The sequence below is a fragment of the Phycodurus eques genome, chromosome 3, assembly GCF_024500275.1.
Source record: "Phycodurus eques isolate BA_2022a chromosome 3, UOR_Pequ_1.1, whole genome shotgun sequence".
NCBI lineage: Eukaryota > Metazoa > Chordata > Actinopteri > Syngnathiformes > Syngnathidae > Phycodurus > Phycodurus eques.
The window spans coordinates 17,494,462-17,782,819 of record NC_084527.1 but is presented as its reverse complement, the minus strand read 5'-3'; the positions used below and the strand labels follow the sequence as shown (position 1 = coordinate 17,782,819).

The following is a 288,358-nucleotide window of genomic DNA, read 5'->3' as shown; positions in this document are numbered from 1 at the left end:
ACCTTCGGGAATGGAGGGGGGGAAATAGAAAATCCTATCTCAAGGGCACCACTGAAGTTTAAAAACAGAATCAAGAAGTGGCTCATTTTGGGTTAAAGTACACCTTGCAGGTGATAAAATTATAGGGGGCCAAAAGTAATCATTAATTACTGATCACAAACGTTCCTTTGCAGACAGACAAAAGTCACAGGGCAAGAGCACTTGCCAATCATTATGGCCGCCTGCACTCTACAAAAGTATCGCAACAGTGAGGTAGTTTAAGTTTTTGCTGTAAACTGGAAACATTTGGCTGTAACGTTGTAAAATGAACACATCGGAGATGTGCAGCTCTCCGGTTTTCATGTTGGTTACACCTCTAACGAATAGAAAAAGGCCCATCTTCTAAATTGGGTAAACATGTAAACATTTGGGGAAAAAAACAAGTTGTTGATCTTGATGTCAAACCCGAATGTTTTCAGTCTGCAGCCAAAATAAATTGGCCTGACTATTCCAATATTTTTGGAGGTGAGCAGATACTGTATTTATGAATACAAACGCAGAAGATTCACTTCAAAGGGCAACAAAGTCCACCAGAAGTGACTTGTTGGAGGCCCAAAGTGAACAAACTCCTTCTGCATTATTAATGCCGGATGATAGGAAGGTTCAAACATATCCTGTCAGTATGGATAGATCTCACAGACAAAGCCACGGCTGCACAAATACATACATATGCCTTAAGAGTTCAAATTCTGATAGCTCCTCTCTTCAAAGAAATCAAAAAATAATCTTCCACGCACCGCTTTGCTTGTGAAATCACAAAATCCACTTGCCCTTCACCGTGTTGCCTTGAAGGCGTTTCAGCGCGCCTCTCCATCAATCTCACGCAGGGGAGAGACAGAGAAATGGATTAAGTTCACATTTCTTTTTCCAGCACGTCGCTTTGTGCTTCCGGGGGCGCGTAATTACCAACCAATCGGTAGGGAAATGTGGCACCAAAGTGACTTGCGGACGCAGAGAATTCGTAAACCGGACGACGAGTAATTACACTGTATATTTCTATTCGCAATGTAAAACCTGTAAAGAACAAACTTACCCACCGGTTGAGTCTCATGTTTACCGAGGCCAGAAGGGCACTGTTTTTCTTCCATCTCTCATTTGTTATTTTTGCCGTCTGGCCCTCGCCAGCCTACTTGCCCTCGCTGCATCACTCCCACTCACTTTCTATTTCATTCCGCTCAACTCGCTCATCGAGTGGTCTTAAAATCAGATGCTTAACCTTTGGTTCGTAACTTCATTACTCCACTTAAGTAATTTCTTTTCAGGTATCTGTACTTTACATGTGTATTACATTTTCTGATGATTTATTGATTTTACTCCCTACATTTGAAAACATTTTATTTATTTTTTTTTTTTTTACTTCCCCAGATGACGACACCACGTAAAAAAGACAAATGAAAACTGGCGGTGACCTGATTTACAAATGCCACCAACTTGTGATGTTATGAGCAGTTACTTTAAGATAATTTAGATCATTTTTTGCTTTTTGTTGCAAGCCAAAATTGGTCATTTTCTAAAACGTCACCACACAAGTAAATACGTCATACATATTTTAAGATAATTGCTGCAAACGTGCAAAGACTCCCAGTCAGTATATTTACTGCATACCTCCACAATTCAGTACTCTGCTATACTGAACTGTACTGTTTTTAACACATTCCGCAAACATGCCCAGAACATTGATTTTTCACTATTTTGAAGCTTCATTTTATATTGTTCATCTTTGTTTATTTTTTTAACCATTCAAATTTGGCATGCTTGTGAACAACACTCTTCTATGTGTTACGCCAAATTTAGAAGCCAAATATTTATTTTCGCTTTACAGGAACATGTGGGCAAGGAGAGTCCCAGTCGCCAAAGCACTTTCAGCCAAACACACACATGCAGATGGTCACACGCAGACTAACCGGCCAACCTGACGCTTCCTCCTGACATCAGTCACTAGGCAACGCCCCTTTAAGGCACACATCCAACACGCGAACACTAGCGTATGTACAGTAATTACACTTTATAACACTAGTTTATTTCTTAACATTTCACTTTAATTATGTTCATATACAATACAATGCTATTTTGTTTTTAAATTCTGGGGGGGAAGGCTGGAACAGATTAATGGTATTTTAATTCATTTTAATGAAAAGAAAATAGTTGGTACATAAGTCAAATGAGCTGTAAGCTTGGTCACGGAACAAATAAAACTTGTAAGTCAAGTTCCCACTGGATATATTTTTTGTTTTGTTGGGTGCTGTGAGCTATTTCTAAAGTAAAATATGGGCCTTGTCTCAAAAAGGTTTGGAAAACACTGGGTAAGACATTCCAATTTAAGTCAAATTAGGGTTACATCACTGCCGCAGGAATGGAACCTCCCTGTTAATAGACAAATATGCATGAAAGAAAGCATTTTTGATACTGAATTTCAAATGACCCATTTTGTGTTTTCACTTTTCTAATCCTGGGCAGAAGAATGCCAGAGAAGCAAGGTCGTAATCAAGTCATAAGCTTCTCCAATACACCAAGGTGTCCTGACTCGCAGCAGAGTTTCAACATCAATCATCGCTGGATTTGTTTGTGTGGCTCCTTTTAAATCACAACATATCCCCCAAACAGCACCACTGATGATTCACTACTTTGCATGATTTGCCCCGATACAAGGACGCCGGCGTGTTTTCAACAATGAGCCTCGGTAATGACGTCGAGGAAAAACATGGAAATGAAATCAGAAGTCTATTCTTCAGCTACGACACCCCGGTGGGGGCACTGGGAAAAGACGGTAGAAAGGGGAGACGGGAGGAGGAGCGCGTACAGGTAAATCCGATTGAATACGAAACAGAGGAGCCGGCAGCGTTGTATGAGTGGAAAAGAAATAAATCACAAGAGTGAAAAAGAAATGATATACTGTGGAGAGGGGTGGAAAATAGATGGAGAGGGAAGGAGGGTGGTGGGGGTAAAGACAGTGGGAACTCCAAGGAGGAAATCACTTGCTTTTTAATGGATGCTGATTACATCTCCTCCTAAATGTCAAGTATATTTCCATTTAAAGTGGCTCGCCACGGTTAAAACTCCACAGAAAGAGGCGCACACACAGACCACATCCACAGACATTCCGCCTGGGGATGGCCATAAAAACTAAATAAGAATAATTCCTCAACAAAATCTATTAACCAAATATTAATGACCAAGTTGAATGTTTGAATGCTTTTTGTTTTTAATCACAGTGCACAAGCAGCAACTCTTGTTCTTCAATGCAGCTCAAATGTAGGCAAATATTAGGTAGTGGATTGAGTTAAAATCTACACGGAATATGTTGGAATTTAATTTTTCAACATGACAAGATTCATTTTGTTTAGACGTAGTTACTCAGATATTTAAAACTATGACTTGTTTGTTTTTAGAACACCCTGTATTTTTTTCATAAAAAAAATAAAATAAAATAATTTTTCAATTGTTCTAAAATCTTGCCAATTTTGTAGAATTTCTTTCAATGGCAATATCGGTAAGACATTTTTAACTTACCGTCACAAATTAAACAAGAAATATCAACGTGCTTGCTAAAAATTGGGTTTTTCTTTCTCGAGGTCTGTGTAGATCGCCAGTCATCCAGGTCATGGTGAGCCACAAAGGTTGAATCGAGACAACTGGACTTTTATTGTTTGTTGAATGTGGTGTGTTTTCCTTGTTTTCTGAAAATGTTCAAAAATGACTTAGTCAATTACGGTATGAGACTAACGATATTCTTCACACGTCTACTCTGTCAACAAATACAGTGCAAGTCAGCTTCTGGCTACACGCATTTCCTGTGACCATCGGGATGAAAGCCAAAGTGTCACAGTCGCACAGTGCAACTGAACGCCATCAATAAAACATGCACGCACATTTCCTTCTTCATTCTCCTCCTCCATCATCTGAACCCGCCCGCAAATTGGCTCTGAACCAATGAGGCGTGCGCTCCCACCGGGGGGGTTGGTGGGGGGGCTCCGTGTAATGACTGCCAATCACGATCAACGCAGTAGTCATGCCCCAAAGCAAAGCGCGACAAGATGGATGAGTGGCCCTGGGGCCCGAGCGGCAACTGGCGCAAACGCAGCTTTGGGTGGATCCAATATGTCACAATATAAGATACAGGTGGAGAAGCGCTGGTGTGTGTACGCGTGCGTGAGAAAGAGAAAGTGACAAATTTATAGTCTTCCGGTGAAAATACAACTGACAGATTGAAGGGTACATATACTGCAGGTATTCAAATATATTCCACGTTAATATTTGAGAAAAAAAGTCAAACATTTAAAAGACAATGTAATTGTACAAGTGCTGTACATTTGTTAGAAAAATCATATGTGAGATAAGCCAAATATCTTTGAGAAAAAAAGTTTTTAGAAAGTTTTTTTTAAGAGAAAAACAAGTCATTTTCTGGAAAAATTATATTCGGAGGGGAAAAAGCCATCTATTTCCTGAAAAAGAGTTGTATATAATTGTAGAAACCTGTCCTAATCTTACAAGAAAAAGGTCAAACACTTTAAAGTTATGTCTATTTTGATTGCTAAAACAGCTGTAAGGCGCACATTTGTCAAATTGTCCGGGAAGCAAGGGGGAGGGTTTCTGTAGTGGGGTCATGTTCAGAACCTCTCAAATGCATACATATTTACCAGAATGAAATGATGAACTGATTTTTTTTTTTTTTTTTTTAACAAGGCAAAAAAACCTTCTCAATTTAGCATCACCCATCTGTCTTGGACTTGCTTCCAAATGGGGCTCAGCTAACCAAATTCCCTCGTGAGAGGTTGTGCCCAGGTATTCTCCTAAAATGGCTGCTAGACACATCCACCCAATTTTCTGTCGATCGGTGAAACTGGTGTCGGGGGAATATTTTTCTCTTTCTTTCTTTATTTTAACTGTCCAGGCGCGTGACTAAGTGAGTATATGTAGGAGAGGTGTCAGTTCAGAACCGCTAAAATACCTGCTCATAAAGTACATTTTCACCAGGATGTAAGGTAATAGAGTGTCACGATTTAGCATCACTCATCTGTCTTGGATAGTTCCTTCCGATTGGGGTTCATCTGGACAAATTCCCTACTTAAGAGTTCGATCAAAGGAATTCTCCTAAAAATGGCTGCTTCCAACCAAAATGGACGACTTCCTGTTCAATTTCACGGCCTTGACTGGGAGACTTTGCGTGCCCTGGTATGAAAAGCATGGTTACCCAATATGTAATATGGCCAATTGTAAATGTCCAGGGGCACTACTGAAAAAAAAGGGTTGCAATTTAGTATTAGCCATTTCTCTTGGATACTTGCTTTCCATTGGGGCTCATCTAAACAAATTCCCTAGTAGGAGTTCCAGCCCAGGAATTCTTCTAACGTGGCCGCTTCAAACCAAGATGGCTGACTTCCTGTGGAATTTCAGGGACTTTTCTTTGTACGTCCTGTTATAATAGACATGTCCACCCAGTTTTGGTGTGTCTCTGGGTCGCTACTGAGTGAGTTTGGATATGTATTTACATCAGCATCCGTTGGGTAAAAAATGTATTTGACATCCGGCTCGCTGTTGTGTTCTCATCTGGTCCGCCCTTGTCAGCACTCGTTAACCTCCGCATGGACTCTTTCCCCCGCTATACTGTACTGCATTCTCTCCTTTAATTAAAGATGCCAGCTAATCTCGCTTCCCACCGCAGCATTGCCGAGTGCCTGTCACCTCCAGATGATGGGCGGCTAAGTATAGAGCTTTTCATTTGCATGTATCGACGTCGCGTGTTATAAGGTCAGCAGGGGGATTGATTTAAAAGCACTTTGAGCTCTGATGACTTTCACTTTTTGACAGAGAAATTCTCATGTGGGGGAGGACCAAGCGCCAGGCATCTACTCTTAGAAAATCATCAGTGGGCCTTCACTCCTCAGGTAAGAAACAATATTTGTGAGGAATTGTTCCCAGCAAATCAGTGGGGGGCGACTTCAGCTAAAGAAACATTTTAAGTTAAAAAATGAAAAAAAAAAACATTTTAATGTAAAAAACAATTTTTTAAAAAAAAAAGTAACGATGCTTAAGATTTTAAAAATGAATTCCAATTTTAAAAAACGTTACAGTAAATAAAATTACATAAACTACAAAATACAATTTCAATTCAAAAGTAATGATAATAAAAATGTAAAAATACATTTCAAAAGTAATAAAAAGCCATGGAAAACTATATTAAAATAAAAATACATTTAAAACATAAAAATAAAACATGTTAAAAAATGTAATAAATACAAATCCAATATAAAGCACTACAAAGGTCGAGAAATTCCGATTAGATATAGTCGGGCTCGCCTCAACACAACTTAAAGTTGAGTTGCCCATGGTGAGAGGCACCGAGCAGATGTGGGCATACTTATTGCATACTTATTCAGCATTGTGTCTCTGCTCTTTGCAGACTATGCAAAGCTGTGATCATTAACGCTCACTGGAGCAGTTTGCAACCGAGTGTGAAGCGGTTGGGTTGAGAATCGGCACCTAAAAAATCTGAGGCTATAGCTCTTAGTCGGAAAGGGTGGAGTGCCCTCTCCAGGTCGAGTAGGAGATCCAGCCCCAGTTGGAGTAGTTCAAGTATCTTGGCGTCTTGTTCACAAGTGAGTGAAGGGCGGAGCAGCAGATCGACAGGCGGATCGCTGCAGCGTCTGCAGTGATGCAGACTCTGTATCGGTCTGTCGGGGTTAAGGAGCCGAGCCAAAACGCAAAACTCCCTTTTTACTGGTCAATCTACATTCCCACACTCTCCTATGGTCAGAGGCTGTGGGTTGTGAGCGAAAGAACAAGATTGCACAAGCAGCTGAAATGAGAGTCCTCTGCAGGTTGTCCAGGCGCTCCTTTTGAGATAGGGTGAGAAGCTCGGTCACCCGGGAGGGGCTCAATCGCACCGCTTTTCCTCCCCATCGAGCGGAACCAGATGAGGTGGCTCGGGCATCTGGTTAGGATACCCCCTGGACGCCTCCTTGGTGAGGTTTTCTGGATATGTCCCACTGGGAGAAGGCCCCAGGGACGGCCAAGGACACGCTGGAGTGACTGTCTCCCAGCTGGCCTTGGGATACCCTCCGGAAGAGCTGGACAAAGTGGCTGCAGAGAGGGACGCCTGGGTTTTTCCCTGCTTAAGCTACTGCCCCCACGACCCGTTTCATTTTAAAACTATTTTTGGCACGAGAGGAAAAAAAGTGTATTCATTACACTTAAAAGGAAAGGGAAAAAAATAATAATAAAATAAAAATCATACACAAAATAAAACACAAACGTGCTATGATAGTAACAGATTTGAAGGACTACAATTTAACTGTTAAAACGTATTGCTTTGGTGTGTTAAAGTACTAATATACACATACAATATACATAACTAACACACATACGCACAAAAAATAATTCTTCCATAGTTGAGATGTTCTGGATTTATATATTAGAATGCATGTGAACTAAACTTCAAATAATTTATTGAAAACAAAAATAAAAGCAAATAAAATTGCTGCACTGAATAAAATATACTTCACATACAATACACTTTTTATCTTAAATTATCCTCTGCCATAGTTATGATCTTAGAGATTTTTTATTTAAACTCTATTCCTGTTTTAAGTGTAACAATTTTCTTGCTGTCAAAGGAAAATCATGCATTTCCATTTTGTGTATGTATCATATTTAATATTTCTGTTTTCAGGATTTTTGTAGATCTTGTTTTGGGATGAAAAGGGAAAAAAAAATAATTATTTGTATTTTTTATTGGACAGTGACATCAAAACTATTGTATTGTATTGTATTGCTTTGTCCCCTAGTAAAGTCAACCACATTTGCATCCAGAATCATCCTCCCTAAGTGGCTACTCCAGCAGCTGTCTGCCATTTGTTAACCAATAAAAAAAATACTGATTAACCTCCATTTTACAGTTATCAAGAGATCTATTGAGGGGAGGGCGTCGAGCTAATTAGATTAAATAATGCCCCTGCCTCAGAGACAGAGCCCTTTAGCAAATGAGGCCATAAAAAGATGCCTTTTGGATGCCCGACTACAATGGAAAGCGGACGTCAGGACGACGCACCGTACGTCTTTGAGCCCTCACGAGACATCGCTTAGTGGCCCGCCGACACGGAGAAGCGCCCATTTGAGCATCCATCACTTTTTACGGGCCCCGCTCTGTTTGCATATTTTCCCCAGCAATAAACAACATGAGTGATGTGCCGCGTAATGTGCCGTAATGGAGATTTATACAATCGGTTGGGGGTGCGGGAAGCAGTCCGGGAATCAGGTGGGGCTGCATCCTTGTGATTGATTTCATTTAATTAGATCGCTGATGTAAAACAGCTCGCAGGGATTGAAAAAAAAGAAAGGTAAAAACGAGCGTCAAGGGAGGCGTAAATACTAGCTGACTTTTCTAATCTTCCCTCTGCTCGTACACAAGCTCTCATTTATTTTCATGTGAAACCACCAATGTCCAACGCCTCTATAGGAGTAATTCTCAAAGTGTGGTACGAGTAGCAGTAGTGGTACCTTGGCTTCCTCAAGTGTTACATGAAAGAATCACTGCACATGTACAGTCCATTACATTTGCAATCTTGAAAAAAACTCACTTGTCGTCATATTTGTTAAAATCGTCAGTATTACATGAGTAAAATGATCTGTGAAAAATTCAGCCCTCTCTGGCCCCATGTTGTGCCTCTAATTCTATTAGCAAGAAAACCACTGCACCCAAGGAAAAACAACCAATTAATAACAGAAGGACGGACCCAAAAAGTGTCAATCCTCTCTGGCACACATAAAAGGCATGCCTCTGCGGCCTTACGCTGAACTGTTACCTTGAGCTTTGGGAGCATTGCTGAAACTATGGCGGGAAATGCACCTCCGGGGGTTGGGGGTGGGGGGGGGGGGACGATGCCTGCCAACAACTCGGCATAAGACTAGCAAGTAATTGATGGTATAAAGCGTAAACTCCCTCTAAGTTCATCCCTAAGGGTTGTAGTGCATTTGAAGTTCATCCTGAAATTTCACCCGAAAGCCTAATATCTGTAACTTTTTGTGAGTAGTGTATTTTTACCCTAGTATGACAGTTAAGAATGTTAAAAAAACAAGTGAATGTTCAACTTCAGCATGCAATTACAGTAAAAGCTGTGTCTTAGCTCATCCATGCTTTTATCTCAAGTAGACTTGACTATTGTAATGGTCTTCTGACTGGACTCCCCAAAAAGAGCATTAAACAGCTGCAGCTCATTCAGAATGCTGCAGCTCGGGTTCGGACCACAACAAAGAGGTCAGAACATATTACTCCAATTCTAAAGTCTTTACACTGGCTTCCAGTCAGCTTTAGAATAGATTTTAAAGTTCCGCTACTGGTCTATAAATCACTAAATGGTTTAGGTCCTGAATACATGAAATAAATGCTAATGGTATATGAACCCAGTAGGGCTTTGAGATCGACAGATTCAGGTCAAACAGTGGACCACAGACTCCAAAGCAAACATGGTGAAGCACCATTTAGCTATTATGCTACACACAAATGCAATAAGTTGCCAACAGAAGTGGCGTCAGCCCCAAGTGTTAATGTTTTTAAGTCCACGCTAAAATCTCTTCTTTTTTCTCATGCTTTTTAGAGCATTTCTACTTTTAAATGATATTTCTTATACTGTACGCTGTTTTCATTGTATTTTTAGTTTTCTCTTTGTTTTAAATGTTTAATACTTTGAATTACCTTGTGTATGAAATGCGCTATATAAATACATTTGCTTTGTCATACGTCAAAGAATGAGTCGAGTTAACGGATTTGAGTTTTGGTTCATCCTGAAAATTCACCCAAAAGCCTAATATCTGTAAGTTTTCCTGAGTAGTGTATTTTTACATTTGTATGACAATTTGACTTAAAACTGACTTTTTTTTAAATTTCCATTATTTCCTATGAGAAGATATGAATTGTTGTTGTTTTTTTTTATTCTTGAAGTATCAATAATAAAAGGTTAATTTCATCAGCGAGCGTAGACCCCAGTGGTGAACCTTCTGAATTATGAGTTGTCTATGCACCTTTGGTCAGCACTAATCTACATAATGAACGATTCTGTGATTTATGCCTAGTCTGCAAATATGGCTTTGGACCGACGGGTGTTCTAATAGCTTTTTTTTCCCCCACCCTCGAATTGTCTCCTGAGCTGCTTGTCATTAAATAAAACATGATCCCTCAGGAGCTGCTACAAGCCTATAAAAGCAATACCTTGCAGGTTGAGATTAGATTAGATGTTTTGTCACTTTAGGATTTTAGTTAAATCAAACAATTTTCCTAAAGATAAACTCCGTAAACTGACATTCAGAGTTAATGAAGAAACTGCACCAAACTGCTTCCTGCATTCATTAAGAAAAAGAGCTCATTTGTTTAAAATTACAAAAAAGTAAAATCGTTACAAATCTGCACATGAATTGATGGTACATTCAAATGAATATCTCCAGAATAGGAATCCAGTGTGATGGCTTTAATCCGAACCTACCTCCCAATTTCGATCTTGGCCAAACCAGGTGATGGGGAGTTCTCAGTTTACAACAGTACCAACATTTTGAGGTTACGAACGGCCAGAATGAACGAGTTCGCCCTACTTCCAGTCTGCAAGCCAACCAAAGAATTAAAGGTATGGAATTGTTCTTTTTTTCCCCCGTTTTGCATTTTGTTACTGTAATTACGACTTGACTCCTGTGTTAGCATAGGTTGCTGATAGACTGCGACGATTTCTGACCTGTGTCCCAGTTGGATTACATCGCCCCCGTAAGAACCGAACTCTGTTGTAAACCGAGGATAGCCTGTACACTCATAACAATATTCAGTGCGAATTTAAGCACAATTCCTCCCTTCCGATCGAAGCCGGCAATGTCCTAATTGTCTATAAAACAGTAATCCTGTTGCTTATATGTTGCTCATACTTTAGGACAGTTTTATTTTCCTACATGTAAACTCAATGTTAACTGTCACTCTGTGCATGTCACTGTGTCTTACAATAGTAAATACACTTCTGAGGAATTAAACCTGTCTTGTTTTTGATGAAAACATAGGCCTACTATGCTAATTAATTGTAACGTTGGTCATGATGGTGGTACTTTGTTGAGCTAAGTAATTTTTTATGGTAATGCATGGTGTAAAAAGTTTGAGAACCACTGCTCTAAAAGACTATCCTGAGTGATTATTCTGAACATACTCGTCGACTAATCGATGAGTCAACTTTGCTACTCTTTACCGAAGCATAGAGCTTGAAGTCATTAAATCGCTAATCACGTGTTTTTGGCGTCAACTCTCCCAATGGGCTAATTTTGTCACTGGCAAAAGATAATCCGTTGGACTATAACGCTGTGTAGAGCATCGAAACGTCCAGCCAATAAGACGACACAGTTTTCATAAATTTGTATGTGTCTGAGAGTACAAAAAATAAGATTGTTAAGATTGCAAGCTGCAGCTAGTCTGATCGCTGCTAGTGTTAAAAGATTCATACAAGCGGGACCACAGGACTGGTTGCGAGGAACCAGGGCATCGGCTCTAAATGATGCTCCATCTCTGTAGCCAAATTGTTATGTCAAATAATGTGCGGACAAACACTATGTGCTCATAAAAACTTTATTCATCATAGAAGAATAAAGCAACACACGCCAACATCACAACGCTTGTGTCACTTGAAGCGTAAAACCTATGGAAATATTTTACCAAAAATGAGACTGGTGGCAGTCACTGGCGAAATATGCAATTAATACAATTAAAACCCAAACTGAAACAGAGAGCAGCTTCATTTTCTTTTACCCTAGCGACAATGTCGCGTCTTACATCACACTTAGCTATGGAACACAAGACGAGACCAGCTTGTTGAAGAGAAACATGTAGAGCTCCCATTACTTACAACAACTACATTCAGCGCAATTGTGAGATTTAGTTTTATCATTTGATTTTGTTTGTTTCCGTGCCATTCCATCAAAATGTAAAATCAGTCTGTTGCGCGAGGAATGTTTTGGACCACTGCACAGTACTGAAAAAAGTACGCCTCCCCGGTGAGGTGTTCCGGGCACGTCCCACCGGGAGGAGACCCCGGGGACGACCCAGGACACGCTGGAGAGACTACGTCCTTCGGCTGGCCTGGGAACGCCTCGGGATCCCTCCGGAAGAGCTGGATGAAGTGGCTGGGGAGAGGGAAGTCTGGGCGTCCCTGCTAAAGCTACTGCCCCCGCGACCCGACCCTGATAAGCGGTAGAAAATGGATGGATGGATGGACATCAACATGAATGAGGATGGACATCAATTGACTTTGACTCAACTTTCATCAAATGAGCATCAACCCTTAGTGTGGAGTGTTGTTAAGAGATTTTTTTTCCTCCACAATCTGCTCGAAAAAGGGTTAGGGCAGATAATGGTAAATGTTAAACCTCTTCAATGTTGGCACTGTGATTGTCCCAAGGAACGTAGCGATAGCTATTGACGAAGCTGACCTAAACCAACATTTGATGCCTACTGACCAGCAACAGCACTAAACTCAAAGGCAGATGAACATAAAGAATGGAGGATGTGTTTTTTTAGTTTATACAAGTGTTTGTATGTGTGTCATCCAAGTCCAAGGACAGGAGTTGGCAGGCAATTTCCAGGTAAAGCCAACAGCTTGCCTGTCTCATACATTGTAATGGCACGGTAAAAGACAAAGGAAGCTGATGTGACAGCGCTCATAATTGCACTGGAGGAGCCACAAAACTCAGGATGCAGTACACTACTCAGAAATGCTGAAGGCCAAACACAGTGGGAGTGGGTTTTCAGAAGCAAGCAAAGCTGGATGCCAAGGTCGCCTGGGTTCCTAGAGTAATATGCACTGGCTACAGACAAACTCCACTCGTGAGTCAGAAAAAGATGGGATCATCAACTCCACACAACGATCATACTCCCGGACAATCCCAGTCTGCTGACCGTACAATTGGAGATGAGAATCCTGCAGCCGATTTGTACTACAGTGAAGCCACGAGGGATTGATTTTAGATACACCCACAATAAGTGAAAATCTGTAATATAGACACACTATATAGAAAACTTTTAGTATATAATTTTACCCCTTCCACATGCTTGTAACACATTTAAACTTCTGAAAAACACTTTAAATTATACTGAGGTGGATTTTTTTCGTCTGTGGTTCTGGGTCGGTGGTCACCCGGGAGAACACCGGCTTCTGTTGGGCAGGAATGAATGAAGACTCTGAGACACTTGGCGTTTGGGCTAATTCGATTTAATTAACAAGCCTTAGTGTCATAGCAGCTGCGTACAAAGCCAGGACAACAAAAAAGCCCCCGAAAACCCTTGGATCTCCGTTTAATTCTCTGGGCGTGGAATTAGCCCCGCCCTGGGTGCACCTGGAAGGCGGTCGCTCCTCATGACCATATTTGGAGTGTTAAGACGGCCACAAGGTGGCACTCTGTGTCCGTGAAATAACCACACCTGCCTGCTGGCGCCTCCCAGACTAGCTAAACTCACACCCGGTACCCTTATTTTATAAGATGCAAAACAGTCCTCCTTGCCGACCGGGACGCCTGTTGTAAACCCAAGACAGGTTACTGTCTGGGAGGAGAAGGAAAACCCTAATAAATGTACAAATGGTTGGAGGAATTCCTTTAATGTAGAACTACAAAGAAAAGATGGTTGGCTTGAATACAGATCTCCAAACGTTTGGCCCTCTCAAAGGAACTCTGACTTTGGTACTATTAAAATCTACAACAATACCTTGGTACCTGTTCTCACTGTAGCTCGCACATTTCTCCAAATAAATGCCAAGCGTGCTTGCTTCAAGCTGGTTAATTGTCACTCTCAGTGAAAGTTTACTGTAAAACTGACAAATAAAACAAAAGACAAATTTAACAACATATTTTTAAACAGTAAAATATTTCACCATGTCATTTCATCCAATCAGAGCCATCTAGCTTATTGCAAACATATAAAGTGAAAAGCCATAGATGAGCTAACGTGAATTAGCATACAGTAGATGTTGCGGTAATTATAAAGAAAGAAACAGATACTGAGCAGCAGCAAATAAAATAATGATATATATTCTCTCTACCGTGTGGGAACCGATTTTTATGGTTGGTGACGAGATTTAGATAGTAGTATTAATATCGAGTAGTATTAATTGGGGCCCTTCTCTGCCTTTTCTTCTTGCTGTTAATCAGGCTGCATCTCTTCTAGCAGCCCTCGGTGCTGCCTTGAATGTTGCGGTACAATGTGGTACTACGCGCTGAAGGTGCACGATTCTAAATTCGGGCTTGCCTGGATACTGTAAAACCCCATAAAAGATGGCTTAAAAGTCTGCGATACAGTGAGGGTGCGAACGATGAACCGCAACATAGCAGGGGGGGGGGAATTCCAGGCAAAGAGAAGAAGTTAAGTGGAGGACAGCGCCAACACCTTGAGGGGTGTTGGTAGCTTGCCTCAGAAAAAAAAATGTGAAGGGGGAGATAACTGCTTCGTTTGAGGCACAAGAACTTGACCATTTTGATGTACTGCCACCCATGACATCCATCCACCACAGTACACAAGCCCCCCACTCAAACATCCTCCCTAAACACACAACACTTACTGTTGATCCACAGTCTCCATCCTATACACTAACAGTACTGCCCTCCCATTACCATCCTCCTGTCAGTAATAATAGCTTCAGGAGAATGCTAGAAGACGACAACATCAAAACGTAGATTTGTTGTTCTTTTCCTGCTTGTGTAGTATACAGTAAAGCAGCATCTGCGTTTCATAATTAAAGTCTGTGGCCATTGTACAGGTATGCTATGTTTGTACTAATTTGTTCTTGTTCTATTTTTGTATTCCTAAGCGAGTGTTTGCAATTTTTGAAAAAGGCTTTTTTTTCATATTTGTTAAAACTGCTGCTATGACTTGACAGTAGTCCATGATAAACAAATAAATCTGTGGGAAAAAATCTAAAATCAGCTGTCTCTGGCTCTAATTTGATATACAAGAAACCACCGCACATGACGAAAAACAACCAAGCAGAGAGCGAAAGCGTGACTTCTGAGGTGTCAATCATTTGTCGCACACTTAATCATAATGGGGGGTAACTGTAACACAATGTTACTGGTTTGAAGTTTTATTTTTTGTAAGGCTACGGGGATGTGCCCACAATGAGTGTGCCTGCGAATGTGCAACTAATGATTGACACCTCAGAAGTCATTTCTTCTGTCTATATAGAAATCACTCTAGTATGCCATGAGTCCAAATAAATCAAGTACGGGGAACTTGGTTTACAACAGTCTCGGCATGTGACATTTGGGACTAACATACAGAGTGGAAAGAAGTAGCGTAACGATTCGTCATCACTTGACAAGAACGCACACTGAGGTACCTTCAAATGTACTGTTTTTCATTGGATTGTTTCAGATTTATGGCCTAGATGTGTTATTCATACAAATACAGTATTTACTGGAATTATGAATTTAGTACTGCGTTAGCTTAGGTTAGTGACACATGGCCATTTTTTTTCCTCATTATGTGGGGGCGTGTCTCTCAGATGTTATGAATGTTGTCTGTACCCTGCTTAAGATATACTGGTGGCGACCATGGTATGGTGTGAAACAGCGTCAATTGCCTTGTGTTCCGGTAGAATACGAGCAGCCATGCGGGCCCGATGCATCAGAGGATTGTTGAGCGTTGCATTGAAGGTTCCTTTCAGCACCGTGTTCATGAGGCTTGGGCTCAACTGTACAAAAACAAGCAGAGAGGATGCCAGTGGTTAACTTCCTTTTTACACTTACAGTATATGCCAAAATCTGTAACACGACTGACTTTCACATCACGGCTTAAAAGAGCTTTTGTTTTACCGTGGTTCATGATTAAGAATGTAAAAAAACTAAAATATGCGTCAACTCATTTCATACGTTTTACCCATTTTACATTTTAATATTAGCAGTGCCTCACTTATTGCATGACCGAAATGTTTGTCAAAAAATTGCCTGTCGCCTTAGAAAAGGTTTCATGATCACTGGGATTGGAATGTTTATAATTCGGTTCAAATTTTGACTCACAGTGGCTGCGAAATGGAAAATTTTCTTTTTTTTTAGCTAATAAATAAGTAACTGTAAAAGCTTCCTCTGCAAAAGCCATAGTAGCAGAAAACATAATTATATTGAGTAAAGAGCATTACGCCTGTGATATATATATATATATATATATATATATATATATATATATATATATACACATATATATATATATATATATATATATATATATATATATACATATATATATATATATATATACATATATATATATATATATATATATATATACATATATATATATATATATATACATATATATATATATATATATATATATATATATATATACATATATATATATATATATATACATATATATATATATATATATATATATATATATATATATATATATATATATATATATATATATACATATATATATATATATATATATATATATATATATATATATATATACATATACACACAAGATTTGTCTTTCTACAGAGATGTAGACATTTGAGTGTTTTCCAGACCAAAATTCTTCGAGGAGCATGACAAAGTTTCATCACAATAAAATAAAATGTAAAAAATGGGATGTGGAAAAGTTTGGGCACCTTTTTATTCACATTCATTTCAAGACCTATTAGGGATTTATAGCTGACAGGCTGCTGCACAAAATTACTTTAATTAGGTCGTCAGACCGTCAGTTACGAAGAAAGGTGGAACCAATCATGAAAAAGTCTACTTAACACAGGTAGTTGCTGGATGTGCTTGTCCTAGGTTCTTTCTGAGTGAGTGGCATCATGGGGGCCTCTAAACAACTCTCCACTAGACTACACCGATCTGATAGGTTTGATCGGCCGATAATTAGCATTTTATGCTGATCGGCTGTTCGGCTTTAATGTCATAATTCGTCAAAAGACATTTACTCTGCGTCGCCATTGTGTACAGGATATTTGAATCCAAAAGCTAGTTTATTTTTAGCCTTGTCGCATGTCTTTTGACGTACGACTGTAAATATCTGACTGCCAATAAAGTTATTCAAAAAAAGAAAAACGTCGGCGGTATGGGACAGACAACACGTCTGAGACAGCCACAACGTAATCCCTGGATCACACTACAAGACAAACTTGGTCTTTCACATTGCACTATGTCCGATTACTGCAATAAAATCTTATATTCCGATACCATCGCATATTTTACAATCTTTTACGATCACTGGAAGATCTTGTCAACTCAAAACGCGACCGGATACATTTGTTACCATGGCGATGACAACCACAATGGATCACGTCGTGTGTATTATAAGAACAAAATGGGGGGAAACGTGTGCTGGTGGTCAACGGTGCTCGGGAGAGGACTTTAATTCAAGAATTGCTTATATTTACGTACTTTTAATACGATACCGCTCGCAAGCAGGCAACAAAACGTTCTGTAGCCTAGCAAGCTAGTGCTAGCACTAACGATTGTACGTAAACATGCCAGCGTTATGTCGAATCATGTTCTAAAGTTTCTGTGTGTGTGAAGTAAATTCATTACAATAAAGTAAATTAATTACAGTAAGTTAGCACCCATTATTTCTGTCATGTTGTAATGTTGGTTTGACCTGACTAATTAGAATACATGACCTGAAAAGAGAATACTTTTGAAGATACTCAGTATACCGTACACAAGTACATACAGTAAATGAACAAGTCATTGAAATAGACACATTGCTCCATCTTGTGATCGGCTCCAAAAATCCTGATTGTGTAAACCCTACTCTCCAATGACCTAAAAACTAAGATAGTTAATTAACATGAATTAGGAGAAGGGCACAGGACGTTATGTGGAAGGTTTGGACGCTCTGTCTCCACAGTCAGAAATGTTGTTGTGCAGAAATGGAAGGCTACAGGAAAGGAAAGATAGCCGAAAAAAATACAGGAAAGGCACAGACGAAGGATGGTTAGAATGGTCACAGACAAGCTACAGATCACCTCCAGAGAACTTCAAGAACATCTGGCTGCTGATGTTGAAGTTGTTCATCGCTCCACAGTCCAGCGTACTTTGCACCAGGAAAAGCTCATTGGAAGGTTGATGCGCGAAAAACATTTCCTGAGTGTTCGTCACAAGAAGAGTCGCATGAGATATGCAAGAGCACATCTGGACAAGCCAGAAGAATTCTGGAAAAAAATACTGTGGTCAGATGAAACTAAGATCATGTTATATGGTCAGAACAAAGAGGAGGTATGCATGGCAAAAAAAAAAAACACACAGAATTCCATGAGAAGAACCTATGCCTACTCTGAAATTTGGTGGAGGGTCCATCATGTTGTGGGGCTGCGTGGCTAGCACAAGTGCCTTGTTAAAGTGGATGGTCCCATGAATTCCTCTCAGTATCAGCAAATTCTTTAGAAGAATGTTCAAGAGTCGGTCACAAAGTTCGGATTTTTCAACAGGACAATGATCCTAAGCAGTTTTCAAAATCAACCAAGGAATTCATGCAGAGGCACAAGTACGATGTTCTTGAATGGTCATCCGAGTCCACAGACCTTAACATCATTGAAAATGTATGGACTGATTTGAAGCAGGCTGTCTATGCACGGACGCCAAGAAACCTGACTGAGCTGGAGGTGTTTTGTATGGAAGAATGGTTCAAAATACCACCGTCCAGACTTCAGGGACTTGTCTGTGGCTATAGGAGGCTGTTATTGCAGCAAAAGGAGGCTCTACTAAATATTAATGGACTTATTTCTTTAGGGTGCCCAAAATCTATGCACAGACCTATTTATGTTTCAATGCGCAGAAAAAAAAAATTCTGTTGGACCAAGGCTTAGTTAAGACAGAACTGGCCTAGTTCTGTCCGAACTCAGCTTTGCTGCAGAAACTGAGGCAACTAGCCTAGTTCTACTACTTTTCCAAGATGCGTTGTGGGATACAGTGAGGGGACTTTATCGGGGATAACTTATCGCTACGCATTCGAACAGCACTAATAAATGGCCAACTTCCTTTATGGTGGATAGGGAGTAATTTCGATAGGGAGTGATTTTAAACACAGCCACTAACTAATCCCATATCCCCCCGCCCCCCGCCACAGGAAGTGCATGGCAAACCACTTCCTGCGAGCTATCAAAGCCGTCAAATGCCTTCCCTCCCGCATGACCTCCTGGTGATCATGCACATCATCAGTATGCCCGAAACCCCGTAGCCGGGATTTCGGCACAAGAGGCCGAGGCGCTCAGATCTCTGTCTTGATCCTGATGGGAAAAGGGTTGCGGGTTCAACTCTGGGTCACCCTCGGAGGGGGTGCGCTGGAGGTGGATGGTTAAGAGCCCCTTTGGAAGTGACGACACCATCGGCATGGCAATCATGAAGAAGATTATGGGATGTTTGGCTGGGTCAGAGAAGGGAGATGGAAAAGGGGGATCTATGCAGGGAATGGTGTTAGTGGGTCGGAACACAGACGTGTACATGAGTCTTTCCCACAACACACACATACACACACACACACAAACACGCACACACGCGTGTATTATAAGACTCTTAAAACACAACACCAGCTTCGTAAAATAAATGCTATGTCTTTACACGTGCATGCATAATGGTACATTGACTGGCTATGACTACTTATACTACATATATTAACATGATATGATGATATGAATGTTTGAAATCACTAATTCCGTTTTCAGCAAGCGTGTTGGAATCTTGTGAATCAAGCCGTCTCCGGGAAGAAGAGTGGATTACGTGACACGCTCAATCTGGATCTGGCCGTTCATAATCGCGCCACGCGTGAACTTTTGTGGCTACACGGATTCACTTTCTAAACACAGGAGGGAGAGCACAGGAGTATTTCTCAGTACAGGCAACTCTTTCACCACAGTTTGTGCCATTCCATTTTTAAACCCCCGTGTCACCATTCTGTATAAATGGCACTGATACAGAATAGGGTCATCTTGTCAATTTTGTGGTTTGAAAGGTAGTATTAGAGTCGTAACAGAGGTCAGACAGTGCCTGTGTGTGGAAAGGTGGACAGGCGTGTGAAGATGCTGGGTCCTGTTTAAAAAGCAAAGACACTAATGATAGATCTACGTTTTACAAATCAATGCGTGAAAGCGACTACTTACCAAACTGAAACAATGATGTAGATAACCACAGCCCAGTACAAATGAGGGGATTTTTCTTCTTTGTGTTTAAAAGTTATAAAGAGCAAATACAAAATGAAATATGCATTCCAGGCGAGTAGTCGACTGTCTCTTTGGAATGAATCACTATCTTCACACGCACCAACTCTATTTATCTATAAGGTTTCACTGTAGTGAAACTGTAGTGCAGCACTGGCAGAGGTAAGTGCTGTTGTATTTCACAGCACATTATCCAAGATGTGCAAGATTAGCGGAGAGATGAATATCCTTTGCTTGCCTGCTTGGATATGAGCCACCATTAGGGTCGATTAGATGTACTGTCGAATGGCACATCATTAAAAGTTTAACGCGAGCAATGTAACCTCGCCTAAAGAGTCTGGCAGCGGGAAGCATTAAAAGTCTGAAAGGTCTCGTGTGGAGCCAGCACATCGGGAGATGTAAACAGAGGATGGTATGTGGATAATGAACATCACAGCCACATTTGCTGTCCTTTAATTTAGACGTTTGTACTTGACAACTGCTCCCCGGGTCACTTTATATTGAAGTATAGCGAACACACACACACACACACACACACACAGAGAGACACACACGCACAGTTGAATTAAGCTCAACCAATAAGAGCGATGTCGTATGTGTGGAAATGTAATCAAGCCTACTCTCCAGAAGTAGGCGACTCTCGTGGTGCACCGGAGCCCCAAAATGAGCTCCATCAGCAGGCTAATGCAGCTCAAGAAGGCAGCGATAGCACATTACACCCACTTTCATAGACGAGCGCACATGAGCATGCATTGATGCTAATGCCCAAATAGGTATAATTCCCCCTGCGCCGCCATCTGTTCGCCAGCAGTTTTAACCACCTCGTTCAGCTCTGCTCCTTCTTCCTCCCACATTTACACATCTCTCACGCCGCACTCGTCTTTGACACCCTCTCATCCCTGTGCCGACTGAATGGCATGTGGTGTCGAAATGTACCCGCTGTCACGAGGCTAAATACTGAAACGTGGGCTTCGGCATGCCTTCCGCACGAGGGGTAAGAAAATGCAGCTGAAGTTCACTCATACCGACAATCGGGACAAAGCTTTCCCTCATTTTTATTTTTCCCTCCCATCCAATAAAAGTCAGCAAAGGCACGACTGTCGGATAGCTCTGAAAAATGATCCCGAGCCATTATCCTGTGGCGTGCAGTGTGTTAACAGTGATTTTTTGTTTTGTTTGTTTCCTTGCCAATCTGCTTGGAAAACAATCAGAAGCAAACAATTGCAAATGATAGAGGAGCAAATGTCTGTGCTGAGTGTTTGTATAACGCAGTCGGGGGCTGTGAATTTGGTACCTGGGCCTTCATTTGGGATTTACCTAACTCAATCCACTTCATAATACAGTGTTCCCTCGTCACTTCGCGCTTCACGTTTAGCGGCTTCAGTGCTTCGCGGGTTTTTCCAAAATATTCATTAAAAAAAATAAATACAGCCATATTGGGACCCATATTGGAGACAGATGCATTGTTTCATGTTGATGCGCACGAGAGAAGGTTTCCCTTCATGGCAAACAAAGAGATGAGTTGACTCAGAGGCTTTGTACATGCCTGTACTGTACGGGCCCTCATACAAGGCGCGTGATTGGTTCCCGGCGCGACATCGACCAATGAGAGCACGAGTGGATTTATCCCGTGAGCTCATCGCAGCCTCACCCACCATCTTCCCTTATTGTGTCTCGCCAGTCTCGTCCACGCTGTTGTGTTCGCAATAACCTTTTTGTTTAAGCGATAATTTTTTGGATTAGTTAAGCAAGCCCTTACAATGTCGCCGAAGCGCTGTGTCCCTGCAAAAGCTTCCCCCGGGCGCCCAAGAGGAAGAAGAAGATGATGACCATCAGCGAAAAAGTGAAACTTTTAGATTTGATCATAGAGGGCAGAAGTTATGCATCTGTGGCACGCCATTATGGCAATGAATGAATGAATCTACAGTGCGGTACATAAAGAAAGAGGAAGCAAACATCCGCAAAACTGCTTCAATAACCTTCAATAAGGAAGCGAAACGTGTGGTAACTCCTGCGTAATAGGACAATTGTGAAAATGGAAGCTGCATTGGCATTGTGGATTGCTGATTGCAGGGAAAAGACAGTGAGTTTGCTGACAGTAGTAGTAGACAGCTGACAGTAGTTGCTGATTTGCTGACAGTGACAGCAAATCCTACTTCGCGGTTTTTCACCTTTCGCGAGGGGTTCTTGTCCTCATTAACCACGAAAAACGAGGGAACGCTGTACCATCAAAGGGCAGATCCTGGCCTTTGGGGAACTAAATTGAAATCTGATTGGTTCAAGAAACAGTCCCATTCCAGTCCCTCCATGTACTCTTCCAAAATAATAATCCAACAAATTAAAAATCATTAATTCATTCCTTTTCTGAACCGCTTGTACTCAAATCCAATTTCATTTGACGAAAACTATCAAGGGTAAGAGAGTACGCTGGCACGTTTTGACGTTTTAGCTGCCGTGTCTCCGTACAGAAAAAAAATGTCTTTTAACTTTATCGGACAGTAAGCTATTCGATAAGTGTTAAATGTTAAAATGATAAAATGATGTTAGATGTTACTTTCCTGTACAGTTATATCCATCCATTTTCTGAGCCGCTTATCCTCACAAGGGTCGCGGGAGTGCTGGAGCCTATCCCAGCTATCTTCGGGCAGGAGGCGGGTACACCCTGAACTGGTCGCCAGCCAATCGCAGGCCACATATAAACAAACAACCAGTCGCACTCACATTCACACCTAGGGGCAATTTAGATTCTTCAATTCACCAACCATGCATGTTTTTGGGAAGTGGGAGGAAACCGGAGTGCCCGGAGAAAACCCACACAGGCAGTACAGTTACATGATTTGTGATTATTTTTTATTTCTAGTTTCTATTCATTTTCCTATCATACAGTATATATACACCATACAGTGGTTCATTGGGATATGAGTTCAATTAATTCCGTGACCACACTCATAACTCAAAACACCCTGATCTCAAATCAGCTTTTCCCATTGAATTAAATGGAAATACCATTAATCCACTTCTTCAACAGGGAGTGGCATTACAATCTTGAAGCCTCTTTTTTGATATATTGTTCACTGCTTCCAAACTGCTGCTTATTGTGATGTGAATTGAGATGACTTCACAGCCACCATACAGCAAGTTTATCTTAGGTTTGTGTCCACAAGTCAAAGCAAAATATCAGCCGAAGGACGGCTCGTACCTCGAAAAACGCGGAAGTCGGGTGACTCATACGGTGTTTTAAGGCACCACTGTATTTGGAAAATTGCTTTTAAATCCAAGTCAGTAAGTAATGTTTGATTCAGCTCTTGGAAGTGCATATTCGTATGAGTTCTGGATAAAACAATTTGCACAGACACTGAACACAACACAAAGTCAAAAAAGAAGACGTCAGCGACGCTATCTGATGAAACATAAATAAAGCATAAAAAACAAAGACGTCTGTAAAAGTCCATTACGACTGCTGCTCGAGGCAAACGTCTGGCGTGGATGATAATATTTAGAGATGTTTTTATTGTTTACTTCAACTTTTTTTACATAGAGGCTCGGGGCGGGGGTGCAAAGCCATAGCTCCGCGATAATACTAGTGTATTAGCAGCATGGATGTGAACTGTTGTTTTTGTCTTTGATGTTCACAATTCAAAGTCAACGAGGACCGCAAGCAACATGCACTCTCCCAGTCACCCGCGCTGTTTGTCGCCCAAAGTTGTGACTCCCATTAAAACAACACAGAACACAAGATAAGGCTTTAATAGATTTCATTCCAATTGGATTCCCATTACCCGTAATGCACTTATTTTCCCCGTTTTAATTGAGCCGGGGGCGGGTATTCACAGCATCAATATGTAACAATTTGACCTAATAACAACAGCTTCAGAATCATCATGATATATCGGCTTATTTGGTGCCGTGGAGACCGAAGCCTGTATTGTTAGTGGACTTGTATAAACATTTGGCACATGCTAAATTGATAGCATTAGCATTTAGCGCATTTAAATTGTCCAACTTTTGTATTTAAAATAAATTATGGGGTGTATGAGTATCCTTTTGCTTGAAAATGACGAAAAAAAGTGGCAAGACTTGAAATTATACTTTCCTTTCTTTACTTACATTTTGACAGAAACTTCCATGTCTAAAGTTACTCATTTCATTTCGCCATGTATATTTTTATAACTGTACTTTTATAGTTCATTAGAATCCTCCAGATTTGTGTTGCCAGGATCTTTTAGAGTGATGCGAAGGATTGTTTTCTCACAATTGTCAGGGATACGAATCATATTTTTCATTTAAAGTCTTTTGCCACATTCTTGTATTTTCAGTATAGTCATTAAACGAATAAAAATGAGCTTTTAGTCCAAATTTGGCAAGGGTATGAATGCTTGTGGACTTAACAGTATATTGAGAAGGATGAAGGAAAATGTCTTTGGCATAACTGAAGGTTACAGCAAAAAAAAAAAAAAAAAAAAGGCTTCTGAGCTGATAAAATTAATGAAACGCATTCAAATTCAAGGGGACATACAGTATGCTCATACCGGTCTTCGCCAATGTGTGATGACACTGAACGTGCGTGTATGAAGTGAACCTGGTAAACGGCAGGTCCCGGGTTGGTATTGGCGGTCTCTTTGAAGCAGTCTTCTCTGGAGGCCATCAGAGCCATCGGAGCAGAGGATCTCACACTTGGGTTGTACTCACCTGGCCCTAGTAAACCAACAATCGCATTTTTTTTTATACCATTACACGCTTTTAGCGGTATATTCCAAGTTCTGTAATGTTACGTAAAATTGACATGGAAAGCGAAACCTTTTGACAAAACAATCTAACTTTAAAAGGTAATAACCAACAAGAAACAACATACACATACTAACCACCATGAGAATATTCCAATTATGCCAACATATGGCATCCTGCGGGGACTTTACGTCCACCATGTTTTTATAGTTAGTTTCCTTTAGAATGATGAAGAATATAATGTTCCCTGATGGTCCATACACTGCAGACCTATTCATATATGCAAATTCAGTAATGGGGAAAATGATTCTGCATGTGTGCGCGATTAAGCACATTTCAAAGTGCGTGTCTGCGTGAGTGTAGGAAACAGCACAGCAAACTGTGCAAAACTATTTATATGCAAATTGGAATTTGGTTAAACGGTTGGAGGTGCCTCATGGGTTGAGTCCCATGGAGAAACGGGCCAAGTCATAAATTATCCAACTAAGCCAGGAATCTATTCATTTTGAAACAACATTTTCTTCATTGAGACTGTAATTGAAGTCAATATTAGCTCGGAGGCCCGCTGAGATGGAGCGCTAATTGGAGGGCGAGGGGCGGTACTTCACTGCACTCCCGCTTCCACTACTACGACTGGATAGATCAGAGATTTTCCAACAGTGATCCGTGAAGGTATTGCAAGTAGTCGCCGGCCTTGTAGTTTCAACGTTTATGCATCAGTTTGTAGTGAGGAAAAGGGTAGCAACAGAAGAGGTGGGACTCCAACAAGATTCTGCTACATGCTGCTCAGACAAAGCTTTGACTTCACAGGAAACAAGAAAACTACTACATCATATGTCAGTGATGTACTACACAACCCCTTGTGAAGTTCTAGATAAGTTATCGGACCAAATTTCTCTCATACTGAAGAGTTGTAATACCAAGAGTTGCTTCTTCGTCACACTGGTGGTCCCTGAATCAAACCAAGTTGAAAGCCCTAGGATGGACGTACGCATTGATGTACAAATTAGAAATAGTGTGAAATATAGAAGGATGATGCATGAATAGATGGATTGATGAAATATGGATGGGTATATGGATGATGGATAGATGGCTTGATTGATGAATGATTGAGGACTGTATACATCATTCTGTACATGAACTGATTGATTGACGTTAGATGGATAGATTGTCGATAGATGGATATGTGGCTCAATGGTGATATGATGGTAGATACTAAATGGAAGGATGGATGGATGACTGATGGCCAAATGGATGGATTGATAACATCTATGGGTGGGTGGAAGGATGCTAGATGGCCAGATGGATGGATCAAGAAAGATGGCTACATGGATGGATAGACGGTTGAAAGAATAGCTCAATGCGTGATACAGTACATGGATCATGCATGGATGGACATGTTGATGATGAATGGTTTGAATGAGTCTTTGATTCGCATGTGGTGGATGGCTCTGTGATTATTATGTCGCTGGTTGTTGCCGGCCTGACTCTGGCATCTTCAGCTATGTGTCGAACGGCCATGTCTAATACCCGGTCCAGTGTGCATGCAGCAGTATGTCGCAGTGCCGCTGACAGGAAGCTGCTTTGTCGTCTTCTGGCGTCTTTACTCCGTGCAGCGCTGTGCCCCCCTGTGCCCTCTGATGTCCCGCTTATGTTGTACGTATTGGGTGCAGGGGAATACTGGGGAGTGCGAGAAACACCTTACTAACTCATATGAATTGTAACCAGTTCTAACCAAAACAGGAGTAACAAAGCACATAAAAGAGTCTCTTCAATGCAAACTAGAACTAACAGCTTCTTCCCTCTTGCAATCAACTTCTTAACCAGCTAACTTACAATTCCATTGCAACAAGCTGCCAATTTCTTTTGTCTGAGTTTGTTGTCACATTTCTGTGGGGCCAATTATATACTACCCGTGCACTCACTGTAGTAGTCTCGCCACGCTGCACTATTTGCATATCTGTTGTTGACCAATACTGCCCACTCATGCCAGAGTAGCATCTGCCCCATTTGCACACTGACTGAGGAGTATCTGCAACATTTGCACAATCAACATTGTTCCAGATTATCGCAATACTCGTCACTTTAAACCGCATACACTCCTTGAAGTCTCGGGGCCCTTTGCACAATGGTCATTGCACCGGACTATTGCAATATAAGTCATTCGAACTGCTGGAGGACTCTGCATCTTTTGCACAATTGTCAAAAAAACAAACAAAACAAAAAAAAGTACCGGCATTACCAGACAACTAGTAACCCTTTATTGGTCAGTGACCAACTCCCGGCGACAAATTCCTTGTGTTTTCTGGACATACTTGACAAATAAAGATGATTCTGATTCTGAAGTGAAGATAAGTCTTAGGCCATGTTGTAAACGAGTTACCCGATTTAACATTATGCGCCGACAATTGGTTTTAAAATCCAGTTTCACTTGACATGCATGGTAATATACCGTTGCATTGTATTGTATGATTCTAAAAAAAAACAATATAAACATGCAGCTGATGAAAGCACTAGCCCTGGCCACTGTTAAAATAAGAATAAGAGATAAAAAATAAAACACAGAAACATTTGAGTTTTTTTTATGGATTAAGAAAAAAAATACACAATATTTACATTGCATTTAAAATACATTTGGTTTTTCGACAGGAGGTTATCCATTTAAACCTTTGATTGACTTTTTGGGGGAATTAAAAATAATATAAACACATAAAATACAGTATATTTGAAAATTGTTTCCTGCATTTTCACCAAATTTCACCACAAACGTAGTGGAAAGCAAAAATAAATGTGGGGGTATTATTTTTGTCTCCATTTTAGTTTCAGTTTGGGGCCTCCATCAGAGGCCATCTGTTTATCAGAGCACAATGCCTATTGGACTAGTAGCCAACATATGGCAACATGCTGCTTGCTCGCACAGACAAACAAAGGCTTACATGTGAACTTGTCATCGCACTTTTTCTCCACACAGTGACGAGCAGCGCGTTTCTAAAAACAGTACTGGTGATTTTCAAACAATCGCCGTATCTTTAACTGCTGTGTTGTGTTTGAATGAGTTGAAATGGCAAAAATCAAGACGTGTGAATGGGCGTCACCTAAGAGAACCCCGCTAGCTTCGAGTGAAGAAGCATCAGTCTTGTCGTGTAAATAATTGATGGCGAGGGCTGAATATAGCCGTGCCATCCATTTAAAACTTAACATAGCAGAGTTGTCGTTTAGCTCTTCTTGCTCGCTGGTCCTCCATCTTTAATCATTTATAACCAGGGCTGTGATCCTGCTTTGCACTTATAGACATGGTGGGAGTATGAGGAGAGGAGTTCCAGAACATAACACAATGGAGTATGCACAAATAAAGCACCTTTTTTGTGTTTAAATAAGAAAACAATTTTTTGGGGGGAATCGAAGTCAAAAACATTTTAACAATAAGCCTTTATTTATTCACTCTACTTGACACTACAATAAAATACAAAAACAAACATCTATTTATAATTGAACTAATATATATTAAAAAAAAAATTCTATTAAACAAATTTAAAGTGAAACAACACAATCACTGCACACCGCACAACAAAATATAAATGAATGTATGTAAAACAAAAAAAATCGGATTGGCATGGAGAAAGCCAGTGTCTCAGCTTTGAGGAGCTGATCCAGTTTCTTCTGTCAGAAATGATTTGCTGTCTCCTGTTTTGGAGAGGGTTCTCATAGAAGGGACTGACATTGCTACAATTTGCAACAATCGTGTTAGATACACTGGAACCTTCATTAATATCAGGTTCAAATGGTTGTCTTTATTCTTTTCATTGCACAGATGGCTGCCTGTGCAGGTTGTTTGTGCAGCCAGCCTGATAAGAGATTTTTGTTCCCTCCAGACTTTACACTACCTTTGTAATCTCAATAAAGTTTAAATGTGTCCAGATTTTACTCCTTTTCCTGCTATCACTCATTTTCCTCACTATTCCTTACCAGCACATTTGTGTTTTCTCTTATGCCCCCCTTGCTCTGTTTCTCAGTGGGCTGCTGTGTGTGCTCCCGCCCCTCCCCGCGCAGTCAGACAGAGAGCGACGACGCCACACATATTGACCAATCGCGTGCGGGCTCTCATCGTTGGCTTCAAATGTCCGGATCTTAGAGCCGTTACGTTCACGACCGACACATCACTACTGGAAACTATATTGCGTCCTTCAATTTAGACTGATTTGGGAGTTTCTTTTTTTCCATCAAAAATTTTCCTCCAGTATTCGTACATCCATTCGTAATCGATGTGCCATGCCATGCGCTCGTGACTCAGTCTGCCTTTCTTCCTCATTGAGCGAGTATCCTCCCACACATCCATCGGTAGCATTTTTGCAAATTGACGAAACTGTAACTGAGCTCAAGGCATATTCCACAATGCAAGCTTTCACTCATGCAACTTTGGCGTAACACATCCTTCAAAAAAAAATAAACGGGCCAAAGAAAGTGTGGTGAAAACTGTTAGTATATTGGCATGCCTGACTTTTGACAGGATGTGTCGAGTCAATGTTGCCCCAACTTGTCCGAGTGTTGCCGAGCAGATCGAGGGACTTTTTGAATCATGGGATGTTAACAGATGCTTGAATTGTGGAATACACCTTGGCGTTTGTTGTAACACTCTTTACACAACACAACAGAAAGTTCCGAGTGCCAGCCATTTGATAAAGACAGCAAGAGACATGCTAGAATTCAAGAAAGAACTTAAAGTACCAAAGTGGCTCCTTTTCCCCCCCTCGTCATCTTCCATACGCCATCAAGAGTCATCAATAAAGTGATGCTAGATGGTCGTTTATCCACGTCATTACTCATTTATATTTATTTTACACTGTTTTCTGTATGTAAAACTAAAGTTATTCTCAATAAAGTGTATTTTTGTCAATATTTTGGGATGTCTACAATGGATTTGTTGGATTTACATTATTTCCTATGGGAAACATTGCTTTGGTTTTTCTATCATTCAATTTCAGTCAGACTTTCTGGAACAGAGTGACCAAAAATGGAGGTGCCATTGTATATAGATTTTTCACAATACATTGTCATGCGAGTGTTGATGCATACAGTATATGTAAGTTAGTGTCAAGGCCATAGTTCCATTTGCAGCTGTTCATTTGTGTTCTCGCTCCCCCAAGTAGTAAAATTTAGCATTGTGAGGGCTTCCTGTGCTGATGACGCGAACGAGGCACTTGATAATTACTTGTCAGCCATTAAAAGGACCATTTTTTCCCCTTAAAATAGCCATCTCGCCATTAATTCTACATGTCCGCGTGTTTGCATGTGTTGGCTTATGGGGGGGATTGTATGCCATTTATTTAAACCAACAGTGAATAGCTACTGGTTTTTCCCTTCTTGGAATTGCCTGGTAATGTACTGCACAAGCACAGCTGGTGTGTCATCATGAAGCTGATTAGCATCTGCTAAGTAATAGCTTTTAGTAGCTGAGGTATGGTGAGTGTCATAAGGCCTTAATGAGGTTGGAGACACGCCTTTAAATATAATATACAAGAGAAAAGACTACAGCAGATTGGCTCCATCTGCATCCTATTCACTTCATAGGTAATACTTTTGTCGTATTATTTGCAGAAATGTATCGTCTTTCGTAGTCTTTTGTATAGTGCTTTTAGTAACACCATAGATAAAGAAGTCCTGTTTATATTGCCGGAATTTTGTACATAACACTTAGAAATAAAGGAAAACGTTTGAAATGCTCTCTCAAAGCAATACAAATGGTGGAAAATTAACCTCTTTTTAATGGGATTTTTCTTAGACTAGAACTACGACAATTAGTATTTTAGAGCGAAAAAACAGGCATAGAATGATAGTCTAAGGTTATTGATATTGTGAGTAGAATTTTCTTGGGCTAGAAAGTATAGTACTATAGTTTAAAATACACTAATTGACTCATGGGCCTGTTGTTGTGAGAGGCTGTACTGTATGTACCTGTTTTCGCCTACTACTGTCTATGCTGAACCAATCAAATTACAGCCACATGTTTATGCCCCACCCATTTTCCCAGGCTGTTGCAGCTGACTATCACCTGTCAGTCACTCTTCAGCTAACTGCACTAAAATCTGTAGATAGTCAGCCGGACCAGAGTTAAGATGGACAAGAAAAAACAATGTCAAGAATAATTGGTGCTGACAAGTTCAGGGATGAAAAAAAGAAATCCCCTCACACGTAAGAAAATAACGGAGTTTCGTGTGTGGCGGTAGTCCGTTGCCACCGCTGGCCCTCAACAGCTGGATATCGACAAACACCGAAGACCTAGTGATGTAATGGCAAGTTACGTTTGAAAGTTTGTGATGCTTTAGGTGAAAATGCTTGCTAATCGCATTAGCTGCCTGGGCCTACATTTCACAGAGTCCAAGCGTAGCATCATTTAATGACCAAATGTTTCCTATAATTGTCAACCTGCTAACTGCTTACCTGCTTATTTTATTTTCTGGTTGAAACCAACCTGTTCCTGTCTTTGAGCTAACTCTGCTACTAAATGAATATGAATGAATAAATAGCTTATTAATTTGTCTCTACATGGGATCATCAGCAACCACAACAGTCAGTAATTACGCTCCAGAGTGTGTATTAGGCCTGCACAAAATGAGAAAAAAACTGCAATATTGCAATATGACTTTTGATGTATAGCAACAAGATATCATTTCTTACCACGTCTGAATTTACTCTCATTTATCTTAGTTCAGGTTGTCTGGGCGATAAGTTTAGTGTGCATGATGTCACTATCTCTTGATGATGAACATTTGATAAATTGTGCAGCTTTATTGTGTATGTGTCTGGCTTAGTCAAACCTTCTCCACAGAATGTCATGTCAGTAAAACCTCAGTAATGTGTACAGTAAATCCATATTTAGTTCAGTTAAGTGAAGTGTTTGTCAAAGTGTGGTATGGGTACCACTAGTGTCACGCCTGCTCCCTCTATTGGTATGTGACAATTGCTGAATTAAATGTTCTAAATGTAAACAATGTTACAGTAGCTTAAACCTTTTTCATCCAGTACAGTACACACTTCTTTGAGTACAGTTCAGCTGTATATAACTTTTAAGTTCAATACAATTGCATTTACGAATTTTAGAGTTCTTTGTTTCCAAATATTTATTTCGGTACAATTTTTATTTAACTTTTGTGTTCAAAATATGAATTCATAACTTATGTACATTTGATTATATTTAAGAACACTGTTAAAGTCCAAACTGTGTATAATGTTACAGTAGCTTATAATAATGTTAAATATTACATACTTTTTAAGAAAGAAACCTCTGTCTCGTTGTTGATGAACACTGACTATGACGCTACTGTATTTTAATTTTGGTCATTCTGGCATCAACCACTTCATTCCATTTAAAAGCAACATAATGGTGAGTACTTTATATACTGTAGTGTCATGCTGGTTCCATGTACCTTGCATGTCTTGTAGAATCAGTAAAAAGGGGGAAATCTCAATTGAGAGAGAGTGAGTGAATGAGTCTCGTCTCTCAGTCAGTGCAAGATAACCAGAAAACAGAGAGAAAGAGTAAAAGAAGGATCTGAGCGTGCAGATAGGTGTTTGCCAGGGCTTTCATAAATGTTTTGTTTTTATGCATCTTAAAACGTTCTGCATCGCAGTTTCGTTATGATTGAAGCTCATCGTTTTAGGTTGCATTTCAGGTGTGTACTCACACCTTAGGACTTAATTCTCCTGGGCGTGTCGATGGCAGTCCTTACTCTGTTCCTTTCGTCTTTGTATATATTTTCAGTTTTAGGTTTTTGAGGTTATTAACTACTCCATGAATTATGGTCCAAAAGAGCGTCAAATTCATTTATTTACTGATTTTTATCATCAGGTTACATGACATTTGTGTTGCCGGCTTGCTGGCTCCCCGCAGCGCGCATGAACTGGGCTGGTCTGTCCATCTCTCCCGGGCCACTTTTCTTTCCTCCCATGTTTAAGGCTATGCGTATTATTGTGGTTGTGTAGTGGTGTACAATAGCAAGGAGCATTCCTCAGTGTGATCCAGTGCAGTTGTACAGCCCCGCAAGCTCTAAGCACAGTAATACTGGCTCTCAAGATTGTGCAGTACCTAATCAAGTATCTGCATGGCTGTAAAAAGCTAATTACCTCCAAGGAATGTGTGTTTGGAAGGCGTTCAAGAGCAAGTCTACCTGTGATGAATGTGTGCTATAATGAAGTAAGCTGTCTGTAAGCATTGGCGTCCTGTACAAACAATGACAACCACACCTGGAACCCCCACCCCTCCTAGACCCGCCAAGTCTGCAGGGCCCACTTGAGAAAACGAGCAGCTCGCCTTTTTCATTTTATATCTGTATTAATCTCGGCTCTCCTGTTGACTGTCTGTGTGGCTGCTTAGCTCCCAAAATCATCAACCTTCTACCGCTCAACATCTGTCTGTATTCAAACACACAGCTGCAGCATCAAAATGTGACCACCTGTACAGACGGGTGGGTGCTGCCATGGAAACCCACTACAACTCAAACATCTGCCGGACACAGCTGGCAGACGACACCGTGCTGGACTGGACTGGACTGGACTGGACTGGACGGGACGGGAGCTTGGGGAGTGTGATGGATGGATTTATTAGGAAAAGATATTGACATGAAATGGCATATATAACAACTGAGCAAATTAATCCAATGTAAAAGAGAAAGTTCTCATGTGTGTATAATATAATAAAATAACATCCCTACAAAAAAATTTTCAGTATTAAAAAGTTAATGCAGAAAGAAAATAATTGTTTTGAGTTTTTTTGGAGGGGGGGGGGGCAGAGGGTTAAAAATAAAATACATATGGAAATGTTTTTATCCAGGTATTAAAATTAGAATAGGCCTACACAAAGAAAAAGAAAAGAGTTTTGGTGGGGATACACAAAGAGAGATGTTTTATTCATGGATTAAAAATAAAATTTGTTTTGGGAGGTATACAAAATAAAATGCACAACGAAACATTTTTTGGGATATAAAAATAAAATATGCAAAATAAGTGTTGTAGTTTGCGTGATAAAAATAAAACTGTTTCGTGATTTAAAAAATAAAATAGGTGTGTTTTCAGGGAGATTTAAAATAAAATAAATATTTTGGTCCATTAAAAAAAATGCACAAAGAAAAAATCCATCCATCAATTTTCTACCACTTATCCGGGTCGGGTCGCAGGGGCAGTAGCTTTAGCAGGGACACCCAGACTTCCCTCTCCCCAGACACTTCATCCAGCTCTTCCGGGGGGATCCCGAGGCGTTCCCAGCCAGAGCCGAAGGATGTAGTCTCTCCAGAGTGTCCTGGGTCAGTCCCCGGGGTCTCTTCCCGGTGGGACGTGCCCGGAACACCTCACCTGGGAGGCGTCAGGGAGGCATCCAAATCAGATGCCCCAGCCACCTCATCTGGCTCCTCTCGATGTGGAGGAGCAGCGACTCTACTCTGAGATCCTCCCGGATGACAGACCTTCTCACCCTATCTCTAAGGGAGAGCCCGGACACCCTGCGGAGGAAACTGTCCATAAAAGTTATGAATAGAATCGGTGACAAAGGGCAGCCTTGGCGGAGTCCAACCCTCATCGGGAACGAGTCCGACTTACTGCCGGATATGCGGACCAAACTCTGACTCCGGTCGTACAGGGACCGAACAGCCCATATATCAGGGGGTTCGGTACCCCATACTCCCGAAGCACCCCCCACAGGACTCCCCGAGGTACACGGTCGAACGCCTTCTCCAAGTCCACAAAACACATGTAGACTGGTTGGGCGAACTCCCATGCACCCTCGAGAACCCTGCCGAGGGTGTAGAGCTGGTCCACCGTTCCACGGCCAGGACGAAAACCACACTGCTCCTCCTGAATCCGAGATTCGACTTCTCGACGGACCCTCCTCTCCAGCACCCCTGAATAGACCTTACCAGGGAGGCTGAGGAGTGTGATCCCCCTGTAGTTGGAACACACCCTTCCAGGGACCACCACCCCAGTCTGGCAATCGAGAGGCACTGTCCCCGAAAGAAAAAATATTTTTAGTTATTGGTGGATTCAAAATAAAATGCACTACGATGGGATATTGGGGATTTTAAAAAAAATACCACCCCTTTTAAAATACATGTAAAAAAATAAAAATCAATAAAAGTTTTGCGATATTAGAATTTGAATACGCCAAGACAAAATATGTTTTTGGGGGTATTTCAAATAAAAGAGAAAGAAAAATTTGGTGGATTAAAAATAAAACACTCAAAAATCATGTGTTTCAGGGGGTTACATTTTTAATCTGAATGTGGTGGTCGCATATAAATTTTCTCAATCTGAATCAGAACAACTCAAACATCTGCCAGACACAGACTTCACTGGGCTGGTTGGGACTACACCAGTGGCGAGGCCAGCCTTATTTTGGGTGGGCTCAACCTCACCCAAAACTTGCCTTAGCCAACCATATGAATTCGTCCTCAAATTAATTTGGGAAAAAAAACAAAGAAACTTATTTTTGTTTGTTTTGGCATTGACAAAACAGTAAACCTCATGAAAATCGCTTGAGAAATCAGCAAGTTATGACTTAATTTCAATGTCCATGCATTGCCTTTGAAGGGAACATCGACCTTCCCAACATGACCGCCGCGTAGGCACATCAATTAAACGGGCTGCTACTGCGCGCTGGCGTCTAATTTTCATATCTATGGCCAGAACCGCTACACACATTTCCACCTGCGTTAACGGTAACGACCCGGCCATGCTTGATTTACAACCCTGAGACAATCTATGAAGTGAGTGTTGACCACACGGCGACACTTCAATGCCTCCTCATGAATTGCTCTATGTTATCCTCATGGTGCATCCTGCGTAGCTGTTAGCTTATAAGCTAATTAGGCACTTGGAGCTATCGCTAGCTAATTGAATAGCAAAGACTTTGTGCTCAGTGTATCTGATACGATATGAAATGTCTCCGTGAAGTATCTTATGCCAATATTTTCTTTCAAGTCAAAAGTAATTCAAATTAGATGTATCTCATTGTATAGTTTACATTGCAAATTAATGCGTTATAGTAACTGTGTACATACAAAACAGGATCAAATACAACATGCTCATTGCTTGAGTGAAACTGACCCAAGATATATTTAAATTTGTCATTACTGATCACTTTCATTTCCTTCTTCCAAACAGTCTTGTTTGCTTTCATCACTTTAGTAGTTCAGAACTGCATTATTTAGCTCACACTGCCATCTATTGGCTCAGACATGCAACAGCATAGTAACAAAAGGTCGCAGACTCCTGGACCGGCCAAAATAAAAATCATGGGTATATATTCCAACAGTGTTGTCTATTACTCAAATCAAAAGGTGACATTACAAACAAATTATTTCTTCTTGAATAGAGCTAGAGACTAGACAAAATGTTTTGAATATTTTATGTTTTGAATCGATTTCAGAAGGGTACTTTCCAAAATCAGGTCATGGGCTCAGCCCACCCAAAGTATTCGACCTAGACTCACCCCTGAACAACATTGGACGCAAGCTTGGGGATGACGAATGGACATATCAGGAAAAGTTATTGATTTGAACTGGGCAATAGAGCAATTGATCCAATTAATCTAATATAAAAGTGAAGAGAATGTTTTAATTTGTTTAAATGGCTGTGGTTATTGTTTGCTGACAATGCGATTAGCGGCAGACAAATGAATCTGAAAAACAGTCCACGGAGAGTTGGAGGAGCAGCTCAATACAAATTCAACGTGGATAATGTAGAGCAAATGTGATCACGTTAGAGCCTTTTTACTCCATGTGTTTTGTTTAAGTTGAGGCTGGACATACTTGGGTACCAACAACAAATGCTGTCTCTCTGACCAATTACGTCTAGAACTACCCTCGAGTCATGATTCTGCCAAGTTGTAGGGTTCAGTCCAGCGTTTTCATGCTAAAAAAAAAAACAAAAAAAAAACTAGTACATCCATCCATTTTCTGAGCCGCTTCTCCTCACTAGGGTCGCGGGCGTGCTGGAGCCTATCGCAGCTATCATCGGGCAGGAGGCGGGGTACACCCTGAACTGGTTGCCAGCCAATCGCAGAGAGAGAGGAAAAAAAAAAAAAAAAAAAAAAAACTAATAGCTAATGTGATATTATAGCAGCGCGACACAGTTTAGCCTCTTTGACACATATTGTGCTGAGCAACCATTCCCTTATCTGGGCCACCTTTTTTCCACAGAACATTTTTGATCTAACACTAAATTGAACTACCTTTGGTGCGTTTGACTTTGAAAGGTCCACTGTATTATCTAAACCGTATTATTATTTTAAATACAGCGGTGCCTTGAGATACGACTGACCCGACTTACGAGTTTCACCAGATACGAGCCGTCGTTCGGAAAATATTTAGCTTTGACCTGCGAGCAAAAATTGGAGATATGAGTGCTGTATGGTGGCAGTGAACTCAACGCAACTCACTTCACAACAAGTAGGAGTTTGGCAAATAGTGAACAACCCTTTAAAATGAGGTTTCAAGTTGTTTGTTGCTACTCTATGGGCTGAAATATGTCCCACTAGGAATTGAATTTGAATTTACGAACTGAATTTGAAAAATTGAATTTGTATTAACTGAAGTCCAATAAACTTGAAAGTGGAAGTAATAATTTTCTTATCCGGAATGAAAATTCTAATGATATATTTTCACATTCAGTTTGATCATTTCAAATTCAGTTCGACAAATTCAGTTTCAAATTAGCGGTCACAGACATGGGGGAACTGTAAGGAATAGCAATCGATCGGTGACACACAGATCTCGTCTTCGGCCAATCAGCACCTTCGTTTTTCATCACGTGACAAAAAGGATTCTCCGGGAAGTCAAATCTTCTAACCGTTGACAGTATTTTAACCTTTATAACTCCTTTCCTTAACCTTTGTGGAATGCATCATGCAGTCGGAAAGAGAGAAAAAGGTGCTTCCTTTCGAACAGAAGAAACGACATGCCACACCGACGTGACCAAGTCGTCTTTCGGGTTCTTTTCCAACATAACGTTTCCAACGGCTGCATAAGGGCTGGACTCCAATTCGTTCATGTAAACCCCTCCAGTCATTTGAAACAGCGCTGTCTGTATCGAGATGTGATGTGTGCTATTTCTACCCCTAGGCGTCAGTAAAGCCAAAGGCATGGCGTTCAAACCCTGGACGACTATCAAACTGAATGTGGAAATATATCATTTGAATTTTCATTGCAGATAAAACATTCTTACATTCACTTTCACGTTTATTGGACTTCAGTTCATACAAATTCAAATATTTGTTTTTCAAATTCAGTTCGTGAATTCCAATTCAATTCCTGGTGGCACATATTTCAGCCCATACCACTCCCCATTGTTTACCATTAAACTAAACAGACAACAAAGCGAATTACACTTTGTGTTTTTAGTACAACCTTAGGTTAGCTTTGTCTTTGGAAGGTCCATTGAGCCTAACAATCAATACAAAATGTCATAGATGGAATCACGAATCGCATCAGTGTTGTGGTGTTTAAACTTTTAAAAAAATAAATAAAATAAGCAGGCATATATTTTTTATCCTCTCAAAACGGCTATTACTGTAGCTTTATCCGTATGTCTGTATGAAACGGCTAGAAGACTGCTAAGGTGCGCACACCAGAAGGAGCAGCACAATGTGTCATATACTGCCCTGCAGTTCCATTATTGGAGCCGGGAGGGCGCTTTGCCCCCCCCCCCCCCCCACCCCTGTTTTCAGCACCTGTCTCCAATCAGCCTCATCACCACCGGTATATAAGCCTGCCTGTTCCAGGAAATCCTCGCCAAAGTATTGCAGTTACTTCCAGCGGTACCACGGCCCATTTATCTCACGTAAGTCACTCTATTCATCATTCCCTTTTTTGACTCCTGTCTCTCCTTGTTCTCATTGTTTTCCCCTGTGTTCCTGATCCACGTCATTCCTACCGCCAAGCCAGCCGCCTGTCCACGCCACCGCCTGCCAACCCACCTAGGATCACCGCCATTACCTTTCCTCAATAAACGGTTCATTATTTTACATCTGCCTCCGCCTGCTCTTGGATCCAGCTACTCCCCATACGTGACACAATGAAGTACAAACTGTATTAATCTTTACATTGTGTTTAATTATGCCATTACTGTATGTTTGTAAAAGAAAATATTACAGAATATTATTTTTCTTACTAAAAAATACATAACTTTTTTGTGGAGGGTGGAACAGATTAATGACATTTCCTTTGATTTGCGATACAAGTTTTGAGTTACGAGCGTGGTCATGGAAATGAATTATACTCGTGTCTCAAGGCACCACTGTAAAACTGTTGATTTAAATCAGAACACCTTGTCGTAATGAAAGAATCAAGGTTAAAACGTTCTCTATGGAGGCAATGAAAGTGACAGCCTTCAAGGTGAAGACGGGCACAGTAGTCACTGTAGTACATTCCAAATGGAAGATGAACAAATTTGCATTGCCATGACAACCAGGGAAATGCTGGTTGAAAAGGTGCGCAATCATTAAGACTCATCCCGCAGGCTTAATTTAGTTTAGCACATAATAGGTGTGTGACTACGGACACGTGGGCCGCCGCTGATGACGACTTTGGCCGACTGAAACTCACGCGGTGTTTAGCCAATCTCTTCTATTTTGGTGTCTCTACTCAGCTTGTTTTTATAACAGGCAGCCAGCGGGAAACTAACAATGAGCAGCACTTCTCAGTAAGAGGAGATTTTCTCACTTAATGAGTGTCCACACATCATAAAACCTCAAAGTGCACAATACACAACTTTGCCATCTGTGTACCAACAAAACTTACTTTTTTCTTGGGAAAACTACTTTCTCATGAACGTCCTTATTATTATCGCCTTTTATTTCTATGGATGCATGGTATTCATTTCATAAATATAAATATATAGTTTTATAACAACTATGTTATACAATATTTGTATATTTATTTGGGGAAAAAGTCAAAATAATATATATTTTATAAAAATCTTAAAAGCCAATATTTTCATGTATTGTAAATATTTAAGGGGAAAATATTTTAAAAATCAAATCAACCAGTTAAATATTCAAATATATTCTATAGAATATTTTTACAAAATAGATAAATGAAAAATATAATATACTAAATTCTATTTTAAAATTGAGTTATAAAACACAATTACAAATCACTTATTAATTTAAAATGTTATGTTTTTTAAAATATAATATATTATTATTATTATTCATTACTTATACAAAGTTTGTATCTAATTTGGATAAAATTTTATACCATCTTCGATGAATATGAATAAAATATTTTTCATTTTAAAAATTTAAATAAAACTTTTAGAATGTTACACAATATTTTAATATATACATTTATAACATTAAAGATTATGTATTTATATTAACTTCTTTTTTATTTATTTTCTATATGATTTTATAAACAATGTTATATATTTTAAAGAATATTGTATTTGAGTGAATATTTTATAAACTGTATATAAATAAAATAAACTAACAAATATTGCTTATTAAAAATATATACAGTAAATCAAAATCACATCATTTGTTATAAAGGTAATTTACAAAATATTTTATTCAAAAGATTACCTTCTGGATCCAGATCATTTCTGAGATAAGAATGGAGGGTATTTTCTCACAGAGTGGCCGTGTGACGCCTAACTACTCAACTGCAGATGGGAGGAGGCATCCATTAAGACAGTGATTCCCAACCATCTGTTGTGCCACTGAAAATGATCAGAGTTCACTTAACTGGTCTAAAAATTACTTAGTTTACTACAAATAATATATTTGATCGTCTATCTACTGTGTGCCAGCAACGTACAGTAACAGGCAGAACAAAAACAGTCTCTTCCTTTAGATAGCTGAAGGTACTTACTGTAATTAACCTGAGTATCTACACTGTGACATTTTTGTTTTGTGGTGTGCTGTAAGCTTATTTGTGTTATTATTTGCGTTATTACACTAACCCTAAAATATGTGCCTTGGCTCAATGAAGGTTAGAAAACACTATTAGGAGGTTAGTGTGTATTAGGGAGGAAAGAAGTCGAATATTCATCCCAATGATTACATTCAAAGTGACATCGTCAATTGTAAAAATGAAGTTAAACTGTTAATAATAACTCTTAATATTAGCAAGTTGTTTTTACACATGAAGGAACACTGTTGACTGGAACAAATCTCATAATCCCACCAACAGAACTGAATATCAGCACATTTCATCTGTCGGCTGCATGCAAATGTTACAATGCGAGCCACCAAGCAGCAATGACAATAACAGTCGTGTCTCCAGCACATTCCACTTTATCGGCACGAATATCAGTTACAATGACAACACTCTCTGCTTCCTCACTGTAACTGGCGGGATATTAAAACACAGATTTCATTATTATTATTATTGTTTTTACACACACACACACACACACACACACACACACACCATGACTCATAAAGCAACGATGGTGCGAAAGTAATAAGGAAAACGATGGTGGTGGGGGGCGGCGAAGTAACAGGACGTAAGTTGATGTAATGCAATTCGGACTTTAGTTTATGCCTTGAATTGATTACTTCTATTTTTTCCTATTGATAAATGTGTTTCAAAATCCAACCAAATTGTAGATTGGCTCCTCCTTTGAGATTCCACTGCAAATAACTGAATACCAAGTGAATAGAAGAATCCTGCAGTTGCTATCAAGCCATGTAGGCCGCATGAAGTAAGCAGGGACAGGAGGGTGGATGGGGGGGGAGTCCCCTTCATCAAGGTCACGTACATTATAAAAAGAAATTTGTCTGGTGTGACGCTCCTCACAGACACACATCAGTCACATGGGCCGACGAGGCGAGAGCATCTCATTAATGTCAGGGACGTGCCAGATAAAAAAAAGAAGGAGAGAAAAAAAAAAAACACCTAGTGCCATATTGCTCTCAGAAAAGCACATTATGGAGAGTTGACAAAAAGATGATATCATAAAAAAGGAATCAAATCAGAGCGAAAAGCAACGGTGATGACAAAGACAGAGTATATGAAATGTGGTGGAACATAAATAAAATCAAGTCCGGCAAAAAAAAAAAAAAAAAGTGACCGTGGCATGTTGACGCCATGGGGCGAGAGATGCGTTTTTGTCACTTATTGACATTCTTTTCATTGCATTTTTAAGTCACGCAGCGCTAATGCCAACTGCGGCCTCTATTTACGGCAGAGAGAGCGGACTTACAGATTCAATATGGATTTTACTGTCAGCTGTCAAAGTAATGATGATGTCGCGGGTACTGCCAAAGATTCTCTCTCTCACACACTCCAAATTTTGCCATAGATTATATTACATTAGAGATAGATCGACTGACAGACAGACAGCTATTTACAGTATTGCACCTTTCCGGACGGAGATGTCGGATGTTGTTCCTGGTATCTGCACTACTATTGTCTTCACCATCCACATTTACTCTAGTTCTTCCTTCAATCATTTTTATTTCTCCAGTATTTTGTCTTCTTTTTTTCCAGCTGTTGCAATTACTTGGGATTGCTACATCTATCATAACTACTGTCTTCTGATGTTTATCCACTACCACTATGTCAGGCTGGTTGGCCATTAACAAACTGACAAGTCTGGATCTGTAAGGCCCACATTGGGTGGTGTCTACCATCTTGTCTCTGGGACCACCAGTCCACGTTTGGTACAAATATTCCGGTACACTATTCCTGCTACCTGTTTATGCCACTCCATGTATGATTTGCCTCCCAGTATCTTACACCCTGCTGTGATGTGCTGTAATGTCTCTGTGGCGTCTTTGCCCAGCCTGCATCTATAGTCCTGCCTGATGTGGTAGACCCCGGCCTCTATTGATCTTGTGCTGCCAATGATTAGTGCCTCTGTGATGTCTTTCAGTCCAGCCTTTTCCAGCCCCTGGTATGTTTTCTCTATGTCAGCCACTTCTTCCATTTGTCACTGGTACATGCCATGCAGTGGCTTGTCTTTCCATGACAGCCCATCTGGCTCCTTCTCCTTACTGGGCTTCTGTTGCCTGAGGCATTCAGTTAGTAGGTTGCCAGTGGGGGCCCTCTTCTTGATGTATTCTTGGAGGCCTGTTGTTTCCTCCTAGATAGTGCCTGTGATGCTCGCTAGACCTCCGCCGCCCCCCTTCCGCTTTGTGTATGGGCTCAGGATGCTGGACTTGGGGTGGTACCCTCCGTGCATTTTACGGAGGGTTCTTGTCTTGTTATCAATGGCCTGCATCTCTTCCAGTAGCCAGGGTTTTATGCCAGCGGGGTATCTGATGACTGGCAAGGCATAGGTCTTAATGGCCTGCATCTTATTCTTGCCTTTCAGCTGACTATTCAGGATCTGCCTCATCCTCGTTAGGTATTTGGCTGTGGCTGCCCTTCGAGCTGCCTGCTCATGGTTGCCATTTGCCTGTGGAATTCCAAGGTATTTGTAGCTGTCCTGCACATCTGTCACGCTGCCCTCAGGTAGTTCAATCCCTTCGGTTGGGATCATCATCCCTCATCTAGAAAACATTTGTCCTTGTGAGGTGAATCAGTGAGTCAAAGTCACGCAGGGCGAAAAACAAGATATAGATGGAGTGCTATACTATGTTTTTTAGACTTGGTGCAAGTAACTACGCCTAGTCATCATGGTCGTGAAAGCTGTAAGCTGCATTGGCCCCACAGTAGAGGAGGGCAGGGTAAGCTGTGGCTCATTTGCAAATGCGTAATGTGAAGTTGGTTTGCCTCACATATTTGTTCAGAATTTTCACAGAAGGGTAAAAACAAGTTTAGCACTTTGACTTAAGTCAGTTAAGAATGTTAAATATTCATATTAAGCCATTGTCAGAAAAGTTATGCCTAAAAGTTACAGTGGTTAATTTATTTTTACACTTGTATGAAAGTCAAAAATCTTCAAATGCAAATATTGTCACTTGTCTTTTCTAGCAAGGAGACATTGATTCAACACAACTCACCATTTGAACAAAATATGTATAATTTGGGGGACTATCTGTACAAAGCCTTGCAATGCATAGCTATTAAACAACTTCTTCTGTCAGGCGTTTTCAGAGGGCAAGTAATTTACATTTAGGTTTATGGTAGAGCAGTTAACTCATTTCAACACTTCTAAGGCAGTTAATAATGGTAAACTGTGACTTCAATCATTGCCTGTATGGTTATTAGCCGTTCATAAAATATTTAGAAAATCCTATTATTTCTTATGGGAACATTTGAAATCAGACCAAAGGTGGCCCAGCGCCCCCTACTGTATTATCCAATTGAATTTCAGTCTTTGCGATCAAATTGGATGTCAACATTTTTGCTACCCGGCTATTGTCCTCGCCAGTGAGCCAGCTTCCCCCTCAGTGACAGTCCGTGCCGACCCCATTCATCTCCGCCTAAGTGGTGAGAGAATGAAATTGACAGCAATGAAGAAGAAGCAGAAAGGCAGTGACAAAAGAGCCAGTGAGAGCTTGTGTGCGCCGTCGCTCGGGGGGGACAGTGCAATGTGTCACTAATCTATAGAAGGCAGAGCCCATGCCACAGCGCCTCGGGGGAGAACATCGGTCCAAATTAAATTCTTCACTCGCTGTCTCCGAGCGCTGCCTGCGGGTGTATCCCACGACCTCGGCAGGGGAGAGGCCATTATGAGGCGGAGAGAGATAGAGGGGAGAAGGAGGAGGCAGGTAAAGAAGGGAAGGACGTTGTTCAGAGAAGAAAGCAAAAGTCAAACAAAACCTTTACTAAATGTACAGGCAATGTTAAAAGTCACATTTAAAGACCCAGTAAAGCGAATTCAGAGCTCTGTTTCTAAATACATTATACATGCTTGAAGGTTATTGGTGAAAACGTGCAAAGACTGACAACTATGTCATAGTCAACTGTGGCGATATAGCTTTAACTGTCAGCCCGCGAGCTAGCTGGTGGCTAGCGCCTTTTGCCGAGATGTGGAAAGTCCAACGACGAACCGGTGGGATACATTCAAGCCACCGGAGCCTTTAAGCGGACGTATATCCGCAGCTCAAACCTGTAGTGATGTGTAGGCATAAGAAAGATGCTGAACAAAGTAGCATCCATTTTTCAGCGGCACATTGTTTTACGCATTCAGCTGTTATGGGGATTAATTGTAAAACGTTTGGCGCTATGCAATCGCAAATGTCCCATCAGCAACCACCCACCTCCGACCCCGCCCCCCGACAAACGTTCAGCGGTCTGCGATCCCAAAGGTCTGTGAGCACCCCAGTCGACAAACGGCTGCCAGTCCGGAAAACCTACGTACTACCATGAACTGGTCCATGGCGGAAAAAAGGTTCAGGACCACGGCTTTAAGCAACAATTTTTTATGAGTTTTTACTGTAGAAATTTTAAAATGCCAAAAAGAAAATTTACGGTTGTTCACTGTATACTTGTAATGACCTCACCCCCCCATATTACTGTACAGTAAAAAAAAATTTGTTTTGTAGGTTTTTTGAGGCATAAAAAGCCTAGTACAGTACAAAGTTATTGCTTGAAAATGTTTGGAAGTTTCACTTTTTATCCAAACTTACCACGCCGGTGTGCTTGGTCATGGTGGCATTGTTGACATAGAGTACTCATCATAGGCGAGTCCCTTTCATGAGCCACGATGAATGTGTGCTTCCTAGTTCCAAATCTGTTGCCAGAGACGAACGGCTTGACAAAAAAAATAATAATAAATTTACTGTACCAAGTTCCAGACTTCAAAGACTTCATCCATCCATTTTCTGAACCGCTTGTGTTTTGTATTCCTCAGAGTTAACACTGCTGCCATGTGTGTGTGTTTCTCTCTCTCGCTCGCTCGCTCGCTCTCTCTCTCTCTCTCTCTCTCCACGTAAACTCCATGGCCCAATAGACAATAGATATAACCATCATTACATGGCCACCACGTCAATGCCCCGCATGCAACATGGCTGCCACGTAGGCACAGGTGGCACGTCTAGTCATATTGTCTGAGAATAAGTCAGTCCCATTCTCTGCATGCATTGCGCCACAGCACCAGTCAACAGCGGCCAATTCTGGAACTAACAGACTTTGTCAACGGCAGTTTAAGTGACAGATGAAAACTATTTTTGGACACATTGTTCAGTCCCGACGCTCCGTTTTTTCCGATATCCATTATATTGGGGTCCATTTTATCGAGGTTCCACTGTGTATAAATTGTGCAATCACTGCTGCTGTTAGCCATTATGCTTTTTGCTTCTGTGCTACAAATGAATCTGGCAATGGATGTGGATTAAAACATGTACTCTTTTTTTTGCAAAACATTATGCAAATTATTCAGACTGCTTAAACAAAGCAAGCAAAAGATGGAGAAGCTATCAAAGATGAAGTATTATCGCGAGTCAGATAACAGGTGTGCATGGTGTGACCGCATGCAGACATCTTGGGTCATTCAATGTGACAGAGGGCAGCTTTCATACTTGCCATTGCCATCACTTGCAACATGAAGTTTCTCACCGCACATGAAACAGACCAGAAGAGACAGGCGTGGTGGGGCCTTCATCCTTCCTTCCATCCCCTCAAGCGTCCTATTCCCATCTTCGCGGCTGCTACCGGATTATCGGTTGCTTTTTAATATCGGTCCATGCGGGGTGGCGGTGGCGTTGCTATGGAGACTGCCTCGGTTGTGGCGCGGCATGTGGCTAACGACTACACCTACCGTGTCCCCAGGCCCGTTTTTATTAAGTGCTCATTCAAGGAGGCGCTGTGTGGAGCCAAAACACGTGGCCACACAGGTAGAATGGCCCTCGCACAGACGTCTATGTAAACCAAACAATCATTTGAATAGTTTTTAAAACAATTTTTCTAACTTGTTTTTAACTTTTTTTTTGTGTGCCAGAGCAGGGCTTTAGCACATCCTCCCACTTCAACCTCGACAGTCCTCCACCCACAAACACTGCAATTTGGGCTTGCAAAACACAAACAAGCTGGAGTTGTTACCACAGCAAAAGTGACAAAAGAAAAGTATCGGGACACGTGGCTCTACAGAAACACTTTCTACAAGGTATGCCTTTATGGACCTTGATTTGCACACTGGGAACAGATGAGGACCATCCCCAAAAAGTGGTCCAAAATGTCTTGTTGGAATGGAGAAATAACACTTATAGGCAACTAAGGCGTCATATTTTACAAAACCAACTTTTTTCTTGTATTTGGGATGTAATATGTTCTCTGTGGTGCCTCAGTAAACGTGAAATATGAATTAATATCGTTCACGCATTCCTGAGTTCCAGACTTTTTCTGCTGAGAGACCTGAAATCCGGTTTTTCAAATTTCTCGAGCTTGTGCTCCCACAAGTGGGTCTTATACATGGAGGCAACTAAACAGAAGAATGGGGGTGGTCTTAGCCAAAAACGGAACCAGTGGATACAAGACTGGGTCAAATAGAAGTAGCTGTCAGAGGGACCGTTTCTGGACACTAATTTGACAAAATCAAAGTGTTTTTGAAATGAAATTGACACTTTTATACTATATACTAAGTCCAGGTTAGAGAGTCCTTCTATGGAGGTGTAAATTGCCAAAATATGGGACCTTTAAGATTTGCCTCTCTCAATTAAATGGGGTACTCTGTTTACGACGGAGTTCTGCTCTTACAGTGTAACCCCAATTTGTACTGTACGGTGAGTGAGAATGTTGGTTAGCACATGGATAAAGGTTTTTATACAGAGCCTTACAATTCAGGGGAATCACTGAAGACTGACCTGTTTGGCCCACTGCCCAAGTATGGTGACCCTAAAGAGTCAAAAAGGCTCAATATTTGCCTGCTGGATTTATTTGACGAACCCATGCTACGCTACGGAAACACGCTCACTGTTTTTTACTTTTAATCCAATATTATTAATGCTGCAGGTAATGTAGCCAGAACTGAATATGAATATTGACTGAGATTTTTCTACACTTGAGAGCTCAACATTGGCCAAAATTCTTTTTATTTTTTTTCAAAGGCAATTCACAAACTTCCCCTGTAGGTAGGGTAGTTTTCCCGGAATTTAACCTTCCCAGATGTTTTAACCCATTCACACCCTCCAAAAAAGTAAAAACAAAGTGTGTTAATAGTTAATAGAGGCATCACATTTTAATGATGCACAAATTAAACTTAACTGCACAACATCATGGCTGTCCCAATGAGCAATTTCCCAATTTTCACCTATTTTTGGTTTAAATGTGTAATTATTATACCAAACTGCCATTATAATTAACATAATCCCACGCTCCCCTGCTCTAATTGTGCTTTCATCCCCTTGTGTATTGGAATACATGAGAAAATCCTAAAGATGTGGAAAGATAGGATACATTGTCGTCGTCCACCAACTTGGCGTCTCTAGTCGATGTAAAAAGAATATGATTGATCAAAGGCAGGCTGTTCTTGGAAGGAGGCTAATAAGGGTGTAGGAAAAGTAGCAAAAGAACTAATTAAGTAAAAGTCAGGAAGCAGTCAAAGATAATAAAAGTTGTGGAAAAACAGGATCCTTGGCATCATTGTAGTAGTGGGTCAGATGCTACTGCTGCAATGTCCCACTTATTAAAGTCTAGAAATTGGCGCTTCCTTCTTTTATGGACTGTTTTGTTAAGTAGAGAGCTTTAAATCGTGAGTGACAAAACAGAGAGACTTACTTTGGCCACAATTGAGGATGCCAGGCGCTGTGCGGCTGATCTGAATGCGGCTGTGAGCTGCTTTTTGGAAGGCTCCTCTGGACGTTTTTCCACCTGACACAACATAAATAGCATTCAGTTCAGTTCGGGAGTGGGTTTTCACCAAAGGCCAAAACAAGTACAGTGGTACTTACGAGTGCCCAAAGTAACGCAAATTTTTTCGCATGACGAGCCTTCAGTTGGTCAATTTTTTTACTGTGTTGCAAGCCAAAAGTTGAGCTTCAGATACACCGCTGTTCAACTGAAGTGCGGAAAGAAAGAAAAAATAATAATTCAGCCATTTAATTAACAGTAAAAATAGTCAAACTAGGGTTGGATCACTGCAATTGAAAAAAAATACTAAATAAATAAATAAAATCGAAAACCTTTTTTCCCTTAAGCAGCTTCCGTCGTGTTGTTTCCTAAAGCAGCACCGTTATGTCAGTCATTTGGAATTGGTTCGAGTTTGCAGCGTCAAGACTCTGAGCAACAAACAGTCCACCACAAAGTGTCTTTAAATATTTAAAGCCTGCTGAAACCAAAGCGAGTAGCAGTGGTGTGCTTAAGGGGGTGGGGAGGGGGGGGGGCCATCCAAACAGATTTGGGTGGACGTAAAAAAACGCCCACCCACCTCCGTCACCGAATGTATTTCGATTCAGAACATTTTCCATCAGCATAGCCCCACTGTTGACAATTGTTTTGCAGCAAGCGGCATCACCAGCGTTGTGTGCGCCAAGCAGCAACACACCTTTGCACTGCACTAACAAGTGCCATGGAAGGGAAACAGATTCACATTGTTTATGTATGACAAGAAAGGAGCCCAGTGGTAGTCAGTCATAGATTCGATCGTGCTGAACATTGTCAAAGACAAGGTGCCCGTTTGTACTTTTCAAAAGCAGTCATTTGTCAACACACTGACCCACTTTAATGGTAGTAGCATCTGTTGTGATAAACTACATTACAATCTGTATTCTATATGTCTGGGGATAACACCCAAAAAAATAAAAAAATAAAGAAATAATGTATAATTGACATTCATTATAATTCCATCCATCCATTTTCTGAGCCGCTTCTCCTCACTAGGGTCGCGGGCGTGCTGGAGCCTATCCCAGCTATCATTGGTTGCCAGCCAATCGCAGGGCACATATAAACAAACAACCATTTGCACTCACATTCACACCTACGGGCAATTTAGAGTTGTCAATTAACCTACCATGCATGTTTTTGGGATGTGGGAGGAAACCGGAGTGCCCGGAGAAAACCCACGCAGGCACGGGGAGAACATGCAAACTCCACACAGGCGGGGCCGTGGATTGAACCCCGAACCTCAGAACTGTGAGGCAGATGCTCTAACCAGTCGCACACCATGCCGCCGGGAATTATTATTTTTTTTTTTTAGATTTTTTATTTTCAACCCAAGAAAATCTTGAATAATTGAGGATAAACCAACAATAACCATTTGAGTTGTTTCACCCCTAAAATAATGTAATTGGAAAAGAATGGAATAAAAAAAAAGGAAAACCACGGGTGCCGGACCGCGAGTATTCGGGGTCCACTGCACAGTCGTATCGCTTTTTACCTAACTACTTCTGGTGGTATGATTTCCCAATAAGAGCATTCGGATGTTCACCAAACATTACAGCAGCTCGTGTCAGAGCTAACATTACATTCAGCTTTAGCCAACAGTGTTAGTGTCTGATAAGCGGCATGCACATGTTGTGTTCGGTGATTTGTATGTTGTATGCACCACTTTCAGTGATTCACACACTAATTGACAAGTACAGTGTATCATCTTCTGCTTCCACAAGTGAAAATGCTTTTATTGTCTGTACAGGTGATCGCTTTCTTTATCCAATACTCTGCTTCCATAAGTAGAAGCTGCTCGCTCTGCTCATAATGTACTGAGCAGCAAAACATTCCTATACAGCTGTATGGTTATCATCACGCATTTCCTCTTTGTCATTATTACTGTGGTGGCATACAAAAAATGTAAAAAAAAATCCAGAGAAAGCACCTCTTTTCCTTTAAGTTTATCTTTTGAGGCTTACTTCTTCTAGAAACATTTTCACCCATCAATGGGATGACCCTAAGGGGGCCATGTGCAAGAGATGCTCTCGCAATCTTATACTTTTGGAGGACTCCTGTCAAACAGTGCAGTCCCATATGGCATGAGGATGTTTTATATTTTTGTTGCTTTCAGGCAGTCTACTATGGTGAAGTTGGCTTTTTGATAGTACTCCACCCACATTCTTCCAAATACTGTGACATTTGTGGCTTTATCAACTTCACCCGAATGTGCTTTTATTATTTATGGAAATGTGGAGGCAGGAGATAATTTAGCAATGTTAATGTTTTTGCATACAACGAGCAAACACAATATTGCAAAACAACACAAATGAGCAAATATTTGTCCAAAAAACTGCTGCTGGGATGCAGACAGACCCAACGGTGATCCTTATGTAAGAGGTACATTTGGGCTTTATGTAGGTGGTTTGTGACCGATGCCAACCATCCCTATCTGAATTTAAATGGAACATATTATGGAAATTTTACTTTTTACATTTTGTATGCAAATAGTTGGGTTACTACAGTGCCTGCCCACCCATCAAGTTGGAAATTAAACAACCGAGTAAATCTATTGTGAGCCGACCAATTCCCAAAACGTGTCGTTGAGAGAGCCCTTTTCAGTCGACGTAAAAATCACCTCCTACACAGCATTTCCCCACCCATGATTTGGCAGCTAAGTTGGGAAAAGATCTGCCATTTTAAAGCAACGTTCATAGTCCGGCCGGCAGGCTGCACTGTCTCAAGCACCATCATGTCCAAGCTAAAAGGTAAGCAGAGCTGTAATGAGTTTTGTTGGATGCATAGATTAAGTGTTAGCACATACTTGACTAACAAAATATTTACTTGGTGAAGCTGTCGACGCATTAATTGATATTGGGGGGGCATATTTTTGTTTGGCGATGTGTCCACTGCATGATTCACATACATGGATCCAAACACTCACTGACTGAATTTAATTTAGAGGCTTTGTGACAAAGTGCTGCCTCCATGAGTGAAAATAGAATCCATGCCATCTTTGTGAAGGCTCGAGTGTGCTTGGCAGTTTGCATTTACTTTTTTAAATTTGGGGCTCATAAAGTACAGCCACACCTCGTTCTGCTTCTAGTCGTCGTGCTATCAAAATCGATACTCGCCATTGGCCCCTCAAAATAGCTATAAAAATAGGTGGTGAAAAGCATGCTGGACAGTAATTGTTTATCCTTGGGGTATTTTGACAAAAGTATGTCACAGGTATTATTAAGACACCTAGGAATTGTTTTAAATTGGGAAAAATATCCAATCTGTGCATGCAATTTGCACAGATTTGGATTAAACATGCATTTCAATGCAAATTCCATTAAAACCAACAAGAGAAAGTCCAGATTTTTCTGATTAAAAAAAGAAACCTACAGAAGTGGAGATACATGCTTTACTACTCCTCTAAAATAGCATTAAACAGCTGCAGCTCATTCAAAATGCTGCAGCTCAGATTCTGACCAGAACAAAGAGGTCAGAACATATTACTCCAATTCTAAAGTATCTACACTGGTTCCCAGTCAGCTTTAGAATAGATTTTTAAGTTCTACTACTGGTCTATAAATCACTAAACGGTTTAGGTCCTGAATACATGAAAGAAATGCTCATGAAATATAAACCCAGCAGGGCTATGTGATGGACAGACTCGGGTCAAATAGTGGAGCACAGAGTCCAATGCAAACATGGTGAAGCAGCATTTAGCTGTTATGCTGCACACAAATGGAAAAAGTTGCCAACAGAAGTGACGTCAGCCCCAAGTGTGCATGTTTTGAAGTCCAGGTTAAAAACTCTTCTTTTTTCTCGTGCTTTTTAGAGCATTTCCACTTTTAAATGATCTTTTTTGCCCTGTGCGCTGTTTTAATTTTATTTTTAGTTTTCTCGTTTTAAATGTTTCTATGCTATTTTTTCCTGTTTTTAGTCATGTAAAGCTCATCGAGTTACCTTGTGTAGAAAATGCGCGATATAAATAAGTTTGCTTTGCTTTTTAGTGCCAGCTCAATATTAAGAGCCACTGTTTTGCTTAAGTTCATTACTTGACTGAAGTATCCTGACAATGAATGCACTGTTACTATGGTGACAGTAAACAAATGTATCAGTTACAAAAACACACACATACCGACCTGGTGTGGAGCCTCCAATGCAGTGAGGAGGGAAGCGCTCTGCTGTGACGTCAAACGGTCTTTTGCGCACCCGTCGCACTGTGAGCCATTCGGATGGCGCAGCGTGGGTCATCGTAGGCGCCAACAAGACACACACTCTTCCTTGGCAGCCTTGAACCTCTCTAATGGACAAGGCGGAAAGGCGTCATAGCACACAATGAGGTCCACTTCAATGCTTGTTTATCACGCTAGCGTTTCGTTTCTCCAGAAAAGCTCTTTAAAATAACTCTTTTGCTACGTGAGATGCTAATGTGTTTTATCCAGATACACATTTTGACAATAAAATACAAAACTGCACTTCTTATTACACACAACACGTGATGTCAAAAACTCCACGAGGCCCAGAAATGGGCACATTTCTGGTGCCAGAGGTTTCTTTTTTTTTTTTTTTCTTCTTCTTCTTCTTCTTCTTTAAGGCAAAAGCTATTTTAGCACCGCTCAAGTCGTGCTTGTCAGCTTGGCTCGATAGACCTTTCATCAGAGTTTCTCCGTGTCAGACGCGGCGACGCTAAGTCAGCCTCGGCAGCACTTATAGCACACAAAGTTTACAGGGTTCAGCAGAAGCACTGAAAAGCATGGGAATAATACAACTGGATTTTACATGATTCATCTTGGTGCTGCATAATCCAAAATTTTCTACCTGCCGATGGGGTATATTATGGAAAATTGACTTTTTAATGGGCGGCACGGTGGGCGACTGGTTAGAGCGTGAGCCTCACAGTTCTGAGGACCGGGGTTCAATCCCCGGCCCCGCCTGTGTGGAGTTTGCATGTTCTCCCCGTGCCTGCGTGGGTTTTCTCCGGGCACTCCGGTTTCCTCCCACATCCCAAAAACATGCATTAATTGGAGACTCTAAATTGCCCCTAGGTGTGAATGTGCGTGCAAACGGTTGTTTGTTTGTATGTGCCCTGCGATTGGCTGGCTACCAGTTCAGGGTGTACCCCGCCTCCTGCCCGATGATAGCTGGGATAGGCTCCAGCACGCCCGCGACCCTAGTGAGGAGAAGCGGCTCAGAAAATGGATGGATGGATTGACTTTTTAATGTCTTGTGTACAAACAGATTGGTCTGCCTGGCCCACCCATAAAGTGTGAAATGAAATACGCAAGTAAATCTTGTCTGCTTATTTCTGAAAATGTGTCTGTGAGCGAGCCCTACTTGACTAGTGCCACTTTATTACATAACAACCGCTCCCACATCCATAACAGATCACCAAGATCCAGAGCCACTTTCAAGCGACGGTCAGACCACACCACGCTGCCAGTGAATGATTTGAGTGTGTGGGTGAGATGCAGTTTTGTTGGAAGTATAAATTATAGTGCATTTTTTTCTTTTCAGCATTCATTCATTAAAATAGGCATAAGGAGTCTGTTGTGCAACTCCAATTGAGTAGCTCACACTTAAATCACTGAGCAAAACTGTCCCTTGACAAGCAAATACCCTGAAAGAAGTCACGTTATAGCCACACACATACTGTACTTCGTTTCGTATGAACTGGCCACAAATTCGAGGGCAGTCATAATTAATAGAAACCTTAGCACTCCGTTAGTAAATTGCATTTGCGCTCCTTGAATCAAGTACACTTCGCTTCCACCACCTTCGCTCGCGTTGACGTAACCCCATTGCGCATTCTTTCTGCTCCATTGAGCTTCACAATTTAACTGCTATTCCTGCCATTAACAGGCAGCTACTGTCCAATATTATTAAACTCGGAGGGCTGGCAGTGAATGAGTTAAATCAGCGGATCCCAGAGGCAGAAAAAAAAAATCCTTGAGCATTTTTTCTACTCGAAACATTTGAGTACTCATTGCAGCCCTAGATGTCAATACAGTAAAACGATGCTATTCGCAGTGCATAGGGACTGACCCGTGCCGTGAACTCATCTTACATTATTACCCTTACACACTGTATGCTAAACCGCTTGACATATTATAGTGTCGTCATCTCTGGACAAATTCAAACTGTTCCAAAAACACAATGTGTGTCTTTTTGAGAGCAGATGAGCCATTATCTGACATATTCCAAACACGCAAGAATGAATTTTAGGATTAATAACCATGTTGTCACATGACCTGCTGTTTGAAGGCCACCATATTCAAAAGGGTGCTGCACATGCTAAGAGGCCCATCTGTCAGGCTCACGCCACGCCTTTGCTGTTTTTCAAGTTTTCCACTCCGTAAAAAACCCCAACAACAACAAAAAGACTTCCAACTGAGATTTGTTAGCACTTCACTGAATCTCCTTTGAATTCTGTTATGTTGTCAATCTTGTTTTTATTTCAAACCACAAACACACAACTATGAGAACAATCTCGTATGTGGTTATTGTCCAAATGATATTGCGGGGAAATTGCGAAGAACCGAGTTAAGGCTACAGCTGGGCAGATGCCCACTGTTGCTGTTATCCTCTCCTCCTTCCCTCGCTGCCTCCTTATCTCATTTCCTCTCATCTCTCCACAGGAGAACATGCAGAATCACACACAGCGAGATGAACATCTAAGAAAACTGTCGCCCCAGGTTCTAACCCCCCCCACACACACACACACACACACGCACACACACACAGCATGCACCCAGAGAAATTAGGTCGGAAACACTACCTCTTCCAGACACACACGCTTGTGTTTTTGTGCCAGTGATGGCAAAGTGTTAAAAACATGATGACAACCATATAAGCATAAATGGACCTTATTATCCTTTCCCACTGCATGGTAACAATACCTACTCAGCAGTAAGATTTGACAATGTACTGTACTACAGTCATACTTCGCCATATCGCAGTCCAGTTTTGACGGTCGCACTGTATTGCCAAATTTTAAATCGTACATATCTAATTTCATATCGTTGATTTTTTTTTTTTTTTTTTTTATCATATGGCGGGATTTTGTGATGATCATTGTCACTGCAGACTCAGGTAGCAATAAGTGCGTGCCACGAAGAAAGAATACATGAAAGACAGAATGTCCAAAGTGTGGGATCATTAAACACTTTAAAAAAAAAAAAAAAAAAAAATTAAAAATTAAAAAAAGAAGATAAAGTCCAATGTGCCGACTTCAAAGCAGAACTGGCTTTCATAGCTGCATGTTTACGGTGAAGTAAACATTGTTAGTTAACCCACGGCTAGTTAGAATGAATTGTAATCCCTTCACAGGTGGTCGAGGATAGACACAACCGCAAGTGCACTTTCAATCGTATTATTGAATAAACGGTCCTAAAATAAGCAAGAAACAAGCACATTCATACACGAGCTGCAAGGTCACAACTGATGCCAAGCCACTCAACACGCAAGCTACACAGTCAGCGCTAGCCTGAGTCAACACGACCAACTCGACACTCTCATTCACCAACTTCCTTGTTATAGGCCTGTCACAATACTTTTTTAAGACGATATATTCTCCCCAAAACTATCACGATAAACGTATCATTGTTTTTTATGCCTCTGAAATCATGGAAAATAAGGCCCGCCCTCGAGCTGTAAGACTGTGGTTGGTCTGCAGAAGACAAGCCCTTCACCTGTCAATCAAATATATGACGACGTTATGCCACACACTTCCGGTTTTAAGGACTGATCCCGCCCCACCTCTTCCGGTCCATTGATCGCTATGCCAAATTACTGTATTATTTACAATTCACTCAAGGCACACCGAAAATGTTGCTGAAAAATTTGAGTCATATCATTAAAGCATACCCGCCCACGTCAATACCCGAGTTCAATACGGACCGATCTTCTAATGCATAGCTAGCATAGCTATAAATGTTAGCTCACTAGAGCCCACTCATTCTTTGGACGACACAATCATTAACATTTCACAAACATCTTTAAGCAAAGAAAACAACTCCTTTCGTGGTGATTTCAAACAGCAAGCTGTTTTTTGTTTGTTTTTTTATCTGTAAGGCCAGCCACTTGTTTTATGTTTTTATTATTTATTATTATTTTTAACCTGCCCTGTTCAGCTGCATGGCCTCGCAGAATGGTGCAGATGTATGCCTTTGTGCTGGAGCAGTTTTGCTGCGCAACAGGGGAGTTTGAAAAACTCCCTCTGCTTATTTTAAAATTCTTCTGATGTTTATTGAAAATGCAGTTGGACAGAAAAGATGTTTTAGGGGACAGACAGAGGGACAGAGTGGACAAGGGGTGAAAACCACAGTAGAAAAATAGTGAGACAGTCTAGATATTTGAACACAAGTAACTTTACAACAGTTATTTGTAGATTGGGGGGGGGTACACCCGGTGAGGACATGCAATAACTAACAAAAAACAGATAAGAGGACAGAAAAGTGCAGGATGTGGGGAAATGAGCAAGGCAGTGCTAATGTTGAGTGGTGCGGTGGGATTCTTTTTTAGTGTCTAAACACCTGTAAGAACCTGTGAGTTGATATGTTAGTATAACCTGTGTTGTTATAAGTGATTCCAGCACAGGTAATTAAAGTCTGTAGTGTTTCTATCAATCTTATTAGTGAATGAACACCATATCACATGCACGTTAGTCAACTGGTGTACGGAGTTGCTTCGCCGGCACATCGAGGAAGGGTGAAAAGTAAATACAGGCATTTCCAGGCAAGAAATTGTGTGACAGTCATTCCAATAAGCAAGTGAGTGTACGTTTCAAAACCTGCTTTTAAACGTGCTAATAAACTCGTGTTCACCTCAGAATCAAACTGACAAAAGCATCTCAGCATCTGGATCTGGGACGTGTACTGAACAGAGTTCTCCTATGAGAAGTCGCTGATTGACTACGTTTATCTCCCAGATTATATCCGGGAAATATTTTTAGCGTTGGCATTATGCAGAGTAATGTCTCTAAATGGATCCAAATGGATCCTGATTTGCTTATCTGGGCCAGCGAAATCACTAGTTTGTTCTAATCGTACGGCAACAATGAAGCAGTGTTGTGTGTCATAGTATTGGAATTGTAGCAGTTAAAAATATAGTGACTTAGTGAAATGCTCTGTGATACTTGATGGTGTGAGTGATTTGTGGGGAGCCATCACATCGGTGGGAACAGGTTCCAAAGTTAATGATAGCTTGGAATCATTAGCTAAATTTGTAGCAGATTCCCTTTTTGATTGCATTTGAATTAAAGCATCACTGTGCATTTCACACAACATATGCAACACGTCTATTTAAAGTCCCGTGGTTCTTTTTTCTCCCCCAAATGTCAAATTTGAGAATCGATAAGGAATCAAATCATTAAGCAGTACCGAAAATGGAATCAGAATTGTAAAAATCTTATCAATTCCCATCCCTATTCTAAACTTGTTGTTCCTTTCCCCAACTGGTTGTTCCTGTTACGGCCTTGCGATTTTTTTTACCGACTTTCTGTTCTTTTTTCTGACTTATTGTTCCTGGTCCTAATTTGTGGTTGTTTTCGACTTGTTCTTACTTTCCCACACTTTCTGATCTGTTCCTGTTTTTGTTTCTGACTTGCTGTTCCTGCTCAAGACTTGTTGTTCCTTTCCCCAACTGGTTGCTCCTGTTCCTGACATGCTGTTCCTGACTTGCTGTTTCTTCTGTCTTTTATTTTATTTATTTCATTTTTTTAACATTCCCTGACTTGGTTACTGTTCCTGACTTCTTGTTCCTTTCCCTGACTTTCTCATCCTGTTCCTAAATTGCTCTTCCTGTTTCTGACGTTCTTCCTTTCCGTGATTAGCTGTTACTGTTCCCAACTTGTTTGTTACTTTCCCTGACTTATTTCTGACTTGCGGTTTCTGCTTTCTGTCCGGCTGTTGCCGCCAATTCAGGGACAAATATGATTAATCCCTATGAACTCTGGCTAGCAACAAGTGGCCACACAAGAATGTGACACAACAAGAAGACAAGCAATTATGTAAATTCATCTGTTTGAAAACTTGGCGGGTGTGTGGAGTTTGCATTGTACCTCAGTCGCCGAGAGAAAGGAGGATGTGACCTGCTGCTTTTTGTCACCGGGCCTCTCAAACTGTCCTCTGATGTCATAGTGGCCAGGACCACAAACGCCCTGTACAAAGACAAGTGGAAGTAAAGCTGCAAGCAGTGATGAACAGGCCATCGCACACATTGGCAATCTTCCAAATGGTTATCCGTTAGATGGTATAGGCAAAAAAGGTTGACAATTTATGGTTGCCCATCTGGCTAGGTAGGACAGGGTTTCCCAACCTTTATTGAGCCAAGGCATATTTTATATTAGAAAAATCTCATGGCACACCACCCAACCAAAATATGACAAAAGCATATGTAGTATCCAGAAATAAGGCGACCCTAGTGAGGATAAGCGGTTCGGAAAATGAATGAATGAATGAAGGCACTTTTCATAGTAGTTTTAATCAACTATACTTTTTACTTTTGCTCAAGCACTTGCTAAGAAGAAACGATACTTTTACTCCGTTAAAATAGTCTACATGCCGCTCGCTACTTTCATTTATCAATAATTGCGTGCGCGATTTTAGACTTTCGTTTTCGACTTCCGCATCGGGCACCGTTGTTCCAATCCACCGTGATTACCACTGAGGTTTGAATTGAGTTCACCAATTACACGACAAAGTCTTCTACTGGGCTTTGCGGGCCAATCAAAGTGAGTCGTGACAGCGGCACATGACTCGTATTTACTTTACAGACTACGAAAAACAACAGCTTTAACATGCAGCGTAGTTTTGTCACTGTCCAAACCTGGATATCTCAGCCCACTTCTAACTTGAGAAAACTCCTTGCAGTAAATTACAGAGGAGTTTGCTGTTGTTTTGCTGAGCATATGACAACATTAGCACCATTTTATAGTCACGAGTAACTGTAAAACATGCATCTTGTTCCCTCTCTCACACACACACACACAGAGACACAGACAGACACTTTATTAATAAGTCTGGTCAGCAAACAGCTTCTTCATTCAGTCATTTTAGTGAATAAAGCAAATGTTTCTGTAAGGCCCTCTGCATGTGTTGTTGTTTTTTCACTTCAAAATTGAAATGGTGGCAGGTGTGTGTGGACTCCCATTGAACATGAATTTGAATGTGATCTGTAACTTCTGAACACAGCCACAGTTATAAGAGGGAGTACATCCTTGTGCAGCCAGATTTTTGGGGGGGATTTATTTTATTTGAACTTTATTTAACCAGGTAAAAGACCAGTTAAAACAGAACATCTTTTTTGCTGTGGTGACCTGGCCAAGAAAACAGTTAAACATCAAGTCCAAGTCAATCACATGCAAGTTTATTTTTGAGTTGTTTATTTTCACCTCCCCTTTTAAAACGATAGAATAAATAAATCAGTTGAGTTGTACAAATTCTAGGTCACACACAAAGTTTTAAAATGATTTATCTTGGTCAAAATTCTTTTCAAACAAAATCCTGGCATTTGAACAGGGGTGTGTAGACCTTTTATATCCACTGCAGCCTTGTTCCTGTAATCTCTGCTTGGTGAGCCTATTGTGCTGTTTAACAAGGGGAAACACAGTATTTAAAAAAAAAAAAAAAAAGTATAATTTCTTGGAGCTGAATTTGCCATAATTTGTAATTTTACAGTCACTGATGGTGTGGTGGTACACTCGCCTGACTTTTGTGCATGCAGCGTGGGTTCAGTTCCCACTCAGTGACAGTGTGAATGTGAGTGCGAATGGTTGTCCGTGTCTATATGTGCACTGCGACTGACGAGCGACCGGTTCAGGGTGAAGTCCGCCTTTCGACCGAAGTCAGCTGGGATAGGCTCCAGCGCCCCGCGACCCTAACCAGGATAAGCGGTGTTGAAAATGGATGGATGTTATTTTACAAAGATTTTATTTTATAAAATGTTATTTATGTTTTAGATTAAGTTATATTGTTCAGCAATACTTGAATTTGCACATTCATACTTTTGTTATTTATATTTTATTTGACATTCATACTCTGATTTAAAAAATAAATCAGAAGTTGCTCACTTGTTACTCAGTACTTGAGTAGTTTTTTCACTGAGTACTTTCGTACTCAAGTAATTATTTAGAGAACTACTTTTTACTTTTACTTGAGTCATATTATTCAAAATTTTTACCAGGATTCTCATGCTTGCAAGCTTTGTCAGTAAACGTGCCGGCGTTTTGTCGAATCATGCTCTGGCGGCTTCAGTAAACATTGGTTTGTGCGCGCCAATAACTTTTGACAACGGAGCCCTAGTATGTTCACAACGGCAAGCACGGGAGGCGAGGCGCCGGTCACAATACACAATCCTATTGGTCAACGTCAAGGTGCGCTGTCTGAGAGCTGCCATTTATATGTCACACTACAAGGAAGATAGCCAAAAAAAACAAAAACAAAAAAACATGCTAGACTTTTCACTTTGCCGTCAAAGGGCCAACTCGTTAGTTGTGGATTATGTCACACTACAAGAAGTTTGGTCGTTCCCAACAAAATATACCACGCCCGATCTGGGAAATCGCCCGCAATAGCTAATCGGGCCAATATCGGGGCTAAAATCCTGTAGTCTGATCTAGGCATTAGGCAGGCAATCACAGTGTATCCAATTGGACATCGTATTTTCCCATTAATTCCAATAAATCTGATCCAAGACCTATTTTGGAATGCCAACCCACATTTTGGAAACCTGGGATAAAATAGGATTAATATAAGTGAGGTTTTGCACAAAAACTTCAGCCACACCAATTTTTATTCAATACTTTACTGTGAGCATACGTGTGCATGGGTGCCTTGACCAAGCTTGTTCGGAATACAATACATCCTGTATACATGAGAAAAATCAATTTGTAGCCCGACACTCAAACAGAACAGGGGACACTTGTTTTTATAGCTTTTTGTGCAACACCTTTTGTTGCACATGCTTTTACGATTGACAAAAATCCAGTGGCTGTGCGCACACCCCGCGGTCCTCTGCAAGACGAAAACATTATTATTAAGGAAATGTGTGAAAACAACACGGCGTGGGGTAAAGTAAAATATATATATATATATATATATATATATATATATATATTTCTGCAAGAAAACACAACAACTCGGAGGCTTACTATTTTTAACAGAAGCTCTGTGTTTTAAAGTGACAATGTGAACTTGGCAAGTGATTTGAAAGACAACTGTCTGCTGACAGCTGCATGCAGTGATGCATTATGGGATGTGTGACATTTAAGCATGTCGAAGTGACGTCCATATTTGTGTAAGTACTAGACAGCCTTTTATATGTATATTTGGACATAAAAATACAGAAGTGCCTTGAATTATAAATTATTATTATTATTATTATTATTATAACTTATTCCGTGACCATGCTTGTAACTCAAAACACTTCGCAAATCATCTTTCCCCATTAAAATGAATGGAAATGCCATTAATCGGTTCCAGCCCCACGTTGTGCTCCTTTTGGTGCGCGCGCATAGGCTATCAAACTACAGAGAGACAAACACAAATAAGTGTTTCACAAGATCACTAAGCAAGCTGTAGTAATATTCGTAATTTTTTGCAGAGGATATAAATACATGCCATGTCAGAATTGTTATATTGTCGGTCTAAATGTTTTTTTTTCAACTATCGGGTGCTTAAAGGGTTATAAAACAGTACTGTTGATGCTATTCATTGGACCAGCTATGGCGTTTTGCAATGTGTGTTAGCATTTAGCAAGCAGAAATTCCCCAAAGTTATGTCTATCCATCCATCCATCCAACCTTTTCTTCCATTTATTCAGGGTCGGGTCACGGGGGCAGCAGCTTAAGCAGGGATCCCAGACGCAGAACTCCCAGGCACCCTCCAGAATCCTTTTGAGGGTGTAGAGCTGGTCCACTGTTGCACAGCCAGCACAAAAAAACGCAATGCTCTTCCTGAATCTGAGATTCGACTTCCCGACGGATTCTCCTGTCAAGCAGCCCTGAATAGACTTTACCAGGGAAGCTGAGGAGTGTCATCCCCCTATAGTTGTAACATACCCTCTGGTCCCCCTCCTTACAAAGTGGGACTCGCACCCCGGTCTGCCAATGCTGAGGCACTGTCACCTATATCTACAAGATGTTGCAGGGGCATGACAACCAGGACTGCGCCAGATCATCCATCGCATTTAGGAACTCCAGGTGAATATCATCAACCCCGTAGCCCGCCACTGAGCATCTTTTTAACAACCTCTGTGTGTCAGTGGAATTGAGGAGGTCTTTGAAATATTTTCCCTACCGACTCACAACATCCTAAGTCAAGCTCAGCAGCGCCCTAACCCCTTATACACAGTGTTGATGGTGCAATATTTCCCCCTTGTTAAATGCAAGATGGTGGACCACAATTTCCTTGAAGCCATTCGGAAATGGTTCTCCATGGCTTCACCAAACCCAGGTTTTTGCCTCAGTAACCACCAAAGCTGCATAGCACTTGGCCTACTGGTACCCATCAGCTGCCTCCGAAATCCCAAAGCCAAAAAAAGGTTCATTAGGACTCCTCCTTCAGCATCCCTCACCACTGGTGTCCACCAACAGGTTTCAGGGATTGCCCCCACAACAGGCACCGACTACCTTACGGTCACAGCTCCGGTCGGCCACTACAATAATGGCGGCATGGAAGATGGCCCACTTGGACTCCATCTCCCCCACCTCACCCTAGATGCCGTCAAAGTTCTTCCGAAGGTGAAGTTGAAGCTCTTCCTGACTGGACTCTGCCAGAGGTTCCCAGCAGACCCTGCCAGTTCAGATTGGGGTGGGGGGGGGGTCGTTCCTCCCAATCACGCCCACAACATACAGGCACTGAGCTGTGGGGCAATAAATATGCCCACACCTGCTCGGCCCCTCACATCGGGGGCAAAGTGAAAGAGAGTCCAACCCCTCTCAAGAAGACTGGTACCGGAGCCTAAGCTGTGTGTTAAGATGAGGCCGACAATGTCTTGTCGGAATTTCCCAACCTTGCACACCAGCTCAGCCTATTTCCCTCGCAGAGAGGTAAAGTTCTACGTCCTTAGAGCTAGCTTTTGTCGCCCAGGATCAGACCACCAAGGTCCCTGCCTTCAGCTTCCACCCAGCTCACACTGCACCGAACCCCCTTGGCCCCTCCTAGAGATGGTGAGCCCATCGGAAGGGAGACTTATGTCGTCTCTCCAGGCTGTGCATTCCCGGCCATGCCGCACGGTTGCAGGCCCGGGCACCAGGTGCTCACCATCAAGCCCCACCTCCAGGCCTGGCTCCACAGGGGGGCCTCGCTGACCCGCATCCAGGCGAGGGAAAACAATGTCCAAAAACGTTTCTCTTCATAGGTGCTCTTTGAGCCATGCTTGGTCTGGTCCCTCACCTACGACTTGTTAGCCATGGGTGATCCTAGCAGGGACATAAAGCCCCCAAGAACTTAGCTCTGAGGATAATTGTGACCAGCGATGCCGGTCTCCAAAAATCCCCCATTTTGAGTAACGAGCAAAGTAAGGTGTTACTTTTCCAGGGAAAGTAATTAGACTACAGTTACTTCTTCAATCCAACAATAGTTACTTCTGCATCATCAATTTATGTCTCTCACCAAAATAATTTGTAGCTGGTGATTCAAACACAGAGCAGTCCAAGTGTGCAGTAGCCTTTAACCAAGACCGCCCTTTTTTCCAACAAGTAGAAGAAAGCGATTGGGAAGTGATTGTTGATTACATAATGCAGTGACGGTGCAGTACCATAAAAGTGCAAAGAAATGCACGATTTCACTGTCGCCACACTATTTTTGTTATTTTCCCTAGTAAAAAGTATATTTGATTGTTGTTACTTTTTTATTTACACATTAAGAATACAGTTTTACTAGCGTGTTAAACGCACAATGCATCGAGGGTGAATTATTCATACCGAGTGCACGATCATCAATCGGTCATGGAGGGTTCGGACTGACTCACTGAAGGACTTGCAATACTTGGCTTAATTAATATTTACAATGAAAAGTGAGAACCCTCAACTTCGTTTGTGAGCTGGTTGAACACGTTGCACGGCTGACGTCACATAGTAAGTAAAAAGGTTCTCGCTCTTCGCATCAAAATTACTGTGGTGGGAGCAATGGTGTGTGTGTGTGTGTGTGTGTGTCTGTCATTCACTTTCACATTTACGTACACAAACGCACAAAGGCATGCACATGCGCGCACACATACACAGTTGCTTTCAAGGACCACAATCGGCAGTGTACTGAGAATGGTGTGCTTGTTTAGGTTGAGGAACTTACTGTATTGTGTTGGTATGTCTAGTTTGCACCAAGTTGCTGATTTAATGTGGCTTCAACGACACTCATATTTAAGTTATTGCTTCATGTTGATGACATGATTCTGTAACTTGTGTGGCTTACATTACCAAGTAATGGGGACAGTTAAGCCAATTATTTTTTTTGTACTGTGGATAAGTGATAGACTCTAAATTGCCCGTAGGTGTGCATGTGAGTGCGAATGGTTGTCTGTTTGTATGTGCCCTGCGATTGGCTGGCAACCAGTTCAGGGTGTACCCCGCCTCTTGCCCGATGACAGCTGGGATAGGCTCCAGAACGCCTGCGACCCTAGTGAGGATAAGCGGCTCAGAAAATGGATGGATGGATAAGTGATATTCCTGCCACTTGGCAGCTGCCGAAAGTTACTAAAATGTTTTTCTAACCAATTTACTTTTTCTAAGTTACTTTTGAAATCAAGTAATTAGCAAAGTAACCAAGTTACTTTTAAGCTCAAGTAATCAGTAAAGTAACTAAGTTACTTTTTCAAGGTAACTGTGGCAACACCGATTGTGAAACACAAGCCCTTCCACCACGGTAAGATGATGGTTCAAGGAGGAGGCAAAGTTGCGTGGTTGTTTTAAATACATGTGCAAGTCTCTTTGTTTTATGTTTAGTTTTTCAGTAACCTCAACTGTGCCAAATTGCTGCATGAGTTTAGTTTGGACTCACCATCTAGTGCTCGTATCTAAAATTTTTGCTCGCACGGCTAAGCAAATAATCGGCCGAGCGATGACTCGTATCTCAAATACCATGAATCGGTTCACTTGTAACTCAAGGCACCACTGAACATGAATCACCATCAATGAGTCTAAAATAATCAAATGTCATTGTATAGTCATGTTTATTTCTATACTGTATTATAAATGTTTTTATTATTAGTAGTAGTAGAAGTAGTCAGGAGTGTTCCCACTATATTGCTCCAATCATCACATCAATGATGGTGATGATGATGTTCACGATGAACAGATGTTTTGGGTTCTATTTAAAACAGGCATTGTACAATAGAGATGTGCACGTTTGAAAGTGTTGCATGTCCGAAAAGATGATTTAATGAGCTTCACTGGGACAGCGAAGGTAAAAAGGTGTTTTGTCCTGCATGTCCCCACTGTGACTGACCCATCTGCTTTGTGTGTGTGTACATAACATAGGTTTGAGCTGTGAGCTCCTAATGATGATGGATGGAAGCACAAGTATCACGGCGGGAGGGTCCAAATACAACATGATGGTGTACGTGTGGAGGGCAAAGTCTCAAAGTCACAGAAAACTCCACTAATATTTAAACATGCTACATTATGTTTTTATGTATTTTTTTTTAAGGAAAAGTGTAGGGAGAGAAGAAGAGGTGTTAGGTTTTTGACAGAAGGAAGATGTTTCACTTCCCTATGCACATACACGTCAAGTCAAACACCGTATCCTCTCTCTCCCCATTCTAAAGGGTGAGGGAGAAGGGGGCGCGGGGGTGGGGTGGAATCAGCACACTGTGGTGAGTTAACTCCTCCACAACATCAACAACGCGTGTGTGTGTGCGTGTGTGTGTGTGTGTGTGTGTGTGGAGAGGGGTTTTTAAAGATGGCACTCTACTGCCCCCTAAAGCTGTAAAAGAGCATCTGATGAGCCACAAAACATTTATGGAAGTGAAAAAAAGCTCAACAAAATCCACAGTGCTTAACTTTCTATTCACTTGACTGAATGCACACTTATTAGGTGAATAGGCTAATGTGGTGACCGATGAGTATTATGCAAATCCTGTAATGATAAATTGCTAAGAAACCTCACTGGTCTGCATTACTTTGTCATATTAGCCATGGTATTTTGACTTTCCATTTATTACAATGAAAAAAAATGAAAAAAATCATATTTTATGCCTCAATAAGATGCACAAATTATGAATATATAATAATGACATTTTCATTTTATTGATTACAACAATGATTAAAAAATGACAAATCCTGGAAGGCCATGGTAGATTTGTGCGAATTATTTTTGTCATGTTGGCCATTTTGTAAATTTGAGATTTTATTATTTGTCATTTTAATTACATAATTACATTACTTCCCATGGGCTCACCACCTGTGGGAGTGGTGAGCCCATGGGAAGTAATCCTGACTGTTGTTTGTGCCAATGCACCAAACAGCAGTTCAGAGTACCCACCCTTTTTGGAGTCCTTGGAGGGGGTGCTGGAGAGCGCTCCCGCTGGGGACTCCATCGTTCTTCTGGGGGACTTCAATGCTCACGTGGGCAATGACAGTGAGACCTGGAAGGGCGTGATTGGGAGGAACGGCCCCCCCAAACAGAACCCGAGCGGTGTTCTGTTATTGGACTTCTGTGCTCATCACGGATTGTCCATAACAAACACCATGTTCAAGCATAAGGATGTCCACATGTGCACTTGGCACCAGGACACCCTAGGTCGCAGTTGGATGATCAACTTTGTGGTCGTGTCATCGGACTTGCGGCCGCATGTCTTGGACACTCGGGTGAAGAGAGGGGGGGTGCTGTCAACTGATCACCACCTGGTGGTGAGTTGGCTCCGATGGTGGAGGAAGTTGCCGGCCGACATGGCAGGCCCAAACATATTGTGAGGGTCTGCTGGGAACGTCTGGCAGAATCCCCTGTCAGAAGGAGTTTCAACTCCCACCTCCGACAGAACTTTGCTCATGTTCTGGGAGAGGCGGGGGACATCGAGTCCGAGTAGGCCATGTTCTGCGCCTCCATTGCTGAGGCGGCCGACCGGAGCTGTGCCCGTAAGGTGGTCGGTGCCTGTCGTGGCGGCAATCCCCGAACCCGTTGGTGGACACCAATGGTGAGGGATGCCGTCAAGCTGCAGAAGGAGTCCTATCGGGCTTTTTTGGCCTGTGGGACTCCTGAGGCAGCTGATGGGTACTGGCTGGCCAAGTGAGATGTAGCTTTGGTGGTCGCTGAAGCAAAAACTCAAGTATGGGAGGAGTTCGGTGAGTCCATGGAAAAGACTTCCGGACATCTTCGAGGAAATTCTGGCCCACCATCCGGTGTCTCAGGAGAGGAAAGCAGTGCACCACCAACACTGTGTATAGTGGGGATGGGGCGCTGCTGACCTCGACTCGGGACGTTGTGAGTCGGTGGGGAGAATACGTCGAAGACCTCCTCAATTCCACAGACACGCCTTCCCATGAGGAAGCAGAGTCCGGGTTCTCTGAGGCGGGCTCTCCTATCTTTGGGGTTGAGGTCACTGAGGTGGTTAAAAAGCTCCTCGGTGGCAAGGCCCCGGGGGTGGATGAGTTTCGCCCGGAGTTCCTAAAGGCTCTGGATGTTGCGGGGCTGTCCTGGTTGACGCACCTCTGCAACATCGCGTGGACATCGGGGACAGTGCCTCTGGATTAGCAGACTGGGGTGGTGTTCCCCCTTTTTAAGAAGGGGGACCGGAGGGTGTGTCCCAACTACAGGGGGATCACACTCCCCAGCCTCCCTGGTAAGGTCTATACAGGGGTGCTGGAGAGGAGGGTCCGTCGGGAAGTCAAATCTCAGATTCAGGAGGAGCAGTGTGGTTTTTGTCCTGGCCGTGGAACAGTGGACCAGCTCTACACCCTCGGCAGGGTCCTCGAAGGTGCATGGGAGTTCGCCCAACCAGTCTACATGTGTTTTGTGGATTTGGAGAAGGTGTTTGACCCTGTCCCTCTGGGAGTCCTGTGGGGGGTGCTTCGGGAGTATGGGCTACCGAATCCCCTGATACGGGCTGTTCGGTCCCTGTACGACCGGAGTCAGAGTTTGGTCCGCATATCCGGCAGTAAGCCGGACTCGATCCCGGTGAGGGTTGGACTCCGCCAATGCTGCCCTTTGTCACCGATTCTGTTCATAACTTTTATGGACAGAATTTCAAGGCGCAGCCGAGGCGTAGAGGGGTTCCGGTTTGGTGGCGTCAGTATTCCATCTCTGCTTTTTGCAGATGATGTGGTTCTGTTGGCTTCATCAAGCCGTTATCTCCAACTCTCACTGGAGCAGTTCGCAGCCGAGTGTGAAGCGGCTGGGATGAGAATCAGCACCTCCAAATCTGAGACCATGTTCCTCAGTAGAAAAAGGGTGGTGTGTCCTCTCCAGGTCGGGGATGAGATCCTGCCCCAAGAGGAGGAGTCTTGGGGTCTTGTTCACGAGTGAGGTAAGAATGGAACGGGAGATCGACAGGCAGATCGGTGCAGCGTCTGCAGTGATGCGGACTTTGTATCGGTCCGTTGTGGTAAAGAAGGAGCTAAGCCGAAAGGCGAAGCTCTCAATGTTCTGGTCGATCTACGTTCCTACCCTCACCTTTGGAAGAATAAGATCCCGGATACAAGCGGCCAAAATGAGTTTCCTCCGCAGGGTGTCCAGGCTCTCCCTTAGAGATAGGGTGAGAAGCTCGGTCATCCGGGAGGATCTCAGAGTAGAGCCGCTGCTCCTCCACATCGAGATGAGCCAGATGAGGTGGCTGGGGCATCTGATTCGGATGCCTCCCGGACGTCTCCCTGGTGAGGTGTTCCGGGCACGTCCCACCGGGAGGAGACCCCGGGGACGAACCAGGACACGCTGGAGAGACTATTTCTTTCGGCTGGCCTGGGAACGCCTCGGGATCCCCCCGGAAGAGCTGGATGAAGTGGCTGGGGAGAGGGAAGTCTACAACATCTACAACAATACACTTTAAAAATAAAACATTTCGAATAACATGTTTTTTTTATTTTTTACAAATGCAATTATAAAAGCATACTTTAGCTTAAAATCAGAATCATCTTTATTTGCCAAGTATGTCCAAAAAACACACAAGGAATTTGTCTCCGATAGTTGGAGCCGCTCTAGTACGACAACAGACAGTCAATTTACAGAACACTTTGGAGACAGAAAGACATCGACAAAAAAAGAAAACAGTCACTGAGCAGTAAAGGGTTGCTAGTTATCTGGTAATGCCGGAATTCTGATGTTGCTGTGTATGTGCGTGTGTATGCACAACCAAAACTACAACAAAACATCAGCAATTTTCTGCAGGGTGTTTTCTCAAGTTATAAGTGGGCTGAAATATCCACGTTTGGGCAGAAAGTGCCAGAGGAATACTACAATACATGAACGCTGTTGTTTTCGTTAGTCTAAATGTAAACACGAGTTGTACGCCGTTGCCTTCACGGTAACGACGACCTTCCCAACATGGCCGACACATAGGCACAACGATCAGCCGGGCTGGCTTATCTAGTTGTAATACTAATACCCGGGAAGCCCAATAGAAGACGGTGTGTGAGGTCATGTGACTTTCTTGTGTTTGATTGGTGAACTAGACTTAAACGTCACTCATGCTAAAATTGGATTGGAGCAAACGGCGCCCAATGTGGAAGTCGAAGTCTCGTGCACGAAATAGTTGATAAATAAGCAATAATTGATCAAAAGAGAGAGCGATATATAGATAATTGTAACTGAGTAAACGTACCGTTACTTCTTAACAGCAGAAGCGGCGGAAGTGTTTTTTCGTCAACTCCTTGGACTTATCCAAAGCAGGTCTCGAGCGCACAGGCGAAACCTAAGGCCCATACGCTCGCATATTAGTCCGGCACGGAGTAATATTCACAATTACATGTCTGTGTGGATGTGTGGAATAGATCTAGCTGCCAGCATTCAAGCAGTACGAAACAGCCTATGACGATAGCGACAGCAACCCCTCCCCCCCCTGCAGGAAAAACTCATCGAATCTACATGATTCACGTAAATGGCCTATTTTGAGTTCAAAACGGCAAATTCCGCCGAAGCCGACTGATTTGCATGTATGATTAAATGATTATGTAAATCCTGCGACCCTAGTGAGGATAAGCGGGACGGGAAATGTATGTATATTAAGTAAATTAATCACAGAAATTACATTAAATATTAAAATAAATATTTTGGAAGTGTCATATTTGTGTTCATTTCCACTAATGCCATAGTGATTCATGTGCACCTTCATCCAAGCCAATTAATTTTGTATGTAATGCATGTGCGCTACTATCTGTAACCGCTCCCATTCCAAATGATGTCATGTAATATTCATTAAAAAATGTACTTGCCTTTTTGTGCTCCTATTGGGGCAGCAGTTGGTGATATGGAGGAATAAGAAGCTCCGCCCTGCCCCTCTGCTCTTTTCACATGTTCACATTTTCGTATTGCGTTTCCTAAAACGCTGTCTTGTATTTTTGAGAAAGGAGGATACACAAATTAAAAGCATGTAAAAAAATTTATCTAATGTAGCGTGACAGGTGGTACTCACATCTCAGGGTGGTAGTGGCCAGGCCCCGGAGTTTCCTCCTTGGTCACCTGGCCTCTCCTGGCTGTCATGTTGCCAAAGTGGACACCTTTGTACTTGTTGGTCTTCTCAGCCTGTAGACAAAAAAAAAAAAGGGGGGGGGGGGGGGGGGAAATGGTGTTACAAGACTGTGGTAAGGGAGAAAGAATGAAACGAAGAGAAAGAGATAAGATGAATGGGTGAAGGAATGGTTAAAAAAATAGAATGCACTCATTCTGTGTCTTATCCCTGTTGTCTCGTCAAGGTGAAGGTGAATGAAAAGTGAAGTTGAGCCGAATGTCAGACAGTATGTTAACATTCTTTATCTTATTTTACAGCCTTCACTCCTCTTCCCCAGCTTTACAACTATTTTTTTAACAAACCACTTTTAACTAAAACTTCACCCCAAAGAGCACAAAAATTACTGAATTGTTGAGGGTTACATTTCCTTAAATAATGGCCTTTATTGTAATTGATGCCGTGCCTTTATTCAGACGTCATCCACATAGACCAATGAATACCCCTTGTTTTCCTCCATCAAGAAGAAAATAACAGGCAGCGGTGACACAGGATAGCATTAAATCGCTCCTTTCCAAGAAACGCTTTACTTGCAATAGAAGCCCTGAGCCACGATTTGAGGAAATGGTGGCTGACTGAGCACATGCATGTAGTGTCGGCCTGTCCACTTATTAAATAGACATTTCTTCTCACATATATAGGCGCTTTTTAAAATACCCCGCCATGCCACGAGATTAGTGTTAATTACTTCCTCTCTTACAGACAGTGACAGTTTCTGATATGGGGGATATGGGCAGCAGCCCAGGGCAGCATTCTGTGGGGCTGCCCCCCCCCCCAATTGACAATCGGCCAAGTGGCGCAATTCGGTCCAGGACCGCCTCTGCATACAGACACCTAATTTCAACTGTAGATGGCTAGTACTCTGCATTTGAGTAAATAAACAGCGTACGAAACTACCTGTGATCCTATGTAAAGACTTCAGTGCTGTCATAGCACGAAATTTGCTACTAAAATAGTTAAAGGGTTTTAAGATCTATTCTCAATAGCAGCCTCCACTCTAATTGATGTCTTGTTTTAATCATGCGTTGTCCACTGATACAAATACCCCCACCCGCCCACCCAAACACACACACACACACACACACACACACACTTTGGCGTCTCATTTACCCTGTCGAGAAAAAGTACCAGGCTTTGCCACTGAGTAGCGTTAATTACCTCCACTTCAAAAAGATTCCTGGTACTTATTGCACTAGAGTAAATAAACATCTATGCATCCATCCATTTTCTTCCGCTTATCCAAGGTCAGGTTACAGGGGCAGGAGCTTTAGCAAGGAAGCCCAGACTTCCCTTTCCCCACCCACTTAATTCAGCTCTTCCAGGGGGATCCTGAGGCGTTCCCAGGCCAGCCGGGAGACATAGTCTTTCCAGCGTGTCCTGGGTCGTCCCTGGGGTCTCCTCCCGGTGGGACGTGCCAGGAACACCTCACCAGGGAGACGTCCAGGTGGCATCCTAATCAGATGTCCGAGCCACCTCATCTGGCTCCTCTCAATGTGGAAGAGCTGCGGCTCTACTCTGAGCCCCTCGCAGATGACCGAACTATCTCTAAGGGAGAGCCCGGAAACCCTGCGGAGGAAACTCATTTCGCCCGCTTGTATCCGGGATCTTGTTCTTTTTGTCATAACCCACAGCTCGTGACCATTGATGATGGTAGGAACGTAGATTGACCGGTAAATTGAGAGCTTCGCTTTTTGGCTTAGCTCCTGCTTTACCAAGGTAAATATACTTGAACTCCTCCAGGATCTCATCCCCGACCTGGAGAGGGCACTCCACCCTTTTCCGACTGAGGACCCAATTTTCATCCCTGGCGCTTCACACACTGCTGCGAACCGCTCCAGTCCCCCTCTATGCCACGCCTGCCCCTAAAAGTTATGAACAGAATTGGTGACAAAGGGCAGTCTTGGCGGAGTCCAACTCTCACCCGAAACGAGTCCGACTTACTGCCGGCAATGCGGATCAAACTCTGACACCGGTCGTACAGGGACCGAACAGCCCGTACCAGGGGGTTCGGTACGCCATACTCCCGAAGCACCCCCCCACAGGACTCCCTCGAGGACCCTGACGAGGGTGTAGAGCTGGTCCACTGTTCCACGGCCAGGACGAAAACCACACTGCTCCTCCTGAATCTGAGATTCGACTTCCCGACGGACCCTCCTCTCCAGCACCCCTGAATAGATCTTACCATAGAGGCTGAGGAGTGTGATCCCCCTGTAGTCAGAAGACACCCTCCAGTCACCCTTCTTAAAAAGGGGGACCACCACCCCAGAGGCACTGTCCCCGATGTCCACGCGATGTTGCAGAGGGGTGTCAACCAGGACAGCCCAACAACATTCAGAGCCTTTAGGAACTCCGGGCGAATCTTATCCACCCCTGGGCCCTTTCCACAGAGGAACTTTTTAACCACCTCGGTGACCTCAACCCCAGAGATAGGAGAGCCTGCCTCAGAGACCGCAGACTCTGCTTCCCCCTGGGAAGGTGTGTCAGTGGAATTGAGGAGGTCTTCGAAGTATTCTCCACACCGACTCACAACGTCCCGAGTCGAGGTCAGCAGCGAACCATCCCCACTATACACAGGACTGCTTCCCCCTTTTGAGATGCCGGATGGTGGACCAGAATTTCATTGAAGCCGTCCAGAAGTCGTTCTCCATGGCCTCATTGAACTCCTCCCACGCAGAGTTTTTGCCAAAAAAGCTTTTTGGCATTTAGCAGTTGTTTTGCTTCTATCCTCAAATAGTTGCAGCCGCAATTTTCCCATCAGAAAATATTAAAGCACTGCCACTACGTAGCTCAAATTAACTTTACCACCTCAAAAAATTACTTCATATAGATGCCTGGTACTCTGCAGTTGATTACGTTAATGACTTGAGACACTTTAAATAAATTAATAAAATAAGATTTTGCTGGCACAGAAATGTCTGTGAATGGTTGAGGGCTTTCCTCAAATAGTGGCCTCCGCTGTAATTGATGCTGTGTCAATTAATTGCAGTCGTACACTTACACATATAAACGCATCCCCTCACACTAGATCAACACCACTTTTTGAAGATATACTGTACATTTTCCTCCATAAAAAACATAACAGGTGGTGCCACTGGGTAGCTGAAATTTTCTTTATCATCTCAACATGAGGTTTGGTACTCTCAGTAATTGAGTAAACAAACACCAACAGATATTATTGGAGTAAATGGGATAAGACTGAATTCAACTTTCAATTGAACTCAAATGCTCATGGTCAATTCAACTCAAATGTGAAAGCTCCAGCAGCTTGTAGAAAGAATCTTGACATCAAGCATACAGTGAGATTGCGAGTTCAATCCCCCCGCGATCCTGTGAGGGAAACAAAAGCTGTTCAGAAAAAAGTAGTTGCACTTTAAAACAGAAAAAGCTGTTTATTTAGCATGGCATGCAGGCGGATGCGCGCCCCAATGACGTCGCACAAATTGCATTTTTATGTCTAGCAGGGCTTTTAAAAGCAAAACAACAAACAAAGATAGTGGCATTACAGACTTTTTAATACTAGAGAGAATGTCCAACATATATTATTTAAATGTTTTTTTCTCTCCCATGATGCACATGCAAAAACTGATTCCCCCACCTCCATATTTTGAGCAAAGAATTGTAGGCGAGTGGCTATAGCGATCTACACACATACAAAAATCCGGCCAAATTTGATCATTTTGCCTCCCTTGCGATCAAAGTCAGCCCAATTATCGTCTGTCTCTCAAAAGATGATCCTGAGCAATCGTCCTGTGATGTGGGGCGTTTTACGAGGGATTTTCAGCCCCAAACTGCTCAGAAAACAGTTCCCAGGTGTCTTACCATGTCCGTGACATACTTTCCTCGAAATAACCCAAGGATCAAGAACTACAGACTTGAAACCCAACCCTGGGGTCGGCCATGTCTCATGCAAACAAGCCACTGCTCATCCTGCTCCCTTTGATGTCCGTTAATTGGTAAATTAGAAGAAAATGGATGGATGGATGCATGAAACCTCTTCAATTAAAGGGTGCATATTATTTTTTTAAATACTTTTTAATGTCTTTGTCAGGTTAGAGTCATAAAAGTTCCCACCCACCCATGGTCAGGTCCAACAGTGGTAAAAGTTAAACCTGTTCCAATATTTATTATTAGAAAAATACATGACTTTGCACTTATAAAATGTAATCTATGAAATTGTAACATCATACAGTATGATCTTTTGTTTTAGTGCAAGGTTAAGCAAGCAGACTGTGGTTTTTCATTTTGTTTTTCTGTTATTGTCCTGTTTCAACAGCACCAACATTGAAGGCTCTCAGCTCAATATTTTTTTCCACCCGCTGAGGTAATAGAGCCATAACCAAGGCAGGTTGTCTATTAGAGTGAAGGCTTTTCTTTGTATAAGCGTATATTAAATGATGTCACCGATATGACTACGAAGAAGTACTAAGGCCACAATGAAAAGAAAAAAAAAAGATTAACATCATAATCATGAGTATAAAGTTGCATAATTGACAGGGGAAAGGCATATACTTTACTGTATTTTCGAGAAATAATTGTGAGCAACAGTTGAAAATTTTAAAGAAACATATATTGTACATTGTACATGTACTGTTAAAAAGTGAGGCAAGCTGTGGAATAAATACAATACAGTATATCTTGCAGTTCATGGAAACATGGATTTTTGTCAGTCTATCCATCGCTTATCCTCACGAGGGTCGCAGGCGTGCTGGCGCCTACCTCAGCTGACTCTGGGCGAAAGGTGGGGTACACCCTGAACTGGTCGCCAGCCAATCACAGAACACACATAGACAATCATTCGCAGTCATACGTGCAGACTATTTAGAGTCTTCAATTAACCTACGATGCATGTTTTTGGGATGTGGGAAGAAACCGGAGTACCTGGAGAAAACCCACACAGGCACGGGGTGAACATGCAAACTCCACACAGGCGAGGCTGGATTTGAACCCAGGTCTTCAGAACTGTGAGGCATTTGTGCTAACTAGTTGCCCACCGTGCCAACCTTTGTCAGAGTCTACTGGAACGATATTCCTCAATAAATACACAGTCCATATTGAGATCCTCTTTCATACTGCACAGGGAACTTACGACGCTACACACTGCTGTTTACGTGCTGTTGTTATGGTTAGCAACAGAGCTCAAGTCAAGTTTTTGTGAACTATACTGTTTATTAACCTGAGCTAGTTAATTACAGTTACTTCCCTGTTTTTTGTTTTTTTTTGTTTTAGTCTAGAAAAAGGGAGGCATCATCATAAAGTATATGACGCACCCGGAAAATAATTGGGGCGCGGCGTCTACTTCCCACTGTTTGAGGAAACACGAAGGTATTCTAAAGCGACGCGGAGAACGCTTCATCATTGTGAACGCCTGCGGTGGTTAGTGGCCACAACTTGGACCAAGTCTCAAGGACGCTGTGGGCTCCCACTGGTCATTAGCAGATTACTTCATTGCGCGCAGGTACGTGTGTGTGCGTGTGTGCACGTGTGCATGTCTGCGCACGTGTTGTTTCAAGTGAATATTATAATGTGGCTGCACAAATAATTATGAATGGCTCCCCTTCTTTGTTGGGTCCATGTAAAATGGATGAGCATCGGTGCACTGTGGCTTCCAAAGTGGAACTGCATTCATTAGGCATGGAAATGGGTTTGGAGATAACTCAATAGGGCGGGGAGTGGTGCATGCATTAGATGTACCTCAGGACTCGGCCACAGTAAATAGGCACAAAAAACATTCCCTTTTTTTGTACTCATTTCATTTGATAAAAAAAAATCACCACATTGCATTTTCTATAAATAATTTTCGAGTATTTTTTTGCACACCAGATACAATGTTTATTTTAAATACAGGTCGACTTATTTTCAAAAAGAATATTTCAGCTTATTTTACTTTTGGTTTATTTTCAGTGCTAAATATATATATTTAACATATTTTCATTTGTGGAGCTGCATTTATTACACTGTAAAAAAAAAACCTTGACAAAACATAAAATATCATGGTAACTTGATGCAAGAGATTTTTTAGTCTTCTCAACTTTTTCCTACTGTTGTTGACTTAACTAAGGTTTACAAGTTACGACAAGTTCTGCCAACTTGGATTTTTTTGTTGACCTAATTAGGATAATCTTGTAAGGCTAACGAAGAAATTCTGGTTCCAATGTCATGTATTTCTCCCTTCACCAAACACAGATATTCTTGTTGAATAATCATACAATTCTTACTCCAGTGAGTTAAAAATGTACCTATATGAATAAAGGAAAATGTATGTTGCTGTAATTAGATTTTAAAAATGCTCAATAAGTAGATTTTGAAAAAACAAAAACAAAGCACAACTGAATGTTATCTGAAATCTTATTTATTTTGTTTAACAGTGCCTCAAGTACATTTCAGAACGTCATGGGTAATCGGGTCAATTTCTGTAAAAAAAAGAAAATATTGACGTTTTCTTTTTCTTTTGGGTGCTTTGAGCGCCACAGCACAGATGTTAACAGTGAAGTTCAAAACCAAAAGAAAAACAAAGTATGTGGGAGGGGAGAAAATAAAAATAAAAATAAAGTGTCCAGCTACATATAGCAACTCATGCACAGACCCTGAGCCGAACTTAACCACTTGTACATAGCATAGTGCCACAAATGATTGGCTGTATACCCAGAAGTCTTACATGGGCATAACTATAATGAACTAGAGCAGTTAAAAGTTATTTGAAATTTCACCATCAATGAACAGGGAACTCACTGTTAAAACACCAGTTCTGCGCTTAATGTGAAGTGGGCAACACTTCGACAAAGCTTTTAAAATACTGCATGACAGAATCTCACCATATATTGTCAACAACATAGATTCCTCTGACTAAAAACATATCTAACAATGATTTATCCACTTAACCTTCACATTGTCCAACCAGGTCAAAATGACCCATCCTGCTTTGACTGCCCCCCCCCTTCTTTCTTTCCTGCCTTCATTCTTCCGCTACTTCCATCCCTTCCCACCCCCTCCCTCTTTTTTCTTCCTCTGTCCTTCCTTCTTTCCTCCCCTGCTTTCCTCTTCCATTCCTCCCTCCCTCCTTATCCTTCCTTCCTTGTTCCTGAACCAAAGGACAACAGGAGGGGAACATTTCATCTAATAAAAATAAAATTTTCAATCACCTACATCCCTATGCCAGTTGAAACAGGTGACATTTTTTTTTTTTTTTTTTTTTGCATAGATACATGAGTTTTTCTTGAACAACCGAGTTAAAAAAAGATGGCCTGAATTGCTTCAAAGGTATACCTCATCTGCTTTGGACAATCAATGTTGAGGGCATACAGAAGGCCAAAGATGTATGCCAAGGCCGTAGAGAGGTCTGGAATGTTATGTAGCACGATGTCCTCTTCAAACACAACTGCCTGGTCTCGCACAAATGCATCGGCATTGTCATCTTGTCGGATGGTGAGGATGGCAACAGATGCACCGTTCAGCACTGGTTCCAAAATATCAGTGTCCTGAGGAGAAATAACAGATGCATTATTGAGAGCTAAGAAAAACTAAAGTCGAAATACATTTCTAGTGATTTGAACTTAAACTTCCGTACCATGCTGGTCATTTGACTCATGGAGGTTTTAAAAAGAAAATTGATATTTTTCTTTTATTAATGACACAGTAGCTTTCACCCACCAACCTTGTGATGGGTTTTGTACAAAAGTATTTTCTCCTACTGAACACCCACCAAAAATGCCGAGCTGCTTCTCAGCAGAAAAAAAGGGAGCAAGAGTTACAGAGAATTGTAATCCTCACCATAAAATTACTCTATGTGGACAGCACTCAGGAGGCGTATATTTCAATTTTGGATGAACTCATCCTTTAAAACATCTCATGGGAATTAGTTTCACTTGCATTACTTTTTCAGTACTTACCAAGCAGTTCAGGAAAACCTTTGTTACATCTTCTCAGAGGAAAATGGGCAGGCCTCTCAGTGCTGCTGTCTTTCGGTGAGACACAATGTTGGATGTCTAAAGAGTATTCAGTGGAAAACAAGCATTTCAATTAGTATGGTAACATCGTGTACTTTATACACAATGTAAAATCAGAACTCTTTTACAGTAATGAAGATAAATCACAGGTCACATCGAGCAACATATAAAACTTAAAAAAATAAAAAAATATTTATTTATTTATTTTAAACACTGCAACGATGCTAACAATTTTACTTTGCGTTTACAAATTAAAATGATGAATAAAAGAGCATAAAGCAATGACTGCTGACATTCATTTTTACTGACACATGTCCATTAATCCGTTATTGCTGGAGCAAACATCTTTTTCTGTTTCTCTTATGAGAAAAGTATATTCATACTCCTAAAAATGTCAGGCAAAAAAGCACTTTACTCACCTGTTCATCAAGTTTATCCAGAAGGTCTTCCGTCTTCTCACCAAGAGTTCCCTTCTTAGACCTGTACAGTTTCAGCAGGCCAGGCACAAATTTGTCAAGGGATGCATTGAAAGTCCCCAGAAGGTCTTTGCTCGTGATCTGATGAAATTCTTCAGATATCTAAACAAGACAATCAAGCGAAAATTGCCATTTATTCAGTACAGAAAATTCCTGGGCACCTGTCTTGTGCAGTCTGCACCATGTTCAATGCCTGACCATGTTATGAACAGTAAAACCTACTTCAAAAACCTCTCGTGAATACGTCTTTTACACAGGAATGGAAATACCCTCAAAAACCAGTATCAATATACCAATGCATCTTATCATGTTCCAGTGTAGTGTAATTCTATAATTACAGTCAATCTAGTATAATACACCATCAATTTTCTCTACAGTTTATCCTCACTAGGGAGCGCTGGATCTTATCCCAGCTATCATCGGGCAGGAGGCGGGGTACAACCTGAACTGGTCGCCAGCCAGTCGCAGGGCACCTAAAAACAAACAACCATTCACACTCACATTCACACCTACGGGCAATATAGAGTCTTCAATCAACCTACCACGCATGTTCTTGGGATGTGGGAGGAAACTGTAGTACCCTGAGAAAACCCACACAGGCACGGGGAGAACATGCAAATTCCACACAGGCGGGGTTGGGATTTGAACCCCGGTCCTCAGAACTGTGGGGCAGGTGCGCTAACCAGTCGTCCACCGTCCCATTTAGGACAGTCTTACCTCCTCAAAAGAAAACAGCGCAGGTCACCTCTCTTGGACCTCAGATACCACAGGCTGGCACTCCACGACCTCTCGCCGCCTGAGGGGGAAATGTTAAATGTTAAACTTAACATTGGGACTGAAATCTGCTGCTGTCTGAAAGTAGCCTTATTTACATCACTGTCATATAATTTACGCACGTCTGCCATACACCGACCAATGAATGAGTCTGCATGACGGCGCCTGCCTGCACCTGAATAACTTACATGGATGGGAGTTTGTTTGTTGGTCATTGTTAACATATCTCCACACAAGGATAACACTCAACCCATTTCAAAACGGGTAATAAGATAATACGCTATACTACGGCAGACGTGCAGTAAAAAATAAAAATAGCCAGTCTGAGATACTGCCATTTAGTGATGACCTAAATATCAAACATGATTAACATTAAACCGTACCAAACATTACTTTTTTATATAAAACCTTAGCATAGAAGTAGGAGAAGGGCTGGAAATATCTTAGTTAGCTTACCTGCTAGGGCAAAATGGTTGTCCGTTCCCGCTTCTGTCCAGAAAATGTTTAAACGCTCGAATGTAACTCCAGACCAGACAAAAATCCGTAATGGTAGAAACAATTCAGTTCACATCCAATTGTCCACGTTTGGTCAAGTTTTCTTCGGGGGTTTCAGTTAAGAAGTTGTCGACGGACTATCGTCACCCGGCTCCGGTTCAGTCGGAGTTGAGTTCGCCGCTCGGTCAAGTTCAAACTGGTTCAGACGGTGTGCGCATGCGCACTTCAGTCATGATGTGGAGTTTCTCACAGGTTGCTGATTTAATTAAAAAAAATCTACTCAAAAGTCTAGAATCGTTGTTGTGCTGTTTAGAAAATATTAGTTAGGACAACAATGATAGAAATGTGTTGGGCAGACAAGTTTTTGTAGATTGTAAATCGAAACCGTGATTTCTGAGTCAGTTTACTTTGAAAACTTTATTGAGATCAACAAGTGCTCGTTATCGTTTTTACAGTGTATAGGCATGGAAATAGATTTGGAGATAACTCAATAGTGTGGGGAACGGTGCATGCATTTGAGTATTGGGACATGTTGGATTACATTGAAAGTAACACTTACATTCAAGGGGGTGTAGTAGGCTGGGCCCAGGGTGGTGTCTCTGTGCGTGGGGTCCTGCTTGCGGAGCACACCGATGGTGTCCTCCTCGTATCCACAGGCCTGACCCGGGGATGGAATAGATGGTACATCGTACTGGCTGGCAACCCGCTGCAGCACGCTTTTAGCTGGATGCGCCTGCAAAATGATATTTTGTTACATTACAGCCATATTCAAGATCAAGAGTTCAAGATAAGCCATACTTAACTGACACTGGGGACCGTTAAATAAGCAGCAAAAGGCAACGTTCCACAATTCATTAAAAATAAAAAAATTTTAGGTGTATTTGACAAACAAAAATAGCAACACAAGTGACTAATATTTTTGGATCAAACAGGGCGCGTTTAAATGCCTCATTTTACACACATACTGTATATATTTTTTAGATATTTTTTGGGGCACATTTTGTTTACAAAACTGGAATTTGACCACTACCGCATTAGTTACAGGGGTTCTCCCAACTTTTTTATTTTTTATTTTATTTTTTTAGCTGCGTCCTGTCAACACCGTTTCTAGGATGACGTGTGACGCCTGCCATGTGCAATCACAGACCGTTGCTATTGATTAAAGGTTTATGTAAAGTGCAACTCTTGTACAATCCTACCGTCTAGTGGAGGAACATTAAACGCAAACAAGTTTGTGTTTTGGACGGTGTGGTATGGGCTTATATTAAAAATCACCATTTCAACAAAAGAAGAGTTGTTCTTCCTGCGATGTCTCCTCTCCACTTAAAAATAATAATAATAATTCTGATTTGGGAGGCTGTAACAGATTAATAACATTTCCATTCATTTCAATGGGCAAAGATGATTTGAGAGACACGAGTTTTGAGTTACGAGCGCGGTCACGAAATAAATTAAACTTGTATCTCAGGGTACGACAAATCAAATCAAACTTATTTGTATGGCACATTTTATATGTAAAAATGCAACACAATGTGCTTCACAACAAATAAGATACATTACAGCAATAGAACAATGTAAAAAGACACACCCCTCCCTCCCCCACACAAAAACAAACAATACGAAAACAAAAAACAATACGAATGCATACTATGCATACAAACTAACCGTGAGTGTAACGATACAATAGTCCTCATCAGCACACGTGCGACAGAGTTGTGCAGTAAATGCAGATTATTAGTAGACTTTTGGAAGACCAGAGAGCAGGGCGTCACAACAATCTCGACGACATGAGATCGAAGCATGCATCACCACCTCTGTGTCAGCTTAAGAGAGAAACAGGCCGACTCTGGCAATGACATTGTGCGCATCCGGCAGCTGCAACTCATTCCAAGTATTGAGCAGCACGTGCTGTTCATTAACTTACCTGAATCAGGTGACAGCAGCAATTTGCTCCCGTCTCTTGTCCTCGACAATGATACAGGTACTGTCACCACGTGGACGGAGGAGAAGCACATACAACAATGCTTTTCTGCAACGGTGGCCCATTGTTCAGTATTTCTACCCAATATATTTTCAGGAACATTCTCTTTCTTGTATAATTGTATTTTCCTGCATGTGTGTCTTATTTACACTGCCATGTTTAAACACTGGAGCCATGATTTTGGGCACATATGACATACACATGGCTGTAAATTCTATTTATATACCACACCGTAAAATACTCTCAAATGACTATACTTTTAACATCCAGTAGTAATGATGTTTCTATTCAATTTGGTGGTGATGAGCCATACGAGAAAAATATCTCTTTTGGCTCCCAGAAGAAATAGACCAAAGCAAGGCAATTGCAATTGCATAAATGTTGTTGCAAGTAATATTCTGCTCGGTTTCTGCTAGCATACAGCAGAACTGACCGTGGTTACTCTATCGCACACAGCCCAGAGTCAGGGTTTCATGAAAACAAAGTGCAACATTAATGTAATGTGAGAGTTAAATAAGACACGCGTTCAACACACTACGGGTAACATAAACACACATCGTTCTTATGTTAATCATCATCATTCATGAACATGACGGATTAATGTCTTCATTACTGCAACGGTTCAATAGTTCATGGCGCAATGCATGCTGGGAACCAGGTGGCTTCACCATTCTGCTGCTTTCAAAGCATTTGACGCTTCCACGAATTTGTGTTATCACAGGAAGTCGTCTAATACAATATTTTATTGTGGAATAACACCATAAACGGATTTCACAATAAAATTCTTGATAACGTACTTTACTGAGTGTGTCCATGTTTGCATTAAGTCCTGCTTGAGTGGAGGTATGTTACAGTATTTTTGATGCACTCTGTGTGATGTCAATCAAAATCCCATGATCTCGCGGAAAATATAGTTAATTACTGTATAGCCACACTGTAGAATTTACAGAAATGTTTAAAACGTTTAATACATTGATAGATGCACTGGTAAATGTATTAAACTTGCGTCCAAGCATGGCTCTCGCTAGAGGGAAGCAGTGCCTTTTAAAAGGGCTATTTCATGGTGCGTTCAAATAAAGACAACCGTTATCGGAACTACTGAATCCATATTCAAACTTTGGAATAGGCATTGATTTATACTGCAACTTAATCGATAAACTACATCAAGGCCACCAACCGCGTGCCCAATTGACAGGACGTCGGACTCAAACGTGGTTTTCTCCCACCTTTGATGGGAACCGGGAAGAGGATGTCCGAAATCTGAGGCAACTGAACGCAACGCAGAGCCCTTTCGTCAACGTCCCGAGCTTCGACTAACACGTTAGCGCTGAAAGGCGGCGTCTTTTTTGGGGCAGCATCTTCAACACATCCCCGACATTAGAATATCCAGGCGGGCCATGAAGGCGACTACGGGTGTCTTACTTTTCCTAGTGCTGTCCGCGTCCGTGCTCTCGGTTGCCCAAGCGGCCAGAAGCCGGACCGGCAGCCAGAACAGCTTCCGACGGGCGGCCAACGGCGTCTACCAGACGCTGAGCAACGTGTTCGGGGAGGAGAACATCCGAGGCCTCTACAAGGTAAATATGCAGGATGGGCCGGGTTTCAACCATGCATTTTGTGTGTGTTAGTGCGATGCGAAAGTGGCTAATGAAGAAAGCTAACAAGGAGGAGGCTGCCATTTTGAAACACTTTAAGCCCGGGTTTCATTCCCCAAATGTATCTCGTAATGATAACATATCCACGAAAGCGTCCATTAAATGAATTACTACACTTGACAATTAATTAAATATTGCATTAAATGTAGCTGAATTGGCGGCACGTTGGACGACTCGTTACAGCGTCCGCCTCACAGCTCTGAGGACCGTGGTTCAATCCCCTGGCCCCGCCTGTGTGGAGTTTGCATGTTCTTCCCGTGCCTGCGTGGGTTTTCTCCGGGCACTCCGGTTTCCTCCCACATCCCAAAAACATGCATGGTAGGTTGATTAAAGTCTCTAAATTGCCTCTCGGTGTGAATGTGAGTGCGAATGGTTGTTTGTTTATGTGTGCCCTGCGATTGGCTGGCAACCAGTTCAGGGTGTACCCCGCCTCCTGCCCGAAGATAGCTGGGATAGGCTCCAGCACGCCCGCGACCCTTAGGAGGATAAGCATCTTGGAAAATCGATGGATGGATGTAGCTGAATTAAGTAGTGACGTCACGCACATACAATTACTTCCGGTGCATTTAGCCGCCGAAACTCCGATAATAACCGAACTTTCTAGTCCCGAAAGACTCATTTAAATGTTTTTTAAAAAATATATATATTAAAAACGGGGCGGCACGGTGGTAGACTGGTTAGAGCGTCAGCCTCACAGTTCTGAGGTCCAGGGTTCAATCCCCGGTCCCGCCTGTGTGGAGTTTGCATGTTCTACCCGTGCCTGCGTGGGTTTCCTCCGGGCACTCCGGTTTCCTCCCACATCCCAAAAACATGCATTGATTGGAGACTCTAAATTGCCCGTAGGTGTGACTGTGAGTGCGAATGGTTGTTTGTTTGTATGTGCCCTGCGATTGGCTGGCAACCAGTTCAGGGTGTACCCCGCCTCCTGCCCGATGACAGCTGGGATAGGCTCCAGCACGACCGCAACACTAGTGAGGAGAAGCAGCTCAGAAAATGGATGGATGGATGGATGGATATTTTTAAAAAGGTTTAAATGTGTTAAGAGGCGATAGTTGTCAGTAGCGTCATTTGACCTGTACTATGAGAGCATTTGAATACAATTTTCATTTTCACAGCCATTTAATTCTCAAACCATTCGCTATGTCCGGAACGTCACATGAACAAACCCAGAAAACGGGAGAGTTGATTTCCTGTTGAAGGCAAACCTTCTAAAATGTTTTATTTATGGCTGGTGTCTTAGGACATAATTTTAATGTGTATCTCATTTCTTTATACAAATATGACATGTAAATACGAACGAAACATAAACATTGAATATTGTAATCTTTGGTGGCTCTGTGGTGACTTGTATTTAAAAAAAACTACATTTTATATGTTCAAAGTCCTTTATCACGGCCCCCTTTGCTATTCACCAGGGGCCTCATGGACAAGGTCTTGCGTGGATTTCCTCCTAAAACATGGCATACGCTAAAATCCAGAGAACCTCGTACGCACAAAAATATTCAGATGTATGAAACTCTGCATACTCATGAATCCAAGCACATTTCCTTCGTACATTCTAATCAACGTGGAAATGAGCGCACATGTTGGAGTAGCCGACTCCTCCCTGTCCACACCCATATTTGAATATGCAAATCACATTTAAATCAACCCTGCACCTGAGATGCCGATCTCTACATGATCAGGGAAAAAAGGAAAATGAGCACGGTAATGAAGAAAAAAAATTTTTTTGAATGTGAAGTTGCTCAATGAAGTGGAGGCACGCAAGAAAATCCTTTTTGGCACGCTGTTCTCCGGCGTGAACAACACGCAAAAAAGGAGTGAATGGTACAGCGCGTGTGCAACGGTCAATGCTGTGGAGACAGAATAGCGCACACACGCTAAACTAAAAAATAAGTGGTGAGACATAAAATTATTTTACAGCTCAAAAACCTCGCATTTGCAAAGGGGTGTGTATACTTTTTATATCCACTGCAGCATTGTTCCTGTTTTTGTAATCTGGCTTGTGAGCCTACAGTGTTGTGCTGTTCAACAAGTGGAAACAATAAAAGAACATTTCTTGGGAGCTGAATTTGGCTTAATTTGTTATTCTACAAAGATTTTATTTAATAAAGATTTTATAGTTTTAGATTGGTATTGTTCAGCAATATCTGAATTTGCACAGCCAATGGGTGCATTTTTCTAGCCAGTAGTTTTAGTTGGGTTCTACAGGAAACTTTGCGCAAGGCAAATGGTGGGGTTTAGTTGTTTTGCGTTCATCTGCCAAGATGATTTATGACACTATTCTGTACTGGGAGAACTATTAATGAAAAAGATGGTCAAGAGCTCATTTTCTCCATTCTTTTCCAGTTCTTCTCCAAAGCAACAGAGCGCTTTGTTCATGGCGTGGACTCCTTCATTGACGCGGTCTGGAAGATCTGGGCTGATCTCCTCGATGTGATGGGCATTGACTGTAAGTCTCCCTAAATGTGCCTTCTTGTTTTATTTCCTTTGATAGTAGCTTTCACTCAAATAGACACCATGCATCAATTAATCGCCGGGTCGTTTGTCCATGTAAATAGACACCTGTTTTCCCTTGTTTGGGGGGAAAAAAAGCTCTTAGGTCTCTCTCATTCTGACGCATGTGAAATATATTTCATTATATTTTAAATCCAGAACATTGGGAGTTATTCAATATTTATTGAAATATCTTTTATTTTTTTATTAACTTTGTTGGCTTCTTTACTAAACACCTTAAAAGCCACTCTGCAGTTGAGTAAAACACGTGCACTGACTGTTTGAGGAAATATAGTATAGAACTTCAGGAATAGAAATCCAGGTGCTCATCTAAACACGTTGTCTCCCTCCCATGCACAGCGTCCAACCTGAGCCACTACTTTAGTCCGGCGACCGTGAGCGGCAACCCGGCTCGCGTCCTGCCCCTGGTGGCCGGTGTTCTGGCAGCCCTGTGGATCCTGTCAGTGTTGCTGGGTGCCGTGTTCTACGTGCTGCACGCCGTATTCGGCCGCTTCTTCTGGCTGGCCCGTGTGGTTCTCCTGGCCCTGGCATGCTTGTACGTGCTACAGAAGTTCGAGGGCGACCCCGAGCGCACTGTGCTCCTGCTGTGCGTCATCATGGTGCTGTACTTCATGACGAGCCCCGTGGGAGTGTACTGGCGACGCGGGGCCGGCTCGCTGGAGGAGAAGATCGACCACCTGGACACTCAGATCCGCTTACTCAACATCCGGCTGAGTCGGGTCATCGATGGCCTGGAGCGTGTGGAAGAATAGAAGGAGCAGCACTTCCTCGATCGGTATTTATACGTCTGAGAATTTTACCCGCTTGACATTATTTATACGTCCGAGAATTTTACCCGCTTGAATTCGTAGTCTATTGTCCTCAAGAATTTCAAGCCTTTTTTGCATGAGGCTCACTACCTTTTGAGTTGATTACAGTGGTACCTTAAAGGTCCAAACATATAGACTGTACAAGACAGGTTGAAAGTGACATTTTAACATTTAACTCTCATACATGTGTAAAAAGAAGTCTTTGTAATTGGTTCTCATATTAGCCTTGTTCGCAATTTTAATCTTAGCATTCAATCAGGAATCACAAATCTGAGGTCTCAATTAACCTGGAAGCCTCATGCTGGCTGCTGCCAAGTACACGAGGCGACTCGGTGGACTCACCAGAAAAGTTCACATATTCGCAAAGAGGGCAAACGCAAATGACTTGCTTGTATCGGTACACTGACGGAGTTGCAAACTGCAGACTCGAGTGATTCAGTTGTTTTGGTTAACTAACCCAAGACAGCAGACTAACAAAAAGACCACAAACTTAGATGATTCGCTTGTACCAATTTACTGACTTGATTTTGCAAACTCACTGCAGTTTCAGATGATTTGGCTGCATTTGTTCACTGACTGGCGTTTGAAGCAGCCAAGAACACTGACCCAAGTGACTGTATGTGACTCAGAATTACCCCAAAGTCCATAAACAGAAACAAGTTTACCACAGCAACGTAACACGGATGGACTCAAATGCTCAATACAGACTCAGCAGGTCAATGCCGACGCAGGCTAAGAGTCCGACTAAGATATAAGCAGTAACAGCGATCCCCATGACTACTGACCATCATCTCCAACCTGGACAGTGAAACACACTGGACAAAAGTACTTTATATGCTAACTTCAGATATTCTTTTCTTCTCACCTTCTTGTCTAAAAACCCACAGAAGAGACAGAAAGTTAATCCTTTGATGGTCGTCGCACATTATGACGTACAAAATGTATACAAAAGTTAAGGTACATTTTTCCCGACAACTTCCAACTTGGACGTTGAAGGTACCGCTGTATGTTATTCCACACACAAAAAAAGCTTTTGAAAATGATCAAGTGGGCGTACAACACCGGGGCCAATATGTATATTTTATTCCATGTAAAAAATGAAAACTGACCTGTTTTCTATTTTCCATCCACACTGTCAAAAAGTTGTGCTCATTCTCTCTTAAATGAGCAAATTTATTGGGACACACAGAAAGTTGTCCCAAAGAAAGATGTCTGTTGTGAATATTTTAGTCCACACAGTGTGTATGCATATTTACATGATTTGTTTCTACAGGAATGTTTCCTCATCATGGATACAGAATAATCTCAGGGACTAATTGGATAAATATTTCAAGTATGAACTTTTTTTCTGCAGTCATCAAATGATCCTGTTTATGGTTTTACTTATTTTAAATGGACTGTCACGTTTCCCCCGGCCAGTTCGGGAAATCGCTCGGACGCACAATCTGGACTCGAGATGTCATTTTGTACATAATTATAATGCCACACAAAAGCCATAGTATCAACTCATGGCAATCGGAGTGGTCTTTACAAACATTACAAATAATTCAGAACTGCATGTCGTAAATTACTTTAAATTGTCCAAATTAAAAAATGTGAATAATAAGTCATACGTACAGTATATTATACTATTACCATAATCAATGAGAAAAAGCAGTTTCTTGCACTAATTACTGCACTTCAGTCAATATTACAACCTGTTAATTTTTGCTTCTGTGATATGAAGGAAGAAATGTTTAAAAAAATATTACGTTTTATTCCAGGGTTGCGTCCAGTTTTTATAGTTCTCTGAGGGCCATGCTAAATTTATTTAGTATGAGCTACATTTTTATTATACATTTTGGGGCTTTTAAAAATATTTTTATTTGAAGAATTGCATGGCAAACCTCGTGGCCCACAGGCCATAGGTTACCCACTCGTTTTAGTTATATGTGAGTAAAGTAAATTTCGTAACAGGTGAGTTGTGGATGTTTTACGACTAACAGCATGTGTTTTGTGTGAAAATGGATTTACAAGTCAGTGTGGAGAAGGTTTTTATGACTAACGATAGATTTGAGTAGTGCTACACTGGAAAAGGGTAAAGTTTACAAAAAAGGTCTTATGCATTTGTGGGATTTTACACTTAAATTAAAATGAAACACATTTTTCAACTCAACTGAAAAATCTAATTGTAATCCTCACTGTTTTTATTTCCATATACAGCCTTTTTCTGTTATGTGCCAACTTGAATCAATGTCATTTTCAAATTTTGAGCCTGCCCCTTTTTTTTTGTTTTCATATGTATTGTAGAATAGGCCACGTGGAACTGTGATTTTGTGTGTGTGTGTGTGTGTTTAAGTTTATATGCAAACATGTCCATGGGTAGTAATTGAATAGTTTGTTGCGTGCGTGTCCAATTGCAAATGACTTCCACATTTAAATGAATTAAAAATACAAATAGAAAGGGCATCCTGTGTTCTTTTTATCAAGATGACTTGTGGTGGTTCATTGTGGTATGGCTTTAATGTCTTCTTTGAACTATACAAGTAAAACACCCTTGGTGGAAAACCTTTTTTTTGTGACTTGTCAGTGACCCGAAATCACATACAGGACTACTTTAATTGATCAGCTGGGACACATCAAAATACCATTGTACAGAGTGCACAAAGGAACATGAAGATGCTAGTTGTATTTACTGCCAATCACAGTAAGCCAGCCAGGACCTCTCAAAACATATGCTGCAGCGAGTGCATACAGGTTACACATTAAGGCCATACACACTACTGATCCACAGGTATGTTGTATATCAATCAAACAGCACGGTGGCATGTTGACAGCAACTTTATTTTGCATTTGCAATGATTTCTATGCGATTTGTTCATAGTAACATTTTTCTATAAAGCTTATTGCATAGTTCTGCGACTTCATGTTTAAAATATGGTCATCTTTAAAAATACATCAATTAAAGTATTCAAAGCAATCTATATGTAACATTCTACAAAAATATTCTATTTGGCTTCAGTGTGATGACAAGTAAAGCATAATTTTAAAAGTATTCATGTTTTTAACAACCAGACCCACCAAAATGGGTCATTGGTCCTGTACACATTGCTTGATTCAAAGTCAACGTCCCCATTCACAATCCTGTGATGGACAGTAGACTAGTCCAGGGTGTTTTCAGTCCGTTTGCTCTCAAGTAAACTGGGATAGGCTCCAATTCTTAGTGACCCTGATGGTGATAAGCGGTTTACAAAATAACTGACGATCAATGTCTTTCATGCAATCAATTTTTGCTCCATGAAATTTCCAAACATGAAAAGTCTTGGAAAAAGAGAAAGTGGAACACAATTAGCTCTTTGACACTGGTTGACTTGGAGGTTGTTCAAATTTCAAAATAAATGCTCCCATAAAATATCACTGTACAAATGATTTTATAACTGTTACACAAGGGTAAAACATAAATTAAAAACTGAAATCAAGTAAAACTATTCATTCCTTCAGAAGTCTGATACCTTCAATTTATTTTTGCATAGCTTCCAAATTTGCTGCTATTTCTTTCCCCTTCGTGTGCTTTATTATTTATTTTTTAAATCACAAAAAAACATTTTTGGTGCATTTCATTTCTAATCCAAAAGTGTTTTTTTGTTTTAATCCCACCAAAATCAATTTAGTGTATATTTTAATCCCAAAACATGTACTTGTGCATTCTATTTGCTGTATGCCAAACACTTTCTTTTTGCATTTTATTTTGAAAATTATGTTTTTCTTTAAAGGTTTTATGTTAAATGCCCCCAGAATATTAAAATCGTATTTTTAATTCCACAAAAAACAAAAACGTTTTCTATATTTTTAACCCCCCCAAAAAATATTTTTATCTTTGCGTTTAATAAAATAATTACATTTGGACATCTTTTTTTGTCGGACAGTGACAAATGCAATAATGTTACAATTTGTTCCTTGAATGAAGACTTTGTAAGACTAAGCTCTTAATATACTTGTCAAATGTTTGTTTTTCAACTTCCAATTCCTCTTCTATGGTCCTCGTCAAACCTTTCCTTTTTGTTGGTAACATCTCACTCACACACACACCTTAAATCCTCTGGACACTCACTGAGCTGAAGCCCCACAAGATTTGCTGACATGTGTGATGATGGTGTGAACTCCAAAGTTTTGTTCAACTTTGGAGGCACATTTATCCTGGTAATGGTACCTTTTAGAAGCGGGACAGCACTCTAATGTCCATGTCACTGGCTCCGCCTGAAGCGGTCCCTGATGCTTGGAGAAGCTCGACGTGATGGAGTCCGCTGTTGAAGCTGGCACACAGCACATTGGAGGCGTCGCTGGGCACCAATGACACCAGAGGACCGGCACCATCTAGTGACAATGTGGCTAAACAGACTAGAAGAGAGTGCAGGACGTGAGGGAGGCGTCAAACATACCGTGTGGGCCTAAACACTATCAAAAGCACTGACCTACATTTACAACAAATGTTTCTAGTTTTTTTTCTTTTCTAATTTTTTTAGTTTTTCCAATAGTATTTATGGTTTCTATAACTGAGACGTGATAGTGGTAGTTCTTTAGAGGTGGTGTAAGCAACTGAAGGCCCAGGTACAAAATGCACAGCCAACCACTGGTCATACTGGCGTCATACCTGCCGAGTTCTGGTCCCACACTTTGACGGAGCTGTCGTGGGAGGACGTGGCCACAAGAGCGGCGCCACTGCCCTCCAGTGGCACGGGCAGGAAGACGCAGCATGCGGTGGTCTGCAAGTGACCCCGGTACTCCACCACTTTGCAGCCCGGCTGACGCAGATCCCACAGCTGACCACACAACCCACATCATCAGGTGAGACTAATTTATTCTCAGAAAATATGGACTTTTCTTATATTTTGGCTATTTAGACCTCCATAGAGTGACTCTGTAATATGGACTATTAAATGCAATTGACACTTATACTAAAATGAAAAAAAAAAAAAAAAGAACTTGGTTTTGTCAAAAGATTGTCCAGAAAAGGCCCCTCTAACATCTACTACTTTTTGACCCAGTTTTGTATCCACTTTGTCCATATTTGGCTCAGAGCACACCCCCTTTCCTCTGATTGGTTGCCTCCATGTAGAAGACCCACTTGTGAGTGCACGTCTTAAATTGAGAGCGCTGGCTCGGGAGCCGAGAGGTAGGCGGAGCTAGGGTTAGGCATCGAGAATCGATTGGAACCGGGACTAACGTTCCGGTTCCCCCAGAAACGTTCACATTTTAAAATTTCGGTTTCCCAGTTTCTATGCCTCCAGTCCGCCCACCACGAAGAAGTGCCGAAAACCAACGAAGAAGAACGCACACGAAGACGTGCTTGTGTCCAACGGCGGCGAAAAAAAGTGTGTCTTAACTTTGTTAAAATGAATGACCAGTCGCATCAGTGCAACACTTGGAATAAGATCATATTCTGCAAAGGAGGCTTTCACAATGTGTAGCGTCTGACGCGCTCAGAGCCTCAGCCAACACCAAGCTTCAGTGAAGTCAACTCTCACTACTGGCTAAGTAAAACAATAAAATGTCGTTGGCAACATTGAAACAGCTAACAAAGTAAACGGTTGGTTGCACATTTGCACTGATGGTTTTTAGCGTGCAAAACTTAACTGCCTCACAGTTCTGAGGAGCAAGGTTCAATCCCCGGCCCCGCCTGTGTGGAGTTTGCATGTTCTCCCCGTGCCTGCATGGGTTTTCTCCGGGCACTCCGATTTCCTCCCGCATCCCAAAAACATGCATGGTAGGTTAATTGAAGACTCTAAATTGCCCGTAGGTGTGAATGTGAGTGCGAATGGTTGTTTGTTTATGTGTGCCCTGCAATTGGCTGGCCACCAGTTCAGGGTGTACACCGCCTCCTGCCCGAAGATAGCTGGGATAGGCTCCAGCACTCCCGCGACCCTAGTGAGGATAAGCGGCTCAGAAAATGGATGGATGGATGGGTTTTTAGCGTTTATTTTCGTCTTCAAACCAACATAAGTGCCGATGACAAAAAAAGCTTAACATTGGGCTAAAACTTCACCGTAGCAACTTGACATCACAAGGAAATGGGACAAAATTCACAAATGTTGTCTCACAGTATCACAAACACTAACCTTGTGCCTCATCTGTGGGTAGGTAAGCGTTTTATAGCATTTGGTTCCATCCATTAAAAAAAAATTGGTGCCGTGTGAAGTTACTTTTCTTGCCAAAATGCTGAGTTCCTGGTGCGTACCCTTTAATATAAAAGGCTACAAGCTTAAAAGAGGAAGTGAAGATACAACTTGCACATATAAACCATTTGACATGATGAAACAGTCCCAAATAACTATTTTGACAATGCTATATTTAACTTTTAGTTGAAACATTAATTAATGAATATTAAGTCAATTGGGTTAGTTCCACATACATTGCCTTTTAGTTCATAGGTTTAATATTGATACTGGTATCGGAACCGTAATTGCTCCAATTCAAACGATGCCCAACTCGAGGCGGAGAGCTTCGCTAGTAACGCAGATAAGCTTGAAAGATTCGAATGACCCGACTTCAGGCCTCTCGGCAGAGAAACGTCTTGACCCTCGGAATGTGTGGACAATTTTAATTCATATTTCACATGTTTACTGAGGCTCCATGGAACCAATATTACTGGTACATCCCAAATACTAGAAAAAGTTGGTTTGGTGAAATATGGCACCTTTAATCATAATATTACTACTTCATTTCACTAATAATACACATTTTCAAATGGGTAAAACATTTTCCTCTGAATATTATAAATTTGGTCTTGTAAGATTACGTTTGTCTTCTAAAATTACAACATAATTCTCTGAAGATTTCTCTTATCCAAATGTATTATTTTAAAATGTTTTTTCCCCTGATATTACAACTTCTCACCTGTAATATTACTTTGTTCACAATTTCATTTTAAATCAATCATTTAAAATTCAGTCTTGTAACATTTGTAGCGGACATGCGCCCCACAAACTGAGGTGACACAGTGACTCCCCACATTGATAAACACATCTTGATAACCTGCAGTCTTCCAAGCGACCCTCCTGTGAGACTGCCCCCAAGGAGACGCTTTGGACCCTAAAGTAATTAGGTTCCCTCGAAATCTTCGTTTACAGTCATCAAAGAGTCCTTTTTTCGTTTGAACTCACAACAAGCCAAGAGGGACCGATTGACGATGGGATGCCAATCCAGCAACAAACTACAGTGTTCCCTCGCCACTTTGCGCTTCACGTTTTAGCGGCTTCAGTGCTTCACTGGTTTTTCCAAAATATTAATTAAAAAAAAATTAAAAATTAAAAAAAATACAGCCATATCGGCAGCCATATTGCAAAATGACGCGGTTTCATGTTGATGCTCACGAGAGAAGGTTTCCTTGCATGCTGACCAAAGAGATGAGTTGACTCAGAGGCTTTGTACATGCCTATACTGTACGGGCACTCATACAAGGCGCGTGATTGGTTCCCGGCGCGTCATCGACCAATGAGAGCACGAGTGGATTTATCCAGTGAGCTGATTGGCTATGCATCATCGCAGCCTCACCCAGCATCTTTCCTTGTTGTGTCTCGCCTGTCTCGTCCACGCTGTTGTGTTCGCAATAACGTTTTTTGATTAGTTAAGCAAGCCCTTACAATGCTGCCGAAGCGCTGTGCCCCTGCAAAAGCTTCCTCCGGGGCGACCAAGAGGAAGAAGAAGATGATGACTATCAGCGAAAAAGTGAAACTTTTAGATTTGATCAAAGAGGGCAGAAGTTATGCATCTGTAGCACGCCATTATGGCGTGAATGAATCTACAGTGCGGTACATAAAGAAAGAGGAAGCAAACATCCGCAAAACTGCTTCAATAACCTTCAATAAGGAAGCGAAACGTGTGGTAACTCTGCGTAATAGGACAATTGTGAAAATGGAAGCTGCCTTGGCATTGTGGATTGCTGATTGCATGGAAAAGACAGTGAGTTTGGGCACTAATATTATCAGGACAAAGTTACTGTATAATAAATGTTAATTACTGTATAAGGTTGTATTATTCAAGATTTAAGTAAATACGTGTACTGTTGTAATCTTTGTCTCAAATATGTAAAGTATAAATACTGTTGACATATTTTAAACATTCTGGTACCCACATACACATACACAAAAATTCCTGTGAGGGGAGGGGGGGCAAATCCTACTTCGTGGTTTTTCACCTTTCGCGGGGGGTTCTGGTCCCCATTAACGCGAAAAACGAGGGAGCACTGTATCAAGGCGCCACCCGAAGGCATCGAGAGGAACTGCAGTTAACTGGGCGGACTCTCATTTGATGTTTAACCAAGGAAAAATGTCTGTTTTGATATTTCACAAACTCTACAAAATTATTCCAAATTTATGCCTTGATGTCTGTGTCAGTGTGTCAACTTTAAGCTTTTTCAACTTTTTCTGAGCAACCGTGAGATTTTGAGAATTGTTTGTCTTGAGTTGACTCCGAGCAACATGAAATGTGATTTGAATCATAAGCAGTTGATTTGTCAAAATTAAAGTATAAACATTATATGTGCTTGACCTGTGAGTAGATAGAGTACCAAATTGAGGTTATTTTATATTCATATAGGAGTTTAAACCCATTTGATCAAATTTGTAGACAAGATTTTGGCTGATGGGAGTGGTCTTCTTAAAGTCGCAATCCCTCTTGCCCACGCCCCGCCTCTGGGGTATTTAACGCTTTACTCATAACTTCTCCCTCTAGTCTTGTTTTTACCCCCTCTCCTCTTACCTTGCTGGCAGCTCGCCAGCTGGGCTGGCCTTGGGCCACCCCTCCCCCACTTGCCCTTTCTTTTGTTCGGGCACACGACTCGGTAACCGAACAGACACGGCTTCCCAGCCTCAATGTGTGGCACTGCTAAGCGATCAGAGCAGCTACTACGAAGGTACTAAGTACGCTCCCAACCAAGCAGGATCGCTCTGAAATTGCCAGCGAGGCACAAAGAGAGACAGGAAAAGAGACGACCAGCCATTTTTCTTCTCCCGCCTCTTTTATTTTTCTACATCTTTTTCGTCTACAACCAAATATGTCGCCTTGCTTCCTGAGCCACTTGCAGAGAGAGACTACCACCCACCAGTTTGATCCTACAATAAACACGGCAACTTTACCAGACTACAATATTAGTGCCTAATAATTTTGGGGAAATTACTAGCTTCAGACAAAATCTCAACTTTGTCCTCTCTCTCCCGTCCGCACTGGACGCAGTAAACACTCATGTTTCCAACTTTAGTCCCAACACACGATGTTCTATCCCCTTTTCGCATGCTGATTTTCCTTCTTTTTACTACTATTTTCTTTATTTAGTGAGACCCTTTTGTGTGTTTCCCTCTAGATCCCTTGTAGATGTCATTAAATATACCATAAAATTCCACTCTTGGTTGTATTTTGTGTGTGTTCTGAGTTTAAGTAAGCCTCTGTCATCTAGAACTCAAAATTTCATAAAGTGTAGCAACCTTCAGATTACGAGACTGATAAAAAGGTTTCTCGTCATTTTTCCTAAATTTTATACATAAAAAGTGACGTGGTTCCCTTTTCGAGACATATTAGTTGATTTTAACAATTTAAAATTCTGGTAAACTGGAAGTAACCCAAGCGTCACTTCCATCTTATTCCTTTCTCCTAAATTAATTATATTTTTATTTGATTAATATACGCTCCACATTACAACTTTTTTGTCGTAAAATTAAGACTATTTGAGGAATACTTAGACTTTATTCAGGTCATATTACAAATTTCTTGTAATAGTACTAATCTATTGTCACATTTCAGTTTTAATCTCACAATATCGGGACATCAATCTCATAAAATTGCTACTTTATTTGGGTAAAATCAAGACTTAAAATATTTTGATTTAAATCTTGTAATAAAATGTATTCTCACAAAATGCTTATTTTTCCTCTTGTAGTAATTTTTTCTCTGAATTTTAAACTCATTGATTTATCTCATAATACTGGGATTTTTTAAAAACTATATTCAAGGAATATTTCAACGTTAATCTCATAGCATTACAAATGTATCATTTGAAATCTATTTTTATATTAGAGTTTAGTTGAGATTAGAGTCAAAATATAAAACATTTTTATGAGAATACATTTACAGTGCAGTGATGTCTTGCGATACAGGTTTAATCTGTTACGTGACCACTTTTGTAAATCAAAACATGTACTCTCTCTGTATCTTTCCCCATTGAAATGAATTTAAATGCCAATCTATTCCAGCTCCCCCCCAAAAAAAATGTTGTAGTTGTTTGGTTCTTTTAAATCAGGAAAAAAAAAAGCACTATATAATATTTTACTTTATAAAAACAATAAAAGCAAATGTAAAGAATTAAACAGATTGTGAATTACAACCACAGTGTTTAGAACGTGTTTTAATACATTTAAATTAGACTTTACACGATCAGGATTTTTGGGGCCGATCGATCACAGACCGATCAGAGAGTAAAAAAAATGATAACCAATCACAAGATGGAGCAATGTGTCTATTTAAATGACTTTTTCCATTTTCTGTATATACTTGTGTACTGAGTATCTTCTCTAGTCCAGTGATTCCCAACCAGTGTGCTGTGGCACATTAGTCTGCCATGAGCAATCTTCAGGTGTGGGAAATTATCAAATTTTACTTAACTGCTCAAAAAAATTATTCATTTACAAGAAATGTATCTTTGTTCCTCTAGTCATGCCAGTGAGGCACAGTGACAGACAGAACAAATAAATGCTCTTCTATTAGATGGCATGACGTATATACAGTAATTACTGTGCAGCTACTTTTTGTGACATTTTTGTTTGTTGGTGTGCCGTGAGATTTTCCAATTGTAAAATATGTGCTTCGCTCCATAAAGGTTGGAAATCCCTGCTCTAGTCAGGTCATGTATGTCATCGCCATGGTAACGAGTGTGTCCAGTTGCATTTGAGTTGACAAGATAAAGCCCAGTGATCGTAAAAGACGAGTTGCTGTGGTATCAGAATACAAGATTTCATTGCAGTAGTCTGACAATTGCAATTGTGAAAGACCAAATTTGTCTTGTTGTCTGATCCACGACGTGTGTCTCAGGCGTGTTGTTTGTCCCACACGGCAACATTTTTTTTTTTTTTTTTTTTTAAGAACTATTGGTTGTCAGATATTTACAGTACTACATCAAAAGACACATGATAAGGCTAAAAATAAACCAGCTTTTGAATTCAAATATACTGTACACGATGGCAACATGGAGTAAATGTCTTTGAGGAGCCGATCAATGACGTCATTGATCGGATCGGCGAATTATGACAAAGCTGATCAGCATAAAATCCTAATTATTGGCCGATACTAATCAGGCCGATCAGATCAGTGTAAAGTCTAATTTAAATGTGTTAAACACGTATGCGGGGGGAGGGTAAAATTATCCCAGACTTTCACCTATTGTGGGAGAGTCTTAAACATAATTCGGTAAACAGGGGCTTGAGTGTATTCAGATGGACAGGCTGGACCCTTTTCACTGTACTTAATGAGAATGAATAGGAAGTTTGGGCAGCCATTTTGTAGTGTCCATTGCAAACCAAGATGGACAAGGAGGATGTGGTGCAGTCTCACCGTGGCCTCGCAGCCTTGGCCTCCGAAACCGTTGCTGCTGGACACCAGGTAATTTCCGTTGTCAGAAACGTCACAGTGGGTCTGGATGTATTGCTTCGCCGGAAACGTGTTTGTCACCTGCCATGCACGGCTGTCCCACACCCTGCATGCACACACAATAAAATCAGACAGTTTTGGCACAAGGCAAGGCAGCTTTATTTATACAGCGCATTTCATATACAAGGTAACTAAATGTGCTTTACATGATGAGTGAAAAGAATTGGCAGTGAAAATATGGTCGACTGATGAGAAAACTAGAAATGGTTTGTTAATGCAGAGCTCAGACAACATTGCTTCATACATCATAGGATAGCAGATGCAAATATGCCCCCTGGTGGGCATATTAAAATGTGATTACGTTTAGGCCTGGTACAAACAGATTTTTCCATTCTTAAGGTTTTTTTTTTTTTTTTCATCTGCAACACAACCCCCCAAATAAATAAATAACATCTGGACTTTGTGTGGAGTGCTCCGATAATACCAACACAAAACACCAGACACAAAGATTCCTTTCAAACGCCGAACTCGAAATCTCACGTGAGTTAACAAATCCGAAGAAAAGGGAAAAAAACACTTCCAGCTATGTTTCCCGAATGTTGCCGTAGCCTAATAAAATATCCTCAAAAAACCGACTTGCTTCGGAAGATACTTCTTGCCGTTTGGGGAATCCACTTATACAATAAAAACGACATCGGGTAAAGACATGCTTATTTTTATTTACAGTTGTTTCCTATTTTTGAGTCAGGGTGCTTCTTGATTGGCTATAGTCTGTTCTACGTCACGACTCACAGCGTCATGATTTGGGAGAAGTCTGATCTCCCCCCAACATACAGACTTTTCGTCGTAAATATTGAACACGTTCATTATTTAGAATTGTCGGTCCCAACCTGTTTCAGACCCCAAAATAAGGACAAATTCACTCTTAACACGTCAGACCTAAGGACATACTTATAGGATAATCTTATAAAACCAGATTGTCTGGGGTTTGACATGCTTGTCGCGAAGGGGGAAAATCAGCACAAAAACAGGCAGATTATTTTTGTGTGTACCGGGCCTTGGTAAGCACTTAAGCGCTTCCACGTTACAAATAAATACAAATTCCCTCATAATATTGTAATTTTATATCTAATATTGCATTTACAGCGGCTGAAATATTTAACACATCACAATTTTTCTCATTAAAAATATTTCTCAAGGTGCTATTGACATGAAAATTTCACAAGATGTTGGGACCAACCCAAGTAATCCATGCGTTTATAATTTAAAAAAAAATAGAACAAATAAGGTCAGAAATTAAGTTTTATGTAATAATGTGAAATGACACAGGGGAAAAAACTGAACACGGCAAGTGAAATTTATTTAATACTTTGTATAAAAAAAAAAAAAAAAAAAAAAAAGCCTTTGTTTGCAATGACAGGTTCAAGACGTCTCAGGTATGGAGAAACAAGTCTCATGCATTGCTCTGGTGTGATTTTGGCCCATTTCTCCACACAGGCAGTCTTCAAATCTTCAAGGTTCGGTAGCCTTCTTTTATGGACCTTGAGTTTCAGTTCTTTCCATTGATTTTCAATTGGATTCAAGTCAGGTGATCGGCTGGGCCATTCTAGCAGCTTTATTATTTTTTTCTTTTGAAACCGATTGAGAGTTTCCTTGGCAGTATGTTTTGGATCATTATCCTGCTGAAATGTCCACCCTCGTTTCATTTTCATCTTCATAGATTGCAGCAGATTTTTGTCAAGAATGTCTCAGTACATTTGCCCATTCATCCTTCCATCAATAATGTGAAGTTTACCAGTACCATTTGCTGAAAATCAGCCCCACACCATGTTCCTACCTCCAAACTACACTGTTGGTATGGTGTTTTTAGGGTGATGTGCAGTGCCATTTCGCCTCCAAAACGTGTGCATTTTGGCATCCAAACAGTTCAATTTTGCTCTCATCCGACCAGACTATATTCATTTAAGAGAGAGTGCTGCACATTTGCTGGTATGTGGACTATGCATGTCGAAATCAAACATCTAAAATCTACAGTGGCTGCTTTGAATAGTTGCAGTGGCTAAACCTGTCTGTACCGTATGGTTTTGTCCTCCGATGTTTGGACAATCGAGGAGCTACCTGGCACCCAGCACACGTGAGTCACCTGCGCAGTCATCAGAGGGAGGTTAAAGGTATCACATGACCTCAGTTGACTGAGCATAAAGAGTGCATTGTTCTCACCAGATTTCTTGAAATGTTGTGTCTCTGCTCACATTTTGCAGATTCGATGTCCCACAGGCACATGCAGTTGTCACGGGAGCCTGTGCAGAGTTTCCTCCCATCTGCAGCAAAACAAGAGCACCCATGTCAGTTTTGTTTAGTATGAAAACAATTGAAGAGGACACTACAAAGTGTCTGTCACATCTTAAATTAGACCGAGGTGCAGGAAATGCGATCATTCATATCTTTTAATACCCCTTTTACATCACTTAGGTATTTGATTATCCATATTTACTTGAGAAAAATGGCTGGGTAGATGTAAACATGCATGTTTCTATTTTTAATAAAGACCTTTTGACAAGTTTTTCCCAATCCTGATGTCACATGCATCGTTTACTTACAATGTAGCGGTTACGGATCTCAATGTCTGCATTGTTATACTATCACTACCGCATTGTTATTCCTTTGAATTAAAACCGTTTGAGATTTCCCTTCTTCTGTAAGACAGACAGACACGTATCTAACCATAGTTGCGTGTTTTGCAATGTATTTATTGTCAGAAAAAGGAGACTATCTTTAGTTTTTCCAATTTGACGTATTGTTTTTTGCAATTAATCGATTATCTTACAAGCCATGTATAGTGATACTACCGATATCGTGGGCAAAACATTGCATTGCATATGATATGAAGAGAAAGAATATGAAAATGCATGCGGCAGCGCGTGTGTTTGAGTTTACCGGGGCTGACAGCAAGCCCGTTGACCACTAACTGGTGCCCACAAAACTCCTGAATGGGCTCATCACCCTGGTTCAGGTCCCACATGAGGACACTCTTGTCCCTTGAGGCGCTGAAGACCCACGTGCTGCCAGGATAACACACCACCTGGATTAAAAATACAAGGTTTGTGTGTGTGTGTGTGTGTGCGATAGAAATTTAACAAAGCGTTCCGAGCCCACCCACAGCAGTATTGATGTTACCTTGGTAATTTCTCTGTTGTGACCCTGGAAGGATTGACACATGCGGCCTTGTTTCCAGTCATACACCACCACTGCCTGTAAAGCACACAAAGACATTTCACAAGCCATTTGGATGACATTCGTTTGGATTTAAACTTAATAGTCAGTCATTGACCTGGTCAGTGCCTCCAGAAACACACAGGTCTGCGCTGAGTTTGGTGACTGTGTTGACAGACCCGCGGTGGGCCGGTTCATGATGAACAACCTGACTATCGAATGCACTGTCTGCCTTTTCACCCTCTGAGGCCCTGAACATGAGAGAGGAAAAGTGTATATACCAAAGAACAGTAAATCAATGTGGAAAGCCATTTGAGCATTTATTCGATATCCATCTTAAGGTCCATTGTAATAATACGCTGAACACAATCTAAAATCCTTATCAATCTGCCTTTGTGGTTTCTTTACTCAGGTTGCAATCTTGCTACATGTTTGCATACAAATGGTCAAAATGTTCACATTGCCTCTTTCAAAAAAAGCACAACAAAAATACAAATAAATAAATGAATTTAAATCGATATCCAAGTATCTCAGTTTCTCTCCACTAAGTTTGCAGTCACTAAGTTTGCTAAATGTTAGTATAACAACTGTTCACATTTTGGCATTTGAGCTTATCTCAGTCACTATAGTACCTGACCACAGGGCACAAAGCTAAATCCTTATGGATCTGCCTAAGTGGTTTCTGTACTCAGAATGCTAACTTTCTATATGTTAGCATACGAACTGTTAGAATTTTAGCAACATCCAGCCATCCATCAATTGTCTTCCGCTTATCCGAGGTCAGGTCGCGGGGTTTATAGCACCTGTCGTTTTAAATTAGACCATTTTACGACTTACCTTTTTACTGAGGCCAAAGTTTCAAATGGTTGTACAAGGCAAGCCCATTCAAATTATCCATGGAAATTGTTCTAGATTTCAACTACTTCTTTCCACTAACTACATGACATTTCTGCACACTAAGTAGGACAAATTTGGCACTAGTGAGGCACTAGGGTCCATGTGGTAACAAGAGCATTACATGTTTTCTAATTAGGCCTGGTAGTGTTATTAGTGCAACACAGCTGCTTACCAGTTAAGGTTCAATTGCATACTAGTAGTGCCAAAAGTGGAAATAGTGGTGGAGAAAATAAAATAAAAATAAAAAAGTCAGTCATCCTACTAGTGTGTTAAATTGTCTAACTAGTAAGGACAAAGAGCTTACTAGTACTTAGACCTTAAACTGGATATCAAATATAGAATACATGCTCAAATGGCTTTCCATAGCAAACTACGTGACCAAGCTCCTAAATTAACTCGTCAATTTACATTTTCCCATTGAAATATAATTTATCAGCTCCAGCTCTTAAAAAAAATATGTTTAAACAAATGGTTTAGCAAAGTAATTCCTTCACCTACACCTACTTAAGTGTGTCTGATTTGTGCCTTTAAGGGTCGTGGCCTTGTGAGTGACATCAGGAGCTGAAGTCTTGCTGGCCGGTTAGTCTGCGTGTGATCGACAGCAGCTCCTTGTAAGTATTTTTTGTTGCAAATGCGTGCTTGACAGTTTGTCCTGTTTAATAAACAGCTGAAATTGCATCGGCAACTGTGGCTCTACTTGTCCACATGCAAGGGTATTACCTCAATTGCACCATTATCTGAAGCTCGCTCCCAAGTCAAACTTTGACTCACAACAAAGGAGGGAGGGGGGGACATCACTGTATATACAGTATGTTTGGAGAAAGTACTTACCTGTACAGCTCAGACCTCTTGCGAAACTTGCTTTGCAACTTGCCCATGTCTTCTCCGGAACCTGTGACAACATTGACAAGCATTTTCTTTGGCTTTTTGAAGGGGCTGCATGAAGATAAACATTGAACAGGAAATGGCAGTTATTGGGTCTGGTTATTACAATACAATGCAATGAACACTTACAGAGGCACTCCATTTGCTAAACAAATGTTAATGTAGGGTACACGCTTGACTGGTCGCCAGCCAATGGCAGGGCACATATAGACAAACAACCATTCACACCTCTGGACAATTTAGTCTTCAGTGAATCTGACATGCATGTTTTTGGCATGTAGGATGAACCCAGACGACCAGGAGAAAACTCATGCAAGCACAGGGAACATGAGCCTAGATCTGAACCTCAGAACTGTAAGGCAGACATCCTAACCATTAATCCACGTCCATGCTGACCACAAAATAACTTCAAGGTAACTTCTTGAACCTTTTCTTTTCAGCAGAAGTACAATAACAGTTTGTCTTTATTTTAGGAAATGAAAATACACACAAGGAGGCCACAGCAGCAGTACCCCAAACCTCAGAACTCTAAGGCAAGCGTTCTAACCACTACTCCACCATGGTTCCTAGTTCTACTTTTTTAATACTCATTCACAGTTACTAAATGAGCAATTATTGTGGCTCAATAACAGCAGTGAACATTTTCTCACTTGTACGCATGGACAGCATTTGTTCGATATACTACTAACGAATTATGAATGAAAAATTGTGTCCCATGAGTAAATGCCCAAATGGCTGTCTGTATAAAGAAAGCGGTTTGACCATTTATTCGATATTCCAGGATATCAGTGATTTTCAAAGTGTAGCACAAGTACCACGAGTGGCACATGGGCTCTTTCTAGTATTACGTAAAAGAATCACTTAAATACAAATGACATAACATTTAAAACATGCACCTCTATCAAACAGATTAGAAAGACTACAAATCCAGTACATTTAAGTACAGTTCAGTTGTATTTAACTTTTAAGTAAAACATTTTTTTAACTTGTGCCAGGCGTTAATTAGATCATTTTTTACACTTTTTTTTATAGTGGCATGAAAAAGTGTTTGACCCCTATCTGATTCCACCCCCGTGTCACACTTAAATGTGTCCCATCAAACAAATGTAAATATTAGTCAAAGACAACACAAGTAAACATATAATGCAGTTTTTATTAAGGGAGAAAAAAAAAAAACCTGCATGGCCCTATTAAAAAAACTGATTGGCCCCCTGTTAAAACATAACTGGTTTATTATACCAGAGTTAACACCCACACCCAGGCCTGCCACACTGTTTCTCAATATAGAAAACACTGAAGCTCATCCATGCTTTTGTCGTAAGTAGACTTGACTACTCTGATGGTCTTCTGACGAGACTCCCCCAAAAGAGCGTTAAACAGCTGCAGCTCATTCATTCTTGGGTTCTGACCAGAACATATTACTCCAATTCTAAAGTCTGTACACTGGCTCCCAGTCAGCTTTAGAATATATTTTAATGTTCTGCTACTGGTCTATAAATCACTAAATGCTAATGCAACAGAAACCCAGTAGGGCTCTGAGATCTACAGACTCAGGTCAAATAGTGGAGCGCAGAGTCCAAAGCAAAAATGGTGGAGCAGCATTTAGCAGTTATGCGGCACACAAATGGAATAATTTGCTAACAGAACTAACGTCAACCCCAAGTGTGAATGAATGTTTTTAAGTGTAGGTTAAAAACTAAAGTGTAGGTTAAAAACTAAAAAAAAAAAAAAAAAAAAAATGTACCAGCATTACCAGATAACTAGCAACACTTTACTGTTTTTTTTTTTTTTTTTTTTGTCAATGTCTCAAAAGTGTTCTCTGTCAATTGTCTGTTGTCGTACTAGAGCGGCTCCAACTACCGGAGACAAATTCCTTGTGTTTTTTGGACATACTTGGCAAATGAGAAAGAAAGTAACTGAGATCTATCAGTCTGGAAAAGGTTAATAAAGCCATTTCTAAAGCTTTGGGACTCCAATGAACCACGATGAGAGCAATTATCCACAAATAATGCGAAAACATAGAACAGTGGTGAACCTTCTCCGGAGTGGCCGGCCGACCAAATTTACCCCAAAAGCACAGCGATGACTCACAAAAGGTAAAAATAAAAAAGACCCCACAACAACATCCAAAGAACTGCAGGCCTGACTTGCATCAGTTAAGAACAGTGTTCATGACTCCACTATAAGAAAGAGACTGGGCAAAAACTGTCCTGCATGGCATACTTCCGAGACGAAAACCACTGCTGAGCAAAAAGAACATTAAGGCTCATCTCAATTTTGCCAGAAGACATCTTGATGATCCCTCAAAATTTTTGGGAAAATACTCTGTGGTCTGGCAAGAAGAAAGTTGAACTTTTTGGAAGGTGTGTATCCCATTACATCTGGGATAAATGTAACACTCCATTTCAGAAAAATACGCTGGTGGTAGTGTGGTGGTCTGGGGCTGTTTTGCTGCGATAAATGGAACAATGAATTCTGCCATCTACCAAAAAAATCCTGAAAGAAACTGTTCAGCCATCTGTTCATGAAACAAACTTTGGTTCTGCGGAAGGACAATGTGGCTGAATTACAATTCTGTAAATATGAGGGGGCCAAAGTTCCTCCACAGCGCTGTCAGACTTATTGCCTATTAAGTCCTCACAAACACTTGATTGCAGTTGTTGCTGCTGAGGATGGCCCAACCAGTTATTAGATTAAGGGGGAAAATCACTTTTTCCACACAAGGCCATGCAGGTTTGGATATTTTTTTCTCCCAAAATAAAACATTTAACAACTGCATTTTCTGTTTACCCGTGTTGTCTTTGACTAATATTTACATTTGTTTGATGATGGGAAACATTTGTGTGACAAACATGCAAAAAAAATTTATAAATCAGGTAAGTACAGTAAGTACAGTATTAAAACTGCAAAATGTTACAGTGGCTTACGATAACTACACTTTCTAACAATAAAACTGTCGTTTTGGATGAACACTAAGGCCTACTATGCTACTGTATTTTAATGTCGTGGTACAGTATTTATTGAGGTGATACTTCGTGCAAAACGTTTGAGAACCACTGTCCTACATATCAAGGCAAAAGTGGCACTAGTAGTAAAAATAATTACTGGTAAGACAGTCATTCTACTAGTGCGCCCTAATGGTCTTACTAGTGAATTGCATTACTAGCGTTGAAAGAAAAACCTTAAACAGGATAGTTTGAGTCAAACAGCTTTCTTCAAGATCGCCAGGCAAGAAAAAGCTGATAGAAAACTGCTAATAAAAAGGGCTTTATTAGCCTAAAAGGACTTTATTATGACTATTATAACTGCTACGTATCAATTGGTTACGTTATATCACTCGTCAGAGACGGGCACACACACAGCTCAAACCTTAGCTTCTTAAGCAATGAAATCCCATTACCGTGGGATTTTAAAAAAAACACTGACCTCCTATGAACTTCTACGATTATGCCAACATTTAGAAATAAAGTTAGAATAGTTGTGAGGTGTAATGAGACGCATACGTAGTGGAAGGCGTCCTGATATTCTTTATGAGTGTGTACTTGCCAGTCAAGCCAGGAGGCGTCCCGACGAGACCACTAGCCGGCGAGCATGCTAACTAATCTTTAACCCTCACGTTCGGCGCCCTGACGGCGTTAAAACTCGTTCGAGTCTTCGTCCGAACACCGCCAAACGGTTCCTGGCGGACTGCCATGACACTTTGAAAACTCCGAGTGGGTGCGTGGGAGGGTTGCTTTGGATTTTTCTCGACGTGTTCTCTTCCGTGGAGACCGAAGAGGAGAGAGCGACGCTTTCTCCGTAGCTAGGCAAGAAGGAGCGGGTCACGTGGCTGACAGCCGGTCGTCCTAGCAACAGCTCCGCCTCTAAAGTAAGACTGCGTTTCTGTACAGCACATATTTGAGAATTCAAAAAAATATATATCGCTCTTTTAACATTAAAAATGAAATATATTTATAATATATAAATTTGAAAATCAAGTTTATTTTATTTGTACATAAAATAGTAAAATATTTGAAAGTTACAAGATATCCTACAATTCCTTAAGGGGAAAAAAATGAAAATTAGAATTTGACAAGCCATCACAAAATTGTTTATTTTTAAAAAATGTCACATTAATACTAATAAAATGACACCAAGCTGAGCCGGAGATGTAGCCTGATTTTTTTTTTTTTTTCTTTCAATACATTTCACTAGATTCTCAGGAATCTAGGTCATCAGCAGAGGTTGAATCAAAGCAACTGGACTTGCTTTTTTCCAAAAATTATTATGCTAATAGGCTAACAATTTGTGTTGATGTGTGCCTTTAAGGGGCATGGCCTACTAAGCAACATCAGGAGCCTGGAGTTGGTCACGTTATCAGTTTACCTTGCAGTTAGTGCAGTGCTAGCATCTCCTCCATTCTCCTTGCAAGTGTTCTCATTTTGTATTTGACCATAATGTTATGGTTCCCCACTTTACTGGAGCGGCAATGTTTCTGAAGCTTATAACTCAAATTTTGGTTTTTCAACACAAAAGACAGTTCGTCAACTCAAGACCCTGTAAGTTGGGGCACTCGTAAGTGAAGTTACCACTGTATTAACAAAAAGGCAAAGAAACTAGCACTTCAACACAGGATACTTTTAAAAAAAAATAAGTGGAGAAAGCAATTTATGTAAAAGAAATTGTGTGAATTTCAATTAAATGCTGGGGAATTAAATGAATTGTTGAAACTGAATGTGAGACTTAATCTCGGGATGGTTAGAATCGGTCAAGAAATCTAAAGGGGACTTTCGATATGTAAATCTCATAATTAGGGATTTGTATTGTGAAAATTCAGGAAATGTGATAAATACTTTCCAAGATGTGCTGAATGATCTGAATACTTTCAAGTTGGAATAGTTTGAAGCAGTCAAGATTTGTGAAATGATGACTTTGATATGCAGAATGTCAAATTTGGGAATTTTACTGTGAGATGTTTGGATTCTGGGGAATGTGGGAATTAATAGAATGTAAAAAAGAATTTTCAACATGTTCTCAATTAGCTGAATGGTTTAATATTTGGAAAGGGATCAATGGGGATTTTTTTGTAATGTCTCATTCTCCTGAATGAACAAGGAAAATTAATTAAGATCACTTAAACTTGGAAAATGCAGAATTCTGCAGGGAAAAGTCAGAATCTTTGGAAATCCTCACTTTCCCAGAACGTTTTGAATCTTTTGAAGAAAAGTAGAAACGTAGAGCTTCCAAAAAAAGTGGACATAATAATCCAAATATTTTGTGGGTGCAGCATAACATGTTAATGCTCTTCCGCATTCACACAGATGTAAAGAAGCTATGAGAAACAGGGAATGAACTTACCACAACAGACGCCAGGCAACAAGACACAACACACGACAATGGACAGAGACGACTGACTGAAAACAGGGAACTGAATAGGAACAGATCAATGAGACAACGAGGCACACCTGGATAAGACTGAGCAGCTGGACAGAGTGATTTGGTTGACACAAGGGGAGGAACAATGAGGAAAGCAGGTTGAGATAAAGACATAACAGCAGACAGGGAAGACAAGAAAACTAACCAAAACTCAATTACAACATTGGAAAGAATGTAAAGAAATGATCTGGTTGAATTAAGTGTAATCATTGTATTAACTGTTCTTTGGTATTAATTTTTCATTCATTTTGAGATAAAGTTATATTTAAAAAAAAAAAAACTTGGGGTCAACCGTCCAGAGCAATGGTAAGTGTGGTCAGGAAGTGAAGAAACGGCTCCAAGCAGGTTGGAACGGGTGGAGGAAGGTGTCAGGTGTATTATGTGACAGAAGAGTCTCTGCTCGGGTGAAGGGCAAAGTTTATAAAACAGTGGTGAGGCCAGCCATGATGTACGGATTAGAGACAGTGGCACTGAAGAGACAACAGGAAGCCGAGCTGGAGGTGGCGGAAATGAAGGTGTTGAGGTTCGCTCTCGGAGTGACCAGGTTGGATAAAATTAGAAATGAGCTCATCAGAGGGACAGGCCAAGGTTCGATGTTTTGGAGACAAAGTTAGAGAGAGGAGACTTCGATGGTTTGGCCCCATCCATAGGAGAAATAGTGAGTATATTGGTAGAAGGATGATGATGATGGAGACCAAAGAGAAGATTGATGGATGTCGTGAGGGAAGACATAAGGGCATTTGGAGTTCGAGAGGAGGATGCAGGATTATAGGCTTACATGGAAAAGGATGACGCGCTGTGGCGACCCCTAAAGGGACAAGCCGAAAGGAAAAGAAGAAGTTTAAATATTTAAAAAATATATATATATTCAAGGAAAAAAAGTTGCATATTTGAGTCTAAAACTGTATTTTGGGAGACAAACATAAATGTTCAACTGTAAAGGAATATTACAGTCAAAAATGTATCTTACCCATATATTTCCATATGTTTCGAGGAAATGGAAATAATCAGTGTTGAGGTCAAACTGTGAGAATCATAAAACCTTTATTAACTTCACAGGCAAGGTTTAACGACTGCACCACGTCCTTGAGAAACACCATTTTGTGCACTGTTATGTTAACAGCTAAAATTACAAATATAACACCTTAAAGACCAACATAAATGACAAGTTAGAACATCACTGACCTGTAACTGGGCCCTTCTCTTTGGGGAACTTGTTGGGTCGTCCTTCATTACAGACTCACAGGTTGAAAGGATTCCCGCGGCTGCAAATCTGGGACGAACGAAGATGCCTCCCCTTCAACATTAATTTCAAATTATGTCAAAAATGTATTTGTGACTTTAAAAAGTGTGTTGGATGCAATTAAGATGACTGAGCATGTCCTCGTTTAAAGTCTCTAAATGGGGCACTTTAGTGAAGTTGCAATCACGACTCCAAACTCAACGGATGACGACCTCAATTGTAACTCGCAGTAAGTGGTCCATAGGTTCCCCACACCTAGTTTAGGAATACTGTAACAGGTTGTAAACATGTCATTTACAATGGTGAAACCAACCACATGCAGTATAGATGCTTAGAGCAGTGATTTCCAACCTTTATGGAGCCAAGGACATATTTCATAATTGAAACACCAACAAACAAAAATGTCACAAAAAGTGGATACATTAATTACTGTATGTACTTCCTGCCATCTAACAGAAAACCATTCATTTGTTCTGGTCGTCACTATGCCTCACTGGCATAAATAGATGAACAAAGATACATTATTTATTGTACGTTGTAAATATAATTTTTTGACCATCCACCCATCCATTTTCTTTACCGCTTATCCTCACTAGGGTCGCGGGCTGCTGGAGCCAAGGTTAGATGTTTTGAAGACAAAGTTAGAGAGAGCAGACTTTGATGGTTATGATGCGTTCAGAGGACAGAGAGTTAGTATATTGGTAGAAGGGTGATGAGGATGGAGCTGCCAGGCAAGAGAGCGAGAGGAAGACCAAAGAGAAGGCTGATGGATGTCGTGAGGGAAGACATGAGGGCAGTTGGTGTTCGAGAGGAGGATGCAGGAGATAGGCTTACATGGAAAAGGATGACGCGTTGTGGCGACCCCTCACGGGACAAGCTGAAAGGAACAGAAGAAAAAGACTAGTAGCATGCAGATGTCAACTAGTGCACAGTATTGCCTCGCTAGTATCATGTGGTTGTCCTACTAGTATGCCAGTTGTCCTCCCTGTGTGTAAAAATGTCATACAGTAGTGGAAAAAAACGTTACTAGTAAGAGTCTTACTAGTTCACCATAGTCATTCTACTAGTGTGCTGAATTGTCTTACTAGTAAGGAAAGGACAAAGAGTGGACTAGTACATGGACCTCCAGCTGGAAATCAAGCTTACTGAGTAAATGCTGAAACGACATTCACACGATGAAGAGCCCCTTCAAAACAAAAACATTTTAACATGTTCCTAATGATGTCACATCATGTGCACACTCACTGAACACATCAATGATAGAATGTAGGCCAACTTGCTGGATCCTCCATTCACATTTTACGTAGCAGTGCGCCTATGGAAGGAGGGGGACAGCACAAATCAAACCCATGAGTGGCGCTTGTTGGCCGCAACACGCCCCCCAGCCTCTCCGCCCCTCCCTGGCTGGATGGCGAGGCCGACGTCACGGAGCCACACAGCCAAGAAGGAGTGGACCATAGACGGCCTCTGTCATAAAAACACACGACGATTACGGTGGAGAGGAAAGAAATAAAAAAAATTTAAAAAAATTTAAAAAAAAGAAAAAGAAAGAAAGAAGGCCACCAGACTCATCACGCCGTCGTTTTCACCCCACCTTGTCGGAGGCCGCTTGGCTTTGCAACCAGCTTTCGCCGACGCTCAGTGTCGTTTTGGGGCGTTTGTGAGCGAGCGTACCGTGTGGTCCTATCTTTTTTTTTTTTTTTTTTGCCTAGCGGATTGGAAGTGAAGGTCCGCCATATTTTGCCTTACCACGCCCGGGGAGTGGAGCCACCGGGAAGAAGAAGAATAAAAAGACGAAGGGAAGAAAGGGGAAAGTAGACTGCGTCTCCCGGTGCCCACTGTACGCAGCTGAAGACGGGAGATATTTTTTGTTTTTTTTCCCCACGGAAGGAGTGGCGAGGGTGGGGAAGGAGGTATCGATGGCGACGCTTAACGATATCCCACTCAGGATGTGTCTTAAACGGATCGGTTGACCACCCGGAGACGGTAAACCAGATTACACCAATTAAGATAGCACTCAAGTGGAAGAGGAGTCTGAGGTGGCGGTGGACGTGAAAGTAGGAGGAGAAGAACCGGGCTTCGTCCATTTCTCAAATATCCCGATCCACTCCTCCTCGGCAACTCCGTCATTTGCAGGCCGCTGCATGAGCGCCTTCCCCGGCCTACTCGCTCCCCGCGCACCGGCCTCTCCGGGACGAAATCAGTGAGAGTCGTTGACCGTAGCGAATTAAAACGAGAAACGCGTTAAAGGATGACCCTGGAATCCATCATGGCGTGTTGCCTCAGCGAGGAGGCGAAGGAAGCCCGGAGGATCAACGACGAGATCGAGAGGCAGCTCCGCCGGGACAAGAGGGACGCGCGGCGGGAGCTCAAACTGTTGCTGCTCGGTAAGCTGGAGGGAGCGTGGAGCTCAATTGAAATCTTTCACTTTTTTGCTTTTGTCTATCTCGTACGTGCTATGCGGGGCTTTATCCATGGGAGCTTCCACCTGTGTCAAGTTGCGCGGGTGCTTTTGGGAGTCCAGTGCACAGATTCTATGGAAAAGCAGTTTGAGCATTTATTCTATATGCAGCTTTAAGTCCATGTACTAGTACACTATGTCCTCACGAGGAAGACTCTTCATCGCGCTAGTAGAATGTCATTCTAGTAATTTCCCCCCCGCTCCTGTATAACATTTCTGCACACTAATCGGACGACTTTGGCATGCTATTACGACATGTTTCTCGTGAGGCAAATATGTGCACAGTTTATATCTGTGCGCTACTAGTGAAGCGCTAAATGCTAATTTGTAAAATATTATGTTATAATAATATAATATTGCTAGTAGTAGGAGCACACCGTTACGTGCACGACTATTGCACAGTTACTTTTACTTTTCACAAAGTTGTTCCACTAGTGATGACCAAAAAGCATACTAGTACATGGACCATAAGTTGAATATCAATGATATCGGAGCCATTTAAGTCTTGCAGAATGGGTGTAACTACTAGAACAACTGGGTCTTACTATTATAATTTTTTTTACTACTGTATGACATTTCTTCACACTAGTAGGACAACTTCGGAATACTTGTCGTAGAACACTTGCATATTACTTCTGAGTCAAAAAGTCCAGTGTTCGTTTTGGTGCTACTAGTTGTGTTCAGGAGGCAACTAGTGCATGACCACATGCCTACTGGTTCAGCCAAGTCGTGTTACAAGTGCAGCACACTAGTTTATTTATAATGTTTATATGCATACTAGAAGGCCAAAACTGGCACTAGTAGTGCAAAAAAAAAATAAATAGCAAGAGACAGTTATTCTAATAGTTCTTCGACTAAGTAGTCCACTGAACTGCCTTAATAGCGAAGACAAAGAGGGTACTAGTACATGGCCCTTAAGGGGGATATCAAGGATATTAAATCAGTCTTCTTGACAGGTCTGGAATCAAACGGGAAGCCCATACAACACTGCATTGCCGTAACACGCTACACTTCATTTGAATAACTGGAGATGGTTAGTGTGCAATAAAACCCCCACAGCTGCTGCATGCTTGGCTGACAACCTGTCCAACTGGAGTTGAAGAAGTCCAGCGTTGAGACCAAAGTCTGCTGCTTGAAAGGAAGGACGCTCCGTATAATGATTAGACTATGTCACAAGTGGCAGTGTAAAGAGCAGGGGTGGGAAAGTGTTTATTATTATTATGTGGGGCAATTGTGGGTTGCAGTGCACCCCTGTTGATCACCAGGGATAAGTTCCAGACCAAGCTGCAATAGGAAAAAATCCACAATATGCAGAAGAGAGACTATATGCTGTATTTAATTTTTTGTTTTTTGTTTCACATGCTTTCAAGACATTTCAACTTATTAAAACATATGTGATCTTAGTAAAACAGCATTTTTAAAGTATTTCTCTCCTCACTTGCTGTCAAGAAATTGGAGACCATTGTTTAACATAATTTGGAGGAAACGAAAAGTAGATTCTGGTTCACTCAGTTATCAAAAAAGAGGCAAAGATTGCTTCCTTTAAGCGCTTTACTCTTCACTTCCAGTTGAAGTTTACTGTGAATTTGACACATAATCAAAGAGAATTAAGCATTGTGTATTTAAACACCAAAATGCCCAACCAAACCGGAAAATGTTGTCCAACAAAAGTCTGCTAGCTTAATGCTAACATATGTAAAATGCTGTGGATGGGCTAACAGAAATAAGGATGGATGTAACAGTTATAAACCTTCAAACAACTGCTGCTTTAACACTCATGGAGCTGCAACATATACAAATAGAGCATACAACAATATTCACAGGCGTACAGTATATTCTTTCTCCTCTGTGGGAACAATTAGGCATAACTGGAGCATTTTTGGAGGGGGAGAGATCTCTGTGCCTTGTCATTTAAGCCGCATCTTTTCTAGTAGAGCTCGGTGATGCACCGCAAAATGTGGTACAACAAGGTACTACACAAAAAGAGCAATTCAATTTGGACTTGCCTGTATATTGTAAAAACTCATAAATAAACAATCAATAAGAAATCTGTGACATAGTGAGGACACAAATGTTTAACTGGAATACAGAGGGCGCTCTAGTTTGTGATGTACTGGATATAATAGACTATTGCAATGCATTGATTTAAACATTCAGTAGCCTCTTTTAAATCCTACTCAGTGTTCTTGGTGTTCCTGTCGTGAAGTATTAGTCATACCTGGGATACATATATTTTCCATTTACTCACCACCCGGTCCAGTTAACTAGATTGTCAAGCAAAAAGACCATTAGATGTGATGACCATGGTTGTGGAAAGCGACTGCCAGTTGGCTCCCTCTCTCTCCCGGATCCCGTTGTCTCGGGGGGAGGCGGCGAAAGGCCCAAAGTTGAAGGTGGTGAAGCAGGACTGGTGTGAGAGTTTCACCCATTCTCTCCCAGAAAGCCGCATGTTGTGTTTCAGTGTTCAGAGGGGACTTTCAAGAAGACTTCTCATCCCCAATTAGTGCATGCTGATGAACTGAGTTTGTCCTGGGCTGGAAGCCGCAGAAGGCAGAGACCTCAACTGTAAAACTTGGACGGCTAACTGTAATTTCAATGAATATTGCCTTCAGTCTTTACAAAAACAGGTTTATCAAAGGCTTTTTTTCTTCAATGTTTATACAACATGTATGTTAGGTCCATTGAAAACTACGTTGTTTTTTGTTTACAAAAACATGGATGTTAGGTTTTTGTTTGCAAAAACAAATGTTACAATTAATGTCTATGAATTGTCTTTAATTAGCAATGTGACAAGAATTCCCAAAAATGACAGTCTGTCAAAATGTGGAGTCCGGTTGAAACGGACACTTCGTCCTGAGTACAATGCACCAGGAATTTTGAGAATCGAGTAATGGGTTCTAATTTTTTGGTCAGAAAAAAATTACCTTATTGAGGAATGTTTTTGTGTGTGATATCGCCTGTAAAAAAAAAAAAAAAAAAAAAATCAGGTTTAAAAAAAATAAATCTCCAAATTAGAGTAAAATAATATAACTTCATTGTTTCAGTCTCAACATACAGTATCTACTTAATCCTTTGGTCTCATCTGCTACTTGGGCAACTCATTCTCTGATTGGCTGACACGTTTTCGTTAAAATTATCCACCAATAAGCTCGTATGGGCCGAAATTCCCAGGAGTTTTCCAAGTCGACCCTCCAAAATTACTGCGACATTTCAAACGGCGTCACTTGCCCTAAAAACTCGACTTAAATGGGACATTCGTAAAAAGAGCAGTGTGAGCAGTTGAATAGGTCATGTACTTTAGTCATCAAATGTTTTTTCCTGAATTTATTTATGGATTTTTGAGGCGTTTTAAGTGCTGATTGCATGTTTAAAAAAAAAAAAAATTTTTTTATTTCAAATACTTTTTTTTTTTTTTTTTTTTTGAAAATTCCACAAAAATGTTGGCCTGGAGTCACATTGTTACTTCAATGTTTACAAAACCTCTGTGTGAGATTCATTTAAGAAAAAAACACAGTTAATTGAAGACTTGAAATTGTCTTCAATGTGGACGAAAATGTGTTGGTTGCTTAGGCTCTTTATTGCCATCAGTGTTTTGAAATACATATGTTGGGTTCATTCAATTTTCTAAATTGTCTTACCAATACACGTTTGGTGCATTGAACATTTAAAATGTTCTTCAATATGTACATAAAACATGTAAGTTAGGTTCATTAAAGATTCAAAATTGTCTTCCGTGTTTCCATGTTTGTTTCTTAGAAGGCGCTCTTGTCAATATTTGCAAAAACAAGTATTTTAGGTTTATTGAAGGTCCTAAATTACTGTCAATTTTTACAAAATGTTTAAGACATTTAATTTTCTTTAATGTTAAAAAAAACCCACGAATGTTAGTTTAATTGAAGACTCAAAATATCATGGTTTTCGGAAACGTATGGGTTCATTGAATACTCAAAATCGTCTGTTTTTAATAGTACGTTCGGATTGTTTAGTACTGTAAAACACATGCTATGATTGAAGTCTGCAAACTATGTACACACTTTGTTAGGTTCATTGTTGACTAAATTGCATTAAATGTTTAATCATGTTTCATTCATTGAATACTCAAACTTTCTTTATGAAAACCGTGTCTGCTAGGTTCTTTTAAAAAAAATAAAACAGGTGGCCATTCCTGGGTGTAGTCTGCATTTGTGCCGGATTGACTCCACCCCGGTGTCCCTGAAGAGAAGAATCGGTAGAGAAAACGGACGGGTGGATAACATCTGCACAACGTCCCAGTGGCATTGCATCATGTGTCTAATGTGAATGAAGACCTTTGACTTTTCTTGCTACTTGATGTAAGGAATGTGGCACGACTTTTTTGTCACAGCTTTTAGATGGTCAACAGGTCAAAAGTACAGTAAATAAATAATTGAGCAGAGTTCTGTTGGGTAGACAACTGTCCAACAAAGTTGGTAGTGAAGACTAAGAGTTAACTTCCAAGGAAGAGAAACAGTCTGAAAATAAATCTTGATCGTTATTGACAACAGTCTGAAAATAAATCTTGATCGTTATTGACAATCTTTTAAAACTTTTGGAATAAAAATCTACTCTTGAACATTTCCACATGTAAAGAGAAGTCAAGGGATTACAGTGTTCCCGAGATTCATCGTTCAAGCCCCCCTATATTGAGTTTCCTTTAAGTGAATTTTTTTATTTTATTTAATTTTTTTTTTTTTTAAAAGAAGGGTTTTAACAGTTTACTTACTGACTGTAATACCCTCGCATGTGGGAAAGGAGAGTCAGTCGCTGATGTACTCAACAGCCGCTTATTGAACACTGCAAGAACAGTAAAATACAAACACAATGAGCACACTGCCGCTGGAGTTGCTGTTGTCAAGTCCCACTTAGACACTCGTAAACAATGACCATACCCCACCTCTTAATGGCGCAGGCATGTAAACACGATACAATAATTAAAAAAACATTATCTACATTTATGCTGGCAATTTCTTTTTTTGTGTTCAAATATGTTGGCAATGTGTTTATAAAAGTGAGTTTTAATACATTTAAATGTGTTTAAAGCATGTGGTTGGGGTAAAAGTCAAACGTTTTATGGTCTATCGCAGAGTTTCACCTATTACAGGTGCGTCTGGAATGTATCCCCCACAATGAACGGAAGTTCACTGTAATTCATAAAAGCTATAGCCATTCCAGTTGAATATTTGTACATAGAATTTGGGATGTATTCGGCTGTCAAGCATTCATTTGTCCTCAAGTCTGGTGCCACTCATCAGTATTTCTTTCCGTCTCCAGAAAAGTTGTGTGGATAATGATATTTAACATCATAGTACCACTGGCAACCATGCGGTTAGGATTGAGATTTGAATCCAGAAATGGCATATTGTATACCAATGAAAAAAAATATTCACCAAGGACCACCACCTGCTATGCTGTCCCCAACTACGTCTTCATTAGTACCTCCTCCACTGTCACCATGTTTGGTGTTTAAAAACTTGACTGTTCTTATTTGTTTGGTTATTTTTTTAATCCAGATCACTTTCCTTTGGTGGCTTAATTGCTAAATGCCATGGTTGCATGAAAGTGATATCAAACAGCGGTAATTATTTTACACCATTTTCAGACCAAAAATGACAGTCTGTCAAAATGCAGAGTCTGGTTGGAATGTCCATTTCAACCCGAGTACAACGCAGCAAGAATTTTGAAAATCAGATGATGGGTTCAGAAGAAATTGAGTTTTGTGTCGGGAAGATTTGCTTTTTTTTTTTAGAACATTGTGGAATTTTGCACATAGAAAATGTGGTTAAAAATGCCTTTAAATTAGAGTAAAACTTGATTATTTCTGAACATATTTCCTCAACCGTTTAATTTTGTCAACTACTCGGGGAACCTCTTCTCTGATTGGCTGACAAGTTTCAGTTAAGAATATCCAACAATCACTTGTATGGGCTGAAATTCTGAGACATTGATACGTCAAAATTACCTTGATGTTTCAAATGGTGTCACTTACCCTAAAAACTCACCTTGTCATGAACAGAACAGAGGATAGGACCCAAAAATGCACGACTCCAAAACAAATGGACAGTTTCAAAAAGAGGGGTTTAATATACGGGCAGAGGTCGGTACACAGGCTGGCAATCCAAAAAAGGCAACAGTATCCAAAAAGGCGAGGTCGATAATCGGAACAGGGTCTAGTCTTACTGTGAGTCTTTGATGTGGAAACAAGGAATGCTGGAACGCGACGATGAGGTACAATGAACTGGCGACGAGAAAGAATGAGACCCGAGGTTAAATGCAAGGGGTAATTAGGGTGAACGAGGCACAGGTGGTGAAGATGCTCTCAAGAGCAGGTGTGTGTGAAACGGGGAAGACAAAAACCAGAACACACACCCATGACAGTACCCCGCCCTTAATGGCCGGCCCCAGACGGCCCCGGAGCCCCTGGATGCGCAACGTGGAAGTCCCGAATGAGCGAGCCATCCACGATAAACGCAGACGGCACCCATGAACGTTCCTCAGGCCCGTAGCCCTCCCAGTCCACCAGATATTGAAACCCCCTCCGTTGAGACGACAACAGCCGCCTCACAGTGAAGACAGGGCCCCATCCAGGAACCGGGGGGGAGGAGGGAGCTTGGAAGGTGGGACCAGAGGGGACTCCCGGGCTGGCTTGAGCAGGGTGACGTGAAAAGCAGGGTGGACCCGCATCGACCTTGGGAGCCTAAGCTTCACGGTGACAGGGTTGATGATCTTTGTGATGGGGAAGGGCCCAACGAACCTGGGAGTGAGCTTCCGGGACTCCACTCGGAGTGGAATATGCTTGGTGGAGAGCCAAACTCGCGGCTTTGTAGGACCGTCCCTGGCGCAGCAGCATCTGGCGGGCTCGCTCCCAGGTCCTCCTGCAGGGTCTCACCAAGGTCAATGCCGCTGGAACTGTGGACTCTGGGGCTATGGCAGTAAATCGAGATGGTTGGTAACCATGCACAACGTGAAAAGGCGATAGACCAGTGGATGCAGAGGGGAGGGAATTGTGAGAGAATTGACCCAAACCAGTTTCAGAGACCTGAATCATGGCTCCTGTGAAGCGAGACATCGGAACCCAGTCTCCAGGTCCTGGTTCAGCCTCTCGGTTTGGCCGTTGGTTTCAGGGTGAAACCCAGATGACAGACTGACTGTAGCTCCTATGAGATTGCAAAACTCCTTCCAAAATTGCGAGATGAATTGGGGACCCCTATCGGATACCACATTCTTGGGGAAACCATGGAACTTGAATACCTGGTGTATCATTAACTCTGGAGTGTCTTTAGCTGAGGGGAGTTTCGGGAGTGCAATGAAGTGTGCCATTTTAGAGAACCTGTTCAAGACTGTGGGAACTGTCGTATTTCCTTTCGAGGCCGGTAATCCCGTCACAAAGTCTACGATGTCTGACCAAGGACGTTGTGGTATTGGCAGGGGTCGCAACTCCCCAGAAGGATGTTTACGAGAGGACTTGTTAGCAGCACATACCTGGCAAGCATTGACATAATTGGTAACATCCTTTCTAACATTAGGCCACCAAAAGCGCTGTTCGACCACAGATTGAGTCTTTCCGATGTCTGGGTGACATACAGTCCAGTAAGTGTGAGCCCAGTGGATGACTCTTTCCCTGAAGGTCGGAACCACATAAAGCCTGTTTTCAGGGCAATTTTCAGGGCTAAGAGTGTTCTTCAGAGCCTCCTTTACAGCAGTCTCAATGTCCCAAACAAAAGCAGAAACGAAACATGACTTGGGCAAAATGGTTTTAGGGTCGGGCAAAGAATTCTCTGCGCAGAAAATGTGCGATAAAGCGTCTGGCTTACCATTTTTAGAACCAGGTCGGTAGGATAACGTGAAATTGAATCTAGTGAAAAACAGAGCCCATCTAGCCTGCCTCGCATTTAATCTCTTAGCAGACTTTAGATATTCCAGGTTCTTGTGATCTGTCCATACTAAAAACAGAGTATGTGCCCTCTCTAGCCAGTGCCTCCACTTCACCAAAGCCACCTTGACTGCCAGCAGTTCACGGTCACCAATGTCATAATTTCTGTCGGCTCAGGTCAGTTTTTTGGAGAGATAAGCACAAGGATGTAATGTACCACTCGCTCGGTGGGGAAGGCAGCTGCCTGCAGCTCTAGATGGAGTTTGCACTGAGTGATGAACGGCTTAATCTTCCCAGAATCTCCAGAGAACCTCTCCGGTCGAGAGAGCTGTAGGCAGACAGCAGCGGAGGTGGCAGGTGGCTGCATGGTGACCGCTTCACATGGAAATGTTGGTACCGTGGTGGTATCGGGTGTTGTGCCAACTGGTTCCTTCTTTTGAATCATTTTCATAAGACCTTCAAACTGCGAGGCTACCTGTCTCATCATATTGTCCTGATGTTCTGATAGTCCATCTAGATGAAGGTGGAGGGCAGCAAGCTGCTCATCCTGCTTCGAGAGGCGTTGACCCTGCGCTTGAAAGGCTTTGCGCACCGGGTCTGAGTCTGCTGAGTCCATGTTATGGCCAGTTCGCTCTGTCATGAACGGAACAGAGGATAGGGCCCAAAAATGCACGACTCCAAAACAAATGGACAGTTTCAAAAAGAGAGGTTTAATATACAGGCAGAGGTCGGTACACAGGCAGGCAATCCAAAAAAGGCAACAATATCCAAAAACGTGAGGCAAAAAGGCGAGGTCGATAATCGGAACAGGGTCTAGTCTTACTGTGAGTCTTTGATGTGGAAACAAGGAATGCTGGAACGCGATGACAAGGTACAACAAACTGGCAACAAGAAAGAATGAGACACGAGGTTAAATGCAAGGTGTAATTCGGGTGAATGAGGCACAGGTGGTGAAGATGCTCTCAGGAGCAGGTGTGTTTGAAAAAGGGGGAAGACACAAACCGGAACACACACCCATGAAACACCAAGGGCAAATGGAACTGGTGAAAAAAGCAGTGTGGGCAGAAAAATATTTCTGCAATTGTTTTTTCATGAATTTGTTATGGAGGATTTAAGAGCTGTTTGAAGTGCTCAGTCCACACATTTTAGAAAATTCCACAAAGATGGCAGCAACTTGTCATGTTTCTACTGGTACGTCCTGCAAACATACAGTACTAAGATTAATGTCATGCAGGAGTAATCCAGATCCTTCTGCTTTTTTTTTTTTTTAAAACATCAAAAACTCCCATTGGTATTATTTAATTTCAAGGGTCCCCCTCACTGTTCCACTTATTTGTAGTTAAAAAAAATAGACTTTCTATTCTTTGCATAGCTGCTGAAAGTCATTATTACGCAACACCAGTTGGTGGGGTCCTCAGCTACTGGTCCTTGTCATTGAGGTGAATGTGATGGTTTATTATAGGCATTTGTGAATGTGGGGTGTAAAGCAAATGGAGACATATCAAGACAAAACTATTTCAGCATGGTAACTTTCTTAAAGGACACTACGGCCATCTAAAATTAACATCAAAATCACTGATTAATGGTGCTTGAGCGATTTTTAATCTGATCTATAATTGATCAAGGTAATTTCACCGATTTATACCTCTTATGCTTACACAAGGAACTAGGCTATCGATACATTGCAAGAGATGGCATACTTTTTGTTTATCCCTAAGCTAATAACGATCAGTGGTCACGTACCATTGACCAAAAATGTGACCATTCTCCAGCTCAACTTGCTCAATTAGAGATGGCGATTTTCATCATAAACCATGATAAACGTTCACATGGTTAGTATTATATTGGCCATCCATTTTATGTGGCGCTTGTTCTCAGTTAGGGGAGCAGGTGAGCTGGAGCCTATCCAGTGAACCTAATATACATGTTTTTGGAATGTGTGTGGAATGTACCCGAAAACACGCACAAGCACAAAGGGAAGAACATGCAAACTCCACACAGGAGGGTCCGAGCCGAGACTCAATCCAAGAACATCAGAATCTTCTTCTTTTCCTTTCGGCTTGTCCCGTTAGGGGTCGCCACAGCGCGTCATCCTTTTCCATGTAAGCCTATCTCCTGCATCCTCCTCTCGAACACCAACTGCCATCATGTCTTCCCTCACGACATCCATCAACCTTCTCTTTGGTCTTCCTCGAGCTCTCTTGCCTGGCAGCTCCATCCTCATCATCCTTCTTCCAATATACTCACTATTTCTCCTCTGGACGTGTCCAAACCATTGAAGTCTGCGCTCTCTAACTTTGTCTCCAAAACATCGAACCTTGGCTGTCCCTCTGATGAGCTCATTTCTAATTTTATCCAACCTGGTCACTCCAAGAGCGAACCTCAACATCTTCATTTCCGCCACCTCCAGCTCTGCTTCCTGTTGTCTCTTCAGTGCCACTGTCTCTAATCCGTACATCATGGCTGGCCTCACTACTGTTTTATAAACTTTGCCCTTCATCCTAGCAGAGACTCTTCTGTCACATAACACACCTGACACCTTCCTCCACCCGTTCCAACCTGCTTTGACCCGTTTCTTCACTTCCTGACCACACTCACCATTGCTCTGGACGGTTGACCCCAAGTATTTAAAGTCCTCCACCCTTGCTATCGCTTCTCCCTGTAGCCTCATTCTTCCCCCACCAGCCCTCTCATTCATGCACATATATTCTGTTTTACTTCGGCTAATCTTCATTCCTCTTCTTTCCAGTGCATGCCTCCATCCCTCTAACTGTTCCTCCAGCTGCTCCCTGCTTTCACTGCAGATCACAATGTCATCTGCAAACATCATGGTCCACGGGGATTCCAGTCTAACCTCATCTGTCAGCCTATCCATCACCACTGCAAAAAGGAAGGGGCTCAGGGCTGATCCCTGATGCAGTCCCACGTCCACCTTAAATTCTTCTGTCACACCTACAGCACACCTCACCGCTGTTCTGCTGCCCTCGTACATGTCCTGTATTATTCTAACATACTTCTCTGCCACTCCAGACTTCCGCATGCAGTACCACAGTTCTTCTCTGGGTACTCTGTCATAGGCTTTCTCTAGATCTACAAAGACACAATGTAGCTCCTTCTGACCTTCTCTGTACTTTTCCATCAACATCCTCAAGGCAAATAATGCATCTGTGGTACTCTTTCTAGGCATGAAACCATACTGTTGCTCGCAAATACTCACTTCTGTCCTGAGTCTATCCTCCACTACTCTTTCCCATAACTTCATTGTGTGGCTCATCAACTTTATTCCTCTATAGTTGCCACAGCTCTGCACATCACCTTTGTTCTTAAAAATGGGCACCAGTACACTTTTCCTCCATTCCTCAGGCATCTTCTCACGCACTAGAATTCTATTGAACAAGCTGGTCAAAAACTTCACAGCCACCTCTCCTAGATGCTTCCATACCTCCACAGGAATGTCATCAGGACCAACTGCCTTTCCATTTTTCATCCTCTTTAATGCCTTTCTAACTTCCCCCTTACTAATCATTGCCACTTCCTGGTCCACCACACTTACCTCTTCTACTCTCCCTTCTCTATCATTTTCCTCATTCATCAACTCCTCGAAGTATTCTTTCCATCTAGCAAGCACACTGCTGGCACCAGTCAACATATTTCCATCTCTATCCTTAATCACCCTAACCTGCTGCACATCCTTCCCATCTCTGTCCCTCTGTCTGGCCAGCCTGTATAGATCCTTTTCTCCTTCTTTAGTGTCCAACCTGCCATACATGTCATCATATGCCTCTTGTTTTGCCTTTGCCACCTCTACCTTTGCCCTGTGTCGCATCTCAATGTATTCCTTTCGCCTCTCCTCGGTCCTCTCAGAGTCCCACTTCTTCTTAGCTAACCTCTTTCCTTGTATGATTTCCTGTACTGTGAGGTTCCACCACCAAGTCTCCTTCTCTCCTTTCCTGCCAGAAGATACACCAAGTACTCTCCTGCCTGCTTCTCTGATCACCTTGGCTGCAGTGGTCCAGTCTTCTGGAAGCTCCTGCCGTCCACCGAGAGCCTGTATCACCTCTTCCCGAAAAGCTGCACAACACTCGTCCTGTCTCAGCTTCCACCACATGGTTCTCTTCTCTGCCTTTGTCTTCCTAATTTTCCTCCCCACCACCAGAGTCATCTTACACACCACCATCCTATGCTGTCTAGCCACACTCTCCCCTACCACTACCTTACAGTTGGTAACCTCCTTCAGATTACATCGTCTGCACAAGATGTAATCCACCTGTGTGCTTCTACCTCCGCTCTTATAGGTCACCCTATGTTCGTGCCTCTTCTGGAAAAAAGTGTTCACTACAGCCATTTGCATCCTTGTTGCAAAGTCTACCACCATCTGTCCCTCCAAGTTCCTTTCCTGGATGCCGTATTTACCCATCACTTCTTCATCACCCCTATTACCTTCACCAACATGTCCATTACAATCTGCACCAATTACGACTCTCTCTCTGACTGGGATGCTAAGAACTACATCATCTAGCTCCTTCCAGAATTTCTCTTTCACCTCTAGGTCACATCCTACCTGTGGGGCATAGCCACTAATCACATTACACATAACACCCTCAATTTCAAATTTCAGCCTCATCACTCGATCTGATACTCTTTTCACCTCAAAGACATTCTTAGCCAACTCTTCTTTTAAAATAACCCCGACTCCATTTCTCTTCCCATCGACACCATGGTAAAATAATTTAAACCCTGCCCCTAAACTTCTAGCCTTACTGCCTTTCCACCTGGTCTCCTGGACACACAATATATCAACCTTTCTCCTCATCATCATGTCAACCAACTCCCGAGATTTTCCTGTCATAGTCCCAACATTCAAAGTCCCCACATTCAGTTCTAGGCTCTGTGTTTTCCTCTTCTCTTTCTGCCGAAGAACCCGCTTTCCACCTCCTCTTCTTCTTTGACTTCGACCCACAGTAGCTGAATTTCCAACGGCGCCCCGCAGGTTGACGGCGCCGGTGGCGGACGTTGTTAACCCGGGCCACGACCGATCCGGTATGGAATTCTTTGGATGAACGCTCATATTTGTTTGGCAAGGTTTTAAGCCGGATGCCCTTCCTGACGCAACCCTCTGCATTTATCCGGGCTTGGGACCGGCCTACAGTTTGCACTGACTTGTGCCACCCATAGGGCTGCATTAATCCAAGAACATCAGAATAGTGAAGCAAAACCCTAATCCACAGTACTGGCCAACGGCTAGTATCACTGTTTCAAGTTTTACTTAGTCACTACAGTATTTAGTGTCTCCGAGATCAGCAATTTTTCGACTTTCAAAATAATTCCAGATGTTTTGACTCCCTAGTTGAAGTCATTGCAATTTACAGGTATATTTGTGGGATTGTGTCAGTGAAAATTCATTTGGACCATTGCTGTTTACGATTTCTGATGCGCAACAAGCTCTCTCTGCGTGTATCTGTCATTTTTTTTTTTTTACGTTACTGTATTTTTAGCAATATTGTGATGATACTGATAACCATGATCATATTGGTCACTGTAATCCTGGAAGATTTTTGTACCGTTTCATCTATGCTAACGTCTACTTGAGGACCCGTGGTCGAATGTTTGTTTTCAGGCTCCAAAATGGCCTTTCTAGCCAATTTGAGTTCCTTTAAGTGTTGTTGCAGAGACCAATCTGGTTGAAATAGAGTTTGAAATTATACAGTGCAGAGTAATGTTCCTGACTGTAACACCGGAATGTGTCGCACTCTCTTGGCCAACGACATGTTAAAAAAACAGCCACACATTCATTCTCTCGCTCTTCCTCGCCAAAACCATTGAAGAGTTGGCGGCGGGATACAGTCAGTCTGTTCTGTTGGCCTGCCAACATTCTCAATGAACCAGAGAAAAACTCCCCCCAACTCTTCACAACCAAATGGTTCCTGTCTGCGCTTGGAGACGAGCAGATAGCACACACTATGAACCAAAGGATTCGTTAGGAGTTGTCTCTCAATCAAAGGGCTAGATTGGGACCGGTTGAACTTCATATTTTCGTAGGTTGGATTGTTATAAGTTTCCTTGACACCATGTTAGCTCTGGCCAACAACAAGTTTTGTTGGTATAAAATGCACTGACATAGATTAGAGGCACAAAATCGATCTGGCAGTTTTCTGCCTTCGAAAGTGGTATCAGAACTGTAACAGAGGTCTGTGTATAAAGGTAGTCTGCTCGGCGTAGACAGGGGTGTGAAGTTAAACGTGACACTTGTTGTGTTCAAAACAATTGCAGAGATGTATGTTTTTCTTGGCTGTTCTTTGTAAACGGCATTGATATAGAATGGCAGGAATGAAGAAATCAACTTAGCATTTTTCCAGTTATGCAGAAGGTGTCAGAGCTGTAACAGAGAATGACTTTGTTGTAGCTTCCGTGCTTCAGCAAAAAATTATGGCCAGCATTTTTATATCCTGATGTCACCCATTCCGAAAGTCAATTTTCTAGCTTCAGAGGCAGACGCAGAGGTGAAACAGAAGTTAATTATACAGGCTAAATCTATGCAAGAAACCATGTTATAATTTTATTGGAATATCACTAAACAAAAATTTCACAAAAATTTCTTGTAATGAGTCATTGTGTAAATAAATTGTAAACATTATTGTATATTAGAATAGCTATATAGAGCCAAGACATTGAATAAATTCAACATCAAAAGTGAAAATAAAAAAGTATTAAGCTGTCAATATTTTGTCACTCGAAACTATTCAGAGGGGCTTTTAAAAAATAAGCGGTACAGAAAATGGATGGATGGATGATTTGTATGAGCGTGTTTTAAATTAATCTGTATGTATGTATAATCATTGAAACGTATTGTATTATATCATGAATACAGTATATGGAGCCAGTAGCGGTTCTGACAGGGCCACCACAACTTGACTCAGACAGACACACACTGACACAACACCAAGCGCGGCGGTGACGTATTAGACGAGCCTGTAGCCAGTCCTCTCCTTAGCTAGCGGGGTAGCGAGGTCGCTAGGTCGTAGGGCTAGTGAACGCAATTAACAATTAACTTACCCTGAAATATCTCTGTTGTGTGGACCCGTGCACAGTTATCTAGCCCCTAGCTCCTGCTAGCGAGCTAGGTGGGTCGTGGACCAGCGGCAGTGGCATCCAATTCGGCACCGCCTCGCTCAGTGTGCCGCGTGTGAGTCCACACATCAGAGAAACTGTAACCCAAATAGTACAAAACGCATAACACTTCAGGGAAGATGCTTTTTAAAGCATAGCTTGCTAGCTAACTGCATGCTGTAGTGGTGGAAATGGGTCAAGTTATTATTACTAAGTAACTTGCAATTGTGGCGGCTAGCCACTGATGCAATGAAAGCGCTCAGTACTTGTATAGTGGGGGATGCCAGAAACCCGATGTGCTTACTAGTGCTTGGTTTTAGCCACACCCCAAAAATCCAGACAACTGAAATAGAGTTTAATGCTGTAGCTCAACAATTCAGTACTAAATTGTTCTCGGTCTTTGCACGTTTTCAGCACTTCAAACATATTTAGTGTTTTTAGAAACATATCACTGAAATCATTTTACAGACCCTGTGGTCTTTAAACACAGAAGCCATCTCACCTTTGTTATAGCTCTTATACTACCTTCGAAGGTGAAAAATTGCCAGGTTGACTTTGTCCCTCCATTCTGCGTCAGTGCCGTTTTTGTACAGAACAGCAATCTGGGGAAAAAAGCATTTAAATTAAAAAAAATCTTTTTTTTAATACAGTCACTGCAATTGCTTTCAACACAACAGTGGGAGACGAGATTGTTGGTACGGTGTCAAACCTTTATATCTTTGTACTGTAATACACATGAAAACACAGAAGCCATCCCGCCTCTGCAGCTCTAATAACTACTCTGAAGCTGGAACAGTTTAGTGTGAAATGGTCTTTTGATTATAAATGCTGCAGTAGTCTTTAAATGATACAAAAGTTACTCATGATGTTTTATTTTTCCCTTCAGGCACGGGCGAGAGTGGTAAGAGCACATTCATCAAGCAGATGAGAATCATCCACGGTGCCGGGTACTCTGACGAGGACAAGCGAGGCTTCACCAAGCTGGTGTACCAGAACATCTTTACCGCCATGCAGTCCATGATACGGGCCACGGAGACGCTCAAGATCCCCTACAAATACGAGCACAACAAGGTAAACCCACAAACTGGAAGAGCAAAAATGTGCAGGAGAAGCAGCGGAAGAGTTTTTGTGTATTTTTAGATGTCTGTCTATCTGACTAAGAGCAGCCTTCCAATCATCACTTCCTGTCCTTTTTTGACACTTCCTGTGTCCTCGAAGTGCTGCATTTCATGCCGTCTGTAGATAAAGTGGAGTTATATGTCCTCTATCCTCATGTAACCTCAGAGTAACCATAACTGTCACCTCTTTTACACTGCCTCCACAAGCTGGCATTTTTTTCCGCTTTTCCCCCCCACTGTTGCTCTTCTGTATACTGTGTTCCCTCGCAGTATCACGTTCCATCATTCTTGCCCCCGCTATACCACTTTTTTAATTTATTTTTTTAAAGTCAGCGGACTAAGATGTTAAACATTTTCTTAACTCTAGAACCCCTTTAGAAACCAAATCTGCCATTTCGAAGTGATTATATAGCAAATATACAGCAGTTAAATCTATAAATATGATTCATATTGCGCCTTCTGCTCTTTGCCTCCAGCGTCTTCCGGGCCAAACACGAGCCAAACAGCCTGTTCATTCGGTGTTGCGTGCTATTGTTCCATGCTGTTTTTCCCGTCCTTGTATATTTGTTTTCGTATGATTTAGCGATGTCACGATGGTTTATTATGTGGTATTTGGTTGTACAAATGGTTCAGGCAGTGGCAAGAGTTTCTTTGGCTTTCCAAGTGAAAAAGGAATATGTGACCAGTAGATAGGGAAAGTCACTCGACAGGGGGAGTAACGTGGTCAGCTATGGGTGCCTAGCAAGCATTCCAAACTCTGTGCTGATCACTTCGAACCGGCGTGTTTTGAGAAAGACTTTGGATACACAGGTGTAGTTAGGCAGAGCCTGAAACCAGCTGCGGTGCAAACGATTTTTCCTATGGCCATCGGGACCTCAACCGCCAGCAAGAGAATTAAATCTCGCAGCCGCGTGGCACAACCACACGATCAACAGCGGTTCACCATGCGTGACACCAGTTGATGATGTGGCCTAATGTTCTGATTGCGGGATTGTTGCTTGAAACCACGCACACAATTGTGGCAACATCCTGCTTTGGCTGGGTTCTGTGTAAAAGGAACAGATGGAAACATTTTGTCTTTTGGCAAATCTCTGTGTGAAGAGAGACTTTGAGTTGTCGTAAACATCACACTCTACTCATGACCCGGGCATGTGACCATGCGTGCAGGTGGCACTGGGGACGGAGTGATACGAGCCCCTCAGATTCACTGACCCCGATCTGTCCCCCCACTATCCCGACATCAGGTAAAACCGAGAACTAATGTTCCAATTTGCAGTGGAGCACGCATTGAGAACCTGGCGTTTGTGTGTTACAATTAATGGTGCATTCAAGTTGAACACAAATGTAATTTTGGAGCTACGGGTCATGATTTGAATCAGAACCCCTCCCCCTGAAGTCGTATGTCCAACTCGGAAAGTCAGTTGAATCTCAGGTCGACATAGAATTCATGCTATCTGCTACTCATGTAGTTACGAGTTTTGCTTTAGGTTTTTAAGACTGGGAAGCGCTGAGATCACTCAACTTGGGGCTTCCGAAGCTCCAAGTTCCGACTTTCAGTGTCAATGGAACACACGAGGTACAAGGTACTTTTATTGTCAATTCTACAATATGTGTAGCGCATACAGTACAGAGGATTATGGTACTCAAGGGCCCACGGTGCTACAAAAGACAGTATAAATAATAAACATCAGTATAAAGAAGCTAAATAAAAGTGTGGTATATACAATATAAATAGTCTAAATTGAATGTACAAATATCAAAGATTAGGAGACGTGCAACCTAGTCAAAGTATGAGTACCAAGGCACATAAAGACATTTAAAAAGTAGAAGGCAGTGTGGGGTGGTGTGCATGCAAAATTTCTAGCTGTGTCTGTGCCCTTTGCCGTCATCAGACATTTGTATAACGACAGAGTGGGTGATTTCAATTCAATAAAACAAAAAAATACATATACAATGGAACCTTGATAGAACGTAGTAATGTAGGAGGGGGGGGTGTGTCACCCGATATAGCTGATTGTCCGTGACATTGAAGCATTTCTTCTTTTTTTTTTTTTTAGGCCATATGCACCCATATTACCGTACAGTACAAAATTGTAGGGTTTATAATGTGGCCTAAAACACAGTAGAGTAGAAAAGTAGAAAACAGTAGAAAATTTTCAAGCTTTTTAGAATGTTAGGGAAAAAAAAAAAAAAAAAAAAAAAAAAAAGCTTGAAAATGTTTGAAAGTTTCACATTTTATCCAAACTTACCATGCCAGTGTGCTTGGTCATGGTGGCATTGTTGATGTACAGTATTCATCATAGGCAAGTCGCTTTCATGAGCTGCAAGGAATTTGTGTGCTTCCTAGTTCCAAATATGTTGCCAAAGGCGAATGGCTTGAAATTATTTTTTTTACTGTACCAAAAATGGCATGTATCAGATAGACTCCACAGTTAGTGTTTAACAGTGCAAGCTCTTAACATGGACGAGATCTGTTTTGGAGCGCTGGATATTAGTATTTTGGGTGTTAAAAAATGACCATAGGAAAATGGAAATAGAATCTTTCTTAGGTCGCTGCACCATTTTTTAGTCTGCTTCTAAACTTTTTATTCAGCATAAGTTATGATGAAATGTAATATATTATGTTAATATGTAACGATCACATTGTACAAGTTGTTGTGTATGTATATTTACTTGCTTTTATTTTGCCTTACTTGTCTGCATTTAGGTCGGCATTGTAAGGGAGAAACTTCTCAATTGTCTTACCTGGTTAAGTACAGGTAAAAAAAAAAACTTCACATTGTAAAAAATCTTAAGTCACACCACCAATAAAAATACATTATGGACCTTCTGCCAACTAGTGGAAGAGCATTTCATTGTGTAAGTGAAATTGGTTGAATTTTCACAGTATTTCCGATGGATGATCTTTCACGACATAGTCATGTCACACAGACTGGTGAAGTGGTTGTTAAACGTACTGTCATACGAGTGCAAAAATAAGCAACAAAACAAAAACAGTGTACCTTAACTTTGGTAAGTGTTGTCTGCTGCCCCTTCATTTGGAATAGGTGTTGCACAGTAAAAGCACAAACGAATCTTATAATCCACATTTAACAAAGTAACCATCTGATTAACATCTGTCTAAACAAAAGCTCTTGCATCATATCCCCTTTACTTCTTTTTTAAGATAATGGGCTGACCTTAATGCACATTTTTGGAATGCACACACACACAGTGGTACCTTGACTTACGAATGCGCCACCTGACGATTTTTTCAAGTGTTGAGCTGTCACGTAACCCAAAAAAAAAATGGTGGTAATTTTTTGGGGGCTGTAACGGATTGTCATTTCAATTCATTTAAGTGGGGAAAGTTGATTTGATATACAAGTACATTGATCGATGAGCTTTGTCATGGAACGAATTAAACTAGTAAGTCAAGATAATGCTGTATTAAACATTACAACTATAATAACTGTACAAACACTGTATCGTGATGCATTATTAGTATATCAACTTCTCTGCACGTGCTTTCGAATCCTGACATTCCTCCCATGTTTGAACCATAGCGACAATGCACCACTGTGCCGCGAGCCAGCAACGCCATTGAGTCTGAAATGTAAACTTGTAGCCAGTCGTGCTCTGATAAGCGCACCGGGCCTTCAATGGGAAGTGCTGTGCTGCTTCTGACAAAGGACTTTATTGACACGGAAGTGAAAATGACAATTGCTCTACTAACATCCTCGCTTTGCTTTTTTGTAATAAACGTCGCTATTTTATTGCCGTCAACCGCCACCCATGTCAACGTTTTACAGACCGTACAAAAGCCCCCTCTTAACTTTAGAAAGATTTGATAGCGATTTACACTCTGAATTCTTTGCAGAACGGGTTCCATGAAATGGTGAGATGTAGTATAGCTTCTTTTACTGTAGATTAATTCAGTTAGTATAGTCTTTTAGTGCTTCTTTGGTGTGTGTGTTATTGGGTATTGATTTGCCCCAAGGAGCTCCGACTTCAGGTGCCTTTCAAATGCTATTTTTCCTAGTCAGACGTTTACCACTCTATTACTTAATTACTTACTATTACTTTTTACTTAAAAGGATGACCCCACCCTTGAAAAATCGGCCTTAAAATTTTATATTTGCATAAGATTATGCTTTAAAAAAAATTAAAAAAAAATACTTTAGGCTATTCTTGAGGACTTTGTAGTGTATACTCGTGTTTTTTGAATGACTTGGAAAATGACTGTTCTTAAAGTGTATTATCGTTTATTTATTTTTTAATACATGACTTTATTCTCCACTTATAAGATTACTTTATTTCTGAAAGAATATAACTTGATTCTTGAAAAAGATAGCTTTCCCCCTCCCCCCCCAAAAAAAGGTATGCATCCCAAAAATATTAATTCTGCTTTTTAAAAAAGTTTGATTATTCTCAAAAAAAAGGTTGTCTTCTAAGAAAAAAGTGACCGTTCTCAAAAAGTAACTGACTTTTCTTGAAAAACAACTATATTCCTACAGTATTACGCTTTTATTACCCCCCCCCCCCCCCCACCAAAAGAAAAAAAACACTTATATTCGCAAAATCAGGACTTCTTTTCTCATTATAAAATAAAAATTGACAAATTTCAGACTTCCCAGTTTTCTGGAATTAGGAAAAGATGGGGAATGAAGAAGAATGCTTGGCTATTGATGACCAGAATTATTTTTCATTGGATTGTGCAAGGTGTACCTAATGAAATGTCTGCTGATTGTGTAATTGGTTGCAATGTAATAACCTCATTTTGAATTCCAAGTAAATGTGCCGTTTAGTCCTAATTGCACACAAAAGAGCTGTCACACTTACAAAGAAAATCACATTACAGAAGCAGCAACTGGGCCGACAAACTTTGCCCTTAATTGCCTCGACCGAATTTGGGATTCAGAAATTTGGTCCGTGTCGAGCCTCGGGGTGTGAAGACTCGATATAGAATCGTTCATAATTAGCATAAGTAATAATAAGACCGATGGTGTGACGTCCCCCCCCTCCCCCTCCCCCCCCGCCAGGCGAACGCCAACGTGGTGAGAGAGGTGGACGTGGAGAAGGTCAGCATGTTTGAGAATCCTTACGTAGACGCCATCAAGAGCTTGTGGAACGACCCGGGCATCCAAGAGTGTTACGACCGGAGGAGGGAATACCAGCTGTCCGACTCTACCAAATAGTGAGTGATAATTGGACAGTGACAGGGATGTCCTAATTTGCTGAATATTTTTGATGTATCTGTCCAAAAAACATCAAATCTATTTTCCTCCGGTTTTGTGGAAAGACAAAAATACCACCAAATGTGGAGTTGCGTGCTTTTTTTTTTTTTTTTGTATAGCCAACTGACACCAATAAAAAGAGAGAGCTTGTTTTGTATGTCAAAACCGAAAACAAACTTCCAAAATTAATCGGTTTTACTACAGTAAGGTCATATACAGTAGCATTTAAAATTATTTTTTGTTAATGTAGAAATTGCAAAATCATATTTAAAGAGCTATTTTTCTGTTCTTGTTCATACACCCTTTATTCAATGCATATTTTAGTCGCGTTGAGTATGTTTTTATTTTCCATTTTCAAAAACAAAACTTGGAGTTGCACCCTTATTTTATCTTCATAGTAAAGTTTTCTGAATCTTAATACAATGACAAAAGCATTCTATTCTATTTTCATAAATTTTCACCTTTTACATTTTTTCCTTTCCTTGGAAAAAAACCCACTTTATTTTCAAAACATATTGTGACTTGTTTGCATACAAATTGACTTTCTCATTCACAAATTTGATTCTTGTAATATTGTGGGTTTTTGTCGAAAATATTCTTTATTCTCCCCAAAATATATATTCTTGTAATATTGCTTCTTTTTATGTATGGTATGGTATACATTTATACTGAAATGAGGTCCATTTTCACTCTTTTATGCCCACAGTTACCTGAACGCTTTAGACAGGATCGCCGAATGCTCGTATTTACCCACTCAGCAGGATGTGCTGAGGGTCCGAGTGCCCACCACGGGCATCATCGAGTACCCCTTTGACCTACAGAGCGTCATATTCAGGTAACAAGATGGACAGTGCTACCTGGACTTATGTGTGCCCCCAACTTAAGTTTTTTGAGTTAAGAGCTGTCGATTGGTTGATTTTTAAATTATTATTATTATTTTGTGACCCAAATTTTGAGATACGAGTAAGCTGCGTAAATGCCACCGCTTGAGTAAAGTGGAGGGGAAAAAAGCGCCACAGTTGCGGATGCACTTTCGGCCTTTTGTTGAAGGCGACAAACATTCAAACACACAAATACAAAATGAAATCAATCACAACACATTACAGTGGACCCCCGCTAGTCGCGAGAGATAGAGACCGGGCCAGTCTGCGAATAACGAAAATCTGGGGATAATTGATGGTCATTGTAATGGCATACATCAGTGATTCCCAACCAGTGTGCTGTGGGAAGTTATCAAATTTCACTTAATTGGTCAAAATATTATTTTGTTTTACAACAAATTATGTGTTTTTTAATCCATCTATGCCAGCGGCATATAAAGACAGACAGAACAAATAAATGCTCTTCTATTAGATGGCAGAAAGTGTATAATTGACTTGTGTATCCACTTTTTGTGACATTTTTGTTTGTTGGTGTGCCGTGAGATTTTTCGAATGTAAAATGTGTGCCTTGGCTCAATAAAGGTTGGGAATCACTGGCATACATAATGAAAAAACAAAATCGGCCAATGGGTGAATCTGTGGGTATCAAAAACCGTGAGTATGCGGGGAGTCCACTGTAATGGCATTACAACAACTAGTTTCAATGGGGAAATTTGAGTGGATATACAGTGCACACCCGGCATGCTTGCGGATCGCTGTTTGCGAATTCACCTATTCACGGATTATTTATCAAACCAATTTTCTGTTATTTGCTGGGGGAAAAAATCACCTACTTGCTACTTTTGTAGTCTAACAAGTACAATGGCCGCCTATTGACAGGATGGTGGACGTGGGCGGTCAGCGGTCCGAGAGGAGGAAGTGGATCCACTGCTTCGAGAACGTCACGTCCATCATGTTCCTGGTGGCGCTCAGCGAGTACGACCAAGTTCTGGTGGAGTCGGACAATGAGGTAGCTGGTCTTTCACGGATTCAATATGGCTGCCATTTTGCGTCCTCCTAACTTATACAGCTACTTTCTTTTTAGAACCGCATGGAGGAGAGCAAAGCGCTGTTCAGGACAATCATCACATACCCGTGGTTCCAGAACTCCTCCGTCATTCTGTTCCTCAACAAGAAGGACTTGCTGGAGGAGAAAATCATGTACTCTCATCTGGTCGACTACTTCCCAGAGTACGACGGTGAGTAACCCCGGCGACACACGGCGACAGCAGACCCTCCAAACACATTTCATTTCACAAATCCAAATTCCAAAATACTGTCTAACAGAGACAATTGCTTTCAACACAACAGGGCAGGAGAAGTGAGTGTTGGGTACCTCTGATACAACCTCCAGAAGTCAGCAAATATGTGGCGCCGGTCTCAACACAACGGCATTCCCTTCAACACAGTCGCCTCTGATCCTAACTCGGAAGCAAAAAAAAAAAACATTTCAGTTCGGGGCTCTAGACTAACTTTTGGCACTGGTGCGCCTAATTTTTTTCTTGGTTACACCAACACAAAAGCTAATGTGCACCCACATTTTCGACCGGATTGCATTCAACACCACAGTTCTAAAGGTTTAAACTTAAAAAAAAAAAAAAAAAGAAGCTGCCTGTCTTTTTAGGCAATATTGAGTGGTAAGTGATTAACAAACAATCTCATAAACAAAAGTTCTCTATATGGAATACAATTCCGCAAGACCGGTAATTTACTGATGTTGGCAAGGACTTTCGGACGAATCAGGCCTTATCTAACATTCTTCACGAAGAAGTCGTCAATCATTCTTTTCATTTTATCGTCCGCAGCTATTTCCACTCTAAGTGTAATGGGCCTAGGAGACTCACCTGGGCTTGCCACGATTACACATTTTTAGAACGATGTATTCTCCCAGAAACGTTTTGAATTTTCACCCACAAGCAGTGCCACCTGTTGAACAGTTACATTTTCACTGCAGGACCTTTAGTACTTTAAGTACTATTAGTATTAGTTGTCTTGCTTGTTTTTATTCTGTTTGGTACTGTGGAGCTCCAGTGAGTAAGTGTTTCATTGTACTTGTTGCGTATGGCAAATAAATCTAGTATTGTTGTTTTTTTAATGATATTAGAGCATAATAATTCAAGTTCATCCTTTGCCATTTATTTCAAAGATTCAAAGAATGTAAGAACCATTTCCCCCTTCAACGGCATGCTTGCACCAGTGCGCCCTCTTATTTTTTTGGGCACAAAATTAGCTCGCACGTGTGCCAAATTGGTCGCATTCTAGAGCCCTGAGTTCCCATGAAACACGCAGGCCCATCTTTTCTGTGAAATTCAAGCTTCTCTATACAGTTGAAAACAGTAGTTTACAGACGCTTTTTCCCCCCCTCACTGTCTGACATGAAATCAGACTAAACTTTTCTTGTTTCAGGTCAATTAGGATTACCAAAATTATTTCTATATCCTAAATGCCAGAATAATGACAGAAGGATTTTTAAGTCAAATGTTAACATACATTTCATTAGTGTTTGGTACCATTGCCTTTAAACTGTATGACTTAAACTGTATGAAACTCAAATGCTTGGATGTCCTTCCACAAGCTTGTCACAATAGTTGGCTGGAATTTTGGCCCATTCCTCCTGACAGAACTGTGTAACTGAGCCAGGTTTGTAGGCCGCCTTGCTCGAGCATGCCTTTTCAGGTCTGCCTATACATTTTCAATAGGATTGTGATCAGGGCTTTGTGATGGCCACTCCAAAACTTTGACTTTGTTATCCTTAAGCTGCTTTGTAACCAGTTTGGCAGTATGTTTCGGGTGATTGTCGTTTTAGAAGATCCATCTGTACCCAAGCTTGAACTTCCCGGCTGATGTCTTGAGATGCTGCTTCAGTATTTTCACATATTAGTCATTCCTCGTGATGACATCGAATTTGTGAAGTGCACCAGTCCCTCCTAGAGCAAAACAACCCCACAACATGATGCTGCACCCCTGTATTTCAATGTTGGGACAGTGTTCTCAGGCTTGCAAGCGTCTTCCTTTATCGTCCAAACGTAACTATGCTCATTATGGCCAAACAGTTACATTTTAGTTTCGTCAGACCACAAGACATGTCTCCAAAAATTAAGGTCTTTGTCCCTTTGTGCATTTGCAATCTTGTTTTTTGTACTTCTTTTGGAGTAATGTCTTCTTCCTGGCAGAGTGGTGTTTCAGCGCATGTCGGTACAGTACTCGTTTCACTGTGGATAATGACACACTTCTTACTAGCATCTTCACAAGGTCTTTTGCTTTTGTTCTTCGGTTGATATGCACATTTTGGACAAAAGCAGGTTCGTCTCTGGGACACAGAACCCGTCTCCTTTTTGAGCGGTATGATAGTTCTATAGTCCCATGGTGTTTATACTTGTGTATAATTGTTTGAACAGATGAATGTGGCATCTTGAAATAGCACCCAAGGATGAACCAGACTTGTGCAAGTCCACAATTCTCTCCCTGATACCTCGGCTGATTTCTTTTGACTTTCCCATGATGTTACACAAAGAAGCAGTGTATATCAGGTGTACCTAGTTTAAATACATCAACAGGTCTCTCTAATTAACTCAGATATTGTCAATAAACCTTTTACAAGCTTCCAAAGAAATGACAGCATCATCTGGATTTTCACAAACTGTTAAAAAGCACAGTAATCTAACTGTATGTAAACTACTGACTTTTAAGAAAGTAATGAAAAATTGCCTTAAAAATCCTTCTCTCGTTATTCTAGCGTTTCGCAAATAATTTTGGTAATCCTAATTTACCTAAAATAGGGAAAGTTTATTCTGATTTCATGTCAGACTGAGGGGGTACTTTTCACACACAACTCTGGAATAATGCTTCTTTAAAATAAAAATACATTTTAAATTTTCTTTAAAATAAAAATAAATTATTATTTTTATTTTTTTTTGCTCCATCCAGGTCCCCAGAGGGACCCCCAGGCGGGCCGCGAGTTCATCCTGAAGATGTTCGTGGACCTGAACCCCGACAGCGACAAGATCATCTACTCACACTTCACATGCGCCACCGACACGGAGAACATCCGCTTCGTGTTCGCCGCCGTCAAGGACACCATCCTGCAGCTCAACCTGAAGGAGTACAACCTGGTGTAACATATAGAAGGACTGCATCCATCTGTGAAGAGATGCATCACACACAAATCCAAATCAAATGTTTGCATCTAATACTAATTTATTTGCCATGTGTTGGCAGACAAGAGGCAAGAAAATTAATTGAAATGTGATCTTGCTATTTAATTAAGGATTTATAGAAGAGAGAGGAAAATAAAAGGTTTGCATTCCTTTTTTTTAAGTCGCTTTTGACTGACTCGTAATAATAAAAAAGGCAAAAACTGTGATTTTAGAAGTATTTGATTTTGATATGGATGTGAATCACCCATCTCAAACACCCCCCCCCCCCCAGCTGCCCGAAAATGCATACCAAACCTACCCATCTTGACTGCGCATGTGTGGGGGCCATTTTGCCCCAGTATTTGCAGTCGTCCTTTGGTGGAAAAACGAAATACCTTAACAAAATTGTGGCTGAATCATCAACACTTGAAAATATTGCATTTCACAGTAATCTCAGTCGATGAAATCATTATTTTCCCGCAGTTTAGCGACTCAATGAACCTGCATTTTATGCCGTTGATCTGGCTGTGACACAATCGTTTCGCGGTGGAAAATTGTCAATTGTTTGATTTTAGGTAGTGACTGAGCGGTGAAGTTGAAGACCAAATGTATTTGTACATATCCCACCACTCCCATAAAGAATAAACTACAGTATTTCAGTCTTTTTTAATATGAAGAAAACAGACTAGTTATGTCTTATCTACATTCGTAGTCAAAAGCTAAAATCATGTCATTAAGTAGGAATGCACGGAAAGTCGTTTGAGCATTTATTCTATAGCCTTGATATCCAGTTTGAGGTCCTCGTACACTGTTTGACCTCACTAGTAAGACAATTTAGCCCACGAGTACAACAACTAGGGTGTACTAGTAGAACAACTGGCTTACATTTTTCCATTCCTAGTGTCACTTTTGGCCTAATAGTCTGCAATTAAACCTAACAAACTACTGAACTGCACAAGAAACACTACTCGGCCCAACTAGTAGCCTGGACCAAACTAGTACCACCAAAATGCCCACAAGTAGTTTTGGCTCACTAGTAACATGTAGTCCTACTAGGGGGCAGAAATGTCATGCAGTTCTGGGTTTAAAAAAAAAAAGTTATCTGTAAGATGCATTAATTCTACTACTAGTTGTTAAACTAGTGCCCTGAATTGTCTTACCTGTGAGGACAGAGTGTACTAGGATATGGAATAAATGCTCAAATGGCTTTATGAGCATTTAGTTGAGATCCTTGATATCCGGCTCAAGGGCCATGCACTAGTACATTCCATACTCTTTCGTCACGAGTCGGACAACTTTGGCATACTAGTAGGGCAACTACATGTTATTAGGTAAAACTGCGCCACTTGTCAACTGTGTGATACTCGTGCAGTACTACCAGCGAAGTTGTAAAATTCTACTAGTTAACATCTAGTGCTGCATTAGTAGTGTGCAGACGTCAACTAATGCATAGTTTTGCCTCACTAGTAGCATTTGTTAAGTTATCCTAGCAGAAATGTCATACGGTAGTGGGGAAAACTTTACTAGTGCGCTGAATTTTCTAACTAGTGGGGACATAGAGCGTACTAGTACATGGACATGAAGCTGGATATCGAATAAATGCTGAAACGGCCTCCCACACGAGTGCAGATTTGATCCCGTCTGCATTTTGGCGAGCTTCCCCTTCCCGCCGCCTGCTTCCGGGTGAGCTGTTAACGAAAACGTTAGGAGCTACGTGACGTGAGATGAAAATTGATGTTTCAACTGTGCCACATTAACACCGTTTATTGTGTTTATTTTTGTGTTTGTTGTAAGATGCCAAAAGCAGTCAATTCTACACACACAGTATGCACTCCTTGGGAGCCAAATGTTTGCTTTGCCACAAGCCCCGCCCCGCAATCGCCGAGCATTTTTAGGATTGTCCAATCACAGCCTGGCTGACTGTTGCTAGGTTGAACGAGGGCAACGTGTGATAGAAGTTTGTACCAAAGTTTCTGATTGGCCAATTTCCCCCTCCCACTTTGAGTCATTTTGGAGTATTTTTTTTGTTTGTTCCCAAGAACACAAGCCTGTAATTCACATGTATTGAGGCATAGTGCAATTATGAATGCTATAATCATTGTACACATATACATATATATATATATACATATACATATATATATATATATATATATATATGGCAGCATCTTTGTTGGCTTTGTAATCATTACGTTTTTGTTTGTTTTGGCAGATTGAATGTGCGGTATTCGAAAAATATGTATCTATGTAATTGTACGTCTAATGGCTTTTTTTCTGAAAGAAAATGTTATTTACATGTTTTTGGTTTCCTTTTATAAGAGGAGAATGTACATTTTGTGTTTTTTTGGGACAGGGGGGGGGGGCGTTTTATTTCTCAGCAAAGAAACATTGTTCAGCTTCAGAAGTACATAAAGAGGAATATGATGACACGGTTCTATGTCCAGTGTTTCGAGTGGCTATTCTGTTAAAAGATTACTTCTATTTAAAGATTTAAAAATAATGTTGGCTATTTTCTAGCTGAACAGCATTTTTTATTTATAATTATTTTGTAACCATTTTTTCATTTTATGTTTCAGCTTTTTATTATTATTTTAAATTCTTACACTTTAAGATTATACAGTACATCCTAGCGTGTCCGCCCCACTTTGGGAGGGTTAGCATGTGTGACCTTTTGTTGTTGTTGCTGTTAGCGTATTGGGTCATTGCATATGATTTTAGCATTTGTCTATATTTTATTTTAAAATTAGTATTACATGACATTTGAATATTGGCAGGTATTTCAATGTTTTTTTTTTTTTTTTTAAAAAAAAAAAAAGTCAAAACTAAACACAATGTCACTCCAGTGAAGGAATTCAAATCATGCTTCCAAAATCATCACAAGACCATCTACTACTCAGCCATAGTGGTTAATTACTGGTCAAACATGATTTCACAGCACAGGCAACAATTTTATAAAGTGGTAAGGAAAGCCGTAAACTTAAAAATTGCTTTGAAATAAAAAAAAAAAGCTATTCCACTCTGAGTACCGTCATTTTCAACACCTGCGCCTCTGCAGACTGCCTGATCACCCCAGAATGTGAGTGGAAAGGATGGGGGGGTTAACGGTAACATCCTTTAACACTATAGGCTCGGGCGCTGGAATCCCCGACCTTTACCTCAGCAATATCTTTTGCACTGCACAGGAACCCACTGCGCATTTCACAGATTTAATAAGTCAATGTGAAAACATATGTAACGTAGATATAAACACATACATTTTATTCATTAACTGTATATGACTATTTATCATATTCATTAAAAACTATAGACAGACATAACGTGTAGTATTTTGATATTCACTTTTGTCCTCATCAAGCTGACGGAGCAGCACCCTAGCGCCCTCTATTGACCAGCCACCATTATTCTTTATCCTCTATGAAAAATGACAGCATCTTAGAATCACTTACAGTAGAAGTAAAAGAAGAGCTACTACTCTTGTGTGTCTGAATGACTGTATTATTCTGCCTCCCGGTGGCCAAGGTGAGCACAACAGGAGCAGCACAATGAATTGAATTGCAGCATTAAATCATGATGCACAAACTGTTTAATTCTTTACATCCTATGTAACTATGTTATTATTCTATGTTTTTTGTCAAGTACCATACAGTATTTTGGCGAACATATAGCTACAAATATTTACAACCGGCCGCGACGCAGTCGCCACACCTCGTCATGTTTGTTCAAGACCTTGCCGTGAGTGAGGAAGAGGAGGAGAGCGCGGCAACACTCGCGTGTCCACAAGGCTCAAACATGGGAGGATGCTGCATGTCGACCGAGGCCAGGGAGGTGAAGAACATCAGCGGCGAAATCGAGAAGCAGCTGAGGAGAGACAAGAACAACTGTCGCAGGGAGCTTAAACTGCTCCTCTTAGGTGAGTTGTACACATTTTAACAGGATGAAATTGAATCGTGTGTGTGGTCAGGACACGAGGAGCCGTTGACCTTCAGTGGGCCATCACAGGGCAGAATGAGAGTATTTTGGATTTAGAAACACATTAACGCTCACGTTTGATGGGCACAGTGAGTTTATTGTAGTTGGCAGTGAAGTAGACGTGCACTGCATCAGACGTGAGCTGTTTCTAATGTTTTGACCCTCTCGTGGCATGAAATGTCACCAAAATATTAGAAACAGCTGTCTGATGCAGTGCAGCTATACACACATTGTGAACTACAATCGCAACCATAAACATTCATTTGATTCATAAGCATACATTTTTCATTGTCATATGTCTACTGCTTTTTAAATTTTTAAAAATTCCATTTGTTCATTAATTTTGTACTGCTTATCCTGTTTTTCTATATTTAATTGTATTTTATGGTTTGTATTCAGTTTTAATTCATATTTGTATTTTAAATGTCAAGTTTTCTTAATGTATTTTATGATATCATTAACTTTCTTCTGCCTATTTAGTTTTTAAAATTTAATTATGTTTTTAAAAATTTGATTAAATTAGTTATTTTATTCATGTAATCATATTTCATTATCCAGTTACTGCTTATCCAGTTTCTAAATAAAATTGTACTACAATTTATTTTGATTATATTCTATTTATTTTATGAATTTATTATTATTTTATTTGGTTCATTTTATATTGTTTAAAAAGTATTAGTTTTTGTTTTTGTTTAATTTATTTACCAATCTTATTTTATTAGAATTTTAAAATTCAGGTAACTTGTATTTGTGAATTGAATTATAACTTATTTTATTAATTAAGGTTTTACCTCTTATTCTGTTTCTTTTTAACTTCATTTTCATGACATTTCCCATCCCTTATTTTATTTCATTTAGCAAAGGAATCAGCTTTGATACAATTGTTAAATTGTCTTGTCATTGAATTGTGCAGAGGTTTACCTCATAGAGTGAGCAGTGAGTGCCCATTTAGTAGTAATGAAGCTCATGCTAAAATGCACTCAAACATTAACAAATAGAGATCTAAACTTACAAAAAAAAAAAAAGAAGAAAAAAGATTCTTACTTTTATTGAGTTAATTCATTAATTACAGTATTTTCCTTCTACATTGCCACCTTGCTTCGCAAGCATTTTGTGAGATTTGTTTTGGTAACGACATACGTGAGCCCTTCGAGGGATGCGAGGCCTGGGTGTGGCGGCCGTGGTGCGTTCGCGGACCACATAGCTGCTGTGGCTGCCCCTCATGCAAACTCATGCAAAACAAACCTTAAGCTAACGGACACAATGTAGGTTCCCTTTTAGAAAAAAGGTGTCACGTCGCTGCCTCGAGTAGAGTTGTGTATATAAAGTCATTGGAAACTGTGAGGCAACAGCTCCAGCTGGATCAAAGCCTCCAAGACAGGTCCACACTTAATCCGGAACAGAAGTGCCTCTTGCTGGAACGTTGTCTTAACACCACATATTTTAAATTCATGGGAACATTTTACAGACAAAAACACGGTTGTGCTACGGACTCCCCGGTATTCCCCATCGTAGCAAACCTGTACATGGAGGACATGGAAAGGAGAGCTCTGAACTCCTTTAGGGGAACAAGTCCAAGTCATTGGTAGAGATATGGGGATGACACATGGGTTAAAATCAAAAGGTAAGAAGTGCAAGCCTTCACCAAACAATAGAATCAAGTTCACCCGTGTGGATGTCAAAGCCATTAAGTTGCCTTTTTTTGGACTGTGATCAGAATCAGCTTTATTTGCCAAAGTATGTCTAAAAACACACACAAGGAATTTGTCTCCGGTCGTTGGAGCCGCTCTAGTACGACAACAGACAGTCAATTGACAGAGAACACTTTGGAGACATTAAGACATTGTTTTTTTTTTTGTCAGTCACTGAGCAGTAAAGGGTTGCTAGTTATATGGTAATGCCGGTAAAAAAATTTTTTTGGACAATTGTGCAAAAAGATGCAGAGTCCTCTAGCACTTACAGCAGTTCAAATGACTAATATTGCAATAGTCCGGTGCAATGACCATTGTGCAAAGGGCGCCGAGACTTCAAGGAGTGTATGCGGTTTAAAGTGACGAGTAGTGCGATCATCTGGGACAATGTCGGTTGTGCAAATGTTACAGATACTCCTCAATCAGTGTGCAAATGGAGCAGATGCTACTCTGGCATGAGTGGCCAGTATATGGAAATAGTGCAGCGTGGCGAGACAACTACAGTGAGTGCACGAGTAATACATAATTGGCCCCACAGAAATGTGACAACGAACTCAAGTCAAAAAATTGCCAGCGTGTTGTAATGGAATTGTAGGTTAGGTGTTTAAGAAGTTGATCGCAAGAGGGAAGAAGCTGTTGGAATGTCTACTAGTTCTAGTTTGCATGTCCACATTGGAGACGAACGAAATAGGAAATACAAGTTTACGAGGTTATGGTTGAGTGGAAGACACAGCACAATGGACTCTCTTCCTTCTCTCATGGGATCTGGAAGCCGAGTGAGTCCTCTTTTCAAGTAACAGTCAGTCCACTCAGCGGCTCCTTATCAAACCGGTTCTTGCTTGTTCTCAGCCTGAATGTTATCAGTATGCCTGTAGTGCATGTGTGTGTGTTCATAACATAGTGTGGTCCGTTTTAACAAACAAAAGCTAGTGTGTGTGTCCTAGTGTCCTGTAAGCAGCAGCATAGAAATACAGCATACTTTATATACCACCCTCTGGAACACAAACCGGGCGTTATCGGTACCCTACGACACAGAGCCGATCTCGTTCCGAGCAGCCCGCGGGCCAAAGAGAAAGCGCACAGACACGTTGAGGGAGGCTCTCCAAACCTGTGGTTACCCCAACTGGTCATTTGTCATTTGGATGAGGATGAAAAAGGTGGATGAGACCGAAAAGATGCAACAATATTGTCATTCCATAAGCATCGAGAAACTCAGAAGGATTTTCAACCAACACCACATTCCGGTACACTTTAAAGCTGGTAACACCCCGAGACAAAGGCTGGAGACCACATACTCAGAAAAGTGCAGTGAGGAATATACAGATACATACATTGGGGAAACCAAGCAACCACTGAGCAGAAAAATGGCACAACAGAGGCGGGCAAACACCTCAGGTCAAGACTCAGCAGTCTATCTGCACGTCCAAGAGAAACAGCACTCTTCTGAGGACAAAAATGTGTTTATTCTGGACAGGGAGGACAGACGGTTTGAAAGAGGGATGAGAGAGGCTATATAAACAAAGGTGGAAAAAAACCTCGCTTAACAGAGGAGGCATCACGTCTCCCACTTACAACGCCGTCCTTTCGTCCATTCCAAAGCAACTAAATCATTCTGCCTCCAACAAACAGCATGGCCTCCTTAACCGTTAGGTAACTCCACGACCACTTTACAACTGAATGGAATATCAATGAGGCAGTTCCCCCCCCCCCGCAACGACTCTGGTGGACGGACAACGGCCTAATGGCCAGGCGGCTTAATGGCTCTCCCTCTTTTTTGCGTTCCAAAAGAATGATTCCATATGTGGTGTGGGGCAAGCCTCTAAATTGGAGCATAAATAGTTGAGTCTTCCACACAAACACTGGCTAGTGCGTCCTAACTAAGCCTTGGGTTGGAATGCACGTGCACAGAGAGGTGACATCAAACGAAGCCATAGTTTCATTTTCATCCAGCTTTAGGTCTGACCTTATCAACAAAGTCCATTGAGAGTTTTGGACGTGGTGTGTACTATTGCCAACCAAGGGTGCTAGGATGTTGGCCACATACTTAGAAATGTTCTAAGTAACAGAGTTGATGGTTCTGACAATGGGTCTGAGAGGTGCTCCTTGATTATGATGTTTTCAGCCTTTCTCAGCGATGTCAACACTTTTCTGGGAGGCTTGGGGGCTTTGGCGTTCGAAGGTGCTGCAGACACTTTTAACCTGATTTGTTCCCCTTTGGTGTCTGTTAGTTTGTTATTTCTAACAGCTGATTCGGTCGCTGTGATCATATCAACTATCGGAACTTGTGCTGTCGGCAAAACTCAAACCTTTGGCCAACATCTTCTCTGATTGGATAAGTTCTCTCTCTGACAAGTTTTTTTTTTTTTACCAATGTATTGTGTACTTCTCCATTGTCAACTAGTACAGTTTTACTAGTTACCTTACTAGTAACATGTAGTTGTCTTACTAGTGTGCAGAAATGTCAGGCAGTAGTGGAAAAAAACATTACTAGTAAGACACGGTCGTTCTACTATTGCCCTAAATTATGTGTACTAGTTGACATCTGCATGCTACTAGTACTACTACTGAAGTGCTAAGTGTGAACTAGTAGAATTTTATAACATCACTTACAGTACTAATAGTTGTTAATGAGTGCACAGTTTTGCCTCACTAGTAACATGTAGAGTAGTTGTCCTTCTAGTGTGCTGAAGTTCTACGAGTGAGAAAAAAGTGGACAGTAGTACGTAGACCTTCAGGTGGATATCAAGGATAGTGAACGACTGCCCAACCAGCTTTCCATATGTATTGTTTGCACGCAAATGTTAACAAGCGCGTCAAGCTCAGTGATTCGTTGTGCCCCCTCCAAGCAACTTGACTTGTAAACAAGATGCATTCAAATGTATTTGTTTGCTTAGGTCATCTGGCAACTTTTCTTAAGATATCCCAACGGCAGGGGGCTAAAAATCATCATCAGAACCATAATCACTAGTCAATGAAAAACATGTATAGTAACTCCACATTTTTATATGAAAACAAGATGCAAAGAATAATTATGTTTCATATGAAAGAGGGGGGGAATTAATTTTGAGCTGTTTTTAAAATTATTATTTATGATCAAATCCTTACCGTACTGTCCAAGTCCACAGTTTATTAGCGTCACATTCAAAACTATAAATTATATAAAAACAGAAAATACAAAGTATGAGGGGAAAAAAACATTTTACAAAATTAAAAGGGGTTTAAAAATAGAAAGTGCCATCACACAATGGAAGGAGAACACGGCGGAAGTTATATAAAAAATTTTTTTTAAAAAAAGTTCACATCCAGTTGCAGCTGTTTGCCTGAGATCCTTTTGGCTTTTGGCAGTCAAATAAAATGCAACCAAATCATGCAGCTTTCTGTGTGTGTGAGTGTGCATGTGTATGTCACTTCTTACCGCCGTAAGATGGTAAGAACATACAGTAGTTGTTCTATTCCCAACGATGAGCAAAAATCATTAAAAAATGTGATAAAAAAAAAAACCATGACCAAATCCATAATTATGAACAGAAATTATGACCAAAAACATGACCAAACACATAAACAGATACAAAGTCATGACCAAAAACCTTGACTAAAATTTACAACCAAAAAACATGACCACAACCCCTGACCAAAAACCATGACCCAAATCTTGACCAAAAAAAAAAAAAGAAAAAAAAAAAAAATCAAGATAAAATAATTGAGGCAAAAAATCCGGACCAAATAAAACGACAAAAAGTTGTGAGCAGAAACATGACCATGACCACAGCCTTGACCAAAAATCAAGATAAAAACAAAAGACCACAAATCCGGACCAAAAATTATGACCAAAAATATGACAAAAATCATCACCATGACCCTGACCAAAAATCAAGGTAAAAAAAACAAAACAAGACCAACAAACATGACAATAAACCCTGACCATAGATCATGACTAAAATCATCACCATGACCATTAACAAAAATGACCAAATGTCACGAGAAAACCAAACCAAAAACCTGCACAAAATTGTGTCCCAGGCACGGGCGAGAGCGGCAAAAGCACGTTCATCAAACAGATGCGGATCATCCACGGAGGAGGATACAACGAGGAGGACAAATGCAAATATGCTAAATTGGTCTACCAAAACATCTACGCGTCCATGCAGACCATGATCCGAGCCATGGAGATGCTGCACATCCCTTTCCACGACGCGCGCCAGCAGGTATCGACTCTCTGTACCGCATAAAACGCAAACTGTGTTAATGGATCCTCCACATTAGATGAGCGCCAACATCCTGCTGGAGGTCGAGGTGGTCAAAGTCGACCACTTGGATCAGGAGTACGTGGCGGCCATCAGGGGATTGTGGAACGACGGCGGCTTTCAGGAATGCTTCGATCGCCGCCGGGAGTACCAGTTGTCCGACTCCACCAAATAGTGAGGCTCGAGCCCGGTCACCAAAACGACACGTCACCGAAAAACACCATCATAATTTGACAAAATAATCCTGACGAAAAAGCATAGCATGAATGGTTTCAAAAATCCTGATTTACATTTTTTTTTAATAGAATAAAACAAAAAAGTCCATAAATCATGATCAATAACCATGACCAAAAACATTCTGAGCAAATCATTACGAAATATCATTAACAAAAAAAAAATCGTGACTCAAAGCTGTGGCCAAACCCTTGACCAATACCCATGACCAATACGATAAAAAAACAATCAGGACGAAAAACAAGAAGTATAACTAAAACCAATGACAAAAAACAAGGACAAAATAATTCTTACTAAAAATCCAAATCCATAACCACACCTATGACCAAAAACATGACAAAATTATTCTGACCAAAACCCATGGATGAAAACCATGACCCATATGTTTAGAGCCCTCACGCGTGACAATAAAACCAAATTTTCCTGCACGATCCTCCAGCTATCTGACAGAACTGGATCGCATCTCGCAGCCCTCCTACGTACCCAACCTTCAGGATATCCTGCGGGTCCGCATTCCCACCACAGGCATCATCGAGTACCCCTTCGACATGGAGAGTGTCATCTTCAGGTACCGCCCAGTATACCGGACTGTATATACAAACAAAAATACCATTTTCCCATTGTGGCTTCAGGATGGTGGATGTAGGCGGTCAGCGGTCCGAGCGCAGGAAGTGGATCCACTGCTTCGAAGGCGTTACATCCATCATGTTCCTGGTGGCGCTCAGCGAGTACGACCAGGTGCTGGTGGAGTGCAACAATGAGGTGAGGGTGCACCATCGCCACTCATTATGTCAGTCCATGACCAAAGCCATCAACCAAAACATCACCAAAGCAAAAAAATCTTAAAATGTGACCAAAAACCTGCTCCCGAGAATGAATCAAACTCATGGCCCGAAATATGACAACAAAGCACCTACCCCCCAAAAAAGCCCCAAAACATGACCAAGAAATGACCCTAAAACAGGGCCACGAACTATTTCCAAAAATATGACCCAAAAGAGACCAAAAACATTCCTAAAAGTAATGACGAACACACCAACTTGACCCACAAACTGAATAAAAATCATGACCAAAGACGTGCTCCACCAAAATAACTAACAATCATGGCCAAAAACATGTGGGCAAAAACTAAAAGTATCAGTAACATGACCCACAAACTGACCTGAACCATGACCAAAAAAGCGTAACCCATAAACACAATCAAAAAGAAGGACAGAAAGAAAATGACCAAAAACTTGACCCAAAAGACATGATCTAAAACCATGATCCAAAATGATAAATAATGAGGACAGAAAATATGACCAAAACGGTGACCAAAGACATGATCACAAACATGAACCCCAAAAACCATCACCAAAAACATGATACAAAAATGAACCCAAAATGTGACGCAAAGAAAATAAAAATCATGACCAATAACACGACCCAAGAAATCCTGATCAAAACCTGACCCAGAAAAAAAGAAATCAAAAACATGACCCAAAAACGCTTTACTAAAGCTCCTGACGTGACCGACGACAATGTGACGTATTTCGTCAGAACCGCATGGAGGAGAGCAAGGCCCTGTTCAGGACCATCATCACATACTCATGGTTCCAGAGATCCTCCGTCATCCTCTTTCTCAACAAAACCGACCTCCTCCGGGAGAAGATCCTGAACTCCCATCTGGCCGACTACTTTCCGCAGTTCTCCGGTTAGTCGGTTCAAGAATCCTTATCCCAAATCTGATTGGACATTACAAATTAGTGCTGTTAGCATTGCTCGAGCAAATACCGGTTGATTGTTGTCGCTCTTAAAAACACATTCTTTGGCTCAAAACTTCGCAACAACAAAAGCACATTTACGTTAGCTCAGACTGAGTCAGATCTGAATCCAGACTGCAAATGAATGGATCTTGCGCAAAGTCACCACTGGCTAATTTATGCATACCCTACCCATAAAATGAGTGGCCACAAAGATTTGATCCCCCCCCCCCCCGACCCCCCCTGCTAGTAGAGGCAGGACTTCATCACCAAACAACCGTACACTTTGGTTGCAGTTCAGTGCATGCTTGAAATCTCAACAAAAATTAAAACCTCTATCTCCACATTTTATTGGTCTGAAAAAAAAAAATCATTTTCTGATATAAGAAACAAAAAAAAACTCAGAAAATTAAACTATGTTCAAAGTTTGTCATCCAATTTTTGTCAGAAAATTTAATTTGGGTTTCTGCAAAAAAAGCTCCCCATTTGTTTTTTAAATTGTCTATTATTGATTTTATTTTGTGTCTGTTGGTTTTCCGATAAAAACAAAACTCATATTAAAGCAATTATCTGCCACAAACAAAAATAGTTTTTTTCTTTCAGAAAAAAAGCTTTATTTTTACCTGAAAAACCAAAGTTTCCTGCATATTTTCATTAAAAAGATAAAAAAAAAAACGAAATGCCTGGAGCTGCATATTTTGTGATACTTTTGGTTTTATCTGAACACCAACCAAAATAAAAAGTATAAATTGACCAATCGACATGCTTTTCGATGGACAGTGATGTGTTTCAGCAAAAAAAGATCAAAACTACAATAACTTTACTTTTCAGATATAAAATAAAAGAAATTCATAACATTAAAGCACAAACATGGAAATTTGTGACTTTTAAATGTGTATTTCTATATCGTGGATTTCACTTATTGTGGGGTTGGTCTGGAACGCAAATCCTTGTGATGGAGGGTGGATTACTGTACACAAAATACAAACACAGTCCGTGTTTTGGCTAATATTTCGTGTGTGGCGTTCAGGGCCTCGTCGGGACGCGTGTGCGGCTCAGGAGTTCATCCTGAAGATGTACCAGGAACAAAACCCGGACAAGGACAAGAAGTTCTACCCGCACTTCACCTGTGCCACCGACACGGAGAACATCCGCTTCGTGTTCGCCGCAGTCAAGGACACCATCCTGAGACAGAACCTCCAGGTCTTCAACCTGCTCTAAACACCAAACCCCCATTCTTTACACACTACCCCCCCTTTATACGACTGTATATGATTTCTTTTAATCAACTTACACTTACAATTGTCAGAAGAAGTAAAGCTCGCACATTTCCTCATACTGTGGCCACAGGTGCAAGAGTAATTCATTCTGTAACCAAGTTTGTTATCAAATCATTGTTCCCCATTGACAGAAAGGGAAATGCCATTAATCCGTTCCAGACGCCAAAACTGTTTTTGTTTCATGTGTTTATAACGTAAAATAGCAGTATTGCATGAAACAACATTAAAAGATGATAAAAGAGAATGTATAGAAATAAAGTGGGTTCATAAAGTAATTAGTATACTTAGTGTCGTTTTCGAAAGGTGAATGTGGCCTTCAAGGGGCGTGACCTAGTGAGTGATGTCAGTTGGCAGGTTGCGCTGCATGTGAGCGTCTGGGCGTGAGTTGTGGCCTACAGCAACCCCTCCTGACTGTACCCTAATTGCTCCAATCATTTTTGACTTTTCTCGGGCAGCTCGTAACAAAGTAATAAATAAATACATAACATTGACCAAGGGGTGGCTCGTTATAACTCAAGAATCTCATAAATTGGGGCACTCAAGTCAAGGTATCACTGTAAAACATGACATTTATTTATTTAAGGGATGGCATGAATTTTTCTCAAACTATGACTATTTGGCGTGCCACGTCGATTAGAGCACAGGCCACTATTTGAGGAAACACGGTACAACAGGTTGGTGTTATCTTATTAGTTGCGGGGCTTACCATCTATTTGAGCAGGGGCTATTATTTGAGGAATTTTTGTTTTTAATCATTGTAAAATACAATAAAATTAGCCAAAGGATTTTAATTTCTGCAGTTGTGTTTAAAAAAAATTCAATTTTATTAACACTGCTAGCTTCATCCTTGTTGGTGCCTTACTATTTATTTAATGTTTACATGAAATAACCCAAGTTGTGCATTGGCTAAAATCTCAGGAGTGGTTGGAAAAACAATTTGTATTCATGTTCAATAAACAACTTTATATACTCATTAAGGGTCCGGGTTTGTGAGGTGAGGAAAGTGACAAACAAGCAAGCACACTGGTAATTCTTTTATTGAACAAAATGAAGAAGCCACAGCACTGCATACCTATAAACATACACCAGCCCCAAAATATAATAAAGCAAAAATCTTAAAAAAGAAAAAAAAGTGGTAATAATTAGCATTGCCTTCTTTTAAATATACTTTTTCTCTTTTATTAACATGGTTGGTCTTGCATACCATTACTATCCGATGAGAAGCCTGTACAGTATCGCCAAAGTTTTTTTATTTTTTTTGCATTTTTAAAAATAAAGTGGGGGAAAAAACAACCAAAAAAATTCACTGGATTAAGGCATGGCTATCTAATTTTGTGAGTTTGTTCATTTTTATCTGAGGGAAAAAAAAGTCATTTCATTGTTTTTTTAAATCACAAAATTAAAGCTTAGATTTTTTTTAAATACAAAAAAAAAAAAAAAGTATTTCTGGATGAATAAAAATCTGGATGAATAAAATCTCACAAAATTTAAGATTTTATATTTTTTTGGGCCTAACACAACAATAACAAAAATAAATAAATTCTTCACGATTTTGATGAAAAGAATAATCTCGCAAAATTTATGATTTCCAAATTTTGTAAATTAAATTTTCCAAATTTTGAAAATTAAAAAAAAAAAAGTTAGTCGCAGATTGTTTGAGATTTTTTTTTATATTGGTCCACACTCTCTTTACTTTATATTTTACTATGTGTCCCCCAAAATTTGTGAGTTTTCTTCCTAATCACAAAAAACAAGCTTCTTTTGCTTTTCTGATAAAAAAAAAACAAAAAACAACTCACCAAATTAAAGCATTTACTTCCAAATATTGCTGTCCAATCTTGTCAGACTCCCCATGTATCTCCAAATTTAGCAATATTTTTTCCAACTTTGTTCGCATAAATATATAGTTTTAGCTGAAATTTAAAAGAAAAATCAATACATTTTTGGGAGGATAACAAAATTTTTTTTAAACATGAATCATAAAATTTGTGAGTTATTCAGTTTTTATCCCAAAAACCCCAACTAAATATTTTACTTATAAGTTTTATGAAAAGACCCACCAAAAATGCAAGTTGTTGTTATCCCAAAAACACAAAGAAAAGGCACAAAATGAAAGCCTGTATATCCAGATTTTGTGATTTGTGAAAACAAAAAAGAATTTGGAAAATTGGCGATACAGAGATGCCTGTCATTGGACGGTGATGAAATAAAACATAACATTTTAACTCTGCTTCTATTGAGCCTATTATGTGAATTGATCTATTTATATTTATGTATATACATACAATATTAATATACAGCAGATCAATACAAAAATGGCATGCCTCGTTTACTCACACAGTTCAGAGTTTTAGCTTGCGAAAATGTATGTAAAAAAAAAAAAAAAAATTAATAAAAATACTGTATGTGTCGCTGAGTATTAAATGAGTCATTCAGTGAGCGTGTGACGTTAAAAGTCAGAGCGGACAAAAGGTTTGTTGGTAAACTTGAGATTTAACTCGATGGAAAAAACTCACTTATGCCGAACGCGCGCATGAGGTGAGGGGAACAAACAAAGGCACTGATGGACATGAGCTTGTGTGTGTGTGTGAGTGTCAACCCATTTGAGCTGGATATCAAGGATAAGGAATAAATGCCCTAAGGACTTTCCATGTGCGTGTGTTGTGTTGTTTTCATTCAGTATTTGGGTAAAGTATCCCTGGCATCCTCCAGTTTAGCGAGAACCCACTGAAAGGACAACAACAAGTGAGATCCTTCTAATCCAATCGAACACGATGGTGACTAACGGAAGGACGGTGACTCACCGTGGCGATCTCAGGTGTCTTAAAGTTGATGATCTTGCCGAATTCTTTGGCGTGGAACACCGACTTGACTCGCTCCTGCGCAACAAGTCGCATGAAGGGGAAGAAAAGATGTAATCAAAACTGAATAAAGTGATGTCAAGCCTGTTGGAATACTGATGAAGTAAGTTGAAACAAAGTGAGGATGAGAATCAGAATTAAGGTTAATTATGGATGAAAACAAAACAAAAAAACCTCAAGATCAAAACATGTATTGCCCCAACAAAGTGTTTTTCTTCTCTGATTTAGATTTTTTTTTAAAAACCCCAACAACATTTAGAGATGCATGCTTTAATTTTGTTTTAAAGATTTGAAACATGAGGAAATATTTTTTTGTTTTCATGAAACTAAAAAACAGTTTTGGAAGATATATGCATTGATTTTCAGAAGAGAAAAAAAAAAATAAAAAAAAAAAAAATATATATATATATATATATATATATATATATATATATATATATATATATATATATATTGATTTTCTTCCTTTTGCAGTTAAAGCTTTTTTTGATTTTACAATTTTTGTTTTGCTCTACACAAATGTTTTGATTTATTTAATGATTTTAATAATATAGAGCCATGCATTAATCGAAATTTTTGTTTTTGTTTTCGATAAGGAGGAAAAAACTGAAAATGCTTTTTTTTTTCTCCCCATCTCCCAAAAATTGAAATACGAGTTAAGAATTGATGAGCTTCATGTCAGAGAACGGATTAAACTCGTAAATCAAGGTACCATTGTATACTGTAAAAACCCATTAAAACAAACAAACAATCGCTTAAAAAAAGTGTAATATAGCAGGCAAACCCTGTATTACTAATAACTAGGGCTGTCACCACTGAACATTTTTAGAGTTGCTTAATTATTCCATCAATTCATGGATTAAAAATTTCTATCAAATGTTTTCTTCAATTACAGATTAGTAACCGATTAATGTTATTTTGAATTGTTCAACGATTAAACAAAACCAACCAAACAAAAATTATACAATGTATGTACTCACCAACCTTTTTGAAACAGAGCTACTTCTTGGGTACTAAATAATGCGAAGGGCTACTAGTTTGATATACATACACTTCTGAGGCTACTAATGACATAATGTCAATTACAGGTTATTCATCCTACGACTGCAAATAACCATTTCCTTTTTGTAAAACAAACTATTTTTTTCCATAAATTGATTATGATTCAGTTTCTGGTTTGATCTGTAACATGTCACAAAATAGGAAAAATGTTAATCATTGTTTTACAAAGTAAAAGCAGATGTTTACAAAAGTCTTATTTTGATTAAACACAAAAGATAATCAATACTACAGATATCAGAAAATATGTTCTGTTGCGAGGCTGTAATCCAAGGATTTAGACAATTTTAAGTTAAATAATGGATATAAAAGTATCAATCGAATATCAAAAGTGACACTTCTACTAAGAACAATAAAAACAAGCTGCAAAAGAAATGCGCTCACCTTGGCCTCAATACGTAGCCGTCTGTTCTCCACGATGGTGGGCTCTTTGGTAAACTCGTCAAACAAGTACTGCCACTCGCAGATCAGCTGGCCGAACGTGCCCGTGGTCACGAAGAAAATGCCCCTTGGATGGCAAAAAAAAAAAAAAAAAAAAGAGAAAAACATCACAAAAAACTATCAGTCATCTTAGTAGTAATAAGCTGGGAACTAGCACCCACCTCTTAGTGATCATGAGGAAGTCTGAGTCGTTCACTTTGGCGTGAGCAAAGTAACGGTATTTAACAAAACGACCGTTCTCGATTTTCTGCGAAAAACACACACACACACACACACACACAAACACACACACACGCATACAGGAGACAGGAAGTGACAATTAACATTTAGAAATGACTTGCTGTGGAGTGTGGTCATGACTTGTCAGTAGGGTGGAGAAACAAAGACAATGAATGTCAGATGGAGGTTAAAAATGGCAAAAACTTTATTGGGAAAATGGTAGGGAACAGGTACAAGATGGAGGACAGGAAAACAACAATGGAGGAGCTTAACAATGGCAGAAACATCAAAACAATGACGTAAAAAGATGATCGTTGCTAAAAAAATAGGGCATGATTAAATAATGAGTAAAATTACACATTAAATAAATGCAACAAAAAAATGCACAACTGGTACAAATACAATAAAAGTTGCTAAATCTAAGAAATGAAAAAAAAAAAATCAACCAGCACTTAATAATTGGATTAGACAACCTGTGGTTACGAAAAGCCCCCTGACGTGCTTTAATCCGGATGCTTTCAGTGAGCACTGAACGTTATCAAAATACTACCATCATAAAGGATTTTTTATTTTTTATTTTATTCATTTTTTGTTAACAGGCCATTTTAAAATGAATGGATAACAATAATTGTTAATGCTGCGAGCAGCCATGAATAGGCCCACTGCTTCTAATCGAAATGGCTGACTTCATGTTTAATGAATTTCCGGCATGGGTCTTGGAGAGTTTTCGTGTGTCCTGATATGACAGACAAGTCCACCCAATTTCCTGTCCATCTGTTAAGATGGTGTTGGGGATACAGAGCAAGTTGATGCCCCCAAAAGGCCATTTATTGGTCGAAAGGAAAATTAAAGCTGCTAAAAGCGATAAATCTTCACACACCATTTTTCATTGGGAATAGTCAAAATAATCATCAAAATGTTCCATTTTACTCCGCCCAATTAGAGAGGGAAAAAGCTTCCCAATATATCATCATCATCTATCTGTCTAGAATACCCATTTATGACGAAGGCTCATTTGGGAAAATGAGACTTTTTTTCTGCATTCTATTATGATAGATTGATAGTCTATCCAATTTTGGTGTTGATCAGTGAACCTGGTGTCGGGGGCTGAATTTTTTTCTAACTTTCCATTGGGTGCTACTAAATTGTGTGTGGTCTAATACATTTGTGAAGGACTTTTTTAACAACTGCAAATGCTCCAATAATAATAATACAGAGAATAAAATAAACGAAAGGAACCGTAAGACTAGAGAGCCCAGAGCGCTAGCAGTCTTCCTCATCCTGATCATCATAATCCTCATCATCCTCACAGTCAGTGTAGTCACTGAGGCTCAAGCTACGCTGTGGACATGACAAGAGAGAGTTCACAACATCAGATGGACTCCTACACAAAAACGCTACACTATGTCTACGGCCCACAAAATCGCACACTAACCCTCTGATCGAAACTCTAAAAACTGAGCTTCATAATAACAATAATCATAATAAATAATAAGTAAAGCACCATAGCTTCATTCTGACCCCACCGTCCAAAGTATAAAATGCATACCATTCCTTCCAGAGGTTCTGTCGTATGATGTCATCAAGGAGAAAACAAAATGAAGGACTTCCAATGGCTTATAATATGTTGTAAGAACTTGCATGTATTCATATCCCATGACAAGCTAACAACATGTAAATTTATATAAAGTACTTCAAGTCAGACTCAACTTAGAAGTTGCAATGTTTGAATGAACATGGTTGACTAATAATTTAATATAGTGTAATTATTTACCAATAATTAAATGATTAATGCAATTATTTTCAATTTAAATTTGATTATTAAAAATAAATGAATACATGTACAGTGGGTACGGGAAGTATTCAGACCCCGTTAAATGTTTCACTCTTTTTTATATTGCAGCCATTTGCTAAAATCAATTAAGTTAATCTTTTTTCACAATGTACACACAGCACCCCATATTGACAAAAAAAGAAAAAAAGAAAATGGAATTGTTGAAATTCTTGCTGATTTATTAAAAAATAAAAACTGAAATATCACACAGTATTCAGACCCTTTATTCAGTATTTAGAAGCACCTTTTGAGTTAATACAGCCATGAGTCTTTTGGGGAATGATGTAACAAGTTTTGCACACCTGGATTTGGGGATCCTCTGCCATTCCTCCTTGCAGATCCTCTCCAGTTCTGTCAGGTTGGATGGTGAACGTTGGTGGGCAGCCATTGTCAGGTCCTTCCAGACATTCTCAATTGGGTTTAGGTCAGAGCTCTGGCTGGGCCATTCAAGAACAGTAACAGAGTTGTTCTGAAGCCACTCCTTCGGTATTTTAGCTGGGTGCTTAGGGTCATTGTCTTTTTTGAAGGTGGCCCTTCGGCCCAGTCTGAGGTTCTGAGCACTCTGGAGACGGTTTTCGTCCAGGATATCCCTGTACTGTACTTGGCCGCATGAATCTTTTCTTTGATTACAACCAGTCGTTGTGTCCCTGCAGCTGAAAAATACCCCCACATTATGATGCTGCCACCACCATGCTTCACTGTTGGGACTGTATTGGACAGGTGATGAGCAGTGCCTTGTTTTCTCCACACATGCCATTTAGAATTAAGGCCAACAATTTCTATCTTGGTCTCATCAGACCAGAGAATCTTATTTCTCACCATCTTGGAGTCTTTGGAGTTTTTCAGCAAACGCCATGTGGGCTTTCATGTGTCTTGCACTGAGGAGAGGCTTCCGTCGAGCCACTCTGCCATAAAGCCCCGATTGGTGGAGGGCTGCAGTGATGGTTGACTTTCTAGAACTTTCTCCCATCTCCCGACTGCATCTCTGGAGCTCAGCCACAGTGATCTTTGGGTTCTTCTTTACCTCTCTCACCAAGGCTCTTCTCCCAATTGCTCAGTTTAGCCGGACGGACAGCTCTAGGAAGGGTTCTGGTCGTCCTAAACGTCTTCCATTTAAGGAATATGGAGGCCACTGTGCTCTTAGGAACATTAAGTGCAGCAGAAACCTTTTTGTAACCTTGGCCAGATCTGTGCCTTGCCACAATTCTTTCTCTGAGCTCTTCAGGCAGTTCCTTTGACCTCCTGATTCTCATTTGCTCTAACATGCACTGTGAGCTGTAATGTCTTATATAGACAGGTGTGTGGCTTTCCTAATCATGTCCAATCGGTATAGTCAAACCCAGCTGGACTTCAATGAAGGTGTAGAACCATAGAGGATGATCAGAAGAAATGGACAGCACCCGAGTTAAATATATGAGTGTCACAGCAAAAGTTCTGAATACTTACAGCTGTGTGATACTTCAGTTTTTCTTTTTTAATAAATCAGCAAAAATTTAAACATTTCTGATTTTTCTGTCAATATGGGGTGCTGTGTGTACATTAATGGCCAGAGTCACAATATCTGAGAAGAGCTTGCAAGCATCAACTGTAAAATGGTTGTGAGCTGAGCCATTCTTTGCGACTTTCAACAAGCCAATGCCCAAATGTTACGCTAAAGTGTCAACTGCCAATATTACCATTGGTTGGATTGGAAAACAAATGATAATTGTAAGAAACCACAAGTATGTTAGGTCACCCAGTGCACGGGGGTTCTACCTGAAGCATCTGACTTCCGATGCCCTCCCTCTGCCTGTACGGCCGTATGACGCCATCTTCGTGGATGAAGCGAGGGGGCCGCAGGGATTCGATGTCCTGCGACGTTCTCCGCCGCCCTAAAATGGACGCACAAATACCACAAATTAGTTAAACATCAAACCAAGCTTGTAACTCAATTTACTCACATATCGAATACATTTTCCCCACTGTAATGAACTGAAATGCCATGAACCCGTTGCAGCCCACCACTCAAACATTTTCTTCCGTTTTTTTTTAATAAAGAAAACTAGCACCATTGTATACAAACATATCTCGGAAGTGTAATTACGGTACATACTAGGCTTTACACGATCAGGATTTTTGGGGCCGATCACCGATCAGCGAGTTTAAAAAAACGATAACCGATCACCGATTCGATCACATGATGGAGGAATGTGTCTATTTAAATGACCTGTTCATTTAGTGTATTTACTTGTGTAGTTAATTGCTCAAACAATTATAATTACAATAAATAATGTATCTTTGTTCCTCTATTTATCCCAGTGAGGCATAGTGACAGACAGAACAAATCTTCTATTAAATGGCAAGAAGTAAATACAGGAATTAACGTGTCCACTTTTTGTGACATTTTTGTTTGTTGTTGTGCGGTGAGATTTTTAAATTGTAAAAATGTACCCAAAGAACATTTGGGTCCATAAAGGTTGGAAATCACTGCTCTAGTCAGGTCATGTATTCTAATCAGTCAGGTCAAACCAACATTACAACATGACAGAAATAATGCGTGCTAACTTACTGTAATTAAATTACTTAATTTTTAATTAAATTACTTCACCCACACCGACGCTTTAGAGCATGATTTGACAGAACGGCGGCATGTTTACGTACAACCGTTCGTGTGCTTTTGTTGTCTGCTTGCGAGCCGTATCGCATTAAAAGTATGTGAACATACCTCAAGCAAGCCTTAAATGAACGTCTTCTCCTGAGCACCGGTGACCACCAACACGCGTTTTTCCCCATTTTGTTCTTACAAACACACGGCGCAATCCATTATTGTTGTCGTCGCCATGGTATCCATAAGGCCGATAAAATCGGTGTAAAGTCTAGTGCATACTGTAGTATTTGTGTGTTGAAACTGTGCCTTTAAGGGGTGTGGCCTGGTGAGTGATGTCAGGTGCTGACATCACTAGTTAGACTGCATGTGAGCTGGGTGTGAGCTGTGGCCTACAGCAGCTCCATGCAAGAGTTCTCATTTTGTAATTTGCGTTTTCACTGTTTGTCCAGTTCAATAAATGCCTGAAATGTATTTAAAAAAAGTGCAACAAAATTCCTGCAAAGAGAACCAACCTCTTGATGCCTTGGAAAGTGCTGCTGGCCATGTCGATGATGCCTCCGGTAGGCCTGGCGACGGCCCCCACAAGGCCTTTCCCGACGCCTTTGAAGAAGCCCGCCGCTCCTTCCTTTTGTGCTCCTACGCAGCGAAATAATCACAGAATTAAGAACTAGAACACTGGGAACCCCCCATTTATCACAGGCGATATGTTTCAGATTCACCCCAAATAGTTGAAAATGTGTCATATTTTAAATAGTTTTATCTTTTCCACACACTTTAAACTTATTCAAACACTCTTTTAAACACATTTTTAATGTATTTAAAAATTTTAAAAAATAATAATTACAAGCATAAAATGTATCAAAAATACCGTTCGTATTTTGGCATCTGAACATGTATGTGCTTTTTAAGAGGCTGGGCCTAGTAGGATGGCGTGTGACGTCGGCAAGTCTGCGTGTGAAACTCTGGGTGAGAGCTGTGGCTGACAGCAGCTTCTGCGTGAATGTGCTTATTGTGTTTACATTCTTGTTTACATTCTCCCAGCACTCATTAAGTGGCTAAAAAGTGCATCTGCAACTGTGGCTCGCCTTTCCCGCATGTGAGAAGATACTCCGAATTTTAAGCGATCATTTTTATGGATTTTTCCAGTACAGTCTGAATTTACAGTTTCGCACCTTCAGTGCAGTGCATTCATCCAGCCCTCATAGCAGTTGTTTGAAGGTTTATAATTACTGTAATACCTATGCTAACTTCTGTCAGCCCATCTATGGCGAATCACATATCTTAGCATGGTGTTAACAGACTGTTGATGGACAAAATGATGTCGCTTGGTTCAAGATTTTGGTTTTCAAATATACAATGTTAATTCTGTTGGTTGATGGGTCAGTTCTACAATAAACTTCAACTGGAAATGACAAATAAGAAGCTTCAAGCTCTTATTTGAAGACCAGTGCGTGTGAGAGCCTCAGAAAAGGTGCTAAGGAGTACTTTGAAAAGTGTGTTAATTTACGTGTGTTTTATAATTGTGGGAGGGTTAAAAAATGTTTTTTTTTTCTGAAAAACAATCTCTTAAAAAACGTGATCAAGCCAAGCCTACCTTCAATAGGTTTGGTGACGATGCCGGTTATTCCACTGACGAATCCCTGACCAGAAAACATCACTAGTTAGCCTTTGCTTCAGGTCAACAGTAAATGTGTCTTAGTGCTGGAATCCATACAGAAACCAATCCTTTCCCGCCCCGGGCGAGACCCTCTCTGAGGCTGCCGGGCTGCTTGTTCATGGCCTCTCGCCTCTTCTGCTGATACTCCTCGTCCATCGTCATGGCGGCCATGCCCTTGGCCATGGCGCCCGTGATCCTGGAGGCGGCGCCCGCGATGCCCCCTGTGGTGTGCACAGATTTCAGTGACGGTTGTATGCTTCTCATGGTCATTTGCGCCACTAATGATATGATAATGTTGACAAAAAAACATCAAGTAACGTAAACTCAAATGGTTACACTTAATGGTAAAACCTAAATAGATGAAAACCCTGTCTTAAAACTTACATAAATAGATTGAAAACAGTCTTAAATCTTGAAGAAACAGAAAATGCTTCAAATTAATGTAAACTTAAGACTTACATTTGATTATACACCCTGAAAACTTCCTTAAAACTTAATACGTACAATACTGAAAACATGGTCTTAAAATTCCAATAACGCATTGAAAAGAGAATTCAAACTTAAATACATAAAACAATTTATCTTAAACCTAAATAAATACATTGAAAACTGTTATCAAACTGAAAGGTCCCATAATTTGGATATTTAGACCTCCAGAGTGACTCTCTAACATGGACTTTGTATAAAAGTGTCAATTTCATTTAAAAAAAACACCTTTTTTTTGGTCATACGAGTGTCCAAAAAAAGGCCCATCTGACAGCTACTTCTGTTTTGCCTTAGTTTTGCATCCACTTAGTCCATATTAGGCTAGGACTGCCCCCTTGCCTCTGATTGGTTTGCATCTGTGTAGAAGACCCAACCCTCACTATTTGTGAGAGCTCACGTGTTTGTTATGTTGACAGTGTTGGCTCGGGAGCGTAGATCTCCGCTAGTGACCTAGATAAGCTGGAGAAATTCGAATGATCGGATTTCAGGCCTCTCAGCAGAAAAAAGTCTGGACGATTTTAACTCATATTTCACGTTTACTGAGGCATCAAAGAGCCATACATAGAAAATTGTCTCAAAATGTAAATAAATAAATATGAATATAAAAATATATAGAATATATAACATTTTGATGACAAAAATGTTAAAAACTACCAAATACATTCAAAAACACTCTTAAAACCTACATTAAAACCTTAAATGTATTTAACAGACTTAAAACATGAATAAAAAGTATGTTAAATAATTAAAAAATGATTTAAAATTTGAATACATTGATAACTGACTTGAGCAAATAGATTGAAAACTGACTTAAATACATTGAAGCGTGCCCTAAAACCTGAAAAAAAATACATTGAAAACTGACTTACAACTAAAGTATATCCATTGTAAACTTAACTAAGCGTATTTTCTTACCTACAGCTCCTCCTACCAGAGCCTTCACTCCGAGGGCCATCCCTTCCACAAACTCCTCTGGCCCCTGGATTGCTCCCTAGGAAACACCAAAACCCAAATATGAACATGTAGGTACAGTTGTCTATACGCATTTCACCATTGTGTTTTATTAAAATACAATGGTGAAAAAGAGAGCTTTGTCAATCATCCAAATGAAGCCAATGTGGTGTTGAAATTAACAATTTGGACTTTCCTCCTCACCTGATAGGGCTCATAGAAGAAGGCCTCAACTCCCTCGGACAGCCCTCTGATCAACCCGAAGGGATTTCCCAGGACGTCCAGGCCTAGCACCAGTACGTACATCTGCTTGATTGCCTGAAATATACAGTGGTGCCTTGACTTATGAGTTTAATTCATTTGGTGGTCGAGCTCATAAGTCAGTTTACTCATCCATCCATTTTCTGAGCGGGAGTGCTGGAGCCCATCCCAGCTATCATCGGGTTCATATCGAATCAATTTTCCCCATTGAAATGAATTGAAATGCAATCAATCAGTTCCAGCCACCCAAACAAACACCATTTAGTGCCTGGGCTTGAGCTGTCACCTACAGCACCTCATTACTACTGTCCTAATTTTGTATTTGTGTTTGACTATTTGTCCAATTCAACTAATGGCTAAAAATTGCATCAGCGACTGTGGCTCTCCTTGTGAGGGCATTATAGCAGCTTAATTAAAAAAAACAAAAATAACAAAAAAATAATAATTATACACTTCGCCCAAGTGCAGGCTTTTTTGAAGTTCACTCGTACCTCAAATTTTGGCATGCAACACGTAGCAAATGGCCGTCAGCTTGTCACTCGAAAAAAATCGTAAGGTGGGGAACTCATTGGCCAAGGTACCAATCTTGAGATAGTGAATTTGGGCTTTTTCTGAGCTGCAGGACTATAATCATCAAAATTATCAAAAAATAAAATCCTAAAATATTACGCTATGTATGGTGAATCTTATATACAGGAATATATGAGAGTTTCACTTTTTGAATTGAACCAATGATTAAAATGTGCTTTTCCACAATATTCTAGTTGATTGAAATAGCCCTATTTTTTTAATCTTCCTTCATGAATCCAGAAGTAGCTCGATAGCTAACAAACACCAGTAGTTTTTCTCCACATTTTTGATAGTTTCTGCCTTGCGGAGGTCTGCAAAAATGCCAACAATCTAGTTTGCATCACATTGAGAATGTGCAAGATCACTGATTCTCAAAGTGTGGTATGCGAAAGGATCACTGCCCAAGTACAGTTCAGCTGTATTCAACTTTTAAGTTCAATACATTTGCATTTAATCTTTAGGTACTGTTTGTTGGTAAACATTTATTCAGGTAAAATCTGTATTTATCTTTTATGTGCTATACATTTTAATTGAATCATTATTTAAGCACAGTTTTTATTTTCCTATATTTAAGCAGAATATTAATGTTCAAATTGTGCATAATGTTTCAGTGAACAATAATATTAAAAATACTTTTTAGGAACACAACCTCTGTCTCGTTTTTGGTTAACACTTATCCCTACTACTCTACTGTTTGTCATGATGGTGGTACTTGGAGAGCTAAGTATTTTATTTAGGTAGTACTTGGTGTAAAAACTTTGCGAACTGACACTTTATGACTGTGGTTACCTGTTTGGAATAATGCCTGATGACTTCCCACTGGAGCTGCTGGGTGGTGCAGAACTGGAAGGTCAACTCAAAGAAAGCCAGCCTGCCACCAATGACATTCAATAGTGAGTCATTTTACTTGCTATGTGACTTGTTTGTTTGGTTTTGTTTGCGCATACTTGAAGACGACGTCCTGCACGTCAGTGAGGGTCGCGCCGATGCTCTTGAGCAGCAGGTTGAGCGACTGGACAGGTATGAGTTCCGTTTCCCGCTTCTCCTTCAGGCCATCCTCACCGCCCGTGCTCAGAGAGAAACTCAAGTGGAGCTGGGAAAACACAAATGCAAAAAATAAATAAAATAAAATAAAAATAACAAAAAAAGGCTTGAAACAAGACATTGGTGGGATTTTTCTCTGGGGAACATGGCATACCTTGATGTGGGGGAAATGTGGACAAAAGTTGAAAACAAATAAAAAAGGAAATATGAAAATATATACAGTGGAACCTTGACAGAATGGACTAATAGGAGCCGGGGCTGGGGGGGTCGTCTGATATAGCCAATTGTCAGATACACTGAAGCACTTTTTGAGGCCATATGCACCAATATTACCGTACAGTACAAAATTGTTTTGTAGAGTTTTTTTGTGAAGTTAATTTTTTCCTCATTAATGTACAAGCAGCTCCCCATATTGACAGACAAAAAACGGAATTGTTGACATTTTTGTTGATTTATTAAAAAAGAAAAACTGAAATATCACACAGCCACAAGTATTCAGACCCTTTGCTGTGACACTCAGATATTTAACTCTGGTGCTGTCCATTTATTCAGATCATCCTTGAGATGGTTCTACACCTTAATTGGAGTCCAGCTGTGTTTGATTATACTGATTGGACTTGATGAGGAAAGCCACACCTCTGTCTATATAAGACCTTACAGCCCACAGACCATGCCAGAGCAAATGAGAATCATTAGGTCAAAGGAACTGCCTGAAGAGCTCAGAGACATAATTGTGGCAAGGCACAGATCTGGCCAAGGTTACAAAAAGATTTCTGCTGCACTTAATGTTCCTAAGAGCACAGTGGCCTCCATATTCCTTGAAATGGAAGACGTTTAGGGACGATCAGAACCCTTCCTAGAGCTGGCCGTCCGGCCAAACTGAGCAATTGGGGAAGAGCCTTGTTGAGAGAGGTAAAGAAGAACCCAATGATCACTGTGGCTGAGCTCCAGCGATGCAGTCAGAAGATGGGCGAAAGTTCTAGAAAGTCAACCATCACTGCAGACCTCTACCAGTCGGGGCTTTATGGCAGAGTGGCCCGACGGAAGCCTCTCCTCAGTGCAAGACACATGAAAGCCCGCATGGAGTTTGCAAAAAAAAAAAAAAACACCCGAAGGACTCCAAGATGGTGAGAAATAAGATTCTCTGGTCTGATGAGACAGAAATTGTTGGCCTTAATTCTAAGTGGCATGTGTGGAGAAAACCAGGCACTGCTCATCACCTTTCCAATACAGTCCCAACAGTGAAGCATGGTGGTGGCAGCATCATGCTGTGGGGGTATTTTTCAGCTGCAGGGACAGGACGACTGGTTGTAATCAAAGAAAAGATGAATGCGGCCAATTACAGTACAGGGATATCCTGGACGAAAACCTTCTCCAGAGTGCTCAGAACCTCAGACTGGGCCGAAGGGCCACCTTCAAAAAAGACAATGACCCTAAGCACCCAGCTAAAATACCGAAGGAGTGCCTTCAGAACAACTCTGTTACTGTTCTTGAATGGCCCAGCCAGAGCTCTGACCTAAACCCAATTGAGAATGTCTGGAAGGACCTGACAATGGCTGCCCACCAACATTCACCATCCAACCTGACAGAACTGAAGAGAATCTGCAAGGAGGAATGGCAGAGGATCCCCAAATCCAGGTGTGAAAAACCTGTTGCGTCATTCCCAAAAAGACCCATGGCTGTATTAGCTCAAAAGAGTGCTTCTACTAAATACTGAGCAAAGGGTCTGAATACTTATGGCTGTGTGATATTTAAATTTTCCTTTTTGAATAAATCTGCAAAAATTTCAACAATTGCGTTTTTTTTTCTGTCAATATGGGGTGCTGTGTGTACATTAATGTGGAAAAAAGTAACTTAAAATTATTTTAGCGAATGCCTGCAATACAAAAAAAGAGTGAAAAATTTAAGGGGGTCTGAATACTTTCCATACCCACTGTGTGTGTGTGTGTATATATATATATATATATATATATATATATATATATATATAAATCTACACTGTTTTACCATAAATTACTTTATATATATATATATATATATATATATATATATATATATATATATATATATATATATATATATATATATTACATACTTATATTACTTGTATATTTTGTAATAAATTTCCCATAAATTCATTGGATTGTATTTTCCCCTCATTAATACATTTAATAATATAATATATATTCTATATAAATATATTTTCACCATATATGAATTTAGTAAAATATTTAAAATATTTTCCTCATAAAATAATATATTTTAAATAATTATTTCCATAGATGTAATTAATATATATTTTATGTACCATATGTACCCTAACCCCAACCCTAACACTTTTTAATAATTTTCCGATTACCAAATTTCTTATTAATGTTTAATCACATAATTCTGATGCTAGTAAAACAAACATGACTCAATTTGGGAGATTTGTGTTATTATTTTTTTTAATCTTGGAAAGAACAACACAGTACCTTGATGGGGGAAATGTGGAAGTACTCGTAGAGGCTAATGGGCGTTGTATCAGCGGCGGAAACATGATTCAGCTCTGTCTTCATGTACTCCACGTCCTTCTCAAACAATTCCACCTGAAGGAAGGAGAAGCGTGAATGGACACATGCGCTCAAACTGAAGGTCAAACTATACAAGGAGCGGCTCAGACCTCCTGTTGGACACTTGTGGCACTGGCGTTTTCTGGGCTAAACAGGTCCAGGATGGCGTAGAGGAACCCCAGATCCAGTTTCAGATCCATTTCTTGGATCAGCACCTTGAAGTACCTGTGCAGAAGGTGAAAAGGATAGTGAAGTCCATCGAACTGAGTTCACAAACATTGGAAATGTTTGTGAACATTGGAAATGTTTGTGAACTCCACACTGTAAAAACATTGGAAATGTTTGTGAACTCCACACTGTAATTCCCAGACTTCTTTCGGGGACGGACGGACACATAATTCTCTTAAAAAAACAAAAAAATTGGGATATTTGAATAAATGTGTCCCATACAAAAAAATCAATTAATCATGCAATTAATCATTTGTTTTCATTATTCTGAATATGCATGACGTTATGCTACCAAATATTTTCCAGAAGACTGCAAGCAGGTACGATAGTACGAAAAAAAAAAGACCAAACGCAGACCAGTTCAATGCATTACATGAAAATAGGCAAAATAGATATATACGATTATTTCTTTATCCCTCAGTGAATTGTCTGTGGCTGTAGCGGGGGAACACTGTATTGTCTTGAGGACAACCTTTTCTTTAAGTTCTTAATTTTATGTTTCAGACTATACTGTAGAGCAGTGGTAACAGTCTTGGAAACAAATATTTTTCCACATTAATAGTTTAAATTTTGCACTTTGCCAGACCTGAAAATGTAGAGAATCATATTTTATAATTGCATTAGAACCCTGATTAAAAACAAACAAACAAACAATAAAAATGGATGGAGAGAATGCTCTTTACTTGATGCGGGAGATGTTAGAGTGGCCTGCTGCCCTGGTGACGATACTGATATCAGTCAGAGGCTTGGGTTCTGTAGGAAATGACAAAAAAATGTCAAAATCATACAAAAACAAAAAAAAAGTAACAATGGTCAGTTCAACATACCTGCATCCATGGTGACGGACTTTGGAAGTTTTACCGGGTAGAAAACGTAGGGAAAGATTGCTCCAGGGAGCTGGTTTTGGATCTGTGAGGACATACGTTTAGAACAAAACATTCAGGATGGCTTTTTTTTTTGTAATAGATTGGCTTCCCACCAACTGGAGTCTGACCTGGATGTGGTGGATTTGGACCCGGTAGGAGCACTGGCGTGGCGAGACGCTGTACTCCACCTTGACGCCTGGCAGGAAATGCCTTCTGAGAGGAGCGTCGCACGGCTGCAGCATCCGCATATCCGTGCCATTGGGAGACAAGCACACCTGGCCGATAACAATATGCAAAGCAATGATTGAAACCATTTTTCACTGATAATTAATAATAATTTAATAATTTGTCATTGTTTGACAAAAACTACAGAGCAGTGTTAACTGAATTTCCCTTAATCGAAATAAAACAAATTATGCACACACATGTAAGTAAGTAAGTAAATAAATAAATACATACACACACACACACACAGAGCGGATGGAATAAGTATTTAACACGTCACCATTTTTATCATTAAATGTATTTCCCAAGGTGTTATTGACATGAAAATTTCACCAGCTGCTTGGAACAATCCAAGTAATCAATACATACAAAGAAACTACAACAAATAGGATCAGAAATTAAATTGTTTGTAATGCTGTGAAATGACATAGGAAAAATGAATTGAACACGCCAACTGGTATGTATTTAAGCCTTTGTTTGCAATGACAGCTTCAAGACACCTACTGTATGAGAAATTAGTCGCATGCATTGCTCTGGTGTGATTTTGGCCCATTCCTCCACACAAGCGGTCTTCAAATCTTGAAGGTTCCGTGGGCTTCTTTTATGGACTTTGAGTTTCAGTTCGTTCCATAGATTTTTGATTGGATTCAAGTCAGGTGATTGGCTGGGTCATTCTAGCAGCTTTATTTTTTTTCTTTGAAACCAATTGAGAGTTTCCTTGGCAGTATGTTTTGAATCATTATCCTACTGAAATGTCCACCCTCGTTTCATTTTCATCATCCTCGTAGATGGTGTAAGTTTGTCTCATTCCTACAACAGCAGCAGATATTTGTAACGAATGTCTCAGTACATTTGCCCATTCATCCTTCCTTCAATAATGTGAAGTTTACCAGTAACATCTGCTGAAAAGCGACCCCACACCATGTTCCCACCTCCGAACTTCATTGTTGGTATGGTGTTTTCAGGGTGATGTGCAGTGCAATTTCTCCTCCTAAAGTGGTGTGCATTATGGCATCCAAAGAGTTACATTTTGCTCTCATCCGACCAGACTATATTCTCCCAGTATTTAACTGGCTTGTCCAAATGTTGTTCAGCAAGCTTTAAACAAGCTTTGACATGCTTTTTTTTTCAGCAATGGGGTCTTGCGTGGTGAGCATGCATACAGGCCATGGCGGCAGAGTACATTACTCTCTGCTTTCCTTGTGACAATTCCAGGTCTTTTTGAAGCTCTCCACTGGTGGTGCTTGGCTCTTGGACAAATCTTCTGATTATTATTTGCACCGCTCTGTCAGAAATCTTACGAGGAGCACCCGATTCGAGACAAATTTATGGTGGTATGATTAGCTTTGCACTTACATATTATGGCCCCAACTGTGCTCACTGGAACGTTCAGAAGCTTGCGCCTGTAACCAATGCCATCGTTTTGTTTTGGAATAACGAGTTTGCGATGGTCTTGAGACAGCTCTCTGCTCTTACCCATCATGAGCTTTGTCTTGACTCACACCTTGGAAATGAGACCTTTTTGTAGGGCATCATTTACAACTGAACCAGTTGATATTCATTTGCACTGACAAGGGGCTGGATTGCTGTTTGATTATTGATAGATTTTAGGTGTTGACTTGGCTTTCCATGCCTTTTTGTTCCTTCCTTTCTTCATGTGTTCAATACTTTTTCCCTGTGTCATTTCACATTTTTACACAAATTAATTTCCGATCTTATTTGTTCTACTTTCTTCGTATGATGTATTAGATGGGTTGCTCCCAACATCTGGTGTTAAAGACTTATTTCAGCCGCTGTGATACCAAAGCTATTTCTTAGCCTGTTTAAGGTGTTTTGCATTTTTTTTAATCATTGAGCTATAAAGACTTTCCTAAGGCAAACCTATGTGGCTATTTTAAATACACGTGTAACTGTTTTTGTTTTATATTTAGTATGACAGTAAACTAACTGGCAGTGGCATTAAACAGCTTGAACCCTCTTTTTTTTCATGAATTGTTCAGTGCCAATAAAACTGCTGCTTAGGGTGAAGTGAGTTCAACTGAGTTTACTGCCACCATACAGTGCTCACATCTCCAATTTTTGCTCAAAAGTCAAAGCAAAATATCATCCGGATGATGGTTAGTATCACTCAGGTCATTAATTTCTCAAAGCACACCACTGCATACTTTGAATTTTCCCATACATTATGAATTCTATTAGGATACAGGCCACCCTAAAATTCCGAAAAACACTCCACTATTTGCCTTATCACCTTTAACAGAAAGCTGTAATGTAGAAGTTTTTCTAAATAATTGGCCAATCTAAATTAAGCTCCCCCCTCACTTCAGCATACGAGCACCAAGATGCCACAAGATGGTGCCAAGGCAATACTTTTATATTCGGCCTCAGCACAAAAAAAAATTTTCATAGATGTGTTTTTCAGCAAATAACGGAGGATAGGTTAAAAAAAGTGTCAATTCATCACTTATGTCTGACCTGCAAACTGTTGTCGAGGTGGACGATGGCTTTGTCAATGGGTCCAGAGTCTATGTACTCTTTGAAGCGTCTCTCCAACATCTCAGCTGCGTGGGTACTCATAGGCTTCCACCGGTTCTTCTTCTTGGGCTTCAGCTCCCACACCACGTCCGAACTGCAACAAAGGCACAGTGGTTGGCACAAAAACATGACCTCATATGGTACCTGGTTATGTACCTGGTGATCCCGATGAAAGAGACCTCCTGGCTGCTGCTGTTGTTGACCAGGGACAAACCCACATTGTAGAGTGACAGCATGATTTCCTGCTCGGCTAACTGTGCCTTCTCGCTCTCGCACAGCAACCTGTAGATGCGCAGTTCCTCGGTGAACAGCACCACACGCTGGAGACCTTGGGGACCACGCCCACACATTCAGTTTGGAGCACGGAAAGCCCTTCTGTGTTTCCAGGCATGCTTGGATGAGTGTGGTGTGAGATGCAAATGTTTATTTTACCTTCGTAAAAGGAGATAACAAAAAGTTTGCCTTCCTTCCCCATGTCTTCACGAAGGTCCTGTTGATTCAAGAAGATAAGGAGGGTTGAAACCTCTCTAATGACATCCAATACCATATTATATAGTGTGTACTGAAAGTCTGGACACATAGACAAAATGCATATTTTCAAGAAATGCTATTTTCTGAATTCTGCATTGCATTTCCAGTAAACCCCCTTAATCGCAGTGGATATGTTCCAGACCCACCCGCAATTGGTGAAAATCTGCGATACACGTAGACCAAATAAAATACAAAAAACCCCAAAAACATTTTTAGTAGTGTTAACCCTACCCAGTTTAAATGCATTTAACCTTAATAAAACCCACTTTTAAACACATTGTAAAAGTATTTGAACACAAAAAAACTACAACCCCAATTCCAATGAAGTTGGGACATTGAGTTCAACAAATAAAAACAGAATACAATGATGTGCAAATCATGTTCAACCTATATTTAATTCAATACACTACAAAGACATGATATTTAATGTTCAAACTGATCAACTTTATTGTTTTTAGCAAGTAATCATTAACTTAGAATTTTAAGTTATTGTTTTTAGCAAGTAATCATTAACTTAGAATTTTAAGTTAATGATTATTTGCTAAAAACAATCAAGTTCATCAGTTTGAACATTAAATATATTGTCTTTGTAGTGTATTCAATTAAATATAGGTTGAACATGATTTGCAAATCATTGTATTCTGTTTTTATTTATGTTTAACACAACGTCCCAACTTAATTGGAATTGGGGTTTTAATTGCGAGTATAAAATGTAAAGAAAAGACTACATATTGTAGAGACTGTACATGCATGTAGCAAGTGGCAGCCATTTTTGTGAAATTTTCTAAAAAACATGGAATGAGTACTTCAAGTGTCTCTAAAATCCTACTATTTTCATATAGTAGGATTTTCAAACTGTTTTTTGACCAGATTTTCTAAAGGTGATATTACTCACAATTATTTCCCCAAAATAATGTTTTTTCTAAAAAAAAAAAAAAAAAAAAAACTAAATTTCTCCAGAACCCATTGACCGATTTTCAAATTCTTGGTTGGTTGTACTCACGGTTGAGGTGGCCATTCCAACCGGACAGCAATTAGACAGACTGTCATTTTTGGGAAATCTTGTCATTTTGCTAATCCATGTCCCCTTATATACATAGTATACACACAATATATGTACAGTAAAGACGCTCAGAGTGCGGCTGGCCTTAGATGTGCAGGTGTATCCAACGAAGTGTCCTGTGGCTGTATATAAAATGACTGTACGTTTTACACGCACCTCTTCGCTCTTCAGCTTCCCACTGTATTTGCCGCAACTCCAGCAAAGCTCCCGGGATCCCGTGGGCTCGGTCCAGGTGTAGTGCACGGCTTTCCCAGCCTCCACCTCCTCTACTTCTGTTGCCTTCTGAGAGCTGCACCGAGGAAAAAAAAAACATCAACCACTGGAAATCACGTGGAACAATATTCCCTCGATGATTGGCGATGACGTTAAGCGCATCATGCAAACAACAAACAGCAACAATACGACAGAACCCAGCCATCAAGAATGTATTGCCATGGCAACCCTCCAGTCCAAAGTTTCTATCTCAAACATTCAATCATGGCGAGAAAAATAAGGAGAGTCAACACAAGTAAACCACTGGAAGAAGCAGGAGAAGCAATTTCGCTGGAAGATTCCCATGAATTGACACTGATAATTTTAACACAGAGAAACTCATTAGAGAGAGATGACGCTCTTTCCTCTTTTTCTACCTTTCCACCACTGAGAAAGAGAGGTCCAGCAGCTCATTGGGCACCCATGGGGACTCTGTCTGTATGCTGCATGACCCACAACACACATACATAAATCATGGAAAACGTGTATAAAACCTATGAACACACTTGAAAAATGTGCACAAAATAGAACTTCCTGGAAAGAAAACACATCTGAATCATTTGGACTTTTATCATTGAGGGACCTCCAGTATAAGCTTGATCTTGCACTGTTATTATGGAGGTGTAGGGCCTCATGACTTATTCAGTGAAGCACTCTCATGTAATAACATGTAATTAAACTTAAACTGTTCTGTGTTCTGAGGGCACTTTACACTGCAAACTACAGCCACGATTGAAGCTGCAAGCATCGGTTAATAGGTCCTTGCGCCCCCTTTTTCATGGTGAATCTTCCAAATGATTGCCAAACTTTGATGTCATGTTCCACCCACATTAGATGGGGTAGGCTAAATGCTTCGCAATTTAGCATTGCCCATTTCTCTAGCATACCTATTTCAGATGAGGCTTGATTTGGGTAAATTTTGTCAAAATACATGTGTTGAAATGGCTGCTTAAAACTAAAATGTCCGACTTCCTCTTCAGTTTCAGGAATGGGTCCTTGAGACTTTTTGTGCATCCTGGTCTGATAGACCTGTGCACCCAATTTCATGTCTACCCGTGAAACTGGTGCTGGGGGTTAGTTTTTTCCTAACTTTCTAGGGGCCCCGACTGAGTAACGTTTGTGGGTTGTTAGGTACCCCTAAAATACATATATTTCACCAGGGTAAAAATATACACATACACGAATTGGTGAGTTTTATGGCATATAGAAACCCCAAAAAGGGCAATGTATTTCTTGATTTAAAGTGAATGTGTGCCGTGCCCACATTAGATGGCATAGGCCCCCGACTCAAAGAAAAAAAAAAGTGAAAACAAAATAATTCACAATATAGGGTTACCCATCAGGATACACACACTTGCCAAAGTCAAAAGGGTTTTTTTTCCAAAAGACTCCTTAAAAGAAGATTAACTTGTCACCATAATAATAATAAAGCTATAACAACAAATTTCTGACTGTCATTGTCTCACCTCTGATAGAACTGCAAGGCTTGCTCTTTGGTGTGGTTGATGATGAGGAATGGTGCTGCACCATCGTGGTAGTCAGAGAATCGGACGGTGGCCGAGTGCTCCGATACGGTGACATCTACAATGATCTCGCCCAGCTAAGACAAAAAAAAAAAAAAAAAAAAAAACCCTCACAGTAGACAATATAAAAATGTCTCCTTTAATAGTAAAACTGATCTTCTATTTCATTGAACTTACAGTGTTGTCCAAATGCAGCAATAAACAGTTCTCTGGACGTGTGAAGTTGATGGTACGAGGCGGGGACAGACAACCTTCTGTTTTCACTTTCAGAAGCTTGGCATCATTTTCGGGCCAGAACGGAATGGCGGACTAATAGATGAAGAATATGAAAAAAGAAAGGAACTCCTGTAATTATTGAAACATGCATAGTCAGATAGTATTTTAAAGAGCCATCTATACTATAAGTGTACATCTGTATGGAGTTGAACATCCTATTAGGTGTTTATCAGGTGTTTTAAAAAGGTTTTACTTTTATTTAGTTTATTTATAAAGTCGATAAATTCTCTTATGTGTAAGTTAACACAAATACAAAATTTAAAAACATTGTAAATGAACAGAAAATAAACTAAGTGTAAGACTAAACTAGAGCTGGCAATCTAGTCGCACTCACAAGGTTTGGGGACATTTTGATGATTTAGCATTATTTCATTGCTGGTTTTCAGTGCATGGAAATTTTCAATGACTATTTCCACATTCATCTCATCTGTGTAGGGTGCAACGGCACAACTTTATTTGAATTCTACAAAAACAAAACCTGTTATCGATGTTAAATCATTCCTTTAACAACATGGTCTACCAAACAGATGAGCTGGTAAAGGCATCTTTAGTACGGAAGAGTGTTTATCTGTTTTCTTAGTATGCTTTCCTGATTGGTCGAGCGGGTAGTTTAGGGTCAAGAAACCTGGAGCCTCATTTATCAAAGTGTGTAGAACAGGTTCTACGTTTGTTCATAGGACTGAAATTTAGAAAGGGAGGAAAAAAGAGAAAATTCATATAAGGTGCAGACATTTGTCATACGCATACCAGTAAGTAATGTGTTGTTACATCCCACCTGTGCTAAACTGCCACACTCGCGGACGTTTAGCCTCTTTTGCACTGAGAAACATATATGGTAACAGAAATCCCTTTAAGAATGCACAGATTGACTACTTCTCTCTCCGAAATCATGACAAAGAGGGCAGAGAAACATGAATATATCTGAGACCAACATTGTGGTACTCGTCTGAGAAGTGGAAACAAGCCAAAAATACTGTTTGGAACAATTAATGCAGGTGTTACCAACAAAAGGAGGAAAATGGCATGGGAGAACCGCTGCTGTTAATTCTGGTGGATCAGAGAAAAAAGCCGTTTCAGAAATAAAAAGAAAATGGTTTGACATTAAACTCACAGCCGCAAAATGGCTTTGGTGACCCTATTTGTGAGTTATATTTTTAGTTTCACTGTTCTAACACAAGGTTTTGTGTGAACGCATGGTCAGAGATGTGCATACATTTACAGACATCCCCACACACAAATCCAACTTGATAAATCATGCTTTGCTGTGTATATGTTCGTAGTTGCACTTTATGCACACTTCTGCACATATGTACTCTTGATAAGTGAGGCCCCTGGGAACTGTTTTAAACTGAAAAAAAAAAGCATAATATGGCCCAAAGACGGGAGCTCATTCTCGACCGTGGGCTCTCACCTGTTCAGGCGGGACTGTGGTCCAGCTCTCCTGCCCCTCCTCACATACCAAGACAGTCTGCTTAGTTCTGTTGACCAGCATGTAGAATGGCACGAAGGTCACGATGCGAGTGAGACTGAAGCTGGTCCTGTCGATCTTCACTCCCACCTGACAGAGAAGGGTAGAGTGATAGATCAAGTGCTGTTTTGCTTGTCTATTCATTTTCTATAGTGCTGGTTGTCATTCGGGGATGGGCGAGCTGGAGCCTTTCTCAGCTGGCTTTTGGGCAAAAGGCAGGTACACCGTGGACTGGTTGCCAGTCAATTGCAGGGCAACAGCCATTCATACACAACATTCACACCTACTGACCAGGGGTAGGACATTTTTAAAAATCTATTTAGTAGAAAAAATAAAAAAACATGAGTAAAATGAACAATTTTACCTGTACATTTAATACATTTTATCAAATAATTTGTTTATCGATTGCACATAATAGAATTTTGAAAACAGAATAAACTATGATTCTATTTATGGTATTAAAAATGTATATAATGTAATTATTTAAAATAAACAGTTTACATATTTTACATACACATTTTAAACAATTTTTTCGTACTGTTAGGGTACCATTATTCTCTCTTAGTCTTCAATGATTTTGGAACGTGGGAGAAAGCTGAAAAACCTGCAGAAAACCGAAGAACCGGTAGAACATGCAAACTCCACACAGGCAGTTCGCACCGGAGAGTCAAATCCTGAAGATGTGCTAACCCGTTGGCCACGGTGCTGCCTGTGCTTTGCTTGTGTTTAGTTAAGAAAAAAAAACAGACACTTACCAGATAATCTTTATATTGGCCTTTACATTTCACATCTCCGTAGCTGCCAACGGTGTCAAGGGAAAAATCATCGGAGAGGTCGCTCTCAGAGATCATGAGACGGACCTAAGGGAGGTGAGGAACAGCTTTTAACCTTTTAAGGATCTAAATTCTTCATAATTTTCAAGCCTTGCCTTGTTGTTTTTCAGGAAGTAACGAGGCTTGAAGGAGAAGAGCAGTGGCATTTCGTAGTCCAGCGGGTGCTTGCGGTGGATATCGTCCGCCTTGTACTGCAGGAGCCTTCCTGTCTTGTTCACCATCCAGTACGGTGAGTGGATGGCCACCACTGTCTGGCCCTGGTCATACTTGACGTGCACGGCTATGTCAAGCTCGGCCCGCCGCCTATCCGTCCCCTCGCCGTAGTCCTCTTCTTCCTCCACGCGTAGGGACTCAAACACAATGAACGCGATCTCCTCCTGCTCGCTGCACAGGCTGCCGAAAACAGGATGCTTTATTACAAATGAAACTAAAGATCCATTCCATTAAAAGAAATATGTTATTTTGTATGGGTTGGACCAAATAGGTAAGCATTGCATCATTTGTTGAGTAATATTAAAACATATATAATAATAAAATTACAAATAATGCAATTAAATTCATACAAAACTGTGACTTGTGGGAACAAGTCAATCAATTACAGCTCTAGGTAAAGCATATTTTCCTTATGTTTATATTCAAAATCAAAGATTAAAATAAAATTCAGAATCAATTAATGAAATTTACATGGGGAAAAAGGCGGAAAATGGCAGGTTAAGGTGAAGTTTAATTTGGAAACTATAAATGAAATAAAAATTTTAAATAACTAATTACATTTATGCAGAACAGCAACAACAGCAAAAAATTAAGATGCTTTAGGGAAAGCATCTTAATTTTATTCAAGTTAAAAATGTAAATAAAACTCCAAATAAACTTAACGCAAATTATACAGAACAGTGACACAGGCAAAAGGTGGTAAATGTAATTTTTAGGTACAGTATATTTATTTATTTAGGTTATTATTAAATATTTGAAATTACAATTTAAAAAATACGTACAAATAATGTGAATTAAATCTATATAGAAACGTGACAGGAAAAAAGTCAGAAAACTGTCAGGTTTAGGTAAAGAACATTTTAATTTTATTAAATTGTTTAATTTTGATTGTTTGTCCCATAGTCACTGATGGTGTAGTGGTACACTCGCCTGACTTTGGTGCAAGCAGCGTGGGTTCAGTTCCCACTCAGTGACGGTGTGAATGTGAGTGTGAATGGTTGTCCGTGTCTATATGTGCCCTGCGACTGGTGATGGGATGGATTTTTGTCCCATTAATATACAGCTGAAAGTGTATCATGACCATGGCTCACAAAAATAAAAAAAAGATGTTAAAACATTTAAAATCAACCAAGTGACGGCTCGTAACGCGAAAAACTTGTGATTATGATTTATAGACCACATGATCAAAATTGTACAGCAAATAATGCAAGTCAACGAGAAGTCAGACCTGTACTGAGCAGACCAGTCTTGAGCGATGTAGTCAATCAGGCGGAGGTCCAGGGTGGACTGGTTGATGACGGCAGTGTGAAGCTGGGCGGAGTGGCCCGGCTCCAGCGTGGACTCTGGGGTACACTCGCTACTGTCCTGTTGATTAAAAGACTGCAGCTTAGTAGAATGCCTTTTTGTATGTTTACACACTTCCAGTAAAGCAGTACATTAAGTTTGTAGGTGATGGGGTAAGGCAGAAGATTGCGGAGTAGGACGCAAGGCCATAGGTGAAGCACAAAGGGCACGTCAAAGTTGTGCCCCACGCTGCCCGTGTCCTTGAACGTCACCGCGTCCTTCACAGGCACGATGTTGACCGTCAGCTCGCCGCCCAGGTTTCCGCGGCGGTGGCACCTCTGCTGAATATGCATCTTGGGCTGCTGGAGGTTGATGTCATCGTAGCTGAAGCCCTCCGAGCACTCGAACTGGTCGCCGTCGTCCGCCGTGACCGGCTGGAGGTTCAGCTCGGACCTGAGAGGACAGGAGAAACCGGGGTCTGACTCATGCCATGATCGGCAGAGCATGCATTTTGGTCACAGATAAGGCCTGGAGATTAATTCCAGTTTATTTGTGAGGAAGAATTTTATTTATTTATTTATTTTTAAATTGAGTCAAAGTGTGTCTCTGCTGACATGCACTGCTCCCCACTTGTGTTTGACCATGTGTCCGCTGCATGCCCCACATACACAGATCCGTATGTCACATGTACAGTATTACTAGGAAACATGGAAACTGTTTTAAAATGTGAGAAAAAAGCATTTATTTTGTTAAAATGCTCTGGATTGTTTTAGCACCAAGCTAATGACCAAATTGTCAAGTATAATAGGAACGTGCGTGCACTTACCTGTATGAGTCCAGAGGCACACAGAACTCTTCTGTTGGTAACGACGTACCTAAATACGTCAAGCCATCAAACACTTTAAAGGGGATGGAGAAATGATTGATGATCTGAGGAAACAAGAACAAAACAAATTGTAAATACTCTCTGATATGTAACAGACACACAAGCACGTTGTCGTACCTGGAAAGGTGAGCGGATAACAAAATAAATTGTAAATACTCTCTGATATGTAACAACAAGCACGTTGTTGTACCTGGAAAGGTGAGCGGATCTTGATGTACTTGCTGCTCTCCACAGAATAAACCTGACACACCAGGAAGCGGGTGACTCCAGACACCTCGTGCATGACGCTGTACATTCTCCGTCCCACCTTGATCAGGGGGATCATGCTGGCTGACGTGTGGCCCGCTGGAGCTGGAGAGTAGATCAAACAGCACAATGCCACCTTTACAACAGGGGTGGACAAAGTATTTTAATCAGGCCAACTAAGTACTTAGATATTCAAGAGTCCTGTAATATATGATGCGTGAATTTAGCAGTTTTTGTTAATCTGTTAATTATAAAAAAAAGTTATTGTTTTTGTAATTTATCCCAGTAAATACAAATGTATTGTTTTATTGTTTTTTTGGGTAATTGGTGGCAGTTGTGTGTGGGCTCCCATTTAACATGAGCATGAATTTTATTGGTTACTTCTGAACACACCCACATGGCAGTTGTAAGAGGGTGCGCACCCTTGTGCAACTAGATAATTTCAGTTTTTATTTTTACCTCTGCTCTAAAAAGATAAAATGAACCAATTGAGTTGTACAAACTCTACAATAATGGTGGAAAAGTTCCAATTATTTGTATTTGTCTCTTTTTCCCCCACACCACAAAAACATTGCATTTGAAAGGGGTGTGTAGACTTCGTATATCCACTGTAGCCTCGTGCCGTGTTTGTAATCTCTACCTAACAAGTGGAAACAAAGTAGTATACAACTATTTCTTGGAGTTGAATTTGCCTTAATTTATTCTATTTTATAGAGTTTATTTATTGTTTGCTATTTTATAAAGATTTTATTTGGTATGTTTTAACGAGATATTGTTCAGCAATATCTGAATTCAAATTTTAGTTAGTTTTTACTTTATTTGAAATTCAGGCTCTGATTTAAACAAATCCATCCATCCATCCAAGCAACATATAGAGACAGGTAGAACAATTAAATGCTCCTTCATTAGATGGCAGAAGAAACAATTAGCTTGAATGTAGAACGTACTTGGCTGTATGTAGTAGTCCTTTTCACTGAGGGAGATCATAGCAGAGAACTGGTCTGACTCAGTGGTTACAGAATAGTCCATTCCGAGTGTTTGGCCGTCCTGCAGCTCGATGGTGTGGTCGTTGCTGTGGGTTGCGACGGGGGAAAACATGTCGCTGAATTGGACGAAGACGGGCAGGCCCAGGCGGTTCTTCACCACAAACGGAGGCTCGTCCTTCTGGAAACATCCGGCTGTCTCCTTGGCAGCGTCAGCAAAAGCCTTTGGCAATACAACAATTGCGGTTAAAGATCCAGGGAGATACCATATTGTTAAATATTCTCTATTCTCACCATGCCCAGGTTACTCAGCATGGCAAGTCCACATTTGGAGAGGGTGATGTTCAGCTGGTCCTTGCTGCTGATCAAAATGACAGTCTTGTAGTCTGGGACATTGTAGTCCACCTCATCTGCCCACCCAACATTCTTCAATGGCTTCGTTTTCATCTGGTGGTACAAGTTAGAAACAGTCTTTTTTATCTGTACTAGTTAAAAACTAGGGTTGTTTTGAGTTCATCCATCCATCCATCCATTTTCTTCCGCTTATCTGAGGTCGGGTCGTGGGGGCAGTAGCTTTAGCAGGGAAGCCAGACTTCTCTCTCCCCAGCCACTTCGAACCAGCTCTTCCGGGAGGACCCGGAGGTGTTCCCAGGCCAGCCGGGAAACATAGTTTCTTCAGCGTGTCCTGGGTCCTCCTCAGGGTCTCCTCCAGGTGTGATGACTCTGACCGCCTCCTGGATGACCGAGCTTCTCACCCTCTCTCTAAGGGAGAGCCTGGATACCTGGCGGAGGAAACTCATTTCGGCCGGTTGTACCAGGGATCTTGTTCTTTCGGTCACGACCGACAGCTCGTGACCATAGGTGAGGGTAGAAACGTACATTGAGTGGTAAATTGAGAGCTTTGCCTTGCGGCTTAGCTCCTTTTTCACCACAATGGACCGATAAAAAGTCTGCATCACTGCAGATGATGCACCCATCTGCCTGTCGATCTCCCGTTCCATTCTTCCCTCACTCGTGAACAAGACCCCAAGATACTTGAACTCCTCCACTTGGGGCAGGATCTCATTCCCAACCTGGAGAGGCCACTCCACCCTTTCCTGACTCCCAAAGTACCTCCCACAGGACTCCCTGAGGGACACGGTCGAACGCCTTCTCAAAGTCCACAAAACATGTAGACTGGTTGGGAGAACCCCCATGCACCCTCGAGGATCCTGCCAAGTGTGTAGAGCTGGTCCACAGTTCCACAGCCAGGATGAAAACCACACTGCTCTTCCTGAATCTGAGATTCGACCCTCCTCTTCAGCACCCCTGAATAGACCTTACCAGGGAGGCTGAGGAGTGTGATCCCCCTGTGATCCCCCTGTAGTTGGAAGGCACCCTCTGGTTCCCCTTCTTAAAAAGGGGGACTACCACCCCAGTCTGCCAATCCAGAGGCACTGTCCCCGATGTCCAAACGATGTTGCAGAGGCGTATCAACCAGGACAGCCCCACAACATGCAGAGCCTTTAGGAACTTTGGGCGAATCTCATCCACCCCTAGGGCCTTGCCACGGAGGAGTTTTTTTACCTAAATCCCTGAGATAGCAGAGCCTGCCTCAGAGATCCCAGACTCTGCTTCCTCATGGGAAGGCGTATCGGTGGAATTGAGGAGGTCTTCAACGTATTCTCCCTACTGACTCACAACATCCCGAGTCGAGGTCAGTAGAGCCCCATCCCCACTATGTTGAAGGTGCACTGGTTCCAAATCTTATTTGAATGTGTTTTCAACTAAACATAATACTTTGCTAGATAATTGTTTTTGAAATATACCACGAAATAAAAGCTGGAATTGTAAACTTTTGTCTAATATTCTCCTTTTGATCTGAAACCCAAATGTCTTCAGTATACGACCCCCCCCCCCCAAAAAAAAAGGAAATAAAAAAAAGGAATTGACCTTATCGTTCCAATACTTTTGGATGGGATTGTATATGAACAACTGGATAAGTGATACATTTTAATGACGACAATTAAATGGATTACATTTTAAAAAATATATATTGTAATTTTTATCAACCCTACACTCAATAATGTAAAAAATATGACTGCATTGGTCTTCCTCATGTATGTGTGTGTATGACTACCTTGAATTCGAGTTGCCAGGGTCGGAAACCATCTCTTGTCTCATCCTCTAAAGGCTCCAGCAATGGCTCCCACACTCCCACCACCTCGTTGTAGTAATGGACCTAAACATTTCATGAAACATTTGAAATAGTCCCCTCTACCGTATCCGTCCATTTTCTATAGCGCTTGTCATCATTAGGGTGATGGGTGAGCTAAAGCCTAACTCAGCTGACTTTGGCATGTTCCACCCTGGACTGGTTGCCAGCCAACGGAGGGTTAATGTAGACAAACAAATATTCAAGCTCACATGCACAGCTATGAACAATTTACAGTTTTCAATTAACCTTACATGTATGTTTGTTTGTTTTTTTTATAAAGTGGGCATCACTGGGGACAGACACACGTCTTTTAGGGATAGGGTACTTATTTAGAGGGAGTCCTTTATTTATGCAAATGCATATTATTGTTGTGTTTTTTATTGTGTTTTCCACAAATATTACAATAATACAAATGCGTAACAATGATGGAGTTTCCTCTGCATTTTGTGGCCATTTCCGGTAGCCTTTTTTCCCTTTCCATTCCGTAACCAGGAACAAAGCAACAATTATGGCGACCGTGGAACAGAGTCTGCTAGAACAAATGGACCTCGATGACCAGATGATATGTTTAATTATGCTGCAAAATCGATCGAGAGGGCGTGGCTTAGGTGCTATGTGGAACCGGGAGGTACTCTGATTACATCATCACAGCATGTGACTAAAACGGACCAATCACGAGAGATGATCTCCGCGGCATTCTACACGGAGAAACAACTTTTGCCGTGTGCGCGTAATGCTACGCAGAGGGGCCGCGCGGGCCAATTCGTCGGTCACGTGATGCAATGCGGCGTTGTCGGCCGCGCAACCACGGGAGTATAAAGAGGCCTTAACAGAAGAGGTGAGCAACTTCCAAGACTGAATGTCGATGACGTAAATTATGTAAACATACACACGTAAATAAGTATTTATCGAGTCCGGAAAAACTATCGTGTCCGTTTTATTTTATCAAACGATAAGTCGATACAGGCGGCACGGTGGTCGACTGTTTAGAGCGTCAGCCTCACAGTTCTGAGGACCCGGGTTCAATCCCCGTCCCCGCCTGTGTGGAGTTTGCATGTTCTCCCCGTGCCTGCGTGGGTTTTCTCCGGGCAGTCCGGTTTCCTCCCACATCCCAAAAACATGCATTAATTGGAGACTCTAAATTGCCCGTAGGTGTGAATGTGAGTGTGAATGGTTGTTTGTTTGTATGTGCCCTGCGATTGGCTGGCAACCAGTTAAGGGTGTACCCCGCCTCCTGCCCGATGACAGCTGGGATAGGCTCCAGCACGCCCGCGACCCTAGTGAGGAGAAGCGGCTCAGAAAATGGATGGATGGATAAGTCGATATAGTAATTATCGTGACAGCCCTATTAACGACTTGAGACAAAGTTGGGGGGTGTGTCACTTCTACCTCTAAATTTAGCTCGCTCTGCAAGTTGATAAGAGTGGACCAATTTTTGACGTCCCCTTGGAAAGAGGACTTTGCCAGAAGCATGGGCACGGTGCGGTGTCCCACTCCAGCCTCCAACGTCACACAGATTGATTTGATGTCCAACTGCAAAGGAAGGATGGAGAGTCCATGAAATAAGGGTAAGAGTTGTTTTAGTCTAACAACAATAGAAGCTCGTACCTTAAGTGACTCCCCCCGTGGGATCAGTGAGGCTGCTTCTTGGGTTTTTGCTTCTCCCTGCTCCTCCAAGAACCACAGTTTCAGATCCTTCCAGTCACGTTTAGACCACATGTCCACCGGAACGGGACTCTCAAGCTTCTCTGTGGTCTCTGTGGTGGGAGTCAGGGCTGACTGTATGGTGATGACCGTCTTGATGATGATGGGAGAAACCTGGATAAAGAGGTAGACAGTACCATATTCCGGGAAGCTGGAAACTTATGATAGAAATTCATGGGTATGAATTTAGGAGAGAAAAAAAATGAACTCGAGCCATACATTTTCTATAGCGCTTGTCCTTTTAAGGATCATAGGTGAGCATGAGCTTACCAAGTATCCTGTACCAACAACTCTGAATACATGTACACCCCTCGTAAGCACCAACCTTGAACGAGAGAGAATTGATGGAGATCTCCATAGCTTGTGGAGATGTTGGTGACTGAGCACTCTGAAAGAACACCTGGCACGGCTGCAGAACTGTGGTCACGTTGTGTACCCTCTTCTCCCTCAGAAAAGGACACGCCACCACCTAAAACGGACGCGGAAATATTGCTAGGAAGAGAGAGAGAAAAAAAAAAAACTCTCCAGCTCTACATGAGGTAAAGAAATCACCAACCTTAAGGTCTTGGATTACAGCAGTCATCTTTGAACTCTCTGCATCGTTTTTTATGTTTAACTCGCAGTGCGTGGTCATCACTAAGGCCAGGGCATCGGCACGCGTCAGGTCGGCCACGAACACGATCTCCGGGTTTCGCACCACAACGTTGATCTCCGACTTTGACACGCTGGCCGGAGCAGGAACTGAAACAAAAATGCAGTATCAACAAAGACAATTCATGTGCAATGTCATTTATTATTTTAGACAAAACATGAACCCTGAGGATTAGTAATTCACCATTAGCAAATTCACCCATGCACAATTTTTTTTCTGTAGGACCTAACAAACAATTGTTCACTGAAAAACTCACCCATTCCCACCTTCATGTGTTTTTATGCTCTCTCTGTAACGCCCTAAGATTTCGAGCAAACACCCTACTCCTTCTAAGAAGCCATGTTCGTGTAAGAGTAGCTTGTCTTGGTCACCAGCTAATAGCCAGCCAGCTTGACAGCAGCGTGATGAAAGATTACCATAGAGGGGCGACATTCAGGTTCGGCTCATTAAGAAAACAGGGAGGAAAACTTCTCAACATGATGCAGAAAAAGGTCCAGATGGAAGTTAGCACCTCATCAGCTGCTAACAGCCAGCTGGTGAACGTAAGCTACAGCAAGTGACCAATTAAAGGTAGAGTCCTTTGCAATACCCACAAAAAAAATCAGTATCTATAGATTTGTGATCTAGAGATCACGGAGTCAAAAACAAAATAAAATAGCAATAGAAAAAGTAGTATTTGGCATTTTTACGGTTTAGAGCATATTTTTCAAAATCAAATCATCTGTAAGGCATTTATTTTTAAGGGTAATGTTGAAAGATGGTCGCACAGTGTGGTTTGCGCATCCGCCTTCGAACCTCGGCTCGGGCTTTTTCTCCGGGTGCTCTGGCTTCCGTCCACATTCCAAAAACATGCATGTTGGGTTCATTGAAGACTCTAAATTGTCCGTATGTGTGAATGCTTGTGTCCTGCGATTGGCTAGCCACCAGTCCAGGGTGTACCCCACCTCACCTGCAACCCTAATGAGGATAAGCGGTATGGAAGGATGACTGTTGGAAGATGAGTTTGAATTTATATTATAGAGTTTTGGGCTTGTACTTTGGTAAATATTTAGGGTTTAAACTACTATTATAGGCAATTATAAACATTTTAGGGTGGAGACATCACTCTGGTTTTTGTCTCTAACCCACTCACTTGATTCCTTCGGCTGTGCAGGTGCGTTGTTTTTATCTCCCAACGCTGGGTTATTCTTGGCTTGCGGTGTCTCAGCGAAGCCCTCCTTAGTGGCATTAAGGAAAATGTCCGCCACAGTGAGGAGGAACTCCATGCTCGCGCAGAGGTAAACATCCTGGACGATTGTGTCCAAGCTGGTGCCTTCGTGGCTCTGCCGGTAGTTGACCTCAACCATCATGTTATTTTCTGTTCCGGGACGCATGGCCATCATCCTGAAGCAGGACAATGCATTAGTTAACTATTCCAAGGGTTTCACTGGCACTGATCAGAGGTGGCAAAATGGTTCACACGATGTAGTAGCAGTACAGATGCACAAATACGAATCATTTAATTCTTTTACTTAGTAAAAGTAAAAAAAGGACAGACATTATATCCTAAAAGTACAAAAGTAAAAATGACCTTTTATGGTCAATTACACACAATACCCATTTTAATAAAAACATAGCTGCAAAAAGATAGTTTCCCATTTTATTAACTTGCACAGTGCTCATCCTGAGTGGGGGGTGGGGACGCGCTGACATTAGCTCCGGTTTTTAATGCTCTCAAAATAACTTGTTCGCAAAGACGTAGCTAAGGTCGTTAAATGACTAAAAAAATAAAAATGCAAAATTAGCAAATACAACTGAAAAAATTACCTGGATTAGATTTTTCAGATTACAAACAATAATTTATGAATACCTGAAGCTGTTTTTTCCTCCCTTCTAAAGATCTCAATCAATCAGTCAATCAACCAATGAAAAACTCAACCACTGTTGACTTTACCTCTCTATTTTTCTTTTTTTATTCAAAGGACCTATAGAGTCCACATGGCTATATTTCATGAACAAATTCTCTATGTATTTTATGATCAAGAAAATTACTTAAGTATAATACTGGAAGGTATTTTACCTGACAGTGCTATCATATACCGCTGCATAATCACATCAACACAACAGCACCAAGAAATTATGTTCAATCACTAATTTCCTATGCTAAAAAAAATTACACATTTATTAGACTGTCATTTCTAATCTCTTTTTGAAAGGTCTTAGAGGCATCAGCAATTCAATAAATACGAGTTCACAAACCCATGTATTAGGTGGAAACAAATCACTCCTGTATGGCTCATAAGGCCTCCTTCTGCAACAAAGCATTACAGTGATCAATTTTAACATAAGTAGGGCTGCACAATTAAACACATTTTAATCATGATCGCGATTTTGGCCGCCACGATTAAATGAGCCTGATCGTCTGCGTTTTTTTTTTTTACATTTAAAACGCGGACACTGCCGCAAATGAAAAGTGCTTTATTTGCAGCAGTGCTAGCAACCTAGTCCACCAGTCACCAACGGGGCGAACGTATGGTTAAGGCTTCATTAATGGCCGGCACCATGGTACATGGTCTTACCGTGACACGCCACCTCTCCGTCAATGCGGTGAGAGGGCCAACTTCAAAATAAAACCCTAAAATGGCATTGATGTCCAATGTAATAAACATAGTTGTCTAATGTAGTAATATAGAGCTTTTATTTTGAAGTCGACCCTCTCGGCACATTGGCGGAGAGGCGGCATGTCCCAATAAGACACTATTAACAGTCGTTGTAGTGGCTGCCTTGACTTCGAGTGTTTATAGATTTGCTCGAGCTTTTTTCCACATTGAACTGTTTAATATTGCATAAAAACAACAGATGAAGTAGGGACAGACCAATAGTCTGGATTTGTTTAGCAACCAAAGTAAAAAGTAGAAAGTACAGATATCCTTTGTCAAATTCAGGGAGAACATTTTAAAAGTCATCAGAAACAAACTGTATCAGTAAAGTACAGGGCGGGACGGTGAAGGACTTGTTAGCACATCTGTCTCACAGTTCTGGGGACCAGGGTTAAAATCCCGGCCCTGCCTTTGTGGAGGTTGCATGTTCTCCCCGTGCCTGCGTGGGTTTTCTCCGGGCACTCCGGTTTCCTCCCGTATCCCAAAAACAGGCGTGGTAGGTTGATTGACTAAAGACTAAATTGGCTAGAGCTGTGAATGTGAGTGTGAATGATTGTTTGTCAATATGTGCCCTGCGATTGGCTGGCAATCAGTTCAGGGTGTACCCCGCCTCTCGCCCGAAGATAGCTGGGATAGGCTCCAGCACGCCCGCAACTCCAGTGAGGGAAGGCGGTACAGAAAATGGCCGTAAAGTACAGAGTCCTGAAAAATCGTTTTAAGTACAGTTCAAAAGTATTTCTATTTTGACGATCCCACCACTTGCACTGATACATTGTCTATTTGTATCTCTGGTACCTCGGGCTGATCGTCTTGATATTCGGCCTCTTGTCATCGAGGAGGCAGGTGGACAGTCGGACGGCGGCCTTCATGGAGCTGTCAGAGTACATGGTGATGGAGGTAGAGATGGTGCCCAGGGTGAACTCGCCCAGTTTCATCTTATCATCTCGTGGCTCCAAAAAGAGAAGCTAGAGAGCACCAAAAGTGCCAATTAATTTACCCAAGATGATAAATTTAGTGCGTAAAGTGCAATGGAATTGTTTTAAAAGGATTGCAAGCATGATACACACCTGTGAATAGCTTTGAATTTTGAAAAAAAAAATAAAGTTAACAGTCTACACTTACATCACATTGTTTGATTTAAAAGCGATTGTGGTGGTGCATACACTCTTTGTCACTGTCCAAATATTCCTGTCGCTCCTCTATTTGATGTCATTAGATTGTGAAGGTGTACCTAATGTTGTTGCTGTAAAGCGCTATATAAGTGTAATGCATTATTATTATGATTATAATGTACAATTCTTCACTTGTGTCTTGTTTCTTTTAATAGCAACATGACAAGATGGTTGGAATGGGGGCAGCACGGTGGATCACTGGCTAGCAGATCTGCCTCACAGTTCTGATGACCGGGGTTCAAATCCCGGCCCCGCCTGTCTGGAGTTTGCCTGTTCTCCCCCGTGCCTGCGTGGGGTTTCTCCGGCCACTCCGGTTTCCTCCCACATCCCAAAAACATGCACTAATTGGAGACTCTAAATTGCCCTCAGGTTTGACTGTGTGCGCGAATGGTTGTTTGTTAATATGTGCCTTGCGATTGGCTGGCGACCAGTTCAGGGTGTACCCCGCCTCTTGCCCGAAGATTACTAGGATTGGCTCCAGCACGCCCGCAACCCTAGTGAGGATCAGCGGAAACATATTTGGCTCAGACCACCCCCTTATCGTTAATTGGTTGCCTCCATATAGAAGACCCACTTGTGCGAGCACACGTGCTTGTGTGCGGGCGCGGCGAGGGAAGGCAGAGCTCTTCGCTAGTCATGTAGAAAAGCTTGAGAAATTCGAATGACCTGATCTGACCTCTCGGCAGAAAAACATCTGCAACTTAGGAATGTATGGACAATTTGACTTCATATTTGACATGCTTAGTGAGGGACCATAGCGCCAATATTACATCCCAAATACTAGTAGAAGTTGGTTTGGTAAAATATGGAACCTTTAAAGTGAGAGGATTAGTCTGTGGGAGCTAAAGTTCTTTATTGTTGGTAGAGGATCCAATACTTTTTTCACTCAATGAAATGCAAATATATTTTTATCTTTTTTTAAAATGTGATTTGTTATATTTTCTTTTAAATATTCTGCCTCTCACTGTTAACAAAAACCTACCATTAAAATTATAGACCGCTCTTTGTCAGTGGGTGAATTTACAAAATCAGTGAGGGATGAAATAATTATTTCCTCCACTGGAATAGGCCATGCTGAAGTCAATTTTGAACGTTTATCATATAAAAATGCTCATTTAAAAGCCCTAACTAGGATACATTGACGAAATGTTTGTCAAAATGTCTTTTTTTTTTTTTTTAAAGGATGGTCTTTAAGTGGCCAAGGTGGCCACTTGTCACGTTGCTACTTTGAATTGATTACCTCATTTCCACTGGGCTTAAACAGGACCAGCGCCATGGAGTCAATCCGGAAGTCTACTTTCATGCTAGTCTTCAGCCTGATGTTCTTCTGGGTCTCCACCACGGCCGCCGTCACCACTGTGTTGCCTAATATCACGCAGAATGTTCACAAAACTTTTCAATCGCTTTTAGGAGTCCTGCCCAACTTCTGAAGACTTACTGCTGGCTTTTTCCGTGCTTCCCGAGCTCCGGGGTGCTAAGTCAGGTGTTGAGTCTTCAGTGGGAGCTGGCGTAGTGGCAGTGTCAGAATGTTCTGTGAGGTTTTCACTGAGAGTCCTGAAGACAACCACCATGTCATCCTGGCTGAGGATCAACTGTTTGGCGAGAGAGACAGTATAATAAACCAAGGGTTCGTAACCTTTTTGACCTCGGGGCCCAACGTTTCCTTTCACTTGAGCATGGATGCTTCGGTGCTTCAATGCCTCATTTCACCCATTCACAAAGCGGTACTTAAACAGTTGAGCTCGTACTTTTTCAAGAATTTAGTCTCTTGGGAAGGTTTGGCATCATTTTCGTTACTTTAAAAAAATAAATTACTTTCTAACAACTAGCTGAGTGTCCTAATCCACTTAAACTGGAGCTTGTAAACAACAACTCATTACCGCAACTGATGGGAAGCTGCAGCTGAGCATCTAAGGGCATATTCTGCCCTATGTTTGAGTCAGAAAAGGTGCGCAGCTCAGCGCTTGTCTGACTGCGCCCTTTCCACCGTCCACTTAATTCTATCATTTGAGCACTTTTTTGCCATTTACACACTTGGGTGGAATAACCCTAAAGTGTGGGTGTTCCTTCTCATATGTGGCCGAGCGAGCATTCTGCCAAGACTTATGCCCATTTCCTCATCCACACTCCAGAGGCTGTATTAAGTCTAGTGCCCCGGGAAGGTGAAACATCAATTTGCACGAGTCTCGGACAGGTGTTGACGGCCTGGTGGCTGACTCTTTCTGACGGTGCGGGAAACACCTGGCCTACATACACGCTCACGTCAACATAGTGTATATATTAAGTAGCGAAAACCAATTCAGCGCCAGCAGACGATTTGTGATGCACCTAACGAGGGGCCTTTTTTTTTTTTTTTTTTTTTAAATCCATGTCATTGTTGTTCGTGAAATCCATCTAAGTGACTCATCTGCAAGCGCGAATGAACAGTATTTATTTAATAAAGACTACAAAAACATATGGTCCTTCAAAGTAGCCTGTTAAAAGGAGCGATGCTGATGTCTCACTGCCGACGACTCACTTCGCTATCCGCTATGAGGGGTAATTGCACATTTTAAATGTCCAAATATTTTCCAATTGGATTTCTATGGCGATCACATGTTTCAACTATTGACACCTCCCCCAGATTCAAAGAGTCACACCTCATTGGCAGTTGCACCCAGTACGCAAACGGGTGTGTCAGAAGTCACTTAAGGGAGAATCACACACCTTGCCAACGCACAAGCCAAGCGTGTAAAAAGAAGACTTAAGCACGAATGGGAGAATATGGCCCCTAATGAATAAGAGTATAAAGTGGTCAGTTATGTCCCTAATACCCTACCATCTAATTTATGCGGTCTCGTGGCCCACACGTGAAACGTAATGTTTTTTTACAAACCTGAAAGTCATTGCGTTAAATAGTTACTAGAAAATTTATAAAACAGTCTCTGTTACTAAGTTTATGACATACATTCAAGGGCATAAGATGAGCAGTCATCTCTATGTCGGGGATGGTGTGGTACCAGTTGGACGAAAGATTCCTCTGGACCTCAAGTTCCAGGCTGATTGGCTGCAACAGGCTGCTTTCTCCCCGGAATACTCCATTAATGAATGTGGTTCTGCATGTACAAACAAACAAAATATGATAAACAGGCTCTCTGAACCCCTACTTCATGGCAAATTCTCAAAATGATGATCAAACTTTGACAACATGCTCGCCCACGTTAGATACTATTGGCAAAAGGTTTAGCCATTGAGTGTGACCAATCGGTCTAGGATTTCCCAGTAGAAGTTCATCAATGTACGAGCCTTGGAATTCGCCTAAAATTGCTGTTTTAAGTGCGAAATTGCCAACCTCATGTTCAATTTCAGGCATGGATCCTTAAAGTGGCACAAAGCTATTTTGTTTCTAAACACATTAAATATGTTTGAAGTGCTGCAAACATACGCATAGACATAACAATATAGTGCTAAATAGTTGAGATATAGCTCAAGCATCGTTTTCAGCATTTGAATTTTCCTGATTTTGTGGGCGGGGCTAAAACACAACCCCCTGGCGTCACAGGACTGGGGAGTATACTTTACAGCGCATGTTCCCTTCCCCAATATATAAGGACAAAGTGACGTTGTTTCGTTTGACTATGCTGCTCAGTTGTGAGTTAGTCGTGCTTAGCTTCCATAAAAAGGCCCATTTACCACTCCAGCGTGCAGTTAACAAGCTAACGATGGCTAGACCCCGAAAATGCATCTTCGCTGTATGACTAAATTTACAGAACAGCTCCGTGATGTTTTTAAGCAACCAAAAAATGAGGAAATAAAAAAGCGATGGATTGACTTTTTGAAGACGCAGATGGGGAGCCGAAGATCAATACCACTACCCGGCTCTGCAGTGCGCATTTCATGATGGTTAGTTTTGTAAAATTTCGCCAGAGACAACATGGCTTCATGGCTAACTTGATACTAGTGAATGAGGCAGTGCCGCCTGAAATAATGATTTAACCAGTCAACATTTCTCTCACTAAATATACTTCCAAAGGTGCTATTGACATGAAAATTTCACCAGATGTTGGGAACAACCCAAGTAATATATGTATAGTATACCAAGGAAGTAGAACAAATAAGCTCAGAAATGAAGTGTGTAAAAATGTGAAATGACACAAGGGAAAAGTATTGAACACATGAAGAATGGGAGGTGCAAAAATGCATGGAGAGCCAAGACAACACCTCAAATCTGTCAATAATCAAACAACAATCCTGCCCCTTGTCAGTGCAAATGAATATCAGCAGGTTCAGTCCTAATTGATGGTCTACAAAAAGGTCTCATTGCCAAGGTGTAAGTCAAGACACATCTCATGATAGGTAAAAGCAGAGAGCTGCATCAAGACCATCGCAAAGTATCCATCCATCCATCCATTTTCTGAGCCGCTTCTCCTCACTAGGGTCGCGGGCGTGCTGGAGCCTATCCCAGCTGTCATCGGGCGGGAGGCGGGGTACAACCTGAACTGGTTGCCAGGCAATCGCAGGGCACATATAAACAAACATCCATTTACACTCACATTCACACCTATGGCCAATTTAGAGTTGTCAATTAACCTACCATGCATGTTTTTGGGATGTGGGAGGAAACCGGAGTGCCCGGAGAAAACCCACGCAGGCAAGGGGAGAATATGCAAACTCCACAGGCGGGGCCGGGCATTGAACCCCGGACCTCAGAACTGTGAGGCAGACGCTCTAACCAGTCGTCCAACGTGCCACCCATCACAAACTAATTGTTGCAAAACATCACGATGGCATTGGTTAAAGCGCATATCTAAGCTTCTGAACGTTCCAGAGAGCATGGTTGGGGGAAGCCCATCATACCACAATACATTTGCCTCGATCAGGTGCTCCTCGCAATATTTCTGACAAGAGGAGTGCAAAGAATAATCAGAAGAGTTGTCCAAGAGCAAAGGACCACCTGTGGAGAGCTTTAAAAAGACCTGGAATTAGCATGTATTGTTGTCAACGGAAAACAGTGAGTAATGTAATCCGCTGCCATGGCCTGTATGCAAGCTCTCCACGCAAGACCCCATTGGTGAAAAACAAAAAGCATGTCAAAGCTCATTTAAAGTTTGCTCAACAACATTTGGACAAGCCAGTTAAATACTGGGAGAACATAGTCTGGTCGGATGAATGCAAAATTGAAGTGTTTGGAAGCCACAATGCACATCACGTTTGGAGGAGAAATGGCACTGCACATCACCGTAAAAACACCATACCAACAGTGACGTTCGGCGGTGGCAACATGATGACGTGGGGCTGCTTTTTAGTAAATGGTACAGGTAAACTTCACATTATTGAAGTAAGGATAAATGGGCAAATGTACCGAGAGATTATTGATAAAAATCTGCTGCCATCTACGAGGATGATGAAAATAAAACGAGGGTGGACATTTCAGCAGGATAATGATTCAAAACATACTGCCAAGGAAACTCTCAATTGGTTTCAAAGAACAACAATAAAGCTGCTAGAATGGCCCAGCCAATCACCTGACATGAATCCAATCGAAAATCTATGGAAAGAACTGAAACTCAAGGTCCATAAAAGAAGCCCACGAAACCTTCAAGATTTGAAGACTGCTTACGTGGAGGAATGGGCACAAATCACACCAGAACAATGCATGCAACGAGTTTCTCCATATAGAAGTTGTCTTGAAGCTGCCATTGCAAACAAAGGCTTTTGTACAAAGTATTAAATAAATACCAATTGGCGTGTTCAATACTTTTTACCCTGTGTCATTTCACATTTTTACACACAACTTAATTTCTGATCTTATTTGTTCTACTTTCTTTGTATGTATGGATTACTTGGGTTGTTCCCAACATCTGGTGAAATATTTAGGTCAATAGCACCTTTGGAAATATATTTAGTTAGAAAAATGGCAACGTGTTACATACATACTTCAGCCAGTGTACCTGGGCTTCCTCTTACCGTCCCGTTGACGTTGGCCGCCGTGTTCGGCTGTGGCATTATGTCACCAACAACGAGGGTAAGTTGACCTTTGTGTTTATTTTTATGATTGTAGTCCAGAATAACCATTCAATTTTGAAGTTGAGGCTTCTAACGTGATTTTACATCATATCAGCTATCACCCCCTTCCTTTGTATTTTTGATTCCTTTTGGCGCATTCATTTGACAAGCCCACAGTGTCTGAGAGCTGGCCTTTTTTATTCAAGTTTTGAAGCCTGATTTATTTTTTTATTTTTTTTATATACGTTCATATTTGGCAGGCTTGTTAACATTACTCTTCTCTGTGGTGTGTTGGATTTACATGACATTTTTGGGCCTACTTAAGACTTTTGTTGTGAATCCTGTTGTAATTGATGTCCACCAAATTTTGTGTTACTCTGAAACTGGTGTGCAGGGCAAATATTTCTAACTATGCTTTCTGAGTGAGTTATGACCAGGACCCATAAAATACAGAAATTTTCATAAGGATACTGTTCTTAGAAGCAACAGATAAATGTTGACTTTTCAGGCATATTGAGACCCCCAAAAAGTAAAACAAAATTGTATGTGCAGAGTCCTACCTGTACATCTTGAGGTCTGTGAGCTTTACTTCCATGATGTCCACAATGGGCGGGATCTTGCGGTAACTCTTCGAGGGCTGCAAGGCAAAGTGATTCTTGACCGAGAGAAAGCCCAAGTCAGCCACCAGAACGTTGGGGGACGAGGACGACTGTGGGACAAAGATGACGGGCGCCTTAAAGTGGACGTTGAGAGCGATGCGCGTGCTGCGCTCCGACAACTCCTTCACGCCTGACGCCGCCTTTTCAGCTGCCTGCTGGGTCACCTCGGCAAGAGCCTCCTTGGCTTCCTGGAAGTTGTTTATGAACGTCTGCAGGGTTGGAGAGAAAGAATCAATGCACTCAAGCTCCATAAGTTAGTGTTTCTCCAACTTTTATTGAACCAAGCCCCATTCAGTAGAAACTTGGTTCATGAACTTAATCCATTCCGTGGCCAGATTTGAACCCGGGTCCTCAAGGCAGATGTGCTGACCAGTCGTCCACCGTGCCGTCTTGTAATGCAGTTTTACGTTTTTAATATTTGTTCTGACAGAGGAGAATGTGTGCCTGTAAGTATTGTTGTATGCTCTGTTTGTTTGTATTCCATCTGTGTGTGTGTTAAAGTAGCAGATGTTTGAAGGTTTATAATCATGTCATGCTATGATAAACCCTGGCAACTGTGGGCCGCATGGGCAACTGCCGGAACACGTGACACACTTGGAGTGGCCCCTTGATTAACTTTTGAAAATAATAATTGAATTTGGTGTGCCGCTGCTTTTCAGCAAATGGTACTGGTGAACTTCACATTATTGAAGGAAGGATAAATGGACAAATGTACTGAGACATTCTTGACAAATATTTGCTGCCATCTACGAGGATGATGAAAATGAAATGAGGGTGGACATTTCAGCAGGATAATGATCCAAAACAAACTGCCAAGGAAACTTTCAATTGGTTTCAAAGAAAAAAAATAAAGTGCTAGAATGGCACAGCCTGACTTGAATCCAATTGAAAATCTATGGAAAAAAATTGAAACTCAAGATCCATAAAAGAAGCCCACAAAACCTTCAAGATTTGAAGTCTGCTTGTGTGGAAGAATGGGCCAAAATCACACCAGAGCAACGCATGTGACTAGTTTCTCCATACAGGCGGCATCTTGAAGCTGTCATTCCAAAGAATAGATAAAAGACCCTCTGTTTGTCTTGTGTGACTCTTCAGTGCCACAAAACAAGAAAAATGCCAGATAACACTTATCCTAACATAGCTTGCAATGAACTGACCGGGAGGTTACTATACTGCACACAACCCACAGTCAGGGTTTCAAGCAAACAAAGTGCAACATAAATGTAAGATGACAGTTAAACTCATTCACTGCCAGCCCTCCCAGTAAACATGGATATTTTACTTCTAAAGCCGTCAAAGGCAGTGAAATCCAAACTACAGGTAAAATAAACACACTTCGACAATAATGATTAACGTCCTTACTACGGCAAAAATTCAGCATTGAATGGTGCAATGCATGCTGGGAAACAAAGTTAATGCAAGACGTATACTGAAGCTGCCAAGCTCTCAAGTAGAAAGTTGAGAAACAGCAATTTTTTTTTTTCTTCACAAGAACCGTTAAGTTTGTTTAAAGTGCATGAGGAGTTATTAAAATTTGTGTCCTCAAAACACGGACATACTATTTAAAGCTGTTAAGTTTAGTAAACATTTGGACAAGCAGCAGGACAGGGGAGACACATCAAGACTCTTTCAACAAAGCAGCGTAAACTGCCCTATACTGCAAAGTGAGTAGGCCTAATAATTTCGGGATTACGAAATGACATGTAGGACAAACATAGTATAACATTGAAATTTTGAGTGAGGTGATCTTTGTGGGAATAAAATGCAGTGTTTTTTTTTTTTTTAATGTTGTTTAACTGTTCAGCAGTTTTGTGCAATCTTTGGATGGTAATATATATATATGTAAGAGAGCCCTTTGCATTGAAAGGGAGGGGGGGGGGGGAATAAAAAAAATAAATAAATAAATAAAAATCAGTTTGTGGCTATATTTTGTTTGCTTTGAACCCTATGTTGTTAAAGACCATGAAATATATTAAGATACTGTAATGAACATTCGTTCAATAAAAAAGACACATATTTGTTCCATATTTAAAATGGGATTTTTGTCAAACCAGAGGTTAGGAAGTACGAGATCCTATGTGGCCTCATGGTAGCGCTGATGAAAAATTGTGGCCCCCGCCATTAAAGTTGCCCATCCCTGATATATGCTAATGACCGTTAGCCCAGCTTGGCGTTTCTCATTGCAGTATATGTTAGCATTAAGATAGCAGACTTACACGAAATTATATGGTTTGGTTGAACATTTTGGTGTTTAAATATACAATGTTTAATTCTATTTTGTTTGATGTGCCAATTTTACATTAAACTTCAATTTGGAGTGAGAAAAAACAGCTTTAAGCAAGCACAACTCTTATTTGGAGTCTTCTTTTTGTTTCCTCAAAGTGATTATATACGACAGCCTCCAATCTTTTCACAGCGAGAGTGATACCAGCCAAAAAGAAATACTTTAAAAAGTGTGTTTTAATACGTTTAGGTTTGAATAATATATGGTCTCTGTAGTCTATATCACAGATTTTCCCCTATGATGGGATGGTAAGGAATGTATCCCCCAGCAATAAACAGAGGTTCACTGTACAAGCAATATGTACAATGTCACCTTTTAGAAATATAGTGACAATATTATTAACCGACTATTAAGTAAATATGAATCAGTTTTACAGTGATTAAATGGATTAATGCAAACAACCTAAATCTATCTACTGTATAACTCACAACACATCGGACAACAATGTGGCATTTTTAAAACCATTAACGGACAGCTTTAAGGATTAAAGGTCATTTTGAGAGTCAATTTTAAAGTTGTTATTATTTATTTTTAATTTTTAATGATCTGAAGACACCCAGTCAAGGCTGGACTGATGGAAGAGACCCATGCTACAGGTCACAATGGCAGGAGTAAGGAGAGCTATTCTCACCAGAATGGAGGACATAAACTTGTTGAGGAAGATGACCTGGATGCATCCCACCGTCAAAGTGACCGAGGTGTCAACTTGAGACATGTCCAGGTAAGAGTCGCCCTCAGTTGCGCCCGTGTAGTTGACCATCTGGAAGGCAAACACCTCCCTGCCTGCTATCGACACTGCCTACAGAGACAGGCAGCAAGAGGTTTTAAAAAAAGAAGCTAACGTGAAGGTAGCAGGAGAATACAATTGTACCTTTTTATAGAAGGCAGTTTCGTCACAATCAAACACAATGATGTTCTTCAGATTGGCCAGGACTTTCATCTCTCGCTTCCTCATCAGAACCTCAGAAACCAGACCTAGGAAATTGAGAAGGGGGAAGGGGTGAGTTTTTAAACCCAGAGTATAAATTGAAATCCTTAATTCTTAAATGATACCTTCGATTTTGATCTCCGATATCCTGGCTTTCTGTCCTCGAATGTAAACCTTCAGAGAGCGGAGATCGGCTCTGATGTGCAGATTGACGATGGCCGCGGCCTTGGAATTTTTCGGGGCTGTGAGAGCAGATTAACTCATTCAAAGACAAATACTGTTTTGTCACAACTAGAAGTTAAAAACAGCAAAAATCCTATATATATATATATATATATATATATATATATATATATATATATATATAAATAAATAAATAAATACAACTTTTACCAGATAGCATCCAAAATTTGCTCAATACTCTCAATTTACACCATCTATAAATTATGAAAACTTTCTGAAAAGTATGCGTATTACTGTTTGCGGGGTAAAATCACAGAATGGTTTAGATCAGTGTTTGCCAATCAGGGGTACACGAGCACATTGCAGGGCGTATGTGGAAACAGGCTTGGACAGGTGTCATGGAATACAGGTATCGGTGTTTTGTATTAACGATTGAGAAAAAAAAATGCAACTGTAATCTGGTCAAAGTTATTCAGACTGCTGCTGACTTTGGCTATGGGCCAGGATGAGCTTGCGTAGCGAGGTAGTCCAGCAGCCCACAGCCAAGTTTTAAATAAACATTTCACTATGACTATCCTGTGTATTACCACTGCTAAACCTGTCACCGGGAATAAAAAATGTTTTTCCGCGGTTACGTCATGTATTGTCATGTATTATTATTACGTGTGTTTGTGTATGCACATTCATAAACCTTAATCTGTCCTCTTTTTTCCATTTCACTCGTTATAACTAACCAAGTGTGTGGCTCGTGGAAAGGTTTTAAAAACTTTGTTATGAAGCTAGTAAATGTAATTTCCCCCACGGGATGAATAAAATACGTATGTATGTGGATGTATCTATCTATCTATCTATCTAAGTAAGGTGTTGTCTTCTGGGACAGTTTGAAAAAAGCTTTCCTCATGCAACTAATAAATTGTTTCAAATGTCCTTAAATCCATCCAGTTACTCTGGATTAAGGAGAGGGTTCATATAACACTCAGTATATGTTATAAGAGTGATACATAAAGGCTGATTTATTATTTCATGTCATGTATTTTATTCATATAAATTATTTTTGAGATTTTTTTTTCATTTAAGTTAAAAATGTTTAAATTAAGGAGATAAAATAATATTCATTCAATAATTAGTTGTGTTAAGTTCTACTTTCGGAGAATCATCAATACGTGAGGGGGTACTCGTGGTATGACAAAATAGTTACACAAGACAAAAAATGTTGGGAACCACTGGTTGAGATGATATTGTTAAAGGCAACAAAAAGTGCAAGTTAAGAAAAGAACTGTTGCGTTTAAAAAGGTATAAGAAAATACTTGAAAGTGATGTTTCTTCACTTTTTTATGTTGTTGTCCTGGGTGCACGTGGGTTTCAAAGTGCAATATGTGTGGGTTTGTTTTTGGTGTACAATGAACCCCCATTCATTGTGGGGAATACAGACCAAACTACCAGACTTACCTCCAATGTATAAAAATCTGCGATAAGACACACCATCAAAATGTTATCTTTACCGCTCTCATAATTTTTAAACACATTAAAACACTGTTTTTAAACACACCTTATATGTATTTGAAGTATAAAATGTATACAAAAAAAACCTACTGTACTTATTGTAGAATCTGTGTGTTACATAATGTGACTATGAGGGGCAGGGTGTGGACATGGAACATGGAACAGTGGTGGACCTTCCCAGGAGTGGCTGCCCTACAAATATTAGCCCAAGAAAACAGAAACAACTCATCCAGTCGGCCACAAAGGAACTCAGGACAACTTCTAAAGCACTGCAGGCCTCTTTTGCCTCAGTTAAGGTCAATGTTTATGACACAACAATAAGGAAGAGAGTGGGCAAAAATGGCATCCATGGCAGAGTTCCAAGGTGAAAACCACTGCTGATCAAAAAGAATATAAAGGCTCGTCTTACTTTTGCAAAAATCTGATTGACTTTTGTGAGAATATTGTATGGACTGACGAGATGAAAGTTGAGCTTTTGCTAAGGTCTGTGTCTCGTTACATCTGGCGTAAATGTAGCACAGCATTTCAGAAAAAGAACATCACACCAACAGTCAAACATTGGTGGTAGTGTGCTATTCTTGTGCTGCTCTGCTCCTTCAAGATCTGGACAACTTGCTGTGATCGATGGAACCGTGAATTCTGCTCTTTAACAGAAAATTCTGAAGGAGAATGTTCAGCCATACGTTTGTGACCTCAAGCTGAAGCGCACTTGGGTTCGGCAGCAGGATAACGATCCAAAACACACCAGCAAGTCAACTTCTGAAGGGCTTAAAAAAAAAATTTTAAATGAAGGTTTTGGAGTGGCATAATCTAAGTCCAGACTTGAATCTGATTGAAATGCAGTGGCATGGCCTTAAAAAGGACATTCATGCTCGAAACCCCTTCATTTTTGCTGATTTCGAATAATTCTGCAAGGAAGAGTGGGCCAAAATATCTCCACAAAGATGCCAATTATAGAAAAAGCTTAATTTCAGTTGTTGCTGTTGAGGATGGCCCAACCAGTTATTAGGTTTAGGGCCACACAGAGCCAGGTAACTTTGACTAATTTGTTTCCTTAATAAATGAAATCACCATTTTAAAACGGGATTTTAAGTTCACTTAGGTTATATTTGTCTGATATTTACATTTGTTTGATGATCTTAGACATTAAAGTGGGGAAACAACGCAAAAATATAAGTTGAGAAGGGAGCCAATACTTTACGGCACTGTATAAAAATCTGCAAGAGAGGGACCATGATGTATTTTTACCTCTCCTACAAGCTTTAAATGCATTTAAATATATTAAAACACTCTTTTTAAACCCACCATAAATGTATTTGACGCATAAATGTATACAAAATACTATACTTATTGTATCTGTTGTGTCGAGGACAATGTGACTTTTAGAGGCAGGGCCTGTTGGAGTGGCATGTGACATCTGTGAACTGGAGGGAATTTGGACAGCTCAAGCTGCACGAGTGTCTTGGCATGAGCTGTGGCTCACAGCAGCTCCTACATGAGTGTTCATTGTGTATTTGTTTCACTGTCCTTCTGGCATTCAATAAACAGCTGAAAAGTGCCTCGCTGACTGCGGCTCTCCTTCCCCACAAGTGATGACATTACAGATTTCAGTGATATCGCTGGTATTTCTGTGATAGACAAATAGTTTCACAAAAGAAATTCTGTGACGGACCGGGGCAATGGTAGGTGATAGTTTACACTGATCAACTACCACTACATCGGCAATTTTTTTCCAGCAATTTTCACAGTATACTTACAATACAATATTATTACTTGCATGTGGCAAAGGAGACCCACAGCCACCGATGTGCTTTTCATTCATTATGTATTACACCGGGGAATAGTAAAACACAGTGACCACACACTCGCCGAAGTCAAACGCTCACCAGGCCCCATCTCTTAAAGACACATGAACATGCAGACACGACAATGTTTTTGTGTTCAAGTGTGTTTACAGTGCTTAAAAAGTGTGTTTCAATAAGTATAAGTGTGTTTTTAACAAGTTTACATATGTTCAAAGTGTGTGGGAGGGTAACACTATTAAATAATGTTTTTATATGATCTCTTTTTGTCGCAGATTTTAAAAGATTGGATCTCGATTGTATGCAGAGCAATAAATGGGGATTCTTTGTATTGGTGTTTTTATTTGGGACAACGGGACGGAATTAGATCCTCCATCACCATTTCGAACCACGGTTGTAGTTTTTGCTTGTTGTTTTGTTTGTTGTTGAGAAGTTTTGTTATGTTTGTTTGGTTTAAAATAAAGTTGTAAATGTGAAAAATGTTTGCGGTACTTTTTCTCTTGGCAACAGTAGCCTCCTCCTTCTCTCCCTCCGGGATGGTGGGGAGCTCCTCCTGCCCATTCTCCTCATTTTTGGTGGACTGCGGCAGCAGATTATTGAGATAGTTCATGGTGCTGAGGAGCGCCTCTGTATGCAGATTAACATCCAGCGATGAGAAGGTCACCTGACAGCAAGCATTGGACTTCATCAGAAAACAACATCCACTGAAGAGTCTCACCTTGCCTTAAGTGGGGTACACGCATACCGACAATCAGGCCAAATTTGAAAAAAAAAAGACGAAATTGGGACTTCTTTTTCACAATCTTGAGGTAAGGTGGTCCAAAAAGGGTCATAAATGCTTGATTACTATATCTGCAGATTTAAGGAATACTTTTATTATTCAGTGAGACCACTCGTAGGAGTGCACTGATATGGGCTCATCACAATAAAAATGACAAGAAAAGTTTGCAACCACTATGTATTTACCAGATAAGCTAACAGTTAACCTAGTTTCTTCTACTTCTTCTTTGACTTTTTTCTTTTTATTTTCAGAGCAGTCTGGCTGCCCATGTCTATGGCACAATGCTGCCTCTCACGTCAGTATGGTACTATGGCAGACACATACGGTAGTTGTGTATGTGTAGTGTCATCTGGAGTACACCACACACTACAAAAGCGGCATACATGAAAATGTTTTCCTCAACATGTTTAGGCTTTTCTCATATGAAAAAAAAGTTCAGATGTTAAAAAAAAATCACAATTTGTACAAACCTTGATTAGCTGCTCTGTGTTGTTGTGCAAGGACTTGAACTCAGGACCGTTCTTTTCAGCCTAAAAACAAATAAATAACAGTTATAAAGACAGACTTGGAAAATAATCTTACAAGCCATACTTACTTTTATATACTCCAGTGTGAGCATGTCGACCTCTGTGTTATCCAAAGTAGTGATCAACTGAATTTCTTTGCTTTCGGAATCTACACAACAGGGAACATGCAAATTAAGACACAATATCTTTAAATTTACATGGTATATTAAATATATTGACCCAGCAGTGACACAAAAGACTAACAGGGGGTAGAAATGGTACAAGTGTTACAAAAATATATATAAAATACAAAAACAAACTCGACTATTTACAATTAAACTTTTAATCTTTTTTTTACAAAACAAATTTGAGTGAAAAATAAGCCCCCCCCCCCCCCCCATTAGTCCGTTAAATCAAGGTTCCACTGAGGAGCTGATCTGGTTTCTTGTCTGCATATAGTGGTGTACTGGCGCCTCTACCCCCTCTGGTCAGCTGGAAGGAGGAAAAAACGGAGCTCGGCTGAGGTGCTTGTTCACTTCATGACAGTCTCGTCTTGGCAAGCGGCCAATCACATTGCAGTGAAAAAAAAAAAAAAAACTAAAAACTAATTACCGGTAACTACCTATAATTGACTGTTTTAGTGCTTATTGAAACCTTTTGACTTTTCAAAGTTGCGGTATACCTTCAAAACAGGAATTGGCCCATGCCTATTTCGGAGTTTAAATCGACCCTCCTGTTCAGAGTTTGCCTGTTCTCTACGTGCTTGCTTGTGTTTTTTCCCCGGGTACTCCGGCTTCCTCCCACATTTAAAAAAACATGCATGTTAGGGTCATTGAGGACACCCAAATTGTCTTCAAGTGTGAATGTGAGTGTGAAGGGTTGTTTGTCTCTTTGTGCCCTGCGCTTGGCTGGCAACCAGTCCAGGGTGTACCCCACCTTTTGCCCAAAGTAAGCTGGGATACTGCTCCAGCTCAGCCGCATCAGAAAGACACAAACGTAACAGGAGGATTAGGTCTTTGAGGGATTAAATACTGACCTTTGTATTCAGGACACTTGAGGCAGATCTCCTTGAGGTAAGTGTTGGACGTCATGTCGAAGGAGCACATTTTCAGCTCGTTGCCAAGGCCCTCCACCTCCAATTGGAGCACCGCCACTTCCTGACAGCTGCCAGCCAGGCGACACAACTGGACAGAGAACTAGACAGAAACAAACAAAAAAACGGTTTTAAAAAAAGTCTGTCTGTGACATGATCATCAAAATACCCTAAGGATCAAGAATTACAGCACGCTTTACAACCCATAGTTTAGGTCTCATTGAAATTAGCTTGTTTTGAAGGAGTGGTCCTGTGTCACATGTAGATGAGCCACTTCTCACCAAGTGCCTCTCTAATGCTTGGCCAAAGCCAAGTACAGATTTTGACACCATGCCGATGACAGGTGGCGCTACGTGTTAGGCACAGTCTTAGGGAAAAAAAAAAAAAAAAAAACACACGGATCGCATTTTCACTCGCAGAGGCAGTATTTCATCACTAAACTCACGATTACAATTGTGAATTTGTAGCAGATTTGTGTACATGGCAGTGATGTGCGGTCAGGGTAGGCCTCACTCACCCCATGGTGGTCTTTCCTTTCCACTACATGTGAATAGTAAAAAAAACAACCTTATGATTACATTAAATTGTTCCATTTTAGTTCTACGGTCTGTGCTTTACATTGATTTTCTTTTTCAATCCAATAATTTCAATGATTTCATCATTAAAATAGCTGAATTTTCATATTTCCTGTTCAAATGCATAGGAAGCGCAGTTACGAGTCACGTTGAGTCATCGCTCCCATGATGCTTCAAGAGACCACGCACACATCCCTTCAGGCAGGCTGTGATTGGTCTGTGGCTTCACACACGAGACATTGGAGTTTCCTCATTACATCGCCAATAATATACGTTTTATCACACATGTACTGCACTTACTGACGTTTAACAGACTGTCTAATATATTTAATGAAAGTGTGTGACATTTAGTCTCTTATCGACCAGAAAAGCCACTAAAAGTGCACAGTGGAGTCTGGTATGTACGGTGCCACAACCAGCATTTGGCAGTGTTGAGTTGAGCTTCATAGCGCTCCAGATGTCACGCGACTGTTAGTGCCTCACCAATCATGAACCTCACGTCACTGGTACGTGGGGCATGTAGTAAACACCTACCAAACACAAATGCTATCCCCCACCATGTCAACAACTACATCAAACAAATCATGTATGTGCAGCTTGTATCAGAAGCTAATGCCATGCCACAAATCTGTACTACCACTGCAACTCTGCTTATCCTTTGTAACCTTGCTAAAACTGGTCTGATTTGAGAAGGTGGTCCTGCCGCAAGCAATGAGCCACTGCTCACCCTGCTGGCTTTGACAGGTCGACTATCATGTCAGTTGCTTTAAAATGGTCGTCACCAAGCCTAGCGGCCAAGCCATGAGCGGAGAAATTCAGTGACTGGGTAGTATTATGTAAATGTCACAATAGCTCACTCAGAAACACATTTTGGGAAATAGGCAGCTCATAAAATATTTACTTGGTTGTGTAATTTACTTCATGGGTGGCCAATTATTTGTATACAAGCCATTATAAATTCAGTTTTCCATAATAAACCTGCCAAAGCTACTGGCCCCGCGACCCGACCTCGGATAAGCGCTAGAAAATGGATGGATGGACATCCCCTTTAATAATTGGATCAAGCACCATATGTCCATCAAGTTGTTTGACAAAATTACCTCGCTGATTTCAAACATCATGAGAAAGTGGGTCATGTTCTTCTGACGCTCCTCCTGGGCGAGACTCCTCTGTCTGTTCAGGTCAGCGTAGCGCAGTGGCATGGGACTGTCGGCGAAGAATTGCTGCCCTGTGATGGGAGAGCTGGGAGCGTCGTAGAACAAGTCTTCTTCAGACCCTGAGGAGACCAAATCATATTCGCGCCACATTATACGTCAAGATACAGAACATGAATAATAGTGATGAGGATGTCCAGGCTCACCGAGTGAAGTAAGGCTGATGGTCTCACATGACTCAAAAAGCAGAGATGAGCGCTGGTCGGCTAACTGCAGATGTCTCCTTGTGGACAGCTGTGGTGTGAACTGTTTGGGCTGAGGAGGAAACAGGCCAAGTTTTACCAACATAGAAATTGTGTGAAAACTTTGTAGCAAAGCTATGGTGCCTGTATCAAGGCCGAACAATCCTAAAAATTCAACTCTTGATTGGAAAATAGTGCATTGGCGACTGTGGCTCTCCTTTCACACACACAAAAGCCACAAGTATACACTAAAAAAAACAAAGAAACAACCATTTAAAACACGATAAAGCGTGTCTGCAAATAATGAATGGAGACATACAGTACAGGGGGAACACTGTATACATATATGTATCAGTCAGAAGTTTGTAGATTCTTTCTCATGCTATTTAAAGAGAAACGATGTGCACATTTTTGATTGGTACATAGTCGCTGTTGGGCAGAATCCTTGCATCTCTAAAATCATCCACCGTCCATTTTCCATACCGCTTATCCTCACTAGGGTCACGGGCATTGTGGAGCCTATCCCTGAACTGGTCACCACCCGATCGGAGGGCACATATAAACAAACAACCATTTGGATTCACATTCATCCCTATGGGCAATTTAGAGTCTTCAATTAACCTACCATGCATGTTTTTGGGATGTGGGAGGTAACTGGAGAACCCGGAGAAAACCCACACAAGCATGGGGAAAACATGAAAACTCCACACAGGCAAGGCCGGATTTGAACCTGGGTTCTCAGAACTGTGAGGCAGATGTGCTAACCAGTCGGTCATCGTTCCACCATCTCAAAAACCATTACTATAAAAAAAAAAAAATAATAAATGTTTTAAGTTAGTAAGCATTATATCGTTAAAGTTAGCGTTAAATCACTTTTTATCGCTATCACATACTGTAATACATTTCTCTGAAATCATGTTTAATCGCTAATTTTATTTGCTAAAAAAAATTAAATAAAAAATAAAAATCGGCATTTTAATTACGCTGTCATTGATAAAAAAGCTGCCAACAGTGTTCATCACAGTCTGCTGTTGTGTTGAGCCTTTTAACAAGAAAAAAGGCATTCATAGTAAACCAAAGCTAGCGACTGTGGGTACATACATCTTCTTAAACTCTATTTTAAAGGTTTAAGAGATATGAGTGATGGAGTACAAAAAACGATGAGGTGACTAGGCTGTTAAGTAGAAATTAATCAGCACTAAAGTCTACATTTGTGGCTCATAGGGATTGCTTCTGCACCGAAGTAATACAGCTATTGATTTTTAACAAAACAGACCGACTCAAATTTATCTGACTTTTCGAGGATTTCTTACATGTTGCAACTTTCAATCTTGAGGTAACATAATGCCGCAAGACTCTGCTTCTACTTCTCTGATTGTGTGATACTGTGGGTCGGTTATTTATCCTGGTCGTCTTGTCATGGGGTGCACACCTTTGAATGCGGGGGCATGCCGCCGTTGGGCGGGGCAGGATTTGACTGTGGCAGTGGGATGCTGTCCACCAGCTCCAGAACATTTCGAAGTTTAACGTCTGAGATTCGGAGGGAGAGCAGAGGGAGCTCTCCAGACAGCTTATATCTGGGAAAAAAATAAATAAATTAAAGGACATATACAAACCATTGGGTTTCTGCAGTGTCTGCCCACCCATCAAGTGTGAAATTAAGGAATAAATGTAGGTAAATTATCGTGTGCTTCCTATTTCTGCAAATGTTTAAGCAAGTCATTTTGAATTTTGCCTGATTGTGAATTAGCAGTGTGGCTGATTTACATAATACCGCCCTCACAAAGTTTCTCTGCCTATGATTTGGCAGCTAGGCCCCTTTCAAGCAATGATGAAGAGGGCACATTCTTCAATGTTGGTGAAAATTGGGGGAACTGCATGCGCCACATGCACGGATCCGCTACACTAATTGTAAGTCTAATAATATGAAGTGTAGCGAGCAAGCCGTTCTGAATATTGGTCAGATTGTTACGTAGCAGTGTGGATAACTTACAAGATATCATCCACACACTGAGTTGTGTTTCCATGACTTGGCAGCTAGGCTGGGTGAAGATCTGCCAAGCACCATTATGTAAAAATAAAAAGCTTAGCAGAGACAAGCTAAATGGTCTTGGATGCAGAGACTAACGTTTTCTGATAGCTTTATCGGCACATACTCAATACATGTGTGTGTGTGTGTGTGTATATATATATATATATATATATATATATATATATATATATATATATATATATAAAATATACACACATTTATATATAATATAAACACACATATATATATAATATATACACATAAACATATATTATACACATAATACACACACACGCACACAGAGTGTAAGGTTTACTATGTTTTTTTTATGTTTGGGGTATTTTGAAAAAAAAACATTACACAGGTTATTAAAATCCTGGGAACTGTTTTAAATTGTGAGAGGGAAAAACGCACAACGCTTTCATCCTACTGTTGCGTGCAAGTCTGAGGAACAGCAATAATGTTACCTGACAGGATTGGAAATGAGGAAAAAAAGGCCAATAAACACTGTTTATATCTTACTATTGAATCCATTACTCACAATATCAATAAAAAGTTTGAATACACTTCGTCATCAGTCATTTATAAGTGTTTTAATATTAAAATGGGCCGATTTGAGTAACACAACCGGGGGATTAAAACACACCTTCCACAGTCACAATGTTGTCTTATTTCATTTTTACACTTACTTTGCCATGCGTGAGTCTTTGACCACCATGGCCCTGCTGAACTCCATTTTCAAATCCACCGGCTCCAGGATGTGGAGCAGTGACTGCTTCTGCTTGCGAGCCATTTTCCAGTCACCGTCTATAGCGGGGAAAGGTTTACATGTCAGTTACACCGTTTATTTCACTGATTCCCAGCCACCGTCTAGGATCATTAGGCAGTAAACATTATAGCTTGTACCTGGTTTACTAAAAAGAAATTGCAGGTTGTTGAGCTGGATGTCGAAGCTGTCGTAAGCTCTCAGCATGATGTCTTCGATTTTGCTGGAGCATGCAGACAGCTGAGGAAGGTGCTTTTTGCTCTGACTGGACATCTACAAACACATGTTAAATAAAAAGTTACCTTTTAATCAACCTCCATACTGACATTTCCTCACCTGCAAGTGTCCGAGATCCAGCAGCAGGATGTTCTGAGTGCCGTCATAAAAGCCCGTCTGGGGTATGATGACGTAAGATGCCAAAATATTCACTTTCAGGTCCAGCACCTTCTGCGTCTCGATCACATACATTAGACCTACAGAACAAATTAAAGATGGCACTATAAATAAACAGGAATACCGTTTGAATGACATTGACTCTAATGCGTAGTGTCTACAAATCAAGCATATTTATGCATATGTAATTGTGGTGCTGATTAAAATTAGAATTGAATTGACCTTGGTGGAGGTATGTGTGCTCAGTGCATTACATTGGTCACTGTGCTATGGTCGGTTTGGGGGGGTGAGGGTCGGAATTAGCTGTAGGGTGGGTAGGGGCTTTCCCCCTTTTCTCTGTGGTCTGCTAGCCGGTCGGGCCAGGCCGGCCCCGCAGGAGTCTAGGCTCTTACTTCACACACACTGCACATTTTTAGTACTCACACTGTACATACTTCACACATTGGGCACACTTACATCTCATTCAGGGTGCCGGCTCAGCAACTACGTACACTAGTTGACTAACATGCATGTGATATGGTGTTCATTCACTATTAAGTTTGATAGACACACTATCGGCTTTAATTGCTTGTGCTGGGACCACGAATAACAGGTTATACCAACATATCAACTCCCAGGTTCTTACAGGTGTTTAGACACCAAAAAATAATCCCACCGCACCACTGGTCAGTAGCACTGCCTTGCTCATTTTCCCACATCCTGTCCTCTCTCATCTTATTCTCTTGGTTAGTTATTCCATGTCCTCACCGGGTGTGTGTGTCCCCCATCCACAAAATAAGAACACAATTTGACTGGTGTAATGTTACTTGTGTTCAAATATCTAGACAGTCTCACTATTGTTCTGCTGTGGTTCTCACCCCTAGTCCCCTTGTCCACTCTGTCCCTCTGTCTGTCCCCTAAAACGCTTTTCTGTCCGGCTGCATTTTCAATAAACAACAGAATAATAAAACAATAAATAAATAAGCAGAGGGAGTATTTCAAACTCCCCTGTTGCACAGCAAAACTCTTCTAGCACAAAGGCATACAGATCCACCATTCTGCAAGGCCATGCAGCTGAACAGGACGGGTTTAAATAAATAAATAAAGTCAAAAAAAGCAGAACACAACCTATAGATAAAGTTTAGCAAGATTTCCTGAAAGGTCCCGTATTTTGGCTATTTAGACCTCCATAGGGTGACTAACATGGACTTAGTATAAAAGTGTCAATTTACTTTATAAAAAAAAAAAAAAAAAAAAAAAAAAAAAAAAAAAAAAGCAAAACAAAAAAAAAAACACCTTGCTTTTGTTATATGAGTGTCCAGAAAAGGCCCCTCTGACATCTACTTCTATTTGACTCAGTTTTGTATCCGCTTTGTCCATATTTGGCTAAGACCGGCCCCTTGCCTCTGTTTGGTTGCCTCTGTGTCAAAGACCCACTTGTGAGAGCACACTTATGTTGACAGGGCTGGCTCGGCAACGGAAGAGGTAGGCGGAGATCTTCGCTAGTGAGGAGATAAGCTCGAGAAATTCGAATGGCCTGATTTTAGGCCTCTCGGCAGGAAAACATCTGGAGCTCAAGAATGCATGGACGATTTTAATTCCTATTTCACATTTACTGGGGCACATCCCAAATGGTAGAAAAAGTTGGCTTGGTGATATATGGCACCTATAAGTTTTCAACCTCTATTGAAAACTTATAGGTGCCATTTTCCATTTTACATTTTCTTCTTTTTTTAAATTAATTGTATGGTTTTTGTTGCAGCATTACGTTGGTTAGTGAATAGCATTTCTGCCTCACAGTTTGACTCTCAGCTCAGGTCAAAAACATGCTTGTTAGGTTCAGTAAAGATTCTAAATTGTCCATAGGTGTGAACTGAGTTCACTGTATATACTTTTTATGGTATTTGTGTTTGTTGGTGTGCTGTCATATTTTTCCAATCTAAATTATGTGCCTTGACTTAATATAGGTTGGGAAACACTGGTTGAGACACTTCATTGGACGTTACCAACGAGTCAATATAGGTGATTAATTTACTGTATGTGCAACTGACCAGTGGCTGTGCGGTCTCGGAACTGCTCCAGTTTTATCAGGGTGGCATTGGTGAGTTCGTCCAGCTCCAGGTCATCAGGTGGCCTGAAGAATGCCGACATGGCATTCACTGTCATCTGCACAGACAAAGAATACATGCAACACATGAACACTTCTATTGTATGTGACTATGAACAACAGCCGACTGCACTCACAGCATCATAGATCACTTCCAGCGGCTGCGATTCAGCAAAGAGCCGCTGATTGGCACTCTGGTCCAGAGGGTTAGTCTCGAAAAACAGGCTGAGCAGCGGGGTTCCCGTTCCGACCGTCCTGGATGATAGCAGGGTGGGAGCAGGCCGGCTACTTGCCAGACCTGTGATCTCAAACAAACTGAGCTGGGCTGTGAATCTGCAGAGATTGTTTTGCATTTAACAAATTTAAACTGAAGGAATATATTTCATTGATGCCCACATATAAGTGTCAAAGAAAGACACACTTGATGGCTTGAGCTCCAGATCTCTGCGTCAGGGTGGACATCAGCTCTCCGACAGTCAGCTTGACAATCTCGTCTTTGTCCTTGCTGTCTTTGATGGAAACACTTAGCCTTTCCATGTGGAAATCTACCCTCAAGTCCTCAAACTAGAAAAGAGGAGTAAACAGCAATGAACGTTTTTAGTTATATTATTTAAACTCTTAAAAGGGAACAAACTATGTAAAATGGATTAATGGATGAATCAGTTGTATATAGATAGTTGGGTTTCTGGAGTGACTGCCAACCTATCAAGTGTGAAATTACACAAAAAAGCAAGTGACCCAATGTCTCTGTGAGCGACACATTCAGAATTGTGCCCGATTGCGATATCACAAGATGGCTAATTTGCATAATACTGCCCTCACACATTTCTCTACCCATGACTTGGCAGCTAGGCTGGCTACAGAGCTGCCATTTTCAAGTGACGGCTGGACTACACAGAAGCACTATAACGTTAAAACCAAAAACTAAGCAGAGCAGCGCGGATTAGTTACCAAACACCATTAGCTTCTGTTAAAAGGCATATACTTGAATGTCTGGTAAAGTTGTTGTTCACGACTTGGCAGCTTGAAGATGAAGATCCACGACAGACAGACTAAACACTATCATGTCAAAGCTAGTGTTGCGTCTAATAAGATGGCAGGGGACCTGTTTAAAGTTGCAAAACATTTTGCATAACATGTCCTCTAGTCAATCAGAAGCTTGAAGAAAGGGATTTCAGGGAAAAACAAAAAAGAAAAGGGAACATATGTGTAAATCGATCATGGATTCCCTCTTGATCACGGAAGCTTTCCATCCATCTATCAGACATGCAAACACCAAAGGCATGAAAAAGGTGACAAAAAATAAATGAATAAAATAAAATAAACATTGTAGGGGGTGTCTGGGGGGGATCTCCCGGGCCCCCGCAGATATATATTTTTATTTTAACAAATTAAAGCAATCTGGAAGACTCTGCAGAGTACAATAAGGCAAATAAAAAAATAAAATAAAATAAAATAATAATCTTTACGCAGAAAAACTTCTTTACCCCGCTCAAGTACATGTTGATGTACAAATTTAAGATTAAAATTAAATTTGCCTCATTTCTTTGCCTTTTTGTTCTGGCCTCCAACATGAGCCAGGCCCATCTCCACCTGTACCTGATGCCTGCTTCAAGCTGTGCCACATGAATAGCATCCTCCTCTTTAAGCACTCGCATTCTGGAAAAGAATTGACTCAAATCATTGTCTTTTTCACTTAATTTTTCACTATTACCAACCTCAAAGGCTAATCCCAAATGCATCCTCCAGGAAAATATTAAGTACAATAGTTTTGTCTTTTTATTGTCCATTTCTGAATTTGACGTTACCATAATTTCTCGTGAAAATGCACATTTTTTTCGACTGAACAACAACCATCCTCAATTTCTTTATGGTTATGTTGTGTTTAATGATAATGCTTTTGTGAAATGCTTGAGAGTTTAATTTTAATCCCATTAAAATAAAATGTGTTTAGCCTGGTCCTTCATGTTTTCTTAAAATAATTGTACAGATTTCACAAATTCTGCCTGGGTAATCGAACATGAGCACAACTGTGTGTTTTCTCATTTACTAAATAAAAGTAGGGGTGTGAATTTCAAAATAAGAGCAAGTAAAAAAAAGAAAGAAAGTATTATGTGTTCAAATAAAGTGCTTAACTACAGAATAATTCTTCAAAAAAATGAACAAAATACAGAAATTACTTCATGTTTTGATCATATGAGTAGAAGCAAAATAATGCATTGTAAAAATGCATTATACATAGGTTGAAGGGTTTTCCAGAATTTTGTGGTCAACTTTGGGGGTGTGCATTATTCACGAGAAATTACGGTACTTCATTCTGTGTTGTGACACAATTCCTAACATCGCTCCGTCGCTTAAAACATTGAACATTAACATCCGTAAACTAATTTGATAATTGTTAGTGCGTTTCCTAATTAATACAAGATGCACTAGGGGATCAGCTTACATTCATGGTAACGACGACCTTCCCAACATGGCCGCTACATAGGCATGAGAATCAGTTGGACTGGCTTATCTGCTGTTACTACCCCTGCCCAGGAAGCCCAATAGAAGACGTTGTGTGGTCATGTGAGTTTGAGTTTGAAATAGACAAACGTCTCTAGCGCTTAAATAGGATTAGCTCAAACAGCGCCCGATGAGGAAGTTGAAGTCGTAGTCTCGTGCACGAAATAGTTGATAAACAAGGAATAATGGATAAATAAAAGTAGTGAGTGACATTTAGGTCATTGTAACGGCGTAAAAGTACCATTACTTCTTAACAGCAGAAGCGGAAGTGTTTTCTCTGGTCTCGTCAACTCCCGTGACTTGTTCAAAGCAGGTTCCGAGCGCAGAAGCGGAACCTCAGGCCAATGCGCTTGCATATTCGTCCGCCGCGGAGTAATATTCAGAAATTACATCTGTGTGTGGATGGTGGACGTGTGGAATGGATCCAGCTGCCAGTGTTCAAGAAGTACGAAATAGCGTATGATGACAGCGACCCCACCCCTCCCCCGATGAAAAAAACTCATCGGATCGATACGATGCATGTAAATGACCTATTTTGAGTACAAATCGGCGATTTTTGCTGAAAGGCGACTGATTTGCACATATGATCTATTTTCTATACTCCTCATCCTGTTCAGGGTCGTGGGGAGATGGAACTTATGCCAGCTGACTTGAGGCAACAGGCGGACTACATGTGTTTTTTACAGGGACGTATCGCTGGAACAATAGGGCTCGGCAATTTTGTAAAAAAAATAATCATGATTTATTTTTTTGATTGATATTAAAATCATGATTAAAAAACACAATTATTCATTGATTTCAAAACATAGTGTTAACTCTACTTCCAAAGTTAAGTAAACGCTACTTCCAACTTTAAATTATTACTACTTCAATTTTAAATCTAAATTAAAAGAACAACCAGAAAATAAATTAGTAACAAGTAAAATAATAAGGTATTAAAATAAAAGCAATGAAAAACTAATAAAAATAAATATCTGCTGTTCCTTCTGTTCATGCCTTGGCATCTGAGGGGCAGTGTGATGCGATGCATGCATGGAGCTACACACTCTTAAAAACCTAAACAGAGTAGTAGAAGAAAGTCATGATAGAACTTTATTAATTGAACTCTTTTTTCACAGATTAGGAAGAATATAAGCCTGTAAGTATTGTTATATTATTATATTATATCCGTATGTGTTACTACGGTGTTTGTGTGTGAATATTCATGATTTGAAAGTAAATCGCTCCTATGACCTAATGCTAATTTTGGCTAGCCCATCAATACTCTACTGCAAATCAATTGTAACATATAACAGTGGTGGTCTATACACAGATGGATGGTTGGAAAACCACCGCATACGTCACGTCATCGTTCTTACCGAGTCGTCGGGTAAATTGATCACTTTACTTATATTTTAATTGATTGTACAGCCCCAATTCCAATGAAGTTGGGCCGTTGTGTTAAACATAAATAAAAACAGAATTCAATGATTTGCAACTCATGTTTGACCTATATTTAATTGAATACACTACAAAAACAAGATATTTAATGTTCAAACTGATAAACTTGATTGTTTTTAGCAAATAATCATTAACTTGGAATTTTATGGCTGCAACACGTTCCAAAAAAGCTGGGACAGGGTCATGTTTACGACTGTGTTACATCAGCTTTTCTTTTAACAACATTCAATAAACGTTTGGGAACTGAGGACACTAATTGTTGAAGCTTTGTAGGTGGAATTCTTTTCCATTCTTGCTGGATGTACAGTTTCAGCTGTTCAACAGTCCGGGGTCTCCTTTGTCGTATTTTACGCTTCATAATGCGCCACACATTTTCAATGGGAGACAGGTCTGGACTGCAGGCAGGCTAGTCTAGTACCCGCAATCTTTTACTACGAAGCCACGTTGTTGTAAGACGTGCAGAATGTGGTTTGGCATCATCTTGCTGCAATAACCAGGGGCGTCCATGAAAAAGACGTTTGCTTGGATGGCACCATATGTTTCTCCAAAACCTGTATGTACTGTTCAGAATTAATGGTGCCTTCACAGATGTGTAAATTACCCATGCCATTGGCACTAACACAGCCCCATGCAATCACAGATACTGGCTTTTGAACTTTGCATCCATAACAGTCCGGATGGTTCTTTTCCTCTTTGCCCCGGAGGACACGACGTCCACAATTTTCAAAAACAATTTGAAATGTGGACTCGTCGGACCACAGAACACTTTTTCACTTTGCATCGGTCCATCTTTGATGAGCTCGGGCCCAGAGAAGCCGGCAGCGTTTCTGGGTGTTGTTGATAAATGGATTTTGCCTTGCACAGTAGAGTTTCAAGTTGCACTTACAGATGTAGCGCCGAACTGTATTTACTGACATTGGTTTTCTGAACCCATGTGGTGATATCCTTTACACGTTGATGTCGGTTTTTGATGCAGTGCCGCCTGAGGGATCGAAGGTCACGGGCATTCAATGTTGGTTTTCGGCCTTGCCACTTACATGCAGTGATTTCTCCAGATTCTCTGAAACTTTTGATGATATTATGGACCGTAGATGATGAAATCCCTAAATTCCTTGCAATTGTACATTGAGGAAGATTGTCCTTCAACTATTCGACTATTTTCTCACGTACTTGTTCACAAAGAGGTGAACCTCGCCCCATATTTGCTTGTGAATGACTGAGCAATTCAGGGAAGCTCCTTTTATACCCAATCATGGTACCCACCTGTTCCCAATTAGCCTGTCCACCTGCGGGATGTTCCAAACAGGTGTTTGATGAGCATTCCTCAACTTTCTCAGTCATTTTTGCCACCTGTCCCAGCTTTTTTGGAACGTGTTTTAGCCATAAAATTCTAAGTTAATGATTATTTGCTAAAAACAATAAGGTTGATCAGTTTGAACATTAAATATCTTGTCTTTGTAGTGTATTCAATTAAATATAGGTTGAACATGATTTGCAAATCATTGTATTCTGTTTTTATGTATGTTTAACACAACATCCCAACTTCATTGGAATTGGGGTTGTACATTCCAAAACAAATACATCAAACCGCTAATATTTCATGTAACGTTGGCACTCGGAGATTCGGAGATGCATTGTGTGAGGCAAGCGTGATCCAGGTCCCTTCCTCGTTCTTCTAGCGGTGTTAAAAAACACGTTTGTGGAGGTGAAAAACACGTGTGTAAATCACGGATATATTTGTGCATCTGAAAAACACGTAAATTGCGGATATAATTGTGGATCTGAAAAACGTGTAAATCACGGATATATTTGTGGATCTGAAAAACACATGTTAATCGCGGATATATTAATGTAAATAATTTTGAGACAAATCTCTCCCCATTACTGAGGAGCACTCTGAGGCAGTAGGCTGAGCCGCTGTCTTCCTGGTTCTTTTTCGTTGAGTGAGCTCAGGGCGTTTCTTTATGCAGACACGTGAGGTGGGAGTAGGGGCGGCATTTAGAGTGGGGAATGAAATGAGACTAGATTCAATTTTTTTTTATTTTGAAATATTCTATAACATACCTTTAAAAAACATTTGTGTGTGGATTAATGGGCAAAAACATGTTTGAAAATAAATAACAGTTCAGCAGCATAGTGCAATAGTTGTTTGCCTCAGTGTCAAGAGATTTTGGGTTCGAGTCTCGGCTCAGGGTACTATGGTGTCCTCCCACATTCCGAAAGCATGCATGTTTGGTGAAAACTATATTATACATAGGTGAGAATGTGAGTGCGAATGGTTGTCTGTCTATGTGTACGCTGCGAATGGCTGGTCAACAGTCCATTCAATCTCTCGCCCAAAGTCAGCCGGGATAGGCTGGCGGTCGCCCGAGAGGACAAACACTAGAGCAAATCTATGGATGGATTTAAGGTGCAGTTTGTTTGCATATGCGTGTCCGGGAAGAGACTCACTTCTTTTGGATAAATGGAATTGGACGCCGTCTCACTGTATCCGATGGCAGTGTAGAGCCTGGATTTTTCATCAGAGGTTAACAGCTCATCAAAGCCTATGTGCAAACAAATTGATAGAAGTTATTTATAAGTAAGAAACCAGATATACAGACCCTTTCCAAAAAAATTTAATATCATGGAAAAGTTTATTTATTTCCATAATTCCATACTAAAAGTTAAAATGTCATAGGTTATAGATTTAGGGCCCACAATTTAAAACATTTCAACCATTTATTTGTTTATTTTTACATAATTTGGGCTTCCAGCTCATAAAACCCACAAAATCAGGAATTCAAAAAAATGTGAATACTGTGAAGAAATCAGCCCAAATTTTGCGAGCCATCAATGTTTTCAACTGAGTGTCAAACACTAATCATCTACTAAACGCAAAGTACCTGAACAGGTTTCCCCAGGTGTCATTAAATTGCTTCAGTTTGGTTCAATTGTCTCAGTTGGGTTCAATATGGGGAAGACTCCAGACTTGACAACTGGCCAGAAGACCATCATTGATACCCTCCATAGGACGGGTAAGCCAAATAATTTCATAGCTAAGCAGGCTGGCTGTTCACAGAGTGCTGTGTCCAAGCATATCAGTGGAAAGTCTAGTGGAAGGACAAAATGTGGAAGGATAAAATGCACCAGCAAAAGCGATAACCGTGGGCTTCAGCAGATTATCAAACAGAGAAGATTCAAGAGAATCTCGGAGAGATCCAGAAAGAGCGCAATGTGGCGGGAGTCACAGCTTCAAAAACTACCACATTCATTCTACAACTGTCGGGTTCTTCGGATCAAGCCACTTCTGAGTCTGAGCCAACATAGGATGCGTCTCAACTGGGACAAGGAGAAGAAGGACTGGACTGTTGGCCAGTGGTCCAAAGTCCTCTTTTCCGATGAAAGTAAAATGTGCCTTTAATTTGGGAATCAAGGTCCAAGGGTTTGGAGGAAGTCTGGTGAAGAACAACACAAGCTGCTTGAGGTCCAGTGTGAAATATCCACAGTCAGTCATGATTTGGGGTGTAATATCCAGTGCAGGTGTTGGTAAACTTTGCTTTCTTTAATCCTACCAGAATGTTTTAGAGGATTTCATGATTACTTCTGCTGAGGATCTGTATGGAGATGCAGATTTCATCTTCTAGCAGGACCTGGCCCCTTCCCATACCGCCAGAAGCACCAAAACCTGGTTTGATGCCCATGCCATCACAGTACTTGAATGTCCAGCCAATTCACCGGATCTAAACCCCATTGAGAATCTCTGGGGTATTATCAAGAGGAAAATGAGGGGCACCAGACCCAAAAACAAAAGAACTGACAGCAAGCATCAAGGAAATATGGGCTTCCATAACTCCCAGGCAATGCCACAGGCTGATTGCTTCAATGCCACGGCGCATCGAGGCAGTGATTAAAGTGAGCTCTGATTGAAATGACAAATACATTTAATTTTACAACTACTGACATCGACTACTGAAAAACATGGGTATATAGTTATAATTGATAAAAAAAAGATTTTGTTCAGACCATAATTTGATACACTGTCGCCACCATGTTTTAGCATGCACAAAGCATTCTTGGAATGATTACGTAGAATGGCTCTTGTAAAATTGTTTCGTTACTGCTCTATGCAGAGCTAAGCTAGCCACTTGCGAACAACTTTTATCGTCAGCGAAAAGAGTGAAAAATACCATACTGCGCCGCTTTTGGATGCAATTTCCAATCACCACACTGCGCCGGTTTTGGATGCAATTCCCAATCAGGACGGAATGCAAAAAAGGAGGTAAGCATTCATAGCATTCCTAAAGAGAGAAAGTTGAGGAAACGGTGAGAAAATGCAGTCGGAAGAGTTGAGCTGCCAAAAGATCTGCGGCTGTGTTCTCGTCCATTCAGCCCAGATTCTTTTTATTCTTTCCTCACAAGGGGCCTAAACAGCCGTGTGTGACAAGCGAAAGCCAAGCAAAATGATGCGAAAGACAGGAGGCGCTGGCCCACTTTAGCAGTAGCTACAAATACACCACTGAATATGATCAACTCGGGTTTATTCACACCTGTCATCTTCATCCTCATTTCTTGTGTCTCCTCATTTTCCTGATCACACTCTGGCTAGAACTGAAATGACTGAACAGCGTTCATCGCTGCCAGGGGCTGCTACTGTGGCTACTGCTAAAAACCCCCGGCGTCGGGCACATCCCCATTTGACGTCACTACCCAGAATGCACTGCGACGAAAAAACAATGGCGGCCTATGTTGAAATTACGTTTTCTAAAAATATATAAATCTGGAAATGATTATCGAAAGTTGTACCTTATTATGTTACTCTTGTGAAAAGAGATAATACCAAACATGTCATTGCAATAGTTCACATTAAAGCAAAGGGACTCCCAAACAAGTATTGAAGATTGACATATTTTGAAAGTTTTGATTGATTTAATGTGACCCTAATTTCTCTCTTTTTTTCCTACAAAAACTGAGAAGTAAATGGTGATTTCTTCACAGTATTCACATTGTTTGAATTCTTGATTTCGTGAGTTTTATGAGCTGGAAGCCCAAATTATATAAAAATAAACAAATGCTTGAAATTGTTGAAATTGTGGGCCCTGAATCTATAATCCATGAAAGTTTAACTTTTTGAATGGAATTATGGGCATAAATAACTTTTCGATGATATTCTAATTTTTTAGAAAGGGTCTGATCGTGGACGAGCACAATTTCCTTCACCCTACCTCCTCCTGGGCTCTTAACCTCGTTTGTTTCAGTGTCAGGCTCCGTGCCCCAGTTCCACATCCAGCTCATCCACCCTTGAGACTCCTCTTCCTCCATTTTCAAGCCTGGACGGTAAATACGCAGCCCAGCTTTACTTGCCTGAGGTTACAAAAACAAAAAACTTCATATTAATAAATCAAAGGAATGCAGGCATGATAAATTACAGTACCTCCACTTCAGCCTGCTGTCTGGCTAGAGTGATGTTAAAAATATCCAGTGTCTTCTCATGCTCCTGAGAACACATACGAGAAACATTGTTGATAGGGTAAAACATGATATGTGCCAGTGATGTGCAGTGAGAGGCAAAACAATGAAATGCTCTTTAACTAGATGCCGTAAGGTACAATTAAACCTGTGTATTTGCCTGCTGCCACCCACACAACATATAGCTTTCTGTTCAAGAGAACAGGCAAAGATTTCACACCGAGTAAGCAAATTTGTGACTAAATTGAGATAAGATCATACTTTTTCACAGCATACCATTTCTAACATTATTCGAATGGAAAATATGAGCATTGGATCAATAAAGGTCAAGAAAATCACTGCTTTAAGCACTGATAATTTCTAATTGTCGGCCCACCTTCAGCTCCTTGAGTAGCTCCTCGCTGGGATTCTTGCTGGTGATCTTCATCTTGTAGAGCTCGCGGTAGTGCTTCACTAGCTTGCGGTGCCGCTGAATGTGCTGCCACGACCACATGTGGAGTTGGGGCTTGACGTCCACCTCCAAGACGCTCGTGATGGCATAGGTCCACCTGTAGACATCACAGCAGGAAGCTTTACGGTCGTGGGGGATATCGCAAAAGAAGAAGTCACATCATAGAACACATTTCTTACCAAATGTTGGCATTGTTGTGTACTAAGACCTCGGGTCTGTACTTCCTGTATGGTAGGTTACGTGACATCAAATCCACTGAACCCAGTAGCTCCAGGATGCTGATGTACTAGGGAGAGGAACAATACAAGTATTACTAAGGCTCAAGGCTTCAAGTTACACAATTAGTTTTTGTCTCAAGTGGCATAATTGGAATATGCATCATTGTGGAGTAAAGAGAAAAAAAATCATCAAATGGAATATCTTCAGATCGGAATAAAAATTCTGTATGTATTGCGAATGCGAGTGCAGTGTAAATGCATCGGCTATACCCCTTCAGTACCAGTTTGTCGTCATCGAAATATACAGATTGTAAACCTGTTGTTACTTGAAATGTAGATTTAGGTAATAAAGAGCCACTAAAGTAATTTTTTTCGAAGTACATTAAATATGTTTGAAGGTAAATGGTTAAAACGTGGAAAGACTTCTTCACCAACTCAGTTGTCAGTTTTTTTTTTTGGGGGCAGGGCTAAAATGGGGGCACGCTGGTGGAAGCAAGGAACAGCATATGTCGTCCATCCCCCACATTATTACCAAGCACCCTTATTTCATGCAGTGGCCATTCAGCGTAATTGACACGTCCTTATTCATAATAACTTGGCGAAATTCTAACACTCCAGCGTGCACTTAACACTGAAGTGTAATGTGTTTTGTGTTATTTGGGCTACAGTGTTTGTGCCGTGGTATGGCCCATGCATGGCAAGACAGCAGTGAAACGGACGTCCCCACCGCCCCGCACCAGTCGACCAGCAGTTTAGGCCTTTCACACCGCACTTGCTCAGTGTGAAAGGACCGCGTGTCACAGCGGCAACAACCACGGCGCCCCCGTCCACCGTGCCCAAATTTGGAAATGCTGACTTAGCAGCCTACCAGGACTAACAGGAAAGTTTTCCTGCTGGAGAAGTAGACCGCACCTTTGCAACGTTGGCAAGATGCAGCTTTCTTTTTTGCAAAAGAAAGCCCTGATGTTGCTCATTTTAAGGAGAAGAAGGGTTAGGAGGAGGAGAAGGAGGAAACAAGCTGCAGAAAAAAAAAAGGAAATAGGTGCACCCCATAGTAATGGCTCGTCGGGACCGTGAAGAGTTTGGGCTTGCTCGTTTCCTCAGTACAAGTCTGCCAAAAAAGCACACGGAAATCACTCCGCCATCCCCTCTCCCATCAGAGGACCATTCTGTCACCGCGACGCTGTCAAAATGTAACTTCTTTCTATTCAAGGTTACGCTGTAGCGTCAGCCACCCTCACTGCATTGCCGCCCTGTGCCATGACACTGCAAAATGCGCTGCCGCCACCCCAGCACATATACAATAAATGGGAAAGCCGAGGGCATCAATTGCATTGTCAAGTGTAGTGTCAAAAGACATTTAGAGTACCATAATTTCTCTTGTATAATGCACACTCGTATAATACGCACCCCCAAAATTCTGGAAAACCCTTCTACCTATGTATTATGCATTTTTACAATGCATGATTTTGCTTCTGCCCATATGATCAAAACATGAAGTATTATCTGTATTTTGTTCATTTTTTCAAATAATTATTCTGAAGTTAGTTAAGCACTTTATTTGAACATGTAATACTTTCTTTTTATTTACTTGTTCTTCTTCGAAATTTATAGCCCTACTTTTATTTAGTGAATGGGAAAACACACAGTTGTGTTCATATGTTTGATTACCCAGGCAGAATTTTTAAAATGTGTAAAAAAAAAAATAAGAAAACATGAAGGACCAGGCGAAACGTTTAATTGTATTTCAATGGGATTCAAATTAAACTGTCAAGCATTTCACAAAAGCATTATCAGCAAACAAAACATAACCATAAAGAAAGTAATGTTGGTTGCTGTTTGATTACCCAGGCAGAATTTTGTAAGATGGGTACAATTCTTTAAAGAAAACCAGAAGGGTCAGAATCAGAAACATCTTTATTTGCCAAGTATGTCCAAAAAACACACAAGGAATTTGTCTCCGGTAGTTGGAGCCGCTCTAGTACGACAACCGACAGTCAATTGACAGAACACTTTTGAGACAAAGACATTGAGAAAAACAGTCACTGAGCAATAAAAGGGTTGCTAGTCATCTGGTAATGCCGGTACAATTTAATAAATATTTTTTGACAATTGTGCAAAAAGATGCAGAGTCCTCCAGCACTCAGCGCAGTTTGAATGCCAGGCGAAACACATTTAGTTTTGTTTTAACGGGATTCAAATTAAACTGTTAAGAATTTCAGAAAAGCATTATCATCAAACAAAACATAACCATAAAGAAATTAATGTTGGTTGCTGTTCAGTCATGTCGTATTTAAAAAAAACAATATTTCACAAATTCTGCCAGGGTATGTAAAATTATGAGCACAACTGTACATATTATGCAGTCATACGTAGCCCTGTCATATTGGAATGAAAGTGTAGGCTACACCTTTTTCTTAGCCTCCAGGTGGCGCTGGCATATTAGAATGAAAGTGTACACCTTTCTCATAACCTCTAGGTGGCGGTGGCATTTTGAAATTAACATGTACCCCTTTTTCATAACCTCTAGATGGCGGCATACCTTTATAAAATGGGAAACTTTTTCATTTTCCCCTATACCCACTTATAATGCGCACCATTGATTTTTGACATTTTTTTGGGGGGGGGGAAATGCACATTGTACACGAGAAATTATGGTAGCTGCCAGCAGTCCGGCACAACGGTGTTAGGGCCGTCAGTTGACCGCGACTTCACAGGGCGAAGAGGAGAGAAAAAAAATCATCCAGGGGGACGTTGGTCCATCACACTGCTGTGACTACAAATGGTGCACCGTTCGGCAACCACAGTAGCGTGATGTACGGCCTGCTAAATTTTTTTACAGAGGCAAAAGAGGTGTGTGGCCTAGAGGCTGCCTGGCTGCCACTCTGCGGCCCCTATGCGATGTGCATCGCTGGGAATTCTCCTCTCCTGTTTTAGGAGCATGGAGAGAAGGCATGTAATTGATTGAAAGCTAAAAGTTCCACGGGGCGGGGTTTCAGAGCATTCAGCGACACGCCCAAAGGCTCTGGAAGCCTGATTTCACATACTTTTAAATTTTTTTATTCATTCAAATTTGTCCAGCTTGTAAAACATACTCTTCTCTGTAGTGTGTCAAATTAATTTTTTTGGGCCACTTTAGTGGGCCTTTAAATCAATATTTGGCAATAGGACCTGCAGTCTAATTCCAGCGTAATACATACTAGCCACATTATGGCACTGCCTACCTGGGGTCGATTAAGCTCAATGGCCACCTCGCTGAGATTGACCATGAGGTCCACTTTAGGAGACGAGAAGTCAATGTCTGACTTAGGATTCATGCAAAGCTTGGCTCCAGCCGAGATGGGACGCAAAACTGTGGAGCAGCACAAAGAATTGTGTAATGATGTGACTTTATATTACAGTGTTCGTACACCCAGTATATTGCAGATTTTTAAGCAATCTTTTTGTATAGGTTTCTACTGTATACAGGCAAGTCTGAGTTTATAGTTGTGCGCTTTTAGTGTAATACCATGTTGTGCTGCAACATGCTGCTCAGCACTGAGGTCAATTGGAAGAGATGAGGCATAATTAATAGGAAGAAAATGAGCATGCCCCTTCAGTGTATTACAGTACCATATTTTGCCATTTTAGTATTAGTTGTTCCCACAGAGCAGAGAGAATATACAGTCCCCTACAAAAGCATTGGAACAGCAAGGTCAATTCCTTTGTTCTGTTTTTTAGTATACTGAAGACATTTGGGTCTCAGATCAAAAGTGGAATGAGACAAAAGTTCACAATTCCAGCTTTTATTTCATTGTATTTACATCTAGATGTGTTAAACAACTCAGGACAGAGCACCGTTTGTTTGAAGCCACTCACTTTTCAAAAGTAAAAGCAGATGTTTACAAATACTTATGACGAAACACAAATATAATCAGTCTGCTTTCATGGAGGACTACAACAATCTGAGAATATTGACTGTTTGAGAGGCTGAAATTTTGATGATTTGGACAATTTTAAGCTAAACAAGATCTCTAAACGATTAATCGATTATCAGAATAGTTGTCGATTATTGTAATAACCTATTATTTCTCAATTAATTGATTTCATTGTTGAAGCTCTAATTTACAGTCTATGGTTTCACAGTCACTACAGCCCTATGAGGAAAACCATAAATATGATGTGGCCTGCGACAAAAATGAGTTTGACACCCGTGAGTGTTTTACTTTTTCTCTGGCTTTTGTGTCTTTTTTTTAATGCCGTTGGTGCAAACGTCTTCTGACACTCACTGAAATCATGGTCAGCACGACAGGAGCCTTTGAGGTCCAGGCTATTCTGGAGACACCGCTATAAAAAAAACAACAAAGAGAAGCTGCTTTGCATTTTTTTCTCTCCAGCCGAAGATGATTCTTAGTATGCTATCTACACAATGTCATAAATAAAATAAATAAAAATAAATAAAACTTTTGTGACTCACCAAACCCTCGTCTGGACTGTGATTAGAGAAGAGCACCGAGTTGACATTCCAGTAGGCAAACAATTTGTCTAGTTGAACCAACTAAGAGGAAGGAAGCAGTAACTAGAGCAATGCATCCCCATATAACCATTTCCTAACAATATCTAACATCCGCATCAGACGCTTACAATGAGAAACTAAAATAGTATATCAAAAACTTCCTTTTAAACATAAAAAATGTCTTACCTTGTAGAAAAGCCTTGCATTCTCATCCAAGACAGTCGGTTTCCAGTCCTCGTCACAAGTCTATCGGGACAAACAAGGGGTTATATTATTAGGTGTGAAAAAGTACGCCAAAAGTCACAGTTTCGATACGAACTTTATGGTTTGGTTTACAGTGGGTACAATAAGGGAACAAAATGCAGAATATAATTTTTTTTTAGTTTTGTATCAACAGAAACACATTCAATGACATTTTAAATTAAATAATGACAAACCCTGCAAACTGTATTGGTAAATTATTCGGTATATCAAAGGCTGTCAAATAAAGAAAGCACTTTTTTTCAAAAGATATTACATGATATAATTACATATTTTCTTTTTAGGAAAGTGCAACATGATTAGTTTGTCTTTCTTACTTTTTAAATATTTAAAATAAAAAGAAAACGCAAACTTCTGGCAATAAATTCTGCATTTAATGAAGCATTCTAAAAATCAGTACAATATTTTTCCGTTTTCACTGTCCATTTGAAGTTAGTTAATTCTGTGTTGTTACAGAATCCCTAACATCACTCCGTCATTTAATACATTTAACATTAACATCCGTAAACTAATTTGATAATTGTAGATACACAATACACGCGCGATCCATTGCTGTTGTCGTGGCCATGGTAACGAGTGTATCCAGTCGCGTTTGATTTAACAAAGCCCAGTGATTGTAAATGACGTCAAAAGACACACGACAAGGCTAAAAATAGACTAGCTTTTGGATTCAAATATACGGTCTACGACGGCGACGCGGAGTAAATGTCTTTTGTGGAGCCGATCAATGACCTCATTGATCAGATCGGCGAATTATGACATTAAAGCCGATCAGCATAGAATGCTAATTATCGGCCGATACCGATCCAACCGATCAGATCGGTGTAAAGTCTACTAATAACAATATAATCTGACAAAAAGGAGGTCACGTGAGATTACCTGAAGGCTAATGTTGCTAAGAGACACACCAAAGGACAAAGGGCAACGCGGATTGGTGACCTGAGGATAACAAATAGGTTGAGAACACTTTTCATTAATAACACACAGAGAAAAATACTTATTTACAGTACTTCTTTACAAGCCACACACGCACACAGTAACTTGAATACTCACGTCATCCTCATAGCGAATGTGAATATTGGAGATCTTGACTTGAACATTTTTGATGATTTGAGTGACGAGCTTCTCCACAAAAGTGTCCTGCTTCTCCACCGTGGGGTTCTCTGTCAAACAAATCAAATAAGAATTAAACCTGCGAGCACCGATAAACAGGCCCTCACAGCCCCTTTTTCATGCCGAAATGATTCTGGAAATTTGACACTGTGCTCCACACACACACAGTGGCAACCACACTTTAGCATTGGGGCTTATTTGGGGCTCATTTGGGCTAATTGGGGCTCATTTGGGCAAATTCCCTGGTATGAGTTTGTCATTTGGGCAAATTCCCGAGTAGGAGTTTATGTATGAGCCCTGGAATTTGACCATAAGGGCTGCTCCAAACCAAAATACTTCCTGTTAAATTTTGGGCAAGAGTCATTTAAAAATGTTCATGTGTCCTGTCAGGATAGACAACCCCACCCAATTCCGTGTGGATTGGTGAAACTAGTGTCAGGGGCTGATTTTTTTCCCAGCTTTTCCGGTGGCGTTACCAAGTGAGTTTTGGGGCACACAGGCCTCTAACCTTGCTCAGCGACCTTCAGCTTGGTCTCCTCAATCCTTTGCAGCTCCCTTTGTCGCGCCTCCTGCAGCTGCTTCTCCTCCTTTTCCGCATCATACTTGATACCTGCAGGAAAGACAGCCCATCAAAGACTAAACATACAACCACCCCTGAGCTCGATAAGATACACACTATTATTTTCATGGTATTTTTTATGTCGATTCATAATACCGTGAACTCACACTATATTGTGGTTCATTGTTCATTGTTGTGGGTTTTCTCTGGGAACTCCGGTTTCCCCCCACATCCCAAAAACATGCATGGTAGGTTAATTGACAACTCTAAATTGCCCATAGGTGTGAATGTGAGTGCGAATGGTTGTTTGTTTGTATGTGCCCTGCGATTGGCTGGCAACCAGTTCAGGGTGTACCCTGCCTCCTGCCCGATGATAGCTGGGATAGGCTCCAGCACGCCCACCCTAGTTTGGAAAAGCAGCTCAGAAAATGGATGGATGGATTTTAGTAGTAACGCTAATCGTTAGTAATGGTAGTGCAGTATTGTTTATATTTACTTCTGTATTTTTTCTATGGTTACACATGCAATGCGTCACACTGACCATGGAGATTTTTGCTATACTGGACCTATTCTGTTTTATTGATTGTATCATGTTCATATTTCATATTAGGTTAACTTATATCTACACTTGTTTGGCATCTTACTGGGATATCACACATACTTGCTGTTGGGACGATGAGCAGATAGACGCCATCTAGTGTGGCCTCCACGGACTGGGTGTAAAGGTTCTTCCATGGAATCTGGAGTTGCAGTCGTCCTTTAGAGATAAACCAAGTGACAAGTTGTTTCTCCACAAGAAAGGAAGACATAAAACCAAGCAAACTCACCTATGTGTCCCGCTCTCACTTTGAAGGGAATGTCAAGCTGACTCTGTGAGACGAAGAAAAAATACATAATGTGTGTGAAATATATATATATATATATATATATATATATATATATATATATATATATATATATATATATATATATATATATATATATATATATATATATATATATATATATATATATATATATATATATATATATATATATATATATATATATATATATATATATATATATATATATATATATATATATATATATATATATATATATATATATATATATATATATATATATATAATATTATAGCAAAAGCATTTTATGCTTGTATCTTAGGCTTGCATCTTACCAAAGCATTTTCCTTAATTTCAAGATTTGTAAGTGTCGCATCACCTGTCAAAAATATAAAAATCGGATCACCGAATGTTATCATGGAACATCCTGACCCTCAAAATACACTCCCACTAACACTGCGTCCTGACCCTAACAACATGGCTGCAAACAGATCTAGTTTACTTAAGCACAGTAAGTATTGCCAACTTGAAGTGATTTGGTCAGGCTATTTAGCGACTTTTACGACTCAAGCGACCATTTTTATCCTCGTTGAAAAATTATGACTCGGCTCATGTTACGATGTTAAATGGTTGGAAGTTAAATTTGTATTTATTGAGGATTGTATTTACATGCATGTTTTGTCAAATGGAAGCACTTATTTTCACATTTTCTGTAAAAATAATAATACTAAAACAAATTAAAAACTCGTTTTAATCTATAAAAAGGTGGTGGCTGGGGGCATCTGATTCGGGAATGCCTCTTGGACGCCTCCCTGCTGAGGTGTTCCGGGCACCTCCCACCGGGAGGAGACCCCAGGGACGACACGCTGGAGAGACTACGTCCTTCGGCTGGCCTGGGAACGCCTCGGGATCCCCCCGGAAGAGCTGGATGAAGTGGCTGGGGGGAGAGGGTAGTCTGGGCGTTTCTTTCGCTACGGAACGTCAGCCAGTGTAGCTGCAGAGTGATTGGCTGAGAAACTCAGTGTGGGGGTGGTTAATATATTACTTGGCCCCAATGTTTCATTACAGTGAGGCGGAAGTGCAGAAGGGCTTGCTCACAGACACCCATCCATCCATTTTCCAAGCCGCTTATCCTCACTAAGGTCACGGGCGTGCTGTAGCCTATCCAAGCTATCTTCTGGCAAGAGGCGGGGTACACCCTGAACTGGTTATCAGCCAATTGCAGGGCACATATAAACAAACAACCATTCGTACTCACATTCACACTTACGGGCAATTTAGAGTCTTCAATTAACCTACCACGCATGTTTTGGGGATGGACCACATGTGGAGTACCCAGGGAAAACCCACGCAGGCACGGGGGGGGGACATGCAAACTCCACACAGGCGAGGCCAGATTTGAACTTGGATCCTCAGAACTGTGAGGCAGATGTGCAAACCAGTCGTCCCCGGTGCCGCCGCTCACAGACACATTTTCAGAAATAGATAACAAAAGAGTTACTTTGTTGTTTAATTTGTACTATACCATCCATTTTCTATACTGCTTATCCTCACTTTGGCCGATATGCGGTATACACCCTGGACTGTTTGTAGGTCAATCGCATCTAGACATACAACCATTGACACTCACATTCACAACCATGGACAATTTAGAGTGTTCAGTGAACCAGACATGCATGTTTTTGGAACGTGGGAAACCCCCAGACAAGCACATGGAGAAAATGCAAACTTCATACAGAAAGGACAGAGCCGAGATTTGAAACCGGAACCTTAAAACTGTTCGGTAAAACTGTCTATTTTCCATGATATCCCACCTTTAAATGTGTCGATTCAAAGTGGACACGGAGAGATTACGCCACGATACATTTATATTGGAGGCTTCTTGTTTGCGTGCAGGACTCTTTGCTCAAAGTTTAAGTCAAACTCATTAAAAGGCGAGTGGGGAAAGAGTGTGACCCTCGACTTATCACAACGAACCTCGCCCCAGTAACGCCAGCAATTAGTTTGCATGGGATATTGTTGTTGAAAATATCGCCTATCTGCGAGGACGTCTATCTACTAAAGTAACAGCATTCGGCAACGTGTTCAGGGTCCCGCCGGACTACTTTGGTCGATTTGAGGGAGGGGGTGGGGGTCGACAAACTGACACCTGACAGCCTGAAGAGCTCCGAGCTAACGTCAATAAGACGTTAGCACGCTAGCTCCTCGCATTAAGGCCCCGCATCGTGAAATAAAACAAGTTCATTTACCTCCCCAGATGCCGAGTTTAAGCTGCGAGGTGTCAAGATTGACGACGTAGTCGCCCAGAAACCTGTTGAGGACGTCTACCACTAGGGTTTCGAAAACCATTTTGGTGCTTTTCTCATCTGCCTGTCACCATGTTTACATTCAGGGGTCTGACTCGCTTTTGCTTCCTTTGACCGACGTAATGTGACGTTTAGTGGGCGGAGTTGTGACGCCACCACGTCAGTTCCAACCTGGGACGTCATTCGACCGCTGGACTCGGCTGTAACTGTACAACTCAACCCAATCACAACCATCTCTTATGCATTGCATTTAATTGTTTAATCCACGATAATCAACAGGAGTGATGCCACGATGACGTCACGGCATCACCAGAGGATCATAGTACGGTTGTTACAAAAAGCGTCCAATCAGAGTGCTCCGATGTCATGCCTTATCCCGCTCACAGTAGTTGCTAGAATTTTCCTAAAGGCATTAATAGTCTATCTATCTATCTATCTATCTATCTATCTATCTATCTATCTATCTATCTATCTATCTATCTATCTATCTATCTATCTATCTATCTATCTATCTATCTATCCAATTATTGAGATACTCAAATTAAATTTGTGACAATTATCATTTTGTTGTTTATACAGTTACAATTTACTCTTCCAACTGATACGATACCATTCCTGTGGCTGTTGAAAATAACTAGTTATGGCTATCGATTAAGTGTTTGTTTTTAGTTTCGTGCTTTAAAAAAATGAACAAGAACTACAGTGTAACATTTTCTGATCGAACAGTGGCGCACCGTCCTACATTCTTAAACCTTCCGACTTACTTTTTTTAAAATTGAAAGAACAAATACAACAAAAGGCATTTCACATTATGCATCAGTCCATCTGTACATTAAGAACAGTACGGCGAGCTTTACATTGGAGAACAGATACGTACACAAAAAGAGCTTTATAAAATTAAGTTGCGTTCCGACTCACCGAGAGATACTAATCGGCCTATGTTGGTGGGGGCAACGTTTCCATCAAGGCAATGCATATACATTGAAAATAAATCATAACTTGCTTATTTTTCAACCAATTGAATGAGTTTTACTTATTTTTTGTCCAAAGGTGTTTTATAGGGTTAAGGTCAGGATTGTTCAGGCCGGTCAAGTTCATCCACATCAAATTCTCTCTTCCAATGTCTTTATGAACCTTGATTTGTGCACTGATGCACAGATGTTTTGAAACAGGAAGGGCCCATCTCCAAAGTGTTCCCACAAAGTTGGAAATGTCAAAAATTTTAGCCCCTGAGCTCCAGTGAAAGGAACTCTGAATGCTCTGAATGAGAGATTTGTGTGTGAATTTATTTATGTATTTATTTATTGACGAGACAGGCCTGTAGACTGCGACTACCGGTAATTTGGTCACAAAAACAGAGAGCACGTACAGGTGCCCAGTCATTTGAGGAAAACAAATAATTATTTCCGCGACTTGAAAGCAGACACACGATGGGTTTCAACGAGCATTACTGTATATGTATTCTGTGATGACAAGTTGCAGGGACTCATTGTTCCCAGGTTGAGACTCTTTGTTTCCATGACATGTGCATCCCGGGACTCACATAGTCTCAAGTGTAAAATGATCTGTCGAAGTACTGATTCAACCCACTACAGTACACTCGGAAATGTCCATTAAGACTCAAAGAAAAATATCTTTATATTAACTTGCAAAGTGCTCGTCGGCCTACTGAGAAGAAGAAGAAGAAGAAAATCACTGGACACTATCAAAACAGCATGTTTTGCTAAAGTTCTGAGCTGACAACCCTCAATCCATCCATTTTCTGAGCCGCTTATCCTCACGAGGGTCGCGGGAGGCGGGTTACACCCTGAACTGGTTGCCAGCCAATCGCAGGGCACATATAAACAAACAACCATTCGCACTCACATTCACACCTACAGGCAATTTAGGGTCTTCAATTAACCTACCATGCATGTTTTTGGGATGTGGGAGGAAACCGGAGTGCCCAGAGAAAAGGCACGTGGAGAACATTCAAACTCCACACAGGCAGGGCCGGGGATTGAACCCTGGTCCTCAGAAGTGTGAGGCAGGTGCTCTAACCAGTCATCCACCGTTCCGCCTGAACTGACAACCAAAAAGTTTTTTTTTTTTTTTTTTAATAGATCCAAATCCAACAAACCACAATACATCTGCAACAATTCATTCTTGGAGCTGACAACATCAAATGACACTCTTAATTAGGCCATGGATGGGGATCTCTTGCTATGAATACGCACCACAGCCCACACCAAGGCTATTAGAGTAAACGAAAACAAACAAAATAAGTCAAACTAAATTTTAAAATACATTTTCGTAAATTAAAAAATTTTAAAATGAATTAAAACTAACAGTATTTGAAAAAAAGAAAAGTCACAACAAAATAAAAAAGAGCTACAAAGAAAAATCCCAAACTATAATAACCCTGGCCACAGGAAAGTCGCTCAGGATAGTCATTTAGCGACACGTGACAATCAGGCCTTTGCTGACTTTGGAAGAGGAGGGATGCTCAAATTGGGCCTGATACTCGGTGTGTGTGGAGTACCTGTGCCCTGATTTACTAAACAATGTCAAACTGGCATGGCTCTATGCCTTCTTCCATGAGAAGGCACACTGGGATTGACATTAATGCTTCATTCCCGCCCCACATACCGTACACTTGTACAGTGGACAGTACATTTTATATTGACGCCAGTCAGCCTAATCACCTAATGTATAAGGAAAAAACCGTCAAACTTGACACAAACAGTTTCCATTCAGACACAGCTGCACCAGGGTGAACCTGCTTAGTTTCCTAGTGGATTTACTCACAGGCGGCCTCAGAACATATTTCCCCAGACATATGATCCGTGAGATGTTTTTATACGGCATAAAAGCATCAATGCAAATACAAAATAGCGGAAAATCATGTTTTTTTATGAAACACCACCTTGCTTGTGTATTCATAATAAAGAATGAACAATTTTTCATTCTGTTTAGACCTGACACCAACACCAAGGATGTATTACTGTAATTTTAGGGCTGGGTGGTATGACCTTAAAATAAATTCAGATTTTTGTTGATTCCCAAAATAATCCAATTTATGATTTCAATCTTCCCTCAGCATGAACTTTCCTCAACTTCTACAGAAATGTCTTTACATATGATGGGAAAATAGGTACTCCCAAAATATGAGCCTTAACAAATTAAAATTTTGAATTGTTTAACAGTTTCACATAAAATGAGCCGGCGTTGCTCAGCTGATACGGTACGTATTTGGGCGAAGAGCAACACTCCTCCCCCTCCATCTCTGTCAAAATCTTTTTACAAGTAGGGTTGTACAGGTGAGGCAAAGTGACCATGGCAAAATATTTGCGTCTTGAAAGCGCCTGCCTCAAGTCAAAAGTTTCCAACATGAGAATAAATCAGTGCTTTTGCAATATATAAATGGGCACCATGTCTTTGGCAATGTTCAGCACGATTGACTCCGTGATTGCTTTCCACTGGGCTCCTTTTGTGTCATACGGAAAATAATTTTGAAAATGATTCTGTTCATGTTGTCTATCCTAGCGGGAATTACACTCGCTTGTTGTTTGTTTCAAAAATAGTCACTGAAGGCATCCGAAAAGTTGTTAAATATATTGGCGAAATTGCTAAATTGACATCACTGACTGTGCTTTTGTAAACTAAGTCCTCTCTGTTTGCAGCCCTCTTGTAAGTGCAAACAGTACACGTCAGCAGGGATGCGCTTTGAAGTACGGAAGCTGCTGAAAAAAAATCTGTTAAAACAATTTTGTCATGACAAAATGGAATTATTCGATTTAATCGATTACAACCCAAATTCCAATGAACTTGGGACGTTGTGTTAAACATACATAAAAACAGAATAAAATGATTTGCAAATCATGTTCAACCTATATTTAATTGAATACACTAAAAAGACAAGATGTTTAATGTTCATACTGATCAACTTTATTGTTTTTAGTTAATCATCATTAACTTAGAATTTTATGGCTGCAACACGTACCAAAAAAGCTGGGACAGGTGGCAAAAAAAGACTGAGAAAGTTGAGGAATGCTCATCAAACACCTGTTTGGAACATCCCACAGGTGGACAGGCTAATTGGGAACAGGTTGGTGCCATGATTGGGTATAAAAAGAGCTTCCCTGAGTTGCTCAGTCATTCACAAGCAAAGATGGGTGAGGTTCACCTCTTTGTGAACAAGTGCGTGAGAAAATAGTCAGACAATTTAAGGACAATGCTCCTCAATATACAATTGCAAAGAATTTAGGGATTTCATCATCTACGGTCCATAATATCATCAAAAGGTTCAGAGAATGTGGAGAAATCACTGCATGCACAGCGGCAAGGCCAAAAACATTGAATGCCCGTGACCTTCGATCCCCCAGGCGGCCCTGCATCAAAAACTGACATCAATGTGTAAAGGATATCACCACATGGGCCCAGGAACACTTCAGAAAACCAATGTCAGTAAATACAGTTCGGCGCTACATCCATATGTGTAACTTGATACTCTACTATGCAAAGCAAAAGCCATTTAACAACAGCACCCAGAAACTCCGCCGGCTTCTCTGGGCCTGAGCTCATCTAAGATCGACTGATGTAAAGTGGAAAAGTGTTCTTTGGTCCGACGAGCCCACATTTCGAATTGTTTTTGGAAATTGTGGACGTGGTGTCCTCTGGGCCAAAGAGGAAAAGAACCATCCGGACTGTTATGGACGCAAAGTTCAAAAGCCAGCATCTGTGATGGTATGGGGCTGTGTTAGCGCCAATGGCATGGGTAACTTGCACATCTGTGAAGGCACCATTAATGCTGAAAGGTCCATACAGGTTTTGGAGAAACATATGCTGCCATCCAAGCAACATCTTTTCATGGACGCCCCTGCTTATTTCAGCAAGACATTGCCAAACCACATTCTGCACTGTGTTACAACAGCGTGGCTTCGTAGTAAAATAGTGCAGGTACTAGACTAGCCTGCCTGCAGTCCAGTCCTGTCTCCCATTGAAAATGTGTGGCGCATTATGAAGCGTAAAATACAACAACTGAGACCCCGGACTGTTGGACCGCTGAAGCTGTACATCAAGCAAGAATGGAAGCTTCAACAATTAGTGTCCTCAGTTCCCAAACCTTTATTGAATGTTGTTAAAAGAAAAGGTGATGTAACACAGTGGTAAACATGACCCTGTCCCAGCTTTATTGGAACGTGTTGCAGCCATAAAATTTTAAGTTAATGATTATTTGCTAAAAACAATAAAGCTTATCAGTTTGAACATTACATATCTTGTCTTTGTAGTGTATTCAATTAAATATAGGTTGAACATGATTTGCAAATCATTGTATTCTGTTTATATTTATGTTTAACACAATGTCCCAACGTCATTGGAATTGGGGTTGTACATCAAATGTACATATCAAGTGATTTCTCATGTATATGATACGTGCTGCTTATTCTTCACCTAATCAAACTATTAGGAATCACTCAGGTGAATACACTAATCAAAACATATTTCTCAAAATTAGATCCAATTTCTGCAACACAGCGAGCCTTAATATTAACAATGTTCTGTGATAATTGACTGGTAAATACATCATGATGTGGAATAGCATCCTCATTGTGTGAGAAGGAATATGAATGTGATGAATAAATTGAAGGAGTGTGAGAAGGGCCAGAGGTCAGGAGGCTTTTTGCGCACATGAAGCTTGACTTTATTACGCTAATAAAAGCCAAAGTACTCGCTTGTGATGCAGAGATAAATGATTGAGAGACAGAGGAGGACCTCATCTTGGACGTTACTTTGTCTTCAGGCTCCAATTAACACTAACAAGAGAAAATAGAATTGTTGCTGAACCACATTTTGCATATTGGTGCTTAAAACATGAAATATTTGAATGCTTCACATCATCCATGTCACAGTGGGTTTTTCTTTAAGGCAAGGAAGGCAAGGCAAAACGTGGAGGACCGAAGTGCAGGGAAGCAGGGAGGCAAGGCAGTAGTATCAAAAAATATTTAATACCAAAAACAAAGGAAAACAAGGATCATTGAAAAATCTAAATACTAAATTAAGAAAGTCCAAAAGACACTTGTGAAATAACTGAGCAACACTATAACAGGTGACAATGACTTACTATAATGACAATGAACTGAACAGAAACAAAAGCAAAAACAGAGAACTAAATACAAACAGAGTGACGAGATCACGAGGAACACCTGAACAAGACATGAGTGGCTGGAGGGAGCTGATTCGTCGACACAAGGTAGAAGGTTGACGAGAACAGGTAGACACAATCACTAAATGAGCACACGACATGTAAAAACATGGAACACAGGAAAACATGAAGCAAAACCAAACACAATCCAAACCAAAACACAGGCCATGACAATCCATTAATATTCACTTGGTGTTTCAATCAAACCTAATGCAGTGTTTCCCCTCTAAATTGCGGGAATAGTATACAGTACACGCAAATGATATTGGAAAGGCAAGCCCCAACTTAGAGTTGCGTACCGTAAGTGTAGTACCATGTTGTGCCATAAAATGCCGGGCAGCACTAAGTTCTATTTGAAGACATACATGTGTGTTGATACTGATATAATGGCAATTGTGCAAATGATGCGGAGTCCTCAAGCAATTTAGAGCAATTGAAATGGACTAACAGTGCAATGATATGGTACAGTGACAATTGTGCAAATGTTCTCAAACACATAATGGCCTCTTGTAATCAACAACAGTATGCAAATAGTGCAGCATGGTAAAACATTGAGTGTATGAATAATTTAGAGTTGTCCCGACAGAAATGTGCAAAATTGGCAGCGTGTTTCAATGAAATTGTAAGTTAACTGTTTAAGACGTTAAGAGGGAAGAAGCTGTTATAATGTCTGCTGGTTTTAGTTTGCATTGTTTGATAGCGGGTGGCACGGTGAATGACTGGTTAGCACATCTGCCTCACAGTTCTTAGGACTGGGCTTCAAATCCCGGCCCCACCTGTGTGGAGTTTGCATGTTCTCCCCGTTCCTGCATGGGTTTTCTCCCGGCACTCCTGTTTCCTCCCACATCCCAAAAACATGCAGGGTAGGTTAATTGAAGACTCTAAATTTCCCGTAGGTGTGAATGTGAGTGCGAATAGTTGTTTGTTTATATGTGTCCTGCGATTGGCTGGCAACCAGTTCAGGGTGTACCCCACCTCTCGCCCGAAGATAGCTGGGATAGGCTCCAGCACGCCCGCGGCCCTAGTGAGGAGAAGCGGAACAGAAGATGAATGAATGAATGTTCGATAGCGCCTACCTGAGGTAAGGGGCTGGAATAGGTGGTGACCAGGATGTGGAGGGTCCAAGAGGATTTTGCACACCCTTGGTTTAGTCCTGGCAGCGTGCAAAGTCCTCAAGAGTGGGTAGGTGGGTAACGATATTTTTTTTCGTCAGTCTTGACTGTCCTTTGCGGTCTGATTTTGTCCTACTTTGTGGCAGCACCAAACCATACTGTGATGGATGAACACAGAACCGATTCAATGACTGCTGTGTAAAACTGCCTCAACAGCTCTTGTGGCAGGCCGTGCTTCCTCAGAAGCCGTCGGAAATACATCCTCATCCTCCTCTCTCCTCAAAGTGATGTTATATGATAGTCTCCCATTTCTTGACAGTGAGAGTAAGAACAATAGGCGCTAAGGAATACTTTAAAAAGTGTGTTTTCACAAGTTCAAATGTTTTAAAAGCATGTTGGTGTACCACAGTTTTTCTGGACAGGGATTCACTGTACGTTAATAATCTGAAAGTTGAAACCAGACCAATCTACAACAATGCCTTTATAAGTATACGTCGTCTGTCCTTGATGCATTACACTTCTGATTGCATTTGAAGGCTGTAATTTCATCTAGCAAAAAAACACAAAACAAAACAAAAAACAACAACAAAAAAGTAGCAACCCAGAGCACAGTGACCTCTTAGGGACTCAAGCAAAGAAGTCATCTCTGTGGAGACTTCAACTCTCTTTTCATGTAAGATGACTGTTGGCAGAAAGTCAGCAAAATTCTCTGTTAAAAATGGCTCGTTTTCTTTCACTCTTAAATTACAGGCGAGACACTCCTAGTCTAGTTCAACCTCTGATTGATTAATGAATGAATAGGTCTTAAATCTTTTGACCATCATAGTTTAGTTTTTCTATTGGTTTTGTACACTTTGTTGACCAGAAACCTCAACTGAGACGTCTCCTGGTCAGCCTCAATACTGTACATGTCAACCACTGCTTTCAATTCTGTTAACTGCTGTACATGATTAAGAAATTTGCTGTATTATTTTTACTATCTACATTTTTTGAGTAACATTTTAACACGAATGACTAAGTTTGGGAATTTTAGGGAAAAAAAACTGTATTGACAACGAATCAAGTATTGGCACAGAATAAATAACCAAGTATAAATAAAAACAGACAATAAAAGAAAGTAACTTTTTTTTCTTAAACTTTCTGTGTGTCTTCTTATTTCTACGCCATGTCCATTTTTTTCAGTGACAGTGCTTTTATTTCCGGAAGTGTTATTTTTCAATTTAAACTTCCTGGTTTTCACAAACAATTTTCTTTTTGGGTCCTTTCAAATTATATGTAGTGTATGTGTTGTATTTTCAATTGGATATTTTCAGTGTTGTTTTTGTGGTTTAGCCACGAATCACATTATACAATCATTGGTTTTGATGAACAATAGATAATAATTTGCACCTCCCAGTAACCAAATATTGTTCCTTGGAGATCACCCTTATCAACATATTTTATGTCATGATCACGTTACCAATATTTTTGATGTTACGATAAACACATTTTGACATTTGGTATTTTTTTTCTCCCCTCAAAATTCAGCAAATGTTATATATACTTACTACAGACAATAAATAATACTCCCACTCTCCATGGACCTAATATTGTTCCTTGGGGAACACCATTACTAACATTTTTTATGTTATGATCACATTACCAATATTTTTTATTTTACGATAAACACATTTTTACATGTTGGTACGTTTCCCCCACCTCAAATTCAGCAAATGATATCTTGGCTTCGACGGAGAATAAATAATATTCCATCCCTCCAGGGACCTAATATTGTTCCTTGGGGAACATCATTACCAACAAAATTCAGAAAATGATACATTGGCTTAGATGGGCAATGGATATAAATTTGCCACAAAAAAAGAAATGAATTTGACACAGCCTAATATTATTCCTTGGAAGACGATGTTACATGAACCTTTGTTTTGAGACTTGAGATTCAAGACTAAATTTTTCATATTCACACTTTAAGCAGACTTCATTTGATATTGTGGGACTTAAAATATCCATCCATCCATCCATTTTCTGAGCCGCTTCTCCTCACTAGGGTCGCGGGCGTGCTGGAGCCTATCCCAGCTGTCATCGGGCAGGAGGCAGGGTACACCCTGAACTGGTTGCCAGCCAATCGCAGGGCACATACAAACAAACAACCATTTGCACTCACATTCACACCTACGGGCAATTTAGAGTCTCCAAGTAATGCATGTTTTTTGGGATGTGGGAGGAAACCGGAGTGCCCGGAGAAAACCCACGCAGGCACGGGGAGAACATGCAAACTCCACACAGGCGGGGCTGGGGATTGAACCCGGGTCCTCAGAACTGTGAGGCTGACGCTCTAAACAGTCGGCCACCGACTTAAAATATGTTAAAGTAAATTAGTATTTAATGTTTAATATCTCAGTGCTGGGCTTGACCATGATGATGCATAATGTTTGAAATGATTTGTGTGCAAAAAAATATATATATTAATCAAATTAAGACCAAATAAATTGCCATTTTGAAGTTTGTTTTTTTTTAACTCAAAAACTCATCATAATTTGGGGACGTGTTCATCCTTGCAAAATGTTGTGTGTCCCCCACATTTTGGTCTCAACGCCTAGCATTATTATTTTTTTTTCAGCCCTGATAGCCAGGTTCACGTGTCACCATAAAATTTGGTTGGCATGTCAATCATGAGCAGACTCACAAGAACAAAATCCATGCCTAAAAAAAACAAAACACAAAAAATCCACCATTTTGCTTTGAAGTGGCCATTCTTGGGTCATTTTGTCAATTTCCAGGGTGCTTCAAAGACCAACTTGTCCTTGAGATTTTTTCCAATTGCTACCAAATTGGAACCACGTACATTAGATGCAAGGGGCAATACTAAAGTGCAAATAATTCAAATTTGCATCTTTGCAGGTGGGTGGAGCACAGCAATGAAGTTTGACTCACCAAGCTAGCTCTAACAGTTAATATTAGTCTTGCTTGTGGTTATAGATTGGTGTATGAGTGTTAATAGATGCCATGCTAATGAATTTCGCAGCATGTATGAGTTATGGTGATTAAAAAAAGAATTAAGATGCTCGTTATGATGGCCTAATCATTAAAACAATGCGTGCAGAATTTACACCTCTGGCCCTAGTGAAGTGTGCTTAATTACCACTAATGCACGATTGCCCATGCAACACTGTAGTTTCACTTGTGACACTAACACACCTCTAACCTTCATGTTTTATTCAGTCAAACGTAAGACTCATATTACTCATTTTCATCTCAAATTTAACACAGTGATACGTTGAGTAGAACTGCGTTTTATTAATGCCACTTTATGGGAAAACAAAAGCAGATTAATAATCAAAATTTAATTGCACTGGGGTGGCACGGTGAACGACTGGTTAAAGCGTCTGCCTCACAATTCTGAGGACCGGGGTTCAATCCCCGGCCCCGCCTTTGTGGTGTTTGCATGTTCTCCCCGTGCCTGCGTGGGTTTTCTCCGGGCACTCCGGTTTCCTCCCACATCCCAAAAACATGCATGGTAGGTTAATTTGCAACTCTAAATTGCCCGTAGGTGTGAATGTGAGTGTGAATGGTTGTTTGTTGATATGTGCCATACGATTGGATGGCAATCAGTTCAGGGTGTACCCCGCCTCCTGCCCGATGACAGCTGGGATAGGCTTCAGCAGGCCCGCGACCCTCGTGAGGAGAAGCGGCTCAGAAAATGGATGGATAATTGCACTGGCAAAAATCCATGTTTGCAATTAGATAATATATTAATTGTAGATAGTATAGTCTTTAGTCATTTAAAATTGTTCTCAGGATAAAGTACTTTGGTGTGATACTCTAAAACATTGGTTCTCAAACTTTTTACACCAAGTACCACCCAAAAAATACTTAGCTCTCCAAGTACCACCATAATGACCAACAGTAAACAATATAAATTGGTGTAGTTGTGTTCATATAAAACAAGACAGGTTTTATTCCTAAAAGGTATATTTAATATTATTGTAAACCACTGAAACATTGTGCAGTTTGAACATTAAAATTGCATTTAAATATAGGGGGGGTGGAAATCTACTTAAATAATGTGTCGATTAAAATGCATTGCACATAAAAGTTAAATTCAAATTGTATCTAAATAAATGTAAAACAACAACAACAGTTTTTAAAGATTGAATCAAAATGTATTGAACCTGAAAGGTAAATACAACTGAAATGTACTTAGGCAGTGATTCGCTCATGTACCCCTAGAGAAAGCCTGTGTATCACAAGTGGTACACTGAGCATCACTGTTCTAAAACGTAGCAAAATGGAGAGTAATATGCCTCTAAAGTTCCACACAAACCCATACCATCCGCACTAAAAAAACCCATACCATCACAGATGTTGGCTTTTTCCTTTTTTGCTGATAACAATCCGGATAGTCTTTTTCTTCTTTGGCCTGGAAGACATGACATCCATGATTTCCAAAAACAATTTGAAATGTAGACTCATCAGATCACAGCACACTTTTACACTTTGCGTCAGTCCATCTCAGATGAGCTCAGGGCCAGAGAAGCTGGCAGCGTTTCTGGGTGTTGTTGGTATATGGATTTCGCCTTGTATAGTAGAGTTTTAACTTGTCGTTGTAGATGTAGCAAAGAACTGTTAATTGACAATTTTTTTAAGTGTTCCTGAGCCCATGTGGTAATATACAGTACTTTATACAGTAATGCCAAGTCTTAATGCAGTGCACCCTGAGGGATCGAAGGTCACGTGCATTTAATGTTGGTTTTCGGCTTTGCCGCCTACGTGCATATATTTCTTCAGATTCTCTTCATGCCTTATGTAGATTCTCGTCAAATATTTTTTTCACTATCAGTAGAGTGGTTAACTCCTTATTTACACTTGTAATGGGTGCTGTTATATCATAGGAATGGAAGTTTATCATAAATAGAGGACCCCCTGTGACTCATTACTTCTTCTACTACTATTGTTTACTACATTGCTGGTTTGGCCTCTTGGAATTTCTTTTTAATACTATTCCTCCTACTTGGCCTCAACATGCCCGACAACTCACCAGTTCTGGCAAACGTGTGTATCTCGGTGAAAATGCATCCATTTTAGTGCTCCCTAAACCCCCGAAAACTCCCTCAGTAGTGCCCCCTGAGAAGTTAAATTAAAAAAATTGCCCCTGGCAGCAGTTTCACCGATCCATAAGACATTTGGTGAAGAAAATTTAACAGGATGTATATATATTTTAATTTACACTTTACTGCAGTTTTTACACTTTAAAATTTTACTTGAAAACATGCCTGTATGATGAATAAAGGCGTTATGATTGACAATAGTTTGACCCTGTCACCCTGAGTATTTAAAATTCCATTATTTCCAATGCACACAAAAACGTTTACATTTATGGCATAAATTGCTTGACTTTGGAGGTTTCCACTGTACACAATTTAGCTGCAAGAGATATAACAACAAATATAATTCCAGTGTTCAGCGGCTCACTGAGGGCAATAGTGTCGGCATTATTACTTATTGTGTCTTAATTAGTGGCATTTATTTATACTGTAGTTCAGTGACCCTTATTAGAGCCTGCTGATTAATGGATTAACACACACGCACACACCTGCAGGTACATGCATACACTTGGGTCCCAACTTGAGTGTATCCATCCATCCATCCATCCATCCATCTTCTATAGTGCTCGTCCTCATTAGGGTGGCACGTGCACTGTCGCCTAGCCCAGCTGACTTTGGGTCAAAGGCAGTGTACATCCTGATCTGGTAACCAGTCATTCGCAAGGTACTTATAGACAAGCGTTTACCCGCACATTAACACCTATTGGACAATGTGAGAGTCCTCAATTAAACTACTGTATATAAGCATATGTTTTGGAATGTGGGGCGAAACCGGAATACCTGGAGAAAACTGATGCAGGGAGAACATGCAAACCCCACACAGTAAGGCTAGGAGCCAGGATTCAAACAACGAATCTCAGAACTGTGAAGCAGACGTGCTAACCACGTGGTTACTGTGCTGCCCATTACAATCATTATTCTACATGTAATATTAATTGAAGTTTTGTTTTTTAAGTGTCATAGTGGACATACGTTTAATACTAAAAGTTGGAACTCCTCTAAAACAATTTTTATTGTAAAAAACAAAAAACAAAAAAATGAAACCAAGATTTACTTTGAGTTTAACTTTCGCAGGATTTTTTTTATTTAACTCAGTACAATTAAGTTGCTATTAACTGAAAATTTTAAATGATAATTTCGGTACCCTATTGAAGCAATATGGTGGAAATGAAAACCTGTAACCAAGGAAAATCAACAACATAATTATAATACAGCCTTCTTAAATGACAGATTTTTATTGTATTTTTCATTTTAAGCAAGACAAAAAAATATCTTAACTTTTAATCTGTAGGCCACCGTGCTGATCCTAATTCGAATTCAGTGAATGCAAAAAAGAAAAAGACGTACACTTGAGGAGAAAACAGAGGTCACATGTACGTGTGTCATTGTGGATGTGTGTTTCGCTTATTATATGTAAAACCAAATAGGTTTTTCTTTTTTTCCACTCCCACGCCTTCCTCCTCTTCTCTTGACCGGCTGGTGCATGTCAATTATTTGTTCAGGGGCTGGTGCGACAATGGGGGAGATGCCGTCTCTGGGAGCCTTTGGGATGCTAAGCAGGGAGGATGGAGGGGCTTTTGAATATAAGTCACTCTCAGTGATGCTTTGTGCACAGAGAGGAGAGGAGGCGAGCTTCAAAGCCGCTGTTTAAACGCTGTCCAACAAAAGAGGGAAAACTTGATCCCAATCCCTGTTTGAAGTGCACACCCATTTAGTTAGGACATCATGCATGCATGCATGCATTATCTCCGATGTCCATCCCACCATGTACGTGATTTATGCCATGTAATGTTGAGTGTTTGAACAAGTGTAAGGAGGGAAAGGTCATGACTTGCATTTAATCATGCCCATTATGCTTGGATATTTTTTTTAAGTATATAAACATTAGATTAAATGCAAAATAACCCCCAAATCAGATTGTATTAGCACATTCTTACCTGCATCTGTGTTGCAGGAAAGGATTGATCATCCAGCTGTATAATAATTTTACAAACTCAAGAATATTTTCTATGTAAATCATGTCATTGAAGCAAAGTACTTCAATAAAATATAACCTATAATTTATGTATTTTCTTAAGGAAACACAACAATATATATATTTCTTTGCCATACAGTGGACTCAAAGCTCATAAATTTCCCCCTCTCTTCAATACAAGTTTGATGTCAAATCACCTGTTTTTCAAATCAAATGTAGATTTTTACAGCTATGGGCCTTGTCGAGTTAATTTTCTCACAGTGTATAGTGGAATGTCCAGTATTTTTACCATATGTGCGCACCGTCCCAAAATGTGCCCAGAAACAAATCACTGAAATGACACCCGAGGACAATCGGTTGTTAGTTCATTATAAATATTCAGATAAATAGCTATCATACAAGCAAGACACTGCTACACTTAAGCAAACAAATATGATTAATCGGGGAAAATAGCATACACACAATGCACTTGTTTTAAATAAAATGTACATTGCATTTGGGGGGAAAGAGTTCAATTTCTTTGGGTTCAGCGCTTGATTGTATTTATATAGTGAATCACAAAGTTAAATCCAGTGTGCAAATAAAACGATGACTTCAATTTACAAATATTTGAAACATAGTTTTCAACCCCCTCTTCTGCTGTGCAGTCAGTGATTAAGACAGAAGGAGGGCTGGATGCAGCAGATTGCCTTTTTCCTCCAGAGCATCACCTTGGTGGGAGGAGGAGCCCGTGGTGCACATCCCGCTCAGGCCGTGTGACACGAGAGCCGGCGTGGGCTTTATCGGCACCGGCACGGCGGGTTGCGCAGCAGGCCCGTTGGCACTGTGGTGGTGGTGGTGGTACAGGCTTTTTGCCGGGACCCCGAAGGGCGCGTACTCCGGGGACGGGGCCAGAGGCTCGGACAGCATCCCGACGTGGGGCCACACGGAGGTCATCAGCTGAGGGGGCACCGGATAGCCCAGGTGGTGCATGACGGAGGTGAGGGGCATGACGCCTTTGTAGTCCCGGCTGATGATGTTCTCGATGGCGAACGGGTGTTTAAAGCCACCCGACTGGGCGCAAGCGATGCCCCCGTAGCCTTGGAAGTGCGTCGGCGTCGGGTGCATAAGAGGCAGGCGGCCGGCCGATGGCTCCTGCTGGCCCGGCTTGCCGCCCGGCTGCAGATGGTGATGGAGGTGGTGGTGGTGGAAATAGTGCAACATGGGCGAGCTCTTGCACGCCGCCAGCTCGGCGCGCAGCACCTTGAAGCGCTTACGGCGACGGAGGAAACTGCCGTTCTCGAACATGTCGCCGCAGTCCGGGTGCAGGGCCCAGAAGCTGCCCTTGCCGGGCTGGTCGGGCCGCCGCGGGATTTTGATGAAGCAGTCGTTAAAGGAGAGATTGTGTCGTAGCGAGTTCTGCCAGCGCTGCGTGTTGTCCCTGTAGTAGGGGAAGCGGTCCATGATGAACTTGTAGATGTCGCTCAGGGGCAGCATCTTGTCTTGGGAGTTCTGGATGGCCATGGCCGTGAGGGAGATGTACGAATAGGGAGGCTTCTGGTCACTGTAAGAGTTTTTCCCAGGTCGTGGCATGACTTCTTCTTCTTTTTTCTTTATCTTTTTTTTTTAACTTAATTTTGTTTTTCAGCCTATGCGATCCCTTGCACGGATCGTTTGGTCCCAAACGTCTGAGCCATTGGAGGAGCAGCAATGAATACTTTGCAAACTTTGCAACGCTCCGACATCCCTTAAGGGAGAAACCCTGGTGCGTAAAGGTGCCGTGCGCACAAGTGCGAGTCCTTGCGTAAAAGTTGCCGGATACGTCCGCTCACTTAGCCTGTTTGCAAGCCATGTACGATTGAATTTGCGTCTCTCTCTCCTCCTCATTTGCGATGCTCCCCATTGCAGTTGTTTTTTTTTGTGTGTGTGAGACCCCAGCAGGTCTGTGAGGCTGCTATTATCCAGACACTATAAAAATGACACGCAAGGGTGGTTGTGTGGGAGGGGGAAAGAGAGAGAGAGAAAGCGCGCGAGAGAGAGACTTATGAATACAAATCAAGAATGAAGAGGATATTGTATTTATAAAAAAAGATTATTAGTACATAGGCGATATAAAATACCTGCTTTTTATCATGTAAAAACCATTGTTGCCACAATAAATAAATAGTACCTTGATTGTTAATTTGATTTGTTCCATGACCAAGTCTGCTTCTCAATTTACATGTACTGTGTAAATAATTTTCCACATTGAAATTGAAACGGCACCAGGTTTTTAATAAAGCAAAATAGCTATGTACTGTATATAAGCACAGAAAAGAATGTAAAGGGATAAACTGGTCTTGTACAGTGCAATTACTGGATGTATAGTATTATAGTGTGCCTTGATGGGGCGTGCCCAATGATTGACATCTGAAGCTGGAGTCTACAGCCACTCCTTGTGAGTGTGCTCATTTTGCGTCATTTGTTTTTCTGTGTGTTCGACTGTTTTTGCCGTTCAGTAAACAACTGAAAGTGCATTGGCAACTGTGGCTCTCCTCGCCCATCTGAGAGACTGGTTAAAGACAATGACTTCCCCCGGAGGGCCGCTACGACTGTGAACCCATATAAACGAAAGATTACCTCATATAATTGCATACAGTATACACAACACATTGATGAATAACCAGTTTTGAAATCAGAAGCCTATAAGAACAGGCTTCTGATTTTTCAACTATTACATTTCTTTTCAAAGCGGGATTGGTAACAAAAAAAGGCTTGCAAATATCTCAAAGTTATTACACCAGAACACAATTTTGATTTGTTTTCGCGGGCCACATAAAATGATGTGGCGGGGCGGATCTGGCCCCCGGGCCACCAGTTTGACACCAGTGCTCTAGGAGGTGGGTTAGACACAGTGTTGATAATTTTGTGGACTGGCCTTGCATCTTATCTTTTTTAGGTTTTTGTGTGTGACACGACCGCAGATGGTTACCGGTGGTTGCAAAAGAAGAGCGGTGTAATGATAACCATGTATACCATATCCCCAAAATAAACTCCCCAAACTCACTCAGTAGTGCTCCCTGAAAAGTTGGAAAAATATCAGCCCCTGCCACCTGTTTTATCGATCAACACAAACTTGGGTGGGCATTTCTATCATAACAGGATGCACGAAAAAGTCTCAAAAATTGAAGAGCAAGAAGGCAATTTTGTTTTGAAACTGCCATTTCAAGACAAATTCCAAGCCTTATACTTCTACTCCTACTAGGGAATTCATCAAAATGAGCCTCAATCGGAAGCAAATATCCTCGACAGATGGGTGATAGCACAATGTGAAGCTTTTTTACCTACGCCAACTATGTGGGCGAAGGGTGGTGTCAAAGTTTGATCATATTAAAAATTCGCCATGAAAAGGGGGTGTGAGAGCCCATTCAGTTTGAATTTATTTTTGTGTACAGCGGTCAATTTATTTTTACACTTGTATGACAGTAACAAATGTTAAACCATAACCTGCACAGTAAATAAAGATGTAATGGTGTCTGCAACCTGGGACAAATGATTTCAAAATACACGTATCTGTGTTCAAATGCAAGGAGTAAAAGAACAAGTCTTCAGAAAACTAAATACTCAAATAAAGTACAGACACTTGGAAAAATCTCCTTCATTTCAGTCACAATTGTACTTTACTTCCCAGCATTGCTTCTAACTACAAGCACAATAATACACATGGTTCAATGAATACCTTTCTGATACTCCTCAATCAAAAGTGAGTATTGTTATCTTTTGTTAAGGCCCAAATTCTATCAGATTTATACTTCCGCGTGCTCTTAAATGGTAAAGACATGAATGGCGCCTCGCTTAAATGTGCTCAACTGCACTTTGCGACTTTGCAAACAATAAATCATGTCTTCCTTTGCGCACCATCATCACTGTGCTCGCACACACACACACACACACACACACACACATATGCTGCTGTTGATTAATTGCATAGAGGGGCGTCCAGCGGCTGTCTGTCTGCTCAAACACTCTCTAGTGGATCCTACAAGGATGTAAACAAACTTCAGCCCAACTCTCTGTGGAGAACCACCCACAAAACCCTTGCCACCCCCCTTCCTTCCCTTAACTGTATGCATCCTTCTCTGGCCAGGTGTCATGGCTGGGGGTCCTTGACAGTGTTCTCGCTGGGTGGATGAGGGGGCCCACCCGAATACATTGCGATAATTAAGCCTTTGGTGAGTTTGGCCTCCTCGGAGAGGAAGTCCAACAATGTAATTAAGGAGCGAGCGTGGGGCTGCATCGTGTATGAATATTCAAAAAACACCGTCAGTTAATTAGCTGCCTCGTGCATGACGCCACTCAAAAGGTCAGCTGAGGGAGCATATTTTAAAAACGGTGTCTTTATTGAACATTTTTCTAATGTATTCACCAGCGGTGCATGTTGTTTTTTTTTTCCTTCTCCTTTTGGTTTGTTTTGATTTTTATGCAACGTCTGGGAAGGTTTGTAAAGGCCCCATCGAAGCCCAGGCTAGTCTAAAAAAAGCTTCTCTTTATGCTCAGGAAAGATCAATATTAAATCTGTTTTCACAAAGGGGGCCGTTAAATAGACACCATGGCAGATCTGCATAACAAAATTAATTAAGTAACACACACACACACACACACGAATACGCCAACTCCTGGACAAATATCTGGTTGTAAAGCACACCTTCTGGGCATACGCAACATATGTTGGAATTATCCCTAATTGACTAATTACATAAATTACTCATTAAGTTTACAGCACATCAATTATAAAAGATGTATCAATTAATTTTGCATAAATTACAACCGGCGGTGGCGGGCTTGCACGCAGAGGGCGGTGGAGGGAATAAGGGAGTCCGGTAGGGGGTCTACGGAGGTGGAGAGCGTGTCTGTTTATTTCCTATCTCCAGTAATAATAATGATGTGTTCGGCTTAAGGGCAAAGATGTTTCTCCAACTGCCGCTTTCCATTCGCACGTTGGGAAGTGAGGGGGGTAATGGCAATTATAGTGATAATAATAATCTTAAAGACCTCTTTCGCGACTCATGTTGGGTGCGTCGTGGTGGAGAGAGACATTAAAATCAATTAGTGAGGCCTATTGTTTCTAGTGGAACAGTTAAACTGATTTAGATAGCGGCGAGCAGATGTCCTAAGACTGGTAGATCAACTTCAAGCCTCTCAGGATTGCAATAAAAGAGCCCCGGAACGAAGGTGTTAAGAGGGTTTTTATTAGACTACCTTGTGTTGAGGGCTGTTTTAAATGTGGCTTTATGTTATGTACAGACTAAGTCACTGACTAACTAATTGGTTAACTAACTGGCCAAATTAATGGACTAATTGAGTAACTAAACCATAGACTGACTGACTGACTCATTGATTGAATGATTTTCTGTTTGACGAATTACCAAACTACACAGATATTGACTAAATAAGTCACTGACTGACTTTTTGACTAAATAACTCAGTGGGGATCGACGATTAATCGAAATTTAAATTTAATTTAAATTTTGGCTTCTTACGATCATAAAAACGTTAGAAATGAACAAAAACACCGTTTGTGTATGTAAGTTCCTGCGTTGTAAAGGCTACCTGAACATACCCTTTGTTGCTTGTAGCAAGTGTGGGACGCATGGTCTTCTGCCCTCCCTGAGCGTGCTTTAAGCTGTTTGTTGACACCCCAGTTGGAGTTTACTGTAAAACTAAACGCACAACAAAACTAATTACTCACATTGAATTTTTAAATACAATACATAATTTTACAAATCGCAAGCTTATGCTATCAGTCAATGGAAATCCCTATTGAGGGGCTAGCTAAAATTAGTATTAGATCACGGGAGGCATTTACTTTCAAATAACAAATGTTTACACACAAATGCCATAGTAACGCATACAGACAGACAATATAAGAATACTCACCGGTATTTATTCTTCCTAATCTGAGAGAAACAAGTTTAATAAAGTTTTAATGCGAAATTCTTCTTCTACTTCTTTTTAGCTTACTGTAACATGCAACTCCATCAATGCAGCCCTATGGAGGGGCACAAGCCAGTGCAAACTGTAGGCCGGTTCCACGTCCGGATAAATGCAGAGGTTTGCATCAGGAAGGGCATCCGGCTTAAAACTTTGACAAAAAAATACGAGCGTTCATCTATAGAATTCCATACCGGATCGGTCATGGCCCGGGTTAACAACGTCCGCCCCCGGCACCGTTAACCTGCAGGGCGCCGGTGGAAAGTCAGCTACTGTGGGACAAAGTAGTTCTGAGCATCCCAGGCAGAGAGAGGGGTCGTGATGGGTGCAGATTGTAATGGACATGTTGGTGAAGGAAACTGGGGTGATGAAGAAGTGATGGGTAAGTCCAGCATCCAGGAAAGGAACTTGGAGGGACAGATGGTGGTAGACTTTGCAAAAAGGATGGAAATGGCTGTAGTGAACACATTTTTCCAGAAGAGGCAGGAACATAGGGGTACCTACAAGAGCAGAGTTATAAGCACGCAGGTGGATTACATCTTGTGCAGACGATGTAATCTGAAGGAGGTTACCGACTGTAAAGTAGTGGTAGTGGAGAGTGTGGCTCGACATCATAGGATGGTGGTGTGTAAGATGACTTCTGGTGGTGGGGAGGAAGATTAAGAAGACAAAGGCAGAGCAGAGAACCACGTCACTGACTGACTCATTGACTGACAAACAGGATTCATTGAGTAACTATCTAACTGACTGCCTCACTGAATGACTAAACCATTGACCAGATGACTGACAACTCATAGACAGACTGACTGACCAATCATACTGCATGGCTTATTTGTTGATTGATTGACTGACTGAACGACTGCCAAAGTGACCAAAGGAATGGACTGGCTGACGAACTGACTAAACTACACACAGACTGACTAAGTCACTAACTGACTAAATACGTCACTGACTGACTAACTACCTGACCAAATGAATGGACTAATTGGCTGACAAACCCAATGACACACACAGACTAACTGACTAGCTGAATTAATTCTATGACATACGGTATAAACAAACAAGTCTCCAATTCATGCTTTGCTTGCCATTGCAGCAGAATCTTACTATCGATTGAGTGAATCTCCAAAGTTGCGCTGGCTCCCTGCACTGATGCTGCGCTACGGTAGCTTCTATTAACAACATAACCTTCACCGCACATGATGCTTTACAAATGCCAATATTGCCTGCTCCAGCAAAAACATTTAGGCTTCTGTATCCAAGACAGACACACAATCTAACTAAACATATAACCAATGAGATCCAGTAGAAAAGAACCCTTAAAAACATTCTTTACAATTATAATAATGCTGAGTTTTTCACGACACTGTCTAATTGAACAAAGTCTATTACTGTGGGTGATGTTTTGGAGTTGCTTGCTGAATGACACTAAATTGCTGTCTTGATGGGACTATGTTTGTACTCTACCTGCCTACCAACCTTCTTTCCTATACTTATCAACTTAACTGCCTACTTTCCTTCCTTCCTTCTTTCCTTCCTTCCTTCCTTCCTTCCTTCCTTCCTTCCTTCCTTCCTTCCTTCCTTCCTTCCTTCCTTCCTTCCTTCTACTGTATTTCCCAACATACCATACATACATACATGCATACCATAATACAAATACGACCTTTGCTACATCCGTCCTCAAATTTACATGTCAAAATCAATGACGCGCAAGGGTCCTTAAAGCGAGTGGCGTAGTAATCCACGACGAAATCAGGGCGTGTATACCTCCGCGGCTACAACTAGTGCCAGCCATCACCCGCACCAAGTCAGTTTACCGAGAAGGGGCGGCGCCAACACACACAGCTGCAGAGGGACTGCTGCAGTGAGAGCGTAGCGGGGGTCTCTACGCCGCTTCACAACACACACATACGCGTAGACACACGTATCGACACATTAACGCCCCTAACTGAATTGTTGTGTATCACATGTGGAACTCCACGGTGGTACAGCGCCGACGTAGGCCGACATGGACGACTATCTGCGGAGGGTGGACTGCAGACTAGGGGTGAGTTGCGAGCCTCCACACATAACAGAACCACCCCGGGTATCTATCTCTCTCTCTGTGTGTGTGTGTGTGTGTGTGTGTGTGTGTGTGTGTGTGGGTGAGAGAGAGAGAGAGAGAGAGAGAGACTTATTTCCTGTTGCTGCACCTGTAGACACATACAGTACACCACCATTGCATGGTATGGGAGGGATGAGGGAGGCTCGTGTACCCCTTGAAGCTTTACATCAACAAGTTAATCACCACCACAGGCTATCCTAACATGCTAGCATTCAATTCATTAGACTCAAAAACTGGGGTCGGCAAGATGTGGCTTGGGGATCTTTAAAATGATTAGCAATAAATTATTTCGTAGCATGAAAGAAAGTGAACCCACAGACGTCACTGAACAAATGACTGGACTAACCTTGTTTCTTGAATTTCTTGTTCATTTTAACATTTGGTACCACTAAAGCAGGGGTGTTAAACTCATTTTTGTCACATCGTTGTTATGGTTTCCCTCGGAGGGCCGTTAGGACTGTAAACTCATAAATGAATTATCGTCTCATATAATTACATATACACCACATCGATGGATAAATAGTTATAAAATCAGAAGCCAATAAAAGGCTTGCTCAAATATTCAATTTCTTTTAAAAGGGGGATTGGTAAAAAAAAAAAAGCTTTTTGGTATTTTATATGGTATTTTCGCAAGAAACATGAAGTCAATGCACGATTTGCTTTTGCGGGCGACATAAAATGATGTGGCGGGTCGGATCTGGTCCCCGGCCATGTGTTTGACATGTCCACAAAAGGTATATTGCTTGAAGAATACAGTGGGTACGGAATGTATTCAGACCCTCTTAAATTCTTCACTCTTCTTTTATATTGCAGCCATTAGCAAAAATCATTGAAGTTTATTTTTTCCCACATTAAGGTACACACAGCACACCATATTAACAGAAAAAAACAGAATTGTTGAAATTTTTGCAGATTTATTAAAAAAGAAAAACTGAAATAGCACACAGCCATAAGTATTCAGACCCTTTGCTCAGTATTTAGTAGAAGCACCCTTTTGGGCGAATACAGTCATGAGTCTTTTTGGGAATGATGCAGCACCTGGTATTTTTCACACTTTGATTTGGGGATCGTCTGCCATTCCTCCTTACAGATCCTCTCCAGTTCTGTCAAGTTGGATGGTGAACGTTGGTGGGCAGCCATTTTCAGGTCTTTCCAGAGCTGCTCAATTGGGTTTAAGTCAGGGCTCTGGCTGGGCCATTCAAGAAAGGTCACGGAGTTGTTCTGAAGCCACTCCTTCGGTATTTTAGCTGTGTGCTTAGGGTCATCGTCTTGGTTGAAGGTGAACCTTCGGCCCAGTCTGAGGTTCTGAGCACTCTGGAGAAGGTTTTCGTCCAGGATATCCCTGTACTTGGCCACATTCATCGTTCCTTCGATTGCAACCAGTCGTCCTGTCCCTGCAGCTGAAAAACACCCCCACAGCATGATGCTGCCACCACCATGCTTCACTGTTGGGACTGTATTGGACAGGTGATGAGCATTGCTTGGTTTTCTTCACACAATCCACTTAGAATTAAGGCCAACATTTTTTTTTTAGGAGAGACTTCCGTCGGGCCACTCTGCCATAAAGCCCTGACTGGTGGAGGGCTGCAGTGATGGTTGACTTTCTAGAACTTTTGCCCATCTCACGACTGCATCTCTGGAGCTCAGCCACAGTGATCTTTGGGTTCTTCTTTACCTCTCTCACCAAGGCTCTTCTCCCCCGATTGCTCAGTTTGGCCGGACGGCCAGCTCTAGGAAGAGCTGGCCGAACGACTTCCATTCAAGGATTATGGAGGCCACTGTGCTCTTAGGAACCTAAAGTGCTGCAGAATTTGTTTTGTATCTTTGCCAGATCTGTGCCTTGCCACAATTCTGTCTCTGAGCTCTTCAGGCAGTTCCTTTGACCTCATGATTCTCATTTGCTCTGACATGCACTGTGAGCTGTAAGGTTTTATATGGACAGGTGTTTGGCTTTCCTAATCAAGTCCAATCAGTATAATCAAACACAGCTGGACTCCAATGAAGGTGTAGAACCATCTCAAGGATGAGCTGAAGAAATGGAAAGCACCCGAGTTAAATATGAGTGTCACAGAAAAAGGGTCTGAATACTTATGGCCGTGTGATATTTCAGTTTTTCTTTTTTTAATAAATCAGCAAAGATTTCAACAATTCAATTTTTTTCTGTCAATATGGGGTACTGTGTGTACATTAATGAGGGAAAAAAATAACTTAAATGATTTTAACAAAAGGCTGCAATATAACAAAGAGTGAAAAATTTAAGGGGGTCTGAAAACTTTCCGTACCCACTGTACAATGAACACAATAAAAATGCAGCTGATTCTATAATACTTGATGTCCTATATTACATGTTTAAACTTAATTGAATTCTCAGTGATTCTGAAAACCGACCTGCCTACCTTCTTTCCCACTGACCGACCTATTGACCTTTCTATGCTAGCAACCTACCTAACAACCTTCTTCCCAATCTACCTATCCTTCTACCCATCTACCTTTCTACTTTTCCATCCATCCCTTGGAATATCCATCCTTAGATCTATACCGCTTATCACCATTAGTGTCAGCCTGGTGTGCTGGAGCCGATACTAGCTGACTTTAGGCGTGAGGCGGCGTACACCCTGAACTAGTCGCCAGCCAATGTGAGTGTGAATGTTTTGTAGACAAAACATTCACACTCACAGTCACCTGAGAACAATTTAGTCTTTAATTAACCTAACATGCATGTTTTTGGAATGTGAGAGGAAAGTACTCTGAGAAAACCCACGCCACCATGCGGAAAACATGCAAACTCTACCCAATTGCCGCGTGCCGTCTCCCTTGGAATATATGCCGATGAAAACCAAGAACTGAACCAATTTAATCTGTTTTGTTTTTGTCCTCCATGTATTTCAGTGTAACCACGGATAGTTTGTGCCATTGCATGACTCTCTGTCATTGCTGATGTGCTCTGTGCATGGCCACCATCCAGCGCATCCATTTTCCTAATTGCACTGAGTCTTACCTCTCACTCACACAACTCTATCTGTGTGTGAGTGTGTGTGCGCACGCGTGTGTGTGTGTGTATGGCTCTGCAGATGAAACAATGTGCTGAATAGACTTCCAGCATTGTTCCCTTTTGCCTGGAGCGATCTGATTATGTCTCTGACTCGGGAGGCCTTGCGATAAGAGCGCAAGGAAGGGAGAATGTGTGGGCTCCACTCGTCACATTCATCCATGCAAACGTACAAGGCCAATGGGTCATTCCATGTAAAATCAACCAAGAATTTTTCCTTCACCACTTAGATTTTCTTCTAATCTTGAGGTGTGATGTGATATGGGAGGAAAAGACCAGAACAAAAAAACATATTGGTTCTAAACCAATTAATTGGAGAGATATAGGATAACAAACGTTTGGCTAATTAGAGATAACGTCAGGCGAGAGGCAGAGTACACCCTGAACTGGTCGCCAGCCAATCGCAGGGCACATACTATATAAACAAACAACCATTTGCACTCACACTCACTTCTACGGACAATTTAAAGTCTTCAATTAACCTACCACGCATGTTTTTGGTATGTGGGAGGAAACCTGAGTACCCGGAGAAAACCTACATAGGCACAGGGAGAACATGCAAACTCCACAGAGGCGAACCCGGGTCTTCAGAACTGTTCGGCGGATGTCCTAACCAGTGCCACGCATATACAGTGTTCCCTCGTTTTTCGCGGTTAATGGGCACCAGAACCCCCCACGAAAGGTGAAAAACCGCGAAGTAGGATTTATAGGATTGTCAGCGTGCATTTAAAATACAACTTGACTCTTAAAAATTTAAGATGAAGTACTTCTGCCCTCTTTGATCAAATCTAAAAGTTAAACTTTTTCGCTGATGGTAATCATATTCTTCTTCCTCTTGGGCTCCCCGGGGGAAGCTTTCGCAGGGGCACACCACTTTGGCGGCATTGTAAGGGCTTGCTTAACTAATAAAAAAAATGATCGCTTAAACAAAAAAAGTTATTGCGAACACAACAGCGTGGACGAGACTGGCGAGACACAACAAGGGAAGATGCTGGGTGAGTCTGCGATAATGCGCAGCCAATCAGCTCACGGGATAAATCCACTCGTGCTCTCATTGGTCGATGTTGCACCGGTAACCAATCACGCGCCTTGTATGAGTACCCGTACAGTACAGGCATGTACAAAGCCTCTGAGTCAACTCATCTCTTTGTTTGGCATGTAGGGAAACCTTCTCTCACGCGCATCAACATGAAACAACGCGCCTTTCCGCAATATGGCTGCTGATATGGCTGTATTTATTTCTTTTTTTAATGAATATTTTGGAAAAACCTGCGAAGCACTGAAGCCGCAAAACGTGAAGCGCGAAGTGGCGAGGGAACACTGTGTATATATATATATATTTGTAAAAAAATAATCCTTTTATTATTCTGACATTTAGCAAATAGAAATAATTTTGGTAATCCGAATTAACCTAAAACAGGAACATTTTAGACTGATTTCATATCAGACAGTGAGGGGAAAAAAGCGTTTTTGTCTTTTTATACGAATTTTATACGAATCCATGACTGTATCTGCTGTTCCTGCTGTGCGCACCTTGGCCTCTTAGGGGCAGAAGAATGTCATGATAAAGCTTTATTAAACTCGTTTTTTATTTATTAGAAAGTCTATATGCCAGTGAGTATTCAGCGTTTGTGTCTGAATATTCGTTATTTGAAGGTATATCCCTCCTGTGATCTATTGCTAATTTTAGCTAGCTTTTTTAAATAGGGTTTTCAATTGACTGTTAGCATTAAGATGGCAATTTCTAAAGTGATGTGTGTCTTGTATTTAAATATACAATGTGTGTAATTCTTTTCATTGTGCATTTAGTTTTACAATAAACTCCAACTGGTTGTCATTAAACAGCTTCAATCAAGCTCAGGGAGGGCAGAATAACATACGTTATGTTATTGTGTTCGGGGTGCTCTACAATGCAGGAATTAGCATACACAGCCAACACCATGGCACATTAATTGTTTTTCTTCGTTTTCTGCGTTTTTAGGATCATGAGAAGCCAAAATCGAAATCACGATTCAATTTTGATTAGTCGCCCAGCGATATTGCTTGGTGTATTCATTTATTTTTTGCGTTGTGTTGCAAGCCAAAATTTTAATTCCGAGCGAGCTTCAAATACGTTGCTGCTCGAGTGAAGTGAAAAACAAAAAGGAAGAATAAAGGTACTGTTGTCCTAACATCGGGGGAAGGAAAGCCAGGCATATTATTATTTATTACTATTTCCTAATCTCTGGTCTAGGATATTCTTGTTATTCCAGATTGAATGCAGACACACAAACACACGCACACACACATACACAGAGAAGAAAAAACACTTAGTGGAATGTTTCCCCACTAGTGCATTACTTCCTCTCTCTGGCCGACCACTATTGATTCATCCTCCATCTTACTATCTTGTCTTCTTCTTCCTCATGTTCACATTTTCAGATATCACATTTCTGCAGGCGGCACGGTGGGCGACTGGTTAGAGCGTCTGCCTCACAGTTCTGAGGACCTGGGTTCAATCCCCGGCCCCGCCTGTATGGAGTTTGCATGTTCTCCCCATGCCTGCGTGGGTTTTCTCCGGGCAATCCGGTTTCCTCCCACATCCCAAAAACATGCATGGTAGGTTTATTGACTACTCTAAATTGCCCGTAGGTGTGACTGTGAGAGCGAATGGTTGTTTGTTTGTATGTGCCTTGTGATTGGCTGGCAACCAGTTCAGGGTGTACCCCGCCTCCTGCCCGATGATAGGCTCCAGCACTCCCGCGACCCTAGTTAGTAGAAGCGGCTCAGAAAATGGATGGATGGATGGATCACATTTCTGCATCCATTTGATAGCCTTTTGGTCACCAAGTATCTCCCCACACTTTCTCACCTACTTTATTTTAAAAGCCTCTTTAAACTTCCTGCCCTGCTTCCTTCAATCTCAACACTTTATTCCTTCCGCTTTGATCGTCATTCGCTTTTCTCCCGCCTCAGTATCTCATTTCCTCCCTTTCCACCCTCTTTGCTGACACCTGATCAAACCAGAAAAGATCTTTCTACATGTCGTGCACGATTGATTTCTACTGATTTATTTGTTTTAACACTTGTGGCTCGTTCCTGCTAAAGACCTCTAAATCAAAGTGTAGGAAAGCAGAACGTAAGTGGAGAAAAAACTAATTCCAAATTGACTATGACCTCTACAGACAAAGTATTTGTCATTTTCACCAAGAGTTAGTGTTAGACAGCAACACTTTTCTGAAATAATCATTAAGAACTTCAACAATACTCGCACTCTGTTTTCTGTGATTGACAAGCTCACAACCCCCCCGCATTAGATAACGCCAGAACTCCTAAAATCTGATAAATGCAATGAATTTGCTCGTTATTTTAGTAAAAAAATACAATCCATCAGGTTAAATATTAGCACAAATCTGCAAAATGATAAAATGATTGGACTTTACACCGATCTGATTGGCCTTATCGGTATTGGCTGATAATTACCATTTTATGCTGATCGGCTGTTCGGCTTTAATGTCATAATTTGCCGATCCGATCAATGACGTCATTGATCGGCAAAATACATTTACTCCGTGTTGCCATCGTGTACGGTATATTTGAATCCAAAAGCTGGTTTATTTTTACCCTTGTCGCGTGTCTTTTAACGTCGTACTGTACATATCTGACCGCCAATAAAGGTATCAAAAAATACAAAATGTAAAAAACTTTGGCGGTGTGGGACAGACAACACGTCTGAGACAGACAACACATAATGCATGGATCAGACTACAAGACAAATTTGCTCTTTCACGATTGCACTATGTCAGACTACTGCAACAAAATCTTGTATTCCAATACCACCGCATTCTGTCTTTCCGATCATTGGGCTTTATCTCGTCAACTCAAACGTGACCGGATACACTCGTTACCATGGCCACGACAACAACAGTTGATCACGTGGTGTGTATTATAAGAACTTAATGGGGAAAAACATGTGTTAGTGATCACCGGTGCTCGGGAGATGACTTTAATTCAAGCATTGCTTGAGGTATGTTCACTTTTGATACGATACGGCTCGCAAGCAGGCAACAAAATGTTATGTAGCCCGAGCAAGCTAGTGCTAGCACTAACAGTTGTCCCGCCATTCTGTCGAATCAAGTAATTAAATAAAAAGTAATTTAATTACAGTAAGTTAGCACCCATTATTTCTGTCATGTTGTAATATTGGTTTGACCTGACTGATTAGAATACATGACCTGACAAGAACAGTAATTTCAAACCTTTATAGAGCCAAGGCACATATTTTACACATCACGGCACACCAACAAACAAAAATGTCACAAAAAGTGGATACATTAATTACTGTATGTATTTCCTGCCATCTAATAGAAGAGCATGTATTTGTTCTGTCTGCCACTATGCCTCACTGGCATGAATAGATGAACAAAGATACATTGTTTATTGTAAATATCATTTTTTGAGCAATTAAGTAAATGAACAAGTCATTTACATGGACACATTGCTCCATATTGTGATCGGATCGGTGATCAGTTATCGTTCTTTTTAATCACGCTGATCGGTGATCGGCCCCAAAAATCCTGATCGTGTAAAGCCTAAAAATTATACTACATCTAAAGCCACCCAGAAAAAAACTTCATTACCATGTCAGTATTTGATACAGTTGACCAAAACACTGTCGAGACAACTGTTAGGCAGCTGAAACCATCAATGAGCTGTCTTGACTCAATGCCATCTGACTTTTTCAAAGCTATTGTGAAGTCTGTGCTAGCTGATTTGCAGAAAATAATCAATTGCTCACTTCAGTCAGGCAAATTTCCTAAAGCTCTAAAAGTAGCTGCCATTAAGCCTCTTCTAAAAAATAGAACACTGGACGCTTCCATGTTAGCAAGCTATAGACCCATTTAAAATCTCCCTTTCATAGCCAACATTGTTGAGGAAGTTATTTTTAATCAACTCAGCAATTTCTTGAACTTAAATGGACTTTTTGACAAATTTCAATCAGGTTTCCGAACTCATCACAGTACAGAATCTGCTCATATCAAAGTGCTAAATGATATAAGGTTGAATACTGACTTGAGAAAGGTGTCAACTCTGGTCTTGTTAGATCTCAGTGCGGCTTTTGATACGGTAGATCATAATATACTGCTGAACAGGTTGGAAACGTGGGTAGGACTAAATGGAACGGTCCTTAAATGGTTCAGGTCCTACCTGAGGAAAGGAGTTTTTTTGTAACCATTGGAAGTGTTCAATCTCATCAAATGGCAATGACCTATGGGTTCTCTCAAGGCCCAGCTCTTGGACCACTCGTCTTCAGCCTGTATATGCTACCCTTGGGTCAAATTCTTCAGAACTTTAATTTTGACTATCATAGCTATGCAGATGACACACGGTTATATCTAGCACAGTCTCCAGATGACTACAGTTCAATTGAGGTGTTGTGTCACTGTCTAAAACAAATAACTGGATGAGCCAAAATGTTCTTCAATTTAACCAAAACAAAAATGAGATAATTGTTTTTGGCAATAAAGAAAAGAGGATTGCTGTTAGTAAATACCTAGAGTCACTCTCTTTAAAAACCAAAGACCGAGTCCAAAAACCTTGTTGTTATGATAGATTGTTGTTCTGATAGATTCTGACCTGACTTTCAACAGTCATATTAAACCAATTACTAAAACTGCCTCCTACCATCTGAAGAATATATCCAGAGTGAAGGCTTGCATGTGTTAAGCAGACCAGGAGAAGCTCATCCATGCTTTTATCTCAATTAGACTTGACTATTGTAATGGTCTTGTGACTGGACTCCCCAAAAAGCGCATTAATCAGCTGCATTCCATTCAGAACAAAGAACAGAACAAAGAGGTCAGAACATATTACTCCAATTCTAAAGTCTTTACACTGGCTTCCAGTCAGCTTTAGAATATATTTTAAAGATCTGCTACTGGTCTATAAATCACTAAATGGTTTAGGTCCTGAATACATTAAAGAAATGCTAATGGCATATAAACCCAGTAGGGCTCTGAGATTGACAGACTCAGGTCAAATAGTGGAGCACAGAGTCCAAATCAAACATGGTGAAGCAGCATTTAGCTATAATGCTGCACACAAATGGAATAAGTTGTCAACAGAAGTGACATCAGCCCCAAGTGTGAATGTTTTTAAGTCCAGGTTAAAAACTCTTCTTTTTTCATATGCTTTTTAGAGCATTTCCATTTTTAAATGATATTTATTGTTGTTTTAATTGTACTTTTATTTTTTTCTCTTTGTTTTAAATGTTTATAAGCTGTTTTTTGTCTTTGTTTTTAAATTATTTTAATCATGTAAAGCACATTGAGTTACCGTGTGTATGAAATGCGCTATATAAATAATTTTGCTTTGCTTTGCTTTTACTATATTTTGACAGTGGTGCTGTGAGATATTAATTTAATTTGTTCCGTGACCATGCTCGTAGCTCAACACACTCGTATCTCAAATAATCTTTCGCCAATGAAACGAATGGAAATACCATTATTCCGTTCCAGCCTCCCCAAAAAACCCATCAGGTTTTTGTAGTGTCTTTTTAATAAGGAAAATAGCATTCTATGATATTGTGCTTTATAAAACCCTCCAGTAATAACATAAATATACATACATTATTAAGCAGTTTGTGCGTCATGACTTAATGCCTTAAATCCATTCATTATGCTTCTCCTTCCGGTGTTTGCGCCTTGGCCCATAGGGGCAGTATAGTACAGTCATACAGACAAACAAAGAGTCGCCACTACTCTCAGTGATTCAATATGCTGCAATAATAGTCATTTTTCCACGGAAAATAAATAATATATGCCTGTGAGTGTTGTGCTATTGTCTATCTAAATACAGTATGTTACTGCACCATTGTGTTTAAATATCATTTGCTCATAGGGTTCTAACATCACAACTATTGATGCGAATCATAAACCTTTCAATAGTGTTTTCCATTTCATGTTAGCATTAAGCTAGCAGGGTGAAGGCTAGGGGGAATTGATAAGGCAAGGTTGTTTAATTGTTTCAAATTCACAAAGTGTAATTGTCTTTGTTTTACTGTAAACTTCAACTGGGAGTAGCATAAAACATGTTTAAGCCTCATTTTTTGAACAATTGTTCATTATTTTCCAAACTGTTGCTTATTGTGAAGTGAGCTAAGTTGAGGTCTTTGCCACCGGACAGCGCTTCTATCTTATGTTGGCGTTCCCAATTTAAAGCAAAAAAAAAATATTTCGGTGATTGACAGCTCGTATTTAAAACAAAACTTCTCAGCTGGGTCACTCATATCATAAGGCACCACTGTACTTGTTGAGCCACTATACTATTATTATACTAATAATTCTTTATTAGTTCTTTATTGTGATGTGTTATTATTACACTATTGTGAACAGCAATAGACCAACCAGCGCGAATACCATCCATGCTAATTCCTAGTAGGCCGCTAAATAACCACTTCAAAATATGTGCAAGCTTGCAACAGAGCGCCATCATCCCTGTGCCCTGCCCCGCAGTGAACACCAAGAAAACCAAGTGTAGTGTAGTGTGTATCCCAAAAAACTGTTTTGTATTTGTCAGTGGAATTCATGAAAGTCATTACTTCTCACATAAACCGTTTGAAGTGTTTCTTTCTCTATATTGATTTTGCTGCTGTTTTTATTTAATTATTTTTTTAATGAGTATCGATATTATTAATGCAGAGTGTTGGGTTCTCCTAACACAGTCACTATACTACATCAAAGCACAGTCAAATATTTGAGAAATGTCAGGATTGAATGTCACCCACACGCACGATTATTTACCGTAACTCATCTCTTGTGTGTGTGTGTGCGTGTGTATGTTTGTTTGTCTTTTCCAGGTGTGGAGTGACAAGGGTATCCATGCTGTGCTCGGCGGTCCGGAGGCAGATATGGATACTGTGGCTGCCACACTGTGCTTAGCGCTACACCTTAGCCAGGTATACATAGTGCGTGTGCGTGCATAAGTGCGTGTGCGTGTGTGTGTGTGTGTGTGTGTGAGCGAGCGACTCTACTAATGACCTGCATTGTGTGAGTGAGAGTGTGTGTTTTGTTTACGTGCTTGTGTGTTGGCCTGTCATGATAATTTTTTTCCCCAAAATAAATGATGATATTGTTTCTTTTTTGTTCCTCTGAAATCATGAAAAATAAGGGCTGGCCTCGAGCTGCAGGACTGTGTGGTTGGTCCGCTGAAGGCGCAAGAGATTAATCCTTCACCTGTCGATCAAATACGTTCGCTGTCGTCAACTACTGGCTGAATAACGTGTGTTGCTATGGTTAAAGCTTGACAAACAGTTAACTTTCCTTATGTGTTAGTTGCGGACTAACAACACACAACGACTCGGAGCGAGGCGCTGACGTTTTAAACGACGTCGCCACAGTCGAGCGAGCTGTTTAGCTCCCTAGTTCGGTAGCTTGTTAGGTCGTGGGCTAGCGAGCATAATAAACAGTTAACGTTCCCTTAAGTGTCTCTGTTGTGTGCTGCGCGCTGCAAATTGAGCAAGGCTCTTTTGTATTGGATGGAGACAACATCGGTCCGCGGGCATTCCACGAGCCCACTAGCGGCTAAAGACACAGTCGTCCAACACGTGTATGCTAGCTCACCACAATGATGAGACTTTATCAAGTCAGGAAAATTTATTTCTCCATTGATAAGGCGATATTGTAGTTATCGTGACAGGCCTACCTGTGTTAGTGTGTCTTTGTGTGCAGTCTAGTATACAGTATACTATATCCATCCATCCATTTTCTGAGCCGCTTATCCTCACTAGGGTCGCGGGCGTGCTGGAGCCAATCCCATCTGTCATCGGGCAGGAGGCGGGGTACACCCTGAACTGGTTGCCAGCCAATCGCAGGGCACACACAAACAAACAACCATTCGCACTCACATTCACACCTACGGGCAATTTAGAGTCTCCAATTAATGCATGTTTTTGGGATGTGGGAGGAAACCGGAGTGCCCAGAGAAAACCCACGCAGGCACGGAGAGAACATGCAAACTCCACACAGGCGGGGCCGGGGATTGAACCCGGGTCCTCAGAACTGTGAGGCTGACGCTCTAACCAGTCGTCCACCGTGCCGTCCAGTATACTATATAATAATATATAATAATTTGGAACGTAACGATAGTCATAGTTCACGGTTTGATTTTATCACAGTATTAATCTCACAGTACAATAATTATTGCGACGTCGTAGGAAAGCTCACAGTATTGCTGGAAGACTCATTTAGCGGAAAGGTTCATGGTACAGGTGGGGCGAGAGGCAAATTAAAGGAATGCAAAATACCTCCTTTTCTGGGTGGCAGAGTCCTTCTCGATATACTTTAATAGGTTCTCTGCATTTTGCCACAGGTTTTTGTGAAAAACACATCTTTAAATCATATATTACTGTGTATTTCTATCCCCGTCCATTCAATGTTTACATTCGTAGACAGTACCTCCAAAACGTGACTATTACTGCAACAATCAGAATCAGAATCTTTTCAGCAGTTTTGATTGTCTGTTGCAGTCGGAGTTTGTCCTTTTTTGTAGAAGCACCAAACCAGACTGTGATGGAAGAACACAGGACTGATTTGATGACCACTGTGTAGAACTGCCTCAACAGCTCCTGTGACAGGCCGTGCTTCCTCAGAAGCCGCAGGAAGTACATCCTCTGCTGGGCCTTTTTGATGACGGAGTTGATTTTGATCATGCTATGCTCTATAACAAAACTGTGCATTGAGAAATTGTCTGTTCACCAACTTGACTCTTTATTGTGATATTTTTTTCTTTATAGCATTAGAAATTGGAGAGTGCCAACCAGGGGCATTGAACAGGGGGTAAAAACTTGACACTGTCAATGGACCCTGACCACTTGGGGGGGGGGCCCGCAGCAGTCCGGCATGGGGCGCTGTGTATGTGTAATTGTGTAAGCGTGTGTACAGTATGTGTAAAAACAACTTAGCGCATGCGCGCACGTGTGTGTGTGCGTGCGTGCCTGCGTGTAAAAAAATAGTTTAAAGCCATTTTCTAACTGCACTTAGCAGAGTGCAGCGCACCGTCACTGAACCCATTAATTGTGTATGTGCTGCAAAGGCCAGATGATGAAATGCCGTGTCGTGTAGAAATGTTATTAATTTGAATTGTACCTCAAGAGGTGCGTCTCTGTGACATCAGATGGCACATCCAATAGGAGAGGGGTTGGTGGGGTTATTGCGAACAGCAATAGACCAACCAGCGCGAATAGCATTCATGCTACTTCCAAGGAGGCCGCTAAATAACCACTTCAAAATATGTGCAAGCTTGCAACAGAGCGCCATCATCCCTGTGCCCTGCCCCACAGTGAACACCAAGAAAACCAAGCGTAGTGTGAAAAGGCCTTAAGTCTGTGAGAATGTGTCCATATATTGTGTGTGTGCATGTCCATGATTGCGTGTGAGAGTGTGAGTGCTTTCTTGCGTATGTATGTGTGAGGCTACTAATGACATGCATTACGGAACATAAAGTTTGTCCTTGACCTCCATGTCTCTTTGCTGTTTGTATGATTCCTTTCAGAGGGAACCCACCCTGGGTGTGTGTGTGCCGCTACTATGTGGTGATGCTGCCTCGCTGCCTAGTGAGACCCTGGGCTACCTGCACAAGATCAAAGTGTGCGAGAGCCTCTTGCTGTGGAAGGATGACCTGGATCTGATGAAAATCCATCGGGCAGGAAAACTGTCAATCACGCTGATGAGGGACGGCCTGCTAGATGGGTATACCGACACACACACACACACACACACACAGGGAGCGCGTGTTTATTTGCTAATGCATCCATTGACTGTATGTGTTAATGCAAATCAGCTCTGAGCGGCGTGCTTTGGAGTCCAGCATTCTGCGAGTGGTCCATCTCCATGATGATGATGATGATGATGATGATGATGATGACGATGACGACTGCGGCCCGCCGTCCGTGGCGATGATGGTCGCCAGAGAGCTTCTTCAAGAGGCACCCGAGCGCGTCGGAGCGGCGCTGAGGGAGAGCCTTAGAGGTGATAGAGAGGCGCACATGCACCCTGGGGGAGGTAATGGGGCGATGCGCGCTCAAATCCTTGCACTCCACTCGCTTAACAGCCACCAGGGGAGAGGAAGGTTGTGAGTAAGGCACAGAGACACAATAAAGTGGGACTGCTACTCTTAAGTTAAGTATCAGGAAGTTGCTATTGTGAGCCCGCACATAGTCGTGTTTCGGCATTCACAAATTCGCAGATATTTTTTGGAACCTATATATCCTCTGTTATGCACTGAAAATCTCACCAATTCAGTGCTTTTGTGCTCAGGGCAAAGCAAAAAAAAATAATCCTCGCATTGCCTAAAGCACTACTTTTCAGGAAGTTTAAAAAAACAACAACAACAATGCCATCTTGCTCGGGCTACTCACTACGCTGTTAAGTTGGTATCATAGGGTATATTGCTATCAGATACTGTTGCGCACCATCAACACAACATCACCCCAAAATCATGTTCAATTGCTAATTTAATAAAAATCACTAGATTATCATGCCGTCCTGAATTAAAATGGTAGGACAAGCTCACTCCCCGGCCAGACGAAAAGCCTTTCATACTGTACTTCAAGCAAACGACTGTGGTTACGTCATCTTCACAAAACTCTTTCTCAAAGTTCTTAGAGCCCACAGGTGGGAGTACGTCACATACAGTATGTGCAAGTCACAAGCAAGTCTCAAGTCATAACCTTCAAGTCTCAAGCATGTCCCAACTCACCTTGGAGAAAAAATAAACCAAGTCAAGTCGAGTCGCCACTAAATTTCAAGCAAGTCGAGTCAAGTCATGACTTGGTTTAAGCAAGTCGCAAGTCTGGTCAAGCTATCTTGTTCCAGTCACAACATATATTGGAGTTGTAATAAAATGTTTTAAACCTGAACTGGTCGCCAGCCAATCGCAGGGCACATATAAACAAACAACCATTCACACTCACATTCACACCTATGGGCAATTTAGAGTCTTCAATTTACCTACCATGCATGTTTTGGGGATGTGAGAGAAAACCGGAGTACCCAGAGAAAACCCACGCAGGCACGGGGAGAACATGCAAACTCCACACAGGGATTTCAACCCGGGTCCTCAGAACTGTGAGGCAAATGTGCTAACCAGTCGTTCACCGTGCCGCCTCGTCCCAAACCATTCATCCACGAGGGTCTATCCTAGCTATCATTGGGCAGGAGGCGGGGTACACCTTGAACTGAATGCCAGCCAATCGCAGGGCACATACAAACAAACAACCATATGCACTCATATTCACACCTACGGGCAATTTAGAGTTGTCAATTAACCTATCGTGCATGTTTTTGGGATGTGGGAGGAAACCAGAGTGCCCGGAGAAAACCCACGCAGGCACGGGGAGAACATGCAAACTCCACACAGGCGGCCGGGGATTGAACCATGGTCCTCAGAACTCTGAGGCAGACGCTCTAACCAGTCGTCCACCGTGCCGCCCGTCCCAAACCAGTCTATCAAATTGAATGTTTGACCAGCTAGTAAAACTGTTAAATTAGCTTACGTCTTTGTGAGGTTTGTCGTGACGGATGAAGTTCGACGTTGTTGTATCTTTAATGCGCGAGTTGCAAACCATGCAGGTTGCCATCCTCTTTTTGCAGACTTCATCAACAACATAATCCCTGAATCCAAATTGTATTATCTTTAGAGCTCTTTCCATTTTTTATCATGCAGGTGGCTACTTCACACTGGCAAGTGCGCAACAAAGCAGACGGTGTTGAAAGGTTTGCGCGAATGACCCCACCCAAAACGTTTCTTTTTTCTTTTAAAAAAGGCAAACTGTCTTAATTCAAATGGACATTTCCAACTCTAAACAAGATGACTTGGCAAGTCATGTAGTTCAGTAAGTATAAAGTAATGTCTCAAGAGTTTGGCAAGCAAGTCGCAAGTAACTGGCAACTCGAGTCGACTCGTGTCAAGTCATTTGACTCGAGTCCCCCCATCTCTTTTAGAGCCATGAGTGATGTAATAAATAAAAACGGTGAGATGAGTAAGCAGTGAAATAGACGCAAATTAATCTACAATATACTGATGCGCTTACCTTTGTGGCTGATGCGTTTTTACAAAATACGCTTACTCAAATGTATCTAACCCAACTATTTTCACTTGTTATTGCCTAAAAAAAACATACAGACTTTCATTTTTGAGGTGATATAATGCTGCACGGCTCCGGCGTTGTGAAGAAGTGTTCTTTGGCAGCTCAAGTCTCCAAGGGAGTTAAATTTGTTCTTGTGCTATTTTCAACACTTTAAATTGGTGAGTAATGCATAAAAATAACAGAGAATATGCGGACATACCAAAAGTATATATTTGTGAAAAATATGAAACTGACCAAATTTGGAGATACAGGGATTCTGCCTGACAGCGGCAATTGCTTTGGCGCCATCTGGTGGCATCTTAGTGCCAAAGAAACAATTTAAAGTGAGTTGAGGAGCTTCATTTAGATAAAGGAAGTACATTTCCATTTGGAATTTCCACTTTAGCAGACATTTGGTTTGATTATTCATGTTGCATTGAATTGAAATGATGATTTTCAGTGACGTCACGACACATAGTGAAATCAAACTTAACAGTAAAACTAATGAGTTGGACTTTATGTCATATTATTTCATTTTACATTCATCTTGTGGCATCGAGAGGCAATATACACCTTTAGGCCAAATTTGGGTCTTGAGTTGAAAATGTTCTGTGATCTGTGTAAAAGTGATAGAGGGAGAGAAGAGTGAATTAATTACTCGATAACGAGCAAGTCCGCACGCACGCGCGCGTGCACACATGCAGAGGCAAAGTAAATATAGAAGGATGATAATTACGTAACACAAGTGCATACCTTCTTGTCTCTTATTTGTCTACTTATTGTCTTTTGAACAATGAGGGCTTCAGAAAGTTTTGAAACTCAAGATCCAAGACTACTATTACAAACGGACCTCCTGTATTTTTTTTTAAATGAGCTGAATTGACTTAAGTGTCATTCCATCACCAAGCTTGTAACTCAATTTACACAATCAAATAAATTTTCCCCATTGCAATGACTTGAAATGCCATTAATCCTCTGAAGATCCCCAGCTGTTTTTTATAAAGAAAAAAGCACTGTATTCCATTATTTTTTTTATGTCATCTGGTTTTATATGGGTAAATGTCGCCCATGCTGAAACAGACACACTTAAAGTCCCATTTAAAAAAAAGTTATTGATTATTTAAAATTTTAGGCATTCATTGTAAAGGCAATCATTATTGACAGAGGAAATGGTGGTGGCCCATTTAAATACACTTCTTTTTATAACGGTAAAGACAAAAGTGCATAACTTTTGTCTTTTAAATTCTGTATCTGTGGATAAAAGTGTAGAAATTATACTAACTACTCATTAGACCTATTATACTGTCTTTTTACAATCATAATAATGGTGCAGAAGTGCGATAGTTCTGACTCTTACACAAATTCGTACATATTCATTCATCCATCCATCCATTTTCTGAGCCGCTTCTCCTCACTAGGGTCGCGGGCGTGCTGGAGCCTATCCCAGCTGTCATCAGGCAGGAGGCGGGGTACACCCTGAACTGGTTGCCAGCCAATCGCAGGGCACATACAAACAAACAACCATTCGCACTCACAGTCACACCTACGGGTAATTTAGAGTCTCCAAGTAATGCATGTTTTTGGGATGTGGGAGGAAACCGGAGTGCCCGGAGAAAACCCACGCAGGCACGGGGAGAACATGCAAACTCCACACAGGCGGGACCGGGGATTGAACCCGGGTCCTCAGAACTGTGAGGCTGACGCTCTAACCAGTCGTCTACCGTGCCGCCACATATTCATTCATATATAAGAAATAACAGCATTGATTTTGCTTATTTTGCTGTTGCTATTGTGTGAATGCAAAGAGGTACTCTAAAGACACTAAAATGCATTTGTGTTAGTTTTCATGGAAAAGGGCGTATTGGGTAATAGGAGAAAAATCCTACACAACAGAACCGGTGCATACTCGCTATTCGGCACCCGCAGATTCACCTACAACCCCAATTCCAATGAAGTTGGGATGTTGTGTTAAACATAATTAAAAATGGAATACAATGATTTGCAAATCATGTTCAACCTATATTTAATTGAATACACTACAAAGACTAGATATGTAACGTTCAAACTGATAAACTTTATTGTTTTTAGCAAATAATCATTAACTTAGAATTTTATGGTTGCAACATGTTCCACAAAAGCTGGGACAGGTGGCAAAAAAGAATGAGAAAGTTGAGGAATGCTCATCAAACACCTGTTTGGAACATCCCACAGGTGAACAGGCGTGGTGGTGGGTGCCATGATTGGGTATAAAAGGAGCTTCCCTGAATTGCTCAGTAATTTACAAGCAAAGGTAGGGCGAGGTTCAATTCATCTCTTTGTGAACAAGTGCGTGAGATCATAGTCGAACAGTTTAAGGACAATGTTCCTCAACGTACAATTGCAAGGAATTTAGGGATTTCATCATCTATGGTCCATTATATCCTCAAAAGGTTCAGAGAATCTAGAGAAATCACTGCATGCACAGCGGCAAGGCCAAAAACATTGAATGCCCGTGACCTTCGATCCCTCAGGCGGTACTGCATCAAAAACCGACATCAATGTGTAAAGGATATCACCACATGGGCCCAGGAACACTTCAGAAAACCAATGTCAGTAAATACAGTTCAGCGCTACATCCGTAAGTGCAACTTGAAACTCTACTATGCAAAGTAGAAGCCATTTATCAACAACACCCAGAAACGCCTCCAGCTTCTCTGGGCCCGAGCTCATCTAAGATGGACTGATGCAAAGAGGAAAAGTGTTCTATGGTCCGACAAGTCCACATTTCAAATTGTTTTTGGAAATTGTGGACGTGGTGTCCTCCGGGCCAAAGAGGAAAAGAACCATCCGGACTGTTATGGACGCAAAGTTAAAAAGCCAGCATCTGTGATGGTATGTGGCTGTGTTAGTGCAAATGGCATGGGTAGCTTACACATCTGTGACGGCGCCATTAATGCTGAAAGGTACATACAGGTTTTGGAGAAACATATGCTGCCATCCAAGCAATGTCTTTTTCATGGACGCCCCTGCTTATTTCAGCAAGACATTGCCAAACCACATCTGCATATGTTACAACAGCGTGGCTTCGTAGTAAAAGAGTGCAGGTACTAGACTAGCCTGCCTGCAGTCCAATCCTGTCTCCCATTGAAAATGTGTGACGCATTATGAAGCGTAAAATACAACAACGGAGACTCCGGACTGTTGAACAGCTGAAGCTGTACATCAAGCAAGAATGGGAAAGAATTCCAAAGCTTCAACAATTAGTGTCCTCACTTCCCAAACGTTTATTAAATGTTGTTAAAAGAAAAGGTGATGTAACACAGTGGTAAACATGACCCTGTCCCAGCTTTTTTGGAACGTGTTGCAGCCATAAAATTCTAAGTTCATGATTATTTGCTAAAAACAATACATTTTATCAGTTTGAACATTAATTTATAGTGTCATTGTAGTGTATTCAATTAAATATAGGTTGAACATGATTTGCAAATCATTGCATTCTGTTTTTACGTTTAACACAACGTCCCAAGTTCATTGGAGTTGGGGTTGTATTAGCAGATTTTTTCCCCCTTTTTTCTTAAACATTTTTTTTATGGTTTATTTATTTTTTCTTTTTCTTCTTGTTTTTCTTTTCTTTTATTTTACCAACCCCCAAAACACTTATTTACGGTTGATCCCCGCTCATTCAATCATTTGTTGGGGTTAAATTTGTTTTTTTTCCCAAATGCAATTATAATGGGCATCAATTATCTGCGGATTTTCGGTATTCGTGGCCTGGCCTGGTTTCCATGGGCGGTTGCTGATATGAGCGACAGGCGATAATAGGCAATCCCCCCCGTCCTCCTGTTGACAATCGGCCAGGGGTGCGTAATTGACATATGGCACACAGGGCGCCTTCATTAATGGGCGTCTAGCGGGTGACATCAGGAGCCGTTAGTTCTCTTGTGAGTGAGTGTTCTCATTTTCCATTTGTCTGTTTGACTGTTTGTCAATAATTGGCTAAACGTGTATTGGCGACTGTGGCTCATCTTGGCCACATGCGAGGGAATGACAGTACCTTGATTGCTTCATTTTAAAAAAATTATTTATTTTTTACTTTGCTCGAGCAACATATCTAAAGCTTGAGTTTTACAGTGGGTCTTCTTGGGGGACCCCTAAAATGCATTTGTATATATATATATATATATATATATATATATATATATATATATATATATATATATATATATATATATATATATGTGTGTGTGTGTGTGTGTGTGTGCGCGTGCGTGCGTGCGTCTATATGTGCGCTTTCAGAGGCGTTGCGGCTCCAAAGAGAAGCCTTAAGACCCGAAGAAGGCCGTCGGCACGCACGACTGGATGAGCTGGTGAGATGTTTGGAGTGGTGTGGTGACAGCAAGGGGGTACTACAAGGTGATTATTAATTTCCTGATTTAGCATTTTTAATTTCACCAGAGATCCCAACAACACCATAAAGTGCCTTAAAAACATTTAATCTTTGTTCCTCTATGTTGTGTAGTTTGTAGTATGCGTGTGTGTGTTATATGTGTAGAGGTGTGTGTGCATGTTTATGTTTGTGTGAAACCCCATTTATTGTGGGTTGTCCAGACACCCCCGATGTAGAGAGTTTGATTTAAAAAAAAAAAAAAAAAAAAAAGAGAAATTTTACCCTTCCAACAACTCATTAAAACTTATTTAACCGTATTAAACACTTTTTGAAAGTGTTCCTTAGCCCCTGCTCTCAATCTCTCACTGTAAAAAAATGGGAACCTATCGTATAATATCACTGATCAAACGAAAGAGGACTCTTTCTCTCGCACAGTTCTACAAATAACAGGCAAAGCGTGCTTGCGTCATGCTGTTTATTTGTGACTTTCAGTTGTGTTTCAGTTCAGTGTACTCGAAAACTGACACAACAAAAGAGAATTAAACATTTATATTCATCCATCCATCCATTTTCTTTACCGCTTATCCTCACTAGGGTCACGGGCTGCTGGAGCCTATCTCAGCTATCTTTGGGCGGAAGGCGGGGTACACCCTGAACCAGTCGCCAGCCAATCGTAGGGCACATAGAAACAAACAACCGTTAGCACTCACGTTCACACCTATGGGCAGTTTAGAGTCTTCAATCAACCTACCACGCATGTTTTTGGGATGTGGAAAGAAACCGGAGTGCCCGGAAAACCCACCCAGGCACGGGGAGAACATGAAAACTCCACAAAGGCGGGTCCCCAGAACTGTGAGGCAGATGTGCTAACCAGTCGTCTACCTTGCTGGCACATTGTATATTTAAACACCAAAATGTTGAATCAATCCATATAATTCAAGATAACGAAGGTTCACCAGCCTCATGCGAATATATAATCCGGAATGCAATAGATGGGCTACTCGAAATTTGCATTGATGTTTTGGTGATTAGAAATGTTTAGACAACTGCTACTTTAACACATATAGAGCAACGACGCAAACAAACAGAGCATCCAACAATACTCTCAGGCATTTGTGGGAACAACCATTACGGAAGGTAGCTGGGGACCTTCTCTGCCTCTTTTTCTTACTTTAAATTTCACAGAATATCTTCCAGTAGAGCTCAGTGCTGCCTGGCATGTTGTGGAACAGCATGGTACAACACTGAAGGCATGCAACTACTGTATACATTTTGGACTTGCCTGCATACTGCTTCAAAAACTGCGATATAGCGGGGGCGTGAACGATGAACCGCTATATTGCGGGCGTTCACTGTATAACTGTTAGTCGTCTTGTGTTGTGCTAACATGGCTTAGCTGCAGAGCACCTGCTGTCCAAGGAGCTGAAGGAGTTCTCTGACGGAGAGACGACCATCGCACTCACCTCGGTCTCTCTAGGTGAGGAGGTAAGTTGCTCAACATAAAGGAATACTTTGGTTGGAGTAGCAGCTTTATTGTTGCCGTGGCGACAACTACAAGTAGTTTATATGGCTCGTGGACCAGCATGTACACACCACTTTTGACAATGTACTTGTTTTATACCACCATTGGTATGTGCTATATTTTACCATGGTTCGTACAGCTTACTTTCCTTACCATTGCTGGTATGAAAATGTTCTTACTATGTAACGGTCTTTATCTGTTGCTTATGGTAATGCCACCACGAAATTACTTTTTGTCATCAAGTATTCTTTTATGAATTATTAGTCTATACTAATGTGTGGAACTTCCATCACTCCATCCATTTTCTGTACCGCTTTTCCTCACCAGGGTCACAGGCGTACTGGCGCCAATCTCAGCAAACTCTGGGCAAGAAGCTGCATGAACTGGTCGCCAGCCAATTGCAGGGCACATATAGACAAACAATCATTCACATTTACATTCATACCTATGGGTTACATTCATAAATAGTTGATAAATATTAATCTGTTAAAAAATTAAATAGAAGACTCAATGACAATAAATACAAATAAAACAATAAATATGAATTTAAAACAAATAAAAGTAAATACATAATTACATCAAGCAAAAACATTAAATTGAAATTTAATTAATAAAATCTAATGACTTGCATCCTTACAATAAAAACATAACATCGACAAATAATAATAAAAAACATGGAAAAAAAAACAAAAAACACTTCATTACAATAACTACATAATTGCTAAACAATAATTGATAAAATAACTAAAAAAAACTTCATTACAATAAATAGTTACCTAATGCATTGATAAATATTAATTAATAAAACATGTAAATCAAAAAACAATTAAGATGAATAATAAATGGATATATATTAATTAACCTGCGATTGGCTGGCGACCTGTTCAGGGTGTTCCCCGTTTTCCAACCGAAGATAGCTGGGATAGGCTCTAGCAGCCCGCAACCCTCGTGAGGATAAGCGGTAAAGGAAATGGATGGATGGATAATAATTAAAAAATGAGAAAGTACAATACAAGTACATTCTCTTCTTGCACAGGGAAGAAAAAATCCTCTAACTGGCAAAATAGAATAAGAGACAAAAAGATGATTATTTGGGGAAAAAAAAAATAAAATATATATATATATATATATATATATATATTTTTTTTTTTTTTTTAAAGGAAGTGTGTATTGGGGCGCTCTGCGTTGCTGTGCATTTGGATGAGGCTTCAGAGTTGCACATGTAGTAACCAGCTGTCGCGTCCCTATGGAGACCCCCTAAAAATCCAACATGCACACACATGCATGCACGCACGCACAAAATAGTTCCCTTTCTCCCTTTTCTATCTCTTAATGTGTTCATCCAGACACGCACATTCATTAAGATGTCCCTCTTCCATGCAAAGCCCATCTCTCTACGGCTGCCTAGTGTGCGGTATTAAGGCTATGTGTAAAATAAATGATGTCTGTTGCCGGGGGGCTCGGGCTGTGTCTCCACCGAAACACTACCCAACGTCCAAGGAACATTAAACACCCACACCCTTGTTTAGTGAATAAATAACCATTCATTTCAAAAGGTTTGTGTGCGTGGGTGTGTGTGTGTGTGTGTCTGTGAAAGTGTGCGTGCGTGCGTGCGCTGGACTTTCTGTGCATATTTTAGCATCCAGAGTGGGGCCCCCATTAGAGACTCTATATAGAAGAAATGGCCAGCGGCCCAGTGTCATGGCGGGCCGCTAATGACGTGAGAAGATGAGCCCCCCCCCCCCCCCCCCCCCCCCCCCCCCTTTGCATGCATGTCAGTGTGTGTATTGAAACGTGGTGTTTTAATTGTGTTTGGGAAGAGGGTGCTCCATAAGAGCCGGTCATTTGTGGAGGTGCGTCAAGTGCTTACAGGGGAACTTCTCCTGCCTTTAATGGATCTTTCCGGAAAACTAAATAAATTACATACAATTAGCTAGTAATGGTTTGTGTGCTTGGTGATGTGTGTTTGCAGTGCGTGTGTGTCGTCTAAAGAGGAGTTCAATTTGTGGGTAAAATTTGAACTACAGGCGGCATGGTGGATGACTGGTTAGAGCGTCAGCCTCACAGTTCTGAGGACCGGGGTTCAATCCCCGGCCCTGCATGTGTGGAGTTTTCATGTTCTCCCCGTGCCTGCGTGGGTTTTCTCCGGGCACTCCGGTTTCCTCCCATATCCCAAAAACATGCATGAATTGGAGACTCTAAATTGCGCGTAGGTGGGAATGTGAGTGCGAATGGTTGTTTGTTTATATGTGCCCTGTGATTGGCAGGCAACCAGTTCAGGGTGTACCCCGCCTCCTGCCCGATGATAGCTGGGATAGGCTCCAGCACGCCCGCGACCCTAGTGAGGAGAAGCGGCTCTGAAAATGGATGGATGGATGGATGGATGGATTTGAACTACAGATGGACACTAGGCTAAATGTCCTTGATTGACGATGAAACTTGGGAATTTCTCACAGACCCACAATGGGGGTCCCTAGGGCAATGGTTGCCAAACGGTTTGAGGCCTGGTTATAACTGAGAAACCATGTACAGTGGATATAAAAAGTCTATACACCCCTATTTAAATGCCAGGTTTTTATGATATTAAAAAATGAGACCAATATAAATCCTTTCAAAGCTTTTTCCACCATTGGAACCTATGTTACAACCTTTTTTTTTTTTTTTTTTTTTTTTGTCTTTTCAAGAGTGGAAGTAAAAACAAGCAAACAACTGAGATCATGTGGTTGCACAAAGAATGACCCAGTCACATTCAAGCTCGTGTTAAATGGGAGTCAGCACACACCTGACACCATTGCCTCTGATTAACCCTACAGGTAATAAATTTCAGGTGCTCTAATAGGCTTTTCCTGACATTTGGTTTCTGGCAGAAGGCTGAGGGTTTTGTGCCAATACTGACTGGTATTTAGAACTGTTCATAATTCCCTCCACATTTACTCAGGCCCCAGTTCCAGCTGAGGAAAAACAGCACCAAAGCATAATGCTGCCACCGGCATGCTTCACTGTAGGTGTGCTTAATTCAACTTTGGTTTCATCACATCATAACACATTTTTCACACTTGTGTTTGGGAGTTATTTTTGCTAAATTTTGAAACCAAGGTTGAACTTTTTGGCCATAATTCTGAAAGGCATGTTTGGTGCAAACATCACCAAAAGATCACTATACATACAGAGATCGTCAATCTTGAAAAATTATTTTTTACTGAATAGTTTATTCTTGTAAGGTTTTGACCTTTTATCCTGACAAAATACATATTTGTTCTTGTTAAGATTATAACTTTTTTATATTGACTAAATATGACTTTCTTCTCATACAATTAAAAAATTATTCTCTAAAGAAATCCGATTTAGTTTTCCAAGCAGACTTTTTTTTAATTATTCCTATGGGTTTATTTAGGGTTACACATGGTAGTTAGGTTTAATTGGCATTAAGATTATGAGCGGTCTTTGAAAGAACTTCTCCCCTGTAAGAGACCCAGGACCCAAAATGTCATCTGTGGGTGTCAATTTTGGTAGTCCCCAGGGGGTGCACACCACTTTTTGTGGTCCCCAGGGGTATACAAACAATTCTTTGGGGTGCACATTCTGCACCTAACGTACCTATGGCTGCATGTACCACAGTTTCTGGTTTCCAAGGTTTAATGTCCCCAGTGGTGCACACACTGCATTTTTGGAACCTCAGTGGTGCAGCACAACAGTTTTGGGCCCTCAGGGGCCAACCTTTTGTTGTCCCCAGGGGTTATGCGCCACATTTTGTGTTCCCTAAGGGTACATACTCCGCAGTTTGGGGTACCTAGGGCTGCGCTTACTACAGTCTTTGATTCCCAGGAGTGGGGCACTACCAGGTTTTAGCATTCTTGTGTTCAGAATAGACAAATGTTTGTTTAAATGTTTAAAGAGAAGTTATCTTACCTTGTAGGGATTACTGTTTGGGTCCCCAGGGTGTCACATAGTACTGCAGTTGTCGGTCCCAAAGAGGGCGCACACCACTTTTTTTGTTCCTCAGTAGGCTGTGTATCACTCTTTGGGGTTCTCAGTTGTAGCGCTAAACATTATTTGTGGATCCTATTGATGTATGCACCACCGTTTATGAATCTCTGTTTTAGATGGAGACATTATTGATCCCATTGAAGTACAAATGAAGAAAGTGGTCTTAGTTATAATACAATAGATACATCAAACAGCGTAAAGCTCAAATCTTAGTGTTGTTGTCAAGTCAGTATGAGTTTCTGTGTGTGTGTGTGTGTGTGTGTGTGTGTGTGTGTGTGTGTGTGTGCCCGCGCACGCGTGCGTGTGTGCATGCAAATGAGCACGAGCAGATGAAGCATTGTCGGGATGACGAATTGTCATGCTGTGGAATTGATGAACTGTAGGAGGGACAGCGCCCGCAGCCACAAACATGACTTTGTGAGTAATGTCTTTTTTTTTTTTTTCCCCCAGTGTGTTAATATGGACATTTATGCTTTCTGAATACGCTTCCTGTTTGTCACTTCCTCTTGAGACCACTTTACCTTCTTTTGGGTGTTTAGTTGCGTCCCTCTGTGTTAGACTTTTGCTGTAATTTTCACGGGTGTCAATGGCCTCTAATGTGTTGTTTGTTCTTGGTCCTGCGGCCCTTGTGTTTGCTTACGCGCAGCCACTTTTGCCACGACTCTCCTTGCACAAATAATTACGCTGGCTAATGACAGAGCTCGCAGCCTTCTAAATGCCTTTCTGATGGGAGGCGCCGGGAGACAGCAGGTGCAGCCCAGGCTTCCCGGGGACTAAGATTGAAGAGGAGACCCCCCCCCCCCCAACCTCCTTCATCCCCTGTACCCTCCTCACTCATTTTTGGGGATGTTTTTACAGAAACAAGAGTGCTTCGTAAGAAGTTTTAGAAGAGCATTCATGGCGGGTCATCAGATTTTGTCGCCATTCTCTGCCCACACGCAATGATGAAAACTAATGTTTCACAATTTGTGTTGTATACATGATTCAAATTTGGTAGTGCCATCCATCCATCCATTTTCTACTGCTCATGCGAGGTTGGGTTGCGGGGGCAGTAGCTTTAGCAGGGACGCCCAGACTTCCCTCTCCCCATCCACTTCATCCAGCTCTTCTGGGGGGATCCCGAGGCGTTCCCAGGCCAGCCGAAAGACGTAGTCTCTCCAGCGTGTCCTGGGTCGTCCCCGGGGTCTCCTCCCGGTGGGACGTGCCCGGAACGTCCCACCGGGAGGCATATCTGAATCAGATGCCCCAGCTAGCTCATCTGGCTCCTCTCGATGTGGAGTAGCAGCGGCTCTACGCTGAGATCCTCCCGGACGACCGAGCTTCTCACCCTATCTTTAAGGGAGAGCCCGGACACCCTGCGGAGGAAACTCATTTTGGCCTCATTTGGTAGTGATCGGAAATAATCTTTTGGGTGAGTCTGTATTTACATGACCCCTGGAAATGATCCAAAAATGGCAGACTTCGTGTGGGTTTCGTGTATTGGTTCTTGAGTCTTCTTTGTGGGTCTACTCATGATTGACATGCCTACCAAATTTCTTGTTACTATGTGAAAGTGGCTTCGGGGCTGAATTTTCCAAAAAGTTTGAAACCGACTCTGACCTCTGAGCTTCAGAATTTCATGCTTTCTGGTGAATCACCTAATTTGGCTCCAATGCGCCACCCACACGCAATGACGAAAACTCAATTGTTTCACAATTTACCATGCCACTTCGGTCTATTATACCTGATTCAAATTTGGTACCAATCAGATTAAATCTGTAGGACAAGTTGGTCTTTTAGAGACCCTTGAAATGGACAAAATGACCCCAAAATGGTCACTTCAAACCAAAATGGCAGACTTCCTGTGTGTTTTCGGGAATGGGTTGCTAAGACCTTTTTGTGAGTCCCTTCATTATAGACCTGCCTAGTAAATGTCGTGTTGCTAAGTGAAACTAGGTTTGGGGGCTGAATTTTCAAATAATTTGAGTGGGTGCCACGAAGATAGAATTTTGGGGTCCCACCCATGACCCTTAAATTTGGCTCAAGTAGGGCCACGAAATTATCAGGATGGCTTAACCAGTAAAGCGTCATAATTCAGCGTCACCCATATCTAGAGTTGGGCATCGTTTGAATTTGAATGATTCCAGTTCCTCGTTTTGATTCCATTTCCAAACAATTCTCGACTCTTGATTCTTTTTGTGTAAAGGGTAAAAATGTTTGCGTGATTTATATAAGGAGTATCCAAAGTACGACCATCCATTTTTTTAGCAACCTCCAGCATTGAATAAAATCAACATTTGACATGGCCTGTGTCATTTGCCTGCATTGTACTACTACATTGTTCTACATTGAATGGCAAGAATGGAGAAGTTTGTTGTCATCTGTCACTTCCTTATTTTCAACCATCCATCCATCCATTTTCTGAGCCGCTTATCCTCACAAGGGTCGCGGGAGTGCTGGAGCCTATCCCAGCTATCATCGGGCAGGAGGCGGGGTACAACCTGAACTGGTTGCCAGACAATCACACGGCACATAGAAACAAACAACCATTCGCACTCACATTCACACCGATGAGCTATTTAGAGTCTTCGATTAACCTACCATGCATGTTTTTGGGATGTGGGAGGAAACCGGAGTGCCCAGAGAAAACCCACGCAGGCACGGGGAGAACATGCAAACTCCACACAGGCGGGACTGGGATTTGAACCCCGGTCCTCAGAACTGTGAGGCAGACGCTCTAACCAGTCGCCCACCCTATTTTCAACCATCCATCCATTTTCTGAGCCTGCTTCTCCTCACTAGGGTCGCGGGCGTGCTGGAGCCTATCCCAGCTATCATCGGGCAGGAGGAGGGGTACACCCTGAACTGGTTGCCAGCCAATCGCATGGCACATACAAACAAACAACCATTCGCACTCACATTCACACCTATGAGCAATTTAGAGTCTTCAATTAACCTACCATGCATGTTTTTGGGATGTGGGAGAAAACCGGATTACCCGGAAAAAAACCCACACAGGCACGGACGGGGAGAACATGCAAACTCCATACAGGCAGGGCCGGGATTTGAACCCCAGGTCCTCAGAACTGGATTTTCAACCAATCACACATAATTAAATAGTGCCACTGGCCACCCCAAAATCCAGAAAATTCATTGTTTTGCTTTTTTTCACCTAGTTGTTTTTTAACTATACAGTGTATATACAATAATAGCTTTACATATCTTTACCTACACTGATGGATTGGTTTATTGTGTTAAATAAATTAACAAGTGTCAAAATGGCCCTTAATTGCCTCCTTCAATTTTTCTGTCTGTGGCATTGAAGCAAATAAGTTTGGAGATCACTGGTTTAAAAGAAGAAGCTAACGAGATCTTTGTGGATTAAATCATCTGATCTTCTCTATGAATTGCAATTCTGTTAACATTTTACTTTTTATGAACTTTACTATGAATGTCTCACAGGGTTATCTTTAACCAGTATAAACATCAAAGCTATCCATCCATCCATCCATTTTCTGAGCCGCTTCTCCTCACTCGGGTCGCGGGCGTGCTGGAGCCTATCCCAGCTGTCATCGGGCAGGAGGCGGGGTACACCCTGAACTGGTTGCCAGCCAATCGCAGGGCACATACAAACAAACAACCATTCGCACTCACAGTCATGCCTACGGGCAATTTAGAGTCTCCAATTAATGCATGTTTTTGGGATGTGGGAGGAAACCGGAGTGCCCGGAGAAAACCCACGCAGGCACGGGGAGAACATGCAATTTTTTTACATAGATTTTACATGAAATTGGGTGGACATGTCTATCATAACAAGATGCAAAAAAAAGTCTTTAGGACCCATGGCTTAAATGCAACAAGAAGTCAGACATTTTTGTGTGAAGGAGCCATTTGGGGTGAATTACAGAACCCCGAACTTTGAAGAACTCCTAGGGAATTCGTCCAAATGAGCACCAATCGGAAGTAGGTATTCTAGATCGATGGGCAATGCTAAATTACCAAGCTTTTTTTGTCTACGCCAAGTAATAAGGTCAGGGCCTGGCATCAAAGTTGGATATTTCTGAGGTTTCGCACCCATACCTTGGTACTTGCCGTTTTAATCATCTTAACTTCTTGTTTTTCCTCGTCGTCTCGCTTAATTTTCATTCTTTTCTTGTAGCATCTTTGGGGGTTTGCGAGAGAATAAACAAAACAAAACATTTGTGGACACAGCTTAGCTCAGTTGCGTGCCGCTCCCACCCTCACCAAATCCCTGCGTTGAGGAAATGAAGCATCATCATCAAGAGACCGCAAGATGGACATATGCGCTTGTTTTATGCAAACTTTTACCCCCCTCCCTCCTTCCCTCTCGTGTTGATGATCCTTGTGTGTGTGTGCGCGCGTTTGAGCGGGGTGGCCTCCGCTGTGAATGCAGACACATGTATAAATCACAGCCGCCTTGATGGATTCATCAGGGTGGCGGAGAAATGTCGACTGTCTCTCAGCGTTGTGTCGAATATGCAAAGGGGATGCAAAGAGCCTAAATGGCTAAACGCTTGATTAAGTTTTTTTCGGCGACAGCAGGTAACGCCATTTTTGACTGGGTTTGCGCGCCAGCATTCATGACTTATGATCGGAGCCTCGCATGCGGAGCTGTGCACCTGAGGCTCTGTGTGTTTGTGTGTGTGTGTCGCTGTGGTGGAAAATCACTTGATGCCTGTGGAGTCAGGTGTGAGTGTCTGAATGGATAGGCACGCAATAGGGTTAAAAAGTTCAAATGTTATAAGATATCACACAGTTTTTTTGTTTTAAAAAAATTAAGAAAAATGTTTAATAATTTTCCAAATTAAATGTTAATAAGGTTTGTGACAGTATGTCACATTTTTAACTTTTGAGTATTACTAAAATACCAGACGATATTTCCTATTTTTAAAAATAAAGAACAATGTTGAATGAACTAAAAATAGTAAAAAAGCAACTTAATTGTGTACTTAAAAACAATAAAAAATGTTGACTGTTACAAGAGGACATTATTGTTCTAATTATAATTTTTTAAAGTACTATTTGTAAAAAAGTCAATTGTGACAAGCTGCACTATTTCTTTATTGACAAGAAAATACTAAAAATGTTGAATGATTAAAAAAATAAAAAAGGATATAAAGTTTAATGTTGCAGAATGTGACTTTATTGTTGTAACTGAAAATATGATTTTTTTTTACTTTTAATGCTAAAAAATACTTTTAAATTAAAAAATAAAGACACTGAAAAATTTAAAACAAAAAGCTTAACGTTACAAGATACCACACTTTTTCTAATAAAATAAATCTAAAAAAAAGGTTTCATTACCAGATAAGATTTGACAAAAATGAAAGTTTAATGTTATAAGTTATTCATAAATGAATTTTTTTTTTAAATGTTGAATGTTTAATTTAAGAAAGAAAATACAAAAAATGAAATACAATAATGTTGGATGTTACAAGATATCACACGATTTTTGTATTTTTAAAATGTGAATAAAGTTTAATATAGAAATTTGTATTCATATTTCATATATATCATAATTAATTTAAACTGCAAAAATAAAACCTGTACAGTACTCAAAATATGACACTTTTTGGCATTTAAAACAATAAAATCATGTTGAACATGTTGAAGTTTACAAAATACAACACAGTATTTTTTAATAGATTTTTTTAAATGAATAAAAAAAGTTTAATGTTCCAAGTTATCACACTATTTTGATGTACGTCAACAAAGGGGAAAGTAAAGTTTGAGAAGATATCAAACTGCTGTTTTTGTTTTGGTTAAATATATTTTTTAAAAATCACCAAATTCCTACAGTTTCACAATAAAATTCC

The 288,358-nt window shown here is 40.9% G+C and overlaps 6 protein-coding genes and 1 long non-coding RNA gene across 10 annotated transcripts; 3 read left to right on the top strand and 4 right to left on the bottom strand.

Moving 5' to 3' along the window:
- Positions 1–77,600: 77,600 nt before the first annotated feature.
- LOC133400649 (uncharacterized) lies at positions 77,601–81,139 on the bottom strand. The gene is made up of 5 exons (XR_009768368.1): positions 80,907–81,139; positions 80,394–80,472; positions 79,620–79,778; positions 79,144–79,239; positions 77,601–78,732 (listed from the first exon to the last, which is right to left on the bottom strand). It is a non-coding gene; the product is annotated as an uncharacterized LOC133400649 (long non-coding RNA).
- Positions 81,140–84,177: 3,038 nt separating this feature from the next.
- bri3bp (bri3 binding protein) lies at positions 84,178–90,366 on the top strand. 2 transcript variants are annotated; one of them, XM_061672301.1, is made up of 4 exons: positions 84,178–84,500; positions 86,928–87,030; positions 87,435–87,870; positions 89,178–90,366. In XM_061672301.1, exons 1-3 carry the CDS (start codon positions 84,324–84,326, stop codon positions 87,845–87,847), a joined length of 693 nt encoding a protein of 230 aa, XP_061528285.1. In that variant the 5' UTR covers positions 84,178–84,323; the 3' UTR covers positions 87,848–87,870; positions 89,178–90,366. The 2 variants fall into 2 exon arrangements, with proteins under 2 accessions (XP_061528285.1, XP_061528284.1); XM_061672300.1 differs by having other exon boundaries at positions 88,449–90,364.
- Positions 87,122–108,314, bottom strand: wdr31 (WD repeat domain 31). Of its 2 annotated transcripts, XM_061672299.1 has the most exons (11): positions 108,059–108,314; positions 104,459–104,563; positions 102,849–102,981; positions 102,695–102,769; positions 102,455–102,599; positions 101,738–101,838; positions 101,593–101,660; positions 99,482–99,623; positions 92,535–92,703; positions 92,094–92,281; positions 87,122–87,826 (listed from the first exon to the last, which is right to left on the bottom strand). In XM_061672299.1, the coding sequence occupies exons 2-10, from the start codon at positions 104,539–104,541 to the stop codon at positions 92,097–92,099; spliced, it is 1,101 nt and encodes a 366-aa protein (XP_061528283.1). In that variant the 5' UTR covers positions 104,542–104,563; positions 108,059–108,314; the 3' UTR covers positions 87,122–87,826; positions 92,094–92,096. The 2 variants fall into 2 exon arrangements, with proteins under 2 accessions (XP_061528283.1, XP_061528282.1); XM_061672298.1 differs by lacking the exon at positions 87,122–87,826 and having other exon boundaries at positions 89,490–92,281.
- A 4,296-nt stretch (positions 108,315–112,610) lies between these two features.
- LOC133400075 (guanine nucleotide-binding protein G(q) subunit alpha) lies at positions 112,611–142,809 on the top strand. The gene is made up of 7 exons (XM_061672297.1): positions 112,611–113,557; positions 129,513–129,697; positions 134,766–134,920; positions 135,667–135,795; positions 136,721–136,850; positions 136,926–137,079; positions 139,808–142,809. The coding sequence occupies exons 1-7, from the start codon at positions 113,422–113,424 to the stop codon at positions 139,996–139,998; spliced, it is 1,080 nt and encodes a 359-aa protein (XP_061528281.1). The 5' UTR covers positions 112,611–113,421; the 3' UTR covers positions 139,999–142,809.
- Positions 142,810–143,805: 996 nt separating this feature from the next.
- Positions 143,806–153,117, top strand: LOC133400647 (guanine nucleotide-binding protein subunit alpha-14-like). 2 transcript variants are annotated; one of them, XM_061673508.1, is made up of 7 exons: positions 143,806–143,926; positions 149,697–149,881; positions 149,940–150,094; positions 150,594–150,722; positions 150,787–150,916; positions 151,694–151,847; positions 152,927–153,117. In XM_061673508.1, exons 1-7 carry the CDS (start codon positions 143,806–143,808, stop codon positions 153,115–153,117), a joined length of 1,065 nt encoding a protein of 354 aa, XP_061529492.1. The 2 variants fall into 2 exon arrangements, with proteins under 2 accessions (XP_061529492.1, XP_061529493.1); XM_061673509.1 differs by having other exon boundaries at positions 143,821–143,926; positions 149,697–149,877; positions 149,945–150,094.
- A 1,078-nt stretch (positions 153,118–154,195) lies between these two features.
- On the bottom strand, positions 154,196–234,201 carry vps13a (vacuolar protein sorting 13 homolog A). The gene is made up of 76 exons (XM_061672296.1): positions 234,031–234,201; positions 232,117–232,160; positions 231,764–231,806; positions 231,598–231,693; positions 230,886–230,987; positions 230,318–230,427; positions 230,144–230,203; positions 229,190–229,249; positions 228,965–229,045; positions 228,777–228,834; positions 227,733–227,860; positions 224,470–224,576; positions 224,216–224,387; positions 223,805–223,867; positions 223,596–223,734; positions 220,843–220,937; positions 214,868–215,010; positions 214,584–214,779; positions 214,391–214,505; positions 212,304–212,440; positions 212,108–212,240; positions 211,891–212,008; positions 210,602–210,746; positions 209,134–209,242; positions 208,874–209,049; positions 207,142–207,301; positions 206,195–206,274; positions 206,070–206,129; positions 205,311–205,482; positions 201,456–201,572; positions 201,274–201,377; positions 201,034–201,201; positions 198,020–198,327; positions 194,422–194,569; positions 192,913–193,066; positions 192,715–192,839; positions 191,098–191,267; positions 188,796–189,046; positions 187,568–187,752; positions 187,337–187,480; positions 186,916–187,125; positions 186,697–186,840; positions 185,230–185,331; positions 183,405–183,557; positions 183,075–183,333; positions 182,072–182,232; positions 181,822–181,925; positions 181,148–181,448; positions 180,940–181,076; positions 179,594–179,891; positions 179,421–179,525; positions 178,609–178,755; positions 177,099–177,230; positions 176,865–176,998; positions 175,303–175,435; positions 173,985–174,042; positions 173,709–173,880; positions 173,493–173,646; positions 170,921–171,067; positions 170,754–170,835; positions 170,610–170,679; positions 169,809–169,923; positions 169,621–169,734; positions 167,050–167,195; positions 166,892–166,973; positions 165,476–165,589; positions 165,236–165,311; positions 163,892–164,055; positions 163,772–163,817; positions 162,686–162,813; positions 162,479–162,483; positions 161,346–161,451; positions 157,699–157,784; positions 157,481–157,604; positions 155,981–156,055; positions 154,196–155,903 (listed from the first exon to the last, which is right to left on the bottom strand). The coding sequence occupies exons 1-76, from the start codon at positions 234,128–234,130 to the stop codon at positions 155,853–155,855; spliced, it is 9,711 nt and encodes a 3,236-aa protein (XP_061528280.1). The 5' UTR covers positions 234,131–234,201; the 3' UTR covers positions 154,196–155,852.
- A 14,913-nt stretch (positions 234,202–249,114) lies between these two features.
- Positions 249,115–250,032, bottom strand: foxb2 (forkhead box B2). The gene has a single exon (XM_061673507.1). It carries the CDS (start codon positions 250,030–250,032, stop codon positions 249,115–249,117), a length of 918 nt encoding a protein of 305 aa, XP_061529491.1.
- Between the last annotated feature and the right edge of the window lie 38,326 nt (positions 250,033–288,358).

Excerpts from the sequence above, each read along its gene's own strand:
- bri3bp (XM_061672301.1), top strand. The coding sequence starts at position 84,324 with ATGAAGGCGACTACGGGTGTCTTACTTTTCCTAGTGCTGTCCGCGTCC. Across the intron at positions 84,501-86,927 it reads ACATCCGAGGCCTCTACAAG|TTCTTCTCCAAAGCAACAGA; the intron begins GTAAATATGCAG and ends ATTCTTTTCCAG. Across the intron at positions 87,031-87,434 it reads CGATGTGATGGGCATTGACT|CGTCCAACCTGAGCCACTAC; the intron begins GTAAGTCTCCCT and ends TCCCATGCACAG.
- wdr31 (XM_061672299.1), bottom strand. The coding sequence starts at position 104,541 with ATGCTTGTCAATGTTGTCACAGGTTCCGGAGAAGACATGGGCAAGTTG. Across the intron at positions 102,770-102,848 it reads TTTCTGGAGGCACTGACCAG|GCAGTGGTGGTGTATGACTG; the intron begins GTCAATGACTGA and ends TGTGCTTTACAG. Across the intron at positions 101,839-102,454 it reads CGGGCTTGCTGTCAGCCCCG|ATGGGAGGAAACTCTGCACA; the intron begins GTAAACTCAAAC and ends GTTTTGCTGCAG.
- foxb2 (XM_061673507.1), bottom strand. The coding sequence starts at position 250,032 with ATGCCACGACCTGGGAAAAACTCTTACAGTGACCAGAAGCCTCCCTAT.
- LOC133400647 (XM_061673508.1), top strand. The coding sequence starts at position 143,806 with ATGGGAGGATGCTGCATGTCGACCGAGGCCAGGGAGGTGAAGAACATC. Across the intron at positions 150,095-150,593 it reads TTGTCCGACTCCACCAAATA|CTATCTGACAGAACTGGATC; the intron begins GTGAGGCTCGAG and ends ACGATCCTCCAG. Across the intron at positions 150,723-150,786 it reads ATGGAGAGTGTCATCTTCAG|GATGGTGGATGTAGGCGGTC; the intron begins GTACCGCCCAGT and ends TTGTGGCTTCAG.
- LOC133400075 (XM_061672297.1), top strand. The coding sequence starts at position 113,422 with ATGACCCTGGAATCCATCATGGCGTGTTGCCTCAGCGAGGAGGCGAAG. Across the intron at positions 129,698-134,765 it reads ACAAATACGAGCACAACAAG|GCGAACGCCAACGTGGTGAG; the intron begins GTAAACCCACAA and ends CCCCCCCGCCAG. Across the intron at positions 136,851-136,925 it reads TGGTGGAGTCGGACAATGAG|AACCGCATGGAGGAGAGCAA; the intron begins GTAGCTGGTCTT and ends CTTTCTTTTTAG.
- vps13a (XM_061672296.1), bottom strand. The coding sequence starts at position 234,130 with ATGGTTTTCGAAACCCTAGTGGTAGACGTCCTCAACAGGTTTCTGGGC. Across the intron at positions 170,680-170,753 it reads GTCCGTCACCATGGATGCAG|AACCCAAGCCTCTGACTGAT; the intron begins GTATGTTGAACT and ends CATTTCCTACAG. Across the intron at positions 157,605-157,698 it reads TTCCTCATGATCACTAAGAG|GGGCATTTTCTTCGTGACCA; the intron begins GTGGGTGCTAGT and ends TTGCCATCCAAG.